General features: G+C 37.4%; 1 protein-coding gene across 1 annotated transcript; it reads right to left on the bottom strand.

Moving 5' to 3' along the window:
* Positions 1 to 109,207: 109,207 nt before the first annotated feature.
* PCDH20 (protocadherin 20) lies at positions 109,208 to 114,638 on the bottom strand. The gene is made up of 2 exons (XM_086741659.1): positions 114,562 to 114,638; positions 109,208 to 113,284 (listed from the first exon to the last, which is right to left on the bottom strand). Exons 1-2 carry the CDS (start codon positions 114,610 to 114,612, stop codon positions 110,588 to 110,590), a joined length of 2,748 nt encoding a protein of 915 aa, XP_086597785.1. The 5' UTR covers positions 114,613 to 114,638; the 3' UTR covers positions 109,208 to 110,587.
* Between the last annotated feature and the right edge of the window lie 173,720 nt (positions 114,639 to 288,358).

Below are 288,358 nucleotides of genomic sequence, written 5' to 3'. Positions count from 1 at the left end.
AATCTTCCGTTATTTTTAACAAAAACCCATTAAATCACTTTTAATAATTTAACAAGATAATTTAAAAAGGAGGGTTTTTTTTTTTATAGTTAATAACATGAAGTATTCCTCAAAATTGACTGTCATTGAAATTTCCTTTCAGAATGGGGAGAACCTAATGCAACAGATATATGTATCTGTTTACTTGAGTATGTTAGAATGTATATATTTATTTGACAATTTTAAACTATTCTAAAAGACACTGAGTATTGTCCTAAACATATTATCTGAAATGCTGATAATTTTTAAAGCTTTTTAAAGGTTTAGTTTGTTTTTTCTTTTTTAAATAAATATTTTATTGTTTAAGAAGTTGATGCGTAATGACCCTGTGAGGTCATTAAGGTATAGTCATGTTGATCCTGGGGTATTGGGTGCTTCAGCTCAGCATGCTTCATGACTTAAACTTATTTGATCACATTGTCGTCTGTGACATGTTTGAAGAGAAAGTGAAGATGCTCATGTTGTTTTCTATGTAGTGAAAGCTCAGGTCTCCTGCACCTCTCTCCTGCCTTCATGGTAAGCAACACTGTGGCCTTCCCAGGACCCTATGAGAAGGTTATCACTACTCTGTCAAAGTCCTGCTAAGTCCTGCTGTAAATGAATTTGGTCCTGTTTTTACTGAAACCACTCCTGCTAGTGAACTTTTAACTCTGTGTATTTTTTAGAAGTTACTATAACATATTAAAAATGTATGTATACCAGCTCAAAATCCCAGGTAATCCCCAAGATGATCAGTAAGTAATTCAACTGAAAGTGAATGTGTGAAAGACAGACAGAAAAATAATTAAAGCAGAGTTTTGGTTCAACAGAAATTGCGTACACTAAACATGCTTAAATCTTTGACACGTTAATCATCACTATAAACTATAGAGAGTAAAGGAAATACAGTTAAATTTCAGGTGTAAAAGTTGGGTATAGGCTCACTCAGTGTTTACAGTCAATTAGTTTTTCTCAATGTGACAGCAGTATCCCTCAAAAGCATTTGATTTGCTCCTTAAACTTTAAAAACACAAAAAAAAGAAGCATTGCAAGGTGACTTGGATGACTAACCTTCATTAGTCATTGATTAAATACTTTATGCTGCTTATTGAATTTCTAGGGATTGGTTAGCAACTTGCATTTTTCTCAGAGCTCTGTTAACTTTGTCATCTTATTTTAATATTCATTGCATCTCTGTTCAGTTCATTTGATTGCTTCCTGAATATTATGTAAGTCTTAGATTACATTCTATAAGATAATAGATGATACATGTATTGCAGTAGCAGCCTTTTAAAATCTTGTATTTTTCGCTGTATCGCTTAATAGAATACACCCCAATTTTGGTGGGGTTTATAATCACTCTCATGTATAAGGAATGTTTTGTTGTTCTTGCAAATAAATAATTCCTTGCTTCTAAAGGAAACAAAACAAAATAAAAATCCACAGCCTCCCTAACTACATCCTTTGAAAGTTGTAAGAAAACTTAAACCCAACTGTCTCTGTCTTTTAGGAGCAAAGTGAGATTTGAGCAATTAAATCAGATAGGTATTTTGTCATGGTTTCTTGGAAATAACACAGATAATCAGCACTTCCTCTGGGTGAATGGAGACACACAGAATTAACTTTTTAACTGCTTTTTTAGATTGATGCCAGCTATTGCAGCTCTGCGTAGATGCCAAAAGCAGACAAAATACAGAATACTAATACATTTACTCTCTTTTCTGCAGCACTATAAATCACAAGCTTAGCACACGCATGACAATGGTATACATTCATTATGATCTCTCATCTTGTAGTGCTGTGAGTGAGCTCTTCATTACTTCTGCACATTAATAGACTCTTACCTATTATTAATAGACTCCTGATCATTCAGAAAACGCGTGCCACTACTTAAGGTCTGAACACAAGAACAGGCTTTCCGCATGAAACCAGTGATTCTTCTAGAAAGGTATCCTGGCTCTCAGGGTAGCAGGACCTAGCTGATTCAGATGAAGGTGAAAAATCACACACAGAAACAACTAGGGAATATTTTTTTTTCTGCTGAAAGAGGTATTTCATACTGTTAGTATCTGATCTGTGGGTTTAAATACATCATAATGTAGTTCTGATATGGAAATCAGGCTAGTAAGCTTTTGTGGTTTCTGCCACTACTACACTCATATCATGTTTAATTTATAGGGTAATGCTTGCCCATTTTAGATATCTTCCATTTGGGAGGCAGTTGGACAGTCAGATTGTGCAATTCTTTTCCAGAAGACATTACAAAGTCCTGCTAAACCTGCAATTCTCTTATAAACCTTATAGAAGGTTTATATAAGAAGAGTGTTGCATGGGGAGGAGATCACTAGCTCCCATGGAGCATGCTAACTAAAGAGTTAATCACACAGCATCCTAAAGGGTTAGTACACTCAGGCCAAATCCTCTCTGTCTTTTAAAATAACATATATCATCACTGACTTATTAAAGTTTTGTCTGTTCCCCTGAATAGTCTTTTATTGACTCAGACAATCCTTTATACTTTCCCAGCATGAAAGTATAATAAAAGGTTGGTTCTTACAGATGTCAAAAACGTGCTTGAAATGACAAGGGAAAATGGCTCAGGCTGCATTTCCAAAGTGAATATATATCACTCATCACAGAAAAATAAATTAGCTTTTTATTCATTAGATGATCTGTGAAATAATCTTTGGTAAAATGGACAACAGGTTTCTAGTTCCTACAAAGATAAAACTTTAATCTCACATGGATTTTTTTCTTCCTTTTTCCCTATGTCAAAATTGTATTTAGTATTCACTCCTTCAGAAACTGTTGCTGTTAAGATATATAGCAGAAACAGAATAGAAAAGCAGCTGTAACAGAGCTCTCATAAACAGCACTATCACTGACACAGTTTGACATCTGTTTTGGCACCCTCAGAAACAAGGTAAAATTTCCTTGGGCAGAGAGTCTAACATGATCCCATAGATATGATGTTTCCCATTTATGGCAATTTATATCTTTAGAACATGACCTAATGAAACTTCACCATACACACATGGAGGAAGAAGGATTGCAGCACTTAACTTGCCTCAAAATTTTGAGTTCAGGAAGATTTATCTAAGTTTCTCTTCAGCCTTTACATGTACTAGAAAGATTATTTGAATTGTGGAAGTGCCAATGGGCTCAGCCATGAATAAGATATTTTTGTTAGATATGTGTAAATTCCTAACAATCCTTTATCTCCAAAAATTTGCGCAATAAGAAAGCATTGACTGATGCTACTGCTAGATACTGTGAGGTGCAGGTGAAAAAAAAGCACAGTCTATCAACAAATACAAATTGGAGCTTGAAGATATCAGACACATTCAAAACACACTAAAATGTGAAATGACTGCCTCATAGGATAAGATGCAAATTATTTTGCAGGAGGGGACATTAAACTACTGAGTGCTCAAAGGGTGGAAACTGAAGCCAAAGGATGTTTGTCTTGGAAAAGTGAAAGTGGAGCTGCTGTTTTTTTTTTTCCTGAGACATGGAAGAAGAAATTTAGTGGGAAAATAGAGGAAAAACCAGGGAGTATAGCTTTTGCCCAAGAAATGTGGCCCAATTCAAGCAGTGCCCTCCAGGATATTTTAGATTGAAACTGGAATATGTATGTGAATGTAGCCCATGCTTCCTTATACAAAGTTGCTATGGAAACTTTTCCTGCTTCTCAAGTTCCCTACGCTTCTTTCCTGAAGTTCTTCCTGTGCTCTCTGTCAGTAGGAGAGGAAGAGATTCTTGTGCCCTGGAAGCTCTATCATTACCCCCTATTACTAGACCAAAATGAATAGTGAACATTAATAATACTTACATTCACATCATGTCTCTAAGCTTATTAGCAGTACTTTGTGTACTCAGTGTTTCCCTGTAGTTGATACAGAATCATCACTGCATTAGTACAAATAATGGCAGTGTCTAGTGGAATGGGAACTCAGTTTCCTTTAGAAAATATCAATTCTGTATTTCTTGTATTGCTCCCTTCTCAGCTGGTAGCCATAATATCTTGTTTTTCTTCTCCAACATATTTGCCCAAGACCTTGTGCTGCAACAATAACTGAAAATGAACCTCTCACCCTAATACTATGCTTTTACTCAGTCAGTGTAACAGCTTGAGGACACTATCTGCACAGTGGGTGGATTTCATTTTTGGGACTAAGTGTTCTGTTTTTGTCTGAAAAATTGCAAACTTTATTTTGACTGTAAAGACAATCATTGCTTTCCTGTAGTACTTTAGCCTGAACCTTAACTAAAATTCCTAAGAAGTTCCGAACCAGGGCTAACAGTAGTATTAGTGGCTTAAAATGTATCACTCAAATGTAATTGCGCTGACAATAAGTTAACTCCTATGGTGGAGAATTTTTTTTTGTCACCTTGGCAATAAAGTCATTTGGAAAGAATCAGAGAACATCTTGCAGGACTGATCAGGGATTCATCGGGCAGAGAAGCTAGAAAGTTATAAAAAGGAAAGATTTTTGATCTGCTTTAGTCTTCTTCAGCAGCTAAGGATGAAGGAAAGCTCTATGCCCCAGGGGCATAGTAAAACAGAAAAGTTTCTAAAGGGGTTCCAGAGAAGCGATGAGTCAAAATAAAATATCTTATGTTTGGAAAGTATACTGAAAAGTATGTATTTTTCTTTAATTCCTTGATAATTTATTTTACTTTATTCTTAAGTAAAGTTTTTATTAAGTAAAAACAATAGTATACTGAGAAACTCTGGGTCAAAATATATATGCATATATATGTATCTATATCTTCTTATTTGGTGAGTTACTTCCACCTCAGGCATTATGAAGAATTAATCTCCAAACTAGTATTAATGATGTGCACTTTTGGGGCAAATATTGGAAAAAGGATGTTGAAAGTATAGGGGGACATCAGTTCCCTTAAAAAAAAGAATATTTGGGTTTTGAAAAAAAATCTTTAAAAGGAAAACAAAACAAAAAAAAAAATTGTCCAGGTGTGTCTCCTGGACATAAAAGAAGAAAAGGAGAAATGGACACAAGGTAAAGCATTACTTATTGTTTTCCTTTTATGCCCCAAAAGAAGAATCCTTTTCTTGACCCTAGGTTCAGTCTGTATTGTGCTGACATTGTACTTTTTTTCTCCAGAAAATAAAAAAAAAACAAAACTTCACCAAGTATAGCTTTTGTTGTGGTGGAGGCATTTTAAGTTTCTCTAAAAAAACCAAAAACATAATTTTTCTTCCTCTTTCTAACATCATGGGCTCATTTATCTGCTTTACAATAAGCTTTAGATGACGATGCAAAAGTCTTTTGTCATTTGAATGAAGTGTTTCCAAACCTTAGATGATTACATTAGACACCTCTCCTTTCCTTCTGGTGTTTTTCTGTGTGTTTTCAAGCACGTCCAAACCAGTGTCCCATTGTTGAAGCACGAGTCAGCAATATGACATGTTTAATAACTCAGTCAGTAATGAGTCAACAGCACTGATTTTCTTCCATGCTGGTACTGATTCCTTGAGCTGATACTCACCTGAGAATCACTTTTGGAAAACAGAGACAGAACTCTGATATACTCTCATGTTATTTTTCTCTTCTGACATCTTTACCAAAACTCTTCATGTAACCATAAACTCATGCTGTTTTAAAAGCTGATTTAAAAACAAAACAAAACAAAACAAAACAAAACACAACAAACCATCAATCAAGCTACAAAATACATCTTTCAGAGGCAGCAATGTCCAGAATAAGCCAAGCCACAACCAAAACCAAGCAGCAAGCTCCAAGGAGAAGTAAGTAATAGTTTTTAAGGAATTTTTTTAAAGTTTCCTTCAGTTTGTTTTAAATACTTACAAATTTCAACTGAATAGTGAATCTTTGTGCATGACTCAACCTTCTTAAATTACTTTCCATGAGATATACACTAACTGATCATGTTAATGGTAAAAGAAATTTAAGCAATTAGTAAGAGTTTCTGCAACACACTCCTGGAACTTCCTCTTGAAGCATATGAGAGAATTATCCTCTATTCCTTCTGGTTTGAATAATCTAACTTATTTTGGACATCACAATGAGAAGATACAAGCCTTAGAAGTGACATTTCCTTTAAGGGGAGCCTAGGGTACCCAGCTCTTCGTTTACAGTCATGGCATCTGCATTTATTTATATAAAGCACAACCAACACCTGAGCTATCACAGTCTGAGGTAGGAGTCTGTACCTTCAAGAGACAGTAGAACTACATGGTCACAGATTAAGTGCTATACTACATACAATTTATATTGTAGTTTGGAGATCTTCACACTTTATTAATTTTCGCTTTCAAATATTTTTCCCATGTTTTTATTTTCAGATGAAGGTATGGGTTGGTTTTTTTTTCAATAATTCACTTTTCTATACTTAGAAATACCTTAGAAATACCAGATACCTTTAATAAAGAAGTACATAAAACCACAAATGCAAATGACACACAAGCCTTAGGCTCCTTCTTGGCGTTCTCAGTGCTGTCATTTCATCTCAGCCACAGGGTGACTCGTTCATCTTAAAAGACTGATATGATTTTCAGAAAAGAAGTTAATTAGTACATTACCGGCATTAGTACCTTTAATTGCAGTTATTTACTTTCATTCTGTACAACTACAGAATAAAATTTTAACTCATGCCAAAAGCCTAGACTTAAAGTACAAATTTTGTAGTGCTCTGAGCAGTATCTTGGAGAGCTATGGCACTACTCACGACGTATTGTGCAAGGGAGGCCAGAGGGAGAGCATGGAATGATGAACTGTGAACTATAGGATCAATTATCCCTCTTTGTCAGATTTATGCCTTTTCAATTAGTTGATTAAATAAATCACTCAGAAGAGCTTGGATGCTGATGCATATTTTATTTCTATTGGCAAGCTGGCTGTTGGAAATCCTCTTTTGATTCTACAGTAATTACTTTTTTTTTTTTTTCCTGCTTCAGAAGATTTCAGCCCATAGAAATGCACTCTTTAACTGAAAAGGTTGCCAAACTTTAGGCAGTGCTGAAACAGCTACTGTATTTTATTTTGGGATATCTACATCACATTTAGCTTATATGCAGTATAAGCATATGGTATATACTTATGTTGATAGACTCCCTGATGAAGTCACTGCTAGGAGTCCCAAGAACTTCACCAGACAGTTAGTATGCACGTTGCCAGAAGGAGCCCACACTGCAAAATACACAAATTAAGTATTTGTATAACTTGAAAAAATTTTGATTAGGTGTCTAATGCCCTTTGAATTCAGATAGGCACTTAAATAGTTTTGAGAACTAATCCTTAATGTCTTTTTGGGAAACACAGCAGAATTCTCTGTGACTAAGTCACAAAGACAGATGTAATACTCTAAAAACAGGGCTAAATGCTCAATCTGGAAAGAAGAAGATTCTGCTCAGTTTCTGTTATGCTTGAATTTTGAGTGACTACTGCTTATGGAGCCCCTGTCTAGCTGTTTGTCAAGAGACCTTCGGAGCTGAAAGGATATGCCGCTACTATGCAATAGCTTATTCCTTCCATTCAAATGACCCCACTAAAAATTGCTTGGTTTGTTTCACGCTGAAGAATTATGCTCACTGTTGCAAGAGGTAATTCTTGACTCTGACTTGGAAAACAAGGCTATGATAATGTGTAGGGTTAGATACCAAAGGAACAGCAAACACGAAGGTTGGTATTGTCAGGTATCCTGTGTGAAACTCTCAGGACAAAGGCAGGGCTAGATCTGATCGTCTTCTGGAGATCTCCTTTCCCCTTTCAGATAACTTAGCTCCTCAGTTCCTCAAGTCCTTACTCCCCTGAATTTAATGAAGATTAGTTTCCAAGCTTTTTAGATTTGAACAAACCAAGATGTAAATTTTTGGGATTGTTCACTCCAAGGATTGCCTCCTATAGGTAATAGAGATGAAAGGATACCAAATGTGGTACCCTCTGATATACCTACTCTTCCCACTAGACTGCTCAGAAAGCAAGCTAAAGCACTATTCTCTGTGCATGCCATATCTCATGCCATATCTCAGCAATTTTCCTGCTGCAAAAACACCTCTCTAGTGAGCTTCAACACAGCTCTCCAATTATTTCAAGCATTTTGAATGGCAAAAGACACAAAATAATAATAATTTTGACAAACATGACATGAGCATGAGATAGAATTAGCAGGAAAACACAGTCAAGTATATGATGTGAATGCAGCTAGTCCTCTACAGAGGGAGCCAACTTCTTGTTACTTAGCTTGGGCACCAGTGATCACTCTCTGCAGTAAATGCTTTTTATAGTGTAAATGTTGCCACTACTACTACTACTTAGCAATTTTATCCAACTTTTTCAAATAAAATGTGTAAATAACTTAACAGAAATGAGCTCTCTCCCCACAGGCTTAACTATCAAACTGACAATCAGAACTTCCTTATTCAGTATATCAAGCTCTTCAATACCCATTATTTTTCCTAAACAAAATGGAACATTTTCAATAAGAAACCTCATTTCTTAATAACTTCTAATCCTCTGATTAAAATATTCACAAGGGATATGGGATAATACGGATCTGAATTATAGCTGAGCACTTTTATAAAAAAAAAATACATCCATGATAAAGGAATTTAAAAAAAACCCCAAACCAAACCATTTTAGAGTGTAAGGGAAAACTGAAAAAAACCCCTTAAAAACTAAAAGGAAGAAATAGTTTCAGAATTAAATAAATGGTTTTTAGAAGATCTAAAAAACTTTCTTTTTCAATTTCTATAAAGGTAACTTTTGAGATTTTACTTTAAAATGGCTTTTTATTTACTAAATGGGAAAACAACATTCAAAGAGTTACATCACAGGAAAACAAAATATGATATTTTGAGTTATTTGAAGCAAAATGCTTTTTGCATCAGCAATGAAATTTTCAGGTCTTCTGATTCCTAAACAAATACTTTACCAATTGAGAACTTATATAGAGTTGAGTAGCAGTATCTTTTTTTTTTCTCTAGATTTCCTTTAAAATAACAGTCTTTCTTATTCACTACTTCTTAGAAAGTAAGATCAACTACTTTGTGTATGTGCCTTTTTTTTTTTGGCCTAGCTTTAAGTTGCTGAGCTGTAAATTTTTTTTTCATTTCAGTTCTACCTCCTTTTAAAAACCAGTTGTTTAACTTCAGCCAGCAGCTAATCATCACACAGCCACTTGCTCATCCCCCGCCATGGTGAAATGGGGGAGGGAATCAGAAGGGTAAAAGTGAGAAAATTTGTGGATTGAGATAAAAAGCAAAAGTCACACAAACAAGCAAAGCAAAACAAAGATTCATTCATTATGTCCCATTGGCAGGAAGCTGTTCAGCCATCTCCAGGAAAACAGTGCTCCATCATGCCTAATAGTTACTTGGGAAGACAAATGCCATCACTCCAAATGTGCCCCCCCTTCCTTCTCCTTTCCCTAGCTTTATATGCTAAGCAACACATATAGTATGGAGTATCCCTTCAGTCAGCTGGGCTCAGCTACCTCAGCTGTGCCCTTTCCCAACATTGTGTGCATCCCCAGTCTACTCACTGGTGGGGTGGTGTGAGAGGCAGAAAAGTCCTTGGTGCTGTGTAAGCACTGCTCAGTAATAACAAACATCTCTGTATTACAACACTGTTTTCAGCAGAAATACAAAACATAGTCCCATACTAGCTACTGTGAAGAAAATTAACTCTATCCCAGCCAAAACCAGCACAACAGGACTAGATGCAACTCCATTCTGCATCTAGGTGTACTCTGTAGACTTATAGATGCATTAGCAGCACGAATACTAGATATAGATGGTAGAACAAGTAATGGAGCAACTTCTTATTTATTTGCCAAGATCAGTTCTGAGTACAAAATGAGTATGACTGCTCAGCCACCCTGCGATGCCAATTCTGTATCTATAGACACATAACTGAGGTGCACAAAACTTCTGAGATTCGTAGAAAGTCTAGTGATGACCTGAGGACTGTAACTTTCCCATGTAGTAAATGGAGGGTTTCCATTAAGTTTCTCCACCTGGAAGAATAGCTGTCTACATGACCTCAGAGTAACTTTATGAAGCCTATGTTAATTATGTTAAAATTTTTTGTTTGGTTTGTTGGTTTTTTTTTTTGTTCTTTATTGGGTACTGAATGCTAAACAGGTGCATTGCACACCTAAAATTAGGAAACATATTATAAGGAGATTGTTTTGCATTCTGTAAGGTAATTAAATATAGGTCAATTTATTTGCTGTCTTTATTTGAACTTAGCTGTCAGTATGAGCTGGAGGTTTCTGGTCCTCCGGTTGCCCAGAATGGGATTATAATGGAGTGCACCATATTTCTATCCATCTGACAATCTCATGTCATTTCTCTGGAACCAAGAGTGAGAAGAGTGATGATATGCATGCACTTCAGTCTTTCCTTCAAACACAATTGTAACTGGAAATTGCCCCCATGTTCCACAAGATAGATGTATCCTATTTTGTATGTTGACTTTGAAATGAAGAGTGTGAGAATTATCAACACTGAAGCACTTATTTAGTAAGTGACTGTGATGTCTATGTGTTTTCAGAGACATATTTATTGTAATTGCCACAAGAGTAAGCAGAATGGAAATATAACTTCCTTATGGATTTGAATTTCACAAGTACTTTGGAGAAAAGCGTAAACTTTCAGTCAAACTGCCAAGGTTTCATTTATGAGCTTACAGCACGTGAAAACAAAAGAAGAAATTTCCTTCCAATCTCAATTTTTTTTTCAACTTACTCTTACTTTAAGAAATGTACAGGAGCAAACAGGAGGTAAAAAGAGTGGGGTTTTTTTTTTTTTTGGTACAGCACCAGCATCTTTTTGTGTCACCCTTTGGGAAAAATTTCAGAATCATCTTTATGAAATGCAAGAAATACACTTACTTTTTTAATTGTGTCAAAATATAGCAAAGTTTTCAACATTTTTTGAAAGATAGTTCAATGACACACAAAAAGCAGTTCCCCTCAAATCAAACATCCTTAAATAAACAATGTATTAATTCATTGTAAAGCTTATTTATCTCTTTTTTAAAACTGTATGATTTGTATTCTCTGGAAGTACTGAATATGTAATCATTAGCTGTGTTGATGCCAACTGCTTAGGAAAAATATCTCAGCACATACTGAATTCATTACAGCCTCTTGGACCCGTGCAATTAGCAGGACTTGGATGTAGGTTTATTTGTTTATGAATGTAAGCCAGGTGCTTAGACATTACAGTGGTGGTATTTCAGTTCAGAATGGATTTATAGATTTTTTTATGTTAAACAAAATGGAAACTTACATAAACAGATAGAACTTAGGTTACAGCAAAATAGACCACTATGAGTCAAATTTTTAAATAAATCCACAGAAATTCATGGAGTGTTCTTGAAATGAATGTTGAGGCACAATAGGTTTGCTGACATCCACCATATAAACTACCTCACATGTTTTGCCCTAGTGGAGGTTTGTCTGTGCAACAGAATAATAATCTGAATTTAGTGACTAATCCAAAGCACAAAAAAATCTTTTGATTCCTGAAAGGGCTAAAAATACGATGAAAAAGCTACGCTCACCATTACTTCCAAGCTTTCTGCAGATAGTGAGTAAAGTAAACCAGTATTTTCTTCTATGAGAATAAATTTATTAACAGATAATCTTGTCTAAATCCATGTGGGATCCAGAAACTAGAGAAGGGATGCCTCAGCTCTACAGGATCCAAACTGATGACATGTTTCATACATTAGGCACCAAGATTTTCAGAGCCCTCAGAGGTAGTTTTAATTGCCATTTATTTTTGCCCTTGCGGCCCAGAAGGCCAACCGCATCCTGGGCTGCATCAAGAGAAGCTTGGCCAGCAGGTCGAGGGAGGTGATTCTCCCCCTCTAATCTGCCCTGGTGAGACCCCACCTGGAGTACTGTGTCCAGTTCTGGAGCCCCCAACACAAGAAGGACATGGACCAGTTGGAGAAGGTCCAGAGGAGGGCCACGAAGATGATAAAGGGGCTGGAGCACCTCTCTTATGAGGACAGGCTGAGAGAGTTGGGGCTGTTCAGCCTGGAGAAGAGGAGGCTCCAGGGAGACCTGATAGCGGTCTTCCAGTACCTCAAGGGGGCCTACAAGAAAGATGGGGAGAGGCTGTTTAGTAGGGCCTGTTGCAATAGGACGAGGGGTAATGGTTTTAAAATAGAGTGGGGTAGATTTAGATTGGAAATTAGGAAAAAATTTTTTACGATGCGAGTTATAGAACACTGGAACAGGTTGCCCAGAAAGGTGGTGGAGGCCCCATCCCTGGAAACGTTCAAGGCCAGGCTGGATGAGTCTCTGAGCAACCTGATCTAGTCAGGGATGTCCCTGCTCCTTGCAGTGGGGTTGGACTAGATGACCTTTGAAGGTCCCTTCCAACCCTAACCATTCCATGATGCTATGATTCTATTTATCTAGCACATGGTGCCCACAGAAGGAAGATGGACTAGGTCATTTATGAGGACTATGGGAACATCCATGATTTAGAAGCCTGGGTTTAATGCCTTCTTAGACAGGGAGGATTGCCATTTAGTATGGCCATGCTTAGTCAATATCTGGTAAAATATTGAATGAAAAACAGAACAGCAAATGGGATTTTCCAGAAATAATGTACTAAAACCTTGTGAAGTATATTCCTCAAAAACATATTACTGAAAACTGAAATAAAGGAGATGAAAGTTACATAAAGCTTTTTCTTTGTACCTACACATTTTTTTACATGCACAGGTATGTGCACACATGCAATAACTTCTATTATTTTCTCACTAAGGCTCATAAATTTAATTTGGACCTAAGGAACACATCTGAGTGCTCATTGAAGACAGCTTTTGATTTTCTTTTTTTTTTGGGGGGGGGCGGGGCAGGGGAAATAATGAGGAATTAAAATTAGTTGGGTTTTTTTTGTTATTCAGTGCTTTGTCACTTTTTCCTTTTGCCAACATCTATTATATTTAAAAGTATGTAACAATGGTTGTGTTGGGTTCATCTAGCCTTAAAGCCTGCATCTGACAATGATTGATTGATATTTAGGAAAAGAGTATAAGAATAAGGCAATTTCATGGCTTCTAGCAATCTGTTGTACAAGGACTTCCTCAACTGGAGGTTATGCTCATTTTTTTTTTCTCCTTCAGAATTATTCTAATAACTTTAAAAATCTCACTTAAACTTTTAGTATCTACAGATTTTGTGGCAGAAGTTCCACGGTTTAACTTTATATCATGTAGGAAGCATTGCATTTTGCTAGTTTTAAAGCTTCTGTCTGAAATTTCATCAGCATAATCCCAGCTCTTTGTATTATGAAATTCAGTAAAGAACAGTTACTTCTTTACTTTTACTGGATCAACAATTAATGAGTGTATCTTTGAGGTCTTGAACCTCACCAATAGGTCTTCATACAGAAGCTGTTCAATTCCTTTGATCTTCCTTAGTCACTTCTTGATACCTTTTCTTAACCTAATCTACATTATTTGAGAAGGGTTGCTGTCAGGAATGTACGTCTTATTCAGGAGACATAAGCGTCCTGGATGAATACACTGACATAACGCTGTTTTGTTCTCTTACGTTAGCATTTTTAGCAGTGATAAGCATTAAGACAATATTTTAATTGAAAAATCCTCAGTATGTCTGAGTGGGAGATATAAGCATCCTGGATTAATACACTGATACAATGCTGTGTCTTTGTAGTTAGAGCTATTTAATGCATTCAAGACCTACATCACTACGGGAGAATCATGAACACTGTGATTAACTCTCATAATGCTTCAGTCACCTGGAGCACAGAGATGGCAGGATTCTCTTTCCAGCAGAGGCATGACATCTGGATCAGACAGGGTGCTAGTGTGTCTTACAGTTTTCCTTATGCCCACCACTACTGTGGTACTGTGGGTCATGCACTTGCAGTTTAACCTCACGGGCTTTTCACTCAGGCCCCCAGTAGGTTTTCAGCTAGGTGTGCTTCAACACAACCTTTACCACGAATTGGAAAATGTGAGCAGGCTGAACATGTAACCTGATAACATTGCTTTAGCTTGGTGTTTCTTGCAGGACAGAGCACTTAACTTCATTACACAAACTGGCACTGTTGCTGACAATGGAGTTAGCTCTGGGAGAGGAGGGTGAAATGACAATTCCATCAGTGCAAATGTAGCTCAGGACTGTAGAAGGGATGTACTTGTTGTACTGTTTGCTCAAAATATTTTTGTGCTTCTCTGAAAAGAATAACTGAAGAGGAAAGCCTTGAAAAAAGAGAGGTGCTACACCATCCTTTGGAAAGCCATTGAGTATGCTAAGGCAGGGAACATAGAATCAGAGAATCATCGAATAGTTTGGGTTGGAAGGGACCTTCAAAGATCATCTAGTCCAAACTCCTGTGCAAGGATCAGGGCCATCTCCAACTAGATCAGGTTGCTCAGAGCCTCATCCAACCTGGTCTTGAACGTTTCCAGGGATGGGGCATCCACCACCTCTCTGGGCAACCTGTTCCAGTGTTTCATCACCTTCATTGTAAAAAACTTTTTCCTTATATACAGTCCGAATCTACCTCCCTCTATTTTAAAATAATTACCCCTTGTCCTGTCACAACAAGCCCTACTGAAGAGTTTCTCCCCTTCTTTAGATAGTCTTTTAGAGCTTCTTCCCATCTTTTTAGTCCTTCAGGTACTGGACAACTGCTATAAGATCTCCCTGGAGCCTTCTCTTTTCCAGGGTGAACAGCCCCAACTCTCTCAGCCTGTCCTCATAAGAGAGGTGCTCCAGCCCTTTTATCATCTTTGTGGCCCTCCTCTGGACTCGCTCCAACATCTGACAGTTTTCAGAGTGCTGGCAGGCAAGTGAGCAACATGAAGGAACTGGAACACTGTAGCTGATGTAGAGAAATAGAAAGAGTCAGTTGTGTAAACGTAGATGTGCAGTGACCCCTTAGATGTAAGATATTCCCACCCATCTCTCATCTGCCATTCCAGAAGACTGTGGGTTTCCAGTAGCTCCTGTGTCCTATGTGCTATATTGTATATCTAGAATATTTCACATGGCATGGTGCATCAGAGATTATCCAATAGCACTGGACACCTATCTTTAGGCAGCTAATGTGAAACCAGAGGACTGGATTTGATTTACTATTATAGACAGTTAAATTTGGATAGCTACCTGTCAAGATGGTATTATCTAAGGTGCAGTCATAACCAACGGACACATAGGACACTAACCAAGTTAATTGTGTAGATAAATCCTGTGGTGGTGAGTCATTTCCAGCAAGATTCATGGAGATTCTGAGTATACACGGGCTTTTCTGAAGTACACAAATAGAACTTTTAATTCCAGAGGGAATAAAGGTGGTACAAACTTCCTCAAAATTAGATGCATAAGTATATGTTAAATGGTCAGCATCAAAATCTGCTGTCTTGGAATTTTCCCACTATTTGTGGACTATTACTGCTAAATAGGATTAAACAGTATTCATATTTGGTAAACAACTAAACATTACTAGACACTGAGATCAGGTTCCAATTTTCTCACCTCTACTGGTAGGAAGGTATATTTCTGTTCAAAACCATACATGTGAAGCTGATACACTCTAACTGTCCTTTTCAGTATGTTTTTCAGGAATGAATGAAGATGTGTCGATAGTTCTTGAAACTCATTGTCTATTGAGATGTTAGATTTATTTCTGTGCTATTATATTACTGTCTTCTGAAATAGACAAGGATGTCTCGCTTGCTTTCACACTTCAATCAAATTCTGCAAAGTCTAAGAAAATAGTAGGTAGTTTTCAATCACGTTTTGGGTAGTCCCTGGGGTATGATTGGTAAAAGGAAATACTAATGTGTTGTTTGTTTGTTTGGTTTTTTTTTTATCCTTTACTGTGAATCTGAAAAGATGGTTGGATTTGTCTTCTTTAGTGAGTTAATTTTACAGCTAGATATAGGTCTTGCATGAGATGTTATTTCAACTATTCACTTATATTCTTAAAGTCACACTGATGGTTGCCTTAAGAAAATTAGACAACTCTTCAGACAGGGAAATTTTGATGTAGTACTTCTTTTTTTTTCCAGTCATCACATTTAAGATACTATCATTAAACTATTTATTACTCATATTCTTCAAAGGGTGTACTAAATATATCTGTGTAATAAGGATCAAATTGCTGATGCAAGTGCACTTGATTGATTTGAAATAATTATTCTAGGTATTTTAAATTAATCAAGATTAGTCAGATACTAGCTACACTAGAGATGTTATTAATCAAAACAAATGTTTATAGTCTGTTTAATGTTTTTGTTGACAACATAGACAGTGTGATTGAGTGCACCCTCAGCAAGTTTGCAGATGACACCAAGTTGTGTTGTGCGGTTGACATGCTGGAGGGAACAGATGCCATCAAGAGGGACCCTGACAGGTTTCAGATGTGTGTCCATGCAAACCTTATGAAGTTCAAGTAGGTCAAGTGCAAGGTCCTGCATCTAGATTGGGGCAACTCACGGTATCACTACATGCTGGAGTATGAAGGAATTGGGAGTGGCCCTGCCAAGAAGGTCTTAGAGGTACTGGTGGATGAAAAGCTGGATGTGAGCCGTTAATGTGCACTTACAGCCCAGAAGGCCAATCATGTCCCGGGCTGGATCAAAAGAAGTATGGCCAGCAGGTCAAGGGAGGTGATTCTGCTCCTCTACTCCACTCTGGTGAGACCTTATCCGAAGCACTGCTTTGAGTTCTGGAGCTCTCAGCACAGGAGAGACATGGACCTGTCTTTCCTGTACCTTTTCATTGTTTTAAATCTGAAATTTATTTAAATAATAAGTAATTTTTTGGATACTATTCATATTTACAGAGCAGTACCACGGCAAGAGTGAATAGCATTCCTTGAAGTATTCCACTGAGCAGGCAGCCAACTAAGCAAAGTGTACTTTTTTTCTTTCTTTCTTTTTTTTTTTTTCTCCTGTTGGGTTTTGTCAACACAAAATGGCTTAATTTTAAGCAGGGGATTTATTTTCACTTAGTTGAGGATTATTTGCTAAAACATGCCTAGAGCATTCAAAATTTGAATGTACATATCCTATATAAGAGTAAATAAGCTAAGAACTCATTTGCTTTCAGTTCTACCTACATACCTAATATTGCCTTTTTGCTTGTGAATGCAGTTAGTTTTGTTGTAAGTGCTCATATGTCTTTTTTATTCTAAGGAATAAATTGCTTTCTGAAGATAGCATCTTTGGGTTTTGATTCCTACAAGCCTTTGCTCTAAGTAAAAGGATATAAGTAAAGATACAGCAAAAGGAATGCATGGAAAAAACATTGCAGAAAAGAGAGATCACAAAGAACACAGAATAAACTGTTAGAAAATTTATTGGGGAATATGCTAATTTACATTTGATGACTCTCTAAATCATATGTATATATATGCAACAATTCTAATTAACTCTTGTAAAATTCAACTTTATCTTCAGAAGCATGGAACAAATATAATTTTACACAATAATTTGTAGGGATTTGCTGATTGAAGACATAGATATTGATTTGCTATCTTGATTTTTAGTCATATTTTTCCCAACAAATTTGACTTCCTGTTCTCATTTTCCATATTGCTGTCAACCTAGAAGACAATAATAAAATGTCATTAAGATGGAGGTTTTGATAGTTTCCTTTGCATAGCTTGAAAGATCTTTCTTTTTTTCCTTGACTTCTGTAAAATTTTACGCATCCTGTTGTTTTCAACCTTGAAACATTAAGTGCTTTTATAAGCTGTGGTGGGTTGGTCTTGGCTGGCTGCCAGACCCTAGTCTTTCTCTCTCTCCCCCTTCTCCATAGGAACTGAGGGGGAAAAAACATTAAAAGCTCATGGGATAAGCGAAAGACAGAAGGATCACTTACCAGTTACCTTCATGAGCAAACCAGCCTGGACTAGGGGAAAATGAACTTAATTAATTGTTAATTAAAATAGCTTTGGATGGTGAAAACCAAAGACAAAGATTAAAAGAACTTCCTCTCACCTCCACCTCTTTTTCCAAGGATCACCTTCACTCCTTCATTCGCAAATCCCTCACCTGATATCCATCTCCCCAAGCAGTGCAGAGGGATGGGGAACCAGGGTTTGTTGTCAGTCCACAACAGCTCCTCTCTGCTGTTCCTTCCTCTTCACATTTCTCCCCTGCCCTTGCGAGAGCTTTCCACAGGCTGCATCTTAGAATCATAGAATCATAGAATGGTTAGGGTTGGAAGGCACCTTCAAAGGTCATCTAGTCCAACCCCCCTGCAAGGAGCAGGGACATCCCTGACTAGGTCAGGTTGCCCAGAGCCTCATCCAACCTGGCCTTGAACGTTTCCAGGGATGGGGCATCCACCACCTTTCTGGGCAACCTGTTCCAGTGTCCTACAACCCTCATTGTAAAAAATTTTTTCCTAATATCTAATCTAAATCTACCCCACTCTATTTTAAAACCATTACTCCTTGTCCTATCGCAACAGGCCCTACTGAACAGCCTCTCCCCATCTTTCTTGTAGGCCCCCTTGAGGTACTGGAAGAATGCTATCAGGTCTCCCTGGAGCCTCCTCTTCTCCAGGCTGAACAGCCCCAACTCTCTCAGCCTGCCCTCATAGGAAAGGTGCTCCAGCCCTTTTATCATCTTCGTGGCCCTCCTCTGGCCCTTCTCCAACTGGTCCATGTCCTTCTTGTGTTGGGGGCTCCAGAACTGGACACAGTACTCCAGGTGGGGTCTCACCAGGGCAGAGTAGAGGGGCAGAATCACCTCCCTCGACCTGCTGGCCACACTTCTCTTGATGCAGCCCAGGATGCGGTTGGCCTTCTGGGCCGCAAGGGCGCATTGCCGGCTCATGTTGAGCTTCTTGTCCACCAGCACTCCCAAGTCCTTCTCCTCAGGGCTGCTCTCAATCCATTCCCCACCCAGCCTGTATTTGTGCCTGGGATTGCCATGACCCAGGTGCAGGACCTTGCACTTGGCCTGCTTGAACTTCATGAGGTTGGCACAGGCCCATCTCTGCAGCCTGTCAAGGTCCCTCTGGATGGCATCCCTCCCTTCCAGTGTGTCAACGGTACCACACAGCTTGATGCCGTCAGCGAACTTGCTGAGGGTGCACTCTATCCCACTGTCCGTATCGCCGACAAAGATGTTGAACAGGGCCAGGCCCAACACAGACCCTTGAGGGACGCCACTCGTGACCGGTCTCCACTTGGACATCGAGCCATTGACCACCACTCTCTGAGTGCGGCCATCCAGCCAACTCCTTATCCACCGAATGGTCCGTCCATCACACCCATGTCTCTCTAGTTTAGAGAGAAGGATGTCTTGCGGCACAGTGTCAAAAGCTTTGCACAAGTCCAGGTAGATGATATCCGTTGCTCGTCCCTTGTCCACCGATGCTGTGACCCCATCATAGAAGTCCACCAAATTGGTCAGGCACGATCTGCCCTTGGTGAAGCCATGTTGACTGTCACCAACTACCTCCTTGCTCTCCATGTGCCTTAGCATGGTTTCCAGGAGAATCTGCTCCATGACCTTGCCAGGCACAGAGGTGAGGCTGACCGGCCTGTAGTTACCCGGGTCTTCCTTATTTCCCCTTTTTAAAAATTGGGCTTATGTTCCCTCTCTTCCAGTCATTGGGGACCTCACCAGACTGCCACAATTTCTCAAATATGATGGGCAGTGGCTTGGCAACTTCATCCGCCGGTTCCCTCAGGACCCGCGGATGGATCTCATCAGGTCCCATGGACCTGTGCACCTTTAAGTTCCTCAGATGATCCCGAACCTGCTCTTCGAGTACAATGGGCAGTTCTTCATCCTCCCAGTCCCTGCTTGCACCTTCTACAGCTTGGGTGGTGGGACAAGAGCTCTTATCGGTGAAGACTGAGGCAAAAAAGTCATTGAGTACCTCAGCCTTGTCCATGTCCTGGGTAACCAGGACACCAGTTCCCTTCTGGAGGGGGCCTACATTTTCCCTGGACTTTCTTTTGTCCCCTACATGCCTATAGAAGCTCTTCTGGTTGCATTTTATATCCCTGGCCAGATTCAGTTCTGTCAGGGGTTTGCCCTTCCTCACCTGATCCCTGGCCACTCACACAGCCTCTTTGTAGACCTCCCAGGCTACCTGTCTCTGTTTCCACCCTCTATAGGCCTCCTTCTTTACTTTCAGTTGGTCCAGGAGCTCCTTGCTCATCCACGTGGGCCTCCTGGCCTTTTTGCCTGACTTTTTCTTCGTCGGGATGCACCTCTGCTTAGCTTGGAGGTGGTGCTCCTTGAATATAGACCAACTTTCCTGGGCACCTCTTCCCTCCAGGGCTGCCTCCCATGGCACTTGGCCCATCAGGTCCCTGAAGGGGCCGAAGTCTACCCTCTTGAAGTCTAGGGCAGATATCTTGCCATGTAGTTTCCTTGCTGCCCCATGGATCTTGAACTCCACCGTCTCATGGTCGCTGCAGCCAAGTCTGTCCTTTAGTTTCACAAGGCTGTCCTTTTAGTTTCTTCCTTCAGGGAAAATCCATCTGCTCTGGTGTGGTGTCCTCCACAGGCTGCAGTGTGGATATCCGCTCCAAAGTGGTCCTCTCCACGGGTTGCTGGGAAATATCTGCTCCACCATGGTCTCTCCCACAGGCTGCAGGGGAATCTTTTCTCCAGGATGTACCTGGAATACCTCCACCTTCTTACCTGACTTTGATGTCAGCAGGACTGTTTCTCACATTTTTTTTTTTTTCCCCTCACTGCATCCAGCATTCTTTACCCTTTCTTAAGTATGTTTTCCCCAAGGTGCCACCATCTTGGCTGAGGCTCTCAGCCATGCCCTGTGGTGGGTCAGCTGGAGCTGGTTGGAACTGGCTATATCTGGCACGGGGCAACCCCGGCCTCTCCTCACAGAGGCAGCCCTGCAGCCTCTGCTGCCAACACCTGTGCAAAATACATGGGCAATACCCATGTGCACCCAATACATGTGCAAAAATTTATGGAAACCATTTGAATCAATGAATGACAGAAGAAATAAACAACTGTAAGTGTTAATTAAGCAGTGGTATTTGAAGGCTTCACTCTGTCAACTCAAGAGGAGGATATTTTTAAGTGTGTTTTTAATGGTGCTTAAAAAGAAAGTGAAATACCAATTTAGAGACTGTATAATGCTTTTAAGCATAAAATACAGCATCTAATTTTCCCTAAAAGCATCCCTTATAGGTAAGGAATCCGTATAGACAAAATTCTAGCCTACATTTTTAAGAGACACCAGTGTTGCGTTTTTGTCCGTACTCTTCCCTTGCCCAGTTAGGGTCACTAACATGATCTGAGAAGTATTTTTGGAAACTACTGTGGCTATCTTTATTTTTAGCCTACGAAGAAGAAAATGCATGGCTTTGTGGGATTCATTGTGTTGTCAGAAAAATACTTGATATGTCTCTCTAACTTCAAAGGCAATAGGACCAGATTTTCTTTTTAAAGGTGAGGAAGGTCTGGCAAAGTCTTCTGAAAGGTTAGCACTCGTCCTGTCTCTTGAAAGGTCTTGATTGTTTACAGGTGGATACAAAGTCAACCAAAGCCAAAAGATGTTAATCGAAATAGATTCATTTATTTAAATGAGTTTAAGGAAGAGTTTTCACTGAAGATTTTCCTGACCATGGTCATTCATGTGAATGAAATCATGAGGACATGCAGCAAAACTAAGTATTTAATTCTAATACTTAGATCAACTAGGTTCAGCCACTGGCTATAACTGTGCCCACCACAAGTTCTTTGTGGCTTTAGTAAATGTGGTTTAAAGTTGCATTAAACTTAACTATAGCTTACCTGTTTTATTATTAACTTGATCAAAAGAAAAATCCTGACAGATATTTTTCCTGTTCTATAAAACTTTCTGAACATATTAATAAAAACTGTGGCCATTAAATAGCATCTCATGTTATTTCTACATCATTGAGACTAATGCAAGATTGACAGATTGTTTCTTCTGTGGCAACTGAGGTCCCTTTTGTGTGAATTTTTGAATACAACTTTCTGAAATATGCCTCCATCTCCAGATTTTTTTGCTTCGATTTGAAATTTTTTTCAGCTGAGAAAGCAAAATATTCTGCCCAGTTGTGACTTAATGTTTTGGCCTTTTTTTTTACTTATTTATTTATTAATTCTCTGCATTGTGGTCTCTCTTCAACATTAATGCAATCTAGTGGAAAAAAAAAGCTGGTAGGTTGAAGCATAATACGTATTTCCTCCTCCCTTGGCAGTTACTCTTTTAGTAAGAGTAGTCAAGAGCAAAACCTTACAGCAGCATTCCTAGATCAAAGATTAGGAAAAAAAAAAGATTCTTGGTAGAGCTGAACTTTATATATACTAAACAAAAATACCAGTTTTGGGACATGTATCAGGCTATTTTGAAGGGTTTTCTGAGATATTATGCTACGATTTGGAAGCAGCATTTTTTTTTTTTTTTTTCAAATTTTAGGCCAGTTATAGATTTAGGTTCATAGCTTTTCCATGATCCTAAATTAGATATTACAATTGGATGTACTAAATGGATGTATTAAATCTCAGGGATTCCACTGAATCTCATCTATGGATGTATTAAATCTCAGGCATTCCACTGCAGAAATGGTCATATGTCCAATCTTGGTAATTTATTATTTCACAGTATTCAAAATGGGCAGAATATGAAGACCTGAATGCTGGAAATGTAATTATGTTATTTTGAGTACTTAAGAATGAAAAGGCTCAACAATAATTTAGCCGTGTTATGTAGAGCATCTGGGACATGGGAATTTCAGTTATTTAATTACATCTATCATTAAGCAAATCAGTTTATAGAGGATATATGAGCCTGGAAGACTGAGATAAGTTTTTGTGTTTAACCTTTGCTATCAGAAAAGTTGATGTCTAGGGTGGAAGGCTAGCTGAATACTAATTGTTCCATGGCTTCTTGCAAGGCAGGCTGGCTGATATTTTGGCTTTGATTTGGACGTGACTTACCTATATTATTAGACTGGCAACCCACCTACTCTCAGTTGCACCCATGTGCACTGGAGGAAAAACGTGAATAGTTGTTCTTATTCCCAGGTGTTAAATGCTGTTTACAGCAGAGATCTCAAACTTTTAAAACTGATACCTTGCCAGAAGTTCAAAATTCTGGACACTATTTGCATACAGTGAAGCAGATGCTCTCATTGTTAATTTAGGGGTTTACCTTCAGAGGAGTGCTGTTCCTGTTTAAAATATTCCATCTTGATGTTGACACTTTGAAAGAACTCCCTTTCTGTACATGGCCAAAAGACTATTTGTTTTGGTACAACTGTTATATATGTTGTTTATAGATATTTAGGTACATATATGCAAAAAACTATATATATGTATCATGAATTATTGTGCCATTCACATTTGTATTTGTATGCATTTTAATATGTATATCTATATACCTATAGTATTTGTTAATAAACAAATCAAAGTATTATTTGTTACAATAATTAGTAACAAAATATATGGCTACTTTTGAAGTTCGCAGGTCTTGTTCTAAATGTAAATGACTGAACCAGGTCTTAATTTTATCTAAAAATTGCTTTTTTAATGTGCTGCTGCAAATTGATTTTGAGCAGAAGTTGATTCCATCTGTGCCAGGTAAGCAACCATTTGTAATTTACACTTCAGGGTGTACTAAGCTTTGCCTGTTGCCTGTTGACAAAGAATGACAGCATCAGAGCAAAACAGTAGCTCAGATGATAGAACAGAATATCTTCCGTAAAGTGTACTACTTCGGAGAAGGACGATGAAATCTATAGTACATCTAGCTGATTGTACATTAAGCCATCTGAGATCAAAATTTGTGACACAATTGTACCTATATCAATGACTTGGATAAAAATTAGGGAAAGAAAGGCAGGCTGAGTAACAGAAGAAAACCAGAGCTAAACCCAGCGAAAACTGCTGGAAACTTATTTAAGTCACACTGCAGTTGTATACATTAAATTCAATAAAGTCAATAGAGATGTGTCAGTCTACCTGAAATTAAGTTCTGCTTCAGTATCAAGTCTCTCTTTTCTTGCCTGGCAATAAAAATACAGTAAAACATAAGATACAGACTGAAGACTTAAAGCAGACTTGTAAAATGTTCTGACAAGAAATATGATGAGATAAATCACGAAATACATGAAATCTCTGGAGAATACCTGTTAGGAGAGTTAAAGCTCACTACATGTTGGGCATTTCCATTTTGTCTTCAAGTACAAAATGTACCATTATAATTTGATCAAACTTTCTGAATATAAAACAGGTCATAGAATTTCTCTGAGTGGTTCTACATCAATTTTTGGATGCATTTTTTTTTTACCTGAACCATAATGGCTCACCCATCAACATTAATAAGAGGATTTTGCACATTCCCAGTATATGTACTGAAAGTGCTTTCATCAGGAGCTGACATTTTTATTTGCTATAATTTTTAATTACAACTTGATTCTATATGGTTTTTTAATTGTTGTTGTTTTTCAGTTTAAGTGCCTTAATATTTGCAAGATACTAACATTGAAGGACACTGTATGTTTGTACTTCATTAGTCATCCCTTAGAGCAGGGCAAGTAGGATAAACACAAGAATAAAAATGTCCAAATAACCTTTAGTTTCTATGGTACATAAATCTCCATAAACAGAAATGATTCAAGTTATGAATTTTATGGTTCCATTCCTTTCATTTAAGCAATCAAAGAAATAGCTATAAAGTCTGAAACTATGAAGACAAAAATACGTCTTGACGTAATGAGCCAAACATAGTAATAAAATAATCAAATACAATCATTCAGTCAATAAAAATACAATAGCATTTTGCAACACAATTCACAAAAACATGAACGCAGAGCCTTTTTTCTGGTACATGATAGGGAGTTACTAAGGTTCAAGATTCCTGGGATGTGGGCAGGGGTGCTGAGTGGGCAGGGGTGCTGTGCTGGTGCTTCAGAGATCTGCGAATGTGCTGGTGCTTGTGAGCCTGGGGAGTGTGGTGTACGTGCTGCATCAGTGACCTTCTGCCTCTGCCAGCCCAAGACGAGGAGAGGATGTGGCCGTCAGTGCCTGTGTCTGGTGTGAGTCCTGAATGTGGGTGCTGCTGGAGGTGGTGCCTTGTCTGTGGCTGTCTGTGTCACTGGCCATGTCTGTATTCTCTGTGTATGTGTGTGTCGTATTCCATGCACGTGTGTGTCTGGGATACGTGCTCAGCTTCACTACTGGTTGAACCTTCAAATGGGAAAGCAACAGCTACATCCTTCAGACTGGCTCCTGGTCTCCAGGCACCAGGCTGAGCTCCAGCAGATGGGCAGGAGGCTCCTGGGCTGGCACTGCTGGAAAAGGCTGTTATTTGTAACATCCCTTAGCAAAGCTTAGGTGAATTTTTCATTCTGAATCATGAAACAAGAGAAAAAAATGAAATGCCACACCTAAATTTCAACAGGTATTTCTTAACAGTACATTAAGGAATTAAAGATCAAACATGGAGCTACACAGTTACAGGTAGTCAATCTTCAGCAAGATGACTTAAAGTGTTTTTACTGGACTTACTAACCTTCCCTTCCCCTTCCTTTCTGCTGATCTTAGCCTACAGTTTGCTGCCAATATTTAAGATGACCTTAGAGTCTTGTTATTTCTCCTAGAGTTCTGTGCCAGTAGCTGGTTTTCTGCCCAAAGCTATTTTCCATGCAGTCATTCTGGGACAAGATTTGAGTTTGCAGGGAAACTAATCCAGTGTAAGCATCTCCATAAGAAACTGTAAGTTTATCTTTGGGCTGAGGAGTCGACATAAATTTTGGCCATGTCCTGTTTTCAGCTGGGATGGAGTTAATTTTATTCCCAGTAGCCTCTGTGTTTTGGATTTAGTATGGGAGTTGGTACATGGAGAATGTTGATAATACACTGATATTATTAGTTGTTTCTAAGAGATCAAGGACTTATTCAGCTTCCTGGGATTTGCTAATGTGCAGGTGCAGGAAGCCGGGATGGGTATAGCCAGTGCAGCTGACCCAAACTGCCAAAGAAAATATTCCATAGCATAAACGTCATGCTCAGTATATAAGTGGGGGTTGGCCAGTGGGCAGCTCTCTTGCCCTCTGTCTCTCAAGATCATTCTGAGATCACTCCTGGATCCATTCTGTGATTACTGCATGGGATGGGCTGCATCAGTCTTTGGGTTGTTGGGTGGTGAGCAATTGTGCATTTGTATATTTTATTATTATTATGGTATTTTCCTTTACAATCCCAGTAGGCTGTCTTCATCTCAACCCATGAGTTTTCCTTTCTTTCTGATTCTCTCCCCCATCCACCTGGGGAGTGGAAGGGGGAGCATGCATCTGTGTGGTACTTGTTTGCTGACTGGGGTGAAACCATGACAGACCAACAGTGCATAGCACTCTCTGGCTCCAAGCAGATTCAGATTCCATTTTGCATGCAGCTACACTGCACATGGAGACTGTCCATGAAGAGGCTTGGAGGTCTGCAAGAGAATGTGGTCTTTTTACAGACTCCAGGGCATAATCTGGAGCAATATGTTTTCCATGTATTTCTGGGAAATTTTTGTACTTTATTTGCATTGAAGCTGCAGCTATGAACCCATGTGGGCAACAGCTCCTTAGCCTCTGAAGAAATGTCAAGCTCTCTGAAATGAAATCTCCACAGATAAGTATTGTCTTAAAAGGGATTGTGCTTTGGAGGCTCAGCAAAGCATGCGTCCATCCATGTGAAGTGACTTCACAGTGCCTCTGGTGGACTGCAGCTACTTCACAACTTAGTGCTTGGCAGGCTGGAGTGAAGTGGTCACAGTTTCCTAGGGGAGAGGAGGATCACTTGCTAGAAGCAAGGGAAGAAAGCAGTATTGTGTCTCCTTCACGTAGTACTGTCGTGGTAGGACATGATAGATGTGAACAAGCAGATGCATTTTGCAGACACAGCAAAAGAGACCCAGTGCTCTTCCTTGTAAGGGTGGGAGGGGAGGAAGTCTGCTGTCAAAAAGAGGTTTTCAGATGGTCTGGACATAATTTTGGAGCAAGCAGAACGAATGTACTCAGTCAGTATAGCCTATGTAATTGAAGGTAATTAAGTGTTTGATATGATATGTTACCACTCAAAAATAAAAGATGCACCTTCTGACAATATTGTTGCCTTATTTACCTTGACAAATTAGAGCTTTCGCTCCCTTTTCTCCTCTTGGCGGAAAAGGAACTGGAGGCCCTGATGGATAAAAAGTTGCCCATGAGCCAGCAATGTGACCTTGTAGCAAATAAATCCAGCAGCTTCCTGGCTGCATTAAGGGGAGCGTTACAGCACATCGAGGGTGGGGATCCTTCCTCTCTGTTCAGTACTGATGAAATGAATCTGGAGTACTGGGTCCAGTTCTGGGCTCACCAGTATAAGGGAGTCATGAACTTACTGGAGTGAGGTCCCATTTGAAAGCCATGAAAATCACTAAAGTTTTGGAGCATCTGTCATACAAGGAGAGGCTGAGAAAGAGCTGGGTCTTCTCATCCCAGAGAAGAGAAGGCTCAGGTTGTTCTCATCAACATGTATAAATAACTGCTGAGGATGGGCATGAAGAAGGTGGAACCAGGCTTTTCTCACCAGTGCCCAGTGAAAGCACAGCAGGCAATTGGCACAAATTGAAATACAGGAAATGCCACTGAAAAATAACAACAACAAAAAAAAAAACAACCTCCAAACTTTTTCACTGTGAAGATGGTTGGTGTCATAGTTCAGCCCTGATCAGGACCAGACTACGCAGTCTCTCTCTCACTCCCCCCACCCTCCGAGAGAACAGGGAGAGAAAATATAAGGAAAAACGGCTTGAGGTTTGAGATAAGGACAGGGAGAAATCCTTAAAGTTACCGTCATGGGCAAAACAGACTCGACTTGGGGAAAACTATTCATTTATTACTACAAACAGCAGGATAATGAGACAGAGAACAAGATAACCTCCATCCACCCCTCCCTCTTCCCAAGCTTAACATTATCTCTACAACCTTCCCCCCCCTGAGCGGCACAGGGGGGAAGAGGGAATGGGGGTTGCAGTCAGTTCATCATACGTTGTTTCACGCCGCTGCTTTATGGTCAGGGGAAGAACTCCTCACATTCCTCCCCTGCTCCATCGTGGAGTCCCTCCCACAGGCCACAGTCCTTCATGGAACTGCTCCGGCGCGGGTCATTTCTTCCACGGGTGCAGTCCCTCTAGAAGAGCTGTCCCAGTGGGCCCTCCACGGGCCACAGCTGCCTTCAGGCATCCACCTCCCCCGGTACGGGGTCCTTCACGGGCTCCAAGTGGATCTCTGCTCCTCCGTGGACCTCCATGGGCTGCAGGGGGACAACCTGCTCCACCATGGTCGTCACCACAGGCTGCAGGGGAATCTTGGCCAGGAGCCGCATTACTCCTCCCCCTCCTTCTGAACTGACCTTGGCGTCTGCAGCCGTTCCTCACGGTAGGTAGAGAACCTGAACCATCAGGCTGGTAGATGTCTCTCAGGATCTTTTTTACATCTTATTCACTTTTCATCTCCTTTCCACTTCTTGCAGCCGGGCTGGACTGAGTCGGGCCCAGTCGGCTGCCTGGCGAGAGGCCAGAGGGTGAGGCCTGCAAGGCCCATGAGGCCTGCACCTCCCCCTCTGCACCTCTGCCCCTGCTCAGCTTCTTCACATCTTCTCTTCTCTTTTTTTTTCTGTTTTCCCCTTCTTAAATAAGTTATCGCAGAGGGGTTATCACGGGACATTCTGCTACCAATCGGCTCGGCCTTGGCCAGCAGTGGGTCCGCCCTAGGCCTGGTCAAGTCCCCTGAACAAAGGGGAGTGACTGCTAGCAGTTTCCTACAGAAGCTACCACCTTAGGCCCCCCCTCACTAAACAAAACCATGACAGTTGGATACTGAAGAACGTGCAGTTTCTATCCTTGGAGATCTTCAAAACTCAGCAGGACAGAGCCCTGAGCAATCTAGATCATCTTGCTTTGAGCAGGCAAACTGGATGAGATTATCTCCAGAGGTGCCCTCCAAGCTCAGCTATTCTGCTACTCTCTGAAACTGCAAACCTGCATGGCAGCTCTCACTGTGGGGCAGACCGTTTTTCTAGTAATCAGTGATCAGCTTCAGAGGGTCATAGCCAGCTTCTTGGGAAGAAGTGAGTGATGCCTAACTTTTTTTTTGCCTGAATATTGTTTTTTAAGAGTATGTACTGGTCTCTCCATAGTCCAAAAATTCATGCTGAATCAAGTGTAGGCTAGAGCAGGTTGCAGCTGGAGAGCTTGTTCCACAATCCTCTGTGAAATATTGATAAAATTTCTTAAGACTGTGTCCCACAGCTTTCTTGTTTGGAAACTAAGGAAGTATGGACTGTTAGATGGAGTAGAATTTCACTAGACCACTGAGCTTAAAGGGTAGTGGTCAAAGACATAAGATCTAGCTGGCAGCTAACAAGAGACTATCTATCTTACACGTCAATACTGGGTCCTGTAATTTTCAGAATTTCCATCAGCAATGTGGATGAGGGCATGGCATACATCCTCAGTGAATTGGTGAATCAGATTAAGAAAGGGTGAGTTACTGACACAAGGAGCGGTAAAGCTTCTGTTCAGAGTGAGACTGATGAACTTGAAGATTCAGCCAATGGGGATATCACGAATTTCAGTGAGGAGAAGGGCAGAGCTCTGCTTCTTGGGTCGAATAACCTTACACACTAGTGGAGGCTGAGTAGACACGGCTAGATAGCAGTTCTGCTAAAAAGCATTGGGGGCTATGGTGAATGCCAGGTCAAATATAAGGCAACGACACACTCCTTTCAAATGAAGCACACTGCTACTAGTGTTACAAGAGAGGTGACTAGTAAAGGTATTATCCCTCTGTAGACGGTATATGTGAGGCTGCATTCAGGTTTTAGGTCCCCCAATCTCCAGTTGAAGAAGGAGGTGGAGAAACTGGAGAGAATCCACTGATGGGTTACCAAGACAGTCAGGGGCCCATTATATTACATATTGTGTATTGTGAAGACACTGCTTTGAGTCATGTCTCAGTACATTATAGGCATGAGAAAGGATGAAGGCAACATTCCATTCTGGAAAATTTGGATACCTTGTGCTGTGGAAGGTAAGTCTCAACAACAGACTTTTGCCTTATTGCCTACCTCACGTATTCACCTGGCAAAAGGAAGAGAATTAACCTAGGACAGGCTCCTTGCTGATGGGCCATTCTTGGTTTGCTGAGGGCAGTGACATCAGCGAGTAACACTCTTGAGCTCACAAGTTAGAAGTGGAACCTGGGAGCGAAGGCAGCTTCTGTAGTTGCCAAAGAAGTTTCCATGAGATAAACTCTGAACGGTGTGCAGACCTGATGGCCTGGACTGGAAAATGCAATCACTGGAAATATATTTTTTGCTGTTGTAGAATTCTCCGGAAGTGTAGTTTGGATGGCAAGAACACCCTAGAGAAGACTATTCCCTTCCTGCTATAGAGGTAACCTGGATCCATAAATTATTCAATATGTTCAGATACCAAGAGAAAGAAAAAAAAACAAAACAAGCCACCCAACTATTTTGTCTGGAAAATACCCGAATAAAACCAAACTAAAAAATGAGTGAGGCTATTTCAGTCAATAAACACTTCAAAAGTAAACAAGTGAAAAACAAATGGTTTGAGGTAATCGTAGCACAATTCAAACATTTAACTAACCTTATCCTGGATATTGGAGGACAAAAGATAAGCCCTTAATTTATCATCACAATATGTAAACTAGAAATTAAGTGGAGGCTGCTTAAGTATACAATCTTAGTTTGTTTAATGTATTCAGTAAATTCAGCTGGCTGGGTACAAATGAAGGTATTATCAAGAAATTGTGTCACAAAAGCCTTATGCTTTCTTATACAGAAAAATAAGAATGAGAATGAGAGGATGATAGTGGGACTTTGGTCACAAGCAGAGATGAAAAAAAGCCAGAGAAGGTGAGTTTACTTTGAAGTTTGGTGATCAGCTGGCAGAGTATGTTTGTTTATTCCACAGCATACTACATATTTTAGTAGATTGTTAGGGACATGACCCTTGTCAGAACCACACAATAGTCTGGCCAAAATTTAAAAAGATTTCTTGGGACAAATTATATGTAAACTGTCACTGACCATGCTAAATGAGCTAAGAGAGGACAAAATCAATGTTGAACTCTGATCTTTTCTAATTGAAACAAATGCATTAGATGTAGCATACTAGAAGATGGAGACCACTGTAATGGCACCAATAAGTAACATCCGCTAAATAGGTAGTGTCAATTGAACATTCTCATCCTTCTGGATCTTCTTTTCATATCCCATAAAGGCCAGTTCTCTTCCTAGTCATATTTAGCATTCACTCTACCTTTCCAGGCCAGGCTACTAGTTACCATCTCATGTATTGCCTCTCCCTTAGAGGCAGCAGCAGCAAAAGACATGTTGCAAAGTTGCACGATAAAGCTACCTATTCGAGCAGTACACACCACTCCTTCAGTTGATCTCCATTTTCTCTGACAGAGGCAACATAGTCATGAGAACCTTGAAAGACTCTTAGCAAAGCTATTACTCCCAGCAGTAGCCACCACACTCAATTGCCTGATTTGCCTGTGCCTGAAACTATCATCTAAGTTCACAAGTACTAGACAATTTATTCTTACCCTACACTACACTCATTTATAACACTGTAGACAGGTAGTAGGCAGTTCAAAGATATAACACAGATTTTCAGAACTCAAATCTGAGCAAGACAAATGTTCCATTGGTAGGGAAAAAAAACCAACAATCCAATTTAAGTTTTACCTCTGGTGCAATATTCTTCGGTTGAAGGAGCACATTCTCAACTAAACAATCAAGTTTTCCAACAGAGAAGCAGAACTGGAGTCTCCACTAACATCACTGTATCTGTGAGTAATGTATCCTGTCATCTCTCGCTGTCCTATCACAGCTGGCAATGGCCTGGTCTCAGTTGTTCACACTTTTGTCACCTTTCAGCCTGACTACAGCAGTTTAGTATATATTGGCATGAAGCTGTTAGCCTTTAGGAAACCTCAGTGTGTACAGAACACTATAGTATACCTCCTTAGCAACAATGGCTATTACACCAAACAAGTCTGCTGATTCTTTCTCTGATTAGTGTTATGTTAAATCCAAGTCTCCTTCCTTATTAGGAGGCTTACTAGGAGGTCAAAGAAGTGGATAGAAGTAACTAAAGGATTAAGAAATGCTTTGTTCAAAAGACCCATTGCAGTTGTGATTTTCTAACACAAAGTAGTTTTCCATAGAAAAAATATACAGCTTGTCTGTCCTGAGAGTGCTGTCAGCATCCATCTCAGGACGATGGTGAAAAAAGCTGCAGAAGCTCTGGGCTACTGTTGCATATCTCTTACTTTAAACACCTTGCTAGCCTCACTGTCTGTAACAAGCATCTAAAAAGGTACAGGTGTTTACAAGATTTAAAAACTCTAAAACAAGTGTTCCACTCCATATAATTCTTCTTCAAAAGAGAGTATATGTCCTGGTTTCAGCAGGGGTGGAGTTAATTTTCCTCTCAATAGCTGGTGTGTTTGGGGTTTCATGTGTGAAGAATGTTGATAAACACACTGATGATATGAGTTTTTTGTGAATGAGACCAAGAACAGTGTCTGGATTTCCAAGTCTTGCTAATGTGCAGATGCAGGAAGCTGGGCAAAAGACAGACAGAAGAATTGACCCAAACTGGCCAAAGAGAGTATTCTGTGCCATAAACGTCATGCCCATGGCAAGTGGAGGTTGGCCAGGGCAGGTATCTGCCTTCCTGGCACCCATTTCTCTCTCTCATTCACTGGCATGTTTCCCTCCACCTTGCTGGCCCCCTTTTTCGCTCCTTCGCTTGCTGCTGGGTTTCATTTCCATGATTGCTGCTTGGGATGGGCTGTATCGGTCATTGGGACATTGAGTGGTGAGAAAAAGTACATTCTTCATTTTGTATATTTTAATATCCTTATATTCTGTTATTATTGTAGTTTTCCTTTGCTATTCTAGTAAACTGTCTTCACGTCAACCCACAAGTTTTCCTTTCTTCCCAATTTGCTCCCCCATTCCCATTGGGTAGGGGGAGGGTGAGCAAGAAACTCTGTGATGACTCGGGCTAAACCATCACAGTATAAGAGAACAAATATGTTGGAGATGTTTGTCGCTTCATTTAACATGTTTCTCAGAAACTATGGTGATGAGCACTGTACAGCAACCTACATTGAAGAGATTTGAATAGAATTTTTATATGACATGAAACCCTTGCTATAGGGTCATAATCTCTTCATAGTTCCAAGTCTGTCTTTTCTCAAAGACAAAAAGAAGTTGTTGAGGTTTTTTTTTTTCCCAGAAAAAGCCCGAAGAACAAGCTTTAAAATTGTTGTGCAAATCAGTAACTTCACAATATAACAATTTAGTAAAATGCATTTAGAACACTATCAAATTAAACCTGTGGAAAAATTTACTGCAGTAATGAAAACTGAAAGCATTTAAGTATTTCTAAGTCTTTAAAAGGCATTGTTGTTCCATAGCAGAAAGTATTTGATTTGGCAGAAATGACTAATAAAACATTAACATGAGTTGATTTTTTGCATCACTAAAAGAGGTTTACAGGATTTCTCCAGAAAGTAGTGCTTACATTTCATTACAATCAATCAATCTTGTTAAAATAATCTCAACTTAAATAGAAGAGCTAGCAATCTGTGAAATAAAAGATAGGTCTCACTACCTGCTGCAAAAGAATTACATAGAGAAATTTACGAGAAAGGGTAGGAATAAAAGAACTTGCTTGGCTATATTCCAGTTTGCCAGCCTACATATGTCATTATAGATGACATCGATGCATTATGTACTAGCTGCAGTGGAGTTCACTGTTTAAATCTAAAACTAAAACAAAACTCAGCAAAATCAATGCATACAAAATATTTGATGCAGTGTAATTTTTGGTGAATCTTGAGAAATCTGATATTTTTTTCTCTTTACATTCTACTAATTAGGAACCTGTTTTGATTTCTTTCTTTTTTTTTTGTCCTTTTTTTTTTTCCTTTTCTTTCCCCTTCCTCCCCTCCCTCTCTCAAATCCAGGACAAGCTGCTTGTGTGTCAGGATGAATTTTAGATAAGATGTAGGTCCTTGAATAATTTGATGACAGGTGATTTTTAGATCAATTTGATGACAAAAGATCTCTTCAAGGGAAAGGAGACAGAGAAAGGAAAGGAAAGTTTAGAAGTATGCTAGCTTTTGATGGAGCAAAGTCACTGCAATGAAGAACTTTGTATAAATGGCTGTAGAGAAAGATTAATTTATACTTGCAGCAGCACTGATGGTGGTCTGAGAGGAAAATGAAGAAAAATGCTTCAGCTGAAATGTTGGTTTTGAATGCTTCGCAGATACTTGTTATGATATACTTTGTAGCTACTTCATATTTGGGGCAAATCATAGAATCTTAAGGTTGGAAGAGACCTCCAAGATCATCAGGTCCAACTGCCAACCCAACACCATCATGCCTAGTAAACCATGTCCTGGAATGCCACATCTACACATTCTTTGAACACCTCCAGAGATGGTGACTTCACCACTTCCTTGGGCAGCCTGTCCCAGTGCCTGATCACTCTTTCAGTAAAAAACTGTTTCCTAATACCCAACCTAAACTTCCCCTGCTGCAACTTGATGCCATTTCCTCTTGTACTAGTTATTTGAGATAAGAGACCAACACCCACCTCCCTACAACCTCCTTTCAGGTAGTTGTAGAGAGCAATGAGGTCTCCCCTCAGCCTCCTCTTCTCTAGAAGAGAAGTTGTTTAACCCCACTTCCCTCAGCTGCTCCTCATAAGACTTGTGCTCCAGACCCTTCACCAGCTTCGTTCCCCTTCTCTGGATGTGCTCCAGCAACTCAACTCACTTCTACTGAGTGAGTCTGTGAAGCAGAGAGAAACTTTTTAATAGGGCCTGTTGTGATAGGACGAGGAGTAATGGTTTTAAACTAAAAGACGTTTAGATTAGATATAAGGAAGAAATTTTTTACAGTGGTGGTGGTGAAACAGTGGATCAGGTTGCACAGAGAGATGGCAGATGCCTCACCTCTGGAAACATTCAAGGCCAGGTTCAGTGGGACTCTGAGCAATTTGATCTAGCTGAAAATGTCCCTGCTCAGTGCAGAGGTGTTGGACTAGATGACCTTTAAAGGTTCCTTCCAACCCAAACAATTCTGTGATTTAATGATCACTGTTCTCAGCTCTGTTTCATTACAGAGCTTGAACTGTATAGAGGGCTTCAGTATTCAGAACAAGATGATTCTGGTATCTGACAAACAAAATGTTTGTGTATTTCCATCCTCACACTGTCATCACTGCAGTGTATATCAACAGCTTCTCAATTTTATTTGACCTGTATTTCTGTATTTGTAACTTCTACCTTACAAATAATACAGTATTCATTCAGGACTCTGGAATAGTTTGGATCATAAATACTATACTTTGCTTGTTATTACTTTATTATTAATATACTTACTTTTTATTAATTGACATAAGATAGGAAATTTGCATTCATCAAACACTTAATTCAGCACCATGCAATCCTTTGTCATCAGCTGACTGTATCCCTATTGGGTGCAATTTACGCTAATCTTATATCAATTAAGCAATAGTCATTATCATTAGATTAAAGTGGTATCTTGTGAGAAGTTCCAGTAGAGCGTCCCTCCCTGTCTCAGTATATTCACATTAACCGGAATATATTGGAGAAGGGAAAGCTCTGGGGAGATCTTATAGCAGCTTTTCAGTACCCAAAGAGGGCCTACAGGAAAGACAGGGAGAAACTCTTTAGCAGGGCCTGTTGTGATAGGACGAGGGATAATGGTTTTAAAATAGAAGGAGGTAGATTCAGACGAATTATAAGGAAAAGGTTTTTTTACAATGAGGGTGGTAGAACACTGGAACAGGTTGCGCAGAGTGGTGGTTGATGCTGCATCTCTGCAAACATTCAAGGCCAGGTTGGATGAGGCTCTGAGCAACCTGATCTGGTTTGAGATGCCCCTGCTCCTTGCAGGGGGATTGGACTAGATGACCTTTGAAGGTCCCTTCCAACCCTAACTATTCTATGATTCTGTGATTTACTACGTGTAATAATCAGGAAGAACTCTGACTTGAGAAGAAGCAAGTTATTTTTGCTGGACCAAATGATAATGAAGTAACATCCAAGAAATACTACGCATAAAGGTCTTCCTGAAAATCAATCCTGTGACTCAGAGTTGCAGAGAAACATCTGTTTCTTCTCCTCTCAAGGAACAAATATGCAAAAAGATATAGGCTGTCCTAGACCATGGAAAGAAGCTGTTGCTGGACAGGCTGAGACCACTGCTCCTGTTATCCTCACAGTAGAACTCTGTGTACCTTTGCAAAGGAAAGAGCAGTCCAAGAGAGAAACGATGCTTGCTTAACACACACTCTCTGTGCTGGGGTGCTGCACCTTGGTGCTCCAACGTGTCAGTGGGCGGTACTGTAAAAGTTGTCAGCCCAAAGTCTACAGCAGGTCCCTTATCTGCTTTGATTAGGAGATGCTGGGAGTGCTGTGGAAACACCTCTTTAGCTGAGCCCTGGTGTTCATAATCCTGGTCCTCTTTCTTCTCTGTATCCCAGAATGGTTCAGTGTGTGATACTAAGATTTCTGAACTGAATACACTTTAAAATTCCTCTTTTAGGTGAGGGAACCTCCTCACTCAGGAGGCACTAGTGAGTAAATTCCTACTTCTGCTCTCTTCTTGGCCCACAGTGCCTTGAGTTGCATTCTGCCCATGGCTAAGGCTGTTGTATAAGGGGTTGAGAGAGTTCCTGTACACACTATGCTTTAGGTTGGGAATTTAGGTGCTCTGCTGGCAAGTAGGAAACAAGATCTGAGCTCCTTACAGACAGCAGAAAAGACTAAGCTTGGGTTCCTTGCTTGCTATGAGAGCACACTGACCACGAGGATCCATACTCATCTCAAACTTATGATGTGGGCAGACCTGGAAAGGGTGAAGTGAAAGTGGGTTTTTTTTGGATGAAAGGATAGTGCTTTCTCAATCTTGATCAAATAGTGGTCACATAGAGTCTTTGGCCATGGTAAGCAAGAGGCAGGATTTCAGATCCAAGTTTCTCCTCAGTGTTTCATTTAGGGAAGCTCTCAGTTAAATTCACACTGAGAATTATAATTGTCTTTATGCCTTCTCACAATGTCCTGGTGTACTTTGGCCTCTTAACTCTTTTTAGGGACTGGTTACAGAGCCTCAGCTCCCACATTTCTCTCAAGGGGACTGTCCCAGAAAAGTCACCTAAAGAATTCTGTGAAATTTTTTATATAGAATTCCTCTTTAAGATCTAACTTTACATCTCACACACACACACATAAACAAGCAACAAAAAAAACCAATACAAACCAATAATTTATAGATTCATGTTAAGTTTTGTCAGATAAGCACTAGTAATTTATATGTCACAACGAATGGCTAGTTTTCTCAGTAATTTTCATTTAAAAATTAAAATAGCATAATTGTTATAATGAGGGAAGTACTATTTTCTTGTCTTTTCCTTTTTGTATTTTCCTTTCCCTTCTCTATTTTCCTTTTCTGTTTTAAATACTGAAGTATAGTATATAACTAGCACTAGACTACAATGTGACCTGATTTTCCCCAGAATCCTAGGGGATAGTAAGGTGACGAAGATAACTGAGCTTTTGGATAGTTTGAGGGAATGTTCATTATAATTTATGGTGCTGGGTATATTTTTTTTTTGAGGGAGTAAGAGGAAATCTTAAGTGGCTAAATTGTAGATAATCAAGGTTGGCAAATTTTACTAAATTACTTGTTTCTGCCAGCACAGGTACAGTTTGCAGCCTCCTAACTGTCAAAATGACTGAACTGCAGCAAGTATGTGGCTTACTTGCTAATGTTCTCAAAGCATAGAGCACAATAATTAAAATCCTACATTCTCCAAAAATGCAATGAATGTGCTCAATAAACCTGGGAAATTTTTTTGGCACAGCCAACTTTATCTGAATTTATAATAAGGGTAGTTCAGGCTATCTTCTTCTGTTGTTGTTTGGCTTTAATGAAAAATGGGTGTTATAAATAACTTTTATGAAGCATGCAGTAACCTGTAGACATCATTTCATTTATTTCTCACAGATTCACTGCAGCTGCTTGCTCCACTTTGGCAGCCTTTTCTTTAATTTGCAATCAATTACACTGATTAAATGTTTTTTTTTTTTTCACTGCTTCTCACCTAAGCCTGAAAAAAAAGTGTTTGATAACTCATTTGTAGGAGAATTTATTTTTGATAATTCTCAATGTTGTATCAGACTTCTAGATTTATCTCACTGAAATAAGAATTGTCTTTTATGAGCAGCTCTATTTTTTGACAGCTTCCCAACTCTATTTCACAGGTGACTGCTACAATAGTCTAATGTACAGTTTTGGTAATGCTCTTGAGTCCAATGGATTCTAGTCTCTGTGGCACTTGAACTCAATCAAAGACAATGTCTTGGAAGAATATAGCACAGGTAGAAGAAAGAGAGCCTCTACTTCACAGAAGTTAGAAGGACACTTCTGCAATAATTTTCCCTTTGTCAAATATTTATCGATATATGAATAAATAATACACAGAAACAGAATGAGAATAGAAATTCCTTTCTCTAGCAATGAAAAGGCTACATCATTCTGAAAGCATGGCTTTCATACCTTGGAAGAGTCCTGTCGGATAAGGCCCTGGAGGGAAGTGGAACCTCAGGAAAGCTGACTAATATTCAAGGGTCACCTCCTCCAAGCTGAAAAGAGCTCCTTCCCAATGAAGAAGTCAGATAAAAATCCTAAGAGACGTGTGTGGATGAAGAGAGAGCTCCTAGCCAAACTTAGACACAGAAAGGAAGAATAGACTGAGTAGAAGCAAAGATGGGTAACGTGGGAGGAATGCAGAAACATTGTCCAACTATCCCCAGAGATTAAGTTAGAAAAACTAAAGCCGAAATGGAAATTAATCTGGCCAGAGACGTTGAAGACAACAAGAAGGGCTTACATAAGTACATAGGTGTGTCGTAGTTCAGCCCTGATTGGACCAGACTACGCAGTCTCTCTCTCACTCCCCCCACCTTCCGAGAGAACAGGGAGAGAAAATATAAGGAAAAACGGCTCAAGGTTTGAGATAAGGACAGGGAGAAATCCTTAAAGTTACCGTCACGGGCAAAACAGACTCAACTTGGGGAAAACTATTCATTTATTACTACAAACAGCAGGATAATGAGACAGAGAACAAGATTACCTCCCCCCACCCCTCCCTCTTCCCGAGCTTAACATTATCTCTACTACCTTCCCCACCCCGAGCGGCACAGGGGGGAAGAGGGAATGGGGGTTGTGGTCAGTTCATCACATGTTGTTTCACGCCGCTGCTTCATGGTTGGGGGAAGAACTCCTCGCATTCCTCCCCTGCTCCGTTGTGGGGTCCCACCCCTACGCCACAGTCCTTCGTGGAACTGCTCCGGCGTGGGTCATCTCTTCCACGGGTGCAGTCCCTCTAGAACAGCTGTCCCAGCAGGCCCTCCACGGGCCACAGCTGCCTTCAGGCATCCACCTCCCCCGGTACGGGGTCCTTCACGGGCTCCAAGTGGATCTCTGCTCCTCCGTGGACCTCCATGGGCTGCAGGGGGACAACCTGCTCCACCATGGTCGTCACCACAGGCTGCAGGGGAATCTTGGCCAGGAGCCGCATTACTCCTCCCCCTCCTTCTGAACTGACCTTGGCGTCTGCAGCCGTTCCTCACAGCAGGCTGGTAGATGTCTCTCAGATCTTTTTTTACATCTTATTCACTTTTCATCTCCTCTCCACTTCTTGCAGCCGGGCTGGACCGAGTCACGCCCAGTCGGCTGCCTGGCGAGAGGCCAGAGGGTGAGGCCTGCAAGGCCCATGAGGCCTGCGCCTCCCCCTCTGCGCCTCTGCCCCCGCTCAGCTTCTTCACATCTTCTCTCCTCTCTTTTTTTCCTGTTTTCCCATTCTTAAATACGTTATCGCAGAGGCGTTATCACGGGACATTCTGCTACCAATCGGCTCGGCCTTGGCCAGCAGTGGGTCCGCCCTAGGCCTGGCCAAGTCCCCTGAACAAAGGGGAGCGACTTCTAGCAGTTTCCTACAGAAGCTGCCACCTTAGGCCCCCCCCTCACTAACAAAACCACGACAGGTGACAAAAGGAAGGCTAGGGAAAATGTGGGCCCATTGCTCAACAAGATGAGGGACCTGGTTACCCAGGACATGGAAAAGGCTGACGTACTGGATGATTTCTTTGCCTCAGCCTTTACTAGCAAGACTGACCTTGAGAGGTCCCAGAGACCAGAGGGAAAATGTGAAGAAAGGAGGATGGTTCTTGGAAGATCCTTCTTGGTGGAAAAGGATCAGGTCAGGGAATACTTAAGCAAACTGGATATACATGGGCCCTGATGCGATGAGTGCTGAGGGAGCTGGCAGATGTCATTGTGAGACCACTCTTGATAACCTTTGATAGATCATGGAGACTGGGAGAAGTGCCTGAAGACTGGAGGAAATCAAATGTAACTCCTGTTCTCAAAAAAAAGAGTAAGAAGGAGGACCCAGGGAACTATACAGGCACACTAAGGACAAGAAAATTGTCAGGAGTAGGCAGCATGGATTTACCAAGTAATGCTTAACCAACTTGATAAAATTCTATGAAGAAATTACTATCCTGTAGACAAGGGGAGAGAAATGGATATTGTCTACCTGAACTTCAGGAAGGTCTTTGACACTGATAAGATCCTCATAGAAAAGCTATGATTCTCATGATACACTAATTTTTTTTTTCCTCAGGAGATACAATTTGTATAAATGCCATATTTACTTAGTTGTGTTTTTGCGTGAAAGGATGAATAAAACAGAAATACATACAGTACGTTCTCAGTTACGTACAGAAGTAACTGTTACACACATCTTAGGTGTTTTTTTCCTCAGACTGTGCAAACTGAGGAGACCTCAAGAGAGGTTTAATGTGAGTTATGTAATGCAATGGCTGAGGGTGGACCTCAAGTGAAATTTTCATTTTTCTATCTTAGAACCTAATCATGGTAGTTTAAGGAACTAGTTCAAGAAGAAAACATGTAGTTGGACTACATGACTAAGAGCTGGAGAGCCACGATTTTATAAAAATGAGAAAGGAATACAAATGGTTTTTCATGTCTATTTTGGTGCCTAGGAGAAGGATTGAAATTGGGGAAGTAGGATGCAATTTATTATTCTCTGAAGACCCTTAGTTTCCTTCCTTTTCTATAAAGGATTCTTATGGGGATCATTCTCAGACATGTACAGAATTTCTAGATGAATTTGATTAAATAAATCTTATGAGTGTATCCAAAAGAGCTATCTAGACTGCCTGTTCTCCCCTGCTTCCTGAAACCACTGTAATTTTACTGTGATGCTAAGGTCTTAACATAGCATTATGTGTTGAAGACATGGGCACACAGTTATCTTCAAAGCTCTGTTGCTAACTTTGCACAGTTACCAGTATAAGAAGGATGTAATAAATGTTCTGTGAATTATTTTCTGGAAGTCACTGAGACTAAATATAAATTTCCTTATGTTTCTACACAGCTGTACATGGTAACACTTCTGCTGTGTATGAAATCTTGCTAAAAAATAATATATGTCTGTTTCAAGGTTTGCTGGAGTCTTTTTTTTTATTACCATTTATGAGAAATAAAACCTCTTGGGCAAATATTTGTGGATAGTCCACCTGTTAATTTTCAGCAACCAGATAAAAATATGAAAGATGAAAATGTAGAGGAAGAAGGTCCTCTAAACAGTTGTGGCTTGAAGAGAAGCTGAAGTGGTTTTAACTGCTGCCTCTCGTATTTCTCTATCCATTGTAACAAAAAAAGCATATAGGAGGCCTAGTCTCTTGCTTTAAGGTTAACTTAAAATAAGCTCATTGTAGTTAAATGTTTCTTCTGTTACTGTTAGGGTTATTTGTCTATCAATAGAAAAGAGGAAAACATTAAATAAATAAATAAACATAGGAAAACACTTATGTGAAGCTTGATAAACTAGTTAAAACAGCTATAAATTTGCTTTCTTCTAACATCAAACAAAGAGCTTTCCTAGAATAATCAATTATTTATCGGTTATTTTACTCTTAAACATATCCACTTTCTTTGCTTAATTATAAGGTCTATATTTAAACCTAATTTAGCTTTAAAGCTTTAATGAAATAGTATCCTGAGCTTTAGGGAAAACAAATTTTTGGCTGATGATTCTTGGGAAAACAGGAATATCTGATATCTTATGACTTAAAACCAATAAAAATATGTTAACAGTGTGGTTTTAACTGAAATAAGAAGGCAAAGAAAACAATTCATACTTTTAAATAAAGATTTCTTTCCCTGTTCAAAGACGCAGAGCAAAGAGCAATGGGATTCTCAGAGCTTTGCACATTTCTAAAGAAATTAAAAGCATTAATTTTTTGCAGTTATCTTTTTGCAACTCTAGTCTCCTAAACACCTCTTATTCTATCTCTATACATTCAGTTTATGAAAAGTGAGCTTGAGGACAGAAGAACCATGCCTAAAGTTACAGTAAGTCAACAATGCATCACAGTCACAAAACCTTGCCTTCTTAAAGGAACCTACTTCTCAGCTGAAAATGGGTAAAAAGGAAAAAAAAATTTCTTCTTGTCAGTATCTTATTGCCAGGTCAAAAGAAGAAAAATAAAACCAGGATGTCCATAACTGAGGTAGCATATTGAAGTATATTGAATCATTCCATACACAAACACTCAGATTTAAAATATACTGCAGGCATTTTTTTATGAAAAAGGGAATATATTTGTTTCTGTAAAAGCAAATAATATTTGCTTCAGGTTTGGTCAACAGTTGTGTTTATACATTTCATATTAACTCATTTAGTTCTGGATTTTCAGCAACCATACTCTGCTTTCTTTAGTCATTGCAATAAAGCAACCTGGAGTTTGCTCTTGGGTGCTCTTTGCGTTTGGACTCAGAAATATACTATAAAACAAATACTAAGCATAACATTTTGTTGGGTTCTTAAAGTACAGTTCTTAATAAAATTGAAACCAATGAATTATTGTCAGATGTTCATTCAATGTCTTCCTGTCCATCCAAATCCTGCATAAAATCCTATCTTTGCTGAAGTTGTTTGAGTTTGATGCCAAAACTTCTAAGGAATCTGATCCTGAGCTTACAGGATCTGATCCTGACCTGTAGGGAGAGTTTGGGAGATCTGGGAATGAAAGACATAAGTTCTGACTTCTTACAGTGTGACTTTCATCTTATGTAGCATGTGCACTTATATATCACCTTTTTCCCCTTTCTTTGTAATGGACACTGTCTTTTGTTTCAGTCTTTTCTTCCCCTATTCACATTGGATGTTTGGATAATAGAAAATATATGCTGTTCCTTGGAAACAAAATATTTAATTCCCTGTAGCTACTAACAATTTACTTTTCTCAGAGTCAGAATGCAAACATTCTACTTCTGTTTTTCTTCACCTCAGATCATCCCGACAGTGCTTTACTCTGCTGGAAGGACATTTTGAAGATAGGTGAAAACATAGCAAAGTATCCTTGCTAAAATAGATTAGTTCTGTAAGTTCTATAAGTTATATAAGTTCTAGAGCTTATCTGACTGATGTGGTTTGTGGCTTGAACATCAGTCTTTTAGAGACTGGCTGTTGGTCTCAGCACTGAAAGTTATATACCAAAAGCAAAGGCCAGTACTTTGCTCACACAACCAGACAATCTCCCTGTCTCCTTCATGTTTGAAAAATGTCCATGAGTACCTATATCCAATTGTATACTTCAAACCCATTTGGGCACCTTTATCAGTTAAGGTTCATTTCTCATACACTAGAGTAAAAGCTGACAAATGCAAATATATTAATCTACTCTAAGTAAATTACATTTCAGTTAATAAAATCACACATGGATTAACTTCAGTGCTTCCTTTCATTTCCTGTAAGAGCATCCTTATCAAATAAACAGCCAATTAATAAAATTTATTTTTATGTCTGAAAACTTTTTAGTGCAAATATCTGGGGATTGTTCCAAGTCTTCAAGTCTAGTAACATACGGTAATTTTAAACACTTTTACAACTTTCTGATTGAGTGAAAAAGAAAAAAAAAAAACAAACCCAACAATAAGCCTCAAACTTATTCAAAAGTCTGCAATACAATTAAAGAAATAAAGTGATTGGTGCATGTATATCAAAGGTCCTTGTGCAAAAACCTTATTAAAAAAAAAGTGACATCAGCATATTTTTCCCATTTATTTCATAAGAAAGATTAGAAAGCATAAAGTGGCTGCATCATTTGAAAGTCATTCAGATCCTTAGAAAAGGCATGAATCACACAGTTTAAATTACAAAGTCTGCAAATCCTGTCATTCTTTTACTTTATGTCAAATAATCCTATCCCCAGATGCATTATTCTGCTTACAGTACATTTTGATTAAATAATTGAGAACAGGCAAAGAAATTTAACCGACACAACAGATTCATTTACTTTCCTAATTTAATTACTTTTTACCTTTAGTCCTACTCAGATTTTGCTGAAGATCAGATCAACAGAGAGGGAAAATTTAAAAATAATTGAAAATTTTAAAATGAAATAAGAAGAAAGAAAGAGTTATGGACTATATCATAATAAATTCCCAGCACATTTTTTTTTTTTTTTGCACAGAGACATGAACATTACTGTAATTCCTCTGTCTTACAACTTGTTACATTTATAGGTACCTTGGAAACCAGGTAAGATTGTTTTCAGACGCTAAGTTTTAGTACTATGAATTAATTGTAACTCAATCACCTTTGACTCAAATATTTAATATCGTAGTAGCTAGTTCAGCACTATTTTTCAAGGTATGTCATTAGATGCTTCAAGAACCTGAAATAATATATTAAAACACATTTATTAAGGATAATAATTACAGCTACGGAATTTCTGTAAATTGCCAGAGAAAAAAACATATAGCATGACCTGTAGGTTTGGAAACCAAACCAGGCTGATTACAAAATGCAAGAGTAATTGGTAAAGCAGATTTCTGATTTATGATTATAGAAATTGTAAAATACTTCATCATCTACTCAGATTTTTTAGAACCCTGTTTATTAATGAAGAGCATGCTGCATTACTACAAAGTCTTCTATCCAAAGGACTTATTTGGTGGGACTACTTGTGTCAACACAGCAAATAAGCAAGGAGATAGCATAGGGATCAAAAGAAATCTAAGTAATTATTTGAATTTACACTCAGTGGCAGTATTATCTGAGTGAAAACCTTGGTATTTGGCCTTAAGCTTACTAAAATATGAGCAAAATAGTAAAAGTTTTACTTGGAGATATATTTCACTCATGAACTTCCATTTAATTCTGTTTCTTACTTGTTTATTTTGATATTTTTTTAGTTACTACATTAGTTGAAAGCAGTCTGTATCATCACTGAAGCAATTCAGGTTACAAGAAGATAGTGGACTTTACTGAACCGTTATTTGATATCTTAGCTTCAAGAAAAGGTCAACAAACTCCTGAATAGGAAAAGGGCTCTGACTTTCCTCATAGTCACAACTGTTTTTTTTTTTATTAGAGCATTCAGATATCTGGATCAGAGGTTATTAGACTATATTAAATGAAGAATGTTTTATGCTATGTGCAAATGAAATATAGTTAATTTGAACATTTTGTTCCTGAACTTCATATCAAAGATTTGTGAACTACAGCATTGACTATGTTGTTAAAAAGGAACTTAAATTTTTGAAATGTTAAACACTGCAATGCCTAAACTTGATTAAATGGAATGCAGAATGTAATCTGGAAAAAAAACCCCGTCCCATTAAAAGCCCAGGAAATGATCAAGTGAACCAGCTTGGTGAGAAATGAGTTGCCAGCATAAAAATCAATTACATTTGACTTCTGTAGTGCAATTCACTTGCTTAAACATGTCACGTATCATTTTTTACTTCCTAAGATTTCACACGTAGACATAGGTCTCTCCCTTTATGTGTCTTGTCACATCTGTCTGTCCTGCGTATATGTCTTTGGCATCCTAAAGCAAAAATATTGATATATTGGAATGAATCCAATGGAAGGTCACGAAGATGATTGGGACCTGGAACACATTATATAGAGATAGTGACTGTGAGGACTAGTTTTATTCTAGAGGACAGAGAGTATCTTACTGCTGCCTTCCACTACCTTACAGAAGGATGTGGAGAATATATAGCCAGACTCTTTCAGGATGTGCACAGTGATAGGTGAAAGGCACAAGTACAGTTTACAAAGAGGGATATTCTGATTGTATATTAGGAAAACAATATTTGGCGAGAGGACAGTCAAACACGGGAATTTGTTGTCCAGAGTAGTTCTGGACACTCCACATGTGGAGTTAGTAAAAATTCAGCTCAAACTGAGCAACTTGAACAATATTGAACCAGATAACTCCCACAGGTCCTTTCCAATCCAAATTACCCTATGACTCTATATTTGTGCACTTGAAGTGTGCCCTCTACATTTGAAGAATATGCAATTGTGTGTCATGATTCATTTAACATGCTTCAAGCATCTACCATAAGAATTCAGTCCCTACAAACATTGATTTTCCTGTACTGGCTGTTAAGAATTACTAATATAGATACAATCGTCTAAAATTTGCTCATATTAATCCCATTAGTAGAATCAGCATGATCATTGTAAAACAACAGAGAGTTTTGAAAGAATGGACTTCAAGGATATTCATCTATCTTTTAGGGATCAATATAGCAGAAACTCTTTTGTCAGCTCATCTTTCCAAATGCTAGCTGGGATCCTTCTTCAGTAGTAAAAGGTGACCAAAAGAGTTGAAACACTTTACTCACTAACTTAGTGATTATGATTGTCATCCTGTGCATGGAATCGTTTGCTTCATGCCCTTAGTCAGAGGAGTTTCTAACCTTCTTGAAAAAAGCACAGTCTCTAGGCAACAGACATAAAACCCCTCTCACTGAACCGGTGACATCTAGGTTGCACTGTCTACTTTTTGAACCTGTATCACAGTAAGATGTGGGTGTTCATTGTCTAACCCTAATTTCGAAGGGTTCCAAGAGATGCCCCAATCTGAAAAACTGCTAGATCAACATGTTCAAATGCAGGCCACAATTGACAAATTTGTTTGTCCTTTCTTAATTTATAGCAGTCACACTGCTATTCATTTAGTGATTAGCTAAGTTACTAAGCTACTTATAAGTATGGAGTTAATTTACTGCCATTAATCTTTCACAAGCAACAGTGGAGAGTTCAGTTCTGTAGTTTCTGTTTCTGGTTATGGAACATGAGACACTATATCAATACATAAATACTCATATTTCAAATAAGAATATAAATATTTAATGTTAAAAATTTGCCAGACTGCATAGAAAACAGAAAGTGAGAGTTTTCTTATTTTCACCATGCAGTAAGCCCCCTCAGTTTGTCAGGAAATACAAGAAAAGCCAGATGGATATCAGCTTTCTTCGTCACGTTAACCTGCATGACTGTAAAACAAGTGCAGCAAGCTCCTTGTTCCATCCCTGATGCTTAGAAAGTTTTAATCTTGCTTCTGATCTCTGAAGATTTGATTCTGTGACAGGTCTACTGATTGTATAATAACGTATATAATGCCTTAAGACGCTCAGCTTGAAGGTTTCACAGTCTCTTATCTCTCACAGGAATGTAGAATTGGAAGATACCTCCAGCATTTTTGAATCCAGCCTGCTCCTTCGCAGGCAACAATCTAATCCAATTCCTTCTGCAAAATTTATACAATTGTTTAAAAGAAGCTGAGACTCTGCTGCAAATTGAAAATTGGTTTTGAATTTCACTTTCAGTATGCAAAAAAACCCTCGCAATTTTTCCAATACTGAAAGAAATTTATTCTTGACTTTCTGTACATCTTGTACAAATATAGCTTCTTCCCTTACCTGATATTTTCCACAATAGACTTACAGGGCAATCATACTCTCGTTTGTTCTTCATTTTGCTGTAATAAGCAAACTGTGCTCTTTTTTCTGCTACTCATAATGTGGTAAGATGCATTACCATTCCCACTTTTCTTGATAAATGTTCTTTCACAGGCATGAAATATGAGTTAATATTTCTTAAGCACAGGTTAACAAAACTGTGTATGTTATTCTACATAGAGGTTAATGAGTGCCTTATTTCTTATCTGTCTTAACTGGAACACTTCCTAAATAATATTTGCCCTTTTTTGTGTGTGTGTCTGCCCTGCTTTTCCCCAATCACTTGACTATTTCTCCTTTACTATTCAAATTAGATGTCCTCAGCACTTAGCAGATGATCATACTATTAATCCTAAATGCGTGACTGAAATTTTATTTTATTTTTATTTTGCTTTCCCCCATTTTCCTCTCCTCTCCTCTCCTCTCCTCTCCTCTCCTCTCCTCTCCTCTCCTCTCCTCTCCTCTCCTCTCCTCTCCGAACCTCTCCGAACCTCTCCGAACCTCTCCTCTCCGAACCTCTCCTCTCCGAACCTCTCCGAACCTCTCCTCTCCTCTCCTCTCCTCTCCTCTCCTCTCCTCTCCTCTCCTCTCCTCTCCTCTCCTCTCCGAACCTCTCCTCTCCTCTCCTCTCCGAACCTCTCCTCTCCTCTCCTCTCCGAACCTCTCCTCTCTGAACCTCTCCTCTCCGAACCTCTTCAAACCTCTCTGAACCTCTTCGAACCTCTCCTCTCCGAACCTCTCCTCTCTGAACCTCTCCTCTCTTCTCCCATTCTGCCTTGCTGTATTCTATCTTACCCTGTCTTATTCCATCCTTCCTTTCCTTATCCTTAAGCATATTTAATGCTTCCGGTACAATACTTTATTTCATAAGAAAATGTTTACCAACTTTGTGTTGCTAACAATGTTCACTAATCTGATTTCTTGAGCAAATATAATTCAAGAAAAATTAAAAATACTAAATACATTTATTTTTCAAAGTAATCCATGAGATGTTTTGTTAGAGTAACCTTCATTTTCCACCTCCAAATTCTACCTATGAATTGCTGTCTTCTCAAGTTCAATGAATAATTTCTCCTGTGGCAACATGTCATCTGCTTCACTGAAGTCCAGACATGTTTCATCTACTACATTTCCCTTCTCTGAAAAATAGGTGTCAAAGAAAAATATACAGCTTACATGATCTATCCCTATTTCAATATATTCCATTTACCATTTTCCTTCATGACTCTAATTTTTCATTCCTTACAAACACCTTCTAAAGCTTTGCGTAACTTTAAGGTTTGTTTTTCTACTGTCTACATCGCCTCCTTTTATTAATTGTGCATGCTGTTCTTTGAGCACCTAGAACTACCTCTGACTTCTCTCATTTCTTTAAAAATGTTGCCATTACAAGTGCAATTTCATTTGCAATTTTTTTTTTTTCAGGAAGAGACAATGTTTCACCCCTGACAGCATTCACTAGGTTGCTTGATTTTGCTGTCATTTCAGATATGAATCTTTAAATTTCTCTTCTCATGTTCTCTTTGATACTACATTCAACACCATTGTTCATATTAAAAAGGACTTGGATGTGCTGGTGGATGAGAAGCTCAACATGAGCCAACAACGTGCACCTGCAGCCCAGAAAGCCAACCAGATCCTGGGCTGCATCAAAAGGAGCGTGGCCAGCAGGTCGAGGGGGGTGATTCTGCCCCTCTACTCCACTCTCATGAGACCCCACCTGGAGTACTGTGTCCAGTTCTGGAGCCCCCAACATAAGAAGAATGTGGACCAGTTGGAGTGAGTCCAGAGGAGGGCCACAAAGATGGTCAGAGGGTTGGAGCACCTCTCCGATGAGGACAGGCTGAGAGAGTTGGGGCTGTTCAGCCTGAAGAAGAGAAACCTCCAGGGAGCCCTTATAGTAATCTTCCAGTACCTAAAGGGGACTTATAGGAAAGATTGGGAGAAACTCTTTGGTTGGACCTGTTGCAACAGGAAAAGGGGTAATGGTTTTAAAACAGAGGGAGGCAGATTCAGACCTGATATAAGGAAAAAAAAATTACAATGAGGGTGGTGGAACACTGGAACATGTTGCCCAGAGGAGTTACGGATATGCCATCCCTGGAAGTGTTTAAGGCCAGGTTGGATGGGGCTCCAAGCAACCTGATCTCCTTGCAGGGAGGTTCAACTAAATTACCTTTAAAGGTCCCTTCCAGGGACTATGTTCAACTCCAGGTGGGTTTTGACTTTCCTGTCTGCATTCCTGAATGCTTGGACAGTGTCACTATATTCCTCCCAGGTCCCTTGTCCCTGATTCTACCTCTCGTATGTTTCATTTACATTGAGTTTTGTTAGGATCTCCTTGTCCACTCTTACTTTAGTTCCCAATCTCTGGGAGGAGTCATTCTTGAGCTTGGAGGTGATTCTTCATCCTTCCATAACCTAGGTCCCAATAACCTATGTTGGAAACCAGCAGACTGGTCCTGTGCTTAAACATTTCCTCAGCACCTGTTGTGAGTTGGTGCACAGGCCACAGAGCTTTCTCAACAGGCAGTTTGCATGCTACCGTTCTGGCTCACAAAGAGTGTGTGACAACTTGTAGGCCATTTTGTACTGCTTGGCCTCTGTGCCACAGAACTGTCCTGGGCACATTCAGCTTACTTGAATTGACATATCAATGGCTTTTCCATCTTCTGCTTTTCATCTTTGGGGATTTTTAATTGTCTTCAGCCGTAGATTTCTGCACTGCTTCTCACTTTTCTGTTAATTCATAGAAATCCTTTGCTAGTTCATTTGATAGATTTCATAAACCAAAGATGCACTTCTAGACGGACACATGGACAGATACAGATAATTAAAGAAAAATGTGAACTGATTATGTCTTTTCCCCTCTAAGAGCACCTGGTGGAGACTGCCTGATATCTGTGGTGCCTAAGGCTGACTACTTCTACAGCACAGCAGCTGCATCCGTGCTATGCCACACTCAGCCCTCTGGGCCCCTTGCTGTAGCTCAGCTAAATGCATCTGAAACAATTTGGTGGTTGAACTTCAGCCAAGCAGAGGAGTGTTTCAAACTCCAGAAGTAACATGAGAGAAAGCAGTGATCCTTGAGGGTGAAAAGTCCGAAGTCGTAAAGGACTGTTCAATGTGAAAGCAGCCAAATTGTACAAATCAGTTTTGGTTTTTGAGGTGGTGCCCAAAATAATATTTCAGACTTTTGTTCAGACATTGTCCTAGAGAGTGCTACCTGGAGTGGTCTAAATAAATAAGGTAAGTGGATTGCCAGAGGCTGAGTTTTGTGAACTTGCTTCCTGTTCTCTGTTTCTCATTAGGTTCAACACACTCACGGAATTCCAGATGGAAGTTATTTGCCATCTATAGTCAGCTTAGTCAACACTACACTTAAATCTTCCTCCTCGGCATGAAGTCAAGGCCAGACAGTGGAAAGCTGATGGGATAAACAGATAAGGTGATGCTTTAAATGAGATAAATTATGATTAGGTGTCTGGCACATAGAAATAGCACAAAAACATCTGTCCTCTAGTTTCTAAATAAGAGTATCTGAGATGGTAGCTAGCTTCTAATTGGGAGTAGCTAAAACAGTTCAGCATTCACAAGTCAGAGAATATTATGTTTCCAATGGAAACATAAGGGAATCTTTTAAATGCAACTTGAAAGTTAATAAAAAAATTTAAGTAAGATATGTTCTTGAGACTGCAGAATTTTTATCTCTTTAATCTATGGAGGATGTTAAAATATTTCTCTCCTGCACAGAGCAGCAGTGAAAGTTAACTCCCCCAGGGATCACATTTATCCAGATTTTTTCTTTTCTAGTTTCTGTTATTTGCTTTTATTTTCACACATACCTCCTTTCTTCTTGCCTCTGTTTTACGGGCCCCTCTCCACTGTATGCTTTTTCTTAATCTTTCTTTAGGAAAATAAAAGCTTCTGTATGAAGAGCTGTGTTCCATTTGGTGCAACACTGAGTTGCCTAAAGCTGCTCTCACAAATGTTTCTGGAGATAGCACTGGAATTCAGGTAGCCAACTTTTCTGTGATGATGACTCAATCATGGAATAAACAGGTTCTTTATGGCTTTTTCCTCTCCTAATACCTGTTTATGTTATTCTATCTGTTTCTGTCTGTGCATCCAATAAATTATTAATGCCTTGTGATAGTTATCTCCATAAGAACACATTCTATCCACTCTTCCACTTCTTCACTTCACATCTTGCATTCTTTCTATACAACTTATTCCCTCATTTTTCAGTTAATGGGAAAGTATTTTGCCATCTGTCTGGGTAAATATTTTATTTGTTAAATGGACCTAACCTATATATGTTTGACTCAAGATTAATATAAAATAATTTATTTTACAAAATATATTCTTCTATGCATTCTATGTATAGAAAGTATATATTCTATATACTCTAATATTTCTATATTTTTACCTCCCATAAATATCAGAAATAGCATCTTTATTAAGATGCAAAATCCTGATATATCATGCTACACTGGTTTCAATGAGATGCAAATCTTTTAATTGAAAGCAAACTAAAGACAGGTTTCTGGAGCAGTATTTTTAATGAGATAGCTTATGAAAAAAATTGGAGGGCTATTTTTGTGATTTAAATAGGGTTATAAATAAAGCTATAGATCTTTTTAGCTTTGTATCCTCTCCCCACAGAGAAGCTTGAGGAGAAAAAAAACAGCTTAAAAAGAAAAGACCCTCTCTATGTCTCATCTGTTTCATGTTAAATGACTTCATGGTCTGCACATTAAGAGGTGTAGTTTCCTTTTCTTTTTATTGATAATAGCTCTTAAAAAACTTCTAAAAATTATTTCCTGGTCTGGACAAATGTACATAGATTACCATTCTTGCTCATACTTAGAACACACAAAACAAGCTCAATTAAAAAAAAAAAAAACCTAGGAAAAAACCAGCACTGCACATAATAGTGTTTGAGTGAAGGATGACTTTCGTTCTTTGAAGTCACTTCCATTGGTGCCATCTCTAAACATCCATTAATATTTATTTAATATAGATTTGTATTTGGATCAAAAGGAAACCAGGTATCTTACTTTACTGTTTTCTGATAGTTTTATCTATCCATCCACGGCATGTGGAGTTATGCCCTGGAATATATTATTTCTTATAATTGTTTCTTGGCAATTATTTCTAGAGATTAGATCACCAGTCATAGTTTATCTGTTTTTAAAATGCTTTGCTATTGATTGTGAATCTTAGCAAATGATCCCCATAGAACAAATGAATAATAAATTCATGACAAGAATGACAGTGAGAGAATGTTAAGCCTGTCTGTCTGAGCACTGTATAGACAGGGAGGGATGAAATCAAGGTTTTGTGTTGAAACCTAGTGCACAATAAGTGTTGGTAAACTTTAATAGTATATACATTAAAACTCAAAGCAGTATCTTAGAATAGCATCTGTATTTTTCTGGTACTGGTATCCTGAATACTTGTGATTATTTTTATCCCCCAGTCTTCTACAATTGAACTAAAGTACATCTAAGAATAAATCTTGTAAAATCAGGCCTTTTATATAGCATGTTCTTTTTCTTCTTTTTTGTCTATGGTACATATTTTAATAATATCAGCCCTCAACTATTCTGGAAAGCCCTAGAACATGTACAAAAGTTTCCTTAACTTCAGTAGAAATTAAGCACATGTTTCAGACTAATCACTTGTTGAAATGCTTTGTGAAATGGGATTTTAGTCAGTGACTTTACTCTATATTTCCATTCTGAAAGTATAGATTTCTTTCAATCTAATTGAGAAGGTGAGCCAGTTAACTAACCTAATTTAGTGGCATATGTCTCAGCAGTGCTAGTTTTATTAGATGCCTTTTAGAAGCTATGTCCATTAGCTGCAAAACTAATAGCCTGATTCTGAATGCATTTGTTGTAGAGAAGAAATACTTACTCCCATGTTCCCACTCACGTACTACTCACCAGAGTAAACACAGGTCTTTGTAGGTTCAAATCTTTATTTAGCCCATTGTTGCTGGCATCTGTGCATTATTGTTCTTCGTATTATACTTAACCTGCAGAGCACTATTTAGTCACAATTTACGATATGCTTTTCATTCCATAATTTCCAAGGACTGTGCCTTGGACTCTCTGCAGCATAGATGATAATTCTCCAAGCTGTAGAAGCTGGTGATAATATCTAGGGGCTGTTTGCAAGCAAGAAATACACACAATGATGAGCTTCAGCCACAGCAAAATTCCTCTCAACATACATTTAATGTAGATATATAGACATTAATGCCTAATATACTGGGTCTCTAACAGGGCCTCTAACGGGTAACTGTACTCGGGGAAGTCATCGTTCATAAAGCATGTTCAGCTAGGTCTTTCTTCTTCCTCTTTGGTAGTTGAGATGAGAATTATCTCTACATTTTGACACCAACACAAGCACCTAACTTAAATTTTTATATTTCCAAAACTAGTGGGAAACAGTTTTCCCTTGGACTGTTATGCTCTCTAGCTCTATGTACATGTTACTCTGCAGATACGTTCATTGAAGTAGCACTTTACTGGTTTACTTTATGTTTCACTTGGGAGGAGTAGAAGCTAGAATGACAGTATTGCATGCATTTAAAAACTGTATACTCCTGTGAAATCAGAATAGGTTTCCTAGTATTTCCTAAGGAATTCAAAGAAAGATCTATCACTTCCAAATTTCAGAGTCCAGTTTTTAATTCTTTCAGTGGCAGAGTTGATAAATTATGATAAATTATTTCCCTTTTTCTTTTCTTTTTTTTTTTAAGTGGAAATGCATATTTTGTTACTTGGTTCCTATTAAAATGTAATTATAAGGATTATTTGTTGCCTGAAAAAAAACTTAAATCAAGATGGAGTCGCTTTTTCTAAAGAGAAGACACAGTTGCTTGGGGGTTTAACGCTAATGTCCTGTATTCCTCTTTCACTCTATCATCTCATTCTTTTCCATTTTTTCTGCCATTGATATCTTTCCTGACATACTAGCTGGTAGTTTATGATAAGAGATAGGAGATGCCTCTACTATAATGACTATTTTCAGTCTGCTTAAAACCAGACTTTCCTTAACTTGTTCTTTTTTTTTGTCCCTTTTTTGGGAGAACTGTTTAGTCACAGCAGCTTTAGTCAGTGAGTCTTATTATAATTAACACCCATGATGATTCTATTTATTGTTGACTACAGTGAGAGGGTTATTAGACCATTAAAGCTTAAGGACTCTTTTGGCTCATTAACCAAAATGGACACAGAAGATGTTATGAAACAGTTTCATTTCCACTACATCATTCTCTATAACAATGACCTTTTAATAAAAATTAGTCTTTGCAGCTAGTAAGTAAAAAAAAACCTACAAAACCTTTAGTAGTCCTTGAAAGATAATAATGCTTAATAATTTATAGTTTTCTTAATTTGGAAAAGACCCTTGGAGGCACTTTTGTTTTGAATTGTTATCTCTGAACTGTTCTTGAGAAGAAAAGCCAAAACCAGAACTTGGTATAAACATTTAATTTTGGCAGAAGAGTTTAGTTAGATTTAAACTCAGGCTTTTTGTCAGCCAAGACACTTATTGTTTTCTGTCACTGTGTTTGGATCATGCTAAGAAAAAATGAATTGATGAGCAAACACTGCTTAAATGGCTTGGCTAGCAAAGGGAACAGCTGCTGCTTCTGACTTACGTTATCTACTTAGTACACGTGACTATAAAACTGTTCTACATATTACTTTCCACAATGGTAGGCTTAAGGATGTTTTATGTTTATGCAAACACAAGAAAAAGTTGTTCAAGTGTTGTAAGTTAGAGCCAAAATGCCCAAGCGACTAGCCATTTGCTTATGGGTCCTTCCAACTTCCGAATACTCTTTAGTTCAAAAACTAAATAAAAAAATAAATAAATTGTCCCCTCTTGTGAAACTGTGTGAAAAAACAGGCGTACCTGATTACTGCTAGGAAAAATCTAGTCTAATCAGATTTTACACTAGGCTTGTCATTGTGGAATTTGAGCATTCAATATTATTAAAAGACTGTGGAAGAGAAACAAAAGACACAATAAATGAGCTACAGGGGCTCACCAGCATCATGTAACTAAATAAAAGAAACAAATAGATTAAATGTGAGAAAAACATCCCATTGTTGAGATTTATTAAACTGAGGAATTAGTTCCTTAAGAACAACAACAAATGGTCAAATACTTGAAGATCTTATGGTAGTACACGGAAGAATACTTTGCACTAGCATTAGAATTCAAAGTATATCTCAATGTGTTGCAAAGCATATATGCTGTAAATAAATATCTACATAGTTATAATCACCTCATTTCATTAAAGTGGAGGTGTTGTAATAAGCCAATATGGTTGTTACAGTTGTATTGTCCTGACTGAATTAATGATTTTTTTCCCTGTTTATATGAGCAAGCCATATCCTGTACATCTCATTTTTAAGTGCTGCAAATCAATTTTAGAACACTGAGAACAAACATACTGACTACAAATGCAGTGCAACACAAGAAGATATTTCCAACAGAGGCTGAGGAATCTCCATCTCTGAAGGTTTTTAGGACTTAGATAAACAAATCAAGGCTTGATCTAGTGTTGGTGATAGTCCTGCTTCAAGTACACGGTTGAACTACAGAGGTCTTTTCCAGTCAACAGTTCCATGATTCCATGAACTTATATGAGTTAAAATTTCTATGGGCCCCATACTCATAAAAGTTGCTCTAAGTCAATGTCAGAGTAAATTACCTGTTCCCCTCTGATTTTCTGGGAGCTTCTACGAAGCTTTCTCTAAAGTGAATAGAGAATGAAATGGTTAAGAACACCCTGGTCAGGCTTTGGTTCTTATTTGTCCTGTATGAAACTAAGCTCTTACCATAGCTGTCTCTATAGGTAGCCAATAGAGACAGGGCTGCTAATTTAGGCATGTAGCACAGATTTAATCTTATTGGACATGGATAAGCATATCTGACCTAGTCATCCCAAGCAGTCTTTGTAGTCAATGGAGAAAAAAAAAATCATTTTGAGGATATATTTTATCTTTTCCTATTTCAACTACGAAGAGACTGTAGGATGACTATTTCAGACATAAAGACCTACAAGACAAATACATAATGCTGACAATCTAAATTTTCTGAAGTAAAAGTTAGATAAAGTGTATCAGAATGATCTAGTTAAGTGATTACAGTAGACAGTATGAATAAATCCCAGAGTTTTGATTACTTAAATTTTAACATAAAGTTAGACACATAAGCCTAACGATATAGGCTTATGTGAAGAAAGAAAAACAGATGGTGCAGGGGTCTGCAACTATTTATTTACGCTGAACATGCATTTGCTGATTGAAGGTCATACCTGCACAATCTAGGACCACTGCATTTTGTTGTCTTGGTTATAACAGCGTAGACAGAAAGAAAGTGTAGCCAATGTAAAGCAGTTTCTTTTCATTGCAAATACTGCATTATGGTCACACCATAATCCGATAAAAGTTTGCTGGTACTTAATCTCCAATAGATCTAAACCCTAGCACACACTAAGTGGAGAAACTGGCACATGGCATGAAACACAGATGGATCAGCTCTGTGTAATCTGTAGTCTGTAGTAGTTTGAGCTATGGTCTACAGTAGTTTAAGTATGCATTTGCAGACAGACTTTTTGTGGACTGCTTAGACCTACGCTTTGTAAAAATAGAAATAATATCAGAAAGTAAAAAATAATCACGTTTTGAAAGGTTCAACCCTATAGCCATAAGTATAGCGTTATCCTGTTATTCTGTACTTTTAAGAGAAGATATTTGCTTTAGTACCTAGAATAACATATAGAAGAGGGTAGCCTATTTTGGTTTTAAGAATGATAAAAGCATCAATGTAACAATTCAGAAAGTGGCATGAGCAGGTGTGAACACAGGAACATAAAAGAGAAAGTCTTATAAATGGAAGAGATGGTAGGAAGCGGATTGTTGATTCAAGAGAAGGGTTGTTATTTCACAATTCTGTAATATGATTCTGAAAAAAGAAAGTACACAAATTATACTGTGCTGCCTAGTGCCTAAAACAGGCTAAGAGACTGGGAGAAAAAACTAGCTGCCATGTTCAGCTGCAAAGTCTTCAGTTGACACAGTCCTGTAGGCATAGGCATGGCAATAAAGAACTTGTCAGGAAAATATTATGAGTCTGTGAATGACTGATGTCTAGATTTCAATAAAAATTTTGAGGTATCTTTCTATGCCAAAATATTCTGTTATGTCTTGAGAAGTGATCAAATACAATAAAAGATGACCTCTGATCGTGTGACAATAGGAGCATCCTGTTAGAAGAGCAATTTTTCTCATTTACCTCTTTCTTTTAAAGACTTCACCCTCTGTAGATGGTGACAGCAATAAAGACTGAAGTGCAGGTAGCCTTGAGAAGGCAAAGTTCAGCAATAGGAAAGTAGAAAGGAACATTAATATCACTATTTAGGTAATAGGCAGTAGTTTATTTGTAGATAGGCAGCCAGCTTTTAAAACATTTGCGCTACTTATATCACTGTGTGGTTGATGTATATTGCTGGTCTGTTCTGCTCCAAGGGATGCTGAGTGGATTTAAAAGAAAATGAAGTAGAGATATTAGAAAGAGATTTTCTTACTTACACTAAATGGAACTTACCTCTCCAAATCTCTTGCAAATCTATTGCTACTTCACCTATACAAGCCGGAATACAGGTAATCAACTGTTTTTTTGGTTTTTTGGTTTTTTTTTGTGTTTATAGATGCATGTGATTTGAAGAATTAACAGCATCATTTTTTCTCTCCTTCTGTTCAAGGCAAGAGGGCAGCAAGTATATAACACGTTTCCAGACGAGACTCAGAACGTGTAAAAACTAAATGCTTCCACTCAGTCACATCATTGGAGTAGGAACAGAAATCCAATCCTTGCTTGACTTTAGTACTTAATTTACTACATTTTAAATGCTACCTTTAACCCCTAATGACTTTTTGATCTCTAAAATCTGAAGTTATCCTCCGCAGAATATTATCTGATTTATAATCGGAAATAATCAGCTCTTCAGCTGCAGGCAATATGTGTTCTATTCAGCAAATCTGTTGTATGATTCACAGTTCCGTACAAAGAAGCTATTATCTTACTTATGAATATTATCTCCTCTCCAAACTTTACATTCCTTATTCAGGCGAAAATTGTATTGCTTGAATGAGTGTATGAGATTAGGATCTCCAGGTAGAGTAATGAAAAAAAATGAAGAACTATTACATAAACTTTTAAATAATTGTAACTATTTTCCAAACAAAAGTAATTCTCACACAGTTATACATACATTCTTAGGGCTCCCATGGAATTATAGGGCACAAGTGATGCCATCTGCTGTGAACAGATCTTTGTCCTTCTGCACTGCCACCTCTTATCTCAAGTCCCGTAAACAAAATTAGGAACCATTTTCTTCAGAGAATAAACAGAGAAATTCCTCTTGAAAATCAGTCAAATGTTTAGGAGGAGTCAGTCAGTCTGTAGTATTTTATATTTTTTTTGGCATGAAGATGGAGTAGGCTTACTTAGGAAAGTTATGTATATAATGTAATCCTTTTCCATACAGACTCTTACAAACTATGCTGTCCTTATATTCCATGCAGAATAATTTTGGCATTCTTCTGAAGGTGGATGAAAAGAACATGAAATAAGATGTACTGCTGAGTATATGAACTCTCTTGCTGCAAATGTTAGACAATAGGACTAGCTGTAAGTAGGCTTCTGACAGAATAAACTTTTCCAGATTAGCCTTCCAAATTGTATAAAATAATTTTCAATGACACAACACAGACAGAGAAACATGCCCCAAAGGAGGTACTCTTGTGTCTCCCTGGGAAAAATGTAAGATTTTTTTTTGATAGAATCTAGGAGTCAAGATGAATACAGGAGAAACCAAAGAATAAGCCTTACCATCATTATTGTGAAAAACTGATGAAGACTCTGAGTAACTTAATCCTTAATCTTGCTGTTCATTAGAGTTGCCTCTAGATCCTACGCCAACTCCTCTCAACTTGCTTTCTTAACACAATTTCTTGTCTAACTAAATAAAAGTCTGAGTTAGCTTTGAGTCCATCCCTAGGTAATGAATTCCTGAGAAAGTAAAATATTCCTTTAAAATGGAGTGTCATCACTGTCAGAGGTAGTATTTGCATCTGCAGCTTTTTCTTCATCATTAATTATTTTCATTATTTTTCATTAGAATACAGCTTCCTTTTGAGAAAGGTAAGATGTCAAGAAGATAGCTGAATATTAGGTTTAATTTCAGCACATCTTCACAATTGAGTAATATAAGGTTGATAAGTAATTTCATTTGTTTAATTCTAAATAGTAAATTCAATTTACTCTAATATACTTTCTACAGTTAAACTCACTGTTACCACTCAACTTGCCATCATCATTGCATCTTGCATATGATTTCCTAGGTGAATTCTGGTGGCAGTAATATGTCATCTTATATTAGAATCTGTATTTATGCCTATCCTATTGTTCTGAATTAATGAGCAGCAGACATGGTAAATTTTAAAACAATGTGATAATATGAATTATTAATATATTTTTTTAAAGAAAACTATTACTTAATGGACTATATACAGTTTGTGTTTTCTTATTTCTAATTGAGGAATAAATATAATAATTCTTGGGCTCTGTTGACAGACCTACTGGGTAAGCATTGATAGTGCTATGCTTCTGTTTAATGTCAGTGAATCGTGGCTAATGTTCTTGCTATCTTAGTGAAATATTCACATTACAAACTGAAACTGTACAGAATATGTCTGAATTTAATAATGAATGGGTGATTCGAGTTGGTATTTTTCAAGAGAAGTAAGAAAACAAGCTGTGCAATGTAGTCTCCCACATACAATCTGTGTTTATGATTTCCTTAAACTTTTTCAAAAATTCTGTCCTCAGACAACTTTTGGTAAAAGAATGAGTACAGATCTTGGTACTTACTAAGATATCTAGATCAGTTGAAAGAAAGTCGGATCAAACAAAAACCACAAACTAACAGAAAACAACCAGAGAGATGATTATTTGTGGACTTTATGTAATTAATTATAGCAAACTTTTGAATCACATGAAATTCATTTCCACATTTTGATATATCAGCTGAAACTTGATAATGAAATTATCTGAGTTTTCACTTAAGTTTTGAATTTATATTATATAAATTTTCATCTTCTCTAGGTTTACTGAAAATACCAAGTCATTTAATTTCTGGACTAAAGTGGTTTTTTTTGTTTTTTTTTTTTTTTTTTAATTAATACCTGAATAGGTAAGAACTGTCTGCAAAAGAAACAAATATGCATACATATGCAAAGAAATATCCCTTTACATAACAGGAATTTGTTGTATTAGAATCTGCTTTTCTGAGAGTCTCTAAAAAAATATGATTGGATAGGGTTGTGAATAAGGCACTGATTAAGAGATCAGTATTCAACTTCTGTCTGGGTGACACATTTCCTGTGGCCTTGGACACATCACCTAGCCCTTCTATATCTCATTCCTCTGTCTTTTTTTTTTTTCTATTATGATATGAATATTTTTTACTTACAAGTAATGCAAAACACAATGTTCTTTAGGTTTGTTAGCCAAAGACATGCCAGTGAAGATGGTAATCAAATGAAGGAGATAAAGGTATATGACCTCACTATTCACAGAAAGTGCTGTATATATACATGAAAATCCAATTGCTTTTTGTTAAAGTGATGGAGAAAATGAAAGCCTGCTGTACAGAGCCAACAAATTTGCTTCCAGTAGTTTATTTATGACACTTCTATTTCTTCAGTCAGAAAATAATTTGGGTATTTTCCATTTAGGAATCAATTTCCTAACTGGAATGTTGAGGTTTGAAAGCAAAATAAGTTTATCTAAAATTCCTTAGACAGATAATTTCCAGCTATCATCTTAAAAAGCTTCCATTCTTTCCTCAAGAGTATCATAAGTCCTACTGACTCAAAGAAAGAGTTACAAACTGAGTCAAGCTATTACTCCAAAGGTGTATTTTGGAGAGATAACACATTGTGAGAACTGACATAGTTTCACTACCATTATACGAGCTTCATTTTCAGAGGATATTGGCCCTTAAGCTTTAAAAAATAGCTATATTGAAGGTCTAGAATAACCATTAAAAGTAACTATATGGGTTGGAATGGCCCATGTATAGCTGCTTTGCTAAACATTTTAATGGTTTCTGTGGACAGACTTTTTTTAAAGCTTTGATACTTCTCTTGGCTGAGAAGATTGCTGAAAACTTGCAATTTGAAAAAGCAGAAAGTGTCTTTTCTTAGCTCATGAAATTCCACAATGGGAGCATGATCTTTCTTCATGCGAATCGACAAGCATATTTATACTACAACTGGTGAAGTCTTTGCAGGTCAAAGCAGCACATCTCTTATGCAAAGCCAATAAGTTATTTTTAGTGCAATTAAAATCTAAATCTAGTCAAGATGCAATAGTTATTATTATTAGTCCTAGTATAATGATACTAAAAGCTTTAGTCTACAATATCCAATTAATCCAGAAAAAAAAATCGTTATTAATACTATTAACATTGTTATACAAAAACTTTTCTATAACACCTTTTCTAGGGGTTTTTGCTTACATAACCAATGCTCTTCTGAGGGTGTTATAGTGAGTTGTTAGCATCTGGAATCCTTCACCAGGATATGGATCCAGATGTTGGTAGTGGAGGTTTCTTCCTCACTGTTGGGGGCTGTTTTGACACATTTAGAACACCTTGCTCTCTCTTCATTGCTCTGTAATTGCACGCTACATCCACATTTACTAGATATGGTGTGATTTACATAATCTAGGTATCTCTTCTTTTCTTTCTTTGTTAACAACTGAAACAAATTCTATTCAGTTCACAAGGCTGCATTCCTTTAATGATTGCTGACTAACAACTACTAACCTGTTCTTAATCCTGAGGCCTTTGTCCTGTGCTCGTACTTCCAAGGCTTGTGATATTGGCCTGTGCTTTTACTCCTCTACATCCCATCATTACTTTAGGGAATAGATTCTACACAGAATACATTTTATCAGTACTTGCTCCTTTACAGAAATGAATCAAAGTTTTCGTAACACTAAACATTCCACTCATTGTATAAAATAGTTCAAAGCTAAGCAAAACTAAAATAAAATATAATCATCTGGCTACTGGAAAATGGTTGCTACAGCTAAGCAAGCTAAAACAAAGTGCCAGGAAATAAACCAAAACAAAATAAATCAGAAAAATCCCAGTCATGAGACCTTACAGAGTTAGTAGAATCTGTGGCCTGTTAAAGCAACAGCAATCCTATATTTGAAGGCCTACATAAGTACAGACTTACTTGTGACAACAGCCTTCAAAGCTAAAAGAAATAAATCAATTGCTCAAGAGAAATGCTGCAGGCTGGTGTACGATACCTCCTGCCAGCAACAGGAGGACAGCTGAGCAGAAATCAATTTAGGTGTAGGGTTAATTTTTTCACTTGAAAAGATTCTGTACAAAAAAAAATGCTACATGAAAAGAAAGGTAGTTTGGATGCAAAGACAGCTCTGAAAAATTACAAAAATGTATTTCTATCCTATGAACTGTAGCTTGGACACCTCTTGCATATAGATTTTGCTACAACATCTAACAAAATTAGTGTCTTCCTGGAGATCTCCCTCCCCTTTCCAGATCCTTGCTCTTGAAGAAGATGATAAAAAAAAAAATCAGATCATACAAATAAATTTATATCTGCCATAGCCAACTTACCAAGTTTTCAATTTTCAACATGCTATTGGCCTGGTTTTCTATATGATACCATCTGAAAATTCCTCCTTGATCACCTGCACCAGTTGTTTAAATGGCAGAAAATACTTAGTGAATGTATGGCAATCTCAAATTCTTTGGAAATCTTGCAAGTTTATTTTTAGTTTTTGTTTATATAAGTAGGTTAGTATAGGACAAGAACAGGGAAATTAATTCCACTCTGAAAGAAGAAAATGGGAAGCCACTGTAAAAGTGAGCCATCAACGCTACTATTTTGTTAGAAGAAGTGATGCTTAGGTTTTTGCAAGTACTTGCTCATTTCTTTTACATATTGAATAGATCTGAATCTTTGTTTAATACTCCATGGACATTTGTGAGGCATATGAGACCTTGAAAATCTGCCCTCTACAAACATTTCTCTAATTCCAAGGAATATTTTAAATGTAGCTCTTACATAACTTTTCAAATAGTTTAAAAATATATGAGTTTATGAGGCTGACAAAGGACATTCACAATTTCATTAAATTTCACTGACCATAGCTGTAATTATGCCTTTCAATGAATATTTTTGTGCATGTATTTTGTGAAGATTTGGCAGGCTCCCCACCAAAGTATGAACTATTTTTCTTCCTTCCTTTCATATTCTAAGGCTGAGATGAATGTAAACAAAGTATAAAGCTGAGACAAAGGAAATAACATTCATTATGTTGAGGCAACCTGCTAGCATTCAGGGTGGAAGAGCTTTATTTACAATCAAGTTTCACTGGTATCAACAGTTCCATCAGCTTCTATGCTTGTTCCACTTCATGGCCGAACAGCTAGGTAGGTCATTTGTCACAGAACATAAAATAATTCAGTCTTTTTGAAGTGCAGAATCCAAGCCTACAAGCCCATCAGTAATTCATACTATAATTCCATCTTTGCATAATCAGAGATTAGCTGCCAGCAGTCTGTTTATGTGCAAGAGTATAGCAACATCTCGGACTTAGTTTTCCATGTAAGCCTATACATTTTTATGAGGTTTATATGTTTTGATCAGCAAAAGACATTTTGAGGAGGAATAAATATATATATTTTAAACTAAACATATTTCACTTTTTAGTGACGCATGGATACTGGTCTGGCATTTTCTTATAAGAGGTGGCCAAAAGCAAACTGGACTCTCTTTTTATGAGTGGAAGACAAGGTAAAACTCTGGAATTTAGGACTGTGTTAATGCAGATGACCACTGAATGAATTTGACCTTTTTAGTGCTTGAATCAACTCAGCTGGAAAACTGGATATTGGCAGGATCTGGCTGAAAAAAAAGATGTTGTAGCACAATAGATACAGTCTCCATAAACAAATAGCAGCCAAAACCTATGTGAAACTGTAAGTAATTATTGTAAAGCAGTAGAAGGAGAAATGGATTGGTGATATTTTCATTGGAAAAACCAAGTAAAGGTTCAAAGAGATATGTTCCTAAGATTCCAATACATCTTTGGGGAGAGAGGTTAAGCAGAATGACATCACAAATTTCTTGAGGGAAAAAAACACTTGAAAACTAAGAGACCTAACATAATAGAAAGTCATCTAACTCATCTAATAAGGAACACATTTGACAGAAATCAATCAAAATGACAAGGGGAAATCAGATACCTTAGACATTTTTTTGTAACTTCAAATAATTAAAAAATTGTTTACAATGAGAGTGGTGGAACACTGGAAGAGGTTGCCTCGAAAAGTGGTAGATGCCCCATTCTTGGAAACATTCAAGGTCAGGTTGGATGGGGCTCTCAGCAGCCTGATCTAGTTGGAGATGTCCCTGCTCCTTGCAGGGAGGTTGGACTAGACGACCTTTAAAGGTCCCTTCCAACCTTAATGATTCTACGATTCGATGATAATTAAAGAAATCCTTTACAATAAGTCATTCTCATATATACAGACGTAATGTTACTGAATCTTAGTTAGACTTCACGCATATTTCTTACAATACATTTATTTATATAGGTAAGCACATAATCCTTTATGTTTTTTCAGGCAATCCTGTTGTTTCATCTGGTATAGAAAGAAACACAGGAACAACTGAAGGATGTAGATCTTTTCTCCCTGGAGAATAGAAGGGTCGGGGCAGGGACACACACACACACCCCTCATCACAGTATTCCAGTACTTAAGAGGTGGATACAAAGAAGTTAGAGACTCTCTCTTCACAAGGAGCCATATGGAGAAGACAAGGGGCAAAGGGTACAAGTTTCACTGAAAGAGAGAGAGATATTTAATCTTGATATAAGAAATAAATGTTTTTACAGTGAGAACAATTGTCCACTGGAACAACCTCCCCAGGGATGTGGTAGAGTCTCATTGCTGGAGGTTTTCAATATGCGATTGGACAGGGTGCTAGATAATCTCATCTAGGCTCCCTTTCCCATGAAAGGTTGGACCAGATTATCTTTTGAGGTCACTTCCAACCTTGCCTATTCTATGATTTTAATTTAAAGAAAATACTGAAACTGAAAATTTAACACTAGTATCTTATCATTAAGCAATGATATAATTGTATTAATAGTACCTTTCTGAAGAGACTTATGACCTGAATTCAAACTATTAGTTTACCTATGCAATAATATTTTGCAATTCATAGTCAACATCCCTTTGAAACAGTTTTAAATCAGTATGAAAATAATCTAAAAAGTTATTTCCATAAATATCAGAGGTCATCTGAGTTAAAAGTGTCTTTTTATTTATAAATATTACTGTGTCATTGGCTTTCTCTTTAGCAATAAATCTATGTTTTGTGCACTGAGTAGTGTATGATTTCAGAACTATAACTACTCAATTTAGATACAAAGAAGTGATTAGAATTTTTTTTTTTTTTGATGTAGTGGAATGCAGCACTCACAGGTAATTAGTACGGATGTCTCATTGAAATGAAGGATGCAAATCTCAGTAGCTTTAATGGTATGAGTGCAGGTGAGCATCACAACTTATGTACCACCAAGGGAAGTTTTTTTTTTTCTAAATCTCAATCACTTACACAATTGAAGACCCTTAAAAACTCTATGGAGATATCAGATATTCCTGCAAAATTATTCTTTTCAAAAGAAGGTTCTGTAGTGAAAAAGACCAGTCTGAGTTTAGGATAGGGAGGAAGATAAAAGCATATTTTAAAATAATGAGAATTAACTAAAGAAGTTAGCAACATAAAATAGAGATGGAAACTTCTGAGCCTCTTTCAGAAATTTAAAATTTATGTTAAATTAGTAGTAGTTAATGTTTTTTTTCCCTCCTGAATTTACACATACATTGTACACTTCATTTCCGTAATAAAGCATAAGAAGTGACACCCCACAGTCAAATATTTATTTCTCAAGAAGGTCTACATACTGTGAGCTGTCTTGTGTTACTCTCAAACCCCTACTTACAGGCAAAGAAGAAATGTATCTTACACTTAAAGCTAAAAAACTTATTGTTTGTGGAACAGAAATCTTAAGAGTTCAAGAATAATTTTTAGTTCAAAAGTACTTATTATAGAAAGAGAATGAATATCTCTATGCAGAAAAGGTTTCAGTAATAAATATAATTATACACACAATCTTTAGATTCTAGTCTTTTTCCTGGTGTTATACTTATTTTCCCTCAGGGTCATAAGATCAAGGGTTTCATTCTGTGCACAATGGGAGTTGTCAGTACCTGCAGTCCTTCAATGGGAGGAATGTGGTGCTCATTTTAATGGTTTCTTCTTCACTGTAGGATGCAGTTGGGATCCTTTTCATGTGTTTTCTAACACACTTTTACATCTTTTCTCTGCCTTCGTTAGTCTACGGCATGATATTAAACCCAAATGTACTGTACATGGTGCCTTTTAGGTACATTAGCTACTCTTGTCCTCTTTATTATCCATAGGTTTGTCCAGCTCCAGATTTGTTCTACTGTAACTGGCCATGGGTGAGCTGTCTATAGCTATGGAGTTTGTAGTGCCAGCCTGTGCCTGTGGCAGTGCCACATCCCTCATCATCCCATATCTGCACTCCTCTGCTCTGCATCCTATGTCGCCACTTCTAAAGCCTCTGTTATCGCAACAGACTCCTATTTCTTTACAGTACAACACTATGGTATAGTTGTAAGTCATTCTGTATAGAATAAGTGTCTGTAACTGCTATCTATATAAAACTATGTTTGTACTATACAAAGATAAACACAATTAACACAATTTTTTTCATCACCACCCATTCAGTTAGAAATACTGCTGTCACAACTAAACTAAGTAAAACATAGCTGTGGGCAGGTCAAGGTAACTTCAGACAGAATAAGCCCGACAAGCCTCAGTTCTGAGGCTGTGAAGGCTGAGTATCAAGCTTATGACAATATGGTATTACAGGGCTGCATGGTTACACTTGTTAACTCTTGAAGTTTAGGATGTTTAGTAGTTCAAAGGATGAAGATAAACACTCAAGTAGAAGTAGGATGCTGTGATTCCAAAATATTAATATAGTTACATTGATTGCCTTAATGTCTAAATGCATACACTTGTGTATATTTAATTTTTTTCACCTATATACTATCTGCCAAACACACTTTGGGGAATCTGACCTTGTGATTCAGGCCAAAGATAAAGTAGTTGCATTTCTGCCTGAGTAGAAAGCTCCTTTAGTCACACTCCTTATTCTAAGTTAAAAAAAAAAAAAAGAAGAAGAAGATTTAGAACTGTTTTTTCTTTCTGACTTTTTCTCAGATATTTTCTTGTGGGACCTGGTACAAAAAGTCTTTTCCATATTTGTTTGTACCCTGTGTATTTTTATTTAGATATATACTGAAACTTAAGGCTGGTTTTCATCTATACACAGGTTAGACATTGATAGTAGATAATTCAACTGTTGATTTGAACCTTGGAAAAAATTCTTTGTTGTAAAAATCCTGACAAAGATATGATTGAATTTATCTTGGCATTAACATGTTGTTTATATGCAATCTACAAAACTGTTGGATACCTTGAATTTATTTTATCTTCCTTGTCTAAAGCTTAGTAGATCATGACATTAGAGTGAAACTTCTGCAATACAGCAGAACATACATGGTGAGATTTTGAAAGCTCAGCTGTGTTATCAGATGCATTTAAAATAATTGATTTTGACTAGAGATTATAGGTCTCAGTGGGTTGTTCTTCTGAGGCATTTCTAGGCAGTAATAGACTTACTGAAAAAGGCACTTGAGAGAGTGTTTATGTGCAGCCCTAAAGGTAGTTTGATAAGGTTCAGGTTTTTCGAACAGATGGTGTAATTTGCTTCCTGCTGCTTTTAAGAGTTGTCTTCCTTATCCTGAGGTATTCTAGTGTATTCTTGTGCAAATCCTATTTGTCCATTACAACTGTTTTTGTTTCTTTATTTCAATTCTCCTCTGACTTATCTTTCACTTTTGTTGTGTGGTAATTTTTTTTTCAGGGGATTACTTGTCTAATAAGCCTGATGCAGCCATGACACATATGGCATTGCATAGTTGTAATAAGGCTCCTCCCTCTATTTTATGATTCTGAAATAACATATTAAAAAATTAGTTCTCTGAAATGATAAAAAAGAATTGCTAATATAGTGTAATGATGAATTTTTTATACTATATTCCCAGAGCTTTCCTTCGAAAAGATCACATGAAATCAGCCTGTTACAAAGGCTAATTTAAAAATGTCATTTATTATAGGCATTTTTATTCTTAGAAGACATGGCTTTTGTGCTCTGGAAAGCTATCCACTGACATCCCTGAAGAACAGAACCCTTTGTTGTAAAATCCCAAGATGTTGAGGTAGACACAACAATTCCTGAAATCCTTCCTTTTACAACTATGGTGCTTTTTCCAAAAAAAAAAAAAAAAAAAAGAGAATGGCAGTCAGAGAGAATCATGGTGCCTAATTTAGATCTGGCCCAATGGGTGGTTGTTCTCTGCTGGAGACCATTACAATCAATCAGTCAGGGACAAAATCTGCTAAACCTTCATATTGTCTCACAATCACATCAGTGGTGGCTTTCAAAGGAGGATGGTTAGGGAACCTGATGTGACGAGTGAATTCTCTTTATTTTTCCTTCATTGTGATTACTGAACCATGACTTCTGATACTGAAGAAGCAAGGTCAGAGGTAGCAGTGCAGTTGTATGGTGATCTGCAACTTTATTTTAAAGAAGTGTGGCAAGCAGGACAAATACATAGCTTTCTTACAAAAAAACTAGGCATTTACCTTCAAATGGTAAAACAAGAAAGGAAGAAGCAGTTGAAGTAATTTCACAACATAGTACAAAATATTGATAAAAGGAGTAGGTGGCAAACCAATTTAAGTGCTACTGAATGTAGCTAATATGACTGAATAACTCACAGAAGGACAAATCAAGGGCATACTGTACTCATTATTAATATTTAAGGCCCAAGACTTGTAAGTGGTTTCACTTGGTCATCAAACAAAATGAAAAAAAAACCAAAACAAAACAGGATTAATTTTTTAATATAAAAAGTTCCCTCAGGAAGACCAAAGCAACCTAAAAATAATACTGAAGTGTTCCAAACATGTGTCAATTCAAACACTATAGATTATTTTTATGAAAAACACTTAAAAATTAAATATAATGTTAATGAATAAAACTACTTATTTAATTTTTGCACTTCAACGGTTTGCAAAATGCAATGTTGCCCTACTTTAGAAAAGTTTCTTTTTAAGCATGTTATATTAAACACAGCACCCACCTGGGAAGCACTTGGAACAAAGATTAACTGATCTCAAAGATATTGAAAGGTGGTTTTTTTAAGTTTAATATAGAACTTTTAACAAAATAAAATTAAAAAAAATCTGAGCTACATAACAACATTTCTTTCATGCCTGCAAACTAATCGTTACTCTTACATGTATATTTCCAAAGAAAATGCATGGTAGTTTCTGGATGTTCTTACTAGATATTCCTGGAAAAGGATGCTTGTGACGATGATATAGATCTCTCTCTTCTCCTCCTGTTCCTTGCATGTATGAGATAACCTCACCTACAAAGGAACCCTGCTGGAGCTGGGAGAGAGGGAGTTTCATTTAACTGGGTGCTCTGAATAGCTCTGTAAAGCTCTCCATTGGTGACCTTGGCAACAAGGGGTGATTTCAATCGCTTGTTGAAAATGCCTATTTCTCTCCAATAATAAGAAATGCTCAGACTATAAATCCAAGCTGGGGTAGAAGTATCCCTCACAGTATTGACTCACACTGCACTACATGTTAGATGTGCATGAGTGAAATGGCTACCACATGCCCTTTTCCCTGATTTTGCTTCCTCAGGCACATGGATGGGTTAACATGCAGAAGTTTCAGAATGGCCACTGTACCCTAGCTTGGCAAAGTAGAAGGAGCTGCAGTTGGCTCCTATTTACTTCACTGGACTAAACTGTAAAGTGTAGCAGTTTGGGAGCTTAGAGAAGACAGGTCAGGGTGATAAATGCTTTAGCAATCCCAGTTTCAACTGCTGCCTTATGTTAGTCAACACGGGCAGTTACTGCCTTGTAATAGTTGGCATGAATACTGCACATCCATATGATCCCTCAAATCTATGTGAATCAGCCCTACATAAAATACAGATTTGTCTGTTAAACTATATTTGTCACTTTTCTACTGTGAGAAAAAGCATTCCTGGGCATCCAGCTGAATCCTGACAATGTGTTAATAGTGATTGGCCCAAGATCACATCAAGTAATCCTTCAAACAGCAGTCTTAACTGCAGTTACCTCCGATGTCCTCGCATGAATGCTATCAGTCACTAGGGTATCCTGTGTTTTACCCAGAAAAATGATCTTTTTTTTTCAGTGAAGAAGTCAAAAACAGATCTTGTGTTAAGCACTGAGAGCTAGTCCCTTCAAGTAGTTAAGGAACAAGAGATGAACCAGAACATTCAGTCCTGCTTCCTGCTCTGTTTGACAAAGTACCGAACGGCACAAGTGGGCAGACTGTACCCTTTAGAAATACAGTTATTAAAAGAAAGGAAGACACATCTGTGATTCAAATGAGAGACAAGTTGCGTGGCAGGTGGACTGACTGTTACCGAGTGCTAATGAAAGAGGAGCTTTGCCACATGTTAGGAAATCCTTGTCTCTATATGTACTTCAGGAGAGAAGAAAGAAGGAGGGAAAAGATTTGTCATGGTTGTATATTTACCTTATGATAAAGGAGTGGCATATAATATACATTCACTGTTCCTTTTAATGTGTTCCCTACATTATGCCATTCTCATATACAATTTTGTGTTGTACAGGAAGGCTTATTCTCTTTTACTATTATTCTTCAATTTTTGTGCTGTCTAATTGGGACATACACATTCCCCACCTCTCTCTCCACTTGTGCAAGTTCAGTGAGACTTGCATCAGTATTAAGAACAATGACAAACCTCTGCTGAATCAGTCTGCTTACAGCTTGTCTTGGCTTTGCTGAGGGAAGTGATTTAGAAGTAGCAAGGGTGTACTGTTGCAGTGACTTTCCATTCAGACTTCAGAGCTTAAAGGACACAGAACACAAGGTAAGTCTTTGTATGTCTGAATTTGGTCCTACTAGCCCTCCTGGCCACCATGGTTACTAGCGGGGATACATGGCTTAAGTTTCCCAGAGAGAAGGATAGAAGGAAACAACAAAACTCCTTGCTCCCTCTTTTTTTTTAACCCTTAATCTTTCATTATAGAAAAGAGTCTGGAGAAGAAAAGTGAAAAGGATATATACAGCTTCTCTCTTTTTTTTTTTTTTTTGGTGTGGGTTTGTTTGTTTTTTTTTTTCCTGAACACTGTGATCCTGTTCAAAGACCCCAATACTCCACAACAGCTCCGCAGAGAAGGAGTGGATCAGTGGCCTGAGAGAATGATGTGGTGAAGTTGAGGCTTCTCTACTCCTGGTGAGAAGAGAAAAGTAGTTGTGTAACTGTCAAAGTTTCTTCCCCGGGATCTATATTTCTAAGAGAAACAGATAATAAATGTTTTTACAAATACATTAACAACAAAAAGAGAGTCAAAGAGAATCTCCACCCTTTACTGGATGCAGGGGAGAACATTGTCACCAAGGATGAAGAAAAGGCTGAGGTATTTAATGCCTTCTTTGCCTCAGTCTTTAATAATCAGCCCAGTTATCCCCAGAGTGTTCAGCCCCTTCAGCTGGAAGATGGGGGCTGAGAGCAGAATAAAACCTCCACAATTCAGGAGGAACCAATTAATGACCTGCTATGCCACCTGGACACACACAAGTCTATGGGGCTGGACGGGATCCACCTGAGGGTAATGAGGGAGCTGATGGAGGAGCTTGCCAAGTCACTCTCCACCATCTATCAGTCCTGCATAACAGTGGAGGTCTCAGATGACTGGTGGCTTGCCAATGTGACACTCATCTACAAAAAGAGAGGAAGGAAGATCTGGGGAACTACAGGCCTGTCAACCTGACCTCAGTGCCAGGGAAGATTATGAAGTGGTTCATCCTGAGTGTGCTCACCTGGCACATGCAGGACAACCAGAGGATCAGGCCCAGCCTGCAGGGGTTCATGAAGGGCAGGTACTGCTTGACCAACTTGATCTTCTATGACCAGGTGACCCACATAGTGGATGACAGGAAGGCTGGAGGTGTAATCTACCTGGACTTTAGCAAAGTCTTTGATCCTGTCTCCCACAGCATTCTCCTAGAGAAACTGGCAGCTCATGGCTTGGACGGGTGTACCCTGTGATGGGTTAAAAACTGGCTGGGTGGCTGAGCCCAGAGAGTGGTGGTAAATGGAGTTAAATCTAATTGGCAGCCAGTCACCAGTGATGTTCACCAGGGTTCAGTTTTTGGGGCCAGTTCTGTTTAATAACTTTATCAATGATCTGGATGAGGGGATTGAGTTCTCCCTCAGTAAGTTTGCAGATGACACCAAATTGGACAGGAGTGTTGATCTGCTCAAGGGTAGGAAGGCTCTGCAGAGGAATCTGGACAGGCTGGATCGATGGGCTGAGGTGAACTGTATGAGGTTCAACAAGGCCAAGTGCTAGGTCCTGTACTTTGGTCACAACAACCCCATGTGATGCTACAGGCTTGGAGAAGAGTGGCTGGAAACCTGCCCAGAGGAAAGGGACCTGGGGGTGCTGGTAGACAGCCAGCTGAACATGAGCCAGCAGTGTGCTCAGCTGGCCAAGAAGGCCAAAGGCATCCTGGCTTGCATCAGGAGCAGTGTGGCCAGCAGGAGTAGGGAAGTGGTCATGCTCCTGTACTTGGCACTTGGTGAGGCTGCACCTCGAATACTGTGTTCAGTTTTGGGCTCCTCAGTACAAGAAGGACATTGAATCACTGGAGCATGTCCAGAGAAGGGCAACGAGGCTGGTGAGGGGTCTGGAGAACAAGTCTTATGAGGAGCGGCTGAAGGAACTGGTATTGTTTAGTCTAAAGAACAGCAGGCTGAGAGAAGTCCTCATTGCTCTCTACAACTACCTGAAAGGTGGTTGTAGGGAGGTGGGTGTTGGTCTCTTATCTCAAATAACTAGTGACAGGACAAGAGGAAATGGCCTCAAGTTGCTGCAGGGGAGGTTTAGGTTGGATGTTAGGAAACACTTTTTTGCTGAAAGAGTGATCAGGCACTGGAACAAGTTGCCTAAGGAAGTGGTGGAGTCACCATCCCTTGAGGTGTTCAAAGAACATGTAGACGTGGCACTTTAGGACATGGTTTAATCAACATGGTGGTGTTAGGTTGATGGTTGGACTTGATGATCTTGGAGGTCTTTTCCAACCTTAAATATTCTTTGATTCTACAAGGGAAGAACTGAGTAAGTGCAGAGATACTGTTCATCTTGCCTAACTCAACCTGCCTAAAAGCAGATACCTAGTCTAACAAAAAGCTTCCACAGCTGGCAGAGGTTAACAGGGGTACACTCCTGAGGCTGAGTCACCCCATCCAAGGTATTAACACACAGGAATAAACTGTTCTCTGTAATTGCCTGTTTGCACCAACTAAAGAAAGAATCTAACGAGAGTATAAAAAATGCCTGGCTTTTATATGGTTACATTTAAGTGAGATTAGTGTCCTTTCAGTATTCCTTCACATTATCTAATTTACTTATCTTCATAATTGGTATTAAGACTAAATTCCTTAGTCTTTCCAAAACTACTTAATTTGCATTACAAACTTATATCCATGTTATAATCTTGATACAGATGACAAGTTTGGCAAAGTAAATCTAACCCTAAGTATAAATGTGATAGGATACCTAACTGGAAACATTAAATTGAATATTCATTTACATATAACTATTTGTGGTGATAAAAACACATTTCTTTTGACATAACTGCAAATGTAATACCTTGCAAAGTAGGTAGGCCCTGAGATGCAACAGCATGGTTATGAAAGAGAATACTAAAATAGAAAGACTTTTAAATAAGCATAATTTTCTGCAGAGAAGGGAAGACTATTCTAATGAATTGCCTATCACATTCAAGATGCTCACAGAACTGACCAAGAGATTTATTTAGAAGATGTTTAAAGGTTAATATCGGAATTGACCATGAAATTATCCAACTTGATCCTAATATACCAAACGTCCTGTAAGTAGCTCTTTCCTATCTGTTTTTCACCAAAATATATCCTCCTGAACGGCATGTTTTCATGATTTGATGTCGTCAAGAGATGACAAATCCCCTATGTTAGTTTCTTCCAACTGTTAGTCACTCTTATTGTTAAAAAGGTTCACCTAATCTCTGTTTTCTGTGTGTACAACTTCTGTATCTAGCTCTTGGGTCATTTTATTATTTTTATTTATACCAATTAAAAAGCCCTTCGGTATTCACTACTTCATCTCTCCAGAGATACTCTACTTACTATAATCAAGACATTTCTCTTTTCTTTGATCAGCCAAAAAGAATGAGTTCTTTAACTTTTCCGCTGTACCATATAGTTCTCCAACTCACAAATAATTTTTAATGCTCATTTCTTCCTTCTCTCCAGCCTTTGACATTTTTCTTCTTTTCCCAGATGCACTTCTTGCCTAACTTATCAACTGAGAGCAGAGGTTTTGATTCATTCTGTCAAATGAACGAAATCTCCCCAAGCATTTTCTGATGATTATTTATAAGTATTGCCATGTGAACTGTAAATCACTAAAACATGCATGGCAATTAATGCCCATTTCATATGAAGTATGTAGAGTAAACATAATTAATTTGCTAGGCATAAAAAATTTTAAAAAGCAGGATATGGAATACGTGTTTAGTATTTCTTCATGCAGATGACATTTCTCTAAGCTTCTCACCTCTACGTTTAGTCTTTCCACTATCTTAAGGAATATGTCATTCAGTACCATACATACTGTGCACAAAAGGGCTATCAAATAATAAAAGAGTGACTATGTTTGTTTGGGTTTTTTTTTCACTTGTAGCAATACCTATTCCTCTGTAATCCTAATCTGCTAGAGGAAGGAACACTGCTGCTTTTCACATAATCTGTTGATATTAAGCATATTTCATTTCAGAAAGTCAACAACACACTTATAAAATGAAGATAGTAGGTAGAAAATAGTAGCAGAAAAAAGCATTTACAGAAAGATAGATGAAAATAAAAACCCATTATTCACTTCAATTTTGAGAACAAGTAAATTTTTTTTTACTGTTTGAGAGGTTATTTTGAAAGACATTCCAAAAGTTTGGATGTCTGTGGAAGTGTTCTGAAGAAACTATTCCCAACAGACTTGCTCCTTTTAATCATATCAAAAATCGTATTGAAACATTGCAAATAGAATGGACTTCTGCCATCCTTGAGGGTCTGTGGGATGGGAATTGTCTTTCCTTTCTCCCTGTTTACTTCTTTTGATGCTTTATCAGTAAAAGCAACATCTTTAAAATGCAGAAGCAAATTGATCAATTAGTCAGAATGAGAAGTACTTGTACAAAATAAGAAAGCCAGTACCTTTACTTTTTTTTCTTTCAGATCTAAAATCCAAAGAGGTTTTCTGAAGAACGACTAGTTTTCGTAACTGCAGGGAGAGCTGAGACAGATCAGTCCTGCACATTTTGAAAACTGCAGATTCTTCAAGACTCTTGGCCACATTTTGTCTTTTCTGCCTATCAGGTTGAGTAGGTATACCGTATGCTTGAAATGCATGTAATTCAAGCCTTTTTAAATTGACTTTAACAAACTTTTTGAGTGCGGTAAAGAAATCACAGAAGCCTTGGTCCTTGGTATAATTTCAACTATATACGTAAAAGTATGGATTAACTGTGGACTTCCATATGTGGACTGGTAAGTCAAAAGATAGTGGAAAAGGAATATAACAATAAAGTTTGAAAAATAGCTTGAAGACAGAGCGTTTCCTAGACAAATTTTTTTTTTTTTTTTTTTTCAGTGATCATAGCTATATTTTGCAGGAGGCTCTGCCTTTGGCTATTTCTCAGCTACAGGCAGTAGTTCACCAGAGATGTAGATTTGGATTCTTATGGCCACAGTATGTAAATGTACAAGCTTGGAAGTTAATTGGAAATCATATAGAATAAAGTCCAAAAGTGAATACAATTCAGGGTTTTTCCGAGGCGTCACAACATCAATTTAATTTTCATCACAGCTAGACCTGTTGTTGTGGTTTTGTTTAGTGAGGGGGGCCTAAGGTGGTAGCTTCTGTAGGAAACTGCTAGAAGTCGCTCCCCTTTGTTCAGTGGACTCGGCCGGGCCTAGGGCAGATCTGCTGCTGGCCAAGGTTGAGCCAATTGGTAGCAGAATGTTCCGTGATAACGCCTCTGTGATAACGTATTTAAGAAGGAGAAAACAGAAATAAAAAAAAAGAGAAGGGAAGATGTGAAGAAGCTGAGCGGGGGCAGAGGTGCAGAGGGGGAGGCGCAGGCCTCACCCTCTGGCCTCTTGCCAGACGGCCAACTGGGCCTGACTCGGCCCGGCCCGGCTGCAAGAAGTGGAGAGGAGATGAGCTGGATGATGTGAAGGGATTCTGAGAGGTGTCTGCCAGCCTGTTGTGAAGAACTTTTCTTGTGAGAGGAACGGCTGCAGATACCAAGGTCAGTAAATAAGGAGGGGGAGGAGTAATGCAGCTCCTGGCCAAGATTTCCCTGCAGCCTGTGGTGACAACCATGGTGGAGCAGGTTGTCCCCCTGCAGCCCATGGAGGTCCACGGAGGAGCAGAGATCCACTTGGAGCCCATGAAGGATCCCACATCGGGGGAGGTGGATGCCTGAAGGCGGCTGTGGCCCGTGGAGGGCCTGCTGGGACAGCTGTTCTGGACAGACTGCACCCGTGGAAGAGATGACCCATGCCATAGCAGTTTCACGAAGGACTGTGGCATATGGGTGGGACCCCACAATGGAGCAGGGGAGGAATGTGAGGAGTTTTTCCCCTGACCATGAAGCAGCGGCGTGAAACAACGTGTGATGAACTGACCACAACCCCCATTCCCTCTTCCCCCCTGTGCCGCTTGGGTGGGGCGAAGGTTGTAGAGATAATGTTAAGCTTGGGAAGAGGGAGGGGTGGAGGGAGGTTATCTTGTTCTCTATCTCATTATCCTGCTGTTTGTAGTAATAAATGAATAGTTTTCCCCAACTCGAGTCCGTTTTGCCCGTGATGGTAACTTTAAGGATTTTCTTCCTGTCCTTATCTCAAACCTTGAGCCGTTTTTCTTATATTATCTCTCCCTATTCTCTTGGAGGGTGGGGGGAGTGAGAGAGAGACTGCGTAGTCTGGTCCTGATCGGGGCTGAACTACGACACCTGTCTTAACCTCTCTTGGTATCTGCAAAGGAACCAAGTACTGAGGAGATAAATAAACCACCCTGTATACACATACATACACTCACTCACCATAGCTATATAGACATCCATATGCTCATATACCATAACTGTATTCCAGTTCATCAATGCAGTTATGTAGGAGAAACCAACATTGTGGTTGCTTGCTTATGATATATTATTCTACTCGGCAAAAGTGAGATACGGGGATGTTTACCTTTGGAAAAAAACTCACAGGATCAGATAAATATTTTACATATACACAGTAGTAAAAAAACCTTCCACTAGATGCCCAGCTATATTTCAGTCTCTGAGTTCTGCAGCACTTCAGAAACTGTTCAACCTTTTGACTTCTGGTTTATGAAATCTGCTGTGTTCTTTCAGTGAATTACAACCTTATATTCATATGGTGGTCATGTCTTATTCCAAATACTGCATTCCTGTACTGCAAAACACTAAACAAAATACTGAAATAATAAGATTAAATATAGGCCTTTTTAGACTAAAATATGAGAGAGTTATAAGTACTGTTCTTCAATCATTTACAAATAAATTTACTGACTAATACACATAAATGTATTTCTAAATCTGTAGTATCCATAACAATTTTCCAAATATTTATTTCATAGCTGTGTTTTTCTTTTTTCTTTTTTTTTTTTTTTTGCAAACATGTATAATTCCATTTTTTTCCTTTTTTTTCTTTTTTTTTTAATTTTGGTAAACGTCTGAATATACTACGTGAACTGTGGAATTCAGTGCTGTTGACTCTATGTCTGGAGCACAAAACAGAGCCTATATGAAAGAGTGGATGGGTAAAAGAATGTTTAGAATGTTTATCTTTTGTTTTCAAAGTCTTTCAAAGTGGATAGATTAGGAAAGGGCTAAGCAGCCATCTGAAGACTAGGATTTGTGAAAAACCTGCTTCAGATGATCTAATAAAAGTCATCAATCCATCATGGTCAGGATACAACAGAACCCATCCTAGTTTCACAAAGATCACTCTCTACTTCACCTCTCCAACTGTAATTTCACACATTTTGCTAGTGAGTTATTTATTATTTTAGTCTTCTGAAACATCTGGTGTAAGAAGTTGTTGGAGAAAGTATCCTGGGTTGGTAGACCTTTCATCTGTTCTGCTATGATTCATTTTATGCTCCACCTGCTCTGTCATACTGAATCACATTTAGAATCCCTTTGAAATGTTGCTTAAAAAACATCCAAATGTTAAGCAAAATCTGTACAATGAAGGTGTTTTCCTCACATAAAAGTAAACCTTTAAAGTGTTGTTATGCAAGATCTGGAAGATCTTTTGTTAGAACAGAAAATTGTATATTTTTCTCTTTCTGACATATCCAATAGAGACTGTATGTTTTTCAAAGAAGCTGTAGCCATTCAAGTTGATGTGCAGGGACATATCAATATGCTAACTTTTTATTCCGGAATAGATAGAAATCAGGTGTTAAAAACCAGAAAAAATAAAACAGTGTGAGTTTTCTGTGCAATTAATTGTCAGAATGATAGAATGATGCTGCCTTCTATTCTGAAGAATTACTAGCTCCTCAAGTTGTTCTAAGTCAATGGATTTATTTTCAAAGCAGATTTCTACTAAGTTGGAATAAGTTTATCAGAATTCAGCTCTAAACGTTTTCATCATTTTTGAAATGGTAGGGCATTCATTGTTGCAGGGTTTTATTGAGTCATACACTGGAATAAAATGTCAGATCTGTACATGTGTATTTATAGACATTTTTATCCAGGTTGACAGTATTTTTCATGTATCCTGTCTTCTTGTAAATTCTTTCTGGTACTATTAATGTTAAAGCCTGGTATTTATTTTTGTCTCTTGCCACATCCAGTGTCATATGTCTACATTGTTCATGTTCTGAACAAAGAAAGGAAGGTATGTAAAGAATCTAAATCAAAACTGAAACAGCAGATACAGAGAAGCAAAGCCAAGAAAGAATCCTTTATTGTGTCTTATCATCAAGTAACAAATTATCACTTTGTTTTTTCCCCCCTCATTAGCCAGGCTAAATGACAGTACTTTGTTGCCAATGGGCAAGTAAGAATTTAGTCTCACTTTTCTATGAAGATGAAAAGTAAAATCACTTTGCCATAACCCAGGAGCTGCATTAGACTGAATAAATGATAAGATAAACAATACAAGCCACTTAAACTAGGATTTTTTTATTAATCACATTTAAATATTCTTTGATCTTGCTCTCTGACCCTTACTCTCAGTACAATATGAGAAGCTGGCTGGGAGCAAAGCTAAAGACATCCCCTTGAACAAATAGACTGTTGTCTGTGATCATGGAATACATTAGCAAACATTCTACTAATGTGAAAGCTTGCATGTCCTTTAGTCTCCAAATTGCTACTGGTTATGTGAAGAGCAGAGTGACCTATAGTAGCTACAGCATAAATGCTGGATAGAAGAAAATAAAGAAGTTGCAAATTGTTTTGGTAAAGGTTTGAGCTTCCTTAAGCTGACTAGTCATGGAATTATCTTTGGCAGGGTGGTTGAATGTTTTCCTGGTTTGCTAATTAGTATGTGTCGACAATAGCTCCGTTTCTCCCCTGTTTCTTTGTGGTCAGCCCTTTGATTCTTACTGTTAGAAGATCTGTGCCATGGATCTGCTCGCAGGTTGAGCATTTTCTTACTGGAATCTGCAGAAACAGTAGCAGCACATAATCCAACTCTTCCAAGTCCTGGACAGCCTCATGTTCTTCTGTGGAGGATGGGTGTTGATTATAACTTATTTCTGGCTTTTCTTGGTGACCTGGAGAATCTAGATCTAACACCATACACCATCTTACAATAGCTGGAGGATGCTGTGATAACTTCTTGACTAGAGCAAGATGTACAGTGTAGCAACAGTTTCTTACCCTTACTTTTTCCTTCTGAGGCTGTCGTCTTCTATTTTCTGCTTCCACCTAGGATGGGTTGACCAACCTGACCTTTTGACCAATATTTATTATTCAGAAAGGAAGTTAAAGGGCAGCTCCCCTTACTCTGGTTGGAATATCATCTGTAAATTTGTGAGTCTAGGGAGTGAGGGGGAGCAGGGAGGTCCTCTCTGGTTCTGTAGAGTTCTCCCACAACACATTGCTAAGTATATGGAAATGATTGCCTCAAGGAATATTCTTACAGGGTGAAATTCTATGTTCTTTTCTCACATTACTTCCTGTTTTGCAGATAATATTTCTGTTTAGACTGGTAGACTGTTTCAGAGATTGTTGCACTGATGTGTGGTGTAATGACAATGACTCGTATGAAAGGTTGAAAGAAATGAAGCTATCATGGTTCAAGATGTTATATCCTCTCATGGATAAATGACTAGATAAAAGATAAGAAAGAAGGATAAAGAAAAAAAATAGCAGCCCCTGAAATAATTTTTTCCTAGTCCTATTAAATCTATTCATAAATGATCTGGAAAATGAAGTAAGTAGTAAAGTTTGATTAAAATCAACAATGATCCCAAATTCTTCAGGATATATTTAGTTTTTACTAGTGTAAATTGTCTCTAAGTCATCTACAATATTGAATAGTGGTGATAGTTGAAAGTCAGTGTTGATAACTACAAAATAATTAACATGTGGGTAAAAAAAATAAATTACTATATGTATACACAAAGCTGAGACCTGAATTGTCTATTACCATTCAGGAAAGAGCTCTTGCTGTCATGATGAATAGTTCTTTGTAAATGTTAGCTATGTGCTCACTGGCAGTCAGAATGGCACGTTAAGAATTATTATAAAAAGATTAAAGAACACAAGAGAAAACAACATTACGTCAATGCATAATCCCATGACGAGTCCACATCTACAAGCGTTTGTGAAGGTCTATTCAGGCGTTCTCTTCCTCAACTTCAAAATACAGTACTTTGGCAAGGATGATGGGAGATAAAGAAAGCTTCTTTACAACAAACAATTAAACAGACAGGGAGTGTGCAGCCTGGAAAAGAGAAGACGGAACAGATTTTCATTATGAAGACCTGTAAAATCATGAATGGTATGAAAGCAGTGAATAGCACCAGAATTGGAGGCAATCATTATTTCATGAAATGAAATTAACTGACAGTTCTTGAACAAAGATTAGGAATTACTTTTCCATGTAATCAATAATTACACTATGGAAGTCGTTGTCACAAGATGTGAATGCCACAAAATGTCACCTCAATGGTATTCAAAAGAATCATCAGACGAATGGAAGAAAGAGTCATTACACACAAAGAGACAAAGACATATGAATCTCAGGAAATTCTCTCTTCTTTACAGAAACTGACATTGTTAACAGAGGTGATATACCAGACAAAAAAAACCAAACCAAAACAAAACCCAAACTATATTTGTGAGACGAAAGAGTAAATTAGAAGGATATTTGGTTGAATCAGTACATACCTTCCAGCATTTCATGGTCTTATATGCTCTCTCAACTCTTTCTGACACTGCCTGCATGACAAATTTATTTCTTGGTGACTCAATATCTTTGAAGTGGAATCTGTACATAGTCATTCTCTTCACAAATGAAATGTATAGTTCTAGAGCAAATAAAGGTTTTGTGAGGCACACAGTGTTTCCGGGAAGAGATAAATGCATCTCTTCTCGGTGTAGGAGAGAGTATTTCTTTTCTTATCTTCTCTCCTCCCCTCCACTTCTCCTCAGTATTCTGACATGACTTTGCAATAATTTGGGATAATCTTCTCTAGCCCTCTGTTTGTTCTGAGCTTAGAAGCAGCACTAATTAAATTTTCCTTGATAGTTTCTTGCCTCCTTTATATTAAGGACAAACTTGTTATTTTAGTATTTCAGAAAGACATTATATGTCCTTTAAGGATGGCATTAAGAGCCATCTCTTCATTCCCACAGGTTGGCTATATTGAAGTCAATATGAATTGATTTCAGAGGGACAGAGCAATAAGAAAGACCTTTTTTTTTTGGGTCTTGGAGTACACTACACTACAATCTCAGAAAAACGAAGTCATTTAGAAGGAACAACAAATTAAATGTTGGTGGCATTACTTAGAGCACAATACCTCAAAAATCTTCAGATCAGATTCATGTCACCTAAATTAGCACTGCAGTAATCTCAGGTTTCTGACAGGGTCAGCAGAGAGAGATGAACTGCAGAGTTTGACTGAATCCACTAAATATGTAGACTCTTTCTGGAAGTACCTACCTCCTTCCACTGATCATTGATGGTGGCTTGCAGCATTCCTAAAACAATTTTCTTAACTGTCAAGTGGTCTTAATGCCCTAGTAGGCCTTAATGGCCCTGACCAGTCTCTTATTGGACACCCCTTCCCCCCGCCACTCCCTGGTCACAGATGCAGGATCCCACTTCAGATCAGTCTAGGACTCTAGTTCTTGGCTGAGGTATGTTGTGAGTGTATCTGTCTTCCATCCTGCCCTAATTTACTGATTGATCTTCCTGGACTTACCTTATGGGTAACTTTGCATCCAGTCCTATCTCTGCCCTTGTCTCATGGATGGACCTCAGAATTATATTACAGGTAGCCTTGTTTCTAGTCCCATATCTGGCCCTGTATTTAGCTGTTCCTGACTAGTCACCCTGCATGGACACTGGACGTGACTACTTACTTTGATTGTCTAGCACTGTAGTTGGCCCCTGTTACTGTCCCCAGTGCTGCTCTGCTCAGATCCTGCAATTCTGCACCCATCAGTGAGGGCACCATGCAGCCTGTGCTGGGGCCACCCTGGGCTCTCAGCTCATCCTCCCTTGGAGAGCAGCTCCACTCCTGCTGCTCCCTGATGCTTAAATCCAGTGAGATGATATTGAACCTTGCCAAAAGTGTATTTAAAAAAAAAAAAAAAAGAATTTTCTTGTGCTACTATGAAGACCAGTTCTTGATGTTTGACAGTATATGAAGTTCAGTGCTAACCCTCCTTACCCCATCTTCCTTTCCATATTTCCTTTTTTCCTCTTTTATTCTCCTCTTCCTTCTCCTCTTCTGTTCCCCTTGCCATTGCGATAGTTTTCTGCAGTTTTACATTTCTCATTTATATTTATTGGTTGTCAGCGTGGACAGAATTTTTGTGAATGCTTGTGAATTTAAGGATTTTTCTCAACAGAGAAAAAAAAAAGTAGATCAGTTAACTTAATTTCCCTTTTACGTAACTAATCATGTTATCAAATCCTTGAGGGTGTTCAGAAAAAAAAAAAAAAAGAAAAAGAATTAAATGTTTTCAGTTTTAGAATATATTTGCCCAGAGCATTTTCTTTTACCTTACAGGGTACATTTGAATTACTATTTGCAAGGTGTTTTTAATAGAACTGTTTAAATTTATTAGAAAGAGCATATCAACACCACTACTAAACCAAGACTATAAAGACACAAAGTCAGAACATGCGCAAGCAAGCTCAGAGAAAGGATTCCTGAATTATTAAAAAGAAGAAAAGCAAGAGGGAAAGTTAATTTGTATCATAACCAGGTCACTGTGCTAATCACGATTTCAATCCCATGTAACACTACCTCTGTCTTTACTGGCGTGGTAATTGTTTCTGTTCTTGCCATAGATAGAACAATAATGCCTATCTAGAAATTTGATCAGTCTAGAAGTGATACTAACTACTTGCTGTCCACACAATTAAATAATTCAATGTAATTTCAGATACTCTAGTTTCCGGAACGGTTTGGTCAGAGGTAAGATAATATAAACTGCTCTGCAAAACCAAAGGAAGGGAAGGAAAATTTCCACTTTGGAACAATACTAACTAAAGATGCTTTAATTCTCCTTTTCACTTGCTGCATCTCTACCAAAAACCTCCACTGTTCAACTGTCAAATACATTATATTTTCTGTAAAAGTAATGGTGGCATTTATTAATAAAAGCTCTCTGGCTTTTAACACATCCCACAAGTATGCAGCAAATTAGACATGCGTGCTGTTTGGTCCTGGCATAATTTGCAAGTGTTAACAGAAAAGCTGAAGGCTGCTGAGTGCTAGAATTACACAGTAAAATATACTAGGGAATATTTAGCAGTCTCAAGGTGAATATTTTATTTTCTGTTAGAGATATGAATACAATGTTCTTGTCATTGCCATTGTCAAAGATTTGATGGGACAAGAAATAACAGCACTGTATTCATTTTCATTGCTGTCTATAAATATATAGCATGTTTACTGGAAGTACACTAATGCAAGTGATAATGATAATTAAATTTGAAAAGCATCTTTCTCACTATGCTTTTCAGCACTATAACTAGTTACATAATGCATTAATTATGACTTTACCATCTCTTTGTGATAAGAGACAAGATGACACTACACATGTGATGTAATATTTTCTACAGTTCCATTGCCTCCCATCTAAATCTAAGGTTTACTTTCACAAAAATGGAATTTTGGAGGTCAGTGGTGCTTGCATTCACACAATGTTCCTAAAATATCCTTTTCAAGAGAGAAGAAATGCCATATTAACACTAGTTGATAATGGATGCAATTATTTTAGAACAACACTTTACATTTCTGCAGACCTGTGCAGGTGAACATTTTACTGCTCTGTGTCTCATCAGTGAATGAACCATCTCACTACCTTTCTGTGTTTCATATTGTCATCTTCTTCCCTCAGATGGGGAAGGTAAGATATCAGTAATTCATCCAGGACACTGCAACAAATTCTGAGCAGAACTAGGATTACAATGAAATCTTTCCTCATCCTCTGTTTTAAACATTAGGCTACATTTTTTATTCTCGTTCTTCAGAAGATGTAGATAGAAACTGAGTCTGAAAATGAATTTATGTGCATATATCATCTTTAACATTTTTAAAATGATAAAAAATAATCTGAGCCATGCATTGTAAACCAGAGGCAACATTTATTTCAGCAAGCTCTGCTCATGAACAAAGTATTGCTAATCCCTATGGATTTTTTCTTTCACTGTGTTTTTTCTTTTTTCTTTTTTTTCTTTTTCCTTGTGTGTGTGTTAAGCTAATAAGAAATCTTTGTGTCTAATAATCAAAATAAGTCTCAGAGATGCTGGATGCTGGTGAACACCCACCAGAAATGTTTCAATACAGTGACTTTTGTCCTCAGAAATGCTGTTTTCCTCAAACTAATCTTTTTTGCTGTGATGAATTAGTTTCAATGAAATACTTTTGGAAAGATTTCCCAGGTCTTGGATAGGAAGAGAGGACAAATGAGACCTCAGAATGGTAAGTGACTGGGTAAGAAGATTATTTAACCTTCTTGGAGGTTAAATAACCTTAGAAGACTTGGTTAGAAGTTCTTGGTTAGAAGACTTGGATTAAATTCCTTCTATGAGGGATTTAATACTTTCATACTTCATGTGCCCTATCAATTTAGTCATTCAGAGGATGGAATTACAGTGCTATGTGTCACTACCACCTAGGAGTTTTCCTAAAATTCCAGCCACTCTAGTGAATTGCAAAAACTATTTCCTACTCTCTTTTCCCTGTGAGGAATTAAGGTAAATTTTCTTACAGGATTAAAAGTGATTGTAGACCATATCCTGATGGTTTTAATATGCATTTTAAAACAGATATGTATTTTAAAATTAAATCTGATTAAATTAAGCTTCTGCGAAGGAACTGATCATGCAGTGGTTTTTTTTTTTTTTTTTGCAAATCAAATATTTGTCCAATGGACTCAAAAAAGAACAACAGAAAGAAGAAACTCAATTTTATCATGTACTAGATAAACTAGATAAGTACTAGATAAACTTTAGAATGAAAGCTGTATGTTCTTGAAATCCTGACCTGGGTAAGATATGAAACTGAAGTATATTTAATCAAAATAAATTAGTTCTGGTTTCAGGTAGCCGCACTACACTCCATCAATGTAATGAGGTCACAATTGAACTTAATTAATTTTACATGGATATGCTGTTTCCTTTTTTTTAACTTCTGGTTGTACCGGTGAGTGCAAATAACACTGATGGATGATAGATGCAAACTTTCCAAATGGGCCAAGAAGTAAAGTTCAGTTGCAAATTGATCCTTTAAAGAGCAATTTCAGACTAGTAGCAAACTTTACCAGAAAACCCCACCCAAAATTTAAAAAAAAAAAAAAGCACCTTGAATAACAACTCCAGGGTAAAACCTGTAAAGGTGAAGAATTTTCCTGAATTTTTGAAAAGTTTTGGATGACAGAGTAGAAGATATATTTCATCCTATATGAGAACAGTGTATTGGAAATGGATGACATTGGTGGATCCTTATTCAGTACAAGGATATCAGTTTCATACTGATTTCATTAAAGTCAGTAGGAATTTTGTTGTTAAAGGGTATCTCCTTTGTTTGGGCCGTCTCTGTCATTGCACTTGCAAAACATGTACCAAGCAAAATAATAAGATTAAAATGTTGAAATAGTAATTTTGAGTCTAGCTTTCCAGATTCTTATTTTCACTTGTGATTTTCTTTTCCACAAATTTCAGCAACCAATGCTATGGACAGTAAGAATTTTTGCTTTGACTACAAGAAGACCAACATATTGTTTAATTCTTGAAAAGCCAGAGTTAATTCCCTGAGCCTATCAATACTGGTTGCATAGGCACTCATCTTGAAACAAAGGAATAGAAATGAATAGGATTCAAATTAAGACATTTTTTTTGGTGGCAATTGGAAATAGGGATACCAGGACTTTGAGACAGCTAAGGGAAATGAGTGTAGCTTTCTAATTTCTGGGCAACTGCTTTAATTATCACACTACCCTTCCTTCACTTCTCTCTCTCAACCTTCCCCCAGACTTGAGAACCCGTTTAAAACAGATTCTTTTTACTGTAAAAGGACAATAGCTGCCTTGGGTTCAGTTCATCACACCACACGTGTGGCTTTGAATTTGAACTTTAACAGAACTTAAGTAAGGGTGCACAGATTGCAATTCACTTTACAGTGTTTGTGTCTATATTCAAACATGCGGAGGAAGTTTTTTTTTCAAATAATTTTGACTGAATGCAGGTGACTTAACGTAGTATTGAAAACATAGAATCTCTCTACTCTGCCGTGGTGAGACCCCACCTGGAGTACTGCATCCAGTTCTGGAGCCCCCAACATAAGAAGGACGTGGACCAGTTGGAGAGGATTCAGAGGAGGGCCACAAAGATGATAAGAGGGCTGGACGACACGCTGAGAGAGTTGAGGCTGTTCAGCCTGGAGAAGAGGAGACTCCGGAGAGACCTTATAGCGGTCTTCCAGTACCTCAAGGGGGCCTATAAGAAAGATGGGGAGAGACTGTTCAGTTAGGGCCTGTTGTGATAGAACGAGGGGTAATGGTTTTAAAATAGAGGGAAGTAGATTTAGATTAGATATTAGGAAAAAATTTTTTACAATGCGAGTTATAGAACACTGGAACAGGTTGCCCAGAGAGGTGGTGGATGCCCCATCCTTGGAAACGTTCAAGGCCAGGCTGGATGAGGCTCTGAGCAACCTGATCTAGTCGGGAATGTCCCTGCTCCTTGCAGGGGGGGTTGGACTAGATGACCTTTGAAGGTCCCTTCCAACCCTAACCATTCTATGATTCTATGATTATCTGTGACTTACACAACTATTTTTCATCTAAGAGTTGCTGTAGGTATGAATAAAAGTGCGCTAAATCTTCCCCTTAGCCCCAAGTTGACCAGTGGGTGCTATCATAAGAGCCTTTAACAGTGTAGGGGGAGTGCAAGATGACTCTGAAAGGCAAACTAGAAAAAAAGCACGTATGTATCTGAAGTATTAATGCTCAAGAAGAAATGAACTTTGTTCTATAGCTTCTAGTGCAAGTATTCTAACCATTTCATTACTACAATAGGAGGTTGTGTTAACTGCAACTCCACTGCCATATCAGAAAGAAATTCTTCCTGAATTTTATGAGGACCTCATTCCTGTTGGTATATAGAAATCAAGTTGAAAATGCTTGTTGGTTTAGGGCGTTCACTGGCAGGTTTGCCTAAGGCAACCGCCTTCACTTGCAGAGCCCAGTAGGGCTTGCAGAAAAGCTGACATTTTTGGGGACTTCAGAATTTCTAAACATGTAGAAAAAAATGAAGGGGTTAGGGAATAAGATTCAGTCTCTCTAACTGTAGACATCTCAATCTGAGTTAGTGGCTCCGAGTTCCCTCTAAAACAAGTAGAAACACATAGACAATTTGAAGGAGTGATTTAACTGACCTATTTTAGGCATCTTCTACAGCAGCTGAACTGGACCCTATGTGTGTCTATTCCTTTTCATTTTGACTATACTGGCATCTAGGCTGCTGTAGATGTTGACATGGTGAAATAAACTGCTTTTAAGGAGCTCTTGACTCAGAAAGGACCTATCTGTCTGCTTTTGGCAATGCTGTGGAGACAGTCATTGAATAGCAATGTTTTTAACTTGCAAATTTGGATTTAAAGTTGTAAAGGTAAAATTTTCATAATGACCCCCAAGTGAATGTTAGTCTTGTTAGACTTCTGCCTAACTCAGAAATTCTGAGTATATGTTTTAGAACTAGAGTATAGCTAACCAGTACTGTATTTTTCTGTCACCCTAATTCCTGCCCAATTTTTAGATTCATTCATTTCTTATTAGTTTTAGATAGCAATTAGAGTGAATGCATTTACTGTAAACCATCTGACTATTGATGACTTAGAGAAGAAAAGTACAGTTAAGTGTAAACTTCAAAAATAAATTTCCTCTAAAGCTGACTTTTCCAGTATTTACCTCCTCATGGTAATGCCTTATCTTGCACATTCATTTTTCTTCATTGGTTACCTGCATCTGCTGATTTAGTAGTTGAAGAATGTCATTATGCTAACAATATATTGAGATAAAAGATTATTTCCACAGAAAGAAATCACAAAGAAAATGTGATTTTTGAATCTTTTTTTTTTTGCACTCTTTTCAAGGCTGTAAACTGTCATACTTGGGAAAATTTTATTTTTTTATTGTTCATTTCTTTTTAAAGATGAATATAGTACTTATGAAAAATCTTAAGACTATGAGGATTAGAGATTTTTCCTACCCAAATTGCCTCAGAATTTACATCTATTCCTTTAAAAAAAAATTGTATAGTCCTCTGGTGCAGTTTTAAATCATTACTAGATAATGATCTTTAACGTATAAAATTGTAAGTACAAAACTACGTGATACTTTAGCAACTAAGAGTAATGCTGCAAATATTGAATTATGATTAGACAAAATATTGTGGTTCATTAAATAAAATGGTCTATTTTTAATCCACTGAAAGGATATGTGAAAACATTGGTATAACATAGACGATGTACAAAGCTTCTGGATGAAGAGGACATTAATGTCACAGGGCAGAGCTTAAGTAGGATCAGATTTATGAGCTATAAATAAAAGAAACAAACAAATAAAAAAGATGCATTAAAAACCAAACTTCACTGCTCCTTTCTTTCTCATACAAGTAGCTGAAAAAATGTATTTGTATCTGTAACTTCTGACTTCAACAAACCAGCATGCCATACTTCTTTTGATTCAAGTTCACTACAGGAAAGGAAGGATGAACTCATATAAAGGGATTACTTCTGGCTTTAAGACTAGCTAGTTATAGAAGAACAGAAAAAAACCACCTATTTTTCTTGTATGCTTCACCCATTCTCTGGTTCACAGAGTTACTTGGGAGAAAATATGGACTAAATCCACAAATGGACACATAAATTCATAGTTTTCACATGGAATAACTCATTCCCTAGCCCCTCTGCGCAATACCTAGGAACTAGAGCATTGATCTACGCTTCCACAATGTACTGGAAAACTAGGGTTCCATGAGCAGAATCCACCAACCTAAAGAAAATACTTTTTAAATATTTTTTTTGCATCATCTGATCAGAATGGTGGCATTTAAAAAAATTAACTTCTCGTCTTGGTTTGTCCCCGGTCCACAAGAGGGATTTCCTGTTGAAGTACAGGCTGGATGAGCAGACAGTGAAGTGGACTAAAAACTGGCAGAACAGTTGGGCCTACGTGTTTGTGATCAGAGGCCAGTAACTGGAAGTGAATCTCAGGGGTCAATACTGGGTCTAATCCTGGACGATGAGGCAGAGTGCACCATCAGCAAGTTTACTGATGACACAAAACTGAGAGGAATGGCTGATATGCCAGAAGGTTGGGCTGGCATCCAGAGGCACCTTGACAAGCTGGAGAAATGGGCTGATTGGAACCTCATGAACCTACATGCCAGGGACCATGCAACTGGAAAATAGTTTAGCAGAAAACGACCCGGCTGTCCTTGTGCACAACAAGGTCCCTTCCAACCCTAACCATTCTATGATTCTATGATTCTAAGATGAACAAAAGCCAGCAGCAAGTCCTTACAGCAAAGAAGGCTAATAGTATCCAGGGCTGCATTAGGAAGAGTGTAACCAACAGGTCAAGGGAAGTGATCCTTCCTCTCTGTTTGGCACTGGTGCGGACACATCTGTGAAGTTCTGGTCTCCTCAGTACAAAAGAGAGATGGAACAACTAAAGAGAGTTCAGCAAAGAGCCATGGAGATGACTAAGGGGCTGGAGCGTCTGTCCAATGAGGAAAGGCTGAGAGAGCTGGAACTGTTCAGCCTAGAGAAGAGAAAGCTCAGAGGGAATTTTCTTAATTTACATAAATGCATGAAGGTACAAAAAGGACAGGGCCAGGCTGTTTTCAGTGGTGCCCAGTGACAGGACCAGAAGCAATGGGCACAAATTGGAATACAGGAGATTCCCTTTGAACATCAGGGAACACTTTTTTTTTAAGCTGTCAGGGTGACTGAGCACTGGCATAGATTGCCCAGAGAAGTTCTGGAGTTTTTGAATACCCTTGGTGATATTCAGAAGCCACCTGGACTCTGTCCTGGGCAACCAGCTCAATGTGGCCTTACTTGAGCAGGGGTGTTGGGCCAGATGACCTTCAGAGGTCCCTTCGAACTTCAGTGATTCTGTGATTCTCACTCAGAATTGGATCCTCAGTCATGCCTACTGCACTGACCAATCTTTTCTTTTTTTTTTCCTTTCTTTTTTTTTTTTTTTTCCCCAAAGCAGAGAGGGATTGTGGCTGTTTGCTTTTATTCTCTTATTCAGTGGTTCTGTAAATTACCTGAGATGTGAACTACCTGTTCCTGACACAACCTATTGGTGTTAAAATTGTCTAGATAGCATTCTACAAGGCATTTTGGGAGAGAACTCTCTAGCAAACTCCCATGAAGTTGTTGACTTTGTATGCAATACCACTGAGTAAGACAGCAAATGTGAGTGAAGCTTGTTAGAGCCCATTGGTCAGATCACTCACTTTGTGATCACTGAAGGTTTACTTTCTAAACCTACGTTTTTCCAATCTAATGGAAAGATCCAAGGTGCCAAAAAAAAAAATTGAGCAGTGAAAGAGTCTATGAGCATTTGGAGCACACATTTGGGATTTTGGTAGCTACTTAGAAACTAAGAGAGTGAAAGCTTTTAATAGATCTATCTATCAGCTGAAGAATAAGTACCGATGTCGTAGTACATTTAATCTGGTTAAACCGAGTACATTTAATCTGGTTAACCACTTCAAAAGAAAATAAGTGCAGAACCAAGCTACAGCCAACCCAACACTGAAGAGGATAATGGGGCTCAGAAACTATGGCCAGCCTCCCAGTGCTTCTTTTCTTATTTTACTCTGCACACATGTGATTATACAGTCTCTTACAAAGAGCTCTTACGTACAGAACGATAGATGAAGCACTTCACAGTATCTCCAGACAGACTTGCAGAATTGCTTCCTCCTGCCTCTTCACTGTATGCAGGATTTACTGATTACACAAGATACTTCACTTGATGTAAAGGCTGATTATTAGTGTGGAGGTTATTTAGACTTTAATTGCCCATTTCCTTTTATTCCTCCTTCTTAATCTTAGCCTTTTCACTAATGCTTTCATTATTTCTTCCTTTAGAAAAAACACGTAGTATTCCTGTCTGTAATATAGCAACTATAAATGTATTCTTTTATTTATCCATCCACAAAGGAAGAATCTAATTTGACACAAAAATCATCTGCAAATTAGAAACTTTCACTGTCCTCAAACAAAGGAACACAGACAGACGAGCAGAGAAGGAGTCTCATGGTTACTATTCTTTCCCGGCAGCTAAGACATCTGAACTCTCTTTAATATTTAACAGTTTATTTGAAGTACAACTGCAGCAAAAGAGATTAAGAACATCCAATATTAGGGTATTTTCTTTAGATACAGGTTTAAATAGCTTTTAGCAAAGAAAGAATGTGAATACAGGTCTCCCACAGAGAGGGAGAAAAACAAGTAAATAGGATAAATAATAAAGAAGAAATAGGTAACATCTTCACTTCCATGAGTATTCCCTTACTGCCTCACTTTTTTCAAAATAACCCAAAACTTAAATCTTTCATGTGCTCTGAAATAATTCTTATTGTATTGGGATATGTGTGCGTGTAGAAAGCTGTCTTTTAATTATAGGTCAATACAAACCTTTTTTTTTTATAATATTTTTTTTATCTAATCTTTCAAGACTTCAAATCAGAGAGATGTATAGTTGTTCTCACTACAGACATAGGACATACTACCCTTCAGCTCCTTTCTCTAAATGTGTCCTTTCTGATTCCTAGCATTTTGGCCCCAGCTAATCATAGAAAAACAAAATGGTTTGGGTTGGAAGGGACTTTTAAAGGTCATCTAGTCCAATACTCCTGCAATGAGATGGGATACCTTCAAGTAGATAAGGTTGCTTAGAGCTCCATCCAGCCTGACCTTGAATGTTTCCAGGGATGGGGCATCTACTACCTCTCTGGGTTCCAGTTCTTCACTACTCTTATCATAAAAAATTTATTCCTTACGTCTACTCTAAATCTACCCTCTTTTAGTTTAAAACTCCTTATCCTATCGCTACCAGCCCTGCTAAAAATTTAGTTCTCATCTTTCCTATAGGCCCCCTTTAAATACTAAAAGGTTGCAATAAGGTCTCCCTGGAGCCTCCTCTTCTCCAGGCTGAACAGCCCCAACTCTCTCAGCCTGTCCTCATAAGAGAGGTGCTCCAGCCCTTTTATCATCTTTGTGGCCCTCCTCTGGACCTTCTCCAACTGGTCCATGTCCTTCTTGTGTTGGGGGCTCCAGAACTGGACACAGTACTCCAGGTGGGGTCTCACCAGGGCAGAGTAGAGGGGCAGAATCACCTCCCTCGACCTGCTGGCCACGCTTCTTTTGATGCAGCCCAGGATATGATTGGCCTTCTGGGCTGCAAACACAGATTCACAGCTCACATCCAGCTTTTCATCCACCAGCACCCTTGTCTTTCTCAGCAGAGCTGCACTCAATGCCTTCCTCCTCCAGCCTGTATTGATACTGGGGGTTGCCCTGACCCATGTCCAGGACCTTGCACTTGGTCTTATTGAAACTCATGAGGTTCGCATGGGATCACTTCTCAAGCTTGTTCAGGTCCCTCTGGATGGCATTCCGTCCCTCAGGTGTGTAAAGTGCATATTGACCAAGTCTTTCCCTCTGGAAGACCAGGTCTTTGTCTACATGGTATTTCAGATTAAGTGCATTTATTTTAACAGTATGGCTACTTACAGCAGCTCTAAGTCTTGTCTTAGCAAGCATATGACTACTGATAAGGAGAGTGATGACATATTCTCAAATAATTTTTTTTACCCTGAAACTAATATTTTAAAATTTTCAAATAGGACAAAGCTTAAATTAACGGAAAATGTTATTAAAAACTATTTAAACTCTATATTTAAAGGCTTTCTTACTGTAACAGGACTTGGGAAATTCTTGTTTTTTACATGGGGGTGTACCCATCCTCTCCTATTCCTCCCTCTAACATGTTTCTGAAAACTGTCTTCCTTAAGAATAAGAAAGCTCCTATTAAAATTTAAGCATACATATATACAGCTATTTTGGGGGAAGGGGCACTGGTTGGTTGGTTGGTTGATTGGTTGATTTAGTTTAGGTTTGATTTGGTTTGGTTTGGTTTGGGTTGGGTTTTTTTTTTTTTTTGCAACAGCTCATTTCTAGTTAAGCCAAAGTAATAATACAGTAAGCAAACTCTGCCACAATCAAGCCGATTTCTAGAACGTATAACATTTATTTTATATCACAGAGCAGGCTGGTGTCCTTCACAGACCCAATATAAACCAAGATATGCACTTCCATTTTAAAGTGCTTAACTCGTTACTTGCTTGGGTTCTCACCACGTCTGCTAGGAAAATTAAAGTTCCACTGCTGACTTACAACAGAAAGTGAAGCAAATTGTCTGTTATAGAGATCAGCTGAGAGGGTGGCACTGAATAAAATTAAAATAATTAAAAGCTAGTCTTCTACAATGAGCTTATTAAATTTTAAAAGTCATTGTTATAATAGCTCAATAAAAAGTAGACTTGGTTATGTTTGATGTCAGTTTAGAACAATGATTTATCTGTGATGGATAACATGAGGTGAATAGGAGCAGGATTTTATCGTCTAACTGCTGTCATTTATTTCATTTGAAACTCTTGGGCATGATAAAAGTATTTCAGAGCAGCTAAAGGGACAATGATAAGGCCAGTATATAACTGCTGACAGTACTGTTTTGGGAAGGAATGACAGTCGCACAAGAGCAATAACTGGATATTGGACCTATCATTTCTAAGTTCAAATCAAGCCAGGTCAGAGTTATACAGTACTGCTTAAGTTCCTCTGTTTAATATCCCCCCTTTTTTTTTTTTTTCAGTAATCTGCCCACTAATTACTGATTATTAAAATCCCATTGGACTTTTCAGAGCTATAAAATGTCCAATTATATGCAGATGAGTAGAAGTTTATTTCCAGCTCCTCCTGTCTCAGTTGTCTATGTAACACACCACTTTACCTCACCTACAGAGCTGAGAAAGGAGAACCATGTACAGGGTGCTTCCAACTGAATGATGGAGAATAATCTATTTTGAATTTCAAAGAGTGGTTTCCCTCAGCTTAACCAATGTTGTAGATGAAACTACACGGCCAGGCTGTTCAGGAAAAGCAATGAAGCTACTGATCAGTAGTAGGAGGCTCAGTGGTACAAGAGACAAGGCTTTCACAGAGACCTGAGTAAGGTTGTACAAGCTAATACTTAAATGCAGAGTTGAAATGCATGTCTCCAATTTAGGATTCATGCCATATAGTTTTCACATGCGTCACACATACATATGTATGCACACCTAAACATGCATAAACATTAATACTCACTACACCTCTATGCTTCTACTTTCCCTTGGCTAATTGCTGAAGGATGAGAAGAGACAGAAAGAGATTGCTTTGCTTAAAAAAAAATAAATAAATTGAGAACTTCAATAATGCACAAAGTTATATTATGCATTTCTATTCAGTTTACTTCTCCAGAAGTAGTTCTACATATGGAGACTGGTTATGGGCAAAGGTTATTTTACATGTTTAGAACAAATCATGTCCTTCATTCTTTTCCTATGTCGTTCCAAGGAGTAGTCTCAGTGAAGATGCCTCTGCTTTAATATTGATCTCTTTTTTTTTTGGCCTGATGGAATCTGGTTATATTAATCTGCTTTTCAACAATAAGTATACAAATATGCTCATGGAGAACAGCTTATTTTCAATTGTTTGAGAATGTCTCTGCGGTGAGTTGACTTTGGTTGGCCACCAGGTGCCCACCAAGGGTCTACCCACTGCACTGTCTATTTTTTTTTAATCTAAGTATTCATTGATTACAGTGATAGAGGAATGATTAGCTAGTAAACATATCAATGAGTGAATATACCAAAAAAAAATCGTTAATTTTTTAAAATCTAGCCCTGTAGCTGAGACGACCATAGGTTTTATTGCTATAGTTCAAACTTCATACCAGACACTTTATTAAAAGTGGTCTTGCTTTGTAATTCTTTATAAATATAAATTTTTTTTTTTTCACGTCAGATACATTACTAGATACTTTTAGTTTGTTCATCTAAACACTCCAACAACATGGGGAGGGGAATAAAGGAAAAGAGGTAAATACAAGGCAATATAAAATGAATCTATGTGATAGTTTCAGAAAGTTTAGCACTAGATCACTGCATATAGTCTGCCTTTTGTTCATCATATATTACAAACCCACTACAGCAGGTCTTTTGTTGATCTCAATTAATTAAGCTTGACTTTGTCCCAGCCTACTTTTCAGAATGTCATTCCGTTTTGACCTGGAGACATCAAAAGCCTACTCCAGTTGGTCTTTTACTCCCTTTTTTTTTTGCTACAGTAAAAATTGTGTTGTGTATAGCACTTATTTGCAATGTAATCAGTTCATTCCTTTCTTTAAGAAAAATTAAAAAGGCTAACTCCAGTTTTTCAGATTAATTAATTTTCTCGAATTTTCAAAATACATTTGTGGCTCTTTTCTGTAGTATCTCCTATTTTTCAATGACCTTTTAAAATATGACACCAAAATTGGACAATGTTCCAGCACTCCACTGGCTAATGCCTTGTACAGAACAAAATGAACTATTTCTGATTTTGTGTTTCTATTTATAGAACAACAACAACAAAACCTAGGCTTTTTTTTTCTTGGTGATTTTTTTTGTTATTGTGGTTTCTTTTTGGCATTACACTGGAGTTCAAGTGGAATTGCGTATTCATTTGTGTTTTCTTAAAAAACAATAAAGTTAAAACTTATATCTGCAGAATCTCTCTGTAAAAAACAATATTATCATATGACGTTTTCCCACTAAAGACTTTTTGTCTGACATCTGTCATTAAGGGGAATTAACTCCACTAACTTTAGAAATTACTAAAACTATCTTATTGAAATCAGATAATCCTAACTTCTGAAGTGCATAATCTAATTCAAAGTCAAATATCTTACATCAGCTTGACTGTTACATCTTGACTTCACAAATTTTGAATTTAATCAAGGAATAAGTTCAGGTTTGCTGTACAAGATTAGTTTTGCATGGGATAATTTCCAGTTTCATTAATTGTTATGTATTCTTATTCTTTAATTCACTACCATTTTAGTTCCAAATCATTTTTTTTTCTTTATTTTGCCTAGGATTTATGGATTATTTGACTTACAAATGTTTGGGTCATCCCATCTAGCCTTACTAAATACTAGTACAATGTCTGTACTCTTCTAGTTACTCTGTGGTTTAAACAAATTAACTAACAGCAAACTCAGAAAAAAATGTTCATTGCTGTTATCTGTTATTCAGTATCCTATTTGGTATGGGAAATACATTTAATCCTCATTGAATAAATAATGTTTTTTTTTTTTTCTTTCCCATTCACTCATTACCAGATGAATGAGAATTTCTCTCTCTACTGTAGTTCAGCAAATGCAACATTCTTTTAGGGAGTAGCAGTAGTTCAAAGTCCCAGATACAGAAACTATGTTCTAAGGATGCAGATGAAGTAGATATACATTATTAAAAAGCTACAGGAGTATTCTGGAATATCTCTGTGCTTTTAGGTGGAAAGATGAAACTTCCTCTAGAAGTTTTGTATGTCTGTGACTTAAAAATACTTTTCAGACTAATGTGTTTAACAACTTTGACCTAAGTTCAAATTACCAAGTTAGAGTTAACTGCTGGGTGCAGCTAGATTCTCAAAGCAAAATGCATCTCACTGAACCGAGGACATATGTACAATAACTTTGTTGGTTTGTTTTTGTTTCATAGCCTACTGCAATTTTATTTGTTGTCCACCATTAATAATAATGGGTTTAATTCTTACAGTAGCATCTTTATTCTATCCTAGTTAGACGTCTCACCTCTGCCTGTGTTAAGCATATGTCAGATGTTTCACTACTGTATATATTTATCTTTTGATTTTCAGCTATATTAATTACCTGGAAGAGATCACAAACATCTATTCAACAAATAGTAAGAGATCACATTACTATATATGAGAGGAAAAAAAACTTCCCGAGAAGAAGTCAAAGGAGGGTGAACGCATCAATGAACTCATATACGGACCACTTGGAATTAAGGTGGCATTCACTCAGAGTCATAAGTGACAGTCCTATAAGCTCGAGGAAAAAAAAATATCAAGATGCATTGACACATATAATTTTTGGACTTTTTATTTGTACTTACACATGAATTCTCAAATACTTTAATTTTTTTTTTTAAATTTCCTGTCTCATTTTACGAACAATTGTTCACCTGACAGTTTTTGGTATCTTCTGTATTTTAATTTCTGCTGATACTCTTTAGTCTTTTCATTGCTTATTTTTTTTAACTAGTACAGCAACCTGTTTCATTGCTCCTAGCTACATCTACTTTTTTTTTTGGCATTCTTTCACATATTTTTTTTCTTTTTTTTTTTCCTTTCCTTTCCTTTTTTTTTTTTTTCTTTTTTGAGGGAAGGTGTCTGGTTCAATAAAAATTATTAATGGCTTCTTAAAAACATCTTTTAAAGTAATCATGTGTCCAATTCTCAATGAAATATAGCCTAATGCATATTATTATTTGCAAAAGGTGATTTGAGTTTGATCCTTACAGGATGTGCTCAAAAGGATCTTACACTTCCTTTTACTGTCTTTAATACATTTCAGATAGTTCAATGCTTACAATGCTAGTCTTTTTATTTTTCAGTTCCTTAAAGCTGACCAAAACCTCATAACACTGTGTAAAAATTTTCAATTTTACACTAGCTTACTGTTGACCATTATCTGAAAACAGTTTGTAGAAATTGCATGTCTTGGGAAGATAGATTTCACATGTCAAACTGTTTTTTTTTTTTTTCACCCAGGTCATCTTGTGGAACACTCAGTTCAAAAGTACCCTGAATACCCTGAATTCAACTGAGTTACTTCTAAATAGTCTTTGCCTTAAAAGTAAGAAGCCTCACCTAATTTTGCCTATGACTTTCTGATTCTTGCTGAAGAGGTAATGATGCTATAAGCTGTTGTGCTCTAACTATTTGACCCATGCAACAGTTCAAAATCTTACCAGGAAGCTGTGCATTTTTATTAGGCAAGAAGGAATTTTTTTTTTTACTCTTCTTCTGTGTATTTTCATACACTGTTTTTGTCATTCCCATACAGTATTTCTCATCACACATACAACTTCCATCTAAGAACTGCATACTCAGCACACTGCAATCTATCATCTGCAAACTTGGGAAGACAGAGTAGGAAGGAGATTCCTTTCATTGCCTCTATGTCTGCTATATTTCATTCTTTTGAAGATTTGTGGATTTTCATTTTTACAAACAAGTGACACAGTAAAATATGTGCCAATTCTATCAAATGCAGCTGTCCTCATCACTTCAAAGAAATTTGCTTCCACACTTACAAAGATTAAAGTGAAAAACAAACACATGCAAACCCTTCCCTAGTTGGAAAAGAAAAGGAAGTTGTCTCAATGTGTATAGAGATTTTATACTCCGCAACATGGGGATGCTCCCCATCCCCTGTAACTGGGAACGGGAAAGACAATAACTGTCTGTCTCTTGTGCTAGCACATAGCCTAGATTAACTCTATTTATTTTGAGATATTTAATTGAGGTACTTTTGCAAGAGCCCTGCTGTAATGTCTTTCTAGAGTGAATTGAGAGCAATGCAGGTACATAGACACTCAAAGTTTGGGTTGCATGAATGTGAGCTGGGAATCACTCAGGACTAGGTATTTTGGCATGTTCCTAAAACTTAAAACTCTGCCGTTGGTAGTTTTTAATTTCACTAAATTTCAAGCTAAAATTTAAAAGCGTATTTGAAAAAACACTATATACTAGCATAGACTATTAAAAATATATTAAGAGAAAAAAAATCTTTGAATGTCTTATGAGGCTGTATCATAGCTGATAATAAAAGGCAAAAAAAATATTGCTTTTTAATAATGTAACTTTTTATTTAAAAAACCAAAAATTGTGAAAAAAAAAAACATCTTGGGGATTTTTTTCCAACATTTTTTAAGTGATCAAAATGTTGATTAAGCTATTTGTCCAGTGCATTCTGTCAAACAATATTACCATTGGATAGATGTTGAAAGATTCAGTTTCAACATCAAAGCTAACAGAAAATGCCATTTACAATCAACAAAACTCTTCTGATCTTTTAGCATTTCATTTTTGATGTATTCAGAGCAGCTGTAATGGGGATTGACAGTGTTGGCTAGTTTGATTTTTGCATAGTAAACTATAGTTTAATATGAAGATTTGAACACTTTGAGCTGGATTTACATTAGTGAAAGATCAGGCTACTCATCTCCTGAAAGGAGTGCAGCAAAGACTCTGAAGATGTATCCTAAGCACATACAGCTGAAGGTACCGAATTGTTCTCATCGTGTCTGAGCATAGTGAAAAACATCCTTGAGGAGCTTAATACATTAGTTACATTATGTTTTACTTTCAAGATTTAATTATACACCAAAACATTTGTTTTTCCTGCACGCTTGCTTCCTTTATTACTTTTTCAGATGTTCACATATCTACTATTTAGGTGCACAGCCCTCCACATGATTTTTCTGAAAATTAAATTCAAAAATCAAAGAAAAGCCAGTTAAAGATGAACATACTTGTGTTTTCAATTCAGCTAAACTTAGCTGAGTAAACAGAAATAAATAAAAGAGAACACCAAGACAACTGTGTAGCCTTCGCTTTTCTCTAATGATTTATAAAGAGAAAAAAAAAAACAACAACAAACCTTCAAAACATGCAGATGACTTCTAGATAGATATACAAAGCAGCCATTTGAATATGCTTCAATAGAAAACATCTACAGGATCTAAACTGTGTTAACATAGTGGTATATCAGAACTCTCTTTTTACTACTATAATTAAATGTTTATTCTGTTTACAAATATGAAGAGGAAGGTTACGTTATCATCATGCATTTTAGGAAAGTGAGAATAGAAGCATGTCTGGTATTTATGTATTGTCACAAAAAAAAAAATCTCATTTTATTAACAGCATTCATGGGAAACATGTCACAGTATCAGCTCTTATTCTGGCTGAGAAGATGCAAATGTTTCTAATAAGATCTTTTTTGTCCTTAGCAAAAAATGAATGTATCCAACATAATAACACTACGGAAAATCACCATGAGAAGAGAATGCTGTTATCATAATGAAACAAACACTTTAAAGATATTCTACTCAAAGCCTTTATTTCTCTGTACAACTTTGACCTGCTGACAATAAATATCAGTTTTTAATGTATTTTGTGTTAGTACTTTGTATCAGGAAATCCCAATGCTCTGCAACAAGCTCTCATCCTTAGAGGTTAAGAAAATGGATGAGATACAGCTGAAAGGGGAGTATTATCACTGCTGATAACACACAGCAAATCCAGTAGATACAGAAAAATTCTTTATATTGTTTCTGACCACTTCCTTTTGTTTCCCTTATGCAATCTTTTAAAAGAGCCCTTTCATTTTGACTGCATTTACTTATTCTTGTTGTCTTCTGCTCTTTTCCACTTCAGTCTGTCTTGAAGCAAAACACATTCTGAGAAGCATTTCTGCTTTGTACTCTGATTGTCAGCCAGACCCTCTATAAATACATTCCTCAGAAAATAGAGCCTTAGGCAGAGGAAGACCAACTTCTACCACATAACTGTCTTAAGATGGCAATTCTAATAGAATTACAGCATGAATAAAAAGAACAGGATTGAAATTATTCTGAACTATGAGGAGACAAATCATAGAATCATAGAATGGTTTTGGTTGGAAAGAATCTTTAAAGGTCATCTAGTTCAATGCTGCTGTAAGGAGCACAGACATCTTTAACTAGATCAGGTTGCTCAGAGCTGAAGCGGCTGTCCCTCACCAACTTTACCTCAAATGTTTCCAGGGATGGAGCATCCCCCTCCTCTCTGGACAACGTGCTCTTCCAGTGCTTCGCCACTCTCACAGTAAAAAATGTCTTCCTTATATCTATTCTAAATCTACCCTCTTTTAGTTTAAAACGGTTACCCCTTGTCCAATTGCTACAGGCCCTGCTAAAAAGTTTGTCTCCATCTTTCTTATAAGCTGACTAAGTACCAAAAGGCAGTAATAAGGTCTCCCTGGAGCCTCCTCTTCTCCAGGCTGAACAACCCCTGTCCTCACAGAAGAGGTGCTCCAGCCCTCTGACCATCTTCATGGATCTCCTCTGGACTTGCTACAACTGATCCATGTCTTTCCTATGCTGACAGCTTCATAGCTGGATGCAGTACTCCAGGTGGGGTCTCACCAGAGTAGTGTAGAGGGGGGAGAATCACCTCCCTTGACCTGCTGGCCAGTCTTCTTTTGATGTAGCCCAGAACATGATTGGCCTTCTGGGATGCAAGCACACATTCATGGCTTATGTCCAGCTTTGAAATACCTCTGAAATAAAAAAGACCTATGAGGTAACTGTTGCAAAGCTTCAATCTTTAATTTTTATTTTTTTTTATTTTTTTAATATCAGAAGCTGCTTATTATGGAGGGAAGAGCACAGGACTGTGTTTTCCCCAGTTTCCTCCCCCTCAACCCTCACTGACTGTTGAAAGAAAAGTTTTGAAAGTGCTTGGAACACTATATCAAGGCCAAGCATCCTTGGAACGCTCTTCTAGTATGCATATATGATTGTGTCTCCTCAGCCTGGGAGGATTTTGACATTTGAGTCTTTGTATTAAACACAATAGCTCAGTTTCCAAAAGAAGGCTGGAGAGTGTCCTTACCAAGAGATGCCTTTAGCATCCCCTCCAAATACGCAACTGAGAACACTCTTTGAAAGATAAAATTTTCTTACCTCCTCAGTGAGTGCTCTGCCATCATATAAATCAAAGATCCATCTTCTGTTGTGTTCTATGGGAGTGACTTGCATGCAATACTTTGGTTGAAAAAAAAAAAACAAAAACAAAAAAAAACAAGAATAAAAAGGATAAAGCCATGAGAAACTTTGGACAGAGAACCCCCAAATGGATGGAGCCTTGCAGCTTATAACAAAGTGTTTGAAAGACAGGTTTGAAGTCATGTGAGCTCCAGGCACCTGCACTGATAGCAAGTGGCTTCCTCCCTGGAATGTTGGCTCTTCTGGTGTCATCTGAGACATTATTTTCACTCAATGCATTATAACGCTAGTGGGAGTGCCTAGCACTGCAATCTGTAGTTCACTTAATGGCCTAAATTTCTCTTCTTCAACTGAAACACAAAGTGAGATCTCAGTTACCCTCAGTTATCTGTAAACTTAGTGAAGTAAACAACTCCAGTGCTTACCTGAATTGCCTGCAAAAAAAAACCAGATTCTTTATCTCTCTGCTCACAGCAGAGGGCATAGATGGCTCCACTAAATCACTAAAATAAGATGTGATGAATCTAGGCTTCAGAGAGGTACGACAGTCGTTACATTTTAGACTTGTAGGTCTTTTTTCGGCTCTGATGCTAAGGATCAGATTTCTCTGTATGATCTATGTTTTGTGTTCCCATTGTAGTCTGTCAAGCTGTACATAGCAGAGCTGAGATATTGATACACTTGATGTGTCACCACCAATGACGCATGCTTGTCCATAGCTTTCTCATCTCATTTCAGGTGCTGCTTTGCACTCTTGGCACCTAGCTACCATTCTAGAAAGGCACAAGTCTTCTTGATAGCCCCATGCAGAAGCTTAAGATGCTCAAGAGCATTCTAGATAGCACTTGATATTAATTTTCAGAGCAGCTAAACCTTGTCCTCTATGTTTACTTTAGAGCAAGCTGAAGCACTCTCTAGTTCTTTTGACTGTGTTGATGAGACTTACAAGACTACAGCGGAAGCTTAAGAGTTCTAGATAGTGGTCAATACCTGTTTGTAGACATTTTAACACACATGTGCAAGCATGGAGCTGAATCACATCAAAGGCTCTCTTCAACACGCACACACAGGTGTTTACTGAACCCCTCCTAAAATATCCAAAGCATCCACACTGGGCGGGCAGATATGATAGTTCAATGATGGAAAGCCTGCACTCTTCCAGACTAGCAGCTGGAGGGCAGGTGGGATACCGTAGGGCATCTCAAGTAGCACTAGATGCTGACACATAGGCAAAGCAATCAAGCTGTCAGTCCTGTTCTGCATAAAGAAGTAAGAGTTCTCACCTCATTGACTTGCTCTGAAGGTTAATATTTAACCAGAACTTTGAAGATGGAAAATAAGACAAAATAGTTGGGACAGAAGATTGAATTGACGTAGCTAGGGATGCTGGGAGTAGAGCAACATCTAAGTTGATGCTTAAAATGCAAATCCTCTCAATTTGAACAGAGTTTAAATGATCCATATAACATATTTCAGTTAAATGCTTACTACTTACCAGCAGCATTAGCTAGTAACATCAAACTGCAACTCGAACATTTAAGCATGTATTTGTTTTCACAAGCAGTGGAATGAATGACTGAAAGCATCATAAATGATTCAATATTTCTTCATTCAGAATTATGTTTTCTTATCACCTGTTCAAAGTACTCTGTCATCAAAAACCTTTAGGAGCTAAAATTTGGCTTTTAAAATTCATTCCCTGATGAAACTGGAATGAAAATACAGTAGAAATCACTGAAATATCCATATACAGCATGTTAGAAACAGTGTGGAGCCTATCAATCTGTGCTGATAAAATGAAAATATTTTTCTCATCCATAACATGAAAAATACAGCTGTTTACCCTGACATTTGTTGTGAGCCAAAATCTTTGAATCCCTCCATCTCAGAATGCAGATGGCAGGTTTATCTTCTTATCTGCTTGTTCAGTTTGATACAGAGACTGAAAAGGAAATAGTAACACTAGCTGCAGAGGTATTTTTGCACATGCTTTAACTCATAAAACTATGATTTTATGTAAATTTTGACAAGTTGCCATTCATTTGACATTTCATAACTCTGAGCAACACATTAGGAACCTAGAAGTTAGAAGCTTTCAAATAGTTTCCTCAGAACATTTCCCATACTACTAAATAAAGCATAAAGCTAATTCCTGCAACTTTTATCTGTTTGAGCAACTGGTACTCACAGAAAAAAAAAAGTATAGGACTCTACTCTATAGGAAGTGAGGGTGCTGAATATCTTTATTTCCCTTCAAAATTTCACTAGACATCTCCTTTAAAAAAAAATTATTTTGGTAAAGAAGATGAGCACACTTAGCTCCTCAAACCCCAGCTCTGAAGGAGAGTTGTCGAGATCGAAGTTCTGCATTTCAGTTGGCTAATATTTCACAATTAATTGCTTTGCTTTGTTTTTTTCCCTGTAATTTACATCAATGAGAAGGAATGTACATAGAAATTAATGGCTGCAAGAAGCTGGTGACAAACACAGTACAGGGAAGGTTGCAGTCAGCTTCTTGCATGGCCCTGATAATACACCTGAATCACGAAAACAAGCACTCTGCGTATTCAGCTGATAATTTATTTGTGGCAGAGATGCTGTATATCTCCACTTACACTGAACTGCGAGGTATTTTTGTGATGCAGGCCGCTGCTCCCTGAGAGTTCATTGCTTTGAACAAGGAGGTGAAATGCCAGTCATGCATCACCTACCTTCTTCATATGTTTGAGTATTTTAACAAAACCTTCCCAGAATAGCAGTTGATGACAGAAAACTTACAATTAAACCCCAGCCAGGAATCACAGGTTTGTCATTGCTTTCAGGGAGGCCAAGTTTTGCCCTAACACTGGACCTCTCATTGGATGTCCTACTAAGATAGTGGGAGTTTCTTACATTGTCCTCAGTGGACTCTGGCAAAATTGCGTGTTTGAAGCTTGGTACATAAAAAAAAAAGACTTAGAAGGCCACAAGATTAAGTGTTTTCTGAGTTTTGATATAAGAAAAAGCAGTGTGCTCTAACTCCCCTTCCACACTTTCAGATCTCATCCTTTATTGATATTCACCCAGGTGTTAGGTTAATTTTGCATCAAAACAGTAACTTCAAAGAGTTATTTTAAAAAGAATAAAATTAAATAGAAAGAGAAGACTGAGCTGATTTTCTCTGTCCACTGCCACTGGGCTCTCTGCCCATTTCTTGTCTTTTATTTTTCAATTTGTTAATTCTAATGAAAAGTGTTTGCATGGCAAGTTTAGGAAGTTTTGGCAATACAAAGCCTAGGACAATCTCATTTTTTATAAAAATGAACAAAAAGCACCCACTCACTCTAAGATTGTTCAATGGATACTGTAAATGAATGAGACACTTATTTTTGTGCCAGCTCAACTACCAGTGTTGACAAGATTTGCATACATTTTGGCAAGTGCACTGCACAAGGTGGTAATAAAATAGGCCTTTTATATCTGAGTCTAATTTACTTTAGTTATACTAATTAAAAATGTGTTTTCATGAGAAAGAGATTTCAGTAAGGGATACACTGGAAACAGCAATATCACGGAAACATTTAATATATAGCCAGTATCAAGCATTTTTCCACTGAGAAAGAGCTTTTTTTTTTGAGAACAAAACTCCAGGTTCTATGAATTTAAGATCCCTGTTTTGGTTTTTTGGGTTTTTTTTGTGTGTGTTTTTTTTTTTTTAAATCCCTCTTGGGCTTAACATTGCAGGCTTAAATATCATGCTTTTACTTGCTACTACCAGATGTATGGTTTTTAAGTACACAAAATATGGAATAAAAAAAAACAAAAACAAACCAAACCAAACCCCTCACTCTGCATATTTTGCCATCTTCAGTGACATTACCTATCCAATGATTACTCAAAGAAAGGCAAAAATGTTCTCTTGCCCTATGAAGTATTATTCAGGGTACAGTCTTTTTCACAAGTAGTGGTGCTGGTACGACTGAAGGTGTGATTTCAAACCAATTTTCTTTAAATGTGTAGAAAATTGTATGAGTGAAATGCTTCATGAGCAGGCTCATACCATTACATTTTATTATGCATTAGGAACATGCTTGAACTAAACAAACCAAAAAAAAAAAAAAAAGCCACAAGAACAGCACATTTAAACTCAGTAAGCTTAATTAAACAGGTTCAAGATGATGCATTTGTCAAACCTGAATAAAAATATCTGCCCCATGTCACATGAACACACACTGACAGATCAAGTTCACGGTTTTATTGTATTTCTTAAGTCTTGGGTTTACTCCTGTTTAAATTATCTTGAGAACATATTAGACTGCTAATTTAAATAAGAGAAGAGCAATGAAAAGAATCCTGTCTTTGTTTCAGTTACCTTGCTCTCTTAGTGAAGAAAAAAAAAAAATTGCAGAGGATCTAGCTTCCCCACCACAGCAATACAGAGTATCTGTAATACTGAAGTCATTTCCGAAGAATTAATGTAATTTTTCTTCAGAGATAATAAATAATGTCTCTTTGTGACAAATGCATTTCCAGCATGCATACCATTTTCATATTTTAATAATATGAAAATAAAAGAAAAAAGGTGATTAACCACAAACCTCTGACAGGCTGAATTAATTTTTCATGAAACACAGCTATCAAACTGTGCATAAACAGAAAATATTCTAACCTGTAAAAATAGCTATTTCTTATAGGCAGAATAACAAAATCTGGGTATTATGGTAATACTCTTACTTAGGCTAAGCAGAACCAATATCTATAAGAAGCTCTGATATTTCAATAGGCTCAAGGTGAAGTAATGTGCCAGTCACAGAGAGAGAAAAATAAAAAACTGCCTCAAATTGCATTCCCTACTTTTAAAACAGGTATCAGCTGTTGCCCCACTTACATCAGCTGAAATGCAATTGTTTTCACCAGTCATTTCAAGAAGTAGAGCATAAACTCTCCTTAATGATTTTCAAGTGTACTAATTTGAGGACATACTATACCATGTCAGACAAGATAGCTGGGACCCAAGCATTTATGAAATACACATATATTATAACTAAGATAATAATCAGCTTTATCATTAAAATTCCAGGAGAGAGAGAAAGTTATTATGAAAATATATAGCTTTAATTTGCAGACATATAAACACTTTTGGTACATTACAGACACATGATGCCAGAAATCAAAATAATCAGTTTTAAGCATAACACTAATTTATCCTGTTCACACAGAGAAATTTCATGTAATCATCATACAAAAGATAGTTCTCAGCTCTTAAAATGAAGTGAAAGTGATACATCACCTATAAACCTACTGCTTTGTTGCAGAGGATACAGCAAAGAATAAATTATCGAGAAAATATGCCACCAGTCTTACAAGTCAGATTTTGGACCTAATCCAAAATCAAAGTCAATGAAAAGGAGCCAGGAATGGTTGCCAAAAGTCAGAAACAAGATCTTTCACATGAAATACCAAACCAGAAAGGAGCAACAGTCAGAATAAACTAAGTCCTAGAATTCCTTAGAATATGAAGCGATTTTTGTTTTCATCTGGCAGATCAGATTCAGAAGTATCACACGAAAAATCTATTACACAACCAAACTGATGGAGTACTACTGACAGATTGCTCAAAGTACAAAAAAAATATCACCACTTCTGTGACAACTGGAGATTTAGCCATTCCCTTGCTTCCTTGCATCTGGCATGTTTATGAGGATGAGCATGGGGTTCTGTCATTATTTGCTGTAGGAAATATTAAATATAATCTTCCATAAAAATGACCAGCAGATTGCTGGAGCAAATGATAATGTGTGTGGAATCTGGAGTAAATGAAAGATGATATGTCACAGCAGTTCAGCTTCTCATTACAATATCTTGCATTCTTGCTCAACAGGAATTGCACTTTTTGTTAATGCCTTTTCTATTCTACTATATAAGCTTTACTTGTGAGGTAATAAACATTCTGGGTTTTTATTTTTTCTTTATTACTAGTGCATTTTTAATGTCTTTATTCTTTTAATTATACATACATCGGGACAGACACTTCTTTTGTGGTTAAATGTCTGTATGCCAATGTGTATTTTACATTAAAACCAATATATTTAAAATATACTCTCTGTTTATCTGACGGACAGTACCTCGAACAGTTCCCTGCTCAGGAGCATCTGATGCCCTCTTGCGGTTAAAAAGACTTTTAAAACTTGAGTTTAAAGAATCGTCTTACCTTCCCCTTTTTTATGATCACTGATCTTATTATGAAAGCTGCAAATGATGTCCACGTTTTATAGACAGGGTGCTAGCTGTTAGTACTAAGGTTTCATAAAAAAAAGCTGTACACTGAATTTCAATTTAAAAAACTGTAAACAGCTATTTACAATTATAATATTATTCAGTTATAAATTAGTGGTCCTTCACTGCAACCTCTGTCAATACAACCCACAGCTGTCCAAGGTTTTTCAGATGTCGGATTTATCCACAAAAAAACGTCAAATGTTAGAAATCTCCACTGGTTTCTTCTCCAACATGTGCAGGTTAATTCTTCCATTTAATGGGATTTGTACTTCCAAGTTTTCATCTGCTCTATGATGCTTTTTTCCTTTGCTTAGACAGATGTAAATGCCCATCCCTGTTACTAAAACAATTGAACCCAAGCTTATTATTGACAGAGCTACCAAGGTCGGCATGCAGGATGCTGACTCCATTTTTTTATGTGTAGGCTCTATGGATATTTGCGGCTGCTTTTCTTCTATACTGATATCAGGCTCCTTCCTTAACAAACTTTCAATGTAGCTCTCATTGCTAACAGTGTCATTGACAAAAAGGTTCACCATGACAGTGGAATGGAGAGGTTCTGGATAACCATGATCACTAACTTTTACAAGTAGCCGATAGAGGCCATAGTCATTTCGCATCAGTGACTCTTCCAAGGTGATATTACCAGTTTTTGGGTCAATCCTAAATGACTCTGGTCGAGGGCCTCTTCTTCCTATGATGCTGTAAGCTATGACTGCATTCATGCCAGTGTCCTTATCAACAGCATAGACCTCAGTGATGGGAGAGCCAGGAAGGGTAGAAGGAAGGACCAACAAGTAAGACATGTTAGACTGAGGAAACAAGACCAAAGGGGGGTTGTCATTTATGTCCAGAAGAAGGACAGTTATTTTCGCAGTAGAGGAGAGAGCAGGATCACCGCCATCAACTGCTTCAATCCACAGAATGTAGGAGCTTTGCTGCTCCCTGTCTAGGGAGACTTTAGCTCTCAAAACTCCTTTTCCAGTATCTATGACAAAAATATCGCTTCCATTCAGAACTGAAAGGGCAACCCATCCATTTTTCCCTGCATCAGCATCTGTGACACTTATAACTCCAATTTCACCAAAGCCTGGAAAGTTTTCTGGCACGAAAAAGCTGAAATCCTTATTGATAAATCTTGGACTATTATCATTTTTATCCAATACAGTAATGGTGACAGTTGCTATTGATTCTCTTGGAGGGAAACCAGAATCTACCGCTTTGACAGTGTATCTGTATTTCTCTTTTTCTTCCCGGTCCAGTTGGGTGGAAACTGTAAGAACTCCTGTGGTTTTATCTAAAGAAAAATAGGAAGGAGCATCAGGCCCTAAAAAATAGGACACCTGCCCTCTTTCTCCGCTGTCGGCATCTGTAGCATGCAGTTTGGTCAAGAAAGCATTAGGAACATTATTCTCCTCAATGGATAATTCTATCAGTTGTTGAGAGAAAACTGGCGAGTTGTCATTGTCATCCAGAACCTGTACTTTGATTATTTTGTTGACATGAAATCCTTCTGAGTTCCATGCAACTACAGAGATTTCATACAGCTGCTGTGTCTCATAGTCCAAAGGCTTTGTGGTCTCTAACAGGTATTCATTATTGTATGGCTTGTATGGCGAAAGTCTGAAAGGCCCATCACCATCCAAATAGCAACTGACTTTGTATTTTTCATCAGGGTCTTTGATGGTAAAAAATGCTATTGGTGTGTTGATAGGCTCCAGTTCCTTTAAGTACACCACCCCTTCCACTTCATTAGCTATGAAACGAGGGACAACTTCAGGTGGCCTCATCATGACTTTGATGACAGTCACTAGCACTGTGATCACAGCAGGGATACAACCAGGACCGTTGCCCAATATGATCAGCCTGTGGAGCCTTGGAGTGTCCCCATCAACTTTACTGGAGAGTGTGATAGTTCCTGTGCTTTCATCCAGACAGAACAAGTCTCTGGATGACTGAGGGACCTTCTGGCTGTAGGAGTAGGTGACCTGGGCATTGGATCCAAGGTCTGTGTCTACTGCATGGACAGTGGCCACGTGTGTCCCTAGACTGGAATTCCCATAAAGAGTGATGTTGAGCTGTGAGTCGCTGAACTGAGGGCAGTTGTCATTGATGTCACTAATGCCAATAGTGAGGGTGGCACTGCCCACGAGCGGAGGAGTCCCCCCATCCTCAGCAATGATGACTGTGACATACTCCTCCCGTGTCTCCCTGTCTAGAGCCCCCATGACAATCAGGTAGGGAGTTCTCTCCCCGCTCTCATTCTCCTCCACATCCAAAGTGAAGACACCATAGTTATCTCGTAGGCGGTATGTCTGAACGCCATTGGTACCCACGTCAGGGTCAAGGGCAGGGTGCTCAATAGCCAGGCGGGTGTTCACAGGTGCATTCTCAGGCACCGAGAGGTGGATGTGGGGCACAGGGAAGCGGGGTGCATTGTCGTTGACATCCCGGATAGCAATTTTTACCTTCACCAGGCGGAAGTACTCCTGCGGCAGCACCAGCACATCCAGCAGCAGCAGGCATGACTCGGATGAGGGTGAGGAGGAGGAGACAGCATCTGTTCCCTCAAAAACAGTGGCCTCACTACTCTCCACGCACAGAGCTTCCCGGTCGATCTCTACAGCTGAGGTGTGCAGCTCCCCAGAGCGGTTGTCCAGCTGCACGTACTGTCCCCCCAAGCCACGGGAGGCCAGGGTGAAGGAAAGTGGGGGCTGAGAGGCTGCAAGGCGCTGCCCACCAGGTGTTGGCAGCCGCAGGTCACGGGCCAGACTGCCAATGAGCACTCCAGCAGGTAGCCCCTCGTTGAGGCTGTAGAAGAGCTCGGTGGCACGGCTGTAACTGGCAAAGCAGTTGAAAGGTCCAACGAAGAGCAGGAAGAGGAGCAGGGGCTGGGGAGAGAGAGGCATAGGGGTGTGGGGAGGGGGTGGTGTTAGAGAAGGAGGGGAGGCAGGAGGCAGCCCCTCCCTCCCGACTGCCTCCCCCACTGCCACACCACCACTTCAAGCAGGCAGTGTGGCATCTGCAACACGAAGCCGTCCTCCCTCTCCCTCCATCTCCTCCTCTCTAGTACAGCAGCCACTTCCAGGGCATCACCATCTGTACCCTCCAGGCAACACCAACTTCGTTCCCCACAGCAAATACGCACTGCCAGGAATGGCCCCGGGGGCACCCTGCCTGGCCCCTCCACACCAGCACCACTTGCGCCCCAACGTGCCATCTTCCCTCTTCTCCCCCTCCTCACCTGCTCAAGCTCACCACCCATCTCACCAGCAGCACCCACCCTCCCATCCACAAACATTTGCTTGCCCCCTTCCCTTTCCGCAGCACCAGTGTCAAACACATACCCCCTCCCCCACGCGTCTCTTCCCCATCCCAAAATCTGTTTCTCCCGCACGCCCACGGGCCCTGCTCTGCAGCGGGTACGCGTCCCGCACCGCGCAGCCTGCGCGGATCCCGGCGCAGCCCCGGCACCGCCGCCGCTCTCCGGGCGCTCGCAGCCCGCGCAGGTCCCTGCTCCCCCGCTCCCGCGGCCGCAGAAATGGCGGCCCCAGCCTGGCCACCACGGACCCCTGGCCACCTCCACGCCGCCGCGCAGCCCCGGCTGAAAATATGAGTTGAACAGAGGAGCCGCGCACAGGTTGCGCGGAGGAAGTTGCCCGCGCTGGCGAGCGCGTCCCCAGTCCGCTGCGTATGGAAACGGGCTGCTCGCAAGTAACTTCGGGCATCGTCTCCACGAGGGATTTTTCCTTCTTCTCCCCTTTTTAACCAGCCATTTCCCTCCTTTTTTTTTTCTTTTTTTTTCTTTTTTTTTTTTTCCGGCGGCTATCTGCTACAACCGGCACCCGCAGCAGACAAAAAAAAAAAGCAAAACAAAACCAAAAACAACAACAAAACAACAAAACAAACAAACAAACAAACAAACCAACCCCTCAGAAAACAACCAACTTTTCACGGCTCATCTGTGCAGATCAGAGCCAAGAAAACAAAAAACAACAAACAATAACAAAGAGTAAATATATATATACACACATACATGTATATATATGGTTTGGGTTGTTAGGGGTTTTTTTTTCCCATTTTGCTGCTGCGTGCGAAGTCAGCTGTTGGAAAGGAGGGCAGGACGCGGCACCCCCACACTATCCCCCTACATCCCCTCAGCCCTCACCTGCAGGCTGCCGCGGGCGGTGCTGCTGCCACGACTGCCCGGGGGCCCCATGCCCGGCCGCCGCCGCCGGCTGCGACCCAGCTGCCGCCCGCCCGCTCCGCCGCCCGCCCGGTTCCTCTCCTCCCCGCGGCTGCCCATTCCCCCGCCGCCGCCGCGGTGGGCAGGGCTGTGCCCAGGACACTCCCCCCTCCTCCGCTCTGGAGGGAGCCGCTGCCGCCGCGGGGAGGGGAGGACGCGGGGGTGGTGGGGGGTGCTCAGCCAATGGTCACGGGCACGGCAAGGAGGGCGGCGGGGGGCGCGCCCGCGGGGGTTGCGGAAGCGGCGGGCGCAACGCAGGGGAGAGGCGCGCCGGCGTCGGAGAGGGGGATGTGTGTGTGGTGGCGGGGGCGGGGAGGGGTGCGGGAAACACTAGTACCTGGGGAAGAAGATACTCCAATTTGGAAACTGTAAGAAGAAAACAAAAAAAATATTTAAAAACTGCTGTTTTCCTTCTTCTGTGGAAAGGTGTTGTGGTGAGGGTGTCAGCGGGCGAAGCGACAATTAAAAGCTGCCTGGGTTTCAGGAGCGCTGCCGAGCCCCGCTGAGTAGCGAGCGGCTGGTACCGGCACGAAGTGAAAGTAACGTGTAGGGCTCGCAAGTGTTTGGTTGGCGGAAGGTGCGCGTCCTGCCAAATTAAGAAGAGCAAGTGCGATTTCCTGCTGGCTAGGAACCCGACGGTCCCCTGTGGCAGAAAATTATGTGCTCTCATCTTGCAGTCTCCCGTCGCTGTTGACTAAGACTGTGAGACTGCCGTAGAACTAGACATGAAATTATCAGTGCTCAGGAAACTTTAAATCGCGCAGGACCAAATACACATTTCCTTGACGTCATGGAATATCAAAAGGACAGACAACCTGCCCTGCGTTCTTCACATTGGCTCTCTGCAAGGTCTCAAAGGGAATTTGAGATTTGAGATGTCTGTTTCTAGCCTTAAATTGTTCAAGGGTCTGGATCCCGGCTATTGCTGAGAGGTCAAGTACTGGGACTCTGGTGGGCAGTTGCGTTTGTCAAGCACAGTAGAGCTGCACTTCGTAAAGGTAAAGTTCGTACAGGGTATTGAACTAAGACCCCCTTGAACATCTCCACGCTCCATGGCAAGCACAGTGTGCAGGTATTTGATCTCAGGTACTAAAAACATATAGGACGGCAAAAGTTTTGCCTTCAGTCAAAGAAAAAATACTTTTCCCTTTTCCTTCTGCAGTTCCTTGAGACAAACTCCATGTCCAATCCAAATTGGAGAAACAAACAAAAAAAAATAGACTCCCAATCCAAAAACTGCCTTATGCCCAAGTCTTTTGTAATACTGCGTATTCCAAAAGCAAATAGTAAGTGAAAAATATGGAACATATTGTTTAGCAACTCTTGGGATATTCTTGGATGTTATGAGGATGAGGGCAGCGGCCCAAGCTGAATTGAATAGAATAGGACAGAATAGAACATAATAGAAATGAAAACTTCCAAGACTGGCTTCCTCCAAGACTGTAAACAAATTGTATTAATTCCTTTGTCTCATATGCTCCATCCTTGAAATATAAATAGTGCAATACTGTTTGTCTGAATTAGAGCTTTACCCCATTCTTGCTAAAGTCAGGGGCAGCGGGATCAGGCTCTGTTTTATTCAGTGGATCTCTGAAGCATTTTAATATTCATTTCATCCCCAAAATGACATTCGCACAATAATCATATGTGACTTAAACAGTAGAGCATTAGGGTACTAACAAAAAGCCCAGCTGTATTTCTTATTCACTAATCTCTAGGGTTTTCAAACCACTCACTGTGTACTGCCCTTATAAATTGTTTATGTCTTTACCATTCAATCCTAGCACAAATAGAACTGGCAATACAGTATATACAGTTCAGAGCAAACATGTATAATTTAAGAGAGAAATCAAACTACCCAAGGCCTTTACTAAATTCTCATCCATGTGCACGGTTCTCATCCATGTGCACTGTTCTGCAGACTGCTCAGTGTGAAAGGTGCCCATAAACTCGATCCTGTTTAAGTTAGTTTAGCTGGACATGACAGATGCTTTTAGTTGACTCACAGCTGTTCTAATTTTATTCACTTCCACAGAGAAATATTGACTCATTTGGATTTCAGTCAGATTTTGACACTGATTTATGTGGAGATTGGATTTCATAGACTGACCATAATCTTAGTTTTAGTGAATCAGTAGTTTTCCTGCGAATGAATCTGAAGTCCCTATAAAATTCTATCTTTAACATTTTTTTTTACCCCAAATGTCTCAGTTTATCTCTTTTTCCTCCCTATGCTTTTGAAATTACTGACCTATTACTGTACCATTTTTTTACCGTCACAGACACTGCATTTCCCTGAGGCCTCTGGTAGTGTCAACGATGCCTCTACTATTATATTATTCAGATTTTCATTAAAATTGATGCATTTTATTTTATTAAACGACAGGTGTAACAGCAGAATTTAAAGTTTTTTGGAACAGCTGGTGCCTCTATAATATTTTATTTTCTTAGACATCAGCAACATCTAGTAAGTCTTAAAGGCTCCTTAAAGACTAATGTGTCCAATAAATCTCCTGTTTAAAGAGAAATACTCTTCAACTGTGTATGGGATATGGGATGAGGGCTGGGAGAGAAGAAGCAGTGTAGAAGAGAGAGAAAATTCGCATATTCATTCCTGGCTTTTTTTTTTAGAGGGAGAGCCCCTTCCAAAGTCCCAGGAAAACATTACCTGATTTCATTATACTGCTAGGTTCAGTTATGTTTGCTGGGGATAAGATGTTAGCAGTTTATAAAGCCAGTCCCATTCAATCACATTTTGCTGAAGATTTCTTTATAGCTTGCATATATTATCACTGAATATATGCATATTCCACAATTACGTTGCTCTGCACACGGTTGTACTGCATCCAAGATTGCCGTTGCAATTAGTGAATAAGAAGGAATAAGTAGGAACATGTCTGTGGGATTTCCTGTTGCCTAAGGTAAGTTACAAAGCACAAGACTGAGATGAAGTGACAAGCCACCCAAGAAGTGTCATAGTTGTTTATAAATACATTAGAGGATGTACATTATTGCTGTGGTAAAATAGAGTATTTGACTTTATTAAGGTGGACATAGCAGGTACTGATACTCAATTAATAGAATCATAGAACAGTTTGTGTTGGAAGGGACCCTTAAAGGTCCTCTAGTCCAACCCCCCCTGCAAGGAGCAAGGACATCTTCAACTAGATCAGGTTACTCAGAGCCTCATCCAACCTGGCCTTCAACATCTCCAGGGATGGGGCATCCATCACCTCTCTGGGCAACCTGTTCCAGTGTTTCACCACTCTCATCATAAAAAATTTATTCCTTATACCTAGTCTAAATCTACCCTCTTTCAGTTTAAAACCATTACCCCTTGTCCTATCACAACAGACTGTTGTGGTTTTGTTTAGTGAGGGGGGGCCCTACGACACAGACACTGCTAAAATGTTTGTCTCCGTCTTTCCTATAAGTCCTATTTAGGTACTGGAAGGCTGCTATAAGGTTTCCCTAGAGTCTCCTCCAGGCTGAACAGCCCCAACTCTCTCAGCCTGTCCTCATAGGAGAGGTGCTCCAGCCCTCTGATCATATTTGTAGCCCTCCTCTGGATCCTCTCCAACTGGTCCATGTCCTCCTTATGTCGGGGGCTCCAGAACTGGATGCAGTACTCGAGGTGGGATCTCATGAGAACATAGAGAGGCAGAATCACCTCCCGCAAACCTGCTAGCCAATCTTCTTTTGATGCAGCCCTGGATACGATTTGCCTTCTGGGCTGCAAGTGCACATTCACAGCTCATGTCCAGCTTTTCATCTGTCAGTATCCCCAAGTCTTTCTTGGCAGGGCTGCTCTCAATCCCTTCTTCCTCCAGCCTGTATTGATACCAGGGGTTGCCCCAACTCAGTTGTAGGATCTTGCACTTGGTCTTATTGAACCACATGGGGTTCAGAGGGGCTCACTTCTAGAGCTTGTCCAGGTCCCTCTGGCTGGCATCCCATCCCTCAGGCATGTTGACCGCACCACTCAGCTCAGTGTTGTCTACAAACTTGCTGAGCATGCACTCAATCCCGCTGTCTATGTCACTGATTAAGATGTTAAACAGTACTGGTCCCAGTACGGACAGTTGAAATGCCTTGGTCTTGTGGGCAGTTCCAGTGGCAGGTGGAAATGTTTCCAGATGGATCACTCAGGAGCATCACTTCTGAAAGGGAATCTCAAATATTATTTTTTTCAGTGTGGCTGGCAATCCTGACCGAGTTTCATAAGAGATGGGGATGCAGGCATATGTTGTCCCCTTAAGCTAGCAAAAACCTGTCCCTGTTATAGCCTGTGGTTCTACTGAGCAAGGTTGTAGTGTGAGATTTGCCATCAGTGAGATTCTACTTGTTCAGCTGACAAACTTTCTAATACTTTAGTCAGTGTGACCCTTTGAGCTAGGTGCTTTTCAGTGGGGAAGCAGTCAAACTGAGTGAAAGCACCGGTGTTAGCATTGCTCCCTACTCACAGTGAAACTGAGAAAGGCACAAGACTAACAGACTGTCACTTCTCTGAAGAGTTTAAACTGCAAGAGATGCAGGGCAAGTAAAGGAGAGCCTTTTAACTATTAGCAATATAAACTTTTCATTGTTTTACTGCTCAGTAAGGAAAATGCCTTACATCCTGAACTTCCTGGGCAGGAAGGTGGATTACAGTGTGAAACAGTCTATGAATATTAGATAGTGACTTTGCTTGCAGAAGTGCCGAGCATCTGGTGCTCGCATTTGTACTGAAAGCTGTGTTCATCCCATGTCACTGTAGATCAGACCTAGCATGATCATCCTGTTCTCAGCACAGAGCGGGAGAGGGGTCTTGACACTGCTTTCCCTTGTGACATTGAGTAACAGTAAAAAACTCTGGGTTCAACTTGAATAAAGCATCAGTGGAGCTGGAAAATGGACAACGCTCTGGAGTTTATATTGCTCAAATCTCCAGTCATGCTTTCAAAGGGCTGGTTCTTGCAAGCTCTTGCAAGGTGAACCTGCAAGGTTCTGTTCAGCAGTCTTTCATGAATAAAACCCTGCTGCCATCATGACGACCTTACAATGAAGCAGAGGAAGAAATACCCCATGAGACAAAGTGATGTTTGATAGGAAGGTTGACAGGAGCAGTTAAAATTTTCATGTCTGGTTAGCTTAGCGTCTGTTTGGGACTACTGTGCTGAAGTATCACAAATCTAAGCTGTTAAATGCTGGCAGAGAAAAGACACCTGGAAAAAAGCTTCCTGCAGTCTCTGAACCAACTGCATTTGATACATTTGACCAACTTCTTCTTCAAATTCTTTTGAGGTTTCATAAAAATATGAGTTCTTTGGGTATGGTGATTAGCATATGTCTCCGTATGTTTTGCGCATGTCTTTTTTTGTCTGGAAAAATACCAAAATATTCTAGCAGTGAGAAAGGTTGCCGTCAATGTATTTATAGTCTGATCACAACTTTATTTTCAAAAGAAGAACTACTTTAGAGTTTATTAACTAAGCATCATTTTCTAAAAGTAAGTAGGAAGTATTTAACTGAGATGATATTCCAGCACATCTTTTTAATCAGTGTTTTTTACAGTGTATTACACAGTGTATCAACATCTACTTCCACTGACTTCTTTTGTAAGGCTTGAAATAATAATGATATGACTTTGGTTTCACACAAGCCAAAGCACAGACTGAGGTACAGTACTAATATGATACTGCTAAAAATTATTAATACGATTAAGTCTTTCATTACGGTCCTTATCGCATTCATTCAGGGACAACCTCCCAGCTTTTGCCAGCTCATTTTCTACATAATGCTTGCAAGTTATGGGAGTGTCATGAATACGTAGATGGTTTTTAATCCACTCCTCATTGACATTAAGCCATGGCTGCTGAGCTGAAGTTACAACCTCCTGGTGCCAGAAATCAGATCTGTGAGGAGCATGCTGCTGTTGCTCCCAGCAATGGAGCACAGGGCATTGAAGAAACCCTGTGATATGCCAGGTAGCTATCAGATAGGAGGCATGTGCCTCAGGCTCTGTGTGGGCTGCTGTGTTCCTCTAAACCAGCTAGCCACAGTCTGCAATCCCATTTCATTTTCTGAGATGGAAATGGTTAGATAGTCATTATAGTGTGGTAATACAGACCATTTTTCCTATGACTGTTGCAGCTCCAATAGTATTCCAGATTATCTTCTATTGGTTTCTCTGAAACAGACAGTTGTACTTATTTTACCTTGTCAGTGAAGTATCTAGCTTTGCTCTGAAATACAGACAATACATTATAGTTTCACCTGAGTCTTTGGCCATGTGGGATGAACGTTTGCTTCCTTGACAATAAATTATTTTTAGTTTTCCAGGGACTAGATTTTGTCATCTTCCCTCAATCTATATTCAAGTCAAAAATCCTAATGAAGTTGTTAGCTCTAGTTCCCTAGCTCCTTGCTAGTTCCCTATTCCTTGCTCACCAAAATTCTTAAAGAACCCGAAAAGCTTTTTACTGAACACAGGATAATTACTATGTGATCTGAAATTCGGACCAAATTGCTTCTTTTATTTAGACAAGTGAACTGACCAGCTCTTCATGGGATTTAGTACATTTTTATGTCTGTCATGAAATGTTTGGTGAAAGTAAATAACTTAACGCATAGTCAAGTTTTTTTTTGTATAATGGAAAAACATATTTACTCTATGCTTCAGAAATCTTGCAGCTGATAGCGGCTTTGTTGTTCATGTTGCTGCCCTGATTGCTCAGCTCCCTGCTGAGATAAGAGACAATAGTGTTATTTCTGCACAGGCCCTGGCTTCGCTCAGCAGAGTTGAACAAATGGTAGGAGCCAAGCCTACTCTGATTTTTTTGAGTTTTTGAAAGAGTTTGCTCACATCGAAATCATACTTCTGTCTTGTTCAACTTGTCGTAGAAAGAGAGGATTATTCATTAGAAAGGATAAGATTTGCTTGATCTAACTTTGATATCTGAAAATCAGGCATCCACTGTTGGCTTTTGTTTCCTTCCTGAGATATAGGCATTCCGAAGGTATGTAACTGAAAGAGATAGGTGTCTAAGAAAAGCAAGACAAATTGCCGTCTAGATGCGTCTGTTTGTCTCCCACTAAAAATGCAGGCTAGAGTGAGTAGCTCAGATACAGATGTTTAAATTTTATCTGTTTAAAGGTAAATTATAGAGAAGAGAGTACTAGATATGTAGCCACAATAGTTACATTGCAGATGTGACTTTAAACCATAGTCTTAGAATAATTAGCAATATACTTTGATTCGACTGTGGAATCCGAAGAACCTAAATATTGGACACTAGCAGCACACTTCTCACAAATTACCAATCAAGAAATGTTTACAGATGTTACTTCACAATCATTTTAGACAGTAATTACACCTGATGGGGGTGGGGGGGAAATGTGATCTATGCCTAACATAGTTTCAGAAAGTCAAAATTCATTATATATGTTATTTTTCACCAGGCACCACTTTTTGCATGTGTGCATTTTACTGGGGTAAATGAAGAAAATAACTTGTAGGAAGATGATATTTGAATGTATTTACCCACAGTAAGATAGCAGTTTCATTTGACAAATTTGGAATGTTTTTTAAGCAGCATTGAAAAGTCAAGCTTAGAATTTGACTTCTTCCTTCTTCCCAGTGTTGCACATCTCTAGGGCTCCACATAATAACTATTTAATTCAAGAAATCAGAAACTCAGCAAGCAGTTTAATAAAAGTCAAAAGGCATTTCATACAGCATAGAATAAAATTATCTAGTGTTTTACTTCTTCATATAGTGAATTTCTTCAGGGAAAAAAACAGTTTTCTTTTTTTTTTTTGTTATAAAATGGAAATGCATAATTCATGAAAAAATGAGCAGCCTCCACACAAGGGTAAAAACCTTTTTCTCCTTATTTAGGGTAATTTGGGATTATGAATGAAATAGCAAGTAATGTAAATTTCTATTTCAAACTTTATTTTAGTGGTATACCATCTAATGTGGCAGTGTTAACAGTATAACCAAGATGTTTGTTAGTGTTTTCCTATTCCTTAGGGATATAAAAAGCTCAATTTCAATTGTCTAGCCAATGAACAAGAGTATAGAACTGCTAGCTGTAATAGCTTCTGCATGGAAGATTTCCTTTCTGGTACATCTCTTCAAAAATTGAAACATGCATGAATAGTACCTCTATGTATAGAATATGTATTGTAAGTAAATTGACTGAGAAGATCTTGCAGCAGAGCAAAAAGTAATCCAAAGAATCCTTAAATAATGGAAACAGAATACATTCTAATTTAAATTGTGTGCATCATGCTACAAAGACGGAGCAATGTCCTTGTTCTATTTTCTGCATATTATTCAAGGTAGTTTTCCACACATCATCATTTACATTAAAATACTTTTCTTGAATGAATCATTCATTTGATAATAAGCAATTTGTTTAATTAAAAAAAACCAAACAACAAACTGTTCAGCAATGGGAAGGTAAACACAGGTGGACAGATACTAAGTGAAGTACGGAAAATATATATATATTTTTTTTCTATCCAGTATTAACTCAGATCTCATTCTATCAGTCTGAAACTGTAAGGATTACCTCTGCTCTCTCACTGAGTAAAAGATCAGCCCCTGAAAGAAATCGTTGTTAATATGTTAACTACAAATCTTGATACTGAAACCATTTTGTAGATGTATAAGATACTCAAATATAAATATGTGTGATATGTTTACCATATATATATATGTGTCCAGCATATATATTACTAATTGTTAGTGAACAACTTTCCTCCTCAGACTCGGATTGAAATGCTTGACCTTCTGAAACAGCAACATCCATCTCTCACCTTTCAGCTTTACACAACCTGATATGAGTTTTTATAAACATAAACAGAGTTGCTTCTACATACTATAGCATAATATGATATTATAAAATGATATTTTAATTGTTTTTTTTCCAAAGATATAAAATTATCTTTAATTTTCTGCATAATTGTCTATTGATTTGTATTTAGTTATTTGACATTATGTTCATTACCTTCTAGTTTTGTGTTACAGTTTTATTTTCACCAAAAGCATAACCAGATTAAAAGCTGGACTGTCTGATGTAGACTGATATTTGTGCGTGTGTGTGTGTGTGTGTGTGTGTGTCTTGGAAAATGGAACATTGAAAAAAATTGTAAATGTGCTATTGAGTGTTGCTAGTTCCAGTCCAGGTCAATTGTTCCTATGGGTCAATGGAAACAATAATAGTTATTATAGGTCACTGAACTTTATAACATCTGTGGCTTTGCACTCTTCTGAGGCTATTTTTAGAACTTATAGAAGGAGTTCAAGATCATTAATTTTTTTTTCTTCAGTAATTTGTACCCATAGCTATTTTCAAGATTGAAGTAATTTTTAAAATAATACTAATCATAATGTTATTTGTTTTGTTTTGTTTTGTTTTGTTTTTTTTCAGATAGGGAGAAGTCTACAGCATCAAGAGCTTGCACCAACCTAGAATGGATACTTGTTCTTCCTTTACAGTACTTGAGAAGAAGTTCATACCACAGAGTAGAATTCAAAACAACTTTTTGGTTGAACTCAGAGCCATTTTAAATTATCATGGTCTCTGTGAAGTGTCTAAAGCTCATTCAGGAGAAATATCACACAGTTTTACCCACCAAATATATTTTATAAGTATCCTTGTTTACTTAAATCTCTGGATTGTCACGACTATCCACTAGACAAAATTGATGTCTCAGAATAGCCTTTGACTCAGCAAAGAGGCCTTGACTTTCTCTAAGGGATCAAGGAAGAGGAGGCATCTGTTTTTTTTAGGACTCAAATAATGACAGCTGCCACTCCATTTTTGTAAACTGGGCTGATGTTAGAGGCTTTGCCAAGGAAGGTACTTTCAGAAGTTCCTTCTGAGCTATGTGTTCAAACCAAGAAAACATGTTTCCCTGTAAGAATCTAAAGAGGATGCCTGAGGAGAAGTTATATGCATTATATGCAGCATTTAGGCGATTCTCTTCTCAGTGCACTTTTCAGGTTGGAGTCCATTCTGAGTTTTCTAACTTTTTACTGATAACACATGTATTCCTTATAGGTGGTTTGGGCAGGCACCTGATCATTACATTTCTTGATCAAGACGTAAGTACCTCACGTGCCTACATATTTTGTCTCAAAGTTGTGTCTTACTGTGTTCCCAGGAGGGCCAGCAAGTGATCTTAGCACTACACTCCCTGATCACACACATAGCTTAACTGTTGGCTCAGCATCTTGGCTCTGCTTTGGACTACTGGAACTAAAAAGATAAATCTGATGTTGCTGGGTCTAATTAATATAAAGTATAAATACGTGCTGATTGGTGCTACATGATGGGGAACAGGACATGAATTGCTCCCTGGTCTTTCTATATTTATTGGTACAGATGGAGGCACTCAGTTCACTTCCTCTTGAGAAGACTCTGGGGGTGTGGAAGGCGGAATGGTTCCAAGCTGACTCAAGACAGCGTATGTGCTATACCACAGACTGCCGTATATAGAGATAGGAATGTCATTTGTTGGGAAACTTCCCTCATTACAAGTAAGAAGAGGCCAATAAACTTTACTTGCTATGCATCACTAAAAAGGCTGCCATCTTTGCAATTATATATGATGCTGTTTTACAAAGTAATCTGGCCTGAGGACAGCTTCAGAAGCATTCCTGAGAAAGAATAGGTTTTGGCATCAAGTGAGCCCCTCAAAATTGCTACAAAGTTAAAATACCTGATCTGAAAAAAGCCAGCTCAATACCTTGCTGAGCAATGGTTTGGCTTTGACTTACACCCAGCCTTGTCCAACAGCCCTACAGTGTTAAAAGAAAAATAAACTACTGTAGATGACCAGCTGCAATAGTATGTCATTCACAAAGAAAATTATCATTATCAAGTAAACATACTTTATAACTCACACAGGAATCAAACAGAGAGAGACAGTCACTAAACAACATCTTTATATTACTAATTTCTAACCTTTGCTACTCCTACTTATTTAAAAAAAAAAAAATCCAAACCCTGCAAAGCCTTCAGCTTTCCCAAGCTGTTATCTTGCTTTCTGAAGAGATAGCACCTTCCCTTGGCCTCCTGCTGCTTTGGTTAATATTTGGTAATTTAAATATAACTTCATTGTGTTTGCAAATAGTATTTGTTAGGGAGAAAGTTAAAGTAATTCCTTCCCAGGGATAACAGGAAAAACCCAAGAACAAAGCAACTTCAGAAAAACAAGATTATTTTTGATCACAGCATGTGATGGCAGAAGAGGCAGAGCAGATACTAGAAACAGGCTGACTGAGGGATATGCCATATTGTCACATGCATAATTCATTTTCCAGATAACGTAAAACCTCGTATATAATGTTTCTTGAAAATAAGTGTGAAGATAAGCAACATACTTATGTAATCCACTCATGCTGTACACTAGGAGGAAAGAGACCTTTTCCTCTTTGCACAGAGGGAAAGGGCTCTGGTGGATGAACTGGTACTACCTACATACACTAAAAAAATTAAACTTTTTTTTGTAATCTTCAGTTATATGTAGAAAAATATTGTGACTTTCAGAGGAAGATCCTGACTTCTCACAACACTGCTGTGTTTATTTATATGCATATATTTACATATAGATATAAATATATGCAAGACAAAAATGGCTTTGGAGATTAACATTCAAAAACCACTTGACTGGTTGCAGTTGCTCTGACAGCTTGAAGCAATGGATCTGTCCATCTTAAAACAACATCTCTATGATCATAAATGTGGTAATATCCAGTTTCGGAAATGAATGAAATTAATATCCTTTACATTTTGTGGGTATCTCTAGAGTTCACTTTATTTTGCTCAAAAAAGGTTACAGAAGTTGATCACTTGGCTCCTGAACATAGGATTTAACTTGAAAAAAAATCTACCAAATATGACTTATATTTATATAACAGGACTTTGCACTGTTCTGTGATTCATTCATCATATTAAAGTATGATGCATCATACTTTAATCAAACATTAAGATAATGTTTAATATCCACAGTAATTTGCATCATTCGTTATCTGAACATGCTTGTATTCATTTATTTTTTTTAATATATATTCTTCATGTTCATCAAAATGAATAAATTTACTTTCTCACTAATCATTGTAAATCATAGCAGAAATTCTAACTGACAAGTTTGTTTTAACTGAGGTTAATAACATGCAAAGTAAGAGTTTAACAAGGTTCTCCATGTCCTTTGTTTATGAGATGATGAGCTCATGGCTAACTATTGGTGGTTTGACTTACCTAGCATCCCATTCTTTTTGTTTGCATTGCACATCTGTTTTCTTACAGTATTTATGCAGTGGGTATAATGCATCTAACAGGCTAAGACGCTGATAGGTTAAAGACAAATATGTATTTTTTTAATCTTTATAAAGACAGTTAATAGTATTCCACTGTTTACAGCGTCTTCATGCTATAAGAGCTTTAGTGCATGACTTACTCCAACAGTGCCATAATATTATTCTGTTTTAAATAATGGAAATCTGTGGCACAACACTGTTCTGATAATTTAGCAAGATGTTTAACTTCCAGTGATTGTATTTGTCTTTCAAAACTCTGCTTGTATTTATTCCAAGTGGTGTATCCATGGCTGTACATTCTTATTATGGGATCCTGTAAACTATCCTCACTCTGTACCTGGTTTACCAGGTTACCATACTTGTTCTTATTCATTGCACTTGATGGTTTTGCACCTGTTTACCTGTTTAGACTTCCTTTTGACACATTATGGTAGCAATGGATTTCAGTGGCAGAGAAGAGCTTGTTCAAAATAAAAGGTTATTATTTATTCAGGAGACTGTAGCAGCAATCAAAAACTAAATTATAACCTTCCTGATACTCATGTTACCTTACCTATAGCCTAAAATCTCCTCAAAGGTGTGAAAGATTCCATACAACCATAGATCTTCCCCTCCTTCACTTTACATTTGGGTGGACATGTAGTCTTGGCTTCTCTGTTTGCCTTTTAAGCAGTATTGCGAGTGCCTTACCTCTCAACCATTTTCAAACTCTGCAAGATGTTTAATCTGAAAAACCATGAAGGTTTCAAGATTGGAACTCCCTTTCCAATTTTAAATCCCTCTGAATCTAGTCAAATTCATAATTCCATTTTGGTGGAAATAAGTAATAAAAGAATTAATGTCAGTGCCATCCATTTGAACATTGAAGATTTAATGGCCTGGCTAGTATTGTGCTGAGTATTAAATCGGAACATTCACATATATAAGCATTAAAATTGAATTTAAAGAATGAACTACTGTCCCATGTTGTCACTTTTCTCTTCATTAAAGTTATTTATTTGATATTTTCATTAGTACTGGTCTACATGCACCTTGAGGACTATTTTTATGGTGAGAAGACTATGAAAACTTCATAATTACCTTGTGGAAACAGTTCTGCTTCCAGTACCTATGTAAAATAGGTCATTTTAATATGGTCTCAATTACTAAAATCACGTTTATGTATGTGTAGCTAAGCTTCTAGAAAATATAAATAATTTCTTAAATCTGTTTTTACAGCTTAAACTAGGGTAAGTTATAAACCTGTCAAATATGAAACCAGATATATGTCATACTTTACATGTTTAAATGTACAGAAGCAGGACTTTGTACTTTACTTGCTATCAAAATCCAGTACAGCAGTCATTCCTTCCACCAATCCCCTCAGACAAGGAAAAAGCAAGAATAAAGGTAATGACCTCATTCCAATTTACTACACTTGATGATGATAGGTTATAGTTGAATGTTTTTTATTTGGAGTAGTCTTTTATTTCTTCTTCTTTTCCAAAATCTGTAGCCACAGTTCAATACAGAGATTGAAATCCACACCCTTCCCTTTGTACATTCCTAATTCTGTTCTATAATTTTTTTTTTTAAAAAAGGTCCAGAAATGCACTGCATAATGGTTTCATTAGAAATTTTCAGTATAATGCCGCAGTGTTATACTGCTGGGTAATCCCAGCCTGTGGCAAAGTAGTCCAGATTTTACAGATTTTTTTCTTCCTGTGATACCGGCTATTTTGATTAATACAGTGATCAACACTTTTATGGCATTGTTCTTCTGGAAAAATTTCAGTTGAATGTCTGCATTAACCTCTATAGAAGTGCAAGGCTAGGTTCTTTCCTGAGCACACCCTGCACAAATCCACTGATATCAGGTTGTACCATAGGTGTAGCTATAGGATGAAAATATTCTGCTTCAGTTAAACAAACTGATGCCATGTTTATTTTTCAGGATTAGGTGTGTGAATGGCATTTAATGATTATACAGAGATAAAACTTATTTATATTAGTGTCAGTTATTTTTGCTGTCAGGGATGGTTTTGCTATCGTGTCTATTTTTTTTCTGTTCTTTTAATTAAATTTCTTCTTGCTTCTTTTTTCTCTCTTCTTTCTTTTTCTTTTCCTTATAATTTTTTCTTCTTTTTTTTTTTTAATCTTTTTTATTTTTTCTTTTCCCATTTCAGGACATTGCTTTTTAATCTACCAGTTTCTAAGGTAAATAATTTTTTGCATTACTATACTTTGATACTTCAATTGGATACCCCTATATTTCTAATTTTACTTTTCTGAATGTAGTCCCTTTTGAGTTTCATCTTGTTTTAGATTATTTATAGCAAATTTGACACTTTTGTTCTTTTATTTTTATTCTCCAGATATTAAAGATTGGTTTATCTAGTTATTCTAGTTTGTATTGCTTTCCTGCCCTGAATAGTTGTACAAATGAATGCATCCTAAGAGTTATTACTTTTTTTTTTAATGTCAGAGTCAGTTTAGTTAAAGCAGTGGTAAAACATGTTAATATTTATGTATGTTTTGGGGATAAGCAGAATGTCCATGCTTTTTGTCTATTTTGATTTTATTATTTTTCAAAATTATTTTTTTTACCTATGAAATATTTTTATCTCATTTGTTATGTGAACTAATCTTTTTTTTTTATCCTTTGGAAATTTTCTGTATCCATTTACAGCATTGTCAGACTGGAAAGATATACATATAGATATTCTGAAAGTGATGTCTTCCATGGCAGATGTTATTTGCAAAGTGAATAATATAATATATAATTTAGTGTATCACACAGGACTCAAAGTACTTTTAACTGTATCACTGCATAGAAAGCAAATGCCAGTACATAAAATACTTTGGTGACCATCTGAGCTACAGTGAGCCAGTTTGACAAAGTCCCATGAATTACAAAAAAAAAAAAAAAAAGAATGACAGGTATAGATATGAACAAAATTTTATTGTATTTATACATTTTGTTTTGGAGAATGTTTTCTCTTACTTGATTCAGTGCACAACACCTGGTGCTGTGCTGAGTGTTTTGTATTGGCCTACATTTAACATTTTCCAATCTCTTTGTTGCTTGCAGAACTCAATCTTTGTCTTGCTGTCACAATGATTTAATAATAATTGTGTTTAGTCTTTTGTCTTTCAATGACAAGGGGCTTGTCTTTATGCATCTTTTCCGTTTCAGTGTACTGCATTGTAGACTATCTCCTGCAGTTCATGTTGAATAGCTCTTGAGCACAGGCAATCAAATGCAGCTCCTCGTTTTGCCCTGGAAAACCCATGATTTGTAGGCTGAGAACTCTTCTTTCAGTCAAATGCTGAATTTCAATCAATCGACATGATTTTTCATTTACTTTAAATAGATAATGTATTCTCTGTGTTCTAAGATTTTAGTGTCTGCTATTCCTACTCAAAGAAAAATGCAATTTTGACAATACAGGACTGGATCTATAAATGGGACTTAGGCTCAGTACTGAATGCTATGTTACCCTTTAAAAGATGGATCTCATGAATTTAGCAACCAGGTGGGTTCTACAGGTTGAGCTCTGAACTGTCTAGGCATTATAAGGGGACAATAGACTTTTAGGGGTACCACTTTCATTATCCAGTGAGAATTGCTAGGAAAATATTTGAACTTATCCCTAGTAAAATCTCACATTTAAGTGTCTACTTAAAAGGCACTTAATATTTTCCACACTCACAACCAAATTTGCCACTCCTGCTTGGCATCCTTTCTGCCCTTTTCTTTCAGAACATGACAAGAGAGTAACCTATTTATTTCAAAGTCAATTTCTTCTCTCTCCACCTAGTTTAAAAATATAGTAATGAGACAGAAAATAAATTTGAGAAAGATAAGTGCCATTGCACCTTTTCACTGGTTACCTACTTCACGTAATTGAGATAGTGGCTTAAAGTATTTTTTTGATATTAAGATATTTCCAGTTTCTCCTCTGAAAGCTGACCCTTACTGGACAGCATAATGAAAGAGAGAAAGAAAAAGATTAAAAAATGGAAAAAAATTATTCTGACATTGAAAATTATGAAGTAGAAAAGGTAATAAAATAAACTTCCCATTTGCTCAGTTCAATTCCCAGGCCACAAGACGGTAGATAATTTTCTGTCTGATTCCATGACCGTTTGATTCGACCATAAAAAGCTCTGCCTTATCCTGAATACTTCTTGCTTCTGGTTATAGTAGTACCCAAATTACTAGCAGCAGGAGCATAAATTTAATACAAGTATCCTCCATTTCAGGCAAGGACTTGAACCAGTGATCCTTGGATACAAGGAGGTTTTACTTCCATTTGTTTTTTATGCGTCAGTACTGCTCTTGTATGGTAGCAGACCAGGTGCACTAGAAACAGAAAGTGAGGTACTCCTAGCTGGCAAATCCCAACAGGGTTTAGATGTGAGACTTCAATTGTGGGGTGCACGTCACTTGCTTTTAAACTGACTTCCTGGTCCCTGGAGACCTTGTTGTTGTCACAAATTTGACTTGCTCTGTTTTGAAAGATAAGTGAATGTTGCAGGGGATTGAGTGAGGGAGGAGGATGAATATCCACATTTTGGATACAGACAGCTAAAGTGGCAGCTGAATCTCTTTGTAGTCTTAGTCTTTTCTCTAATTTATCAGAAGCTCCTGCTGTTTTCTGTACCACATTTCATTTCTCTTTTTTCCTTGAGGGTGTGGACCACAGTCAACTGAGCGTATCTTCACTTAACATTTATCTACAGACATTCAAAGAGTTCTGTTATTTTTCTTGATTTATAAGCCTGTCCCCTGGAGTTTCATAAGTTGTATCATACCTGAAACAATGTATACAATTAGATAAATGAAAAATAAATGTAAGATCTAAAGTACCTGTGAGCTATCAAGAAGCTTTGATTCTTTAATGCGCATCTACTTTTGCTGTTGCTATTTAGTATTTTTCAAACCTTACAGTAAGACCACAGATAATTCATGTGCAAAGCAGTGTAAAAATATGTAAAAGTTAATCTGCAGGCTTTGATCCAAAAGTGATTTACATTTTTCTTGGTATGGCTGATTCCTTCTTGTTCTGTTCTCTGATGGGTACTTCCTTAATCAAGCTCTCCACGCTCCTGAATCTTCAGTCTCAGTAGAAATCTTTTTTTTCATCTCACATATTTTTTTTTGTCTATATTTGTCCTTTTCCAATTCCCACAAAATTCCTTTTTTGCTCGCCTTGATTTTCGAAGTCAGCATTCACTATATTTAACATTTTGAGTTGGAAGGAAAAAGAAAAAGATAATGTGAAGGCTTGAACTGCTTGTGTACTTAAAACAAAATTGACCACAAAAGGCAATACTAAGTGAAGTGCTTCAAGATAATGAGGGTAACATACTGAGAACAGTGATTATATCTTTTGGGAACGGAAAAAAAATGCAATATGTCTTTCCAAGCACATGATGGAGTGGCTACAAGGTGGGGAAATATTATTTTAGGAGTTTTCCACAAAGAATCATCTGGAACTCTCTGTGGTTGCACATGCTGTGAGATTCTTCAGCTCTGAATAACATCTAGACATTGCAAACTCCACATTGGGATTTTGGACACATTGTCTATCCCCAGCACTTCCTCTATGCTGTGTAATCATGAGCAAGTTATGCTGCCTCTCAGTGGCTGGGCTTCCTTTGCTGTGCCTTGAAATGATAAACCTTTCGGGGCAAATTGTGTTGGAGCTAGTTGCCCTAACCTTAGACCATTCACAGTATCTTCTGTCTTCTGCTCCTGCATCCTGTCTCATATCTTCCTCACGGATATCTTGGATATCCCAGAATACCGAGGTTTATGTAGTTGATTACAACCCCTATTGCTGCTTACTGGACACTTCTGTATTATATTGCCACTGAGAGTGGCAGTAGCTCCTAGACATACTTACGAGAGATGCAGGCATTTCTCTATCAGCTTGCTGAGGTATGAGTATGGTTAGTGGTATGGGTACCCCAGGCTTAGTAAAAGAGAGGAATGCAATCTGAGTTGAGCATCCACAGTGCTATTATAATATTAGTTACAATAGCTCAGCCTTATCTTTCTCTGTGCTTAATGCTAGCTATATTCTGACCTAGTTGGCTCTGTCTCTTTTGCTTTACTGTCCAGCTCAGTGATCAAGGGAATGTTAGTCTGTATTCAAGCTGACTTGCTAGTAGATTCATCATGAATTTTCCCTTCCCTTGTTCCCTGTAGCCCATCCTTGATGAAGTGATTGCAATGCAAGTCTCAATGATTTACTAAGTAAAGAACATTCAAATGATGCAATTGTTTGTAGGAGTGAAAATGCAGGTGTTGTCTTGTCATGAAAATGGCATAAAGTCTGTGGGCTTCAAAACACCTATTTTCTCATCTATATAAGCTTAAATAAAATGGCACATTTAGTTTTGTCTCTGACTTCACTGGGGAATGCATACCTTTTACTCCAGACAGTAACAGAGTGATTTTGGAGCTCTATATAGCTTCCATCCCAAAATTTGTCTGAACACGAGAAAATCTGTTTGGGGCCTTGAAACCAGTGCAATTTATATGAAAACACAAGTAGCTCCCAGAGTCAATAAAGATCATCATCAGCAGCAGCATGTGAAATTCTGTAGTCCTTTTTACCTGAGATCTCAAAGAATGTTACAGGTAACTGTAATTAAACTTCAGCAGCTCCATGTACAGTAGTGTGCAATTTACTAGTCTTACACATTTTTTCTTTTAAATGGTGAGCATCACTTCTGGAATTTTAAGGTATTTTTATGCCTCAAGAAAAATATAAATAGAGTATTTGGATATTAAGGATAAAGAATCAGTATTTTAAAGCTGCAGAGAACAGGTATTTATTGATCAAAACACCATTTATGACTAGACTATTAATAATGTTTTCAAAAGTGTTCCATTGTTATAGGAACACAGGTCCATTTTCAGAAGTGAAAATTAAATTGATCTTATACTAATTTTTATTCTCTTCTATCTCTTATTCTCTTAGAAATCTCTCTAACCAGTCAGTCACAATTAAAGATATTTGAGTAGCTTTGAAAATATGGCCCTTCGGAACCTCAGACTAATCACAATTCAGTTCAACCTGGCCTTCTAATTGCTGAGGTTACTTTTGAAACTTCAATCTCTAAGTCATTCATGCTCAGATGCTTACAGTTATAAAGGCCCTTAACTCCCTCTGAAGTGTCAGTTAAGAGCCCAGATATTTTTCAGGCTCTGATGTTATGTATTTGTGACCAATGCCACCTTGGACATACTAGTGTGTAAGTTAGTGACCGGGCAGTTTTACAGTGCATGACTCTGAAAGAGGAATTTTATTCCTTATTGCTGCATTGTGTGAACGTATACTCCACATCAAAATGTATCCGTGAGATATTTTAAAGTACTAAAATGAAAGGTAGATTCTACACCATCATCTTTTTTTCTCTGTTTCTAAAAATATCTAGGTCCGCTTGAGTCCTCTGTGTTGTGCGGGAAACTGTATTATGTCTTCCAGATTTAGAAAAATGTTAAATGAGGAGCACTTGTGTATTTAACCATACGTGCAAAGAATTAGCTGGAGCCATCTGTTTCTTCAGGACAGAGTCGAGTCTTCATGTGAATCAGTTAGTAGGAATCTCTCTTTCCCTGTCAGCTTTCCTGAAGCAACTTTTAATATAATATCAGACACAAGAAGGGAGTCCTATTTTATATTTGCATCAGATGTTTTGAAACATTTAAGCACTAACATAGTTGCAGCAATGTTTGGAAGAGGAAAATACGGCAAGGAAAGGAGTAGAGAACATACTGGATTTGTCTTGGAAGTTGTTTAGAAAAGATGATTAATTCTGCATGACTTTCAGCATCATTGTTTTATGAAAAGATGGTTAATTCTGCATGACTGTCAACATCATTGTTCTATGCACCAATGCAAAGAAATATTTTTTCTTTGTTTCTGCATAGGGAGATATATTACTGTAGTATTTAAATTGCTTCATAAGGTACATAATACAGGAGGAACAGGCATGTGCTTTTCACACATACGCACTCACATATACATACCCAGCTGTTATGTATTATGACTGTAGATGAACTAAAAATTCACCCCTGTAACCAGTGAAGTTGATAAAAGCAGTATTAGAGAATATTTGCCTTGTCTTTTGCAGGGAATTCTGAGCCCAGCTTCTAGCACTGTTGCAGCTCTGGAATGGCTGATGATGTTTATATGCAGGCATATACATATGTGAATGCATATTTTTATATTCATGTAATCAAGATTTTAGTGACTACCTAATCCTGAGTTGTATGTATACTGTTTCTTCTTATTAATAGATTTTGTGCTAATAGGAGGTTAATTTCTGTTAAAATGGAAAGGATATGTGTTGGGGAACTGTTGTTATTTTAAGTTGGTTGACATAAACAGACTTTCTTCCCCCTCAAATGAAAGCAGTCAACTTGTCATACTCTATGAAGAAAACTGTTTATTTTATTTGTATATAGCCAGTCATCTCTCTCTCAGTATACAAGAAATGTAATTGCTAAATTGCATGTTCTAACGCAAGTGGTATACAGCAATGTTAAATGAATACAAGACATCTGCATCTGTCTCCAAAGCTTTTATTGCTCATGTGGACCTTAATCTAAAGCTTTAACATAGTGCGTATGACAGAACTGAAGTGATTCATAGCAACAGCAGGAGGCGTTAATGGCAACTTCTATATGTGATGACTCAACATGTTTTAGGAGATAAAAGATAATTGGCGCTTCAGGATCTCACATATCTGTGACAAAACTGAGCTAATTAGACTTTATAACCTGAGATTTCACTCTTCCAGACAGGAGAAATCATACAGTTTTCATAATGACTTAAAAAAACAAAAACAAAAACAAAAACCCAAACAGTTCATCCAATTAATTAAGGGAACCAAATTTTTTTTAGTTCTTTATTAAATATAAAGAAGACAGACATGTAGCAGTTTACTCTGAGAGAGTAAAGAATTAATAACCAATGAATGAGACCCAAAAGGGAATCTTTCTGTTGGTTTCATATGCTTGGTTAAGGCAATCCTGAAAAGCCTATAAAACTCTGTGTTCTTGCTTACACCAAAAAAAGTAAAAGTCAGTGGCAAAGCTGTTTTTTAGTGATTACAGTAAACATCCCATCTGTTTGTTGCTCATCCAGCAAACCAATTTTGGAGTTTATTTGTGAGGGAAAAAAAAAAAAGAAAAAGGAAATATTTGTTTTTGAATTTATTTAACATTAAATAAGTTCCTTTTCAAGCATAATGTTGGTTGTATTAGCTCCATTTTTGTCCCTTGAGAGCAGAGAATATGTATCATAGTATTATCTGAGCATGCTACTGTTTATAAAAATACTCCTGTGATTTTATTGTATTTGAGTCATTGTTTCCACAGATGAAAATAACAAGCAAGACAAAATATATTTATTAAAATAGTATATAATATAAAATTCTACTCTGAATAGCAGATTATGGCTTATCACTTTTTTTTTGTCAGTAGGGTCGTGGAAAGAATGACTATGACTAGGGAAATTGGGGCGTGTCTAAGGAGTGGGCACATGCTGGGTCCTATTTGGGCTTGGGACCTTTATGTGCTAGGAAAGAGATTCTCCAAGAACAGGGGACTGGAAAGGACCTAAGGGACTGCTCAGTCCAATCCCCAGACACCCCAGGTAACTACATTTTATAGAATTTCTTGTAAGGAGCTATGTCCCTCACATTAGGCATTTTTTTTTCCCTTAGCCACTAGCTAGAAAAATTTGGGAAAGCTGGCAGAAATGCAAACATTTTTTTTTATGAAACAAAGAATGTTTTTAAGATCTATTTTTGGCAAAAAAAAATGCTTTTAATAATCAATAGAACATAAATCTATGTCTTCCTAAGTTGTGCTTTTTTCAAATTATTTCATGATGCTTTGAGCAGGTCTATCATAATATGGCCTATTATGCCTGCACCGAGACATTAACCTTCTCCGTGCCTCTCTCTATTCTTACTTCATTCTTTCACTGTCTTTTAATCCTAAGGAAAAAAAAAATCACAAAAAAATTATTAGTGTAAGGCATATGTACAAGTTAAATATTTTTAAAGTTCTTCTAAGGCTGCTTGTGGAATATGTATACATCAATGAAAAAAAAAATGATCAACTTTTCCACTGCTGTTAGAAGTGATGTATTGAAAGCAGATATTTGATTCACAAGAGCCATGAGATAGCTTGTTGAAGACAAGATTTTCACAGATGCATTGGAACTATATTAGATTAGATGAAGCTAGGAGAAAATACTGGTAATATTTAACAAATGAATTGAAAGAACACTCGGATTTATGAAAATTGGTAATTACCAGTTGGCACTTAAATATTATCAGAAGTTTAGGAAAGACTTATGGGCAACAGTTTATGGATACCTTAAAACACAAGCACTTTACAGGGTCTCAATAGGTGCCTTTACTTGATAATTTATTTTCCTTAGGACTATAAACTGTTCATTTCATGAAAGTATTAAAAGAACAAAGGAGATATGGGTTTTTATTAGAGAGAAAATATGCCTTTCAGTGCTGCCACAGCAAGATATTATTACTACAACAGTAGAATTTTGGTGTCAATCAGGTATTCGCTTAACAGCTTGTTGTAATTTACAAAGGATTGTCTCCCACTTCTCTCTGTGTGCTTTTAAAACAAAAAGGAAAAACTAATTAGCAGATAACGTGCTTTTGCTGTTCTTGCTTATCTACCTACAAAGATGTATATAAACATCCCCCTTTTCAAAATAATAGCTTTTATTTCAAATTATATATACCAGTTTCAACATTAGAATTATTCATGAATAAAAACAAATGGTTGCACATGTGCATAGACATACTCTACTGCCTGATTTTTATTTAGCTCAGAAAATTTCTGACATCACCCACTGACAGTGAAGATCAAGACACTAGGAAAATGACATTTCCTGCCTAAGCTTTAGTGTATAAATGAAATAGAAATACAGCAAAGAAACTATAAATGTCTATAAAGAAAATAGAATCTCATATACAAAATGTCCCAGCAAAGAAACTGAAGAGCTGAAGTAGTAAAATTCAAAGTCTATGTCTAACATTTATTTAAATGATTTCTTTAAATAAAATATAGAAATTATTTAATTAAAGCTTTTTCGTAGTCTCAAAGCATAATGATGTCATTTATAAGATGAATAAACACTTTTGTTTTAAAAACTATAAAAAGTTTAACATTGGCATGACTGATTACTAGGGAGGCAGCTTAGATAAAAGATAATAGAGTTTGTAGATTAACATAGCTACACTGCATTCCTATGCCAGGATATGAACTCCCTTGAAAGTATGACTTACATGGATCCCTTACCATTGCAATAGGATAATTGTCTGTATCCTTAATAGTAAATTTATGTCATCAGAGTAACTGTGATTCAATTGGTTTACACTTCTTTGAAACTGAAGACAAAGCTAGCATTGAATCAGCTGTCACAATCAAATGTTTGTGAAATGATAAAAGCACATGTTTTCAATTGCAAATAATGAATGCTGATTAGCATAAGGCAAAAAGCTTCACTGTGCAGCATAACAGACTCATTGAATAGTCACAGTGAGGTCACCACAGTCTCAATAGAGTGGTCATCTTGTAGCAAGACTGAAAAATAAACTTGATTATTCTTTGAGATTTTTTTTTATTTTGAGATGGTTTTCTTATAGCCTGCATTAATATCAAAAGAATAAATCAAATATTTCTTGGACTGTGTGTAATGTTAGAAAATAGAAACTTGACGGGGAACAAATTTAACATGGGCAATTTTTCAGAACTACTTTGCAGTGTGAATATTTAACATTCATGCAATTACTTTTTCTATAAAAAGGCACATTGAAACATTTTAAATTATAATATTTAATGTTTTCTGTCTTCCCCATTTGGTTATCAATGAATTAACTAAGCCTTTCCATTACTGAGGCACTTATATTTGGTTTCTTCTGATTTAAATTATTTGATGGACTAAACATAGTAGGAATAAATGCATCATTTTCCATAAAAGGAAAAAACCTCAGAGCTTTATACTATATCTATAGCATCTATTCCAGCTGCTTATAAGAAGATTTTGTATTTTAAGGGTAGAGATGATCAAATCTGAATTAGTATCTTTTTTTTTTTTGTTGCTTCTTTCTCAGGACTGACTATTTTGTTTTCATATTTGTATGGACTTTCTTTAGTTACCTCCACTAAAATCAGTGAGACTTAATAATATGTGTTTTTATTTGTAATGCAATGGTTAAAGAAAAAAAAAATCCTACAAGGTTTGGCAACTGTCTGTGATAGGTGAATCGTGAATACTGAGGATGGCACAGTTCTTGCTCTGAGGAGATAGAGTTTATCTGCAGTGGCTGGAAAGAGTAAGAGTGACCATGACAAAAAATAGAAGGAAGGAAATAACAAGGTAGTGTTAATTAGATCATGCAGTCAGCTAGTTGTTGCACAGCACATCGATTCCACGGACTGTCCCCGAAGATAAACTGCGATTAAACAAATCACAGGAAAGTGAAATCCTTTCCAGATGAATGATACAATTAACTCAAAGTTATAGTAAAAGTGTATTTACAGGGTGGGGTTTTTGTTGTGGATTTTTTTTTTGATTTAGAGAATAATACATGCCCAAAGCAAATATTATCTGAACTCTCTTGACACCTAGTCCTGTGTCTTTTTTGAGGAGAAATCTGTAACTGACATTTACAAGATCAGTATGAAAAAAAAATACATCCTGGTACTCTTGTGGTACACTATACAGCTATGAGAAACAATATTGACGTATTTTTGTGAGAAAAACTTCAGCTATTCTCACACCCATGATTTCTTCAGATTAACTCAAATATATTTCTTGTTCATAATAACATGAAAAATAAACATGAATAATAGCTGGCCTGACTTATTAATAAACAATCATTTGTAGTTCTCTCATGTAAAGAAATACATCTGCTTTGATTACCTGGAAATGTCATGCAGTATATTCCTTTTACTTGAACAATTCACATAATTCATTAAAAAAAATTTCCAGACTGACGGTAAGACTCACATCGATGTGGGGACCTGGATGATTGATTTAAGATATACTCTTCTGGGCACAGCTTTCAGAAAAATCAGAGTTTACTGCTCCTAGTAAGTGAAGGTGAACTGAAAAAAAACCAGGAAATAAATAGATAGATAGATAAGACAAATTTGTGTGAAATGGTTCTCTCCTTACCAGTCCCAATCTATGCTACCTTACAGAGTGGAACTGCTCATTATCATTCTCCTGACTTAGCCTCAGCATTTGTCAGGGTCACAAATTTACAAGATTAGTGTTCTTACATCCCTTCCAAGTGAGTTTTGTCCACAGCGTAAAACACAAGCACACTTGAAAAGTTGGCATAATGTATTTCTGAAGGCACAATGATTTGAAAGGTACCTGGAGATAACATCTAATGGGATTTACAAATAAAACTTTCAGTCTGTGTTTAACAGCAAAGAAGCAGAAACATCAATAGAAAAGATCAACAATCTACAAACCACTGTGGGAGAAAGTGTTTCAGTTGTAGATCTTCTGCATTAATGCTTATTTTCCTGTGCTGTAGGTTTTTAATTCTTCCAGCATTTGCTCTTTGATTTACTGACCATATTATTGACACTTTTCAAAGGTCTTTTCCACACTGCCTCTTCTTTTCAGAATCACAAAAAAATTGATTTGTGCTAATGATATTTATAAACCTCTAAGAGATCTGATATGTGCGCAGCATATTCATAACGTGTCTGCACATAGCTATTCAATTCTATGTGAAAAAGAAAAAAAGTTCTCTTGTGTTGTGTAGGAAATGTAAACTTTTTCTCAATAGCTTACACAATGGGTGGGATTCATTTTTCCTAAACAACCAAAATTATCCAGTTGGGAAGACAAGTGCAAATAACATGCATATATATCTGTGCACATAAATAAATAATATGATATGTCCAAATACACATGCGTGAATATGCATGCGTCTGGTGAAGGTTAGTTTTGAAGAAATACAAAAGAAAAATGGTCAGAGAAGTTATAGCAAAACATATAGTTAACAATAAAAATGAAAGTGAACTCTAATGGGATCATCTGTGGTACTCTTTATTAATGGAAACATTACTTAATTATTTACATTTATACAATAATTCTTAAACCAGCTACAGAAGTCTGAGAATTGTTGTTGTTTATGCAAATGAAGAACTTTTCATAAACAGACAACATTTTAATCATATAAAGGCTCTGTACAGACTCCCAGATCTTTAGGGATGCAACTGCCTGCTCCTTTAAATGCTACAGCTCATATAATGGAGTCATTCTATGGTGACTTTGAGGTGATCTGGCTCCTGAAAGAGTGAAAAAGTCACCATGAGTGAGAGTGTCTACTAATCCATTTATATATTCATAGTCTGATAATTCAAATTCGTCTTTAAATGCCAGAGTAGCATGTTACTTGGATGCCAGAGATCGGGTTGATTGCACCCACTTTAGATGTCTACAATACAAATATATACTTTTAAGTGAGTTTTCTCTACTCCCTTGTATAGCTGGTGGAGAGAAACAAGGACTTTCATGATAGAAGTTCTCTAAAGAAGATGTCTATATTAGGTCAGGTAAAGCCTATTCTAGATTGCTGGGCATAGTTGGTTTCTTTCTGCCCTAAACGTCCTGCTCAGACTTGCAGTAGATGCTCTTAATTCTCCAGGTTTAGGGAGAGGATCAAGTGCTTCATATTCAAGTAAACCATCTGATTTTAATATCTTCTCTGTCTGTCAGTGCCTGATCTTTGCCATCAGTGGTATTTCTATCATGAATTATATCAATGCATGTTTCTTGAGGAATTATTCTGCCCATCACTGTCCCAATTACAAAAAAAAAACAACCCAATTTTAACACAACCAATTAAATTGTCTCTTGCTTACTGTAAAATGATGAGAAATTTGGACAAATTGTGGAGGATGTCTGATCTAAACTGCACACTTTGATGTTGCCTGTAAAAACTGGAGGCTAAAATGGATTTTGAAGGTGTCTTTTCAGCTTTATTGTATTACTAATGTGAGGCTGTACAGTTAATGCATAGAATAATGGATCAAAGCTACTAGGAATTGCTAAGAAAATAGAATTTATTCTGCACATCGTAATGCATTGATGTATATAAATGACAAATAAAAACCACAATATCAAAAAAAAGGCAAGGAAAAGCAATCAAATATTCAAGAAAAAAAATTACTGTATCTCCTATTACTATTCAAATGGAAAAAAGGCTTCTCTCTAAGGGAAAGCTGAGCTATTTCTGCCTTTATTGTTTGAAAAAAAAATGCTGCTATAAGTTAGGAAAAAGTCTATAACAAATATATGAACAAGATTGCCATTTATGTCATGCACCACAAGCATTGCCTATGTATTGGTTAGAAAGTGCTTCTTATTCCACCAAAAATAAGAATACTAGCATTATACAGGGTCTTGAATCACTAGCATTTGTGAAATACTATGAAATCCTGCCCACAGTGTTGATAAATGTAAACAAATTCTCTTCAGACATAAATATTCAAGCAATGAATAGATGAAGTTCAGTTGTTTTTCCTTCTGGTGAATGTCTCCAGATCAATTAGGGCAAGTACAGCACTTTGATTCTTCATGTGTCTTAGATAATGACCAAGGGATCAAGAAAATCTCAGAAAGCAGCAGGATATAGGTAATTTTCTGAACATTTTTTTTTCCTAAGGCTGTTTTCAGTGGAAAGTGGTTTTCATTTAGTAATCACTGTAACAAGGAGACATGAGAAATGGGAGTAGTATTTGATTTGATAAGTTTGTATGATTTTCAGTAACTAATAAAATAAATTATTTTTGAAAACAGTTTCCCTGTTTGAGGAAAAAGAATAATAGTCTACCTTTATTTTTCAGCTGCAAGTGAAGACAACAAACTACAATAGGATGGGTGAGATATGTGTGAGGTGCTCCTATCATATATTACTATGTTTGTTTAGATGTTGCAAATTACTGGGATTATGCCACTACTGGCTCAGATTTACCAATCATAATCGGACCTGAGAAGATCAGCATAAGAAACATTTAAAATTAAACTGAAGTTTAACCCTCACATCAGGCCCCATTACGTAGTCAGGATTTTAAATCTCAGACGTAAGGACAGAATTCTTTTTTCTTTTTTTTAATCTATCTAAAAGTAGTTTTCCACTTAAAATAATTGTCTGGAGACATAGAGACAATTATTGGAGTGAAATAGATGTACCCAGAGAGTATTGCATTCCGAGCTACTTAGAAAGACATTATAAAACAGGAGAAATAGCTCTCTATGAAGTATCTATTTGTATTATTTCTATTTCTATTTCTATTATGCTATCTTCTGTATTTGCTAAGAAGGCAGCATATATTGATTATCAGATTAGACAAATAATGTCTAGATGTGTAAATTTAGGCAAGAAAAATACTAATGTAAATGACTTCACATAATTTTAAGATTTCAAGAGGTATCTATAAGTTTTTACTCTAACATTCAATTTTAATACAGTCATTTTGGTTCTTGATGTTTGAAGCAAAGCACTTGCATTTTCTTGCTTGAATTTTATCTCTCTCTCTCTCTCCACTGCAGTATCTTAAGGTTTTTTGACACTGCCATTTAATAGTTTACATTTCTTTTATTTTAGAAAATAGCTTAAGTAATCTGAAACTGAGGACTTCATAGTACTCTTGGATTAATTTGACAAGTGTGATTGATTATTATTCTTCACTATTTATTAAACCATGGGAGGACTTAACGTATGCTAGATGCTTTCCAGCTACCAAAGTAAAGATAAGCCTCATGTTAGACTATACAGGGGAAGACTGCATGATCCAAAAGGACGACATGAAGATTTTATTATTTTTTTTTCATGTGTACAATTATTTATAGTTTATTTGATTAGATTTTATGGATAACGTTATGATATACATTGTAGAAGAAGGTCTTATAGAGGAATTTGAACCAGGAGTGGAGATTTCCTGATGGATCGCTGCCATCTGTATAGAAACTTCTGAAAGAATCATAGGAGTAGTTATGGGAATAGACAAATAGGAAACCAAACTCTTGGACTGGCAGAGGCAGAAGGTCATTTGTGCAGCACACACGTGTCGCTCTCCAGGGTCACAAACACGCGCACATTCACGGATCTCCCAAGCACCGGCATAGCCCCCTTGCCCATCCAGAACCCCTGCCCAGATCCCGTCCTCCCTTACCTGCCCCATAGGTCTCCAACTCACCGGCTGGTCTAGCTGAATGCTCACTGCAAACACACAGCACTCACACACTCATCCCATAGGAACCCCACACTTAGGAACTGGGCTAACTGATCGCAAGAGTCAGACAGATAAGTGCACTGATCTGCCCCATTTCACACGTGACCACCACTTTTATACCCTTTCTATCTATTCCTTTTCCTTCTTCCTTCCCAATCCCCTTCCACTAAACGTCTCTTAATACATTTTATATAGTCCCACTGGCCCCCTTGAATATCCCAAATCTCACGTTCCCCTTGTTTCACCTTTCTTATGAAGTCCAAGTTGGCCCTTTCCACAGATGCACCTGGAGTTTCTTAATGACCCATCAATTAGTGACTGGAGACTTTTGGTCTTTGGATTGTTTCCATTATCCTTTGCATATTAGGTCCACATCTTTGTGCTCTTGTTTATTGCTTCCCCTTTTACTTATTATCGCTTTTGCACTGAAAAAGTGCAAATAAGAGGCAGATCAGATAACCTGGATGATGCAGGTCTTCTCACACTCCACACACCACATAAAGGAGATTATCTAGCTCTGATACGAACATCCAGTTGTTTTAGAGATCTGAAGTTAGATGAGGTGAGGGCCAAATTTTAAATGCATGTTTACTTAAAAAAAATGTTTCGTGCATCTGGTTCCCCAGACTTAGAATTCAGAAGTCGCCTCTTGGTACATCATATCACATAAAAAGTGGATGTAAATTGTAGATAGACCTGAAGTCCTGCATGTAAGCACCGTTCCGTCACTTCATGTTGACATGAAAGTGAGCATCAGGGGTACACAAGTATTCCACCACATCAATCCCTACTTTTCTTGCTCAGTTTAATAGCTCCAAATCCCTAATTAATTTTCAAAGATTTTCAAGTTTTGTCAGATTTGATTTTAACTTTATACTTTTAGTTTTTTTCATCTTTTCGTGACTGTTTTCTCCTTATCTCTGCATTCAGAGAAGAACCTCTTTTAAAATCAACCTCTCTCTCTGTTAGGGAAAAATTATTTTAAAAAAGGAAGCAGCATCTGATTGTTAACTAATACTCAGAGTATGTCTCTACGTCTGGGCAGAGTGGATTTCAACCCATACCAAATTATATTTTAAATTAAAAATATGGTCCAAGAAGAATATAACTGAATCGTGGTCAGAATTGCTTCAGTTGCTTCAGAAACTTTTACAATTTCATGTAGCATTAGAAAAAAACAAAACAAAACAAAACCCCAGACAGAATCCATTGAGTTACTGAATGACATAATTGGGTTACTCACTCTTCCTTGTCCCTGTGAATCTGCCAGAGAACTGCAGGGCTGGAGTTGCACAACAGGGGGGGACAAGCTGGGACACTGTCCTGTGGGATCTGAGCATGGTGGGCAGAGCTAGGGACTGGTAACAGGGCCCATAGACAGTCCTCGACATGGCAGGAAATGAACCAGGCCCAGGATCCAACCACAGGATACAGTCGAAAGCAGAAGGAGCTGGTGCCACAGTCAGGGCTGGAGACAGGTACAACTATGCTGCAGTTCACGCCAGGTTTGGGTGCTCAGGCCTGGGCTTGTATGTCACCCTTGTGCCCATGGAAAGAGGTGGGGACAGGTCCCAGGGCAGCTGGGCAGGGGCCACAAAGGTCTGGTAGTGCCCTGACTAAATCTGTAATGACCTTCTACAGAGACTGTCAGTTTCAACAGTGGGAATGGACAATGGTATGGTCCCAACATAGCCGAAGGTCTCATAAATGAAGCACTCTTTTATGAAGTGGGCAATATATCTTTAATTTTTTTATAATGAAAGAATTAACTTTTTTTTTTTTTCAAATTCTTAAGCTAGACTCTGCATGCAGATAGTTTTGGAGGGAGTGGGATTTGCTATGTAGCCTAATTTGTCTAACCGCTTTTCTGGGACAGTTAAAGAAACCTCTTTTCCTACCTGTGCTTGGCCCTGGTGGCTTTTCAGCCAAGAGACAGCTTCCTGAGGTGTTTTATGTTCCCACTACAGTGGACTGGAAGAGGTAGTTACCTCCAGCAGTCATTCTCCATTGTTTGTCAAGGCAGATTAGGAGATTTTCTTTACTGGGTCTAGCCACTAACCGGTCATGATTTGTGACGTTCATGTTGACTGATCAGAATCTGTTCCAAATTCTACAACTTTCTTCAGTTTCTTAAAATTGTTAAATAATGAATAAAGATTATTTGGAAGGTACTTTGCCTTGTCTGTACAGATTTTCTATTTTTTTTTTTTTTTAATTTTTAGAAAAATCACTTCGGTTTCCAATAGCCCACCCCTTTTCTCTGTCCTATTCTTGTTCTTTCCAAACCAGTCATATTATTTTTTTATTATATTGCTCCACTCTATGAAAGAACGGACTGTTCTTTCTCTACTTTCTCTTCTCTGGAGAAAAAAAAAAATAAGCTGCTAAGACAAGATATTTGTTCATAGCTGTTCCAAAACAGTCTTCATTGAAATAAATGGTAAAACTCCTATGTAAGTTCAGTGAAGCCAGGGTGTCATCTGTCATTTCATATGTCACTCAACTTGACAAATTGCACCATTTTATTTCCTGCAATATTTCTTTTCTGTTCAAACAGATTTAAGGACTTATTTAAATATTTGGAATAATTGAAGGTCCTGGAATACTATTTTGACAGTTTTCAGAAATGTTAGGAGGAAAACTGATAGAACATTAAAACTCAGAATGGGCTGAACATAAAGGCATTTCCTCCCCTGCAAATGGAAGCAAAATTTAGTGTAAAGCACACATTTTAACTACTGTTTCCCAAAGAGGATAAGCAGCCATGATTAGATTGCTCCACTATGGGGAAACACAAACTCCAGGCTTGAAAAGCCAGATCTTCTATAAACTTATGTTAGCACTTACCCCATATATTGGTCAGACATTGTAGAAAAATAGCAGTTTTCTCACAGATATTCAGCAGACCATTTCCCATGACTATGATGGCACAGTAGGATGGAATAGCCAGCCCTGTGACACTCCTATGTTGAAGGAAACAAATGCTGGACAGGTGTACTCTGTGGGGCTTAGCTTCCTTCTGAGGTTAAAGCACGGCAGTTCTTTTTGGTGCCCAACATGGGACCCTAAGGGCTTGAGATAATAAATTTGATTGGGTTACGCTAGATCAAATTTATAGCTATAATAGTTATTTACCTACTAATCAGCAGGCTTTCTTACCTGCCACAGGACTTGCTTGCTGTGTATGAGAATCTAGTGTTTGTTAACAGCTGCTTTTTTTTTTTTTTTGCATTTGAACTTTGTGGTATTCTTTCTTATTTTACTTTGCTGCGCCTGTGAACATTTTGATAACAGCAAAGGACATGCACTTAGGCTGGAAAATGGCCAAGGTATTGCTGGTGTTCTTGTGCTGCTATACTGGACAGGCTGAAGCTCCAGTGTGAACTTGAGTTGAAGGGACTGTAACCAGCAGATAAGTCCACCCAAAAGCACCTGTGGCCATGGATAAGTCCACATCAGAGCAGGAACATCCCTGAAGGGATTGTGGCCCAAGGAAAAGTTCTGTTGGAGGAGGTACACCCTGAAGCATCTGTGGCCATGAATAAGTCCATGACACAGCAGGTGCACCCTCTGAAGGGACTGTGGCCCTTGAATAAGCCCACAGTAAAGCAAGTACACCTCTAAGAAATTGCGTCCTACAGATAAGGCTGTGGTGGAGCGGGAGCAAGAAAGGACTTCATGGCAGTGTTAAACCCTATGGCCTAGTTCAAAGCAACCAGGGGTTGAAATTGTAATGGGTATACCTTTAAATTGTTGTAATGTGTGATTTGAGTTGCATGTTATAGGAAGTACTATAGCAGGAACCACCAAACCAATGGAGGATGAGCATCACAGGAAGCAGTGCAAGTGCAGCAGTGACCCAACCTGAGCTCAAAGGGTGATGGGTAATATTGTAGTTTAGCCCTGCTCAGGACCAAATTAAAGATAATATAACAAAAAAAGCCTGAGGTCTGACATAAAGACAGGGAGAGATCATTCCAGTTACCATTATGGGCAAAACAGACTCAACTTGGGGAAAATTATTTCAACTTATTATTAATAAAACCAAAGCAGGATAGTGAGGAAGAGAACAAAAACAACTTCCCTTCACCCCTCTCCTCTTCCTGAGCTTAACTTTATTCTGAATTGTCTCTACCTCCTTCCCCCCAGAGGCGGCACAAAGGGAATAGGGAATGTGAGTTGCGCAGGATAGCGCTATTCCTATCCTGCACTGATGGAGAGTCCACAGTGATACAGTCAAGAACTATCCAAGAGAAGCCAGTTAGCTCATTTATGCAGCTGGCCAACACCCAATTTTTGTGATCCATGGTGCTCTGGTGTGGGTGATAATCTTGCTAACAAATTCCTGAGCAGATACGTTGGCAGCTAAACAACAAATATTTACAGTTTCACTGAATTCCCAGCTTGTGACTCTAACTAGTAAAAGAAGAAATATACAACCAGAGATTCAACTTTTTTTCTAAGCAACTGTTTTAAACTGCTGTTTTTCACATGGTGCTTTGCAGAATTTTTAGCAGTTGGTACTCCACAGTACTAACCAATACAATATTAAATGAGTATGCAAAGAAAGATGAATTAGTTATAACCTATTTATATATTCCCATCATTTTAAATGTACTATCAGTACACATTTTATTCACATTCATCCCTTCTAAAAGAGCCCTGAGACAATTTCTGCTCATTTGTAAAGACATATATTCACTTATTCAACTATTATGACTTCTTTTGAAGTAATGGTATTGTTTCAATAGCAGCTAATTTCTTTAGACATAAAATTGCTAAAGAGATGATTATATAAAAGTCAGACTCCCTTAAGGAGTTGTTACAAGACAGTGGGTTGCCAATTAACCCTGTATTCTCAGGCCTCCTCTTTTATCTTGAAATGAAAACAAGACTATCCTCTACTTCACTGAATACCACACTCAGTGTAGGTATATTCCTAGTACATCCATGAGCCAGTAACGCAAGTGGCAGCAGTTTCTCTCTTTCCTTTGAACCTCTTCCTCTAAATCTCTCCAGCTTTTTTATTCAACAGTAAAAAAATAGCCATAGTCTGGAATTAATATAATCCTCCAATAGATGCTTAGATAGTAGGCAATAGGGTTCAGTATAAATGTTTCTCTTTCTCTCCTTTTCTTTATGGTCATACTGAATCATAGGGTGGCATGACACATTTCCAGATGTGAAAAAGTCTCATAAGGACTTACAAGCATGTACTTCAGAACAGTTCCCTTTTTCCCTAGGTTTCTCCAGTTAAACTCTGTTTTGCTTCTTCTTTTAGTGTCAAACTTCATTTCCTAAGTAGCTTAATACTATCATGCTCTTTATTTTGTTGTTTGTATTGAAACATCTTTATTTAGGATGGGAAAAAATCTAGACTAAACAAGATAATGCTTTCACTGCTCCTTTTTTTTTTATTTTATTCAAGTTTTCTATCAGACTGACAAGTTTTTGTGAGCAATGTCCAACCATCTTTTGCTTTTTTAATAGTATTCATGCTCTTATTTACAAAAGGTTAAGTATAGTTTACAAAATCTTAAAGCCAAAGAGAGGAGGGACTGAATGAGATATACAGGCACGTATGAGCACAAGTTTGAGTGTGGAGAGGGGAATTAATTATAAAGATTCTCAAGACCTAAGGCCTATTCTTAAATTCAGAAAGTTTATTCCATTTAGAGTATGCAGTAAGGTGAGCTGCAATACTTCAGAGATACAACAGATATATTTGCTGGGAATTCTTGTAAGTATCCTTCCTGTCTCTTACACTGTAGATGCTTAATGTTAACTGAAAAAAATCCCACCCACTATCTTCAACTCCAAAGGAAGCACTATTTTATATAAGCACTCATTTAACATCGGTCTTTAATTCATTCAGAAGTATGCAGTTCAGCTTGCGTAGTCTTGTCTGTAAAAGTTAATTACGAGGATGTTAATCATTATGTTTTCAGCTGAGTCAACCACCCGAACTAATAAGCTTTTTAAGACAGTCTCATGAGCTGGTTTTTAATATCTGAAGACAATTAATAGATGTGTAGCATTTCAGTTCAGAGCAAAACTGTAGCAGCTTTGCACAGCATTTGGTTGGTGGTTTTGTTTCCCCCCAATATTAAGAAGACGGTCTTGATCATCTGTTCCAGCTATGCTGCATTTGTTATGAAAACAGAATGGGAAGAACAGTATTGACTAATCAGACTTTGAAATCCTTTCATGCTTTTTCTGACCTTGTAAATACTCCAGTCAGCTATGTCCTATCATGACTTAAATTAACTTCAGGTCCATCAGATAAATCCTGTCCGGTTTGTTTGTCCCTGGAAAAGCACTCTGTGCTAGACACTGGGAGCTGTGACATAGGAGCTTACGAAAAAAGGGAATTTTTTTCTAATTTTGGGATGCTTTGTATTAATGGAGCAGCAAGAAACCGAGCCCCAGATGAGACCTGTTAGAGCCTCACAATACAGACATTCACATCAGATAATCTGTTCCAGTGCAAATAACTAGTGCTATTGTCAAGAATATTTTTAAAGAGATTTCAGGGAATTAACTTCTTTTTATACTCTTCAACAGTAGTTTCCTTACTTGAGTAGTAAATAGTTACACATGTACTGCTCATAATATACTTATTTTGTGAATTCATAAACAATTTAAGGGCTATGATTCTGTCTGTGCTCACAGGCAATAAGTTCACTATAAAACCAACACAAAAATGACTTGTGAAGTTATGCCCCAAATACACCTCTGAGCTGCCCATTTGCAGGAGCACCCTCACTGCTGAAGTTAGGAAAAACTTACTTCAATTTGTCTATATACTTTGAAGGTTTATAAGAGATAAATCTGACTGATTTTAAATAACAGTTCACTAGAAAAATGTCACAAGCATGTCATGGCTAACACAGTAAGTCCCGGCCTAATCACAAACCTTCGATTTTGTGAGAGGAAAAAAGAAGCATCAAGCTGGCATTTACTCCATATCATAACACAAATGATATGTGTCTGAAAAAATGTCCATGGAAAAGTGAACCACTGATCCCCATTAATTGAATGGGGCCAGCTGGGCCAGGTGGTAAAGCTCTTGCTATGGGTAGATACAATCTAATTTCAGGTCCTTAGTCTGACTAATCTAGAGACGGAATTTGAAACCTTTGGACACGCATTCTTCAGAATAGAGTTCTGCCCGGTTTCTTCCAGGAGAGCTCCTCAGTATTGTTTACATGATTAAATAATCACTGAACCAGAAAGAAATAAAAGGAGGGGAGGTTTAAAATTTGGTGGTTAGCATGTGCAATCAGAGTGTGAGAGAAGCAGAGCACACTTTAAGTTTAAATCTGTTTCCAGAGAACAAAATTGAACAGGAGTTTTCTGGGTTCCAGCTTATGTACTATTAGTAAGTTACTACTTTTTCTTTTCATCATGCTTCATCAAACTGAAACTTTCTGACAAAGTATTTCTTAAATAAATTCCTTACTTGTTTGACTGTCAAGCAACCTTAAGCACTCAAATGTATTAAACTGTGCTTTAACCCAGTACTTGGGATTCTGCCAAGGAGACTGGTGTTCCAAAGATGTGTACTATTTTTATTTATTGCTGTATAATGTGTGCTTTATGATTTTGTGCCGAATGCATCGTATCTGGAGCACTTCCCCAGACCTTGCGAAAGATTCTTCATCATATTTATGAGTAAATATTCACTGTCAAATGAAAATATGATAGATATGGAGCTTGAGTACTAGATCCCTGATCCCCACACTGCTTTATTGCTACTTTAGTCCTTGACTGTCTTGGATTCGTCCAACTAGCTGTTCCCTACAGAGGTCATACACAGATGGAGCAAACGTTAAGCAGTGTGCCTGTGAAATATATATTGGCTAAACTGGTGGAGATTTATTGAAAACCACTTAATACTGACAGAAAGAATAGTTATTAAAAATTGGACGTAAGGGGCCTAAACCCTAGCAAAAAAGCCAGAAGATTAATCTTTTAATATTTAATCATGTCTATTAGCATATGTTTTCATTGCTTCTCAATGCAGGCTTTGTTTAGAAACTTGCTAAGTTCTTTTTAGAGATATCTTATGTGCTTTAGATCAGTAGGTCATTTTTTCAGTCAGTCTTTCTACTTTTCTTTTGGAAGGATTCTCTAATTATAGAATCAGTACTTGAATTTTTGTGATCTTTGTGAGTGTGGTGAGAACATTACTTGAAACAGCTTTAGAGTTCTCTTGATCATATTAAAAGACTTCATTTAAATCACTGGTCAATGTATGATGGATTTAGCTCTAAGTTTTCAATGATGTCTATTCAAAAGCACTACAGCACTTGCATATGATAGTGCGTCATTTGTCAGCGAGGTCCCAATCTATCAGAACAAGAATAAAATTATTTCTTAAATTAAAGCAAAGCACATATGTAGCTATCAAGCCATATTGTCTTACAACCCCAAATATATGTTACTGAGATCAGGCTTTTTTTTCTGAAGTATCTCTACTAGGAGAGAAGTAAACAGTTTCACACTGGAGAGTTCTTAGGGCTGGGTAAATTACTATTCACATACTACTTACCCATCACCAGGAGGTTAGAGAGTTCAGACTGTTAGTACTTGTTCTCTATGAAAGATTTAACAGAAGGCAGGGATTGCAAGTAGAAGGCTTATTTTCCCTTGGCTCAGAAGCCAAGTGTAGTCATTTTTGCTTGATCTTTCTCTAACATAGTTGTAAATGTTTTAATTTGGGTCTGATTAAGAGAACATCACAGCCCTTATTTTATCCCTGACTTTGGGCAAAACGCTAAACTATTTGAAAATAATTGACTCACAAACTTCAAACATACACAAAAGATTTCCCTGAAGAATACACATCAGGGTCCTGTCAGGTTCTTCTGTGTATTTACACTGCTGCAGTAGTTCCTTACCTAGGCATCTCAGAATTTCCCCTTTGTAAAAATGTTGACAAGCAAAATGCCTTTTCCTGTGCAACTCCTATCTTCCTTTTGTCAGGAATATTATATGAGACAGTGGAGTTACACATGGAAGTGTCCTGTTGTAATCTGATAACTTCCCTAAAATAGGAGTAATTGGGAAAAAGGGGCTTAATTCCTAATACCAATTAAATTAACCCTAAAGGAGCTCTACTTTGCATCAGAAGTCAATTTTACATCAGAAGTCAAACCAGACCAAGAGATAATCAGAATGCAAGGGTGATTTAAATTTTGGACAAGCGCACAAATGCTCTGTAAAGCTGCTTTAGCAATGTTACAATGCACATCAAGAGCTTTCTTACCTGTTTTTCTTGAGGTGAAATGCATTGATGGTATTTTTTTTCTAAGCTATAACTGTTGCAGTGATCTTCTGCAAATTACAGACTTTTAAAAAACTTCTTTTAGACAGCATTTATTTCAGCACTCTGTGTGGGTAGTCTATTCAATGGCCTGTGGAACATACAGATGTTAAGTAGTAGAAAGTAGACTGTTTTTAGGTATACTTTCCCAGACTGAAATCTGGACCTTCAGATGCATTTACATTCACCTCAAAAATATGAACTATCTTGAGGACTGAGCTCTGGTTTCTCATCAGCTTTCATTTGCAGCCCCAGAAACTAATCGAGACAGAAGAGCATTGGGATGACTCATGTTCTCTAATTTCCCAGATTTTGTCATAGAGGAGTGCATTTTCATAGAGGTAAAATAATAGAGTAAGGAAGTATTTCAAAGCACTGTGTATCCACTAGGATACTAAGGCTGGTTCACTTATTCTGCAGCCGCACATTTTCAGACTTAGCAGAATTGTGGCATAATTTCAGCAGAACAGAACAGTCTGACACAAGAGAGATTTTTTTGCATTTTGGATTTTTTTTTTTCTTTTTTTTTTGGCTCATGGCTTGAACAGTGCTCTGGGAAGACAAAGTTGTACAGGCTAAACTCCTTACATTCAATTATGCCTAAAATTCTGAGCAAATGCCCTAATTAGAGCATTATTCAGTAGAAGATGGGTACCCCAGCTAGGTTTTGAGCTAATGTCATGTGGTAGGGACACTGTGCATGTACATAGCCAGTTGAGTCCTTTATGGATTCTAGGCATAAAGATACTTTTTTTTTTTCCTAGATTCTCAAAAGGGCTTTGGTAAGATGAATGTGTCTCCACACTCAGCTCAGATAAACTGACAGTGCTTCCAAAGATGTGCAATATCAGTACTTCATATCCTTAAGGGAACTTGTGCCAATAGCTTTATGAAACTCAAGCATAAGATCAGAATTATTTTCTGGCACAGTGCTATACTTAGGCTTCCAAACTGAGTTTAAGGTGCATACTAAGCACTTGCCTTCTTTCTTTTGAAATATGGATATTTCCACACTGTTTTTATTTAAAGAGTCGGAGGGGAATTTAAGGACTTAGATGCAAAAAAGTTCAGGGAAGGGCTGCAACCCCATCTCTCACATATTGTCTTTGGAGATTGGATCTCAGTTAAGTACATTCTGGTGTGAAGACATAAATACAGATTTATCCTTTTAATTTTGTTCATTCAGTACATGAATCCTGAAATATCACTGTAATGGCAACTGTATTATTAGACTAAGATTCTTTCGGCTTGGAGTTTATCTAATATACTGTAAGTTTGTATTGACATTTGTTCACATACTTTGATGCATTACTAAACTTTTTCAACTTCTTGCATCGCAAGTAATATTATTTTAATTATATTACCAGGAAAATGGTTATAGTATAATAAAAAAGAATTCATATTTCAATTCATTTTTCGCTGAAAGCAAACATCTTTTTTACCAATTAGATTTTGCATGTTTTGTATGAGTTTCTATAAGCAGTACTTTAGAAGAATAATTTATTTTCTTACTCAGTGATTTTATAACTTCAGTAAAAGTTAATGTATAAAGTATAAAATTAGTATGTTTACTCTAAATGTAATGTACTTACAGGTATTTCTACAAAGTTAATGACCATGACATTCATAATTTTGTCTCTTCAAATTGGTTATTTATACTATAGCTGAAAGAAAAGTAACTTACTGGGACTATACTATTTTCAGAACTCAAACGATACCACATATCAACATGTCGTATTTTAACGTGCAACATGTTTACTTTCTGATGCAACCAAATATTCATTACAACATTCCAACATGTTCCATGTTCCAAAATTATTGCCTTGAGGTTTTCACTGTTGGAAACTGACAAGTCTGGGGAGAGAATTGTTCAGTAGGGCCTGTTGTGATAGGACAAGGGGTGATGGTATTAAAATAGAGGGAGGTAGATTTAGATTAGATATTAGGAACAAATTTTTTACAATGTCAGTTGTAGAACACAGGAACAGGTTGCCCAGAGAGGTGGTGGATGCCCCATCCCTGGAAACATTCCAGGCCAGGTTGGATGAGGCTCTGAGCAACCTGATCTAGTTGGAGATGTCCCTGCTCCTTGCAGGGGGGTTAGACTAGACGACCTTTGAAGGTCCCTTCCAACCCTAACCATTCTATGATTCTATGATTCTAAGTTATCTGGGGACCTAGAGTCTATGCACTGTTCCATTGACACTTGCAAACTAATTGAGAAAGGGTGGTTATAAATTTTTGGTTTGCATGCAGAATTTAAATATGTCAAAAAGCACAATAAAAGCAGATCATACAACCTTGCATTTGCTATTTAACACTTTATGGTTTCTGTAAACTGCACTTGGGTGGATCAACAGTTATGATTGTACAGCTCATTGTATCTGAGAACATAGATTTATACCGGAAAGGTGTAAGCAAGATCCCCAGAAATACACATATTAGGAATATTGTGTAATTTATAATGAGGGATAGTTAATGGGTGGGGGCATATCCTGGGGTTCATATCTATAGAACTCATCATTTCTTTTGGATGTATATGATTAAAGAGCATAATTTGACTTTGAGATTGCATACCTTGCAGTTGTGGCTACTATGTGAGATCCCTCTCATGGTTGGATTGTAATATATGTATATAAGATTCAAAATAAATGCTCTAATCAGTCAAGGAATTGCACTTAACTCTCCTCAAGGGCTAAATATCAGGACTTGAATGGATAACAAGTACACCGTCATGGCAATACCAGAGCAAAGACATATGTTTTACATCTGTCCTTGAAAGTTACAACTCCCATATTCTTTTAGACCTTTGAATGGAACAAATCAGAATAAATGGTAAAACATGAAAATTATCTGCCAATATGCGACAACTTTTTTAATGTCAGTGGTTGAAATCTGTCTCCTGACTCAACTATTGCAAAAAGCACATTGCTTTAGATATCACCTGTGAGATAAATGGAACTCTCAATGGCCTAGACCAGTTTTCACCTGAAATTGCACTCAGTACTCATCTTGGTATTCAGATCATTATTATAGATTCAAATGTCAATTTACCCCATAGTAATGGTGACAGCTAGACTCTGCTAGAGAATTAAAATGCCCTTCAATATTCCTTAGTTATATTTCTAACTAAAAGGCAGTCTGACTTCATTAAGAATGCTTGCTACAAGACAGAAAATCTTGACATGTTCTGTTTCATTTAAGTTTTTGATGTTATTTCAAGAAGTGATGACTATAGTGCATGAACAATACTAAATCAGAAAGAAATTCACTCAACATATTAATTGCAAGAACTTTTACAACATTCATGAAAGAAGATATAGTAGTAGATAAAAACAACTTCTATTAGTGAAAATGTTAACTCAGCGTTTAATATATATTGAAAACTAGCCCCAAACTATAAATGAAGGAAAGTGCTAAAGGGTTATGCTTTCACATAGGTACAACAGTACAGAAGAAGAGTAATTAATCAGCTGTAGTGTATTTAGCATTTAAACCCTTTATGGGTGATCTGGAAAGACACTAAGTGTCATGCCATCAAAATAGTGGGTGATGAAAATTTGCAAAATTTGTTGAAAATTATGAAGGAGTACCCAGGGGAAAAAAAAATGGAAATACAAATAATGAAAAAAAGAGATCAGAGGCTGTTCTTCAGATATTCAGTGTCTGTTTGAAGCTTGTGGATGGACTTGACTGTCAATGACCTTTGAATGGAACCTTTCGCAGCTCTGTTCTGATACAAATGAAAAGAAATTACAACATGCTCACTTAAGACATGAACCCATAAGAGGATGCAATGCACACTATCTAAATTGTCTTCCAAACATTGCATTTTTGTCTCTAATGCTCAAGGCATGTTCAATGAACTCTATAGGATGTTCTGAAATAATCTTGTTAGTTATTTTGCCTTGATTAAAGATTATAAAATAGGACTGATTAGATTGGTACAGACTCTTTGAAAGTAAGTGGATACAAACAAAAGAAGTGGAAAATGAGTAGGAAGCAATTTAATGAAAATTAATAAAAACTAATGTTTACCAGCAGGTAGGTTAATTGACTTTTGAGGGAACAGAAAGCTAACTGGAAGCTAACTAACAATAATAATTTGTAAAGTACTGTAATTTCTTCGTGAATTACTGATCTATAAAAATAATAATTTAAAATCTAACAGTGTGCAACAGTTATAATAATTTACTATTCTGTAACAGGATAAGCAGTTTTTAAGGTAAATAAAGCAGTAATTTCTTAAATCTTGTAATGGTTTTTCTACCATTCTTACCACAGAATGTTTTACAGTTTTATCTTAATATCTTATGCAGTGCATTGCTTGTTTGAGCCTCCTCTAAAATGAAGTTCCTTAAAAGATGCCAAGACCCATCTATGCAGAACTGATTAGAAGGGCAGGCCTTAGCTTACAGGTAATTTGGTCATACATGCAAATTTTTAATTTTATTTTACTTCCATTTACATCAACAAGGGCAGTAGAGGACCTTTGGTTACATATACAGAGCATTTATTTTAAACAAATTAAAATATTCTCTCCTTTGGTTTAAATTAAATCTGGACATTAAAATAATTTCACTGCAAACTCTATCCAAATGAATACTAAATCCAGAATTTGGACTAACAGGGAAATATAGTCATAATAAACTAAAATGCATGTGGCAAATAACTGGGCTTCAGATGTTGTTTAAATAACATCTTCTTTATGGATGATAAAAGAATTGCTTCTGAGATTTCCATTAGTAACCTTGCTCAGATGTTCACCAAAGGAACATATGGAATAAGTGTTACTGAAAACCTCTTGCCTGCCAAGAAAACTGGATGAATTAAGACTTGATTAAGGATCAGCACTTTTAATTAGCTTTGTTCGAGGTTTTGGTTGGCAGACAGGCACTATTAGTTTTTATATTTAGTGTAGTTACCACATACGGTCACTGTTAGTCTGCATATTAAAACTCCCTGTACAATTTTTGTGGAAAAAAAAAATAGCTGTATTTACTCAGAAAGCATATCTGTAAACAGTAAAGCTTCTGTCTCATTAGCTTCCTCTTCTGTCCTTGTCAGAGATTCCTGAAGGCATCTGTTTATTGTGTGGCCTTGAAAATTTTAGCTGAAGGAGGAAGGTTTTGCTTAGGTATCCAGTAAAGGTGCAAATATGCATGTAAAAATGGTAGACTTGACAGTAAACGGACTGCAATTGGTATCATATTTTCCTTTCATTCTCAGTGATATTTCCTTTTATTCTCAGTGATAAACTGCTATTTATTTTTTGTCTTGGTGTATATAATTCAGAACTGAGTGAAAGATTTCTATTGTGTTTTTCCTGCAAATATGCTCTTGTCCTGAATTTTTTATGCCAGCTTCAAGTTTTTAAATGTGTTATGAACCCTGTGAAAACCTGATCTATAATGGAAATCATAGCAGCAAGCTACCTGAGTTCCTTTTAAACTTTTTACGGTTAAAGCAACTTTTGAATTATTTTATTGCATTAAAAATATATAAAATGTCTAATCCTTTGGTTATTACCCAAATAAAACAGATTTAAGATCTTGATTCTTCACTGCTTACACTTTATTTTATCAGTTGTTATATGAAGCAGGTAAGAAATATAATGTTTCTGATCATCTCTTTACAAAGTGTGATAGCCCCAAGGTTCCAGAATCTGTTCAGCCAGACAGGGTTTTTCATACTCAAGATTTAATGCAAGCTTGCACCTGAGTCTTCAGCCTGGGAGGCTGCTATCTACTGCTCTTACATCTGTCTTAAAGCTCATTTCAGCCAGCAAATCAACTGTTTAGTGATGGTGTAAGCTGTTGCCTTTCAGCTGAAACAACTGTATGATTCAAAGAATATTGCCCCTTTCTGGTTCTCTAAAGACAGAGGTTAGTTCGGCTCACCTCACATTTAACAAGGCAGTTTAGCTTTCTGTGGGCATGGGAAAGAAGCACTCATGCAGGCAATGTCAGGTTTGTCTGAGAAGTAGTAATTAACAGGTGTGTCTCCTTTGACAAATGAAAAGAGTAGCTTGGGCCTCTCAGGTCCTGTCATGAAAGTAGCTCGTAATCCCTTCATTATCAGTGCATCCTGTGCTGTTGACATTGTAATATTTTAGAGACATTTTTAGAATAAATTAGACAGTAGAAATAAAAGTGGCATACCAGTCATGTGTTTTACGGATGGATATGAAATGTTTTTACTTCAGCTTTTCAGAGGACTAAATTGTACAAAGGAAGCATTCTTCTTGTGCCTACACTGAAATGGCTTGAAGGGAATAAGCTAAACAATTGGAAATAGCATAAACTTGTTCCTTTACATAAGCATTTTCTGTCTTCAGTTCCTTTGCCTATAACACTTTTCCTTTGCAAAGTACTGATTCAAAATTGTTCTCTGCAATGCAACATTGCTGTAGCTTTATTAGGTTCATAGACCTTATCCCAGATTTGCTTTGTGGTAAAAGCCTATACAATTTTCCTCCTTTTGTTGTTTCTAGTGTTCTACCACCTTAGTTCCTCTGGCACTCTGAACAAGGATCAATCTCTGTCTTGTAACAGAGTACCACATTTCATTATGGTCCCTACCAAGAAATGAATCTAGTGATTTTCATTATGTAGAATATGAGTGTGCATATACATAGTAAAGATGTTAGTGACTCATTGTTTTAGTTCAGCCCCGATGGGGACCAGACTACGCAGTCTCTCTCTCACTCCCCCCACTCTCCGAGAGAATAGGAGGAGATTTGGCAAACAAAAGAAAACCAGAAGAAAAAAAAACAAACACATGGGTTGAGATTGAACAAAAAGTAAATTTAACAGTAATGACAGAAGAAAACAAAACAGTGATGGAACACAAATACAGTACAATAGCTCACAACAGATATCCACATCCAGTCTCTTCCAAGTAGCAGGGAGACTCCCTTCAGCACCCTCCTCACTTACATACTGAGCATGATGTCAGATGGGATGGAATAGCCCTTTGGCTAATTTGGGTAAATTAACCCCAGCTGTTAGCTAATTAGTTAACTATCTCAGCCATAGGGGCTACCAGCTTCAGTTCTCCACCCAGCTCAGGTGAATATTAACTCTATCCTAGCCAGAACCAGGACACTCATGCTGACACTCTGATACTAATGCACAACATGAAGAGGATTGTCTGAAGCAAAAAATCCCCAAAACATCAGCAACAAAGGATATCTGTATTTTTGCCTTATATTATTGTTTTGATAATTGAGATTTGTGTCATGGCTTTCTACAGCCCTTAGCATAGGGCATTATGGAGTATGAGAAACCAATGAAGGAATTGAAAGGCACTAAGCTTGTATACCTCTCCAAAGCCACAGCAGACGGATGAGTGACAGAGAACACCGTTTTCACAAACTCAGGAGATCTTGGAAAGAGGAAAGCTATCACTTTCTCTTAATTACAGCTTTGGAGTAGAGACATAAAGTGAACTCCAGACAGTCACTGAAAGCTGAGTCAATACAGCCAATAGTTTCTAAGGCTCATTTTCTCTAAACTTCATTGCAAGTGAGACATCTGTGGCTGGTTATCTGAAAACCTCTCTAGACACCTTGGAATACCTTGATGAGTGGCTCAGTTTAGTTGTCTAAACAAAGGCTATTCTTGCCATTTCACACACTGGTGCATCCAGGGATGCACAAGGGATGGTAGATAGGACGCAAGGTGCTTGTGAGACCTGTGCCCTTCTGAGTAGCATCTGCAGGCTAATGTGAGAAGAGAAAATTATGAAGAATAGTGTGCAATACAGAGAAGTTAGCTTGTTTGCAATCTTAACCTTTTTATTTTCTGACACTGTAATCTCAAAAGAGTACTTCTGTCTCAAAGAAAAAGAACAAAAAGAAAAGAAGTCAAACAAAAAAGGATCTATGATTTAATATTTATTGACTGAAGGAGGCCAAAAAAAGATATCAGAGCTATCTAGTCTATCTCCCTGTAATATGGTCCCATGTCCAGGAATATCATTTAGCTTAGCAAGAAGGGTGCGTGTAGCAAAAGGCATGAAAAATGGGAATCTGATGCAGACACAGCAATATGTTTTGTGGAAATGTGAGAAAGAAATGAGAGGTGGCTGCAAGAGTGATGGGCAGTTAGAGGTAAGTGGATTTTCATGAGTAATGTTTGTTGACAGCATGCCCACTGATCTGAACATATATGGTTTTATTTATTTAAAAAAAGCGTGCTTGGACTAAAAGACCTTTTCCTTGAGTTGCAATAGTAGAGGCATGTTTAATACATCAACTTTTCCCCCCTGCCCCATCTGTATAGTTACTTTGATAAGTCCTTCATCATGAATAGTTAGATTCATTGCCTTCTCTTAGACTTCCATTTGCCAGTAGGGATTTTTAGGGACAGGTATATTCATAACTATCTGACAGAGAGAATACATTATAGCATTGATTTTTAAAAAGCATGAAGAGTAGCTTACCATCTGAAGTTACATAGAGGAGTCTTCATTGTCTATTTACTAAATTAACAAGATTATTTAAAATGTTTATTAGATTTAAAAAAAATCTTAAAACTTTGAGGCTTCAGGCAATTTTTCCAGGAGCTTGTAAATGTTGCAGAGAAACATTTCAGCTTATTATAGAGGGAGCTTTTCCTTGATGTGAAGTCAGCTCTGAAAGTGAAGAATTAGACATCACTGATGCATCTGGTTGTATTACCATGTTAAAAGGCTTCCTAGTGCCGATTGTGTGAGAATGTGTTGGAATGAAGCTCCATTTTTCCCTTTAATTAATATTACAGAGCATTGCTATATAAAGAAGTAAATTTACATTAATTACACTTCATAACACTTTTGAAATACAAATCTAAGAAATAATATTACACCATACACATACCAGCCCATGCCCCGCCTCGTTTTTTTTCCAAGCTACAGAATAGTGAAGTGGCAACACTGGGATATAAAAAGAAGAGACAACTGTGGATTTCTGTTATCTGTTTGTAAGACTGACAGGAAAGAGAAGCTTGAGGGAAGTCTGTGGGAATTTCTCCCTTGAAGACTTTTACTATGTCCTTGCTACTGATGTTTTTCAGAGAAAGCACTGTGGATAGGAGGCTTAGTTAAGTATGCGGTAATATGTTTTGTAAAGTCTCAAGAAGCAGAAATAAACACATATATCACTCAGCTACTCTTTTTCATGAGGTAAACATTCTAATATATAAGCTTATTTCTGTTCTTAATATGTCCATGAATTTTAGGATATTTTAAGGGTCATTTTATCCATAACAATAGAAAGAAGCTTTAACACAAGAATGAAGACAGTAGTCTCTTGTGCATGGCAAAGTACGTGCTGTTCCTTTGCAATACAAGAAGTGTAACATGATCGTGAGTCATGAATACAGGCCCAAGCTGTATGCTACATAATCCTTGCTTCTTGTTTCTGGAGCTCCCTGGTTAGAAAGCACTTAAGGAAGCGGCTCAGATTGGTCATCTAGTTCGACAAATATTTGGTTTTGGATATATAACAGAAAATGTACACTCAGATTGAAAATGTTAATGTGAAGCAAGTACTTAATTAATTCCATAATCATCAATAAGTGATTGGTAACTTTCTGCCTCTGCTGCTAATGGTGCTTTTAGTATTCATCTTGCATATAGAGCAGTACCAGATTGGATTCAACAGAATATTTTTAATGGCTTTGTCATCTGCAGTGAAAAGAATTCTCTGCATAGAGATTCAGAACCTTCAAAAGTGAGAACTTGTACTAGATAAGACATTATTAACTCTCATTATACTGCAAAAGGAATAAAATGCAAAAATTCAAGGTAATAAAAAAATGTGCTAATTATAAAAGTATTCAGAAGCCAAGAATCAAAGCTTGGGCAAACTTCAGACTAAACAAAGTGTGAAGTGAATTCTACTTCTCTGGAAATAAATTGCAATATTTCTATGATCATTCTAAATTGACAGAAATACAAATAATCAAACGGAGTAAAAAACATGATCACATCCTTCCCATATTGCACACGTGAATGCCAAACCAATTTAACGTGTGACTGTAAAAAATTTACATAAAGTAACTAAAATGTATTCTTTCCAAGGGTTATATTTTTTCATGCATAGTATGGGTAACACTTTTCTTTCTACTACATAATTGTAAATCTTGTGAAATGGAAGGAAGGAGATGGTTTCATTATCCAGTCATTACTGTCTCTCTCTGCCTGAGTCAGAGCCTCCGCAACCTATAAGATAGAAAGCAATGTTTTATCTTACAGCAAATGGAGAAAAATTATAAAACTTAAGGTATATGACAAATCATATAAAGCAGTATTAGACTGCAAATATTGAAAACAATCCACAGTCAATGCTGATGTTGACATGCATATTCACAATGAAAGCAAATAAGTGTTGAGAAACTGGAATCTATTTCCAGAAATAATAGCTAGAAAACTCTTGTATCCCTGCCTATCATAAGAATATTGTCTTTCATTTCAAGACAGATTGCACGAACTGCAAAAATAAGAAACTTATTTCAAAGAGAGAATTGTATTTCACAAAGGGTAGAAACACCCGATCTGATTTTCGTTACTACATGATTTTTCTAATTGGAACTAAAACTGCAAAGGAGCCCAGGAGTATGTGTTTCTGTTTCGTGATGCAACTGAGCCTCTATACTGCACAAAAGTAACAGATACACTTTTCTGAATACAAAAATCAGGTGGTTTATGGGAAATTTTTTAACACTGCTATGACCTAAAAAGAAAAATGTAAGTTATTGCACAGAGATTACAATTCCTCATTTTTTTTTTACTGAAGACTTGGAGGAATGTTTGTAAAAGTCACAAATTGATTCTTTGTGTGTTCTAAATATCTGAAGGTGTGGGACTGATCTTCATCAGGCTTATTTTGAGGAATACTTGTAGACTGGGAAATGACAGCATTAACAACATAAATGAATCTGAGTGATTCATGTAGCTGTAACATGTTGCTGCTTTAATTCCTGAATGAAGGAAAGCAGCTACATATTTCCTGTTACATTAGATTATACTGACTTTATTCAAAACACATATTTTGTTGTGTAGTGGAGACAGAAAATACCAAGACAATAAAATATTTCCCTTTCAACTTTGATATTCTCCTGTTATATCAAACATTAAAAACTACACTTCTCTTTATAACTTATGGATTTGTCTTTTCCAATATTATTTTTTAAACTCCGTACTAGGCCTTCAACTGACATTCAACTGATAAAATACATGAAGCAAGCAGAGCTACAATTATTTACTTTAGAAAAAAGATTTGAATGTTTGTGTTTGAACACTTTCATTGGGTTAATTTAAGCAGCATGGAGACCAGCAACTCAATGAATTGAGATCTCTTATATATAGGCTTACAGTTTTCATAGATCCAGTGTCATAGTTGCCAGCATCATGTGGATGTGTTGCATAACTGGGGCATTTCAAGTGGGATTAGTCATCTTTAGGTAGCTGAACTGAGCCCTAACTCTATAAAAATGAGGCATCAAGGGGCTGATTTGCTGCCATACAAAGGTACCTTGAGCTATCTGGGATATCTGACAGTATTCTGTCTCTTGTCCCACTGCGACTCCTGAAGATCACAGGTCTATCATTGCTCCTGTGCTGTCAGCCTCCTGTGGATATCCTAAAGGTGTGTCAGTGTCACTATACACCTATGTTGACTTAACTGAATTCTAATCTGATCTATATTAATTATCTTTACTTCTTTTATAGACAATGAAGATAGATGGGTAATTCCAGATGCCTATTCATCCTATCCTAGGATACATAGTGAAGAACAGCTGAATTAGTTTCTGATTTTTTTTTTTTTTTCAATGGAGGTCAATGGTCATTTTCAATGGTCATTTTTTCAGATGACCACATAAAAACAAATGAATATATATATATATTTTTTTGTATGAAATTAGATGAAGTTTCACCTTAAAAATCTATTCAACCCCAACAGATGCTCTTAATACCGAGGAAAACTCGGTATTAACTGATAGATCTTACAAGTACCATTGAAGTTAATGGAGAATTGGCATTTCACACCTGCTGAAGATTCCTTCTATAAACTTATTAAAAATTCCCTATTTGATCACTTATAATTTGATTGTATTCTCTTGGATGGTGCTATACAATCTTTTCACTCTTTTCTGTTATGTTTTATACATGTATCCAGTCAGTACTACTCTGTCATCCTCAAAGCAGAGTGTCTGTCTTCTTCTGTCTGAAATATAGTATTAAATACGTAATAAAATACACACATATAAATAACATTAGCCACTGTGTATAGACAATAACTAGTGATATACCTTGTTTGTATTTTAATCTTTTATCATCCTTTATCTTCTCCTGTTCTTTTGTAGAAGTCTAGAAAAGACTCAGTCTTTTCTACTTACTCATGGAGTAAGAGTGCTTACATGTCTGCAGCATAACGCACGTGCAGTTGCTCCATTGCCATATGGATCACATGTATTTTCCTCCTAGTCTGGGCTGTTAACTTTTTCCATCCTATTTCAGTACATTGATCATGCATTAGTTCTTCAATACCCACAAAGATCTGTAGGCACAACATTTTCTGCTAAAATCTGCTTTTTTAAATCCTCCAATTTTTACACAAGGTCTTGCTAACAAATACTGTGAGCCAGAGCTTTTGTTATTAAATATTATATGACTTAAGTATTAAAAGATATTTTGGTGTTTATCTGCTTTGGTGCCACAATACCTTTGCAGGTTTTGACCTGCATTGTGTTGCATTATTTCTCTGTGCTCTGAGTGTTTTCAAAGCTGAACAATCCAATTGCTTTTATTGATGTATTGAATAGTCTGTTTACACCTGCAATCTGTAATCCCAGCCATTAGCCATGATATTATATATGTGAAAACCATGTGGTGTGTGTCATTTATTAATAGCTTTTGAAAATTTGCAGAAATTATATATTCATATGCTAACTGGTTACTCTCCTAAAACAAAGAAACAACAGCAGCAACAAAAAAAAAAAAAAGTCTTTTCTAAAGAAGTTTCTGAACAATGCTAAACATTCCAAGGAAGTACCAGAATCGTTTTGTACCTGATGACCTGCACTCATTAGAATATTCATTAACTCTACCAAATTCTCAGCTCTAGAATGAGACACTTTAAGTAAGTGTAGTTGCCATAGATTCCCTCTAAAATCAGTCAATGGAGGAATGCATAGACAGTGAGAGGATGTCAGAGGAGAGCAGTCAGAGGTCTGTGAGAGATCTCTAGTAGAGGGTTTATTTATGACTTCATCAACAGGCTAATAAATTCAACTACAACTAGTGCAGCAGCTGAACATATAATAACAGCTGGGATGCTACCAAGAGGCTTCTTAATCAGTCTGTGCTTTGTCTCTGTTTTTGAGAATCTAATTGTTAAATATTCTCTCTCTGAAATAGGACTATATACATGAATATATGTAAAATTTCCTGTTTATTTGAACTGTCTATATAGATCAATTTCATAATGAAGGAAATGTCTGGAGGAATGTTGGGTTTTTTTGTTTTGTTTTGGATTTGGGGTTGTTTTTATTTTTTTTTTTGCTAGTATCGTCTGTATTTGACAGGGCCTCATCAAAGAATGAGAGTCAAGGAGACTTGGAAAAAAGAGACTGAAAATCTGAGACACATTTAAAACCAGATGTGAAATGTTTCCTTTCATATAGACTTTATAATAAACTGTGCTTCTCAAGCCAGTGTCATAGCATTGTCACAGAGCATAGACTTTAATATTGATTATTTGCCATGAGGTCCTCTGATATGGTCATTTTAATCGGATGTGTTTTATTTTATACAAAACAGGTGAATGACATACTATACACACTAAACACTGGAAATTCAAAAGATGTTTGGATTTCAAGGCTTAAGAGGAAAACCAGTATTATCCGCTAAACCAATACATTTACAGGTTAATGGGTAAAACTAGGTTATTATTTTCTAAGTATTACAAAAAAAAAAGCATTATCCAAAGATCCCATTCCTTTTAAAAAAATATATTAGTACAATTTACTAGAAAGAGAAAAAAAGAACAAAGAGAAAACAAGTCTGTACATACATGCACATCAATTCAGGAGATACTGGAACCTTCTAAATATTGCAATATCTTTATTGTCAAATTATTTCCATGTAGAAATAAAAATCTTCCTTTTTCTTCCTATCCCCACTCCTGCCTCCTCTTTGCTTCTTTATTCCTTGACTTTAGGAGAAGAAAAAGAAATGTATAAGATGTGTTCTACACCCCATCCTCTGACACTCATTTGGGCCTTACAGAGAGAGAGCAGTGGGCAAGACCCTACTCCCATCATCAATGGTCCTTCAGGGTTCCTGTACTTGGTCTTGTAAAGAGAGGGGAAGGCAAGCAAAGGAGGGATTGTTGTGTGGTTAGGTGTTAGCATCTAGTTGTGTCACTCATTTCTCCCCGTGTAAACAAACTGCAACAGTTTCGGGACTTGCTGTCACTGTATTTACTCATAAGGAACATCTTCCTGACCTCTGTGGAAGCCCAGATTCCCTCTAAACTTAGAACTAGAGTTTACTGAAGCATTTTGCAATAAAAATAACCAGTGGGAAAATGGGAAATAAAATTTCTCTCATAACTATATGTTTGAATGATATTTTGAGTTTGAAAGAACAAAATCAGACAATTAAACAGAGCTTGAATTTTGAAATCAACAGTTTTGGTTTCTGAAGAATGCAGAATAAAAACAGTAATTTCAGTGTGCCCAAATTCACTTTGATCAAAACTACCAAAAGTTTATGTTTCAACATCCTTATTTACAAATTTCTGGAATGCACAAGTTCCTAAAACAATTTATATATATATATACACACACACTTGCTGTGCCTGCAAGTCAAAATAATTTCAAAATCTCCAGGGTAAAGAAAATCTAACTTTTCAAAACAATTTTGAATAGCAATACTCACTTTCCAACTATTCAGTTTCTGTAGGAGAACTTGCTAGATGAAGGCAATGTATCGTATCCTGGACATACAAAAAGAACTGTAGTGCCACTTTTAATCAAACTTCAGAGCACTTAAATAGGTCAATGAAGATAACTTTCAATTTTATTACACATTTAAGTTGTTCCTAAAATAGGTCCTGAAGGTCTCAATTCATACCACCATAAAAGATGCTTAAGATCTCCAAAATGTGGCTTAGAATATCTTCAGCCATTTTATTCATAAAGGAAAAAGAGGTGGATAAAGATGGAGAAAACATTTACATGATTTCAGTTAGAATAATCACTTTTGCAAGTCTTTTCAAAGGAGAATTTCCATTGGGTCAGCTTTCCCCTGATTTTCTTTGGTTGGAGAGAAATACATACCACCATTTCATGTTCTAAAAAAAAAATAACAGCTGAGCTGTGACACTGTCACCACATTTTTTTCAGCCACTGAGAACTCAAAAAAAACCACAGCAACAAAATAATAAAATAAATAATAAAATAAAAAAAATAATAAAATGTCTCAGAGTTCAGATCCCAAAGGAAGTCTAAGACCAAGTGCTATGAAACGAGGAGGTGGCCACTCACCTAAAGAGAGCAGGGCAGGCTGCTGTACATTGAATAGTGTGGATAAGACCTATTGCATCATTAAGCCTGGGTCCAGGGATGACTTCTAGGAGCAGATGCATTCAAGAGTGTAAAGGTAACCAAAAAGTCTTCACTCATGTTGTTTACCACAGAACAAGGAGGTTTTTCTTTTCTGGGAATGAGTATACTGGCCATTTTAGTAGCCCAATATCAATGGCCCAGTATCGATCATCAGCTCCTGATAGAAGATCTTGGAAGAAATTGTAGTAACCTGAGAAAAGCAGATCATATTTCCCTTGTGAAATAAGACAGGTCCTTATTTCAGTATGCATAGTTTCTAAAAGTAGAGACTTCTTTTGTTAGTTTTTATCTCTTGTGGACGCATATCGTCTCATTTGCACAGTGTTTAAAAATTACAAATATTACATTCTACTAGAGTGTATAATTCATGCAAAAATTTGCTGTAATCATAAAATATTATCATGATAACTTTTAAAGGATCAGTGCTTATTTTTTCTAGTACCATATTTTGTCTAATTAAAAAAAATAATCTCCAATTCTCAGGAATTATTATTCTAATCCTGTGTCTTTTTTAAAGAGCTCATGAACACAATGAGATACTCCAGGGAATGAATTATGATTATGAACTAATAATGAAATATCTAGGAGGTTGCTGACATTCTGTCTTCTGCTTTCTATCTAATAATCTCCAGCATATGTCACTAGAATATCATAATGACCTCCCTGTTGTGCTGTTCTGCCTGAACATTAAAAGCAACAAAATTATACAACAGAAAGAAAAGACAATAAAATATCAAGAAATGTAAGTTTCCAAAACATTAAAAAACCCCAAATAATTATTCCTATTCTTCAGAATAATGACTTCCCTTGTGAATCTAACATGAGAGAAGTGACAAATACTAGCCACATCGACCAAGTCCCTCGAGTAGCAGAAGGCAAAAGCTGGGACTGGGAGAATGAAGAACTGCCCACTGTAGCAGAAGACTGAGTTCGAGACCTGTTCCATCTAAGGAACCTGAAGGTGCATAAGTCCATGGGGACTGATGAGATGCATCCATGGGTTCTGAGGGAACTGGCAGATGAAGTTGCCAAGCCACTATCCATCATATTTGAGAAGTCATGGCAGTCTGGTGAGGTTGCCGATGATGGGAAAAGGGGAAACAACCCTCATTTTTTAAAAAAAGGGAAACAAGGAAGACACAGGGAACTACAGGACAGTCAGTCTCACCTCTGTGCCTGGAATGGTCATGGAGCAGATCCTCCCAGAAAAAAATGCTAAGTCACATGGAAAGAAAGAGATGGTTGGTTACATGCAACACAGCTTCAGTAAGGGCAAATACTAATTTGGTGACCTTCAATACTCTACAGCATTGGTGAAAAAGGTACGACCAACTGATGTCATTTGTCTGGACTTGTGCAGAGCATTTGATACTGTCCCACACAATATCCTTGTCTTTGGACACTGGAGAGACATGGATTTAAATGATGGACCACTCGGTGGATAAGGAATTAAGTGGATGGTCACACTCAAACAGTTGTGGTCAACGGCTCAATACCCAAGTGGAGACGGGTGATGAGTGGCATTCCTCAGGGGTTGGTATTGGGCCCAGCACTGTTTAACTTCTTTGTTTGTGACACGGAGAGTGGAATAGAGTGGACCCTCAGCAAGTTTGCAGATGACACCAAGCTGTGTGGAGGAGGGAAGGGATGGCATCCAGAGGAACCTTGACAGACTGGAGAAGTTCAATAAGGCCAAGCGCAAGATTCTGTACATGGGCTGGGGCAATCCCAGTACAGATACAGGCTGGATGGAGAATGGATTGAGAGCAATTCTGAGGAGAAGGACTTGGGAGTGCTGGTGGATGAGAAGCTCAACATGAGCCAGCAATGCACGCTTGCAGTGCAGAAAGCCAACTATATCCTTGGCTGCATCAAAAGAAACGTTGCCAGCAGGTCAAGGGAGGTGATTCTGCCCCTCTACTCCACTCTCGTAAGACCCCACCTGGAGTACTGCATCCAGTTCTGGAGCCCCCAGTATAAGAAGGACATGGATCTATTGGGGAGAGTCCAGACGAGGGCCATGAAGATCACCAGAGGACTGGAGTACCTCTCCTATGAGGACAGGCTAAGAGAGTTGAGGCTGTTCAACTTAGAGAAGAGGAGGCTCTGAGGAGACATAGTGGCCTTCCAGTGCCTAAAGGAAGCTTATAAGAAAGATGGGGAGAAACTCTTCAGCAGGGCCTGTTGTGATAGCACAAGGGGTATTTTTTTTTTTTTAATAGAAGAAAGCAGATTCAGACTGGACATAAGGAAAAAAAAATTACAATGAGAGAGGCGAAATACTGGAACAGGTTGCCCAGAGAGGTGGTGGATGCCCCATCCCTGGAAACATTCAAGGCCAGGTTGGATGTGGCTCTGAGCAACCTGATCTAGTTGAAGCTGTCCCTGCTCCTTGCAGGAGGATTGGACTAGATGACCTTTAAAAGTCCTTTCCTACTCTAAGTATTCTATGATTCTATGATTCTGTATGTCTGAAAATGAAAACTGAACTACAGTTTGTGTAAGATAAATATTACATTAAATAATGAAGTTTTATTAATTCATAAAAGTAAGCCATTTTTTTACTGTCTTAATAGCACTAGGAAAAGCAATGGTACATGCAACAGAATAATAAATACTGCATACTTCATATAAATAATTCTATATGAGTGTTGACAGTATTAGCAATTTGTATTATTCCAGAATTATCTACTTCTTTTTCAGTAATAGTGAACTGAAAGATTTTGCTTCAGAACCATTCTATGTCCTACGAGCAAACATGTTAAAAAACTGCATGCACACCTACATAAACGTACACACGTGCACACATATATGATTTTCTTAATTAACCACATATTGGAAAGACTAAATCTTAGCCTGTTTTATACCCAGAGCATTGAAAGTAAATGCTTCCAAGTAGGAAATGTTACTTTTAGATGGTGATGAAAGGAATTTCCTAATGAATTATGGAAGGAAAACAGTATGCAGTGCAAATATAGCAAGAAAAACATTCTTGAATATAAATTATGGAGAAATAGTAGATAATATGGCAAAGCAGTAATATTTTGACCTTTAAGAGCCCAAAGGATATGCTGGACATTTGCTGATTTCAGGGAATTTTTATAATTGTATTTGCACAGAAGATTCCAAAGAGCAGCAGGATCTGGCTTTTCTGATAGCTAACAACAGGATTAGTGGAAGTACCTATGAAGAAAAAAAATATCTCTATCAGATACTTAAAAGACAGGTTGCACTGGAAAAAAAAAACCTCATCAAACAAGCAAAGAAAAAATAAGTTCCTTAACTAGAATGGTTGAGCAAACCTGTATTGAAGATTTGTCAGATGTAATAATAGAGAAAATAAATTGATGCATAATTGTCTGTAGTAGCAAATAGTACCCTTGGTTTTAGTTTTAATGTCAGCTCATAATGCAGTTTAGGGCCTAATGGTATTTTGATGTACCAAAGTAAAAAGTTAAAATGTATGCTATCTGCAAATAAGTACACTTTGGTTACTGTGAAATTGATAACCAAATGAAATGTTGCCTATCTAAATCCCTGAAGTGAGTATGACTGTATAAAATTTACAGTTTGGTTGTTTTAGTTTGGTTTTTTTTTTTTTTAAGAACTAGGGACTATCTCACTGTAGAAGAAAACAAATGGCTCATTAGGCATTAACAGAGAGGGGAATTTTTAATGAAAAATGATCATATGGGAAATCAAGATTACATAAATGGATGTATACATTTCAGTGTGCGTGTATATTTGCACATTTGACTTTATACAAATTTAAAAACAATTATAAATATTTTACTCATAGACTCAAAAAACAGAAAAATCCAGTATGCACTGGGATGAATATATAAAATTTAACTATTAAAAATACAAAACCAAGTTTCTTGCAGAAGAGTCCTACTCTATTCATGATCAAGTCAAGTGCGACAAGGCATGTAGGTGATATTGACCTCTAGGAGTGCTTATGAAAGTAGAGTTTGATACACAAATTTCAACTAATTTTAGCCATCCCTTCAACATGAACAACACAAGAAGGTCTTCCTTCCCCAGGAAATTTGTAGTGGAGATAAAAACATCTTTCCACATTTCTAAGTATCTAAAGTGTATAATTACTGTTAAACTAATTGGTAACTATTACTTTCTCAGAAGCAATATTGAAGCTCTAAAAGTTAGTGCTTCTAGGTATGCTATTAAACTGGAGTATCAGCATGACAAGATGCTCATCTCTCCTCTAGAGTCCTGATTGAAAAGGATACTGTTAAATTACTTGCTACCTACAAACCTCAACCTCAACAATTTCATATTCTGCAAAAAATAGTTATTTCCTAGTAGCTTATTCAAATAATCTTTGACAGGGAGCTCTCCATGTTTTTGCTCAAATGAAGCTGAGAAACAGTAACTCAAGTGGACATACAGCAAGTTTCCTGTATGTTTTCCTTAGGACTGGAAACGTAAGATAAGCAGATGAAGGAAATCTGTCTGTGGGATATGTGGCACATACGAGACACATGAAGGTTTGAAAGGTTCTACATATCCAAAGACTTGTCACTAAGACTATTAACCTTGGAGAGATGTGACTAAAGAAATAAAAGTTACTAGAGGACTGCAGTAGGTTTGGGAATTTTTCTGTCACTCAATGGTATGACTAGATGACTATCCTTGATATTCTGTGTTGAGCCTAATTTGATCTGGGCTTGCTAAGGAGACAGATTTTTTTTTTTTTCCCCTTACCTTTTCTTATGATGTTTCTTTCTGGAAGAATTTTTTTTTTGGTCACTTTAAGAAACATTTTATTAGTTGGGATACTCTGCTCAATTGGCAACCAGCTTTCTACAGTTACATTCAATAATTAGTCAACACCACTTAGGGAATGAGAAACTGAATAAAATAAGATCTTGTATGCTGTAGAATACTACCTTCTTAGAACAGTGGCTCTGATTTTCACATGAAATTTTGTTTAAGTGAAAACCTGTCACCTTCAGTATGAGGGTGGCATTCTGAATTTTATTTCACCAGTCAGCAAAAAAGTTTTAGTTAAGTCTATAGCACTGTCTTTTACATAAGAACATTTTACAAACATTGAGGGATTTCTGTTGTTTTTGAAATAGCTTTTGTGTGTGTGTGTGTGTATGTACTAAAATGTTGCTGTGAAATTGTAAACCCTCTTCTGACTGTTATAGTTTTACCCTCAGTATATCAGACAATATTTTTTTTCTGATAAATACTGAACAAAATACTTTAAAATATTGAAAACAGTGCCATCTGCTTGCTCAGTGTGAAACACATTACTACTTAGCCTAGTTAGTAGTGTACTTATGATTTTACAGTAGCTAATTTTTTTTTTCTATTTGCAATAAATTTGTAGGAAAAGCTTCCATAGTATCTCCTAAATGAATTACAATTACTGAAGGCAAATGTAGTAAGAAAGATTGAAATAGATTCTAGATGGATAATGGATTTACAGCAGCAAAAAAAATACAGAACTCTGGCTACGCTTTGAGTCAAACTTCAAATAGTTCCAAACTTCAAATAGTTCATTTCATACATAGAATATATTAAATTGGTGTGGCTGTTAATTAAAGATCATTCCTTCCAACCTGTTTTAACTCATCACATGTGAAGGAACAACTAACAAAGGCTACCAAAACAATACTTTTGATTTCTTTTTGTGTTAAGCCGTTGCTTCAAGAAGGATAGTTGATAACTCATTGCTGGATTCATTCTTTTGCAATTGGACATCTGCAGGTTGTAATCTCTGACTATGAGAGGTGTTGTTTTTCAGATTGTCATAGAGCCCTGAAGATATTATGTTGGCTTCTTTTGAACAAGAGATCAGCTGCAGAATTCTTCTGTCATTGCACCTCACCATTGCACTGCAACAGAGGACCAAATCAAGGTAAAAAACCTCGTTGTGTTAGCTAGAAAACAGATACGCAATAAAAAACGTGTACGTCCTACCCAGAAGTACTTACAGCCTGTCCTTTGACAAGGTTGAGCATGTAGATCATCTAATCCAGCCCCCCCCCAATGATGAGAGACATCTCCAATTAGATCAGGTTGCTCAGGGCCCCATCCAACCTGGCCTTGAACGTTTACAGGGATGGGGCATCTACCACCTCTCTGGGCAACCTGTTCCAGTGTTTGATCACCCTCATTGATGATACAAGTGGAACAAGTTGGAGACAGGGAGAGACAAAAGTTAAAATTAAACAGGAAAGTTTTCAGCACAGTTCTGTGCAGACATTGCCACAGAGATGCTTTATAGCACAGCAGCAATCCTAGCTCCTAGACTAAATATCTTCCCTGTCTTTAGGGGTGATATGACAGACAGTATGAGAGTATTTAGGAGGAATTCAAGTTGGTGAGTGAAGATAATTTGCACTGCAAAAATTTAGGAAAACCCAAGCAGAGTTTCACTTCACAGAAATCATACTGCTAAAACAAGAGTGGCCCAGAGAATAAAAAGAAGGTAGCCATGCTTCTGACATGACTATTTTTAAGTTAAGAAAACCAGAAGGAAACTCAGTGTCTTAAAGCAGCATTTCAGCATCTGTAAGGTAAGTTTACTTCTAAAAGAGTAGAGAGGTGGCCTAAGGAATTCTAGTATTTAAGACTGATGGGAAAGACTGAACTGTAAAGAAAACTGAAGCAAGTCTCCAGGGCCTGCATCTATGAAAGAGAACCCCAATGTGACCCTTTTGTCACAGCTTTGTATAGACATAAGTGATAGGACCCTTCATTGTAGCCAGAGCATTGAGATGGATCTGATTATGTTTTTTCCTCTAAGAGTACACTCTTCAGCAAAACAGCACCTAAACCGAAATGCTAAGTTTTGTTATGACAGATATTAGAATAGTGACATCCTAACTGAAGAGTTTTGCTGAGTAGACAGAATAAAAGTAAAGTACACTGAAAATAAAGCCCACCATCTGTGCACTGTGCCCTTTTCTTCAGTCTTACTCACATCAACAGCTTTCCGTGTTTCCTGGGCTTCCATAAACTCTCTCATATACTTGACATCTGTTCTGTGACATTCATTCTCCTAGTGTAATACTGTTCATGTCTGTGGATGACATCAAGAACTCATTTTTATTTGTATTCATACACGGTCATCTCCTCAAAGATCATGTTTGTTTAGAAAATTGTTTTGTTTTGCTTTTCCTGAAGATTCTTCAAACCAGTTGAAGTATGCAATATTGCTGTATTATTAGATGTGATTTTTGCAAATAAAGAAATAGGGAAAACATGTCTCTGATGACATACCAATAGTCTGAAGATGAAGAAAATTAACAAAGTCCCACTGATTGTTCAAAATTCCTGTTTCTGAAAGACACATTCTTGATTTCAGAAGCTCAAAAACTTTATCGGTTAGAAATATTTTTTGGTATTTGGTGCTGCTTCTGTAATGAAAAACATAAATCCAGCTTGCTCAGATAATTAAGAAAGGTTTATATGGTTGTTTAATATCAAAAGTCACAACTAGCTGAGTAATTTCACTCCCGCAATTAAGAGTTATAGTTATTAAAATCCATTCCTGACTCAGATCAATTTGCTGGAAAGGGTTTGAGATTAACAGAGAAGGACAAATTTTCAAAATTGGCTGCAGTCCTTGGTAGCTTCTGTCTTGGCTGTCTAAACTCAAAAGCATTTATTTTTATTCCTTTTTTTTTTAATTATTTTTAAAGTTAAACTTCCCCCTGCCCCTATCTGTGAAATCTTATAGGAAATGCTTCCACACTTCATTATAGGTCTTTATCAACTGAATGAATTTAACTATTGTCTAGAGATGACAGAAGATATTTTCTGATCTGAATTAGACAATTTTTTTTTTTAAATCTAATTTTCTAGCATTACACAGTACTTTTTGGACTAGAATAGTAAAATACTGGGATTATTTTAGGAACTACAACACTATTCTTAATAAGTTGGAGTTGAAAAAGCTGTCAGAAAAAAAAAACGCATAAGGATGGAAACAACATTAAAGAGTTTTTGAGGGTTAAATAGATTTATACTTTCCTTTTATATATTCTTTTCTAAACACACACAGAAACAAAAGTTTTTTAAACTAATGTTAATTTTGGATGCAACAGAAACACAATTTTTACTTGTATGTTATCATGATCGTTTTCCAAATGAATTCAGAAAAAAATTTTCCACTGGATGTATTGAGTGGTCCTATTTCAATGTTTTATTAGCTAGTTGATTGACATTTTAAGATGAGGCCATGCAGTGTTTCAAGGTTTTTATATGACATAATATCAACTGAGATGGTGAAGTCTTTGATAAGACGAACTCCTTAACATATTATAATGTTATATAACATCTGTTACATCTGATACTAGTTTTAAAATACATTGTTAATCTAATGAGATGAAAAGAGGAAGGCTTACTCTAATCATAGAGTCATAGAATGGTTTGGGTTGGAAGACACCTCTCTTTAATGGTCATCCAGTCCAACACCCCTGCAGTGGGATGGGATACCTTCAACTAGATCAGGTTGCTCAGGGCCCTGTCCAATCTGGCCTTGAACATCTAGAGGGATGGGGCATCTACCACCTCTCTGGGCAACCTGTTCCACTGCTTCATCATAAAAAATATCTTTTTTTTTGTGTCTGCTATTAATCTACCCTCTTCTAGTTTAAAACCATTACCATTACCATTACCCCCTATCACAACAGGCACTGCTGAACAGTTTCTCCCCATCTTTCCTATAAGCTCCCTCTAGGTACTGGAAGGCTGCAATAAGATCTCCCGATAGCCTCCTCTTCTCCAGGCTGAACAACCTCATCTCTCAGTCTGTCTTCATAGGAGAGGTGCTCCAGCCCTCTGATCATCTTTGTAGCCCTCCTCCTGACCTGCTCCAACTCAGGAGCGATGTATATCAATGAAGTGCAGATCGAGCGAAAACACCAGGAGGCCTGCATGGACGAACAAGGAGCTCCTGGACCAAGTGAAAATAAAGAAGGAAGCCTACAGAGGGTGGAAGCAAGGACAGGTAGCCTGGGAGGATTACATAGAGGTTGTCTGACTGGCCAGGGATCAGGTAAGGCAGGCTAAAGCCCTGACAAAATTGAATCTGGCCAGGGACGTCAAGGACAACAAGAAAAGCTTCTGTAAGTATGCTGGGGACAAAAGGAAGTCCAGAGAGAATGTAGGCCCTCTTTGAAAGGAAACAAGTGAACTGGTTACCTGGGACATGGAGAAGGCTGAGGTGCTTAATGACTATTTTTGCCTTAGTCTTCACTGAGAAGGGTTCTGTCCACACAACACAAGTTGTGGAAGGCAAAAGCAGGGACTGGGAGAATGACAAACAGCCCACTGTAGCAGAAGAGCAGATTCGGGAACATCTGAGGAACCTGAAGATGCATAAGTTCATGGGACCCGATGAGATGCATCTGTGGGTCCTGAGGGAACTGGCAGATGAAGTTGCCAAGCTGCTGGTCATCGTATTTGAGAAATCGTGGCAGTCAGGTGAAGTTCCTGCCTACTGTAAAAAGGAAAACATTGCATCCGTTTTTAAAAAGGGTAGAAAGGAGGACCCTGGGAACTACTGACCTGTCAGTCTCACCTCTGTGCCTGTGAAGATCATGGAACAGATCCTCTTAGAAGCTATGCTGAGGCACATAGAGGACAGGGAGGTGATTCAATACAGTCAGCATGGCTTCACCAAGGGCAAGTCCTGCCTGACCAACCTAGTGGCCTTCTATGATGAAGTGACTACATCAGTGGACAAGGGAAGAGCTACGGATATTGTCTACCTGGACATCTCTAAGGCCTTTGACATGTTACTCCACAACATCCTTCTCTCCAAATTGAAGAGAGAGAGATTCAATGGGTGGACTGTTTGGTGGATGAGGAATTGGTTAAACAGTTGCATCCAGAGAGTAGTAGTCACTGGCTCAATGTCCAGATGGCGGTCGGTGACGAGTAGTGTCCCTCAGGGGTCCATACTGGGACCAGTACTGTTTAACATCTTCATTAATGACATAGACAGTGGGATCAAGTGCACTCTCAGCAAGTTTGCAGATAACACCAAACTGAGTGGTGCAGTCAGCATGCCTGAGGGATGGGATGCCGTCTAGAGGGACTTGGACAAGCTCGAGAAGTGGACCCATGTGAACCTTATAAGTTTCAATAAGACCAAGTGCAAGGTCCTGCACCTGGATCAGGGCAACCTCTGGCGTCAGTACAGACTCAAGGATGAAGGGATTGAGTGCAGTCCTGCCGAGAAGGACTTGGGGGTACTGGTGGATGAAAAGCTGGACATGAGCCCTCAATATATGCTGAAGTCCAGAAGGTCAATTGTATCCTGGGCTGCATCAAAAGAAACACGGTCAGCAGGTCGAGGGAGGTGATTCTACCCCTCTACACTGCTCTTGTGAGACCCCACCTGAAGTACTGCATCCAGCTATGAAGCCCTCAGCACAGGAAAGACATGGACCAGTTGGAGCGAGTCAGGAGGAGGGCCACGAAGATGATCAGAGGGGTGGAGCACCTCTCCTATAAAGACAGGCTGAGATAGTTGGAGTTGTTCAGCCTGGAGGAGAGAAGGTTGTGGTGAGACCTTACTGGGCCTTTCAATAATTAGAGAGGGTCTACAAGAAAGATGGGGAGAAGCTTTTTTATAAGACCTGTTGTGACAGGATGAGGCGTAATGGTTTTAAACTAAAAGAGGGTAGATTTAGAGTAGACATAAGGAAGAATTTTTTTACAGTTAGGATGGTGGAACACTGGAACAGGTTGCACAGAGAGGCAGTAGATGCCCCATCCCTGCAGACGTTCAAAGCCAAGTTGGATGGGGCTCTGAGCAACCTGATCTAGTTGAAGATATCCCATCTCACTGCAGGGATGTTGGACTAGATGACCTTTAAGGGTGTTGTAGTTCAGGCCTGATCAGTACCAGACTGCGCAGTCTCTCTCTCACTCCCCCCACCCTCCGAGAGAACAGGGAGAGAAAATATAAGGAAAAATGGCTCGAGGTTTGAGATAAGGACAGGGAAAAATCCTTAAAGTTACCGTCACGGGCACAACAGACTCAACTTGGGGAAAACTATTCATTTATTACTACAAACAGCAGGATAATGAGACAGAGAACAAGATAACCTCCCCCCACCCCTCCCTCTTCCCAAGCTTAACATTATCTCTACTACCTTCCCCACCCCGGCGAGCGGCACAGGGGGGAAGAGGGAATGGGGGTTGCAGACAGTTCATCACATGTTGTTTCACGCCGCTGCTTCATGGTTGGGGGAAGAACTCCTCGCATTCCTCCCCTGCTCCGTTGTGGGGTCCCACCTCTACGCCACAGTCCTTCGTGGAACTGCTCCGACGTGGGTCATCTCTTCCACGGAGTGCAGTCCCTCTAGAACAGCTGTCCCAGTGGGCCCTCCACGGGCCACAGCTGCTCAGGCATCCACCTCCCCCAGTACGGGGTCCTTCACGGGCTCCAAGTGGATCTCTGCTCCTCCGTGGACCTCCATGGGCTGCAGGGAGACAACCTGCTCCACCATGGTTGTCACCACAGGCTGCAGGGGAATCTTGGCCAGGAGCCGCATTACTCCTCCCCCTCCTTCTGAACTGACCTTGGCGTCTGCAGCCGTTCCTCACAACAGGCTGGTAGATGTCTCTCAGGATCTTTTTTTACATCTTATTCACTTTTCATCTCCTTTCCACTTCTTGCAGCCGGGCTGGACTGAGTCGGGCCCAGTCGGCTGCCTGGCGAGAGGCCAGAGGGTGAGGCCTGCAAGGCCCATGAGGCCTGCGCCTCCCCCTCTGCGCCTCTGCCCCCGCTCAGCTTCTTCACATCTTCTCTTCTCTCTTTTTTTTCTGTTTTCCCCTTCTTAAATACGTTATCTCAGAGGTGTTATCACGGAACATTCTGCTACCAATCGGCTCGGCCTTGGCCAGCAGCAGGTCCGCCCTAGGCCTGGCTAAGTCCCCTGAACAAAGGGGAGCAACTTCTAGCAGTTTCCTACAGGAGCTACCACCTTAGGCCCCCCCCTCACTAAACAAAACCACGACAAAGGGTCTCTTCCAATCTAAACCATTTTGTTATTCTATGTTTTCTGTGCTAGAAACAGTTTTCAAATTATTAGGAGAGTCTTCAGTAAGGACACAGCCCACAACTGACAAAAAAACCCCATGTTTTCACATCCAGCTGTTTCTTCAAACTGAAACCTGCACAAAGTTTGACTCAGAAAAACTTGTGAAACTTTTCTTTTTTTCCCTCCCTTGATTATCTCTGACTAGCTAGCATTTGCATTGCCAGTAATTTTTTTTTGGTGAAATATATTCACCAATGAAAAGGTTCTGTCTCAGTATGACATATGTACTTTCTTTAAGATACTCAGAGATGGAGATTACCACATTGCTGTGTTTGTTTTAATAGTGTATTTTAATTCTGTCAAAGAGGACTCAAGCTTTTTGATTATTATCTAAATAAAAATCAAACTCTTCTTCACCTTTTTTTTATGCATCACTAGACCAATTTCAGAAAATTTTCTGAAATGCTTACAAAAAAATCAAACGTCATCAATCAGTTGCAGTAGACGAAAATTGGCTTCTGAAATCTTTGAAGTCTGCCAGTTTATCATTAATTCAAACAGTATAAATTTATTTTATTTGTATGAAAGCTATCCCATGATCCAGTAAAGCACCTAAGGCTAGAATCAGAAAGAATTAGGGATCCAAAGGATAATTTAGACAAAATTGAGCTAGTAAGGCTTATAATCTAAAATAAATTTAAAAATAAAACTAAAATCCTTCCTTCACTGCTGGTGGTTTGACATTAACAGTCTCTAGGAGCACTATGTTCTTACGCAAACAGAGAAGTACTCCAGTCTAAATATCTCCCAATCTCTTTTCCATTTGTGCCTGACCTACACCAAGGAACTAGGGGTTCTTCTGTGTAAATCCCCATACCTAACTGGAAGATGCAACCTAAGTTGCAATGGATATATAGGGTATGTGCTGGTCTAAGGAGAGGCAAGATATATTTAATGTTTCTTGAAGATTTTAATATATCATATTAAATCATATTATATCATATATCATCCAATACATGATGTTAGGTACACTGTATATCTCTGTTCCTCCTCAGATAGGTGTGCTAGCTTTCGAGGACTGCTCCTGTATTTGCCAACTGGAAGTTAAATTTAAAATGCACAAGTACTTTTCCTAGCAATGCTTGGAAGTCAGGTTTCTCCTCCCAGGCAGTGCCCAAATCACTAGAAGGTATAAACTCAGCCTATTCCTCAAGTTATTTTCTTCTATCCCCTTCTGAAGTGGGAACTTCCAGGAATAAGTTGATGGATCTGTTTCCAGTTATAGAAGGTCTCTATCACTATCTGTTTCCCTATTATATTCTGTAGAAGTGAATGGTAACAGTTTATACATACTTGCATATGAAAAAGTCACCATACCCATTTCAGTGCCATTATATAATGAAATTCTAGTCATGCATTTTATAGTGAAGCCATTGGAAAATGATTACCTTCAATAAATGTAAGAACATGATATGACTTCATGCTATTATAGAAAATTCTATCTATTTCCATTTCTTAACTCTTATCATTTCTAAGATAGAAAATGAAAATTAAATTCTACTGGATATCTACAAAGATTTTGGAATGCAACTATCAGGTTACATTTAATCTCTTGCTGTGAAGAAGATGCAGAGTGACCTAAGGGAAAAGACAGAAAAAGGCTACAGAGGCTAGTGACCTGCATGAATTCATACATGAAGTATTGTGAGCCCCTTCCAAGACCCCCATTGTAGGAAAAAGAGTATCATTAGTTTGCAGTAGAATAATTCTTGCAGCCAACCAGAGAAAACATTCTAGGTGCTCTGTGAGAAACATCACAGAATACAGAGAATATGTCAGGAAGCACTGATTTGAGTGCTAAAACTTGAGAGTTTTACCCAGACTTTAGCCTAGTTGTGTTGATGAAGAATGTAAGGTCTTTACTTCCTGGCTTCCCCCATGTCCTGTTCTGCTTACATGTCTTTTTACATACATTTTGCAGAATGGCTGTGCCAGAAAGCTGGGAGGAATATCTGTCACAGGTACTATTTCCCACCAACATGTCCTCAGGTAGCCTTTAGTACAATTGTTGTCCACGTTTCTATACAGTGGTGTGATGCTAAAAGACTTGGTATAGATACTTGGTCATTTATTTTAGGGCATTTCTTTACATCATTATTTACAAAATACATAGGACTCAGAAAAGTAGCATTTAAAAATTAATCACATATATATATACACACACACACATTATCTCTAACTTACTGATCTGAGGTGCACTCTTCATAACATCAACTCCATTTGCTTTGGAGTTCTAGTATCATTTTGACGGATTCTCAATGCAAATGGCTGCATTTTGTGGCCAAAACTATTAAATCTATTTCAGAAAGAGGCATATATTGCCAGCGTATCTTTTGAGTACAGATAAATAACAGAATACTTCTATAAGAACAGAACCCTATAGTTTTGGGCACCATAGAAAATATTTTTGAAAACTAACTGTACTGCTTTGGCATTAATAAGAACCCTTTCTCTTCACATGCAGCAAATTCTCTTTTCAGATTAAATTACATAGCTCATACACTGCGCAGTTTAATGACAGATAAATGTAAGTTTCTATATATAGGTTATTTTCTGCCAAGGTTTCTTCTTTTCAAGATGTCACAGCAAACCACAAATCAAAATACAAATTCAAGGTATTAATTATTACTTCTGATTCTCACAGTGCCAATTAATGTCAAGTCACTTACCACTCAATAAAATCAGAGATTCTAAGAGAAGTCCTTGACATTAGTAAGAGCTCAGGAGCCATTATATGCTTCATATACTCCAAAGTAGTCTTGATTAGTGCTTAGGGAGCAATGCTCTATTGCTCTCCAATTAATGTCAATGTAGTTTTTAAAGGAAAATAAACATGACTAGCTGTTGTTTCATATGAAGATATTCAAAGGATGTATTCTGTACTCCTGATATTAATGAAAACTAATATATTTGTTCATTAAATGAACTTGATGTAGCACTATGTAAGATGTACAGGGATGATATAACATCTTTAATACTTTGCTTATGAGATAACAATAAAAAAAAAGTGTGCCATATATACTTTCAATAATTTACTCCAGGTTGAGATACAAAAATGACAAGGAAAAAGCAAGTTAAAGAACCAGAACATCAGCTGTTGAAAATTTGTGACATAGGTTTCATAACAACAGCTAGTTAAAGATCAACTTGAAACCAGTGATGAAACATAGAAGACGACCCAGGAAATGAAATTGTGCTGTATGAGGACTCTACATAGTAAACTGAGAGTCCTTCTCTGTTTAAATGCACAGTACATAAAATGTATCCTTCCTTTTATAGTTCTTATCACATTTTTTTTTTTACAACAAGTTAAATGAGTAAACATTCAGATATTGATAGTGGGGAAACTGAGCTCAACTCACATTTAAAATTAAAGATAATTCTTATATGTGCATGTTGCCTTACTGGCCTAGGGAAGATGGGAAGAGAGAGAGAGAGAGGATTAATTGTTCTGTTTAGTTGTGCTGCTTTTAAACCTCGTGAGTTTGTTGGAGAAAGTACTACTTCCTTCCTGACACTTGTATACCCATATCTTTCACAGGAATTGGATGGTTTCCAGCGGCATCCCTTCTAACTGCTGAAAGAAACATCAATTTCAGCATGTGACAGAGTTGGTAAGCACTTGGGTCCCACAACTAGTGGGATTCCTGAAGCATGCCAGATACCGAAATGTGCACTTAAAGTTGTGTAACTTCTGGAGAGAACTATAGTACTTTGCCTAGCCTGGCTCTTGGATACCTATCCAGTAGAAGATATGTAGTAGTAGCTTCTCTCTCCAATTAACTCCTCTGTTGGACGTGACAAGGAATGTATAGGTCTCCTAATCAGGGCTAACCTGTGGTTTGTTCCCTTGGGAAGTCCATTTGCTTTATCCTCCTTACTATCACTGGCCCACCTCTGTGGTCTCATCTATGGACTGTACCAGTGCAATGGTCCTTTCGTGCTCCTTACTTGCAAAATTTCTTCCAAGGTCAGCTCTCCATTAGACTTTTCACCTCATTTTCCTATTACCTGGCATTTGAGAATCCTGGCCTATTGATTAAACAGTCATAAATCAGCAAGATTGTGACCAGTGAGTTTCTGCTTCATGAAATGATTAAAGGAAGATAAGGTCTTACCTGTATTCCTTGACTTTAATCATTCTGTTGTTCACCACTGATGAAAAGAAATATCTCTAAAGTGTGCTCCATATATATTTTTTTAAAAATTCTGCAGTTTATAAACTATACTGTCACTTCACTGACTGACTTAATTTATCTGCACAACATGTTTTACCTGTTCTTGCTTGCAGTTGGGTTCTTCTATGTATAAACTTGATCAAGTCACAGTGAATCTGACTCTGTATTGATATTTTCAGTTTGCAGTCATTTTGTTTTGCCCTTGGTGAAGGTTTGCACTAATGTTTAAAGCTAGATGTTTTCCATTGTAGGTAATTTCTTTCATCAGAGTTAGCAAATGCAATGCAATAATTTTTGTATATATAAGAATATTGCTTAATATACATTTATTTGTTAGTCGCTGTTTGTAAAGCAGAACATAAAGTCTTATTTTCTCCTCATTTTCTTGTGAATTGCCAAAGCTATTTTTCTTGCCAAATTACTTTCATTCTTTCCCAAAAAGCTTGTAAAATGATATGGAGGACTATTATTCATCTGTACTCTTTACTTTCACTATAGCTTATATTGTAGTCAGAAGAATTTAATATACTATCTTGTGGCAAAAATATTCCAAAGAATGCACACCTATTACTAAATCTCTTCTTTAATCTGTTTTCATATCTCATTGTATACAGGTTATATCACCTCTGCATTGTGATAACTAGCAAAATGTCATTATTTTAAGCAAAAGGATAATGTAAAGAAATGTAAAATACAAGGTAAAATAGAATATAAAATACTGTTCTTCCTCTGCTGCACAGACAGCTTTTTTTTTTTATAGGAATCCATTTTCCTGTAACATCTGTCTTTATTCCAAAGAGAGATTAAAAAAAAAATTAGCACTTAGATAAACGTAGTACAACTGGAATTTTTTTTTATTTCAAAATGTTATTATCATTATTATAATTACTTTAAACAAAAAAACCACATTCAAAAAGACAGTTATTTAATGTTTAATTAAGATTATTTTTTTTTTCCGAACCAAGTTACTGTATGCATTCTAGTTTAGAGGAAACATAAACTACATACAGTAGTTAAGAAAAAAAAGGAAAGTAGCTGCACAGTCTGAAATTCCAGGAATTTCATGAAGTCCCAGGAGTCATTATACTATTTACTACAAGGATTTAGCAATCTCAAAATGGTACAGTTGAAAAAAAAAAGTTCCACCAGAAGAAAGAGGAATCTCCCTCTTACATATTTGAGCAATGCCTTAGTTGGATCTTGCAGGTTTGTTTTTGGCCTGGTGGAAAGAGAAAGCCAGAGCATGTTCCAGAGCACTGTACATGGAGGGATTTTCCATAAGTGAAATTTTTTTTTTCTTTGATAGAAGATACTCAGCTGTCTTCTTTTTCTCTTCTCCCAGAACAGAATACTGATGTCGAGAATGATTTGTCTTAATAAGTTTTTCCAAAATAAAATTTTCCTTTTTGTTGAAATGTGTATTTTGGAAATATACTTGGATTTTAATATAGATTTAATTTTCCATTATATCCTCAATGTTTTAATTTAAGAATATTTCAACATTTTGTTTAGTATTTTACTTTATTTTGATTTGTATGTTATTTTTGTAATTTTAAAATTATTTTATTATATGGACTTTTACAGTTGATTGCCTTTAGGAGCAGGGTAACTTTTAACTTTTGTTTTATTATTTAAGTTTTTCCTTTATTATTTAAGTTCACTTATGACAGGCTGTTCAATTTTGTTAAACAGTAACTTTAGTGTTTTCAAAATATAATCATAGCTTACATTATGTTATGGCTATTCATGTTAGTAAGAGTTACTCACTTTTCTGTATTTAATCAATCATGTGCTACACATATACCAATGGGTAGATACAGGTAATATGCAATGAAATACCTACATTCACAAAACCTAGAAATAAAAGTAATTGCACTAAATTGGTGGAGGAAAATTAGTGACCTAAATTTGAGAAAGTCAATATTCCATTATGAATCTTTTCAGGCAACCTGTCCCTTGGAAATAGCCTATTACTGACTACATCACTTCATCTTTCTTTGTAGTGTATTTCTTGGCTTGCATGCAGCAATATGAGTTTGAGGTTACCTTTCTTCAAATGTTAATGCAATTTTTATACCATTTTAAGGCACTTTTACTATCTTAAAGATTTCTTCTATGTGCGTCCACTAGGTGAAATCTGTTGATCCCTAAAGGCAGATATGCATAATCGAGATATTTTCATGGATTTTGATTTGCATTTTTCAGGAGTATATTTGATATCTAAAGAAAGTGTCTTTCTTAATTGGAAATTTGTGGTAAAATAACCACTTTTGTACTCATCAGTACATCAGTTTTAATACCTGTATGTGTTAACACAAACATTTTGCACTGCAGGTGATGTGTTCAGCAAATTATTGTGATTGCCTATTAATTGCAAATAGAGAATACTAGTATTGCATAGGTTTTTATAAGCTCAAAAATTGGTTTGTTCCTGTTACCTGCTTTATATTTTTAAATTAAGTTTAAAATATATCTAGATTTAACTTTCAAGATATCAAAATATTTTTTTTTTCCCAGAGAATATGGAATTCCGGTAAGAAGATTTAAGTCAAGGTACAGAGAATATTACTTCTTTAGAGAGAGACAGGGAATTATCTTACAATAAATACTCTGCTTATACATATACACAAAAACACACACACACAGCACAGTGCCAGTCATACAACACTGCAAGCAGATACAAACCACAGCACAGTGGTCAAGACTTTGTAACGACCCTATGAACTAATAAATGAAAGAAAGATTATTCCAAAGTATTTGATGTAATAAGTGAAAGAATCCACTAGACTCACTAATTGACAGGAAAGATAAGCAGGAAGGAGCATTCTCTCAAAATTCTCATATCATTCAGTTACAGGTAAAGAGAGACATGAGAACAGGGGTGATATATACATACATCTTTATATATACATGTATCATCACTATTCTCATATTTATCATAAGGCAGAACACATATTTAACAAACAAACAAACAGAAAATAGCTTATCCAAAATAAAACAGAAGATAATTTGTAGATTTATAATGTAGAAGTAAGAAACATACACATTTATTTATCACACTTACTATATAGCAGCCTTGACCTGCTTAAGTAAAGATCACATAAGATCAAGGAGAGTAAAATGTTCAGTAACAATGATGAAACAATGAATTTCTAATGTTTACTACTTGGGTGTTCTTGAAGCGTGTTTTTCAAAAATGTTCAGATGAACCTGATAGAAAATCAGTATCCTTGATCCTCCTTGAGTTTTGTGAGGAGCAGCTTACACCATGCGCAGAAGGGCTCGGTTCTCCCCAGCTCAGAAGACATTTGAAAGCCATTCTGCCACTGTAACCTCCTTCTAGTGCAGTGGGGCCTGCTGCATGTTTGGGAGTCTTAGTCATGGACCAAATTTGATTTTCTTTTTTCTATGTTTTTGGTTTTTTTTTAAGAAAGGTAGTATGGACTAGGTGAGATTTGGTTACATATACAGTGACAAAGCTGGTCAGAAATTCCCCTTCTAAACACTTTTCCACTGAAATACAATGCTTTATCAGATTTGTAACATTCCCCAGTGTAGGTCTTTTTTTAACCGACATTGCCAAAACTCTGCTATATTGCTTACAAGCATCTCCACCCATCTCCTCACTGTCCTGCTTGCAAACTTGATCTTCTCTGTACCTCTGACTTCTGACTGCCTTGCTTTCCCTGGCCTGTGCTGACGTGGAGCTGGGCACCCAAAAGCTGTGGTCATTTAGTGCCTGGAAGATACCACCAAAGGAATTGGTGCTGACTTGGCCATCCAGGACTTGTATGATACATCTGTTCTATTTAAATAAACAATACCAGTGGGTTCAAGCACTGTCTTAAGTCCAGCTCTCCATGAGCTCCTTGATGCAGATTTGGCTTGAGAAACAAATATTCTCCCAGACATTGCTTTAGCCCAGTTCAGTGGTGACACAGGCATAACAAGGGCTAACTAATTTGGAAGGGAAGACAATTTGCCAAATGGAGACAAGACACACTATGATCTTGGTGAGGGACATTTTATTCTCTGACAAACAAAACGTTCATTTCACTGCTTCAGGATACTCGGGGAATGGATGGCACCTGATTTCCCTTTTATTCCAATATTTTTTTTCTTCTTTTAAATAAACTGTTCCCTAATGGAATATAACTGACTGTCCTTATTAATCTCTTGATAAATCACTCTGAGGCTAAATATGTACCACACTTACAGGAAGTAGCTGTGGCACCTGCAGGAATACTAAAATTGCCTTATCTCATCAGCTGAAGTATTGATAAAAATGTATACCTCAGGACCTCATACATGCACCCTCACTTAAATCAGGACAGCTTTGTTGCTCTCAGGACTCGAGATAGCTTGGTTACTAATCACTTTCTGATTAAAAATGTGACATACCATTAGAAAATGAAAGAGTGAAATTGACGTAAAATTATTAAATAGAATTATTTTCAAATGTCACTGGAAAACTGTTCTGCATCTAAAGAGATAGCATAGAACATGATTTAAAGATATACCCTAACAGCCTCAGCAGAGAGCAGTTAATTCATGAGATCTATCCTAGACTCTGATACAAATTCCCTCTGGTGTCGCTTAATTCGCTCACCCTAGCTGACTTGCACTACAATGGAAATGCTACAAGATACTGAAAACAGGGTTTATTGCAGTAATATCACAAGTATTTATGAAAAACAATTTTCTATAACTTTTTATTTCCCAAGTGTTTTACAAATATCTTTACTACAACTGTTAAAAATTACGTTAGTTTGTGCCCTGTAATATTTGTACTTTCTGATCTCCACGTATTTTCTCTATAGCATGAAATAAATAAAAAAAAGCTTATTTAAGGAAATAAATGAAAACTGAAGTCACTCAAAACCACATTCTATTGCATGTCAGTTATGTTTATTAACAGTGTTAATAGTTAAGATAACTCTAATACAAAACCACTTTTTTTCCCTAGGTTCTATGTTACAGACATAAGAATCTCTAAAACATCATAAGCAAAACTCCCTGGATATACATTAACTTTTTTTTTTAGTAATTCTCCTCAGTCAAATTGTATTAGTCACAGACAGACTGCTGCAGGTACCATCAATTACTACTTGTGATAAACTTCAGATTATTAGTATTTCCATAGTTTATTTTCTAATTTTTAACCCTAGTCTCTGATCTACTTTTTTTTTTTTTTTTTTTTCTCTTCTCACCCTGGAAAATCACGTTCTGTGTTTGATTTCACAGATTTAGAGTCATTAAACAGTCTTTCAGTGATCTGAATCTCCCACTATAATTGGGAGCTAAAATTTTGATTCAGTTTTACTCTCAGTCCATTTGTCTCATGGAGTGAGTTGGCTCTGAAAGCAAATGTCTGCAACACACAGTGAGCCTCAAGGCTGAAGGGACAAACTCTGCCACAGAGTAGGCAAGGTCGGCCTCAGATTTGTCTTGTGGAATTAAACTGCATAGACTTGTTTTGAGATTGAGCTTTTATCTCTCCAGCTAGTCACATCAGAGGAACTAGTATCATCAGTCAGTAGCCGAAGACAGAAGATGGGCACATGAGTTTCCTTGCAGTGCCTAGACACAGGTTTTGAATGATTTGGCTGAGGATCTGTCACATTTCCTGCTCCTTCTCTCTCTCTAACCTCCAACACTGAACATACATCTCCATGAGTAACCTGTTTGGACAGATTTTCTGTTGCCTGTCTCACTCATGTCTGGATGTTTTTTGCTCTTAGTTTTTTTTCACCCTTTGAGAAACAGATACATTTGACTTGAATTGACCTGAAGTTGCTGTTACTTGACTCCTCTACTCTTAAGACAAAATTAGACAAAATTTAACAAGTGTGAATATATAAAAAAACCACAACCAACCTACAGACAATATCTATTGGCTTGAATATCTTGACAATTGTGTGTAGCTAGAAAGAACAGAAGGTTTTATTTGCCTCTGAGGTGAGGCAAAACAGTCTCTTTAAAAGCCGTAATTGTCTAGTATATATTCTTATATGAAGACAATTTTTGCAACACACTTCATTATTATTTTATGTAAATCAATAAATAAGTCCACAGACTTTTATTACAAGCCTCTAAAGCTACTCACATTCATCCATATGCTTCATTCCAGGAATGTGCATAATGTAATTGACCTATAAAAGCAAGTAAAGTATTTTTGGGGGAATGTAGTTTCTCTGTAGTATGTCAGTGATTTTACCCTTTAAAACTTATAACTGAGAAATTTCAGAAGAAAAAGAAATGTTATCTGCAAATTTAGTTGTAGTTCCTAATCAATTTCCTAACATCTATGGATTCATTTTCTTCAACCACCTTCTCAGACATAAAAATCTTATGTTTTTTCCTTTAATCATATGATTTTGGCTCTTAATTCCCCCCATTCTTACTTTTACTTTTTAATCAATCATCTGGCTCATGCAGCCACCTGGAACCTAGGAATTTAAAAGGACTGGTGAAGATGTTTGCTTTTCATAAGGATGAATGCATGGCACATGCCAAATCACTTAAAATGTCTGGTTTTACCTCTTAATTACTTCTCTTTCCTGTCACTTCTAACCAACACTCATCCCTTTCAAGGGAGTTCCATCACTTAACCGAGCTTTATGTGGAAGTGTTTTTTAGTTTGACATTTGATAATTTAATCTGTTTCTTCCTGTTTCTTAAATTATAAGACACGGGAAAAAAAATCTGTTTCAACTTTTATGTGACATTTGTGGTTTGATAGAACTTTATTATATTAAAAATCATTTAACTCTTTCCTAAGATGACAAAAATGTTGTGATTTTAATAATTACATATTTGGAAACTTTTTTACTTTTGGTCATCCCATTGCCTTTGTACATTTTCCAAGTTTTGTTTTATCTTTTTTTTTTTTTTTGATCAAGGGAACAAAATAAACATAAATTCATGTTCCAGGAACACTGTGTGTTCTACAGTGGCACAACATTGTTTTCTGATTAGTTGTCCATTCCTTTCCTAATAAATCCTAATACTCAATTTGCTTGTTTGACTGCTTCTGAACATTAACATGATTACTATATTTTCATAGAATAATGTATTATAACTCTGAGATCTCCTTCCTCTGTAATACAAGGTAGTTCGGAGTCCTTCACTGTGCATACAAAGTTAGAATTGCCTTTCTCCTTATTTTTTCCCATGAGTATCACTAACTATAATACTGTTCAGCCTGTGAATCTAATCACCATAAAATATCATTAAGGCTAATGGAACATTTATATAGATAATCACAAAGCTTACTCTGTTATATTAGAAAAGGAAATAGATAAGCTTTTACACTTCTGGATAGAGTTGTTTGTAATATAGCAATTAAGTTCTGTAGAACATTTTTTTCCCCAGTTAGTTAGGAATAAAACCCAAGAATTTCTAAATCTTCTGTAAAAATGGTAAGGAATACTGAAATTTACAGCTCTGAAACACGTCAGCAGGTTGTCACGCAGCTTCTCAGTTTCATTGTCAAACATTTCTTTGAAGAGTGGGTGGAAAAACAGACAGAATTTGAAGCCATCCTCTAAGGAAGTGTTCTATTGAAATGCTACATAATATCCAGAGGGAAAAATGTTTACATTTTTACTGATTGCCATATTTTTTTTTTGATTAATTAGATTTGCAGAAGCTAAGAAATGTTTACTGTAACTTAATTATTCAGCAAATGTGTGCTATGAAGCTTTTGCTGTTTTCTGTAATATGCCTCCTACAGCCCATATCAGAGAGGGGGCACTGAACAAGAAAATGTTATATGTATATTGGTGTAAAAATTCCTGTGTTACAATTATACACCATGGTGAAGTCCATTGCCTTTAATGAAAATGAGAAGGCTGTGATAAGCAGCATGTTTTCAAGATAAGACACACTTTGCCTTAATGTTTTCTCTTCTCTAAGCTGTTTCACAGTTGAGTACCCATAACTGAAATACTTAATCCATTGCTGTCACGAAATGCAGCAAAAGTTTCTATTATCATATGGTATTAAGCCTGATTGTTAAGAACCTGTATGATATACTACCTTAAATTAATTGAACAAATTTAAATTTTAATTGCTATCAGTGACCTAGGCATACAACATACAAAGTACTGGAACAAATGCCCTCATTAACTCATCTAGAGCTTTGAAATCAATGTCTTTCATAAGGAAATGCAAAAGAAGGTGCTTATTACCTTTGATGTTGCAAGCAAGATGTTCTAATCTTGGAGGATATGATTTGAGCGAGAGATAAGAATGAAATACAAGATATTTCAATTTAGGGAATCAGAATGCAGAAAAAAAAATTGTACTCTTTTCAATGTATTTGCAACAATGTAAATATTGGATCACTTGAAAGCATCTGCAATAAAAGACATGAGTTTAAACTGAAGTCAAATGACACTAAATATAACAGACATGGCAAACATAACCATATCTGTAAAAAAAATAAATCAGATGCAGCATATTAATCAGATATGCCTTTGATTATGGAAGATAATTGTCTTTTTAATCTTCTCAAGCAAAGTGTTCTCTGGGTCATTCTTTCAGGGACTGATTTAAACATAAAAATGAAAGCCATGGAACATGAAACATATTTCCTTGATTGGAAACTCTCTTTCTTATAAACTCCTAATGATAATGCTGTGACAGATAGTCTTTAGGCATTTTTGGCCATCCTACACTATTATCGCCAATTAAGTGCAGTGAAGTCCACGTCACATCTTCCATCTGGAAAACACTTCCTGGCAGCAGGAATTCTAGTTAAATATAGTTAAGTAAAAGGTTGTACTGCAAGTTTATAGACTCTGAGCAGCTAAAGTCTCCTCAAGTTGCCCTTAATAATGGGCAAGTTTTAGTACTAGTTTTAATATTAGTCATGGTTAAATGTATATATTTCAAAGTAACATGAAATAAAATACAGCATGAACTCATGAAAAATTGACTATTCCAGGAAAACTTGATATTTTTATTTATTAAGTTGGTTAATCAAATGAAGCAAACCTCATTGATTTGTATATCAAAAATGTAATCTGTAGAATGTCACAAGGAAGGTGGCAGCTGGTTTGAAACTCAGATAATCAGTTTTAGGTGTACTTATGTAAGGGTGGAACTCAAATGTCTCATTCTTTTCTGGATACCATAGGGCATCCAAAACATTCATGTGGAAGTAGCTGAAATAGCATAGAACCTCTGGGAGACCCATGCTTCCTTGGAGTAACAGCTGAAGATGCCTTTGTCTAAGGCAATCCGAGATTGCTAACCTAACATAACCACAGATAATAAATCAAAATGTTTAGCTAAAGCACCAAGGCCTATCTCTTTTTACTGCTCTTCTCTCATCCAGAAAAAAATTGATTTTGTTATTTCTTTCAGTCATCACTGACTCACTCAGATTTCTGTTTTCACTTAAATTGTCTACTGACTCCTCTTCTTGTCTTACTTTGTTACAGGCAAGTAACAAACTTACTCATAAGTCCTTAAATGCCCATGGGAAGACCACACCACCAACTGCTGAAATTATCGCAAAATACTGATATTATATGTATTAAAAAAAAAAAAGGAAAAATACAGTCAGACAATACTTTTCACTAACAAAGTGGCACTTGAAGAGCCAATTCCATTTTTAGATATTGAACTGATCCTTGCAGTAGTAGAATCATAGAATCATAGAATCATAGAATGGTTAGAGTTGGAAGGGACCTTCAAAGGTCATCTAGTCCAACCCCCCTGCAAGGAGCAGGGACATCCCCAACCAGATCAGGTTGCTCAGAGCCTCATCCAGCCTGGCCTTGAACGTTTCCAGGGATGGGGCTTCCACCACCTCTCTGGGCAACCTGTTCCAGTGTTCTACAACCCTCAATGTAAAAAATTTATTCCTAATATCCAATCTAAATCTACCCCCCTCTATTTTAAAACCATTACCCCTTGTCCTATCGCAACAGGCACTACTGAATAACCTCTCCCCATCTTTCTTGTAGGCCCCCTTGAGGTACTGGAAGACCACTATCAGGTCTCCCCGGAGCCTCCTCTTCTCGAGGCTGAACAGCCCCAACTCTCTCAGCCTGTCCCCATAGGAGAAGTGCTCCAGCCCTCCTAACACCTCTTTTGTGTTGAAAAAAAGGGGCACTCAGATCACTGGATTTTTTTCAAATGGAACTGATTTTTTTTTAATACAGCTATTTTATTAGGAAATATAAGTATAAATAAAGTAGATGCTCAAACTATCTCTCCCGTTTAGTAAACTATTCAAACACAATGGACTTTTCTCCTGACTTACAGCTACAGTCAGGTAAGAGCTGGAAAAAGTGTAACAGTTTAAATGAATTCTTTCAGAAACAGGAAACAATAATCTAAAAAAAAAAAAAAGTCCACATCTTCAGGCATGACATTATCTTAAAAAGATGAGAGAAAAAGCAGTAGTAAACCTGTTTTGCACAAACCTGTTATTTTGCATTAGCGTTTCACTTGTAAGATTAAACTTTTTTTCCTTCAGAGTAGGAATAGAGGTACATACTTGGATCCTGTGACCTAACTGTATCTGGGAATATATTCTGCAGTTGTCAGAAAATGTAATTAACATTTCCTTATATAAAATTCAGTCTTATCTGTCTTATCTGGTTTTTTTTCTGTTTTTCCCATGTATAACTCTTAAAAATGCACACTAACGGTAGTTACATTGGTGCAAAGAGCTAAAGAAACCAGGCTATTGTTCAAGAAAAAAAGCTTGGAAATGCAGTATTTATTGATTTCACAGGATATTATTGTCCAAATTTTTGTTTGCCCATCTCTCTTTTGGACCTGTAAGCTGGAAAGGATCCTAAAGCTAAGTTTAAGCTATCAAAACTTGTGCTAGTCTTGAATACATAAGCTTCTCATAAACCAATCAGAAGGCTCACTTAGGATCTGTAGCTGAAAAAGAATACATGTAACATATTTTGCATAATCCATTTTTATACTTTTTTAAAATTACTGAGAAAGGAGACATCTGTTGTACCTATTGAAATATTGAAAAGTTACAGTTTCCTTCTGTGTTATTTATTCTTCAAGTTTGATAAAGATGACTTATTATTAAAAAAGATTAATACTTTTTTTTTCCCCTAAGAGCAAATTTGGTTCCTGAGAGTCAGAAAAGTAATTTCACCTTCTTGTCAATCTGATTAGCAACCTGAAAAAGAGGTTATCCAATTGAATGCCTCAGTGCAAAACAACAATGAAAAATTTGGTATATAAATTATTTAGTTATATCAAATTCTAATTGAAAAATAAATACAGGTCTTCAGTTAGTATGAATCAAGAACAATTAATGACGTAAAAGGAATTGTAACATTATTTTTCATTATGTTAATTGCAATATTATTAAATGGTAAATTGCAATTCAACATTACATCTACAGAACCACTCAGAAGGAACAGAAATTGAGCCACTAATAAATGTCTTGCTCTTGTTGTTTATTGAATTAAATTATTATAGATGTAATTATATCATCCTGCTTAGCCAAGTGGATAAAATGAAAAACATTCTCTTATGTTTAATATCAGAATGAATCTGGGCCACTAATACTCTCTTTAATCTTTGTAAGTCACTGGGAAAGTGTATCAAAGCTTACCTGGCTTCAGGGCAATCAGGAACACTAAAAGCATGTCCAGAACAAAATGAAATTTCTAGAGATCTTCTGTTGGAAGAACTTAGGATATTTAAGGCTCCCTAAGGGAACTGTCATATTCCTTGTTTGCTTAAGGTGTTTCAAATAGGAAGCTTTTTAAAATATAATAGTTGCTATTATTTAGATTAAGTCATCTTTCAGTCATGAAGATTCAAATGGTATTTAGGGGTTACTGTAAATACATTTTTACTAGCCACTTTTACAAATTAGTTAAAAAGTGTCATTTTTAAGCCAAGCTGAGTGGCTAATCTGGATCCTTTGAAGGAAAGTAGAAATGTAGAAATCATAAATGGGATTATGTCATTCTTTCTCTTGCTGACAGTAATGATTATTTTTATGTCCTGTGCTTCCACAGAACCTGTGCAAGGTCGATTCTACATGATGTCAAAAGATGAAAGGTAAAAAAGAAAAGATTCTTTTTAATAGTCTCAGAAAATATGTATTTATTTCAATTGTACAGAGGTCATAGCTTCCTCTAAGTTATTTCATTTGCCTACTCAATGTATTGAAGAGGAAGATGATAATTTCCTAGATAACTAGAAGTATGTTAAATATTACACGTCATGTGATAAGCTTACAAAATGGGACCATCAGTTTCAGTATTACTGGGTTGTTAAAATCTTGTAAAATAGATTTATGTATTAGTTGTCACTTCTTTCTAAAACAAATCATCCTAATCCCCTCTAATATAAAGGAACACATTTTGATATCTTTCTTTTGCCCTTCATAAAAATTCCTAGAAATACCATAATACCGGTATTAGTAATAATGGGTCCAGTCTTGAAATCTATTTGTATTTTTTACACAGGGAAACACAAAAAGTGATACTTTTGCCTGAACAAAGGCTGTGCAACACTTTACAGTTGGGTTTTGCAGCATTTGGCCCAGATTTGGTAACTCTCTTTGCCATGCAAGAGAGCAGGTTACAGTGGCAGGCCAGGAGCCAATTTATTACTTGGCAGAGCTCTATTGCACTCAGAAGATTTACCCTGTGAGTGACTTTTAACCCATAGTGAGTCTTCATTAAAGATGTAGTGTCTCTGTATACTCACCTTCCTATTTTGTCTGTATTTCTTAAACATGTGGCCCTTATCTCCTGACTTCAAAGTCAGCAGTGAAGCAATAAAAGCATCATAAGGACTAACTGTAGCATACAAAGCTTCCTATAGCTAAGTCCTTTCTCCTCCATTATCCTGAGGCATTTATGCAGACAGAAGCATATCTACAACAGCAGATGGAAGAGATTCAAATGGCTCAGCCCAGCAAAAAAAAAAAAAATCTTTATTCATGGATATTTCTCTGTTGCTTAGACTGATCTCTTAACTAGAAGAGGCTACAAAAGCAGTGAGGCTAAAATAATTTGAGATGGGAAAATAAATGTAAGAACTGGCACTACATCTTGCATGATGGTAAGACATACTTCAGCCAAAACTAAACAGTTATAGGAATGGTGAAAGAATTAAACTTAAAAGGGAAAAGAAATGGAAATAACTGGCTCTGATTGAAGCTTTCAGCCCTTCAAGAAGAGGACTATTATTGACATAAGTGCCTGTGGACATGAACAATACAATTATCCTTCTGTAAGCTAATTTGGAAGATTATGTACCTTCTTCCTTATTTTTTTGCCATTCAGCTTGGCATCAGATTGCAAACTATCTTCTAAATGCAGGGATAAAACTGTCTCAAAGAGTATAATCACTTCTGGAGTTGACAGGTGAAGGCACTACTTAGTCACATAGCTGAATTTCATGCCAAGGTCATCTCAGATTCTTTTATTTAGGGATATGCTGGAACTGAAAGTTTATAAAAAATTTATACATATAGAAATATACATATATTTGTGTGTGTGTGTTAGTCTTAGGCTGCAATTGTCAAACACTTATTTTAAAAAAGGAATTTAAGAGTACTAATAAGCAAGGAGTTGCTTTTAACACCACTCTCTCCTGTTTTATGTCACCACTGTGCCAGTTACTCAATACTGTTATAACAGTTAGTATGAAATGGAACATATACTTCAGTACTTGACAACTTCTATAATATAGCTAAGGTTCAGAAAATGAAAAATAGTATAGGTACACATGTAAAATATAGTAATCTTTTTACAGTATCCTAGGAAAAATTATAAAATACTTTGTAGGAAAATGCCAGCATAACAGCAAGTGAATACTTCAGTTACTGAATATAGGCAAATACTTTTTTTTTTTTTCTACTGAGAGTAAAAATAGATTAGCAGGCTGCCATGCTGTCCTCTGGATTTTTTCTTTTTCTCCTAAAAAAATAAAACCAGCTTCAATAGGTACTTACATTAGGAACTGAGCTCGGGGTCCTTTGGTAACATCTTTTTCTGCATTAAAAAGTGTTAGCTTTGCTGTATACAGTTTAACCTCTCTCAAGTAATTTACAATATGACATAAGATAATTACTGGAAAAAAAAAGGTAAATTACTTTCCTTACCAAAATTATGCAAAGACTCAAAAGAGAAAAATCTGTATTAATAAGGGTTGCCTGTCCGTCTCTTTAATTTACTGTGTTCAAAAAAACATTTACTCATTTATAGGTCAAACAGAAATGAATATTACAACATAAAATGAGTGAACACCTCTAATTCTGTGTGTAGGGTAACAAATTGCAAGTAAAATTGGATTAAGGTGTAATTTATGCCATCTACTCTAAAAATCATCATCTAATGTGGTCTAGTCTTATGTTCAGTACTTCTATTTAAATGAAGAATACAAGGTACTATGACATACTGCATTCAGTATTAAAAAAAATAATACAACAAGTTTTGTGGGGTTTACATAAGACCACATATATATATAGAAGTCCAGAGAAGCTAATACTCTGTGGTGAAATTGCATTAAAAATTGCCATATTAGTATGAACATCCAAATGAATTCTGTAAGAGCATTTGAAAGAGGCAAGGTAGAGACAGCAGTAAAAGCATAAATAGAACCTAAAACAATCTCAAATCATTTTCCTGAGAAGTATAGCCATTATTATGGTTGGAAAATCATCCATCTGCAGAAAGGTAGTGGGAGACATAGACATAAGCATTCTTGCATTCTGAGATTCAGGCTGTAGTAGTGCTTTCAGGAGTGATACTTCAAGAGTGCAGTGGACTGGTGCGGATCCTGAATAACAAAAAGGTATTTTACTCTGAGTGGGGTGTATGGTGGCACAGATTTCCTTGATTTCAGTATAGTTTTACCACTGATCTCAGCAGAAAATTTTTAATTGAAATAATTTTAAGCATGGTAATACAAGTTAAATATAGTTTTAGAATTATGTACATACCTAACATGTCAATGTTTTGCATTAAAGTATGTTTTTTAGAGTACTGTCCTGGTTTTATTTAGTGAGAGGGGCTATGGTGGCAGCTTTTGCAAGAGGCTGCTAGAAGTTTTTCCCCTTTGTTCAGTGGACTTGGCCAGGCCTGCACCTAGGGCAGACCCGCTGCTGGCCAAGGCCAAGCCAGTTGGTAGCAGAATGTTCCCTGATAACGCTTCTGCGATAATGTATTTGAAAAATGGAAAATAAAAAAAAAAAAAGAAGAGAAGATGTGAAGAAGCTGGAGCAGGGGCAGAGTGCGGGAGGCGTGAGTCTTTTGGGCCTTGTGGCCCTCACTCTCTGGCCTCCTACCAGGCGGCTATCTGGGCCTGACTCGACCCAGCCCTGCTGAGAGAAGTGAGGAGAGGAGATGTGAAGAGAACCTGAGAGGTGTCTGTCTGAGCCAATAGTGAAGAATTTATTGTGAGAGGAATGCAGGTGCCAAGGTCAGTGAAGAAGGAGGAGAAGGAGTAATGCTGCTCCTGGCCAAGATTCCCCTGCAGCCTGTGGTGCAGCCCATAGTGAAGCAGGCTGTCTTCCTGCAGCCCATGGAGGCCCACAGAGGAGCAGAGATCCACCTGCAGCCTGTGGAGGACCCCACGCCGGGGCAGGTGGATGCCTGAAGGAGGCTGTGGCTGGTGGAGGGCCCGCTGAGACCGCTGTTCTGGAGGGACTGCAGCCTGTGGAAAAAAATGACCCATGCTAGAGCAGTTCATGAAGGACTGTAGCCTGTGGGACAGACCCCATGCTGGAGCAGGGGAGGAATGTGAGGAGTTCTTCCCCTGAGGACGAAGGAGCTGCATAAAGCCATAAGTGATGAACTGACCATAACCCCCATTCCCTCTCCCGCCCTGTGCTGCTCAGGGAGGGGAGGAGGTAGAGATAATGTTAAGCCTGGGAAGAGGGAAGGGGTGGGGGGAGTTTATCTTGTTCTCTTTCTCATTGTACTGTTTTTTTTTTTTTAATAATAAACAAATAGTTTTCCCAAGTCAAGTCTGTTTTGCCCTTAATGGTAACTTTCAGGATGTCTCGCTGTCCGTATCTCAAATTTTGAGCCTTTTTCCTTTCCATCCCTATTCCCTTGGTGGGTGGTGTTGGGGGGGGGGGCGGGTGGGGAGTGAGAGAGAGTAGTCTGGTCCCGAGCAGGGCTAAACTACAACAAGTACCATGACCTAAATTCAGTCTGGTGAGGTTAAGTCCTCTTTATGTTACACTGTGTTTATTGCAGCCCTGTATGTCTGGAGATTTACTTCTTATCATTGCTAATAAAAGGCCACAGGTCTGTTTTAACACCACAAAATGTCAGAACTAGGACTTACCAACTTTTTATCTGGACTTACTATGCTATTGTGTGCAATGTGAACTGTCTGTGAATCTGTAATATAAATGCAGTATAGAAGAGTACAGACATGAGAGGATGGCAGAGGGTTGAAAGCAGAGGCACAGGATGGTATTGGAGGCCCAGGGCTATAAACACTGCAGTAGTGGTCAGTGGCCACCTGTGGAGTGCAACCTTAACAGCTGGATACAGGTAGTTTCACGCATAAAAAAGAAAATAAAGAATAAATACCAAACATATGGGAAATGTACCATGTAGAATAGATTTGATATAAGATGGGATCAAAGACCAGTTAAGGAGGTCGTGTTAGAAAACATATGAAAATATCCCAAACAAACCCAAGAGCAAGGAAGAAGACATCTCCTGCCCCTCCAACAACAACATCATATTCCTCCTGGAAAATTATTTACACTGATGATTTGCCCAAACTCCTCTTCTTTTTTTTAAGGTAAATGGAAACCATCAACCTTAGAACCCACTGGGGAGCTGGACGGTTGAATGTAACATCACAGAAAAGCAGCAGATACCAAGAACTCTGTGTATAATAATTTTACCCGTACTATTGATGAGAATTAGCTGTAATAGGTAATTTGAATTGTAAACATTAACAATTATTAGAATACTATAGTTATTAGAATATTAATATTTCCTTGATTACACTGCTGAAACATAGGCTAGTGTAAGGATCAGTTACTGATATAAATTCTTTATTGTGCTTATATTGTGTGTTTCTTCAGCACACACGAAAGACACAAGGGATGCTATTACATTATGCAGGTTTGCTGAGAGTAACTCAGTCTCTCAGTTGGATGAAGTTCAGGAATGAGCAGAATATACTTACATGGCTACTGATACAAAAAAAAACCCCCGTTGTATTTGCTTTTTACTGGCTTCATTTTCTATATGGTAATATACTTAAATATTTATATGGTTTCTTTTACATGAAATATAATTTATCCTCAAAGCTATTTATATTACTTATCATTGAAGCAACCTTTTGAATTCAAGAAGTTTTGCTATTACCATTTCACACATGAGAAATAGAGATGTTTGAAATATTTCTACACACTGTTTCACCAATACGTCAAAGCTCTGTCCAAGCAAACATGTACAATCAGAATCACACAGCATGATGTGAAAATACCAGCTGGTAGCCCAGTTGTGATATCCTGTTACTCTACTCACCTGTTCTAATGAATGTCATGCATGTATGTCTACAATCTTTCCACCTACGGAGCTAGCTGCCTTATTGCAAAACCTATATACACCCTAAAAGTCTAACAGTTAGAGCCTTAAGGGTACTTAATCATATAAAAATATAGATAAAAGACTGAGAACCATTTTGAAAACAGCCCTTATACATACATGTCTATGAGGAGCTGAAGATCACAAAAAAAAAAGTCTGATTGGTATAAAGAAGAAATAAAAGCCTCAAATTCTCATTTACTTAGAGCTTTAATCACCGAACTGTCCTTCCCTATTTACATGAAATCATGAGCAGGAATATATATTTTCACAAGTTAATCCCTCATACTCAGTTGACATGTATTTCTTTAAACAGTATCTTCAGTAACAGCTCTGCAACCTTGCAATGTTTGGAGCAATGTTACACACTTTAGTCATTATGCATATGAAAGAAAACAAAAAAGGAAATCTGACCTCTACTTTTCCTTCTTTAGCTCTGTTTTTAATTGCAAATACAAACAGATAGCTCTCTAAATACACACTGGGAACAGAACAGATGATCAAAAGAATCAATTCACATGTAAGCAATTGTCAAGTTAAAATTCAGATATTCAGATTTTAGATAGGAACCCACTTCCATAATGAGTCTGAATAAAACTCCTGATTTTTATGCAATAATTTTATTTCTGCTTTTTTTTTTTGTTCTTTGATGAATATTGTAACGAAACAAAGTTTTCTGTATGACTTGAGCCCACTTCTGTTAGAATAAATGATAGTTTAGCACAGAGAGACTTTTGCAATAGTGTTAACTTTGTTTGAACTTGAAAACAGAGTCTGGTGTGGCAGTTACAGCAGGGTCAAGTACTGTAGCTGGAACAATTTGATTTTTAGCTTTGTGAGACCGAATATCAGCTTTGACTCTTCATAATTGTTTTTGAGATCATCTAGGCAAGAAATGCAATCTGTAGGTGGTAGAATTAGGGTATACTACAGAAGCAGCTTTTAATTTATTCACAAGATCGGTTAATTGTAATGAGATCTTTATGTCACAGATTAGGAAGAGAGCCAGTGCAAGCTGATTCACAGGAATCTATTTCAAAGTAGAGTCTGGTTTAACATAATAATAAAGGGGATTGTCATTCTTTAACAAAAAACATAGCCCATGCTTATAAAAATGGTAATAATAGCTGTATGTACAGCTAAAACTGAAAATACAGGCTCATAATTTGTGGAGACAATAGGAATCTGTGCTCTATGACCTTTTGTAACACTGCATTTTGTTTCATACATTGTACTGAAAAAAAAATTCATCGGTGTTGTTCTGATGTGACTGGGTCAACTAAGGATAACCCTATGGCTGCTTCTGGTCTGAAACAGGTAAGTGTCACTTGCAAAATTTAATTCAGTTGCCCTTGTGCCATCTGAACTTTGTCACCACAATAAAAGGTTTGATCAAAGAAAGCTTGAATAGTGACAGTTAATAATGATATCTACCTCAGGATGAGAAGAGAAAAATTAAAAAAAAAAAAGAGATTGCAAACACAGAGGAGCTGGATTCAGGCAGCTGAATAGGCATCAGAGGAATTTCATCAGGGGAAAATGTTATAAATTAAGCAACTTCTACTATCAAATTGCTTTTAGCATCACTCAGATTTATCTTGCTTCTACTTTGTTCCCCAGTTTTTCTTTAAATGCTTTTCTAAGGCACATGCTGAAAAAAAAAAACTGTGAGGGGATTCAATTTACGTTTAATTGAAAAGTAGTGCAAAACTGGTTTTTATATGGATCATATGGGCAATTCAGTCTCATATCAGTGTTGAACAGATTTTCAATGACAGGAAGGTAAAGAGTAAGCTTGTTGGAATTCTGTTAGGTCTATTGGCATTCTATTGGTGATAGTTATGGACATGGATGAAAAGTTACCAGAACAATTAATACTGTTTTATGTATTTAATGGAAGAAAAATTAGATATATACGTAATTGTCCTGGTTTTGACGGGGATGAAGCTGATTTTTTTCTCAGTATCTTACGTGTTTTGGATTTACTATGGTATTTGGTATGTGAAGAATGTTGATGATACAATGATGTTACTAGTTGCTAAAGAGACCAAGGACTTTTTCCAGCTTCCTAGGTTTCGCTAATGTACAGGTGCAAGAAGTTGGGAGGGGTATAGCCAGCACAGTTGACCCAGACTGGCCAAAGAGAGTATTCCATACCATAGAAGTCATGCTCAATATATAAGTGGGGGTTGGCCAGTTTGGGGAAGCTCTCTCTCTCTCTCTCTCTTTCTCTTGCTGCTCGGAATTATTTTGGGATTGCTTTTCTGTTTCATTTCTGTAATTGCTGATTGGGGTGGGTTGTATCAATCATTGGGTCATTGGGTGGTGAGAAATTGTGCATCGTTCATTTTTTGTATTTTAGTATCCTTATATTTTGTTATTATTATAATCTTCCTTTGCTATCCTAGTAAACTGTCTCATCTCAACCCATGAATTTTCCTTTCTTCCTGATTCTCTCTCCTATCTTGCTGGGGAGGGAGAGGGAGAGTGAGCAGCTGTGTGGTACTGGATTGCTGACTGGGGTTAAACCACAACAATAGATTTTGGTGCCCAGCGTGAAGTTGACGGGGGCTGTCTGGTTCAGTTAAGAGAACATCAGACTCTTAATCTGAGGGTCCAGGATTTGAGCCCCTGGTCAGAGTCAAAGGGTTGAGGTAACGACAGATTTGAAAAGAGTTTGTTGAAAACAGATTTGTTATAAGCATTCATTGTGTTGATTTGATCATCACTGCCACAAATGTTGTTTTATTTGCTCTCAGAGTTATTTTTTTAGAGCTGTATTGGGTAGCACCCTACTTGCTCTATGTGCTGTTTGTGGCTTATCAACTCTAGGAGTTGGATTAAAGGTATCATTCTGCTGTGCTGTGTAGCACTGGTTTGTATGGTAATAAATGTTGATTACAGACAAGAAGATATCTGCAAAGGAACAGATAGTAGCTGATAGGTTCTTGGACTAATATATCAGTGATGTGACTGATAAAGTTTAGGTCATTGATTCTCTAAGAAGTTGAAAAATGACAGAAAAAAAAAAAGCATATACACAGAAAGATTAACCTTTTCAATAAAGCAGTAGTTCAGCTTCTCCAGAGCAGAAAGAAACATCTCTAGTTACAGTTAATTTTCTTAAACTATGCCTGCAAGCTAATTAATTACTGACAGTTAGCAGTAATTAACATTGGCTCACCTATCTCACTTTAGAGGAAATTAGATTGTTTTTTGTAGCTTAAAATGTTACATGCATGATTGGGCTTGCGTTTGAGTTTAAACATGAGCTGGCAGAGAGGAGAAGGTTACTTTCTGGAGGATCATACAAAGACATATGCATCAAAAGTAGACTGCATTTCCAAAAAGTTGAAACGAATCTCAGATGTTCTCTGAACTTTGTTAATTGACTGATTAGGATACACATAAGCTGAGTGTTTTCTGAAAAAATTAATTAACCTGTACCTTTTTCAGTCTATACTTAGTTAATATAGTCTAGGAAGGGGATACTACAGGAACTTAATACAAAATTTGTGTCTAAGAAAACTGGACCTCAAGCTGATGAAATCGGTTCTTTATCTGCTCTTATTTTGTTGTAGATCAGACAGCCCCATCTCTGAATTTTGGAAAGAAACTGCCCTTACTAGAGAGACTGAGAAAAACTATGCATTTTGTACTGTCATGTCCAATAAATTTCTTCTTCACGGGAAAAGTGAAGAGTATAAAAATAATTAGACATCTGCTTCCTCACTGATACTTAAGAATTGATCATATAAAGATCCTATTGAACTCTTTTAAGAGTTTTATTTCAGTGAGCAGCACAGATTTGGGCTCTTCCTGGTGAGTAATAATTATTTTCCTTCGATTTTATGTCTCCGTGGTTACTCTGTTTTTGAGAATCTTTCTCTCTTTCCCTGGGAAAGCCCAGATATGATCACTACCCTGCAAAAAATGTAAATAATTAGTGTAATAAATTTTTTGCAGTCTTTATTAACAGGTAGAAACCTTAGTCTCTGTCACTTAACTGAACACTTGAGCCTGAAGGAGACATAAAACATATTATCTCTGCAAATGTCTACTCAGTCATGTCTTCTGGGCTAATTTCTGTTTTTCCATACAGTAATTAAAACAATAGCTCTTCATGCTCAATTTATCAACCTAGTAAAAACCAGTTTCAGCTAATTTCCTGTCTTTGAGAAGCTTTGTTAGGGTTTTTTGTCTTTTTTTTTTCTTTTTTACTTGAGTAATTTTTAATTACAATGCAAATACTGCTACAGGAAATGTATTAAAATACCATGTACCATAGATTTATAGCTAATGTGTCACCCTTTCTGTTTTGTGCTCTTGATATTTTGAAAGGCGAAATAAGCTGTCTTGATATGCAAGCTAAATATTTGGATAGAGCTGTTCATTGAATTGCCTTATATCTTATAAAATTATAAAACAGTAAATGAATCTATTTAGACACTAGATTTTTTTCCAAAGAATTTTGTTGCATATGATTATTTTAAAAGATACGTGGGTTTAATAGAAGATTTAACAATTAGTAAGAGCAAAAATATTTCTGTACATTTAATTAACAACCAAAAATCTAAAAAAAACCCCAAGGAACATGCTGAAACCCCACATTTTGTTTTGTAGATCTCCACCACTCATTTGAAAAATTTATGTCAAATTAAACATTTACTGTAGCTCCACATTGAATTAATCCCATTTGTGGTAAAATTATTTTAATGAGTAAATATCAAAATATGAAAAACCTTAATATTTGCCTTGTTAATATTTTCTGTTTACTTTTTAAGCAACTCATACAGTGTTTTTTTTTCCATTGAAAAAAAAAAAACCCTCAGACAAAAAATCCTGAACTCTAAATTAAAAAAAAAATCTGTTGGATGAGGCCCTCTATAGATAGAAGCAGCCTCACAATCTCATGCCACAACCCCTGGTCATCATGGGGGACCTCAGCCACCCCAATATATATTGAAAGAACACAGCAAGGCATAAGCAATCCAGGCGGCTCTTGCAATGCATTGATGATAACTTCCTTCTCCAAGTGGCAGAGAAGCCAATGAGGAGAGGTGCTATGCTGGACCTTGTTCTCACCAACAGGGAGGGGCTGGTGGGGTATGTGGAGCTCAAGGGCAGCCTTGCTGCAGTGACCATGAAATGTCAAGTTCAAGATCCTTAGGGCATCAAGGAGGTTGCACAGCAGGCTCTCTATCCTGGACTTGAGGAGAGCAGACTTTGGCCTCTTCAGGGATCTGCTTGGTAGAGTACCATGGAATAAGGCGCTGGAGGGAAGAGGGACCCAAGAAAGCTGATTAATATTCAAGGTTCACCTCTTCCAAGCTCTGGAGTGAGGCATCCCCCCAAAAAAAAGGAAGACAGGCGAAAACACCAGGACACCTGCATGGATGGACACGGAGCTGCTGGACAAACTCAAACACAAAAAAAAAGAGGCCTACAGAGGGTGGAAGCAAGGACAAGTAGCCTGGGAAGAACACAGAGAATTTGTCCAAACAACCAGGGATCGGGTTAGGAAAGCTAAAGCCCTGATAGAACTAAATCCAGTCAAGGATGTCAAGGGCAACAAGAAAAGCTTCTGTAGGTACAGCAGGGATTAACGGAAGACTAGGGAAAATGTGGACCCTTTCCAGAAGGAAATAGGAGACCTGGTTACCAAGGACATGGAGAAGGCTGAGGTAATCAACAACTTTTTTTGCCCCAGTCTTCACTGGCAAGTGCTCTACCCACACCATCCAAGTCACAGAAGGCAAAAGCAGGGACTGGGAGAATGAAGAACCATCCACTGTAGCAGAAGATCAGGTTCAGGACCATCTAAGGGACCTGAAGGTGCATAAGTCCATGGGACCTGATGAGATGCATCTGCGGGTCCTGAGGTAACTGGAAGATGAAGTTGCCAAGCCACTATCTGTCATATTTGAGAAGTCATGGCAGTCCAGTGAGGTTCCCGATGATGGGAAAAGGGGGGATATAACCCCCATTTTTAAAAAAGGAAACAAGGAAGACCTGGGTAACCAGAGGCCTGTCAGTCTCACCTCTGTGCCTGGCAAGATCATGGAGCAGATCCTCCTGGAAACCACACTAAGGCACATGTAAAATAAGGAGGTAATTGGTGACAGCCAACACAGCTTCATTAAGAGCAAATCATGCCCAACCAATTTGATGGCCTTCTACAACAGTGTTGCAGCATCAGTGGACAAGGGACGAGCAACTGATGTCATCTAGCTGGACTTGTGCAAAGCATTTGCCGCTGTTGTGCATGACATCCTTGTCTCTAAGCTGGAGAGACATGGATTTGATGGATAGACCACTCGGTAGATAAGGAATTGGCTGGATTGTTGCACTCAGAGTCATGGTCAATGGCTCGATGTCCAAGTGGAGACCAGCAATGAGCGGCATTCCTCAGGGGTCAGTACTGGGACCAGTCCTGATTAACATCTTTGTCGGTGAGGTGGACAGTGGGATAGAATGCACCCTGATCAAGTTCACCGATGACATCAAGCTGTATGGTGTGGTAGACAACCTGGAGGGAAGGTATGTTCATTCAGAGACACCTTGACAGGCTGGGGAGACGGGCCTGTGAGAACCTCCTGAAGTTCAATAAGACCAAGTGCAAGGTCTTGCACATGAGTCAGGGCAATCCCAAGCACAAATACAGACTGGGCAGAGAATGGATTGAGAACAGCCCTAAGGAGAAGGACTTGGGGGTGCTGGTAGATGAGAAGCTCAACATGAGCTGACAGCCCAGAAAGCCAACCGCATCCCGGGCTGCATCAAAAGAAACATGACCAGCAGGTCAAGGGAGGTGGCTCTCAGCAACCTGATCTAGTTGAAGATGTCCTTCCTCCTTGCAGAGGGGGGAAGGGGTGTGTGTGGTGGGGCTGGACTAGATGACCTGTAAAAGTCCCTTCAAACCCAAACTATTCTGTGATTCTATGATTCTGTGAAAACCTTAAAAGCAATTAGGCAAATCTCAACCCTTCCACTTCATAACAAATTATTTACTTTAAATGTTAGTTTGTTGCTTGGATTTTTTTTTTCATCAACAAGAATGTGTATTAAGAATGGGCAAATAGTCAGTATTTTTTTTAATATAAATTGCCTAGCAACAAATTTTAAAATATTTTGACCTTATTTATTGTGAAATATTTGTTTTGACCAATCACTTTCTTGATCTCATTTTATTGACAAATATTTAGCATTTAATAAATTTTCCTTCAATATGTCAGCTATATGGTAGAGATTTTGATCAATATTCTGCTTTAAACATTTAAGATTGCAGGTCTGAAACGCAGGTTCTGGGATCATTCCTGAAACAGTCAAGCGCAATTCACTCTTTTGAGTAAACTTATTTATTAAAATGCTTGTGAAACATGAAATCAGATTTAAGTATAGTCAAGCAAGTTGATTTATAAAGTCAAATTAATATTAATGGTCAGCATTTTTGTACGCTTCGCTCTCGAATCAGCCTCCTGCTGCCAAGAGAAGCCAATGGAACAAGTATATTTTGCAATAAGCCCAGAGACTCCTACTCTTCTCTCTTGCTTAATCAAGAGGCAGTGCAATTGTTTAGTGAAGTCTGAATGCTCAGTATCCAGAGAAAGAGACCTCTGTTTACCTTCAGACACCTTTTCCCAACATTTTTTTTTTCTCTTCTTCACAGACCTCTCATTTCAGCCATTTTTCAGAAGATAGCACCATGAATTCACAATGAAATCAACTAAAGAAAACAAGGCTTTTCTTTGTTTTAATCATTACCTTTTATGCCCATAGTTTTTATACCTGTGTTTGATATGTGACTTTCAGATATTTTGCTGGACTCGTGGATGCATAAGTCCAGTCAAGCATGTGGAATGGTACTCAGAGTGAGCCATGTGGGCCTCCCACAAGTCAGCTGTCTGGCCTGACTCGGCCGAGCCCTGCTGAGAGAAGTGAAGACAGGAGATGTGAAGAGAACCTGAGAGGCATCTGTCTGAGCCAGGACTGTAGCCTGTGGGACAGACCTCATGCTGAAGCAGGGGAGGAATGTGAGGAGTTCTTCCCTGAGGAGGAAGGAGCGGCGTAAAGCGCTGTGTGATGAACTGACCATAACCCCTGTGCCACTTGGGGAAGGAGGTAGAGATAATGTTAAGCCTGGCAAGAGGGAGGGGAGGGGGGACGTTACCTTCTGCTCTTTCTCATCCTGCTTTATTTTTAATAATATACAAATAGTTTTCCCCAAGTCAAGTCTGTTTTACTGGTAACGGTAACTTTAAGAATCTCTCCCTGTCCTTATCTCAAACCTTGAGCCTTTTTTGTTATATTATCTCTGCCTATTCCCTTGGAGAGTGAGAGGAGTCAGAGAGAGACTGCGTAGTCTGGTCCCAAGTGGGGCTAAACACCGACATGCAGAAACACAAGTCAGTTACATTCTGGGCTCTAGAGTCTAAGCTGAAAGCGGATACATCTCTCTCCAAGGATTAAGACCTAAACCTCTCATGGAGTAAGGAGTTAAAATCAGACCACCAATCCCTTCATCCTTGCCATCATCCTCTATTTCTTTTTCTCTCCACCTCCACACTAGTAGATAACCTTCATTTGCTTGACTTATGGTATGTATTTGAATAGTATCATAGAATAGTTTCGGTTGGAAAGGACCTTTAAAAATCATCTAGTCCAACTCCTCTGCAATGGGCAGGGACATCTTCCACTAGGTCAGGTTGCTCAAAGGCCCACCCAACCTGACCTTGAACACTTCCAGGGATGGAGCACCTACCACCTCTCTGGGCAGCATGTTCCAGTGTTTCACAACCCTTATAATAAATAATTTCTTCCTTATATCTACTTTAAATCCACTCTCTTGGTTTAAAACCATTACCTCTTGTCCTGTCACTATAGGCTTTGGTAAAATGTCTAGCTCCATTTTTCATATAAGTCTTCATTAAGAACAGACACCATAAGGCCTCCAAGTAGAGATATCTTTACTTAGATATCTTAGTAGGAGAAGACGACTGGAAACACTGTATGAAAAGCAGTTCTGAATTGAGAGCGTCTTACTCTTTCTCTGTCTATCTGTTAAAGTTTGCTCACAGTATTCATTAGAATAAAACCTCAGTCTTCTACAGAAACATTCTAACAAGTGACTTTTCAAGTCATTTTCTCTTTGCTACAGTAAATATGTAATCAAATATAAAATCTTATAATGCTGAAATTGAAAGCATGTCATCACCACAAGTAACTTGAAGTACCATGATTAAAACAGCTCAGTAGCTGAGGAACTCTCTTAACTGGAAGAAGCTTTAAGAGGAATTCTTCCCACATCACAATATTTAGGGTAACACCTAGACTAGAATATCTTGCTTAATGGTCTTAGCTACTCTGCCAGTTGTTATAATAGAATGGAAATTGTGCAGGTGTTTATGAAGTGACACAAATTGAGAGAATCTCACTAGCAGAAATGTAACAGCCTAGAAAAATGTAGATGTTTCCAAGTTTAAGTGGCAGGTATAGAGGGTTTCTGAAAAACACTTTACACAAAATCGTCAGTTTGGGGAAATTATCTCTAGCCTCAAGGCAAAACTGTGCAGAAAGTCTAATTTCTACAATGTCTAGTGATTTCAGATCTTCATCTTCTCAAAGTTCAAGTTACAATCTTACTTTAGGATTTATTTGGCAAGGCCAAATGTTAACAAAAAAAATCTAAACAAGTCTATAGATTCAAAATGAACTTATAAATTAACCAATATATTATCTGTAAAAGATATATCCATTTTAGTATTCATGTATATTCAGATCATATGGAATTAATTTCATTGTATTATTATTAACAAGATAGCTTATTTACATGCACTTCTATTTTGATGGTTTTTAAGATGCCAGTGTAATCTCTGCCTTTTTTTTTTTTTCTTTTTATTGTTTGGTATTTGCCTCTGTATAAAATTAGTATTGGTTTTAGAAATAGATACTTTTTTTTCAGTCAACTTTTCCAGCTCTGGGGCAAGATTCTAAACTAAACTGATGTCAAATAGAGTTGTTCTTATTGTCAACCATATCACACAAATAGAGCAGAACAGAGATTCACAGCAGCATGGTCTCTGTCTCTTTCTCTCGCATAAACACATAAGAGTATAATAAAATTAGCTTTCATGGAATCATAAAGCTGGAAAGGACCTAAAATAGCTGCTTAGTCCATCTTTCTGCTCCAAAGAAGTATCAACAAGATCTACATCATTGCTGGTGTATGTTGTCCAGTCAGTTCTTAAACGCTTCCACAGTAGTGTCTCCAAACCTCCACAGATGCACTATTTCAGACTTATTGTCTTGCCATTATTTTTACCAATGACAGTGATGACTTAAGACTATTTATGATCTATTGTATCCCTACCTTTTGTTCTGGAGAACTTCTAGCTAGAGTTGTTTGCTCTCCACATCTATGCAGTTATTTCTGCCTAAACTTAGTGTGTTTCATGTAACCTATAGCATCATGTAAAATTTCACCCAACTTTTCATTCCTTCAATATTTAAGAATTCTTTTTAATTCTATCCCAGTCCTCTGATGTACTTGCAGTTTATCCTAGCTTGATTGCAACTGCAAAACTAATGTTCATATTCACAGCTTAAGGTCATTAAGTCAAATACTGAATAGTAGTCATCCTGGGACAGAGCTGTAAAGAATTTTATCTGATAAATCCTTCCATTTTGACAGTGAACCATTAATATACTCTGACTGTGTGTTTCCAATTAGTTTTGCAATCATCCCATCATACATGCATTTAAACAATTTTCTTTAGCTTGCAGGTGATGTTGACATGAAAAAAACAATGTCAAAAACTCTAATATATAACTCAAATATATAACTCTAATATATTGCTTCCTTTTTTTTTTGTCTGTAAGGCCTCTTACATTATCTTAGGAAGTATTAAATTGGTTTGACATGATTTGCTCTTGACAAATCCGTGTTGGCTGTTACTTACTGCAGGTCTAAAGTGCACTGACTAAAAGGCTGTGACTTGTGAAATCAGAAGAGATCTCATCATAAGATGGCACTGCCCAATACATCTTGGTATTTCTTGTAGTAAGGCTTAGAAAATGTTATCCATTCCAGGCATATTGTGACAAAATTGTCACCTAGCGTTATTCCTTGATTAAATTTATTTTCTCTATTGATCTGATATAAATGAATACAGAATAGTTTTAAATTACTTGGAAAGCTGAATTATTCCCTTTTTAATCTCAGTAGTAATCTGAAATGAGCTAGTGGCACTGTTTGCGTGACTAAGGTGACAGGAACTGGGATTCAATGAAGGTCTAATTTTTAAATTATTTATTTATTAGGGTGACAATCACCCAGGTAAGAAAAAAAGAAAAAAAAAAACAAACTAAACTTACTGCTCACAAAAATAATTCAGTTAACTAAAATTCTATCTGTTCTTTTGTTAGGTCATGAATTTAACAATGTCAAACATGTTCTTTGTTTCATCATTTCACCATTATTAGTGTGAACTAATAATTAAGGGGATGTTCTATGTGGAAGAATGTATTAATTAATTTTTTTTGGCTTGTCATAAATATACCTGTTCTCTATGCACCATATATCAACTGAGAATGAACTACTTGATCTAAAGCAGAGAAACCTGTGGGATTAAATTAAAGGACAGATATACTATACATATATATACACAAAAAACTTACATAAACTCTGTCAAGTGCAATGACAAAACCAAGATTCTTTACACACTTTTATCTGTGTGAGCACAGGGGATAAAGTTCTAAAGCCTCAGCAAGGCTTCATGGATAGGTAATATCTATATGTAAGAACCTGAAGTAATCAAATTTAGTTGTGATCACTCTTGTTTTAAGTTAAAAATTAAAATAAAGGCTTTGATGGTGCTGCCAGGTGTACCAAAATGACTGGGTACCATGAATCATGCATTTGGGAAATGAGATCCAAGTTTAATTTCTTCTTCCTGATCCTAAGCTGTAACTTCTGGGAAAATGTCACAAAAATGTTTGAAGGGACAAAAGATGAAAATATATTTTCAAACTTTATTTAGAGCCTAGAAAACTAAACAGAGGATAAATGTTGCTGTTCAGTGCATTAGAAGTTTATCAGAAGATTGTTAGTATTTTGCCTCCATTAAGTGAATCCCCATGCTACCTCTTGCCAATATTACACCTGTGTCAGTCAGCAGTACATAAACTCAGTTGAATCTGACCTTGATCTAGTTGTGAGTTTAGCCTCCTGACACAGGCAAGAAGTTACCGTATTCCTTACAGGGCAGCGTTCCTCTGGTCTGCAAGATCTGTAGATCTGGATGGACAGTTTTCCCTTCATAATCTACGCTGGTGCTCAGCCATCCACTGTGAAGCTATTCTTAGGAAGTGGAGTAACTGAATATGAGGTTCTCATTCTTTGTGGGATGAAAAGGGAAAAGTGAACAGCATTACTATCACACCTTGATTTATAAAAGAGAAGTGTGAGATCTAATCACTTACTGGAAAAAGAAGTCATCGATGTATGTTTTCTGGAGAAATGTCAAGGTGACAGATTCTGAATATAAGAAGGTCTTTCTCTGCATGCCTTAGGAAAAGCATTTGAGGATTTAGTGCATACTAAATTCTTTCCTTAGCTAGGTAGCTGAATATTGAATTTATATATCTACAGTTTTTGGTGGCATATCAGGCTTCTGTTTGCTTTCACTGCATCACTACAGACTGCCTTTTGTCCATGCCATGCAAGTCTCAGGGTTATTTGATCATATGCTTTCTGCATATGTAGACATAATGCTGCTTTGCTGCAATAACTGCATTCCTGATGGACACATATGGCACAACCTTGTTCCTGATTTGTCTTGAGGGATATGAAGTGTACTGGGATTTCACAAGGACTGGGGAGAAAATCCATTATAACTCATGTTCAAGGTGGTTGATTCTGTCACAAAAAAAAAAAAACCCAACCAACCAACCAGAAAAAAAAAATCTACTTTCAGTGCATCTCTGGGATGCTATGTCACTTGGCTTCTCCAGTGACAGATTAGTGTCAGTAAGTGCCATCTAACAAGCATAGACTAAGTCTTTGCTGTGTTGGGGTGACCCAGTAGATAGTGCACCCACTTTCTGATTGTGACAGAAGGATAGTGCTCGTCAGTACTGTCTCTATTAATGTTATGGAAATTTGAGGCATAGTACAAGCTTTTGAATATCATCTGTGCATTTGACACTGGCCTGTTTGACATCCTTGTCTCTAACCTGGAGAGACATGGATTTGACGAATAGACCACTCAGTAGATAAGGAATTCACTGGATGGCCACATTAAAAGAGTTGTGGTCAATGGCTTAATATCCAGGTGGAGACCAGTGACGAGTGGCATTCCTCAAGGGTTGGTACTGGGACCTGCTCTGTTTAACAACTTTGTCAGTGACATGGACAGTGGGATAGAGTGCACCCTCAGCAAGTTCACTGACGACACCAAACTGTGTGATGCCCTCAACAGGCAGGAGGGAAGGGATGCCATCCAGAGGGACCTTGACAGGCTGGAGAGGTGAGCCTGTGAGAACTTAATGAAGTTCAACAAGGCCAAGTGCAAGGTTCTGTACAAATACAGGCTGGGCGGACAATGGATTGAGAGCAGCCCTGAGGAGAAGGACTCGGGAGTGCTGGTGGATGAGAAGCTCAACATGAGCTGGCAAGATGCACTTGGGGCTCAGAAAGCCAACTGTATTCTGGGCTGCGTCAAAAGAAGCATGGCTAGCAGATTGAGGGAGGTGATTCCTCTATTCCACTCTCATGAGACCCCACCTGCAGTACTGTGTCCAGTTCCCCAACATAAGAAGGACATGGACCTGTTGAAGTGAGTCCAGAAGAAGGTCATGAGGATGATCAGAGGGCTGGAGCACCTCTCCTGTGAGGACAGGCTGTGAGAGTTGAAGTTGTTCAGCCTGGAGAAGAGGGGGCTCCAGGAAGACCTTATAGCGATCTTCCAGTACCTAAAGCGGGCTTATAAGAAAGACAGAGAGAACCTTTTTAGCAAGGTCTATTTTTGATAGGATGAGAGGTAATGGTTTTAAAACAGAGGGAGGATGATATAGACTGGATATAAGGGGAAAAAAAAATTACAGTAAGGGTGGTGGAACAGTGGAACATGTTGCCCAGAGAGGTGGTAGATGTTTCATCCCTGAAGCATTCAATAGCAGGTTCTGAGCAACCTGATCTGGTTGGAGATGTCCCTGCTCCTTGTAGGGGTGTTAGACTAGATGACCTTTTAAGGTCATTTCCAACCCAAACTATACTATGATTCTATGATTCTATGATTTTAGGTACCAAGAAAGTACGTTTCAGGTAAAATACTTAATTATTAAGACTGAAAGATCATGACATTGAATCACAAAGGTTGTAATGTGGTTGTAGTCTTGAATGTTGTTGACAAACAAAATTAACTAAATGAACTCCATAATTTATCCATGATTGGGCACAAAAACATTAAGGAGAGGGACATTTCTGATCATTGTCCTTTTTTATTCGGTATGTTTGTTCCATGGTCAACATGGGAAAAGAAACTCAGAAGTGCCCTCTGTATTTCTCTTGCAAGAAATGAGCTGGAAATACAGGTAGCAAGTACAAGGGCCCTAAGTACACTTTCTCGTTTCATGTGGGTTTGGTGGCCTGCAAAGAACTCTGCCTATAACTCTTATAGCTCTTATAACTTATGTAAGTTCCAACTTTCTCTACACTAAGTGATAGACAAGAAGTAAGAATTGGGAGACAAGAGATAGCTGAAAGCTTCCAGAATGCATCCTCATATTCCCTGCAAGATTTTACCAATATAAGTGTGTATTGAGGAAGAAATGTTCCCTCCTGGTAGTGGCTTGTGCTTTTTTTTGCTCCTCCATTACTGTTTGCTGTATTGCTGTCTAGCCTTCTCAGGTTAAATCAGGGTTATATCTGCAGGATTCTTCCTCCCTGAGTGCATGACTGTTGTATTACAGTCTCAGAAGTACAGCAGAAAACCTCACTTCATGGGTCACAGCATGTGTTCAGCACAGTAACCAATGAATTGGACGTGACATACAAATATTGTATTCCCATAAAAATTCATTGTTAATCTTTTATATTAAATTTTGCTTTTCTGTCTGTTTGGTCTAGTTAATCTCAACTACTTAAACATTAATGGAAAATAAACATGAAAGGGTAAAGAATCTGGCTGAACTGAAATTTGATCTAAAATTTTAAGATGCAGATCCATTTCTGTTTTCTTTACAATTCACACAGTTATAGGAAGAAAGCTAATGCTCACGCAGCTTTTAGCTGACAATATTTCTGCTAAACCAGTAGCTTTTAGAAACCCCAGGGAGCCTCACAGATGGGGAGAAAACACTCAGGAGTTTTAAATTGTCCTTTGCTTACCGCACATCAGTCTTTTCTTGAAAAGGTAGGTAGTATTAACCTTTTTTAGGTCTCCTATTTTTATCTTTCCTCTGGGAAAGTAAGTAAAAAACAAACCCTCAAAACTGTATGTAGAATGCAGGTATTAGAAAGGATAAAATTCTGGCCATAGCAGGCCAAACCTCCGATACTTGGGCTACTACCCATATTTATCCTGATTTTCGTTTGCTGATTTCTTTATGCAGTGCTCACAGAGGAAGACATGATGTAGTATTGTTTTTCATTGAACTCTGCTACTTCTCCTCTTTAGGATCTGTTTATTAAGGCAGCTTTTCTATGGTGCAAAGTGATGCTGCAAGTGATATATACACAACTTGAAAAGTAAAAAGCAATTTTTGAGTAGTTCAGTACACAAAAAACATACCTAAGATTTAATGATTTGTTAGTCTAAGCATTAGTTTGCTCAGCAATACTCTTAAGACAACCAAAGAGTCTCTGTTGGCCACACAGGCATCAGTCAGGAGGTGCAGGGACAGTCTCTTATCACTCCTTGAACAGGTCCTCAGTGCTGCTGAGTTACCAGGTCTCACCAGCTCTGTCATCACTGCTGACACTGATGGCTTGATCCAAAGCCTCAGTGATTCCTAACTACTCAGTTAGCTTTCCGAATTCTTTGTTTAATATTTTACATTTTTCCATGCTACTGCTTTTCTCCTTGAATGCTCAAGCTACTAATCTTGTCTCAATAGAGCCACCTCTGGTTGTAATTTTATCTTTCTTACCTTTCTACCCTCTTTGTCACAGCTCTCATAACTTAAAGATTTTCTCAGAAGTCAAAGGCAAGGTTATACTGCTAGGCCAGATCAGAGCTGAACATTGGATACTTGGAGCATAGGCTGCTGAGTCCAAGGGAGAAGAGGTTTACAGCAGTATTTGCAGAGAAGAGGGTTACAAGCTTTATACATAATTTTTATTTATGTGAAAAAGTCAATAGGCAAGTAAAAGACAATCAAGATACAAGTAGTTTAGCTACATGTCTTATAAAATGAAAGTAAAACTTTATTCTGCTGAAATTTGTGAACTCTGTAAGAACGTATATTCTTATGAAGTAAAGGATACATGAAAGTTGAAGATTTTAATTTGTTAGTGTTTTCAACTACAAAGTCAAAATTCTGAAAAAAATTTTGGTATGTCAAAAGGAATAACATATTTACAAGTAATGTGAACAAATTTCTGATCATTATGTGAAATCATTATGAGGGGGGAAGCTGTTGATCATGCTTAGGAGAAATTTCAGAGTTTATTTGAAGTTCTCTTATTCATAGAAAAGTGTTTGTATTTGTACAATAATAAAAGGACTAAAAAAACCGCTCAATTTTTTTTTTTTTCGCAGAGAAAAGCAAATCACAAAATAACATAAGAAAAATAAAAAAGAAAAGTTGTCACTCGTCTCTACCTAAGTAGAGGAGTTACAGCAATTCAAACTATTCAAATTTGGCAAACATAGAAATATTTTTATAATTATATTTACAATTCTGCTATGAATAACATGAAGCATTCAAAAAACTGTCAAAGATATTTCTTTCGTTGCTGCTTGTTTCAAGGGTCATCATTGAAAAAATCAAACAGGAAATAATTTCATCCATTTAATTTACATTTTTTTTGTTAATTGCTTTTTAATTGGTGACATATCTATTCATAACTATGATAAAACATGAATGCATTTCTCTTGGGATAAAATGAACTCTTGAACTTTAAAGTAAAATTTTATTTTCTGCAAGTAAAATTTCCTGACTTTGCTAGTAGTGCTAGATTGGTGAGAAATGTTCACCTTCCTCCATACAAGCAATAAGAAATAATAACAAAAAAAAAGTTAATTTCTCAAAGTGATTGTGTAAGTTTGCCACAAATGATCATCATATGTGAAGATCCTAGCCTTAAAATGGTTTATATATATATTTTCAGAGGCTCTTCTGTCAGATGATCAGCCACATTTTCCTAGTACACCTTGTGGGTGATAGATAACTGAACATATGGCTCATTTGTTTGCCTCACTGGTTTTATTGTTCTCATTTTTGCAAATGTTGCGTGTTGCATCAAATGGCAAATGGTTAATCATCTTCTAGGTAACAGCATACACCCTCACAGTTCAAGTTACAAACATCATCTCAGCTGTCTCATTTGAAAAGAAGAATGCTATAATTCTGAATGATGGGTATAACGCAGTATAATAACTTTTTTCCAGGAAGAATAATGTACAGTACCACCTGTGCTAGTAACGCCATACTGAGGAAGCTTTGTTATAATAAAAGTGTGCTTCAGACTGTCCCTGAAGCTCAGTGCTCTGACCATTATTCTGTGTAATTTTTACACTTTTTTTTTTTTACTCAGAGCAATTAGATCCATGTAGATATAGAAGTAAATATTGGAACTTTTTTTTGCCTCCACTTGGGCTTTTCTTATTCATTGTGGTCAAATGTCTGTCAATCACACCTGTAGCTTTGACAACACACATCACATGCAACCCTTTTTCTGGGACCAAGGGATACCCATGACAGGACCAAGGGATACCCATCCTGTCTGTCTCTCTCAGAGTTTAGATGTAAATAAATCAAGTTTCACAGGCTATTGCTACTTCCATCTAGGATAAATAAAGTCACAGTTTCTGTGGTAAGGAGAACAGGAAAGGCCAGCTAGACCCTGAGAAGAATCAGATGGGGAGGCAGGGAAGCCTATGAACCAAAATTCCCTGTTATAGTACAGAGTAAAAAAGTTTATTAGAAAGGCAAATTTAGTTACATATTGATGTCATCACATTTACCTAGACCTTACTGTTTAGGTAGGTATCAATAACTGCTATAAATTTGGAATAAATAAGCCCCATATTTAGAGACTCCAGGTTTTACATATTCAGATCTTCAGGCATTCAACTACCAGCATTTCTCTACTCCACTTGTTCTGAAGATGTTAATTTTCTTCTCTCTTTTTTTTTGGGACTTCTTGTTTATTAAATCTATGCAAAAAAAAAACAAAAAAACCAACCATACATAGATGTAATTCCTCCATTGTGCTCCTCTGCTCTCCACAGATGCTTTAACATAAGGCACTCTGTACCTACATAGCCAAAAAACCTTGGGCAATTCTTTTGAAATCTCACTCATTAAAAAGTTAAGGGTAGACTTCAAAGGTGTGTGTGGGCAGGAACAATAAATATTTGTTCATGGGAGCAATCATAGAAAGTGATTTAAAGATCTTATTTCAGAAGATATTTTTTTTTTTGTCATACAGTTCTCCTTGTCAGGCTCACTGTTGCAGATTACTTTGTATCTCGACCTAATTGACATCTTTCCTACCTTCTATATCCTCTGTTAAACTGATAAGCTGTAGTTAATTTTTCTGCTGTATCACATTCTTGAGTTAGTCATACTGTCTGGTTATCCTATATTTCTCAGTACATCCATTCCTGGTAGAGTTTATTATCTAAGAGGAATTACTCCAATACTTTAAAAACAAACAAACAAAAAAAAAGCAAAGAAAAAAAAAAGCAACAATTTTATACACTTTTAGGTAAATCAGTTGAAGTTTTGCCTAAATATATTATTAGCAGTAAACATAAAACCTGTCATAAGGTGATGCATTTCCACAGTGTTTCATTTACCTCTACTACCCTTCAAAATCACTTACAAATCTTTTCTTCCTTTTAAAATTTTCTTCCTCCTTCATAGACTCTGACCATCTCTCAGTCACTAACTCAGTTCCTTTACTTTCCTCATGTGTTTGGTACTCTTCTGCATCCGTATCTTTTTTTTTTTTTTGGTTAGTCATCCATCCCTAAAATAGCTCAATACCTGCCTTTCCTGTGTATTTTTTTTTCACTCTTGTATGTTTGCGTAGCATGGTTTGGGTAAATACAGGGACAAGGAAAATGCAACCATGTGTAGTTTGGAAATATAAATATGTATTGTCTGGACTGGAATGTTAGACAGTTTCAATTTCATGTACTATTTACTTTGTACCAGCAATCATCAAAGTCTATTAGGGAATTACATGGGCAGTAGGTTTGATTGCTTTGAGATCTTATTTATCACAATATGTACATGCACCTCTGTTATATAATTGAATATATTATGTAGACAATTAATTTTCTTTAAGAAGTACTTGCTCAATTTGATTAATTTGAAATGCAATGTACTGTGCTGTATATATAACCTTTGCTTTTACTGACTGGTGAACATTTGCTAGAATTGCATTTCTTCAACTTCTTTTCATACTCTTCCTTAGACTGTTTTCATCAGTTATAATTACTCTGAGTTTCTCTTCCCCTTTGCCAGGCTTCTCAAGCCTAGGATTTTTTTTTGTCCATTTTCCACAGCTGTTTTCCCATGTTTATTTTGAGGATATCCAAGTAAAATTAAAACAAAATAAAAACTCATGCTTTTCACAATTATAAAGGACAGATGTATATTACTGTGCAGCATTCATGAGGTTTAGCAGAAGATAAGATATTGTAGATGAGATGGCTGTTGATAGCCAATAGCACCTCAGAAAATACAGGGTAATGTCAATGGTCAAATTACTTTTCCAGAATAAACACACATGGTCATAATTCAGCACATTCCCAATTGTTCAAAGTCTCTTAAAATCAGATCTCCATCAGTCTTTTAGTAATAAGTCATAAACTACTAGTCCTGTAATAAAAGATTCATGCTTACTAGACCCAAAATAAAGTTTCCCAAATTCTAGAATTCAACACACTCTGGTGGGTTGACCCAGACAAGCAACTAATCATCACTCACTACCTCCCCCAAACAGACGGATTCCCAGCCAGTCTCTGAGCAACAGTCAGTCACCTTGGAAGACAAACATCATCCTCACACACACTGTTCTTCATCTCCCCTCAATTTTAATTGTTGAGTATGGCATTGTATGGTGTAGAACATCCATTTTGCCAGTTTGGATTAGCTGTCCTGGTTGTGTCCCCTCCCAGCTTCTTGCTCACTGTCAGCCTATTTGCCTAGGGGACAGAGGAGAAAAAGAGAAAGTTTTGGTGCTGTGCAAACATTGTCTAACAATAGCTTATAGATCAGTGTGTTATCAACAGTTTTAGCCACAAATCCAAAACACAGCACTATATGGGCTGCTATGAAGTAGGTTAACTCTTTTCCAGTCAGATGCAGTAGATCCACATTTCTCAAACTTATCTCTAAATTTTGGAATACATTTTAACAGTCAAATGATGCTTACTTAATACACTACACATCTTACCTCTTGCGACACTGGTAATTCACACTAGCTAGTATCCTGTCTTTTTTATTTATTTCTGACATAAACTCAAAGAACATCTTTAGGTTTAGTAAGTTGTGCTACATTTGTGTGGATACTGGTTGTGATTAGGTGAAGTTTTTGGAAGCAAGAATTTATAGAAAATTAAACAAAATGTGGAATTCTTGTTTTACTTCATAAAACCTAGGCTAAAGAAAGAAAAAAAAATAACTGGTCAGTAGCTTCTTGTTATTACAAAAAATATTCAAACCGATTTCAAAATTTGGGACTTGAATTCATTTGGATGATGAATCCAGAAGCTCAGTACTGAATTCACTTAAGGACACTTAATATTTATTGTTACAGAGGCAGGCAAAAATCTGGCAAACAGTAGTCAGGGCTCTGTTCTGCCCTTATGTACTGTGTGGACTCTACAGAAAGATCAGTGAGGTTATGCAGTGGCTACACTCTGAACTATAGCAAGTCTGCTCACAACTGGCTTTGGAAATGTAGGAGGTCACATTGGCTCAAATCAGTTTTACTTTCCAGTTGATTTTGGTGCAGTTCAAGAAGGTTCTCAACCTGTCTCTGGTTGTTGTCACTGAGAGACTAGTTGCTCAGCTAGGGTTATGGGATGTGATTCTGTCAGCTGTATCATTAAATCGTTAACCTACAGTAAAATCACTGACCTCTACTGTAGATTTTGTGGATGCCACAAGTTTCCATCATCTCAAAAGACAATTTAATGCCCTGGAACTAGTGCTTATTATAATTCTAGTGAGAAAAGCACTCAAACTTTGTAGGGTGTTGTTTAAAATACCATATATTAGAGCTAACAGAGGATAGCTGAAAGAGGATAGTATAGATAATATCATGCCTATTCAGATGCTGGGAATCCCTGTTTGTGCAGCATCAGATGGACCTCCTAGCAATGCAGATCATGCTGTGCAGATGTTGTCCATGGAAAGGTTTGCTGACATTTTGGTTTTTAGAGCTCCTGCAGAATTTTCCTTAAGAGAAAACAATTCTGTCTGTCAATTTTACTGTTGAACAAATGGATGTTCACATATGAACTTCCTGCTTCACTTTAAGGTAAAGGCAAGGGTATGTAGGTGGAGTAATTGCCAGTGTCCCCAGGAAGCTGCATCTGAGTCCTCTGTTACAATTAGCTGCTTAAGTTTCCTTGCATCCAAAAAATATGTGCAGCAAACACAAGCCTGAAAGCCAAGCTATATATGCAGCACAGCGCAGCAAAGCACTCTGTGGGCCACTGCCTGCGTGGCAGATTAGCCTTGACTAACAGTCAAATGCCCACCCAGCTGCTTGATTCCCTTCTCCTTCTGCCTTTCTATTGTTCTGCCCTTTCTAAAATATGTTCTCCCCAAGATGCCACGATCTTGACTGAGGGGCTCAGCTGTGCCCTGCAGTGGGTCTGTTGGAGCCAACTGGAACAAACGTGTCTGGCATGGGGCAGCCCCAGCCTCTTCTCACAGAGGCTACCTTTGCAGCCCGCTCAATGCCAGCACTTTGCTATGGACACCCCCATACACTTACTTCCCATTGTACAATGATCTTCCATTAGCATCACTACCGATGATTATTAAAAATTAATGAAAAGGCCAATATTGGGGCAACAATATAACTTCTGGTTCAAGAAGGCCTTAGCTGCAACTGACTGAAAGCATATATGGGAGGAGAAACATAATATCATATGGACATCTGGTAGCGGTCCTTTCCAGAGGCAGAACACTGATCTGCCCTCATCTGTGTTGCCAGAATCTTTTCACCACTGCCTTTCCATTGTGCAAAAAATTGGAAAAATGAAGTGAGGAAGCGTCTGAGGAGTGGTTTATTCTGTTTGCCCAGTTTGCCATCTGATACATCTAGCTGAATGTTTGAATGACATACACACACACACACACACACACACACACACACACACACAGAAGAAAATTTCTGACAAGGGAAAGCCACAAAATGCTTCAGTTTGTCACCCTTGATTGCCATTTAGAAGACTGCCAATTGACCTTGCAATTTATACACAGCCATAGAGATGGCATATTAGTTTGAACTGAAAAATTAATGAAACTTTCTGGTCTTTTCACCATTTCATGAAATCAGCAAAATTTCTAATGTTTTATGATGCTTTTAAACATTAATTCAGGATTTTGCCTCTAGGCTTTCATTGCAACAAAATCTAATCTGATTGAAAGGAGACTGAGATGCGATCCTGATTTTACTAATTATTTGTGATGAAAGAGGCAGTAAACTGGTATTATTGAGATGCTGTATTTGCTTTAAATACTTTTTAAATAAATCAATCTATTAAAATTCCTGGAATATCTTCAGATACATACTGAGGTCGGTGATATTATAGTTTGGTGATTAGTTCAAACCAATTTAAAAGTCAAAGCAGTTAAAAGAGGGTACTTTTGCCACGAACATGCACCAAAATTGCAGATGCCATTGCCTCTCTGGTGCTAGGACTTATTTTCACACATCTAGGCATACAATTCTTGTGAAGAAAATGTAGCCTTTTAAAGTTACATTAATATCTTAGTCGTTATGTTAATTTTTTTTTAGGATAAATAGCATATGATTAAGATTCTATGAAACATAGAAGAGAGTGATCTCTGTTTTTTGAGATTGGAATGCAAATTATATTTTTTACTTACATTATTCTTTTTAAAATTTTTTTTAGGAGTGGCATGAAAACCATTAGCAGCAGCATTTAATAGAAGAATAAATTCGGCAATATACATCAGAACTGTGATGACAGCAATAAATTCCATTTTATGTCCTACCACAGATATGAAACACCTCACTTCTGTGAAGTTAAAGCATAAAAATATATATATATATTAATTGCTGTGGTTTGCCTTTGAAATTACTCTATGTATATCTCCTGTAAATTGACAAAAGTGTAATTTAACCAATCTAGCTCTATCTGTCTTGTTTCCTACTGCTTTTGATGGAAGGAAATAAGCACATGCAAAGGGTGATTCATTCCACCTCTCATGCGTATTTATTTTTTTATGGGATCCCTCTCCTGAAGGAGTTGATTTTTTTTTTCCCCAAAAAATTAACCTATGCAATTAACAGGTGTGAAGAATAGAATTCAACTGCCTAAACATAAGTAAAATATGCTATCTGGGATGCCATAGAGTATCCCACCACAGCTCCTGCTGCTGCTCCAGAAAACACAGGTCTCCTGTAGACTCTGCATACTCTATGTCATGTTGATTAACATTTTGTGGATTATGTATGATGGATACTTATATTCAGGCAACTGAATCTTGACTTAAGTGCTCATATTAAGATGATCAGACTTAGTTTTTAGACTCCTAAATCTGTATCGACTACAAGGGCCACTGGAAGCCCAGTAGCTATAATAGAATCTAATGCACCTGGTTCAGTAGTAAAGACTTCCAGGTAGACATTCAAATTTAGACAGGTAATTCTGCAGCTGAATCCTACCCAAAGTTCTTAAGCTTAAATGAAATTAATAGATAGTTTAGCTTTCAAACCATAAAACAAAGAAGCAAACAATCAAATTTTTTTTTAAAAAGAAGACATCCCCAAACAAAACAAAAAGCCAGAATAAACAAATAAATTCCCTGCACAAAAAAAAAAAGTGCAAAAAGCCTTCAAAAGCCAGGTACTTAGGATATCTAAAAGAAAAAAAAAAGAAAAAAAAGAAGAAATGAAAGAAGACAACTCCTGGCATTTTTTTTTTTAATATTTGATGCGTTTTTACTACATGCTGGAATCTATACATACCTTGAACAATATAAAAAAGAGAATAATAGCAGCACTTTGAACAACTATAACGTACAACACAAAAGATTATACTATTCCATTTTCATTATTTTTTCACAGATCAGAGGAATGAGTATGAAAGAGCGCTGATGTATGGCTCATATTAGCTTTTCCCTGTTCCTTTGCAGCACCACATTTAGGGCCAAAACTCTGACTCTCAAAAGGAGTTTGGGTAACTTTGTTGTCTGTCGGGACCTCTCCAGTTTAGAGAAGAATTTTTCTTTGAAACTGCTGTTTGGCTACAAAGATGAGCTCCATCTGAAACTCACAGATGTACTTATGGCTCCAGGAGGGAGTATAATGCAGATAGGTAGAGGGAAGCTCATTTGGGTATGATTGTTCAATTCTGTTTTCTTTCATGCTGTGTACAATGGAAGGTAAGAAACAGAGTAGACAAAAAAAAAATACATAACTGTACATGATGCTATGGTATGTTGTCACCTTCCTAAATGTGGAAAAACAAAACAAAACAAAACAACACAAATCTGCTTCTTTTGATAACATCTGTGAACAGAGATAGAATGTTTTTTGTGTTTTTTTTTCTAGTGAAAATATTTAAAATATATAGAAAACCAAAGAGTCACTTAAATTACTTATTTCACATACTGCCTTTTCTCTCTGTTGTGACTCTAGCTGTTGATTTAGAGCAGGATAAAGTGCAAGAGAATCAAATCTCAGTCCTCTATAGTTCTGGCTATATGACCAACTGGTGTTTTGGACTGTGGCTGTAAATATCAGAGAAAATGTTATTAAGCATATATATAAAACACAGTAACAAGTTTTCTTTTTGTGCCCCTGTAATGTAAACCTCTTGTGGCAATTCTCTGTAAGCTATTTGTTACCATACTGCTCGATGATAGAAAACTTAAACATAAACTCTCAATCCTCTGACATGGGCACCATATAAAATTAGAATGTCTGGGTTAAATATCATTCAGAGATTTGTATGATTAAAAAATAAAAGATGATTAGGGCAGTTTTGAATGGTCACAGAGATGGTATTTTATAATGTTAGTATATGCTGCAGGGTACCGGTTCCATAAATAAAACGTTATCAGCAACCTTTATATCTCTTGAACTCGAGTCATGGCCTTACCTGTATGTCTTCAAACATGTCTCAGTTTGACTCTCGTAGTTTTTTTTCCATTGTATTTAACGAATGAAATGATTACTTGTTTGCACCGTGCCATTTTGATTGCCACAGATCAACCACTGATTATATTTTATTTCCATACAGTTCAATTACTTTATTCAGCATAACAAAATCTCACAATATGTAAGCGATCCAGATTGAAAATAGGAACATAAAGTTTAACATCTTTGTGTGCAACAACACAGACATGTTTAGGTATAGACTGCGACTTGTAGTAGTAGAGAGGCACTGTCTCTCCTCTCACTATATGAGAGGCGGGGCTATAGAAATGGCTCCTTGTGCCTTATTCCCTTTCCGTAAGTTGAATGAGGGAACAGGTAAATCTTTGAACTCTGTTCAGTTGGATGGTTTGTGCTATTTGAGAATCCTCAAGTTATTCTTTGTAGAGTCCCACTGTCTGTCCAAGGAGTGAAAGGTCTTTACAAACAACTTGTGCCACATATATCTGTCATATCTCTACAGGCTTTGACGCACAAAGTCTTTTTTTAGTAAGCAGCTAGGCAACTGAACTGTGTTCTCAGACTACTCTGAGTGTAATGACCTACACATCTTTTGCTCCTACTTTAGAGGGAAGTGCTCTGTTCCACATGTTTTTTTCCTCCCTGCTGTCATCATTGTCCTGGTTCTGGCTTGGATAGAGTTAATATTCACATGAACTGGGAGGAGAACTGGAGTTGGTGGCCCCTATGTCTGGGGCACCCAGCTGGAGTAGTTAAATAATTAGCTAACAGCTAGGGTTAATTTACCCAAATTAGCCAAAGGGCTATTCCATCCCATCTGACATCATGCTCAGTATATAAGTGAGGAGGGTGCTGAATGCAGTCTCCTGTTATGTGGGAAGAAATGAGGTATTTGTTTTAAGCTATTATACTGTTTTTGTATTCCATCAACTGTTTTGTTTTCTTCTGTTATTGCTGTTAATTTGTTTGTTTGTTTCATCTCAACCCATGTGTTTTTGCTGCATTTTGTTTACCAATTCTCCCTTCTGTTCCACTGGAGGGTGGGGGGAGTGAGTGTGTAGTCTGGTCCTGACCAGGGCTAAACTATAACAATCATGTAAAAGCAACAAAAGATTTGGTAGAACTTTAATAGCCCAGCCTGTTAGACTGGACTGAGGAAAGTCTTCACTCATGGCTTCCCAGCCCCGCCCCCCCCACCCTGTCCACGGCCCAGGACCCCATTTCAGCTCCCAAGGACTGTTAGTCCCTGGCTCAGCAAAATAGCAGCAGGACTGATGTCCAGCTTCCCCACAACTTTGCCTTGCCCAGCCACGGGACCATGTCCCAGCCCAGCCTTGGCCTGTCCATATCCCGGCAGAGATGCCCGAGGCTGGGCCTGCCTCCAGTACACCCAGTTGCCCTGCTCTTGTTAACTCCTTGGCAAGTCATACTGGTGTTTCCTGAAGTAAGAAAGGATTTAGGAGAGAGGTTTGACAAACCTCCTATGGCTCCTTGTAGCTTTCCCAGAACTCTACAGAAGCTCTTGTGAGAGAGAAGCCAAAAAAAAGAAGAAAAAAAAAAAAGGATAACTTCTGTCTAATGAATAAGATTCAGATTGAAAGAAAAGGGGATTTCCAATGACAACGCAGAAATTTTTCATAGCTGTGGGGCTTATTCCAAATCCATGCAACCTTTGTACATTTACTACCCTTAAAAGAACCTGTGTTATTCTACTTTTATTATTTTCTATGTCCTTTCCTATTTATGCAAGCATAAACTGTTTTTTATGCTATATTTTCATCAGTTATGATAAATAAGGATCTCTGTACACTTGTTAGTGGACATTCGTTCCCAGACGCTTCAATGGATCTCATGCTGTAGATAAGTGGACACCAACATGGGAAAAAAATCCCTGAATTCTATTTAAAAAAACTGTGTTATGACAAGGATTTTTGTGATGATGAAGAGTTTTTAGGTAGCATCCATTTTATCAACTAATTCAAGCTAAATTATGAATTGTCTAAGAATAGCAATTAACCTGAATCTTGACCTATCTGTAAAATAAATGACTTCGTGATTGTTGAAGATCCCTTATGTAGACAAAGCCATTATTAATCAAATGCAGTGGTGTCAGCCAAGCCAGGAATATTTTTTTATAAGATAAGTTTGGTTGGTTTTTTTTCTAATCTTTAAGATACAAGCAAAAATAATCCTGACACTAAGCTTGGCCAAATCAGAGGATAAAAATCAGCATTATTTAGTGGCTCTGTCAGACTAAATTTAAACTGTGCAGAGCTGATTTATAATTTTATGCTTGTGGTAAATACTGTTTATGATTGCAAATAATCCATTTTTAGCTCATATTATTAGAGATAAATAGATTTTCTGTATTAACTCCAGGGAGGTAATGAATGTGAGAAATAAAATATGGTGGTGCTTTATAATGCAGCAGAAAAAGACAAGCAGTGAAAAAATAGGAAGAACTTAAGATCCCCAACCTCAAACCTCTGGATTCATAGCAGCAAGAGCAATAATTATTCTGATTGAAATGCAGAGTGGAGATTTTTAGTCAAAATTAAAGATAAGAAAGAAAAATGCATCGCTATATGAAAAGCCCACTACTGAGATGACATTTGCACAACTGATATATTATTAAAAAAAAAAATAAAGGATTTGAAATAAGATTGTGAGATAAATTAGCCAATATTGAACATACACTCATTTAAATGCATTCTTTATGCAAGACTGAGGAGGATAATTTTGGCAGTAGTGTTACTTCTGTGTGAATAAAAGTTGTGATAAAGGTAGCATATGTACCTATTGCAGTGGATTTTCATCTAAAAGGCATGGTATTCAAGAAGTCTCTTTTTTTTTTTTCTTGGTGCAAACCATGTTGTTGCAGGTAATAATATTCTAAAAAGCCAAGAAAAATAAGAAACATTATATTGGTTTATTTTCAAATATGCCTGTACAGGGAGACAAAGATGTTTCACCATCATCCAAAGCTGTAATTTATTTCCTGTTTTTTTGTTTGTTTGGGGTTTTTTTTTTTAGTTAATCTAAAGCAAAAGTATATGAAGAACCCTCTTAAATGGTACTTGAGATATGCACATTAGGTACTGGAAAGATGGAGTCAAATTACTCAATTCACTTGTCCATACGTAGGACCTTTGTGTCATTTGAGATGCTATTGGTTATCCTGGACCTCACATGAGGCTGGCAGATATGAGTGAAACTGTGAAGTGACATCTTGAGTCAGGCATCTCAGTTGACCCCAGATGCCTGTATGTGAGCAACTGAAACAAGCCCAAAAAGTAGGATTCATTTCCATTTTCCAGACACCCAAATCCAATTTTATCTAAATGAAAGGGTCTGTATGTGAATTAGGTGAGCTATGGGTTTGCAATAGTAAAAAATGCAATATAAGATTCAGTTACTCCACAGGTTGTTATCAGTTGTAATTTGAAATACTCTACCTCATCTGATTTTCAGCTGGCATTCCTGAGAATTCGGCTCTCCAGCAAGCTCAGGCTCATGTCTGCCATTCCTTGGTGTATATGCCTCTCAAAAGGTACTAAATTTCTACACTAACTCTGACTTGAAACTCCATTCAACTCATATCTAAATATGATATATCTAAAGAAAAAGAAATCTGAGAGTCAATGACTGAACAAAATTTTCTCATTTTACCTAAGTGAATGGATTTTGCAATAGGAGAGTTCTTGTTTCTTTTACAGTCATCCCTCCCCTATATCAAAAGCAATCTCCTATCTTCAAGTCAACAAGAAATTTCACTTGTATAAATCTATTTTTTTTTGCATCAAATAAATGTATAATCTTAAAGAAAAAAGACTAATCCTAAAACCTACTCTTTAAAAATTCCACTAGTAACTTCCTGATACAATTATATTTTCCCTTTCAGCACTGTTCACTGCCTCTCTCAAAAAATCAGTTATTGTATACCCTTGCGCCCAGTTTGGCTAATAGATTTTCTTGTAGCACCATATGAAATGCTTTATTAAGTACAGCTAGATTAAGTCAATTTATGTTCCTGTTGCCTTAAAAATCAATAGTCCTGAAAGTTTATATTAAATTAGTCTATCATAATTTAAAAGTCCTGCCTGTTTTTAACCCTATTTTGTTTGTGTCTTTTATCTTTCTTTTAAAGCTTTTGCCAAATATTTGCAAACCACTGACATCAGATTAGCAACTCTGTATTGACTCTAATCAATCTTCCACTCTGTTAAATGAAGATATTATATTTACTTTTCTTTGTTTGTTTGATTCCACTATGATTACCCCATTAACATTACCATTTACTGTGAACAAGGAAGGCAGCCAGCCACTATTTAGACAGCAGCGAACTAAATCTTAATTTCTGCTTCTACTACAAGCAATGACTGGTATATATACCGTTGCAACCTTTTAAGGTTATTACTGAATAAACTGGCAACTAACTTTAGATTATATACATTTCAATAAATAGGAGCTATGCAGACCTTTTATAAATTTGAAACCTGAAATAACGGTTTACATAAGGATTCAACAATGTAGTGAGTGTTATATAAATGGCTTCTTGCACATTCTACCCTAATAGTTCCCTTCACACACTTTAGTTCAAAATACAAGTAGACATAGCATATTGCTCTTGATAGTTTTAAGGAGATTTTTAACAGAAGTTTGGCAATATTGTATAGCGTGTTCTTAAAAACTAAATTCTTTGCACACAGTAATTGATTTCATGCTGTATTTGTATCTAATCTCCATAGCTGTTGTGTTGAAGCAACTTCAAGCAACCAAAATTAGGAGAGGTAGATAATTATCTTCATAGATTCATAGAGGTTAAAGCAAAAGATTAGATCATTTTGTCAAATTCAAAATATACTACGGGCCATTAAATTTCATTTAGTGTTGTATCTGTTGAAAATGAGCAGTGATGATCAGTATTTATTCTTATTATAGATCGTATGTGTTATAGCACTACCCAAAGGCTACTGGTTTTAAAGACAATCTAGAAAGAGCTGAGTTGCATAGATTTCAGAATTTGCATTTCAGCATCTATTAATGGAATTATCAAAAAATAATAATAAAATACATTCAGATATTTGGTCTCTAAGGCTATTTTCCTTATTGGTACAGTGTAAAACTGCAGCCCTAAAAACTATAAATAATAGGTGTTGTAGTTCACAAATTAAATTGTTTATCAAGATAAAGAAAATGGCATTAAGCAGCTACAACTAGCAATATAATTTGATCATTGGTAATAAAGGTACTGTAAATGTGTATAAAAAGAAAAAAAAAATCAGCTTTCAGAGCCTAGGTTAACATTTTCCTGGCCCTGGCAGAAAGAAATCTATGTTTATTTTTTCCTGTAGAAAGAATAAACCTGGGATAGCTCTTCTGATCTGGCAGTGGTGCCTAACCATATTTGCTGTCTAAAGATCTGGCTGTTCATTTGCAATTGTTAAGGAACCTTGAATTCTGGGCTGCAATTTTGTGAGTCCATAACCACTTGAAAATTACAACCAATAACTAGTCTCCAGCATTGCATCTGGGGTAGTGATGAATGAATTATTAGGCACTCAACTACTTGGCTCAGCATAGTAGCAGATAAACCAAACAGCTTGGATCCAGAAGTACTAGTTATGTAGTTCCGCACCAAAGCTCATAGATCCTGTTTTATAGCCTTCAGTAGCTCTTTCATGTGAACAGAGCCATACTAACTCCAGACCCGGGCAGATTTGTCTCCAGCCATCCTGAGCCTACTGGCACCCATGTGATGTATTGGATCTAGGACTAGCACAGACAGAGATAGATAATAAAAGGGCCAGCATGGACATCTCCGTGAAATTTTAAACTGAAGAGAGGACAGAAGGGGAAAAAAAACACACAAAGCTTCTATATACTTATGCTGAGAAAATCTCCAAGAGTGTGGATGGGATGAAGGAGAGAGAGATGAAAGACTGTTCCAAGGATCTGTCTGGGTACTTGTTTGTCCTGTAACCTCCCACTTCAACAATAAGAAAACTAAACTAGGTCAACAAAAAAAACAGTATGTGAGAGGATTATTTAGAGAAAATAAGTAAAAGATATTAATTTTACATTTAAATCTGAAAGCTGTGAAATCTGAGCTCATCTCATAAATCATATAACTTGTAAAAGAGAGTTGCCTGATCTCCATGCAGTTCTTGCAGAAGTTCTGTCTCCTGTGTGTGCGAGTATTTCCTTCTTGACAGAAAAACTTTCTAGTTTCTTTCGACTGTAACAGCTGTCAAGGCAGGTCATAATTTCTGAAAAGAAAAGTTTGGTCCTTTTCTATGGAAGGCTCTGAATATTAAAATAAACTGTACATTAGATCGTGTATTTAGTAGGAATGCAGTGCTCATAGCAGTGCAAGGGGTGATGTGTTCGGAGACCTATGCATTAGTGAGAGGAATCATAGAATCATAGAATAGTTAGGGTTGGAAGGGACCTTCAAAGGTCATCTAGTCCAACCCCACTGCAAGGAGCAGGGACATCCCCAACTAGATCAGGTTGCTCAGAGCCTCATCCAACCTGGCCTTGAATGTTTCCAGGGATGGGGCTTCCACCACCTCTCTGGGCAACCTGATCCTGTGTTCTATAACCCTCATTGTAAAAAAAAATTTTCCTAATATCTAATCTAAATCTACCCCACTGTATTTTAAAACCATTACTCCTTGTCCTATCACAACAGGCCCTACTGAACAGCCTCTCCCCATCTTTCTTGTAGGCCCCCTTGAGGTACTGGAAGACCGCTATCAGGTCTCCCCGGAGCCTCCTCTTCTCCAGGCTGAACAGCCCCAACTCTCTCAGCCTGTCCTCATAAGAGAGGTGCTCCAGCCCTTTTATCATCTTCGTGGCCCTCCTCTGGACCTTCTCCAACTGGGGTTGATACATTTTGAAACCTCTTCTTTTTTTAACACCTGGATTTGTTCCTAGATGTAATGAGTTGTAATAATAAAGACTGGAGGTTAAGAAGGTATGACTTTTGCAAACTTTATTCCTGATATTCCAAAGTCACTCCATGTTTAGACCAGTATAAATGAGAATGGAATGTGGACCTATTTTCTTGTTATTTTAACAAGTCAAATAATTTGTGAACTCAGGAAATAAGAACCCAAATTTTGATTCTGGCTCTTGGTATAGCACATTTGTTAAATTTGGTTTCTGGAAAAAAAACTTTAAATCTAGTTATATTTAACTCAGCACTTGCAGTTGTAAATATCATTGAGTTAATGTAAGTGAAGAGCTTTTACAGATTAAAAAAAAAGAAAATCAGTGCTTTTATTACAGTTAGCAATATGTAAGAGGGAATAATAACATAGTAAAAGGAATAAATTGTGCACAGCAGTATCAGTGATACCTATTGGAAGTATGCAGCACTAACTTGTACAGTGTTGTTATCTCTACAGCAAATACCCATTTGTGCATAAAATTATCGATTTCAGTAAAAAATTGTCTTCAGTTTTCTTATCCCCATTTATTTTTCCACTTTGAAATCTAACACCTCTGATATGGCTTGTTGTTGCTATTGTTAAAAAAGATTATGCTATGCGCTTACTTAAAAGGACTTATATTTCAATTGGAAACTGATAGAATTTGACAAATAAACAAAGGAAAAAAAGCAATAGAGTAGAATATCTCAGTTGGAAGGGGCATACAATGATCATCTTGTCCAGCTGCCTGATCAATTCAGGGCTGATTAAAAGTTAAAGCATGTTATTAAGGGCTTTGTCCACTGACAGGCTTGAGACAGTGACCACCTCCCAGGTAGCCTGCTCAAGTGTTTGACCACCCTCTCAGTAAAGAAATGCTTCCTGATGTCCAATCTACACGTACTATCACTGGATACCAGGGAGAAGAAATCAGCAATCAACAACAGTTTTCAATCAACAGCTGCTTTTTCCATTTCTCTTGGACAAATTCTGTGTGCCTTAAAGTAATGTGACTGGGAGCAACATCTTCAGTTAGGCTGACTTAATTTCAAGTTATAACTAGACCCACAGATATCTTCATCTACACTTTAGATGAACTCAGACAGACATTGGTGTTCTGATTAGTGAAATTAGCACCCTGTTTTATATTTCATAATGAGAAAATTCACAGAAGTGGTGGAAATTGCAGAAAAGTTGACCTTCTAAGTTCAACAGACCAGTACAAATCATTATATATCAGAAATAATATATTTTCTCAATGATATTATGCCTATCATTATCTAGTGTACTATTTAAGATAAAACAGTTTGCACTTAATGAATGAAGTCTTTCCATTATTCAAGTACCCTGAAGGAATCCCTATTTAGACTCAGATTAGACTAACAGTGTTTTGGGGTCCAACTGTGTAGTCCAGGGGCTAAAAAAGAATGAGGAATTGAATTCCGCTTCACTGAAATGTCTAAATGAATTACTGATTGTGTCACCAATGTCTTCAGGAAAACTTTCCCCATTTTTAGCCAGGAGTCCAGGAGGACAATTAGCCTTACAATTTTATTTCAAATTTAAAAGAAACTAGAGCCAAACCCCAACTAATGCTGTAACATGGAATTCATACCTGGAATTCTGGATTGGATGATAAAAGTTTCCATTACTTGGAAGGCACTTGGATTCAAAGTTTTATCTTGAGTCGTGATAGCAAACATTACTAGTTCTCTTAGATTAAAATTACTACAAAAGTTACTCTCTCTATTCCTAAACTTATAGTAGAAGAGAACATGCTACATGTTAGTAATTGTATGATTTAGTTGACCTCTATAAATATGTATGTTTTTCTTAGAAGATGCAATGCTTAAAATTCAGTTCTGGCACTGTAATGGCATAGGATAAATACCACGTTAGCATTCAGACAAAGTACTAACCAGTCATGATAGAACACTGCTTTTTCGATTTAGTATGGCAGATTTCCTCAGACATGTTTAGAGTTGAGTTTTACAATAGGAATTTAGTGGTTATAGGACCTGCTAGTGACACATTTAATAATGAGGGGCACTGCAAGACACTTTCTGAACCATTGCTAATGCTTCCTAACCTTCCTTTGATTACTTGTATTTGTACTGCTGCAGGAAGTACAGAAAACAGAACTCCCACATGGGATTTACCTGTGGCTGTCACAGTCAAGAAGAGTTACCTACTAAATTGCTTCCAGAACACTGGCAGAGGGAGCACTTTGGCTGTCTGAAGCTGGTAAAAACTCTATTAGTGAACAATTTTCACATATAATGACTGTAGGGAACTCCAGCACAGAAATTTACCAATGCTTCAAAATGGATTATAGCAGTAATATTGAGAGAGCTGACCCTGTACTAGGCAAGTCACTGAACCAATCTTTGCTGCAGTCTACAAATCTGTAAAATGAGGGGAATTATAGTGCCTTGTTTTATAAAGTGCTTGGGAATCTAGCATCACAGTCTTGTAAGATGAATTGTTTAAACCACATATGAAAAGAACACCAAACCCATCAGTTTTAAATGAGCATTAATGACATAAAATGGATTCCCCCTGTTATAGTCCAATTAATCAGTCACAGTTTTCTACTTGTGTGTGTGCGTGTCTGTGTAGCTGTTACTACAAAGCAAGCCCATCTTTTATAAGATTAATGGAACACTAAAGAAGTTCTAGCAGCAGCAGCTGTAGTAATACCAGCACAGGCTGAAAGAACTGTGACTTACCCCTGTGCTTTTAAGTGAGGTATCAGTTAAACACAAGACCGGTTCACTTTATCAAAATTGCAAGATCAAAATGTCTCTTGCCAGTCACCTTTTGAGAAATGCAGATGAATCAAAGACAAGCATTCTTAATCTGAAGCACACACAAGCTCTAAGCCTGGAGAATACTGTGGAGTGCACTATATACCTCACAGTTTGCAAAAGATTATGTTTAATAAATGCTATACAAGGCAAATATCTAGCTTGAAATCACATAAACAATTAAATAAATAATTAATTTTTTTTTGGCCTAATCTCTGTGTCTTCTATGAGGTAATATAAAAGGCACTGTATACATATCCCTAGGCTTCTCATGGTCAGAGTCTGAAATTATTATGAAGAATAGTTTTTAATTGGTTTCAGCTGATTTCCCACTTAGGAGAAAACATGTCTAAAATTCTGACTCCTGTGCCTCGTTCTTCTGAGACTTACACCATTTACACATCAGTAAGGACCAGGCTTCAGATGCAAAGATCAGATGATGTGAATTGAGTTATGGTAGTTTCATGATCTGAAAATTTCAAATTTCATTCATGTATATACATACATATATATATATATATGAAGTTTTCTTGATTTTGAATTTTCATAATGTGATTCTACTGTGAGCCTGGAAAATTTTCCTGAAATACTATCTGTGTGCAACTAGCTTGTGCTGGCTTTCTATAGATATCAGTAACAACATCCCCTTACATACAGGACAATGGGGTAAATACATGCTGGAGTAAATCACATACTAATGGGATACATGACATACAGTTTCAATTTTCTGCTTTTATGTTTCTGTTCATATGGTTGTATACAACCCACTCCCTCCCCATATATTAGTTTTTCCATCTACAAACAGACTGAGCCTTGACTTTCAGTCATTATGTCAGAGATGTAGTTAACTATGGTATTAGCCTGTGAAACCCATGAGAGCAATGCTGCAGTTTCCTGATAGTGAAAAGAATGAATAAGAAGAAGATACACAGAAGTTTAATTCAGTTTACCAAATGTATGAATCTACTACCCATTGGAACACCTGGAAGAATGTCTGACTTAATTTCCAGCTCAGAAGAGCAAGATTAGGATTCAGTTATCTTAATGTAGGTGGGTAGAATCATATAAAAGAGGGCAAGGTTATATTATGAGACAGGCATCTTCATAGGTTACCAAATGTGACTCAAGACTTAAGAGAAAACCATTAACTTTCTGGAGTAGCTGCTAGAGACCAACTAGGACACTTCACAATGCCTAAAATGACATTAGGAGGCCATAGGGCAATTGAATTTTGCCCTAAGCTTAGAGGATAATTCAGCTCACCCTAAATTAGTCATCCATAGTAAGATTCAGTTCTTAAACATAGGTTTTTCAATGTCATTTTAGGTGCCTTACAGTATGGCATCCAGCTGCTCCAGAAGGGGGTTTCCCTTAAATCCCGTGACAGGCTTGTTAACCTTCTGCATTTCATAGAATCATAGAATGGTTAGAGCTGGAAGGGACCTTTAAAGATCATCTAGTCCAACCCCCCTGCAAGGAGCAGGGACATCTTCAACTAGATCAGGTTGCTCAGAGCCTCATCACACCTGGCCTTGAATGTTTCCAGGGATGGGGCATCCACCACCTCTCTGGGCAACCTGTTCCAGTGTTCTACCACCCTCATTATCAAAAATTATTTCTTAATATCTAATCTAAATCTACTCTCCCTCTATTTTGAAACCATTACCCTTTGTCCTGTCACAACAGGCCCTAGTGAACGGTTTCCCCGTGTCTTTCCTGTAGGCCCCCTTTACGTACTGGAAGTCCTCTGTAAGGTCTTTCTAAGAAGCTCAGGCAGCCTGGCCAGTTGAAGGACACACAAGATGCTCTGATATCTAAAATGGCCACCAATGTCTATTAGCTGCTAGGGAAATAAATAATAATAATTAAAAAATGAATCAAGTCAAATAATAAAACACTGATTTATACCACTGTTAATGTTTCTCAGATACATACACAACTGTTTCTGGTTGATTCTATGGCTGAGGGTGTGAACTAGTACCCTTTGTATTTTTGTTCCATTTGTTCCTACTATTAGACATGCTGTGAAGCTCAGTTCTGCTAGAATATATAGTGATTTTGCAAGAAGAAATTTTGAAAAGTGATTAAGAGCAAAGGTTGTAAAGTTTCTCTGGAAGGTTAGCTTCTCAACAAAAAACGTGAATATCCCATAGCTAAGTTGTTAATTAACAAATGTTTTCTTTCTTTCTGTTCACAAATTTCTTACTAAAGGATATATTATTGTATTTACTTATTAGTCAATATATTACCTTCAGCTTTTAGTCTTTAAACTGCAGTTTCTTTGGAGATCTTGTTTGTCTTGCACAATTCAAAGTATATTGGTGAATTTTGTAAATCTGGTTAGTGGCATTCTTACTCTATGACCATAGCATGTAATTCAGCATGCAGTGGCAACTGAATATTTTTCAGTTAAGTATAAATGTTGAGATATACATAAAAAAAAATTGCTCATGTCATGGACATGTGGGAGTTTACTAGGAATAATGCAAGGATTTTTTTTTTGTTCAGCAAGACAACAGATAGTCCTGGCTGAACACATTTCAGAAGGCTAACCTTGTCCTATTTATCTAACTTATAATCATAAGTAAGATTATTAGGCTTGTGTGTAGACCGTTGACATGTATACATATTAAATAATCCCACATTCTCATGATACCCTATAAATTTGTATAAAAACACATTGCTGTACCAACCCTTTTGTAGTCAAAATTCTTTTTGCTTGACAAACTGAAGCCAATGCCTACATGCCCAAGGACATAAAACATAAAATGGGTTGTATGAAGAGAAAGGTTATGTGTAAGATCCTTCACAGTATAGTCTGGCATCACAGAGCAGCAAGGGTGAGTGGGATTGGTTAGACAGTGAAAACTAGTCTGTTGAGAAGAGATTATTAGGTCAATGACAGAAGAAAAGCTATCTTGGTTTGAAGGAATATGGATGCAGAAAAAAACTTTAAATAAGCATTCAGAATACTCATAGCTTTCACAAATCAAAGCTACAAACCTTTTAAAGTTTTTATATTGCTTTTTGACACCCTTAAGCTTTATCCTATGATGTGTGAAAGTGCTGCAGACTCTTTACTGTTAATATAAAAAAGCAAACACAAATCAATACCTTCTTTTTTAGCAAGCAATAACGTTGGACAAGTCCTGTAGCATTACTTGTTGGCTGAAGATAAGATTGATTTACATTCTCCCCAAATTCTCCTTGTGCATGTACTGCTACAGTACACCCATTTTTGAGAGAAGAGTAAATGAATTGCTATTTTAATCACTGTGTGTGCTAGCACACACATCCCCCCAACACACACATATACCCAATCCCTTACTACTTCTTATGTCACACAGTAACTGACAAAGCAACATTTAAAGCAGTATCCCATAGTATATATGTGATATTTTTTCAACGAGTGCTGTATCAGCAGACTTTCGACTCCGAGACACAAAATTTATCCTAACTAAACCACAGACTGGACCTACATCCTAGTCTCTCATACTTGCTCCCTAGCTCTAACTATTGTCCTTAAAGCAAATCTACTGTAGATGGAAGCTTCACTCATGACAAATATCTATATTATCTAGTCTCTAAAAGCCAAGAATTTTTTTTTTTTCACAACTTGTGGAGATAACCTATTTCAAAACTTTACTATTTTTACCATTTGAAATGTTTTCCTAGCATCAAAAGTGAATCTTCTTGCTGCAATTTAAACCAATTACCTCTTATACTATATGGCAACCTGTTCTTGATAACCATTGTTTTCTTTCATAGGAAGTTGTGTCAAGACTGTCTTTCAAAGCTGACTTTGCTATGGTTAATGTGAATTCAATGAGTCTAAAACTATTGCCTTTTGAGTACAGGAAACACTGATAAATATAAAGCACAAATAGAAATACATAACTGCTATTTACCACATGTCCTAGGAAAAACTATATAAACCCTTTGTGCCACTCTGCAAACTCATCTAATTGTGGAAGATATCCTCTTTCATCTTAATTTCTTTCCTCTGAAAATATAAAAGGACAGAAGTCATCATCAGTGAGTTGTCAGAAAAGCTGGTTGAAAATCTTCCATCAAAGCTATAACAAAAAAAAAAAATCAGTATTTGACAGAAAATTTTGTTTGTTCTTCTTACGGTTTGTTTTTTTTTTTTTCTGAGTGCTCCATTTTCTTAGTACTTTTCTTTTTAATTCAAATGTACCTTTTTCTAAAGAGAAGCCTCTTTAAAAAAATATATCAGAAATTTAGAAGTTTATCCTCATTCATAATCAATAACAAATCCCTGAACAATAATAATTGTTATTTCTTTATTTTTTATTGTAAAAGAGAACAAGATGCAAAAAATTATTCTTCCCAAACAAAATATACTTGCACACATCTGTCTGTATATATTGATGTTTGAAGATTAAATATTTTAAGACACAGCAAAAATTTGGATAGTTACCTACTGATTAAAAAAAATCAATTTAATATAGTCTCCTTCTGGACATAAATTAGCTATATGCTGAAGTGACCCATAGTAAAGAGATTACTCTGACAACAATGAATACTATTAAAAGTTTCAAGGCATAAAATGCCTTTAGTTCTCCCATATCTTGTACAGTAAGCAGACTGGGAAAGAGGAAAAAAAGCTCTGTGTGTGTATTTTATTCCTCTTTCTCTCTCTTTCTTTCAACAAATTGTAGAAGGACATCAAACTAATTGGATCTTTGCAGTGAAACTTATCTGTTTTCTTCTTTACAGAAATGGGCATGTCAAAAGACTGCAAAAGATGTAATCAGTATAGAAAATGATATACTGGATCTTATATATCTGCTAGAGATTTGTGACATCAGTGCCAAACAAACCACCTCTTCCAACTTCTGGCCATTGTGTTCTAGGGCAGATCTTTGCTTCCTATATAGTTCCCAATCTAGCAAGTGGCTTCCTCTGGTTTTCAGTCAGTGGTTTCCTGGGCTGCAGCAGACCTCACACAATCTCCTTCTCTCTACACATTTAGGGTTTACATCAGGTCTGGTCTCCAAATCTCATGCTCCTCCTTTGTCACTGCTGCTTCTGTATACTCCTTTTGATGCATGTCCCTTCCTGAAGTCAGCAGGATCCTCCCAGGAAGGTGTCATTTCCCTTTCTCCAGAGTGAAGATCTGCTAGTGGAGAAACCTGCTTTTATTTCTGCCAGAGTTGTGGCCTCTGTGGTGAACTGAGAATGAGTCACTTTGCTGAAAAGAAACATCATCCTTCAGGTTTCATACTTATTACTTTGATCTGACATACTTTCTAAACTTTTCTACCTTTTTTTCCCCATCTTCGCTGGCCTGGTGCTTTGTTGCTCACTATATGTCAGCATGAGACACCACTGCCTCAGGAAAAAAAAAACAAACAATCCTACTCTTCCTCTGTGTATGTTACTGTCATCTCATTTGAGCTGGTGCATGTATCCATACAGCTACCCAGCGAACTGCCAGGAGGAATTTCCCTGTCAAATTTCCCACTCCCCTGGGTGTGGGAAAACAATGGATACTGGGGAGGTGAGAGAACACTGTTCCCCAAAGTTCAGCTCACATCTTGATACAGGCTACAGTGGCTTCAGGCTAAGACCCAGTTGATTCTTGTGGGAACAGATTAAGATTGCCATGGAAAAATCAAACTCTGGCTATACAGGGATGCTTGTATGGGTAAGAGTTCTTTGTTATGTGCACTTATATACTAATACCAAGGTAGCTATTAATAATCACTAGTGTTTAGGTTTGTTTATATGTTAAGTTTACCTATTACTTTAAATCCACCTTTGCAGTCAGTATCTGTCACTAGTGTCACTCGTTTCTGCGTTTGTCATGAACCCATATAATAAATTGCTGGTTTTGATTTAATGAATACAAGTTTCTGGAAACTTCAATAGTCAGCACTGGAGACTTAAGGGAGTTGTCTCCGTGTCGCTGTTTGTGAGAGTCCCTGAATAGGTTAGGCAAATATCCACTGATCCTGTGGGCTACCAAGAGGGACTTTGGTTTCAGTGACACTGCCTGCGTCAACCTGGCAGGCTGGCAAAGTTGTAAAGGATCCAAGGAGACCCCTCTTCTCTTTAATCAAGTGTGGTAGGCAGATCAAGAGAAAAGGTCTCATTTTTCTTGGGAAACTAGCAGGCTGATCAAATAGCAAAGGGCTTAAGGTAGCTTCCCTTCTCTCATCCCTGTCTTCCTTCTCGGCTTTTGGTGACAGTGGGTTAAAATCTTTCTTATTGGTGGAGGGAGGTGGTAGAAAAAAAAAAAGAAAGAGAGAGAGAGACAGAATTTCAATTTAGATCAGTTATACAAGGTAGGCATAGCACATCTTTTTTCAGTTGCAGTCTTGATTTCTATTGCTTTAAATTGAGCATCAGACTGTGACATGGATAATTTAGGAGTCTGCAGGAAAATAAGGAAGAATAATTTCCTTTTTTTTCCAAACCTGGAAATAGGCTTAGATGAGACCTTCAAGTGTGTATAACAATATTGACATTCACTTGTGAGTGTTTCTAGTTTGAACATTGGTTAAATTAGCATCAATGGGCAGTGGAAAATCCTTTTAGCTTTAAAACCAGGTGAATTACTCTACAGAAAAGTCTCCATAATTTTTTGGTTTCTATTGTAAATCCAGGTTTGGAATCAGTGCTCAAATCGGCATTCTCTGGTGTTGAATGTGAGAATTAGTATTCTAAACTAGTATAAAGATGTTTGACTCTTGATTGAAATGAGTCTATGTGCTAATGATGCCCTCATCTTGTTCCTCAGATAGATATTAGAACATCACTCTGTGTTGAAAGGAGATAATTCTTTTGAAGAGTTCACAATCATAAATATGATTTAGATTCTTCCTGGGGAATGTTTTACTTTTTCCTTGTGTTTCTCAATTTCTCCTTCAGAACTGCTCTTTTCCTTTCTTTACATCTATTATAGCCAAAAGGTAGTACTTAGAACATTATTGCCTGAGGACTAGTGACCTTGTGTAGTTGTGCATTCTGAAGGTTTCGCTTTAATCTCTGAAACAGAGGTCCCTTGCTCTTCTTCAGAGCAGTATCTACTACCATAGGCCTACATAGGGTAACCCAGGAGAAAGATAAAAGCTTAATCTATCGAACGTTCTGTTAACAGTACCAACTGTAGCTAAACACCCTTTGATGCCACCTACACACAGTTAAAAATACTTTAGGTTAGAAAGTCAAACATTAGAAATGCAGTTAGAAAATCTTAGAGTGATTTCTATCAGAAAAGAGCTTTGGAGATAATCTGGTGCAACTCCATGGTCAAAGGGGGCCTGTTAGGTCAAAGTCTGAATATCTTCAAGGGGGGAGATTTCACAGCCCCCTTAGGCAACCTGTTCTGATATTTGATGCTCCTCCCTCTTAACAGTGTTGTTCTTAATATCTATTTTGAATTTTTCCTGCTCAGGTGTGTTGGCCCTTGGCTTTTCACTGTGCACTTCCAATAAGGTCTTGCTTTGAGCTTTTATACCATCGTGATAGGTAATTGAAGACAACTCAGTATTTGCTTGTCCTTTTTGCCAATTCACTTTCAACTTGCTCTCTCATAGGTCCTTTTCTGCAAAGCTATACTCTAGCTTGTTGCAAGTGAACATTTACTATTGCTAGCAATGCTGGCAATGCAGATACTGCTGGTGAGAAAGACCTTATTTATGTGGTCATTTGTTTCACGCTTTTAGGACATCTGAAAATGTTCAAATGATAAATGACTTTTGACTACAAATCAGTGTTCTATTTTGAGCAATTCTGCAGGATCTCTGCTTCATTTGAGGGTTGCACAGGAAACAACACAGAATTTATGTACTGCATAGTGAACAAGACAGAAAATAGCAGGAACATAATGTGGTCTTATCCTTGCTGCATTTGATCGCTGCCTTGCCTAACTGAACTCTCTTGCACACACAGTCCTTATGTAATGCTTGATAATCACTTCAAAGAAATTGCTCACAAGTGATTGTTAGAGATGTGCTTCTCATTATTTTTTTTTTAATTTGATAATATAAGCTCTAGTTTGTAGAAGTGTTGAACATTACCAGCAACACAAACTGTCTTAAATCTGTGCTTATCTTTGCAACTGTTTATTATTTTCTATCTCATCCCTTCTCTCTGTTGCTCTCTATACACATACCCGTGTGACTGAATTTAGTCCAAGTGTCTAAGAACTGATTGACTAATATTTATATAATTAAATATTTAAATGAGTCACTGTCATGAAGATGATATCTGCCTTACTTTTTATTCAGTAAGAATAGCACATTTATCACTTATGAAGTAAAATTTATTGTGACTTTAATAGTTTACCTTATTTACCAACCCTTGCATTTATTATGGGATTCAGTAAGTAAATATACTGATTAAAATTAGTAACTCTAATTAGTTTTCTAATGAATATTTTCAAATTTTTTTAATAAAAAATATTTTAAATTTATCCATTAAAACGCTACAAGTCAACAGGATGAAGAAAACTGATTATCAATACAAGGTTAATGACTCAATAGCCTCGGAACAGTGAATCATTTTCCATGCATTTTTAAAGGATATTATGATAAAATTGCAGTGCCAACAAGACAAAAATGCCTCTGAGTTCAAAAAGATTTGGAATAGAGGAAGGAAGATTACTGTGAAGGAAAAAAAAAAAAAAAGAAAAAAAAAGAAAAACTGTGCAGAGCCATAAATAACCACAAATGAGATACTTAGATATTGTTTCTTTGGTGTTTACTGCAATGAATTTAGAGTGAATAATGAGTCTATTTATGCTGTGGTGACCAGGCTCCTTGTTTGGTAGAGAAGACAGTTTGTTGAATTAGTTTTTTGGATGGTAGGCCTTATTTAGATAAAATTTTTAAAAATATCAGGATTAAAAAGTCTTTTTATTTCTTTTTACCAACAAACACAAAATGCGAATATTTCCCAGAAAGTAATTACACCCTTAAAAAACCCCACAAACCTAAACTATGGAAAAAAAAAACCCAAACAAACCGGCTTCTGACAGACGAAGCAAAGCAGTATTTATAGCTATTCTTTTTCAGAAAACTCTCAGTTGTCTACATTTTACACATTAGATTTATGTCTAGTAGTATATTTGTGAGAAACACAGTATCAGCCAAATAGCATGGGCTAACTTCCATATAATACCAAGGGAAAAATAAAATCTTTATAGTTTTGAAAGCTGTTAGGCCCTTGCTTTAATCTGTAGGCAGTGCTTTTTGAAAAGCCATAGAGCACTATGAAATTGCACACTTTATTCTTAAGAAAGAGGGCTGTATTAGCCAGAGCATTTCTAAAACAGTTGAGGGGACAGTCTTCATAAGGAGGAGATAATTCAGTGGGCCCTCCCTTCATTGCCAAAGAGCAGGTAACAATAAATGACAGACAAATGTGTCATGGAAAGTTTAATCTTAGTGATGATGCAGATATGGTATATTTGTTGACTTTCCAAGGCTGGGTAGAGACATCCTCATAAATGAGCAGCATACTGTATGTTTGATCACGCATGTGCAACAGAAAACAGAGCAGAAGGGACAAGCTTCATAAGCAAACCTGACCTTGTAACAGTGTTTATACTGTGGTTTTGTTTTAGAGAGTAAAAATTATTCTGACTGGGATCTGGCTGGATTCTAGTATTTTATTGTATTCGAGTTCCTAATGTAACCTGTGGCAGTTTTGTAGGAAGGGATTAGAGAACTTCAAGGTAATGTCACAGAGATTAAGAGTCTCTGGTCTGACCCTCATGCCTTACCTCTTGAGTTCCAGAGGTCTTTAGAATAAGCTTATGGATACTTTATGGTCTTAAAAATGATGAATAAAGAAAACAATTACTAATATTGTTTTTATTTTATTTTATTTTATTTTTTTTGAGAAATAACAGAGAACTGAGGATTTGGCTCCCTTTTCCCTGTAAAAGTTGTTTGTTCTGTTTTTTTTTTTTTTGTTCATTTGGGTTTTTTTTAATCCAAACATCAGAGAAAGTCAGAGCAGTCTGTATTTAATATCTCTTTTACAACTTCAGAAAAAGAAAAGTAGAAACAGAACCATGAAAGCAAAGAGGCTCATTGAGAGGACATCTTTTTCTTTTCCTGCTGACACTGGATCATTTTCTTAGTCTCTACTCAGAGTAATGGAAACTATGACATATTACACTCAGCAGCTATTCAAGGTCAGAAATAGCTCCTATTGAGCATAGTTCCTTACATGTGGAAAAGAAAAAACCCACAACTATACTACATTTTTCAGTTGATCTTTAAAATTTTCAAGTAATTTTTGCCTCATTGTAGAAAAAAAAAAGAAAAAGATAATTGGAGCCTAACCTTACTTTTTAATAGTTATTCTCAATTTGAGATATTCTTTCCTTTATTTTTTTTTTTTGCCTTTCATATTTACTAATTTAAAATTAAACAAATTCTTTAGCAGTGCAGCTGTGGCAACATCTATTCCTTTAAGCCCAAATACTGAACTCAGATGTTCATATAAAACTCACTGAATGAGTACAATCTCCTGTGACATTCACAGCCACAGGCATTTGGCGCTAGTTGTAAAATGCTTCACCACCACAGATCACAAAATACTGTTTTCTGTATTCTGTGTGTCATTCTATGAACTGATATAGTAGAATGATGCCAAGAATAAACTTGTTTAGTTTTTTTTTCAGTTTAAAAAGGTGTTTTCTGCTGTCACTACATAAGCAAGTATAGAAATAAGTTTTCTGTTCTGAGGTGAAATATATGTTATTCTTCACAACATATTATTTTTCTTTTGTACTCCCATATTTTGCTTTGTATACATTCTTAGTAGAAACCGTTGAAATAGAGGTTGTTCATTTCCTTGAGTCCTTTGCCTTCCTGATTTGGAAAATAAGCATTTTGGAGTTGGGTGCTTCATTCTCTGTAAGTACAGAATTCAGTCAACTGAGTCCTGTTACTCCCTGCATCTTCCTGCATCTTGTGCACCACATACATTTTGTGGTTCCTATCCCTGCAGAACATAAGCATTGTTTTTCATTGCAAACTATCATGCATTTCAAAGACACCCAAACAGGTATTGTGTGAGCTAGCTCAACTTTGAAGTCTAGATGGACAGTAAAGGTTAATTTTCTTAATTTCTTGCACACAGTCTTTTCTATTACCTGCATCAAATTGTTCAGACTTAGAGTAGATATCTCCACATTATACTGCTATGTGATGCTACTCTGGCATACCTTTAGCAATATAAAGGAATACACACTGAGTTAATGTAGGTAAGGTAAGATACAAATGTTGGTTCACAACTTTGTGGTTTTTTCCCTTCATTAAGCCACCTGGAGCTCATTTCTTACGTACTGAGAGTATATGCTGGCTTTCAGAGCCAAAAGATTAATGGGAAAAGAAAAAAAAAAAGGCAAATCAATTTTAAAGACAAATTTGAGCATTTTATGTTTTTCTTCTCTCTCTTCTTTCAATGACATATTACAGTCATTTTGTTTCATTTACAGCTCTTCTATTCTGGTAATTCCACGCTGCAAAATTGGTGGTACAATTTCCCTCTATCTTTCTCTTTCTTCCACCTTATGCATTTTAACTTGTTGAGTTTCTGTCTGACCTCTTATCTATACTACGTGAATATTATTGGCTGAGGCTGATGTCATTTAAAATTGCAAATATATCATATCAAATTTGAAATCTTTGCCTCCTTTAGATAGAATATGTGCATTTCCTTGTTTTTTTTTTCTTTAAGCACAACTAGAATTACAGAATCACAGAATTATTATCAAGATTGGAAAAGACCTAAAAGATCATCCAGTCCAACCATCACCAATACTTCTCAGCTAAATCATATCCCTCAACACAACATCCAAACGTTTCTTGAACACCCCCATGGTCGGTGACTCCACCACCTCCCTGGGCAGTGCATTCCAGTGCCTGACTACCCTTTCCGAGAAGTAATATTTCCTAATGTCCAGCCTGAATCTCCCCTGGCGCAGCTTGAAACCATTGCCTCTAGTTCTATCACTGTCTACACGAGAGAAAAGGCCGACCCCTAGCTCACTACAACCTCCCTTCAGGAAGTTACAGAGAGCTATAAGGTCTCCCCTGAGCCTCCTCTTCTCCAGACTGAACAATCCCAGCTCCCTCAGCCGCTCCTCATAAGGCCTGTGCTCCAGACCCCTCACCAGCTTCGTAGCCCTCCTCTGAACGCGTTCCAGGGCCTCAATGTCTTTCTTGCAGTGAGGGGCCCAAAACTGAACACAGTACTCAAGGTGCGGCCTCACCAGTGCCGAGTACAGGGGGACAATTACCTCCCTGTTCCTGCTAGTAACACTGGTTTTGATGCAAGCCAGGATGCCGTTGGCCTTCTTGGCCACCCGGGCACACTGTCGGCTCATGCTCAGCCGAGCATCAATCAGTACCCCCAGGTCCGTTTCCTCCACGCAGTCCTCCAGCCACTCCGCCCCAAGCCTATAGCGCTGCCTGGGGTTGTTGTGGCCGAAGTGTAGGACTCGGCATTTGGTCTTGTTGAACCTCATCCCATTGGCTTCAGCCCAGCTCTCCAGCCTGTCCAGATCCCTCTGCAGGGCCTCGCTACCCCCAGGCAGATCCACACTCCCAGCCAATTTGGTGTCATCTGCGAACTTACTGAGGGTGCACTCAATGCCCTCATCCAGATCATCAATAAAGATATTGAAGAGGACAGGCCCCAGCACCGACCCCTGGGGAACACCACTTGTGACTGGTAGCCAGCTGGATTTAACTCCATTCACCACCACTCTCTGAGCCCGGCCCTCCAGCCAGCTCCTTACCCAGCCAAGAGTGTACCCATCCAAGCCATGGGCTGCTAATTTTATATCTCATCCTACTATATTCCACATCACTCTCACCAAGACTTCTTCAACATCTTTATAATAATATAATGACCAGAAGCTATGAAAATCTGAGACTTACTCTATAATAGAATGTCATTACATTCTTTTAGAGTTATATTCTATTAGTATAGCCACATATACAAAGATTCTGTTGACTTTCTCCTTGCTCTTCTGAACTTGTCTAGACAACTTTTTAATGAGCAAAATATTATTATGCCAAAATCATATCCAATTTTTTCAAGTTTCAACTTTTCAATTAATTCTATTCTTGGGGAATGTTTATTATTTTTTTTTCTGCTAGAATAATTTTTAATCCATTAGCACTTTTTATGCATTTGTGGTTGTAAAAAATAAGCTGCATTTAAGGTATCAGAATTACTTTCATTATAAAGTTCTTTCATCTGTAGTTTATGCTCACAAGTTTCTGTAAATTCAACATTTGGGATAGAAAGTCATTAAACTAAACAGTAATTTTAAACAACTTTTGAAGACCTTCAGTTCTGCTATATCTTATAAGGAAAAACTTCAATATGATAATGAAAAATAAGAGATCTTATCCATAAAGAAGTATGACTTGATTTTGGAATTTCAGAGTTCAGAAACAAGAGCAATGCAGTTCCCTGTTAAGTAGAAGTATTTAAGTTTGAAAGAAAAATTGAGGTCTAAGAGCTTTTTAATTTGATTTAATTTGTTTTCTAAATATAAACACTCGAATTTTAATTATATTTAATTAAAGTAAGATTTTCTGAAATACCAAGTTGGAGTGTTATGTATATTCATATTAAAACTGGAAGTTAAATTTGTTTGGAAAAATGTGGGTTGTAATTATTAATAAAACTGATAATTGATTAAAAAAATAGTTTTGGGCTCTTATATTATATAGAAAGGTGAGATTTCAGTGATGATCTAGAATGATAGCCAGTGTCAGAATTAGCTAACTAAAGAGCATATTAGATCAATATAATGTGTCTTTTAAAAAATTCAATTTAAGCTGGTAAAGATATTTGGCAAATTTATGGAATTTACAAAAGATGCCTCAATTGGTCAAGAAATGTATAAGTCCCAGTAGTAGTGAAAGGAGTCTAAGTAGACTCAGGCTATTGAAAATAAACATATATTTTGATGCTTCATATGTTTCAAATCAAGTTTAAAATGCTTCATATTTTTATATAAGCTAAATAAATAAACAAACAAGGGCCAGTCATCCTATTGGTTTAAAATTTGCAATAGTTCACATTTATACTATCAGGGATTTATTCTATTTTTTTTCCTCTTGAAAGACATTTTGGGATATATTTCATTTTTATTTTCAGAGGTATCTGCAGCTATGTGCCCCAAAAAATCTTAGCATTTTTACCTAAAATGAAAAGAGATATTTTCAGATAAATTCTTATGCTTAGGAGATGACTAACTTCTCATGCCTGAAGTGATGACTAACATGAAAGTTATGAAGAATTTCTTAACAAAAAACAGAACAGTTAGTGACATAGCTATCAATAGCTCAGCTTAGGATGTTCTGTCCAACATATATATTTTTTTTCAACATTAGAGTTTGACTACTGGCTCCAACATTGTTGAACTATGCAATAAATTACTGACAGGGACAGAACATTTGGTGTATCTATTAAGTCTAATGTCCATAAGGTTGCTGTAGAGTGCAACCTTCCAAGCTAGGGAATCTGATAATATTGCCACAGGTTTTCTTCAACCCTTGTTTTCTTCCCAAAATAAAAGCTCATAGATACGTATCTCGCTGTCTACTTATGGATTCTATGATTTCTGGAAAGAGTTAGGAATTTGGTTGCACTTACAGATCTCTGTTGTTTTGGTTTGTTTTTTATTTTTGGCCATATATGATCTCTACCACTCTTTCCTAGGGTGCAGGTAGTTCTCCTGAGATACATAAACCTGCACGGAGGTTCACTGTATCTTGCTTGTTCTCTGAGCTGCATCTCTATTTTGTAAACTGGTGCTGCAAATTACTCATGCTTCTAAGAGAGTAACACCATAAAAGACTAAAATATAAGATTCACAGATGCTTCACTCTAGAAATAACTATTTATGATGTCAGGCGATATTCAGTATGAAGAACAGGACTGAAACTGACAGTAGGAGATTTTAAGCACCAAAAATGAAATAGATTTACAATAGCTAGCTCTGGATGCACATCAAAAGCATTTAGAGTGTCCTAATCTGGGACAGTTCAGTTTATCCTATCTCTACCATACTGTCAATACATGCAATAAAATGGGCCGATACATAGCCATGTTGAAATACGCCTTGATATTCCATCATATTCTAATGATGTATAGCTGGAATTATCAAAATAACTTGTCTATTATTTCATGTATAGATAAATAGAAAAATGTGGCCAGACTAGTAAACTATAATTTCAAAGGTTTATTTTCTGAAGAGGACATTTACGCTTTAATACATTACACAAAATGAAAAAAAAAATCTCTGAAAGAGCATTATTATCATCCAGTTTCTGCTTAACACTCCTGATATATATAATAAGCTGTATTTTATGCTTGTGATCTTGTTTTCAAACTGAATTGATAGCTTGTTTCCCTTACAAATCCAGAAGCTATTAAGCACAGTGAATAGCTAGACATTATCTGAATGCATAGTTTCTTTTGCAGAATAGTTTTAAGGAATAAAATTTCACTGTTGTTGGTAATGGCACCCTGAGCACTAAAGCAAACAAAACAAGATCAGCATAGGGTCTTATTCTATTTACATAACTGTTAGCACTTTTAATTTTTCAGTTTTACCTGATAATATAAACTTTTTTGTTTGTTTGTTTTTTTAACCTCCAAGCTAACATGAAATGATAAAGAGATAAAATGTTCCCAGGAAATGTGACTGTTAAATTTCTTGCTTGACAGCGATAGAAAGAACACATTCACTGAAACACTTAATGATGTTTCATTGACTTGAAACAAAGAATTAGAACCCACAGAAAATTGTTATAATATGATCTATATCAGAGATCTGTTATTCTGAAAAAAAGTAAAATGTATGCCACTTCTGCTATAGGAAAAAAAAAATGCTAAGAAAAGTCCAGGAGGAGGATTCATCCTGCTTTCTGCTTTCACAGTTATGTACAGAATGTTAACATCTGTTAGATGATTTTGAGTTAATTTCATTTATAAAGAAAATTCTAGATAACTTCTAAATATTATTTACCTCTACATTAAATTTGAGAAAAAAAATCTTTAAAAGTTTCTCTCTTCATCCTATATGGTCACTTGTTTGCCAAATGCTGTATTTTCTGTCCCTTTTCTTTTTATACCTTTGAATTTGTGTTTACATTGAGAATTGTCATTAAAAAAAAATGAAATACTTGCAAATCTTTATACAGAACACTGAGTTAATGGTTTCTGAAACCAAATTGGACCATTAGGTGAAACTAGTCTGGTCTCCACGCAGATGCATGGCTTTCCTGAAAGTAAATCTTTTGCTGTATAAACCCCTTTTTCCAGATTCAGACTCCTAGACACTGTCCCTGCATTACTGTGCATAGATGGAAGTAGATGGCTACTAGTATTATTAGTAGACATTACTGCCTAGATGGAAGTAGATTCCTGATTTCCTGGTAAGCTTCAGGGGTGGGGAATTACCTGTACCAACCAGGACTGAGAAGTCTATATGGAGTTTTGCTCTAAAGAGACACTTAGGAGAGCTGCCACAGAGACTAGCTATACTCTCTTGAGGCCCTTCTCCAGGTACACTAGAGATTTCAGGATCTTCTCTAGACAAAGCAAAGCAAGGACTTTGTCTACCTTCCTTGAGTACTATAATCATAATATAGTCACAAACCTTGAAGAAAAATTGCCGTCTGTTTCCCATACTGCCCAATCTCAGGCATATCAAATGAAGAAAAAACAAATACTTTTGAAGGTTTCTACTGTGAAGATCTTGAGCACATTGCAGTGCAATACAGGTTATACTAACATTTTTCCTAGTTAAATTGTGGTTATAACTTAGCAAGTCTGAGTAATGACTGAGGCATGTGATAGTTACTCACAGCCGTGGAAGGGGGGCTGCTACTGTCACAAGTATTTCTATTGTACAGCTGCAGAATACAGATCTGCATTAGTAGACTGCAGTTTGCAGACTATAGTTGTGTTCTGTAGGGTGACTGACTTTAATCAAGTAATGAAAACTTGAGAGGAATTAACAAGGGTTTTTATATAACAAAAACTAACTCCTTGTTGAAGACGTAACTTGGCCAGCAGAGAGTTCACTTTAGTGCTCGTTCACTGAAATGTAAGTCTTTGACTAACTTGAATGCAAAAAAAAAAGAAGTGCGCTGCTGTCAAGTATGGGGAAAATCTCCAGTCAACAGCAGAGCCTCCGAAAAAAAGGCTCCTGGAACACCTAGCCTCAAACCTCTTAGTAGTACATCTCTCTAGTGTGTGACACAAATGAAATACAGCAATAAGATCTCTATTCACATGAATTCCCTTGTTTTGCACAGAACAGGACAGATGGTTTCTGTCAAAGCATTTGAGATTCCATTTATTGTTACTCCGCTTCAGCAGACTGACTGATGTAGGATCTCTTAGATTTAGAAGGGGGCAGGTAGGGAAAAAAACCTCAAAACATCACACTTCATAAGAGAACATGAGAAAAAAAAAACCTACTTTTTTTTTTCCCCCTTTTCTGTAGCAGCTTCAAAGAAGATAGTCAAAGCCATGGTGATTTTTAAAGACTAAAAGTGTACTTTTTTTTTTTTTTCAAAAGTACATGCAGCTCTAGAAAGAGTTTTCAAAGGAAACTTGAGCTAGAAGTACTGAAGCTACAAATTCCTCCTATGTTAAAATAGGCATGATTTTTAACAGACACACATCTACTACTACCATCTGGAGGTTTTGCATGACACTACTTACACAATTTATGGATAATTAAGAGGTCTCTTTTAAGACAAATATCAAATTAAAGTGTCGGAATTAAAATTCCAGGCATATTAATACTCGATGTCCCAAGTTCACTAGCGGTATAAATAATCTCAGTGTCATATTACATTTAGTGCTTGTATTCTGACCCTTAGGGATCCATTGAAATCTACCAAATTCTGTATCTAACTTCAGATTTTAATTCTCATATTTATTTCCCAGGTGAACAGTTGAAATTCTTTCCTGGGAATAGACTTAGGAAAAGGTCTACACTCTTTTAAGACCTCTAAAGCTTCAGACAAAGTAATTTAGACAGACAACTTAAAAACAACAACACATTTTACTGTACTTGTCAGCTCTGCTCAAGTTGTCCAAGAGATGGAAAGAGAGCAAGAGACACAGAGGAAGACAGAGAGAGGCATAATCTTGAGTATTTTAATTTTTTGACAGAATCATTTGCTTAACTTCTTGGTAGGTTCTTTAATAGGAAAATCTGTATTTTTTTTTTTTTGCACTGCATGATGCAAAAGCATTTTCCTTAATTATATTTGATAGTTTTTCCATCTTCTTATGTGTCTCCTTTAGGGAATAAAAAGATAACTGAATTCTTAAAGCAATAAAGGCAAACTGTCTAAACTGAATATTGTGTTGTGTTGTAACAGCCGCAACATTTCTAAATTGCATCAATAAAATTCCCAAATTGCTGTAATAGAGAAGAAGATTGGCCTTTCAGGTCAAATGGCAACTTTATTAATGTGTACATCTAGCAAAAAAGGTCAATAAAAATAAGATTTAAAATACATAAATATGTTTAAAAGTAGCAAATACAGATTGTACACTGTCATTTTATACAGTCAGTGGGAAAGTAGCACTTATATGAACAAGCAATTCAACTAGTTTTTATTAATATTGAATAGTTCATTATTCCCCACTGAAATTATTTGGACTGATTCTTATAACAACAGCAACAATAACAAAGATAGAAGAATTACCATTCAACATTTTTAGGAATTATTCCTTTTAAAAACACTCTGATCTATGATAACATAGACTTGTAGATTCGCATACAACTACACAACATAATGAACACAAAATTTTACCGAATATAAGCTTTACATTCTCTGATCCCTGAAATGATTTATTTAGCTAAAGTTCAAATAGATTGATTTTTTTTTTAACATGATATTTTATTACTAAAAAAAAAAGAAAGATTGAAAGAAAGAAAAACCACTAAACATGTCACTGACAAAATTTTCCCTGAGGAAACTGCATGGAAAACAACTGATTTACCCAGACAACTAATTTTGTCAGCATCTATAACTGTGTTTTACCATAGCCACTAGAGATCATTGCTAAACCTGCAGTGCAGGAATGAGGAAATGCTTAACTTACATTGCTCTTGCTTGTACACAAAATAGTTCTCTCTGTATTAGCTGGCTGTGTTCATACCATGTACTCCTTTATATCTGGTAATGCCTTGCATGTCCCTGAGTACTACCTGTAAAAAGCTATGCATATGAAAGGTTGCTTATTACTCTTTTTTACAGTCTTTTTTTTTTCATTTTATCTACTCTGTCTATTTACTTTCTTATTTCTGTACTAGTTAGCTATTTATTTACTTCCTTATGAAGCCTCCACTGTTCAATGAATAGTGCTTTGGCATGCGTGCTCTATTTTATTGTACTGGAAGTACATTTAGCCATGAATCTGTGAAGTTTTTATTAAGAGTGTCATCTGTAACTAAAAAGCATACATAAAGCATACTATTTTGGGAATACTCTTGGATTAACTGAAATAAAAGTCTTTTTTTAAAAAAAAAAAGAAATGATTGTTCTTATACAGAAACAATTTTCTTTTTGAGAGTGAAATGGAACAAAATGCAAAATACACAAATAAATTAAAAAAAAAAGGTTCCACTGCTGCAGTTTTAAAAGTTCTTCTTAGGATTGAATCTTTAAAAGGCCTGAAAAGTTTTGTAGCTTTCCAGATGTCTGAATTTTTTGTGGGCTGACCATTCTCTTAAAACAACTTGAGCAGAACTTGAACCTGCATAGTCTTTTGTTCCTAAAGTTTTATTTTAGCTCTTTTTCTTTGGAAAGTACTGTCCCTGGTAAGAACAGAAATCACAGTAGAGGCCAATTTGAGATGGTTTTTATGCTCCTTTAACTAAGGTTAGCTTCATGAACCAAAATAACCTATGAAGATTGAAAAAAAAGTTGGAATAGGGCATCTGGGAGATTAGTGGCTTTTTGCCCAGCCTAGTGGTTTATGACTTGCTCTTTTTCATTACATATGCTGTAGTTATGACTCAGTGACTGAGTTGGATTCACAGTAGAGAGGATAATAGAAATCAATATCATGGAAAAGAATAAACAATGAAAGCTCTCTATTAATGACAGCTTTCTTCTGCACAGATGAAAATTGAGCACTTTAGTCAGATCACAAGAGCTTCTACTTCTTTCCCAATTTTAAACTTAGCATGGCAAAGAAAAAAAAAAAAACACAACCAAGAAAAAAGACAAGTAATCCCTTTAAAGTTAGACTGTCGCATAAATTCTGATAGTAAATTTTTAAGGTTGAACCCTAACGTCAACTGCTCTGTACAAAACTGTAATGATATTATACTCCTGTGACATACATCAGACCTGATAATTCTTCTGCAAGTAAGGGAATATACCTTAAGCTGTTGAGACAAATTATTATCAAGTCAGTGGGTTAGTCTACACTTCTGTGAAAGACTGGTCTCAGGGCAGCCATGAATACCTGCCTTTCTCACATTTATTTGGCTCCTCACCAGAGAGCTTTCAAACTACTTGCAAGAGGCATCTGACAATGATGTCCAAATATGGCTTTTAGCCACAAAACAAAGGATGAAATTCAGTTGGAGATTAAATATTTCATACAGTTATCTAAACATAGGTGCCTAGTGCCATTTTGCTGGTCTTCATCGGGCTAGGAGATATAGCAAAGGTTGTATGGAAGATTTTCATATTTTGGGATTTGTAGCTAGGCTAGAACACCACTTCAGTACTTAAACTGACAGTAGGTAATTGTTCTTAGGTTGCTGAAGTTAGTTAAGGACATGAGAGTTTGTTTCAGAAAGCTGTTTGTTATCATAGCTAAAAGTGAAAGCTCTCATTACAGTTAGTCCATACCCTCCCTGGCGCTTAGAGTGATTAAGCTGACATCTATAATGAATAGGCGTCTTTGCCTATACATGGACATCTGAGATACCATTGTATATCTTGCCCAATTTCCAGAGGCTGCTTCAGAAAATCATGCCAACCCTATAGAACCTGTGTTGTATCTACCAGCTGGAGTGGATGTCTTAGATACCCAAGGATATCTCAAATAGTAGCAGATATCTATATTTAAGCAGAAATACTGCACTTGATAGGCATCACTTACAGGGGAAAGGCTGTCTATGTTCCTGCGACTTTCTGAGGCAAAGATTGAGGTACTATCAGGTATCTTAGAGCAGGAATTTAAAATTGTAGCTGATGCTTGTGTTTAGGCACCTCAGTTCCACCCTTTTGTCACATGCAGACATTTAAATTTAGATATCACGATCACTAATGGAAACCGAGTCTAGTTTCAGAGTGGGACATCTTGCCCCTGAATAGTTGTGGTTTTGTTTAGTGAGGGGGGGGCTAAGGTGGTAGCTTCTGTAGGAAACTGCTAGAAGTCACTCCCCTTTGTTTAGTGGACTTGGCCGGGCCTAGGGCAGACCTGCTGCTGGCCAAGGCTGAGCCAATTGGTAGCAGAATGTTCCGTGATAACGCCTCTGCGATAACGTATTTAAGAAGGGGAAAACAGAAAAAAAAAGAGAGAAGAGAAGATGTGAAGAAGCTGAGCGGGGGCAGAGGTGCAGAGGGGGAGGTGCAGGCCTCATGGGCCTTGCAGGCCTTACCCTCTGGCCTCCCGCCAGGCAGCCGACTGGGCCCGACTTGGCCCAGCTCGGCTGCAAGAAGTGGAGAGGAGATGAGATGGATGATGTGAAGTGATTCTGAGAGGCATCTGCCAGCCTGTTGTGAAGAACTTTTCTTGTGAGAGGAACGGCTGCAGACGCCAAGGTCAGTTCAGAAGGAGGGGGAGGAGTAATGCAGCTCCTGGCCAAGATTCCCCTGCAGCCTGTGGTGATGACCATAGTGGAGCAGGTTGTCCCCCTGCAGCCCATGGAGGTCCACGGAGGAGCAGAGATCCACTTGGAGCCTGTGAAGGACCCCACATCACAGGAGGTGGATGCCTGAAGGAGGCTGTGACGCGTGGAGGGCCCACTGGGACAGCCATTCTGGAGAGACTGCACTCTGTGGAAGAGATGACCCACGCCAGAGCAGTTTCACAAAGGACTGTGGCATAGGGGTGGGACCCCACAACAGAGCAGGGGAGGCATGTGAGGAGTTCTTCCCCCGACCATGAAGCAGCTGCATGAAACAACGCATGATGAACTGACCGCAACCCCCATTCCCTCTTCCCCCCTGTGCTGCTTGGTGGGGCAAGGTAGTAATGTTAAGCTTGGGAAGAGGGAGGGGTGGAGGGAGGTTATCTTGTTCTCTGTCTCATTATCCTGCTGTTTGTAGTAATAAATATTTTTCCCTAAGTCGAGTCTGTTTTGCCTGTAACGGAAACTTTAAGGATTTTCTCCCTGTCCTTATCTCAAACCTCGAACTGTTTTTCCTTATATTATCTCTCCCTATTCTCTCGGAGGGTGGGGGGAGTGAGGGAGGGACAGCGTAGTCTGGTCCCGATTGGGGCTGAACTACGACAATAGTATAGACATATGCTGTTGGAGTTTTGCTTGATTAGTGGAACTGCAGGGCTACTCCTTAGCATTTCCTATAATTATCTTTATAAATCTCTTCATTTATAATATAAATACCTATTTTCCCTGTGTTGTGGTTTAACCTCAGTTGGAAATCAAGTACCACGCAGCAGCTCGCTTTTCCTCCCTGGAAGCATGGGGGAGAGAACTGGGAAGAAAGAAAAACTCGTGAGTTGAGATAAAGACAGTTTACTAGGGCAGCAAAGGAAGATATACTAATATATATATATATATATTAGTAATAATTTAAAAAAATAGGCATACTAAAATAGACAAAATGGGCAATGCACAATTTCTCACCACCTGACGACCTGATGACTGATATAGCTCATCTCAAGCAGCAGTCGTGGAATGGAACCAAGAGCGATTCTGAGCAGCAAGAAACAGAGTGAGAGAGCTGCCCACTAGCCAATCCCCCTTATATACTGAGCATGATGTCTATGGTACAGGATACTTCCTTTGGGTCAGCTGTACTGGCTATATCCCTCCCAGCTGCTTGCAGCTGCACATTAGCAAAATCTAAGCTGAATAAAAGTCCTTGATCTCTTAGCAACTAATAATATCAGTGTATTATCAACATTCTTCACATATCGAATCCCATTCTAAATCTAAACCACAGCAGCTACTGGGAAGAAGATGAGCTCCATCTCATCTGAAAGCAGGACACTCTGATATCAAAATAAGTGGCAATAATACTCTCATGTTGTGGATTCTATCTTGTGCAAACCACTGGAGCCAACATTTAGACCACATAGTCTGCATAAGTGTATGATATGGGACAATTTTCAGGATATCTTACTAATAACGTAGAACTCCTGAAATGAATCACCGTAAAAGGTCTTGCTTGTCCGTTTAACACATTTCAAGAAAATCTGTCTAGTATTGATCAGTCTCACTTCAGATGAAGCATCCAAATGTCTTTGATCCTCTGATAGCTTTGTATGCCTTAATCCGTAGACACATTTTCTTCACTTAGAGCTGCACCATTAATTAGGACTTTGTAATTAGGATTAGCCAGTGTGGCTAGGTATAGTAGTGGTATGTCCACTGAAGCTCATGCATAAGCAGAAAATATTGCTGAAAATATGTGTTTAAAGCAACACCTGGGTCTGGATTGCCACATCCTGTGATTTGTCACAAGTGTCATAATGTAGGGTGAAATTCAAGTCTATATTCAGATATCTAACTTCAGGTAACTATGATATAGACGTTCACACATCAGCTAGGTGTTTAATGTAATAGGGTATTTAATGAAAATAAGATGGGTGATTAGGTGCTTACTCATAAACGTGAAACGTATTTTGAAAGGCTCTAGGATATCTCTCCCTGTCTCTAACTGGCCCTCCAGAAGGTTGTGAATATTCTCTGCCTTCTCTATAATGTATCAGATGCCTCTACATAGTTTAGAAACTCTTAGGTTGTAGCATGTAAGTGGAAAGCTATTTGTGGGCTACAGCATCGGTCTCCAAAATTTAGGCGAAGCTGCTGAGAGATAATAACTATAACATTCATTCTTACAGGCTTCAGCATCAGGTTACGATCGTATGGATCTAAGACAATAGGAGTTGCCTCTGTCAATTTCCAGATAAACACACAAACCTTCACAAAGTTTGTGGTTTATAAGAAGGTGCTTCTACTATACTACTGCCAAACAATAAAAAGCAAAAACTAGAGCATCCTCCAGCAGAATGTAATTTTTCCCCCTCCTGTCTGTGCTGACAAGATGTCTTAGTTCTTTCTTGGATTTAGGAAGATTTTTTTTCCTTTCAGGATGCCAAAAAATTTTGGGTGTTTTTTTATTCCAATACTTGTCTTCCTCTGCTTGTCTAAATGTCCAGATCCTCAATCTGAGCAAGTTCTCTGGAGAAGAGCAAGAAGTGCTCCTGCTTCTCTTTTCTTAAAACCTTTCTTTCCACATGGTCCTCCCTGATCAGTCACAATATAGGACTTGTCTTTATTTGATTCTTTCCTTTTGTGACTCTCTATACCACTGCTAAAGTGGCAGCATGTTAAAAGGAGAAAAGATCGTCTCTATTATCAGGGAACAATATAAAATATAGATTTTTTCCCTATCCAACTTACTACAAAAGACGTTTTCTCAGACCATTGTATGTAGTGTTCAGTTCTGTGTTCAATTAATTCTCCCTCTCACTTTCATACATCTCACTTCCTCATGTGGCCTTCTAGCCCTCGAATATACACCTCACAGATGCTGCCACCCATTATAAACCAGTTCAAGAGATGAGGACATGGAGATCTAAAGCTAACAGTTCCTTTCATTTCAGCAGTTCTTAAAGCTCCCATGGTGACACTAAGTTTCAATTTTCCATCAGTTTCCGATGCACTGTTTCCAAATTTGTTTAGATGACATTTTTATGTAAGCCCTAGTGAACACAATCAAACCTTTAATTCAAAGTCAGTTTGTGGGGCAAGCTCCAATCAGCTTATGAGTTTCAGCCTATTTACCAGAGTTCATCAGCATAGAGAAATGTTAACTGCTGCTTGTCTCCTGGGGTGTGAATTTGTTTTTTGTAGATGCTTATTTCCATCACTTACATTGAAGGTATTGCTGAACGTGAGGGTATATCAGTTTAAAGCCAATTCTACTTTAGTTGGTGAAAGCAGGAAAAAAAAGGGACAAAAATGCTCATTCACTTGCAGCCATGCATATCTGTACTTAATGAAGTTAGCAGCCCCATTCTCCTGTATATTACACCCACTGGTATAATAATTTACAGCCATGTAAGTCACAAGAAAATTGTTACTAACTCAGAAAGTTTGTGTTAAAAACAGAAGTAAATTTAGAACTCTGAGTCTCTTGCAAATTCAATGTGGACAAGGGAGAGTTAATTGAAAAGTCAATTATTATGCCTTTGTTCTGTTTGAACCTGACATGTTCTTAAAAAAGGGTTGGAAAAAGTGCAATGTATTATTTGATACTTGTCCTCTCTGTCTTTCTTATAGGAGTGCAAACACGATGATGCAGTCCACCGATAATGAACTTCCAGCTTTTTTTGCACAAGTGATATCAAATTATTTTGACCAAAACCTAATATGGCCAGTGCCAGCACACTTAGGCCTTAGAAATTAGGGAAAAATACTAAGATTTTACTCTTAATAACTACAGATGTAGACATAGATAATATTTGGCTCTCTTCTTTAAGTCTATTTGTCAAGTATTTAGTTCTGAAGCCAAGTCATTTTGCCAAATCAGTAAGTTCATCCAGCTTTCTCTTTTTTTTTTTGATTTATGTATGTATGTATTTATTTCTTCCAGATATGAGACTATGATAATAGTTTATATACAAGAAGGAATGTGAAATAAAGTGATGATTTTTCTGTTTAGTGGAACCTGTTGGTGGAGGAGAGTGCAACCTCATAAACCTGATTGAATATAGGAAATTATTGATCAGTGCAGTTCAATTACTGTAAAAAAAAAAAGTGAAGAATAAAAGTTAACAGACTGTGATGTTTATTTATTACGTGAAATTTAAAGGTGGGTATTGCAAAGAAGAGGAGGGTTTTTTTTTACACTATTGTAACAAATCACAATGTAATTAACTAGATTTCAGTGAAATTTGATTCTTAAGACATAGTACTGAGAAAAAAAAATCATTACAATATTTTTCTTTTTATGAGTTCCATTTTTATTCTGTTTTCTCCATGCTGACCTCAGTGAAAGACAGAGTTTGAGGAAGGGATGAAAGATGTTAAGTAAGAAGGCAAATAAGTTTATTATCAGTTTGATACAGCATCTTGTGATGGAGAATTCTACATATTGCAGTGTTTCATCCACTGCTTCTCATGATACATCCAGAAATAGATTAGCATGCACTGAAAACAGGTGGGCAAACCCAAATTCAGAGTCAGTCTGTAGTTAGAGTCAATGATAAGAATGGTGAATATCTCTGAGATGTATTTTTTAGTCCAAATGAATGTGTGTCGTGGTTTTGTTTAGTGGGGGGGGGCTAAGGTGGTAGCTTCTGTAGGAAACTGCTAGAAGTCGCTCCCCTTTGATCAGGGGACTTGGCCAGGCCTAGGGCGGACCCACTGCTGGCCAAGGCCGAGCCGATTGGTAGCAGAATGTTCCGTGATAACGCCTCTGTGATAACTTATTTAAGAAGGGGAAAACAGAAAAAAAAGAGAAAAGAAGATGTGAAGAAGCTGAGTGGGGGCAGAGGCGCAGAGGGGGAGGTGCAGGCCTCATGGGCCTTGCAGGCCTCACCCTCTGGCCTCTCGCCAGGCAGCCAACTGGGCCCGACTCGGTCCAGCCCGGCTGCAAGAAGTGGAAAGGAGATGAGAAGTGAATAAGATGTAAAAAAGATCCTGAGGGACATCTGCCAGCCTGTTGTGAGGAACGGCTGCAGACGCCAAGGTCAGTTCAGAAGGAGGGGGAGGAGTAATGCGGCTCCTGGCCAAGATTCCCCTGCAGCCTGTGGTGACGACCATGGTGGAGCAGGTTGTCCCCCTGCAGCCCATGGAGGTCCACGGAGGAGCAGAGATCCACTTGGAGCCTGTGAAGGACCCCACACCGGGGGGAGGTGGATGCCTGAAGGCAGCTGTGGCCCGTGGAGGGCCCGCTGGGACAGCTGTTCTAGAGGGACTGAACTCCGTGGAAGAGATGACCCACGCCGGAGCAGTTCCACGAAGGACTGTGGCGTAGGGGTGGGACCCCACAACGGAGCAGGGGAGGAATGTGAGGAGTTCTTCCCCCAACCATGAAGCAGCGGCGTGAAAGAACGTATGATGAACTGACCGCAACCCCCTTTCCCTCTTCCCCCCTGTGCTGCTCAGGGAGGGGAAGGTAGTAGAGATAATGTTAAGCTTGGGAAGAGGGAGGGGTGGAGGGAGGTTATCTTGTTCTCTGTCTCATTATCCTGCTGTTTGTAGTAATAAATGAATAGTTTTCCCCAAGTCGAGTCTGTTTTGCCCGTGACGGTAACTTTAAGGATTTCTCCCTGTCCTTATCTCAAACCTCGAGCCGTTTTCCTTATATTTTCTCTCCCTGTTCTCTCGGAGGGTGGGGGGAGTGAGAGAGAGACTGCGTAGTCTGGTCCCGATTGGGGCTGAACTACGACAATGTGTAAGAATGCAACATTTTTAGGGGATTTTAGAAAAGTGAAAAGTGGTGAAATCTATCCTTGAAGGCATATAAAAACTTTCCATCTGTACCTCTGTGGAGTACGATACCTCCAAGGAGAGATAATTGTGTAAAGTGCAGAACAGTACAAAAAGAGATCTAAGATCAGATTAAGTCAATAAGCATTATAAGGCTGATTAGTTTTTCATTTATACCTCAGAAAAATTGCTGTAAATTACTCTTTGGCCTTTATTTCTCCTTAAATGGCAGAAGATATATGTGAGGCCAGAAGTTGGATAAGTATTAATTTAATAATTAATTTTTACAACAGGAAGGGCTTTCCGGGACTTTCATACATTGGTCTAGGACACTCTGCAGCATATTCTCCTGGTATGCCATTTTCTGTGCAATACTTTTTCATTAGCATTTGCACATAGGAAATGTGTTCTTTATCATAGAAGAGTTTCCTTACAATTGGGTAGGCTTCTGTGTTGACTTAAGGGCTAACCTTTTTTCATAAGGGTGATGCAGCTAGTGATATAATCATTCTTATTTCATGCCTGGATCTGTTTTTTACCACTCTGTAAACTGCAATGGGTCTAATCCAAATGCATTACTTTATGAAAACTTTTTTTTTCCCTTTTGACTTTGATTAAACTCCACTATCATACACTAGTGGAATACTTAGCACTTTATTTTTCTGATTTAAAAGTCGATCTCACTGCCATGTGAGTTTTCCCAAACTCTCACAGCTCTTTGTCTTAAATTTTATTGCTTCCATAATTGCTCACAGGAAATACAATGTCTTTTGGCATAAGTATATCAATTCGATCTCGATGTGATGTCTTTGAAATGAAAAACAGTTCCCTTCACAAAAAAAAACATAACAGCAGCAACAAAATCACTTAAATCTTTTGTACAGAGGGCTGTGTAAGAAAATCTTTTGTGTGCTCAAGGAATATCAAGCACAATGTCAAAACACAAATTGGTGCACTGAATAAAAGCCATGCCTCAACTATAGGAATTCTTTAGTGACATGGAAACCCTACATTTTCATTATGAAATGAGATGACGAGTTAAAAGGGATGTCTGTATAATCCCTCTAGGAATAACAACAAAACAAAACAGGTTTTAAAATAGAAAGATCATATAACAATACATTTCCTCATGGACAAGAGTCGCAGAGCTGCCAGGCATTTGGGAAATAATTTCCAAGAGCTCCTCCAACCTCGGCAGGAAAATAATATTTTGTGGGTTCATAGAATAGAAATAAAAATTAGCTCCAACCAGTGCCTAAGGACTGGCTATGTCACACAGAGCCTTTTGGGATGTAGCTATGCAATATCTGCTGACTGGTTCTTACAGGTGAGCCGCCTCCACAATGTGACACATAGATCCACTCATGGTAAATCCACAGCAGCTGTGCAAGGAGGCCATGTGACAGATCTACTAGTCTCTCTCCTCTGCAGACCAGTGGGTCTCTTTCATCTCTTTCCTGTGGCAGCACAGCTAGAGAAACTGTTGCTGGTCTACTACAAGTAACATAGCTGAGCCAAGAAACTCCAGCGGGAGAAAGACAGAATGTGAGACAATATTACTTCTAGCCTATGCTTCAATAATTAGTAACAAATAGTATGATTCTGGTGTCTTGCATCATTCAAATGATGAGACTTTCTGGTCTGAGTGGAGGAGCTAGGGAGGAAGAAAGTGATTTAGCTTTCAGAGCAAGTCTGATGAGTGTGCTCTGTCTTATACTGGGAAATTATTTTATCTATGTGAAACAGAGAGCTGGCCTGTCCTGCGACAGAGACCCGTTGTGTGATCTGTCAGACAGCTCTCTGGCATGCAGTGAACTGAATAACTGACTACAAAAAGAAAACATGAAGACAGATAATGAAGGTATAGACCCTGAGTTTGACATAAGCAGTCCCAAGAGTAAGCAGCAGTTGCAGGGTACGTGTATAAGAGCTGTAAGCACTATATAGTATAGACTTGCACACCACATTTTCACCTAACTCGTGCCTACCTATACATGGTTTAAGTGCATAAGCCTTGCTTATAAAACTGTTGTTATATATGCTTATAGGAAGGGAGACATAGACAAAAAAGATTTAATCTTTCACACAAAGAAACATAGGACTTGACCAATGCTGTTCATCTCTACATCCAGCAGCAGCACACTGTGAAGACTTTGAAACCATCTCTCATTTCCTGCACTGGCCCAGGGTACTGAAGTAACACAGCAGGGGTAACTGTTTGTTCCATGCTGCTGAAGGAAAGGGATTATGTGTCTGTAAAACAGAAGGAAGGGCCTTAGGGATTTTAGGGCTGCAGTGACAGAAATTTTCTAGAACTGATCATACGGCAGGGATGGCAAACCTGTGGCTATTGCGAATGGTGTGCAAGTAGGGCTTGAGATATCCAATCTCTTTTGGCTGCTATGGAGCTTTTGCTACTCCGCTGCCCAGCAAGCACTGGCTGGCTATAGGAAGAGTTCAAAGCATCAGTTAAAAGATAAGGATTAGCTTAGAGGCTGTAAGTAGTAGAAAGAGATAAGGTTGAATAAAGAACAGATGGGAGCAGAGAAATATTGGCATGGTGTGTGAAAAAGGTTCATTAACACATCCTAATCTCTATAGCACTTTACACACAAATGCATAGGATTTAAAAGTGAAGTTTAATAATGATGGAGACAGAAAAAAAACCAGTATTGCTGTGCTCTGAATGGTTTATTAGTTTAAATTATATCAGCTTTTATCCATATTTTAAGTGTTGTTTGTGAATGGTCAGACATCAAATTTCCAGATATGACGAAAATTCATGAGAAATTTATAATAATAGTTTAGTGTTATAATAACTTAATACAATACAATATTAAATTATTATAATATTTGCTTATATCTAAAATATCACCATACACTGAATTTATAGCTACATCTATGCATTTTACATATATACATAATGCCAGTGCATTACACAGAATTGTTAAAATGTGGGAAACTGTCTTTCAAAAATCACATTAAAAATACTGTGTCACAGCTATGAAACATGTACATGGTAAGGTAAATATATCTTCAAAGTAATGTGAAATATGTAAGAAGTGCACTGGGAAGACAGAGTCAGTTCTTTACTCTTAAACGTAGGAATATTTCTTGTGAAATGAAAGATCTACCTAACCTGTTAAGCCTTGAGACCTGTGGTGGGCCTTTTTTTTTCCCCCATTGGTCTTTTGTCTGTGAAGTTAGTGGTAATGTAGAATGTCAGAATAATTACTGTTAAAATATCTTTTTTTTTTCAAATGGAATGTGATTATATAATGAATCATCTATACAGTGAATAAAGTATATTAAGGCACTTCAGTCAGTAGAAATCCAATTGCGAGTTTAAATCACCATAAAGTTTCCTCTTTTCTCTTTTTTTCTTCTTTTTTTTTCCCCAATTTTTTCCCCTCTTTATGGGGAAATCTTAACCCTGAGATTTTTTTTTTTTCCTTTTTAGCTCTAAAGGAGCTTATATCTCAAATAATCTCACTGAAGAGATTAAAGCAGAAGCTCTGCAAAACCCTACATTAGAAGGAAGAAAAGCTGCATGAGTTGCTGAGAAAGACAAAGTAGGGTCATTTCCTCTGATCATCAGCTGTTCTAATTTCTGTTCCATAGCTGTGACCTGGCTTCATGACTTGTGGGTTTTCTGTCAGCTTCACGTCGTCACCTGCAATTTGCATAATGTAAAACTCCAGGAAAACACAAGATAGGACAAGCTTAAATTAACCTTGTAAGGTCTGCGCTTCATTCTGGCTCATTAATTTCAAAGCACATGTAGTTCTAATACTGAATGAGTACAGAATGCTTTCAGTTGTAACAATGAACTGTAATAAAACTATGAAAGATTGTAACTTTAGTACTAAATCTGATAAGAATGAGATTTAGATTTTGTGTTAGTTGTCATTTCTCATATGAGAAACGTAAATACTGCAGTGTAATCAGTATCCTATACTGACGTATTGTCACAAGCAGTGAAAAATTCTCTGAAGATAACTTTGAATCTTAATGCAAAACTGAGGAGATATTATAACATCATTTGCTGAAATCCAGTCCCTACTATCCAACTTTGATAGTGTACTCGGTATTGTGGGTTTATGAAACCACATTAACCACTTTATTTTATCAGATAAGAATTCTTTTATGATCCTTAAGCTTATTGTGTTCTAGTAATTAATCTAAATAGATTAAACTTCCTCTAAAATACAGCATATGCACATGATCCATGGAAAATTATCCTTCAACAGTATCTTGGTAAGTTAAAAGTATAATTCATCGTTGCTTTCACTTTTAGTGAATTTAAATATTAACAGGACTGCTTCAGAGATGTTTTAAGTAACAATAAATTCCAGCATACTAATACTTACTGTGATAACATTAACATAGTAGTATATAATGTGTTTAGCTACACTCTAAAACATTAAATACGTACAAAAGGATACTTCGGGAAGTCAGAAAAATCAAGCAACAGTTTTCCTGTTCCCTGGGCTCCCAGAAATATAGACCCAGTACTAATGTTGCAGTCTATTCAGTCCTAACTTCTCCTTCTGAGTTGTGTGTTTCACCCTATGGTCGTCTTTACATCAGTTTCTTGGCTGAGAGAAAAAAAATATCTTGTCATTGTATATTTTTAAATGGTGCTTGAGTCTACTCTGTTTTCACTACGCAAGCTAGCATTTTCTCAGCTAAAAGCTGAGTTAGTCTGCATGAGATTGGTTTATGTTCAGTGGAGAAAGAAAAGGCTCTTCTAGAAAGTGGTTTGTCATACCATAAACTACAACTCTTTAGATTAATTGAACTGCTTATTTCTGTCTATTGACAACAACGAGTTTTGAGGGTGGCTAGCTCAGAAAATACCTGCAGTAAATGCATTTATTCAGATAAATCTCCAAAGGGTGTTTTGGCTTTCTGAGTATCCTTGTTCCTGTGCTTTCCTGAATGGTACAAAGATCGAACATTGCCAATGTAAAGATTTGACATGCTCCTGAGAAGTGAATGTCTTGGGATGTAAAATAAGTGTTTTGGTCTGCTATGGCATTAGCTAAAAGAACTATTGTGTGCTCTTCAAAATGCATTATATTGCTCAGGGAGTGACTCCCTGGATTCAAGGCCATGATGTACCAAAAGGCTCATATCCATTTATTAGGATTAGCTCTTCGGAGGGTAGATCGGCTGTGTCTGCATTGAATAGTGATTCTACAGTTCAAAGTACTCAAAGTAACACATCTGCAGCATAGCCCACAGCACATGGGTCTGTACTGATAGAGCAAAATTTAGGGTATCAGAAGGTCTGGTTCTGGGATGTGGCATGAGAGTATAGGGTAGCGTTTTTGGGAGCAAATGCTTCTGGGATGTGTTGTAGGGTCCTATAGAAAGGAGAGATCAAACCTGATACAACTTTGATCCTGTTTTCTAGGGAAGGTTTTGAGTTAAATATTTCCCTAAAGTTGCCATATTTTCCTGGGTTGATCTAGGTAGAATGCTACAAAATTGTTATTATTTCAGAATTAACATTTCTGAAATGCTCAGGTAGCTATCAGAGCTACATCTCTACTGCTAAATAGAGGGTTAGGATTGAGCTTGACTTCTGGACCTTAGTCATATAAACTACTAAATTGTCATCTCTATTCCTGGCTCTATCATGGAATATTCTGACCAGCTCTGTCAAAAAAAAAAAAATGTAATGGAAAGTGGGTTAACCATAAGGAGTGTAGGCTCAAACCTATGTTTGACTATTTGACGTCTGGCCCACGTATTGGTCTATATCCTTCCCTATTTCATTCAGTAATCTTGCAATGTGTAAGAAGTCTTTGAAAGATGTCACAAGCTTCTCTAACTCGAGTTAGGGGTAAAAATAAATTCCCTGGCTTAGATTGTGAGGAAAGAAAATTAAACATAACTTTGAAAAAATATAAACTATTTTTTTTCCTCATTATTAATATATTTGGCAGTACATTCAGTACCAGACAGATCTTTAAGTACAGGCACTTCTAATAGTTTTGTGTAGATTTCTACTGGAAGTCGTAAGAGTCTCCTGTGTGACATGTCAGAATACAGACTCTTTTAAAATAACTTCCGAGTTGCGTGTCCACTTAATTAGGTACTTCAATAGGTACTTCAGACTTCCAGTTCTACTGTTTTCTTCACTTCTTTTGCTCTGATGACCTTTTCCTGCATATTCAATTTGTGTATAACTCAAGTGGGCTTTTGACTTACACTTACTGGTTAAAAGTCTAGGGTGAGAAATTACTGCAATATTTGATGTTTGCCTTGAGTAGAATGAATCATAAAAGCAATTTTCAATTCAAGATGATACTGCTGCAGAGGAGATGCTTTAGCTGAATTTAAATGTAAGGAAGTTGTTTGCACGGTAGGTTGTTTGTCTTAGGACTTCCTTTCCTGTTAACTACCAAAGGCAAGACGCACTGAAAATTTGGCTGGTTTAAGGACAGTGTTAGATAAAACAGACTGAAAGCTCTCAAGAATGTTGAACATGGTGCACAGTGCAGAATGACGCAAATCAGGGGTCTTTTTTTTCAGCTTCCATCAATGTTTAGTTTAGGAATAAGCTCTACAGTAAATGTATTGCAAATATGCTGATTGGGAACTCCTACTAAATGGTGTTTAGAAATGAAAGAAAACACTTCAGAAAGTGGAACATGTAGCTTATTTTGCTACAGAGCAAAAAGGAGCCTACTACATTTCAACTGAGGTGAGCAAACAGGCTTCTGTCTTCCTACAGCACTTTTTACAGATATCAGCTTTAACCTTCAAAAGATCTTCTGTATAAAGAGGTTTTACTTTGACTCACTAGATTTTCACTTATGGGATTATTAGCATACTTAGAATGTACTTCTCAGAGATATTCAGTTGTGTGATTTTAGGCACTGCACATTAAGACATGTAAGGCCTCAGCATTTATAGAGAGAAAAAGGACAAATGGTAGGAGAGTAGAAGGAAAAAAAATCTGTTTCTATCTAAGCTTTGAGTCGCATAGTAACTCAGAATTAAAGCAAGTGGTGAATGCTGCAGAAGCAATGTGTATTTCCCCTTTTCCATCCTAGCATCCTATTCACTGGGCATAGCACTGCTAGAAGATGACTTTTAGTCTCCTGATATCACAAATTTACTCTCAATATTGTTTATAGACTGTGTGGCTTCTCATTTATCCAGAATATGCCAGATTCCCAATGTCAGCATCATTTCAAAGTGTCAGGAAGAGAGTGACAGAAACACGTCACATTTCTTCCACATCCTCACAAAAGAAAGAAAAATTGCATCTTCTGTAAGATGTTGATATCTGAAACTGTCCTCTTGATAGCAATAATGTGTGTGATGCAGAAGTAGGCTTGCAGCAAACAAGTTTTGCCGTTGATTAAATGCCTCAGCTCCGCAAAGGCCATTTATTGCTTTGTCTACTTCAGCACCATAGACATTCTCCTTTAAGTAGAACAAATGTCAGTTCTGGAAAATGTGATGCTCAAACTTTCAGTTATAAAGTAGAAAATCTTGACAGGAGATGTTTGGCTTTTTTTTTCTTTTTTTTTTTTTTTTTTTTTCTGAGATGGCAGATTCCAATAGTTTGCCTCAATATTTCAGATTATCCTCATTTCAAAACTAAGAAGATATAACTGGACAGAGAAAGTTGAGAGGAACGGATACAATGCATTTTCACCTATTCAGTTTTTCAATCCATTTGGATTTGTGCAGCCTTGGAGACAGTCTATACTTTTATCATGCAGGAAAGGATTTAAATATTGTTGAAAACCCATTAGTAACAGTCAGACAGTCTCTTCAGAGCTATAAAAAGTTGGACAGATTTATATGGGGGAAATTTTCAGTGACATATGTGTAGACTTAAATGCAAATAGCTTAATTTTAATAAATAATGTTAATAGTAACTACTGTAGAATGTAGGCTTATGCTGCACAGACTGTTGTTACCGGGGGAAAAAAAAAAAAAAAAAAAAGAAGATATTTTAGTCATAAAAGTGTGTATAATCTTAGAAAAATAGAAGGAAGAGATGCTAGGTTTTGTTTTGTTGATTTGGTTAGTTTTCTTTTCCTATATCAAGTTCAAATAGCCCTTTCTCAAGGTTATTCTGTTTCTGAATGCTGTTATCACTAAAATGTCGAATATAAATGGCATTTACTGTCCTAGGGTGGATGCCTAACAGTGTGTATGACATGGCCATGTTTTTTGTGCTAATGTAGCTGTAGTCAAAGATCTGATTTGAATCTCAATTACAGTGGCAGATGTTTTATAGCTACCTTAATGTACCTACTTCTGGAAGTGATCGGAATAAACATACAGTTAAGAATATACCAGTGGAACACTAGACCCCCTAATTTGAGAAAAAAGCTCTGCATCTGAAGGAACAGTTTACGACTTCATTATCCCTACAGTTCTCAAAGACTTCCATGAAATTGCTATTACATAGTGTAAAGTAGTCAACGGAATAGGCATATTTACTCTTTAGTGAAGAGATGCTTCAACACAGATATATACTTAGGCAACTGGACATAGGTAAAAGTACATCAAATAACTTTAATGACAGAAGGCACAAAACACTCTAGAAGATGAATTTCAAAGTTTAGTAGCACTAAATATTTTATCTTGCCTACTCTGTGCTAGAAATGGCTTGAGTTTAAAATTTGATACTATAATATTTATTGACACCATGACAGCAGGCTATGACAAGAACACAGTCCTTGTTTTCAGCTTTTATAACTATGCATTGTGGTCTACTGGGATAGCTCCCAGCATATTTCAGGAAAGATGTTTTCTTCAAATATAGATTACGTATTTCAGGGTGCCACAGTGGTGATGACTATTTATGTGTAGCAGCTACCTGAAAAGAACAATAAAAGAACCCCAAGCCCTACAGGAAATGCACACAACTATTCTTAGAGAAAAAATCAAAATGTTTGTCCTTTCACCACTTAGCCATTTACTACATCAAAATACTCCATTAATCTCCTTACTGTATTAAAGTATTAAATAATCTATCATGATCACTGCAAGGTAGGTGGTGCTATAAACAAACTATCTAGGCATATAATGTTGAACAGCCTAAAACCCCTCATCTTGGATATACTTAAACCCATAGTAGGCTTATTAATTCAGTGAAGTCCACTGCAGTTATTTATAAGATCTAAAAAGGGGGATTTCATCATAGAAGTAAATCAGATAAAGAAATATTCCACATTAAAGGGCAAGTTTGAGAGAGATTTAACCTACATTCACTTTGTAAGTTATAGAGAAGTAGCTTTACATTTATTTATTCAATATTGTCGTAGTTCACCCCTGATCAGGACCAGACTACGCAGTCTCTCTCTCACTCCCCCCACCCTCCGAGAGATCAGGGAGAGAAAATATAAGGAAAAACGGCTCGAGGTTTGAGATAAGGACAGGGAGAAATCCTTAAAGTTACCATCACGGGCAAAACAGACTCGACTTGGGGAAAACTATTCATTTATTACTACAAACAGCAGGATAATGAGACAGAGAACAAGATAACCTCCCTCCACCCCTCCCTCTTCCCAAGCTTAACATTATCTCTACTACCTTCCCCCCGCAAGCGGCACAGGGGGGAAGAGGGAATGGGGGTTGCAGTCAGTTCATCACGCGTTGTTTCACGCCGCTGCTTCATGGTTGGGGGAAGAACTCCTCACATTCCTCCCCTGCTCCATACTGGGGTCCCACCCCTACGCCACAGTCCTTCGTGAAACTGCTTCAGCGTGGGTCATCTCTTCCACGGAGTGCAGTCTCCCCAGAATGGCTGTCCCAGCGGGCCCTCCATGGGCCACAGCCGCCTTCAGGCATCCACCTCCCCCGGTGTGAGGTCCTTCACAGGCTCCAAGGGGATCTCTCTACCCCTCCGTGGACCTCCATGGGCTGCAGGGGGACAACCTGCTCCACCATGGTCGTCACCACAGGCTGCAGGGGAATCTTGGCCAGGAGCCGCATTACTCCTCCCCCTCCTTCTTCACTGACCTTGGTGTCTGCAGCTGTTCCTCACAACAGGCTGGCAGATGTCTCTCAGGATCTTTTTTACATCTTATTCACTTCTCATCTCCTTTCCACTTCTTGCAGCCGGGCTGGACTGAGTCGGGCCCAGTTGGCTGCCTGGCGAGAGGCCAGAGGGTGAGGCCTGCAAGGCCCATGAGGCCTGCACCTTCCCCTCTGCGCCTCTGCCCCCGCTCAGCTTCTTCACATCTTCTTTTCTCTTTTTTTTCTGTTTTCCCCTACTTAAATACATTATCGCAGAGGCGTTATCACGGAACATTGTGCTACCAATTCTGCTACCCGCGGCAGCAGGTCCGCCCTAGGCCTGGCCAAGTCCCCTGAACAAAGGGGAGCGACTTCTAGCAGTTTCCTACAGAAGCTACCACCTTAGGCCCCCCCTCACTAAACAAAACCACGACAAATATCATCCTTTAAAGTTGCAGTATGTGTCTGCAGAATGAAAAGAGAAGCCACAAGACTCTCTTGCAGAGTCCCTGTTATTCTTTTTTAACTTTTTAAATAAGAAAGACATTCAGGTTAGAAGTGTGTGGTTGTTCCTTGTGCATGACGATCTTGAACACACCATAAGAAGAAGAGAAGTTAACACACAAGTCTGTATTACAGGCAGTTTGACTGTAACAGAAGACTGAATGTTCTTCAAGCTGACCTTAAATGTCCAATGTTATTATCCTGGGTTTTTTTTGTTTTTTGGTTTTTTTTCACCAGTTCCTACATTTATACCATGTCCTGTAAATCCGAACCAGATAAAAGTAAAGAAACAGATTCACTATGTGTTCTCACTACTAAGGGGATCCTGCATACTCGTATAGCCTGCTAAATCTTATTCCTGGTGGCCATTGGAGACTAAGTCAGGAGCAAAGGGAATGAGACTTTCTTATAAAATATCAAATTTTTAGGGTATGACTTCTGTGCAGTAATATGCAAACTTCAAAGAAACCATCATCAATGCAGTCAGCTGCTAGACAAAGTATATCTCTCCATGTAATAATTAAGTAGGTAAAGTGTCAGAGATTTAACTTGAAATACAGAAACAAATGGGTTTAGAATCTTTCTTTTATAAAACAGCTTTCAGTTGCATGCTACTCTATGATCCTTGCTGGAATAGTTTCACTTTGTGTAACTAATTAAATGTTTATAGGAACAGAGAGTGCAAAAATAACTCTATGTGACAGAGGTTGTGATATTTATGTGAGAGAAGAAAACCTCAGGATAAGTTCTCTAACTAGAATGAAGCAGATTTGTATAAGGGCATCCACACGATAAGCAAGTGCTCTAAACTTGAGTTATAGAGTATACTGCTTTGGGGCTATCTCATTGTAAATTACTCTGAAGTTGTTGATTTTTTTTCAGTCCAGAAAAAAAATAACTTAAAGTATTTCTTTAACTTTTACATGAAGTGGGACAACTCTTCTCCTTTGGTTTTTATGCAATGTGTTAAACTTCTGATAGATTATTTCACTGCAATTAAGAAAAAGAAAGTGATGTAGAGAGCTTATGAATATTGACCTGTCTAGCTGTATCTCTATTAACATTTCTATTTGGTTATTAGATAAAAAAGGAATTGTGAAAACAGAAAGTTGGAGAATAAAACTTCAGTTAATATATACAGCATGTAGAACTTTGTAGAATTCTAATGCTGAAGAGTATGAAAAAGAACATTGACAGCCTATATAATTACAGTGTTTGAAAGGATACTTCTTTCAGTTACTGAATCTGTTTGACTATAATGATACTTTTCAGTTCTCAGAACCAGAAGACTAAGGATGAGTCAGAAGAGCAAGCAGTAGCTTACATTAAGTGTCTCAAAGGAAAATAATAAATGGAAACAGACTTGAGAAAGAGAAGACATAACACCAGAAACAACAGAGTCATTATAGCACCATCAGTAAGGATGGAGAAACTTCAGAAGATTCTATATTGAGGTTCATTTGTTAACTGTCCACCCCTTCTCTGATGTGTAACATTCTGCTGGAAATCTTGTGTGAACAGATTTTGTTTTGATGTTTCAGAACTTCCAGTTCTTGTCTCAGCAGAGCCCAAAGCTGCAGAGGTGCATGAAAAGAGACAAAAAGGTGTTCAAAAATAGGCTATGTAAATTATTTTCAAACATTAAAAAAAAAAAAAAATCTTTGATTCAGGTTTGACTTTAAATGAGGACTGATTTCTTTTTTTTTTTTTCTTTTTTTTTTTTTTCTTTAGAGTGACTGATTCTCTTTTCCATTTTCAAAGAGGAAGCTGTAGCTGAAGCTGAAAATTCCAGGTCTATCTACCTTGCAGTGTAGAGTAAGATATCCACGCTAAATAAAACAGTGTGTATATTAAGGACAATGTATCTGCAGCAACATATGGGTTAACTTACTTCATCAAGATTATTCACAGTACTACAGGTGGAATTATTCCAGTACCTGAAACAACATATTGCTACCTTCATGTATCTCTGCATCACCTCTCAGGCTTCAAAACAGTATTGCAGGATTACAAGTTTGACAATATTCTTTAATTTAGGATTAAATGTATGTACCAGTAGTGTCTTTTCTAGATCAGCCTGTCAACGTCAGCTAGAAAAGTGTTGTAAAATGGAATGAAGGTCCTATCACAGAAGAGGAAGATTTTTTCATCATAGTAGACAAGGGAGCTTAAAAGTCTGAGCTTAAAAGATCTATAAGGAAAGGACCTGTGGATACAAGATGCACATCAACACACAGTATTTAGCTCTAGTCTGTTGGGCTGACTAACATACCACTATATTCTGCAGACTGATAATAGTTTTATTATAGGTTTTCTAAACTAAAGTAGTACTGTATTACAAAGTCCCAGAATTTCTAGGTGAGAGTTTTCTAAGAAAAGAGGTAATAGTTAATTAATGTTACAAGTGCTATTATTTGTAACATATACAATGGTCCTAGCTGAGATTGAGGTACTATATTGCAAAGACTTTGTGAAAAAAAAATAGTGGAAAAGCAGATCTGCTTGAAAGAATTTATATTCTCATTTCAAACAGAAGGTGGGAAGAGGTGAAAAGAGATAGACTGATTTTCTCATTGCCATTACCAAGATTTTTGAAGAAAGCATTTCGGAGATCATGCACAGTACTCCAGCTTCTAGTGACGATACAGTACCATAAGGAGAAGACTTAATCTTATGTATGTCATTAGATGCAGACTACAGATTGTCATGCGGAATAGGTTTTTCTCAATGGAAACATGAAAAAAAAAAGATCTCCAGGGACTCAAAAGAGTCTGCCATGTCAAGGTGAAGCTGCAACCTGTTGTTTGCTCAAGCTATTTTTACAGTCATAGGTTCTTTAATCAACATGGGAACTCTTCAATCATGTCTTTAAGTTCTTTTTCTTCTAAGGTGTAGCCTTACACATCTTTTAGTAAATGGAGGGTAGAGACCTAAGGATTTATTTTCTCAGAAGAAGAATGAATATTCAGGGCTTAAAGAGTGACTGTACTTTTTAGTCCATGTCTGATGTATCCCATAATTGCACCTCAGACTTTGGGAATGTTCTAAATCAGAGAAGTATGAGCAAGGAAATGGTATTGCTGCTAAGTTGTGGCCATGTATAGTGGGCAGATGCACTTAGTGTTGCAGAAGGAGCATTTTGGAAATGTTAATTTAGTAAGAGTATGTGGAACGTGACAGAATCTAATTAAAGTATCTGTTTAAAGAGTATTCAGTATACAAGAAATAAAAAAAAGAACAAGGAAAATGATAAATTAAACACACAGGTATCCAGACCTGAGGAGAAGGTAGTAATAGAGTTGTGTTTATTGTTTCCCCAGGTAACTTAATTCTGTGTGCATGTGTGTCTGTGTATGCAGAGTTCACTAGCAAATTTCAAGCCAGACTAGCAGGTGAGATCTGCACCTAGGAAGACTTTAGGTCTGAGATAGTGGTGGGTATGGAGCCCAGGGTCTGTTTCTGCCTGTTAGCCAGGCTGAAAAGACTGTGATAATACTGAAGGGATCTGCGAGTGAGGGGTGTTTGTGGGAGGTGATTGTGAAGCAGGTGGGTGGTTGCATGCACCTATTTGCTAGTAAACATCAATCTGGAGAAGGCAGTGAGTAGGACGAGACCCATTTAGGTGGCAAAGGAGCCTGAGATCCAGGCAGGGATGTTTGGTGGGCATTCAAGAGACCTGAGAATGTGGGTGTATTTATGAATCTGGAGAGTGAAGACATGCATATTTTCACTAGTGAACTTCAGTCACCATCAGACAGAGAAGAGGAACAGGTCTTGGCCATCTGTACTTATATTTTATGAGAGTCCTGGTTTATTGTGCTATATGTGGATGTTGTTAAAGGCAGCACCCTGAACCTGTAAACAGGAAAGCAGCAACTGTATCCATCAACCTGGGATAGAGAACTCTGGGTCATGATGTCTTACCCTACACTTATTCTGATCTGTAGATAGTATTAATAAGATGTGAGTAGCTGTGTGTACTAGTAAAAATGTTGTAAAATAAAACTAATATTAACATTTTTAATTAGAACTTTTGGATTTAATGCATAGAATTTAGTCACAAAGTACCATTGTTTCTAAAACATGCTAGTTTTTTTAGAAAGTTTTGTGAACTTATTCCTGTTTGTGAGTATTTTTTCCAAACTCAATCTTATTTGCTTACCTGCCTTGTAAAATTCTGCATTTTTAGGGAAACCAAATATTTTCCTGTATAATATAATACATTCTTTAGATGTAATCAACTATTACATTAGAAATTAGATTTAAAAGTGTTGATTTTAGGCTGGAAAATCATTTAAATAGTTTGCTGTCTTATTTTCTCCTTCTAAGATTTTATGTAAACAATCTGAAAACCATTCCTTTAATTTATTTTTTTTTCTTCTTTAGGACAATCCATTGGTTTTGTTTATTTTTATATGTCTACTATGGTAGTATCTTAAAGGTAGCATCTTTGGTAGGATCTTAAAGAATAAACTGGAATTTGCCTATCTTTTTGATATTACCTGTCAGATATTATTCAATTTACAAATAAATTAAAAGTAAAGTAAAATTAAAACAGGAAAGATGCAGAATAGAAGAACGTCTACAGAAATGTTAAGGGTTTTTTAAATGAATTATGAATAGCAATACATCTACATTTCTTGAGTGTGTAACTCATGAAAACAGTTGTATTCATTAGCACTCTATCACTTCTGTGAATATTTGCTATTTTTTTTTGTGATAAATAAAACCTCTTTTTTTTTTTTGACTAAGAGAAACTAAAATGCAGTGAAAGAGAGATGGATTGAAAAATCCACTTTCTCTCAACCAATCCAAGCATAACAGCTGTAAGTTGAGAAAAAAAAAAAAGGAGAAAGATAAATTAAAGGGACATACCTGTTTAAAATATATCAGGCAAAAGGCTGGTAATCAGCTGATGATAAGCAGATACATATCTACTGTTTTGATAAACTAACCTTTCACTCTATCTATAAAGGTAATTTTATGTAATTTGCAAACAAGAAATATGACTCATAGCTGCATGAAATTCAAGCGAGAATTAAATATTGTATTTCACATGCCTTTCATCTAGATTTTAGAGAGCCATTTCACCCATGGTTTTGTGAATTACTAACATCTATAATCCCGCTGAGTCTGTTTATAACATAGGCTGCAGTCAAGTGAAGAGACACCTGAACCAGCACATATGCCAATAGCAGTGAAGTTCCAATAGCACCGAGTTCAGCATGAGTTTATTTCTTCTACTAATGTAATCACAACACAGTCAACTTTCCATTATTGATGCTAATTGGAGCTTGGCAGAGTTTCAAGAACAGAGACAGTGCTATGGCTTCCACACTGAGCTAACTTGTTCAGGATCAGCCTCATGCACAGCCCATTTGGCTCCATGAAAGATGCTATGCTACCCCACTGCATGGAGCCACTTGGAGTCTGAAGCTGTGCTGCTGGTGTACAGCATCTAAACCAATGAGCCCTCCAGATATGCCAGAGTGCATGGTGTGAAGACAGCTGAGACAGCTCACGATCATTGGCGAGGGCTCAGCACAGAATGGAAGCAGTTATAAAGCTTCTGTGCAAAAGACGGATGTCATTGCGCTCATGTGGCTCTACTCGGTACAGCAATCTGTGCAGCACTTGAACTGGCCTGCCTGGATCAGCTGGGGTCTTTTTGCACCTCTGGCATGATTTAGCTACAGCATGGGTAGCTACTTCCCAGATGATGCAAAAGTTACTAAATTTGAGTTGCCTCGCACCAGCTGTAGATGTTAATAATGTATGCATCTGAACTAGTCAGCCCAACTCCCTGTGTGGTCAAAGGAGAAAAATAACAGCTTTCGGGTTGTGATAGATTTCTTTATAATCCGGATTAGAATTGCTCCTCAGTATGCTTAATTCTCTACAGTGAATAAGAAGAAGCCTCAGGTGTTTATCTCAAATGTGGACATTTATGACTGATGTTTAGAGCTAGCTGGCATCATCCTCGGCATCTACCGTGAGTCCCATGCTTTACTGTTTTAAAATGTGTTATCTAACATTTCTTGTAGAAAAAAAAAAAAAGAAACAAAAAATGTTCACTTCCCCCTCTGTATTTACAAATTGACATAGGAGGGACATGTTTTGCATGTTTGGAGTTCACTGAAGCTGGAGAGAACTGATGTTATTTGACCCTGTGTGATATCAACGTTCATCACCAATTTAGGAGTAAGCAGTAAGACCACTTTCTATGGCACTGGTGTAAAATGCAACAGTGGCTTCAGGACAAAGATCCTGCCTATAATGAAGTTCATAACACTGAAGGAAAATCACTTATTTTGTGAGTTTCTTAGGCACTCTTAACACTGGTCTAAAATGGTAGATCATTCTGCGGTTCAGATAATTATGGATGCAGAGGGAAATACACAAAGTGTCAGTTAATCGAGTGGTTAAAAAGTTAGTACCTACATCCAAAGGACAGCTTTGGATGAATGCACCTCAGCTAAAGAGACCATATGGTAGCTTTGTAAATAAGTGCACATACTATATTCACCACGAGAGTTGCAAAGTACTCACTCTTGAACTTGAAGAATCAGGTAAGAGTAATGCTGCATACAGTGCTTCAGACATTTTTGACACATCTTTGTTTTGTTGAAAATAAAAATTAACAAAATTTGTTTTTTGAGGGAAGGAGGAAAAGAGGGTAAGGGAAAAGGCCAATTTCAATCCGTGTACGATTTTTAAAGACAAAATACCAGGCTGTTGAAGGGTACTGTTGACACCTTTGAACTTCCAAATTAGTAGCAGCAAATTTTTTTAAAAGGAGAAAAACATTTATTGCCCACGTCTAAATCTATTACCATTGTAAATACCATGCTTATTATTTTAGCTGGAGACAATCTTAGAATAAGGCTCATTTAAACACCTGATTTACAGCTGAGGGATTTGGGAGTTTGGAGATGCCTACAAAATGTAAGCAACTGGCTATCACTTATCAATACCACACCAATGGAAATTGTTTGGCAAAATATTAAATGAATGTTTATGGAGACAGTTCTAAATTTGTATGCTACTAAATTACATGATAAGTAGTATTGATCATATGAATTATTATATTATTTCATTATGTGTCTATTGATTCATAAAACTTATTGAGCTGCTGTAATGCAATTTCAATATATTTTTAAATTAATGCCAGGTCAGAGTTAGGAAACTGTCGAGACAAGGGTTAGATACAATAAAAAGATTGTATGTTCTAATTAGTGCATTTGTTTTCAGATAGCAGTACATCATGGAAACAGTGTGCTTCAACAGTAACTTTCTTTGGCTAATAAAAATGATGCAGATTGTACAGAGTAACTGTGACAGTGTGAACCCAGCCAGCAACTAAGCTCACTCAGTCACTCTCTCACTCCTCTCTAGCAGGAGGGGGGAGAATTAGAATAGCAAAAGTGAGAAAACTCATGGGTCAAGATAAAGATAGTTTAAAAAGTGAAGCAAAACTGCATCCACAAGCAAAGTAAAATAAGGAATTCATTCAGTACTTCCCATCCATGGGTGGATGTTTAACAACCTCCTGGAAAGCAGAGCCTCAGTATGTGTAATGACTACTTGAGAAGACAAATGCCGTAACTCTGAACATCCCCCTTCCTCTTCCTTTACCCCAGTTTTTATTGCTGAGCATGACATGACATGGTATACAATATCCCTCTGGTCAGTTGGGTTCAGCTGTTGTGGCTGTGTCTCCTCCCAGCTTCTTGCACAGCCCCAGCCTACTCACCGCAGGGACAGAGTGGGCAAAAGAAAATCTCAGCACTGTGTGAGTACTCCTTAGCAACAGCCCAAATGCTGGTGTGTGTTCAATACTGGTTCAGTGAAAAATTAAAACCACAGCACCATACAAGCTGCTATGACGAAAATTAACTCCATCTTTTCCAGACCCAATATAATAACTGAGGAAACTTCTGCCAAATAATAACAAATTAAAAAATATTTTAGGAATATACTTTGGCAGATTTTACACATGTGGCTATAAAAATAATAGAACTTATTTACGTCAATAGGGTTGCATAAGTTGCACATGCTTGGCAAATATTTTTGTGAGTTTAACAAGAGGAAAATCATAAAACTGTTTTACTTCTGAGCTTCTAAAACAAGATTGCAAACAAGAGATTTAAAATCTGTATGTAAAAGGAGACTATGTCCATTAAAACTAAGATATACTGGCTTGTCTATAATTCTGCACATGGCTGCCTAGAAAACAGCCCCCAAGGGACTTCAATGAAGCCTAAAGAAAGTAAACAGCCAGAATTCCAGCTGAAAGACTTAAGTTCACAGTTTGTCCTTAAGTCACCTTATTGACACTGCAGAACAGTCTTTTGCATCTGTAACAGCAGTTAGGAGGAAGGAGTTCTGTTCTAGATGGCAGGTTAAAAACAAAGTTAGCACGGACTCCTTCCACACCTCTCTTTTTTGGAAGTCTGTTAAAAAAAAAAAAAATCACACTTTTGTAATACTTTCTGTTTAAGGATTAAAGAGCTTTTTAACTGTTTAAATGTTAAGCCTTGAAATACATCTATGAGTGAAGTATTTATTGTTGCTTAGAGATGAATTTAACCCCTCCCCCCAAAAAATACTTTCACTGTCACTAAAACTGGGTATTTAACTGTTAGTCAGATGTATTTACTACACATTATGCTCAACTTAAATTGCCTTGGAGGGCTTAATACCTCTTGAACATTCATTTGTTGCATTTTTATTGTCTCTATTCTGATGTGTGTGCTGAGATGTGTATATACAAGTATGATACATTGTGATCTTCCCCTGGTTTCTTGGTATTTAACCTAAGTTAGTCACTACCACCTTGCAAGCTAGAGACAGATGAAGGAAAAAAAAAAAAAACCAGTTTTCCTGATTTTAGTCCTGTCCTTGCAGAGAAGAATTCAGGAGTCTGAGTCACTTCTGGATTCATCTTCTTTCTTGAAGACAATATTTTTTACCTACATTGTTTGATTTTGTGGCCCAAATTAGGTCTTTCAGTACCATATGAATATTTAAACTTCAGTTATCAAGAATTTATCTCTCTCAATGTCAAATTATTTTCTTGTTGGTTACATATTCTTGGCATGTTCTCCATTGACTATGGAGTGTAATGAGGCTCAGATTCTCTGGCTGATTTTAGCCTATATCACCTACAATCTGAATGATCTAATAGAATTATCTTCCAAAGGTAATTCCTTTAGCTAAGGCCTACCAATTAGCTCAAATTAGGTGTGAGTATTTGAGCTTTAAAATTCCAGGACATGAATTTCAAAGGCACAAACAATACAAGACCAACACAAGACTTAGGTTCCATCTCCAAGCACTAATTTTTGAGGAATTAACAAAATGTTCCTACTAAAGAGCTTTTTCTCTCTCTATTCCTAAGGCTTTAGATTCTGGCATGTGGAACTAAACTACTTCCAGCTGTTAAACTAAACTACTGTGTGAAGTAATTGTTATGTTTAAAAGTCTCCCTCAAAGTCAATATTTTATTTCCCCAGTGTTACAATAGAAAGGGGAAAAAAAAAAACTTCAACATCACTAGTGCTCAATGTTAATTATATCATGCAGGAAGCATATTTTATCAATTTTGCTTTATTCTCAGTTGAGTAAAAGAAGCCTTATAGTTTAGAAGTAGGACCACCTTGGCAATTTCCTTAAGAGAGTCTTCAGAAAAAAAATTATTTGTGAAAATAACCTCTCAAACAAATTATTTGTGAACCTGGCATTTAACTGTAGTGTTACACTGCAGTCTGCCTACAGAGGCATGTGATATCTAGTTAAGTCCATAGAGCTCCTTCATGGAGATCAAGGAAGAGTAACCATCCAAAGGCATGCAGACTCCCACCAAAGCTGGCACATTCACTGCATGCAGCCATGGATCTGTCTATTTCCCTCCGTCTCTTTGTAGCAATAACAGCACATTATGCAACTCTTGAGCAGGCTTCGGGCTTCTTTACATGAGAAGGCTGCCTGCTGTCTAGACTTGTATTATTAATGATGGAATCCATTTTTCTGTGGTGGTTTCTGAAACAGCTACACTAGCACTTTGCCTCTTAACTACTGTGCATTATTTCTGAGTTGGCATAGTGAAGTGGTTCTGTTAAAAGGCAGCATTGGCTGGATCTAGTGTTCCTTTTCAAAAAGGCAGCTCTGATCTGGTCCTTGAATTTTCAAATGAGATTGGCTTTCTTAGATCTGGGGAAAAAAAAATCTCCCAATTTGGTCCTGATGCCAAATTTCAGCCTTGAGCAAGTTTTTATAAGAAAAGACTTGCCTATGAAAAACACGAGAATCAGTGATAGGCTGGTAATTATAGCAATGTTAGAATGTACTGTTGTGACATGCCTTTGTAGTGAAGTTAGTGAAGCATCCCCTACAGTAAATTGCATTTTCAATAAATACCAAACATTTGGAGATAATTACTGCAAAGTATTTGGATGCCTGAAGGCTTGCTTCTTTGTGAATGGAACCAACAGTGAGAAACAGACATGGAACAGCCATGCATTGCTTATGAGTCTGTGTCTTTCCCAAGTGCATTCATTCTAGCTTGTTCTTTAAAACCACTTTAAAAGGCTTTTTTTGACTCTTCATGAATTCAAAACATCATTAAACAATCGCTGCTTTTCTTGTTGTTTGAACAACATATTCCTCTCAGCTCTACATTTAGTAATAAAGTTTAAAATTTCTGAGCTGAGACACTTTCTAAATAAGCCATCTACTTCAACCGAGAAAATTTTGTAGTATAGTTTTCACCTTCCTTTTGTTTTTCTGTGGACAGATGAGTCAAGTGAAGATTATCAAGCTCCAGAATGTTGACTTCAGATAGTGCTGTTAATATAGCTGAATATGTCTGTTTTCAGGATTTATTTTTCAAAAGTATAATTGAACAATCTTTGTAGGAACTGACAGATTGTATAAAATCTTCCCCACACAAATACTCCCTCTTTCAGATGCGTATATTTCAATCCTGTGGTTTTTGTACTGTCCCTCTTTCTAAAGTCTTTTCTGAAGTCTTTATTTATCTCTTCATTTCATCAGGTATTCTCTCTATCTAATGATGCTGTCGTATAGTTTATCTCTTTTTTTCATAATTTATTGTGGCTTAGTATTCACTAAAAAAGTCCCTGTGAAAGATGAGTCTTTCAACAGGGACCACAGACTAGCAGTTTTATTTTTTTTTATCTGCCTGTTGCCTGTTTAACTGACAGGGACAGATGCTGCTTTGGACATAACCATTTGTAGGAATGATGGATTACTCCTACAAAAAAAAATAGTTTCTTTTTCTATGAATTATCTATTACTGGACACACTGTCTTCCAAAACTGATAGTTCCAAAAAGGATGTCAGATGGAAAGAAGGAAGGCTAGTTTATCCTGAGTAGGTACTAATTTCAACATTTCTTTAGTTTCCTTTTTGCAATTACCTTACTTTGGTTCCTTGTTTTTATTGATTGTTTTGTTTTAGAATAATTGCCCAAAACACAATTGCATGAGTTAATAATTTATGTTTTGTGATTGAAGTGGGATTCAGGCTCAAGTTCAGATACCTGCATACCCTGGTGTCTATATAGAACATAGGCACCTATATTCTCTCTCCAGTCAGTGGACCTCAATTAATTTGCCTTGATACATATATCCAGTTAATTTGAGATGCCCTATTATGGTTCACCTGGCTTCTAACGACTTCTACAGCAGTCTACAAGTTATGTGAGTCTATGCAGATGCCTCTCATACTCAAGGGTATCTCAAACATCACTGTGTTTGTCCAGACGAAAAAAACCCAATGAGTCAATGCATTAAGTG

Source organism: Chlamydotis macqueenii, chromosome 1 (genome assembly GCF_036417535.1).
Source record: "Chlamydotis macqueenii isolate bChlMac1 chromosome 1, bChlMac1.mat, whole genome shotgun sequence".
Lineage (NCBI taxonomy): Eukaryota > Metazoa > Chordata > Aves > Otidiformes > Otididae > Chlamydotis > Chlamydotis macqueenii.
Note: the sequence above shows the minus strand (reverse complement) of the source record. Positions and strands in the feature narration are given on the sequence as shown.

Coding starts and splice junctions, on each gene's coding strand:
- PCDH20 (XM_086741659.1), bottom strand. CDS start 114,612: ATGGGGCCCCCGGGCAGTCGTGGCAGCAGCACCGCCCGCGGCAGCCTG. Junction 113,285..114,561: donor CCGCCCGCGGCAGCCTGCAG/GTGAGGGCTGAG, acceptor CTCTCTCCCCAG/CCCCTGCTCCTCTTCCTGCT.